The sequence below is a fragment of the Colletes latitarsis genome, chromosome 9 (assembly GCF_051014445.1).
Source record: "Colletes latitarsis isolate SP2378_abdomen chromosome 9, iyColLati1, whole genome shotgun sequence".
In the NCBI taxonomy this organism is placed as follows: Eukaryota; Metazoa; Arthropoda; class Insecta; order Hymenoptera; family Colletidae; genus Colletes; species Colletes latitarsis.
The window spans coordinates 5,055,376-5,343,733 of record NC_135142.1 but is presented as its reverse complement, the minus strand read 5'-3'; positions in this window follow the sequence as shown (position 1 = coordinate 5,343,733).

The window sequence follows — 288,358 nt, the reverse complement described above, 5'->3', positions numbered from 1 at the left end:
CCTAACATGCGTTATCCTCTAAAATATTGATCCAAACCAGGTTTAGTGGACTGTTTCAGTGTGGTACCACACTACTACGTGATCCAAACCTGAAAAAACCCAGGATCTGTTCAACAAGTATGTGAAAAACGCGAAAGTATGAGTCTGATGTGTGAAAAACCCCGGCCTAACCTAGACCTAACATGCGTTATCCTCAAAAATATTGATCGAAACCTGGTTTAATCGTCTGTTTCAGTGTGGTACCACATTACTATGTGATCCAAACCAGAAAATAACCCAGGATCTGTTCAACAAGTATGTGAAAAACGCGAAAGTATGAGCCTGATGAGGGCAAATCCCAGACCTATCCAAGACCTAACTTGCGTTGTCCTCTAAGATATTGATGGAAACCAGGTTTAATCGACTGTTTCAGTGTTGTACTTCAATACTACGTGATGCAATCCAGAAAAAGCGCAGGATCTAGCCATCAAGTATGAGAAATATGCGAAAGAATGAGCCTGATAAGAGCAAAGCCCAGACCTAACCTAGACCTAACATGAATTAATCTCTAAAATATTGATCGAAACCTGGTTTAATCGACTGTTTCAGTGTGGTACCACATTACTATGTGATCCAAACCAGAAAATAACCCAGGATCTGTTCAACGAGTATGTGAAGTGTGCGAAAGTATGAGTCTGATGAGTAAAAATCCCAGGCCTAACCTAGACCTAACATGCGCTATCCTCTAAAATATTGCTCCAAACCTGGTTTAATGGACTGTTTCAGTGTGGTACCACTTTACTACGTGATCCAAAGCAGAAAAAACCCTCGATCAGGTCAACATGTATGTTAAAACTGCGGAAGTATGACCCTGATGAGGGCAAATCCCAGGCCTAACCTAGACCTAACGTGCGTTGTCCTCTAAAATATTGATGGAAACCAGGTTTAATTGACTGTTTCAGTGTTGTACTTCATTACTACGTGATGCAATCCAGAAAAAGCCCAGGATCTAGCCATCAAGTATGAGAAATATGCGAAAGAATGAGCCTGATGAGAGCAAATCCCAGACCAAACCTAGACCTAACATGCGTTATCCTCAAAAATATTGATTTAAACCAGGTTTAATCGACTGTTTCAGTGTGGTACCACACTACTACGTGACCCAAACCGGAAAAAACCCAGGATCTGTTCAACAAGTATGTGAAAAACGCGAAAGTATGAGCCTGATGAGGGCAAATCCCAGACCTATCCCAGACCTAACTTGCGTTATCCTCAAAAATATTGATAGAAACGTGGTTTAATCGACTGTTTTAGTGTGGTACCACATTACTACGAGATCCAATCCAGAAATAGCCCAGGATCTAGCCATGAAGTATGAGAAATATGCGAAAGTATGAGCCTGACGAGGGCAAATCCTAGACCTAACCCAGACCTAACTTGCGTTATCCTCTAAAATATTTATCAAGACCAGGTTTAATTGATTGCTTCAGTGTGGTCCCACATTACTCCGTGAGCCAAACCAGAAAAAACCCAGGATCCGTTCAACAAGTATGTGAAGAATGCGAATGTATGAGTCTGATGAGTGAAAATCCCAGGCCTAACGTAGACCTAACATGCGTTATCCTCTAAAATATTGATCGAAACCTGGTTTAATCGACTGTTTCAGTGTGGTACCACATTACTATGTGATCCAAACCAGAAAATAACCCAGGATCTGTTCAACGAGTATGTGAAGTGTGCGAAAGTATGAGTCTGATGAGGGCAAATCCCAGACCTAACCTAGACCTAACATGCGTTATCCTCAAAATTATTGATCGAAACCTGGTTTAATCGACTGTTTCAGTGTGGTACCACATTACTATGTGATCCAAACCAGAAAATAACCCAGGATCTGTTCAACGAGTATGTGAAGTGTGCCCAAGTATGAGTCTGATGAGGGCAAATCCCAGACCTATCCCAGACCTAAAATGCGTTATCCTCTAAAATATTTATCAATACCAGGTTTAATTGATTGTTTCAGTGTGATCCCACATTACTACGTGATCCAAGCCAGAAAAAACCCAGGATCTGTTCAAAAAGTATGTGAAGAATGCGAAAGTATGAGTCTGATGAGTGAAAATCCCAGACCTAACCTAGACCTAACATGCGTTATCCTCTAAAATATTTATCATGACCAGGTTTAATTGATTGTTTCAGTGTGGTCCCACATTACTACGTGATCCAAACCAGAAGAAACCCAGGATCTGTTCAACAAGTATGTGAAAAACGCGAAAGTATGAGCCCGATGAGAGCAAATCCCAGACCTATCCCAGACCTAACTTGCGTTATCCTCTAAAATATTGATCGAAACCAGGTTTAGTGGACTGTTTCTGTGTGGTAACACACTACTACGTGATCCAAACCAGAAAAAACCCAGGATCTGTTCAACAAGTATGTGAAAAACGCGAAAGTATGAGCCTGATGAGGGCAAATCCCAGACATATCCCAGACCTAACTTGCGTTGTCCTCTAAGATATTGATGGAAACCAGGTTTAGTTGACTGTTTCAGTGTTGTACTTCATTACTACGTGATGCAATCCAGAAACAGCCCAGGATCTAGCCATGAAGTATGAGAAATATGCGAAAGTATGAGCCTGATGAGGGCAAATCCTAGGCCTAACCCAGACCTAACATGCGTTGTCCTCTAAAATATTTATCAAAACCAGGTTTAATTGATTGTTTCAGTGTGGTCCCACATTACTACGTGATGCAATCCAGAAAAAGCCCAGGATCTAGCCATCAAGTATGAGAAATATGCGAAAGAATGAGCCTGATGAGAGCAAATCCCAGACCAAACCTAGACCTAACATGCGTTATCCTCAAAAATATTGATTTAAACCAGGTTTAATCGACTGTTTCAGTGTGGTACCACACTACTACGTGACCCAAACCGGAAAAAACCCAGGATCTGTTCAACAAGTATGTGAAAAACGCGAAAGTATGAGCCTGATGGGGGCAAATCCCAGACCTATCCCAGACCTAACTTGCGTTATCCTCAAAAATATTGATAGAAACGTGGTTTAATCGACTGTTTTAGTGTGGTACCACATTACTACGAGATCCAATCCAGAAATAGCCCAGGATCTAGCCATGAAGTATGAGAAATATGCGAAAGTATGAGCCTGACGAGGGCAAATCCTAGACCTAACCCAGACCTAACATGCGTTATCCTAAAAAATATTGTTCGAAACCAGGTTTAATCGACTGTTTCAGTGTGGTACCACACTACTACGTGACCCAAACCGGAAAAAACCCAGGATCTAGCCATCAAGTATGAGAAATATGCGAATGTATGAGCCTGATGGGGGCGAATCCCAGACCTATCCCAGACCTAACTTGCGTTATCCTCTAAAATAATGATCGAAAACAGGTTTAATTGACTGTTTCAGTGTGGTCCCACATTACTACGTGATCTAAACCAGATAAAACCCAGGATCCGTTCAACAAGTATGTGAAGAATGCGAAAGTATGAGTCTGATGAGTGAAAATCACTGACCTAACCCAGACCTAACTTGCGTTATCCTCTAAAATATTTATCAAGACCAGGTTTAATTGATTGCTTCAGTGTGGTCCCACATTACTCCGTGAGCCAAACCAGAAAAAACCCAGGATCCGTTCAACAAGTATGTGAAGAATGCGAATGTATGAGTCTGATGAGTGAAAATCCCAGGCCTAACGTAGACCTAACATGCGTTATCCTCAAAAATATTGATCGAAACCTGGTTTAATCGACTGTTTCAGTGTGGTACCACATTACTATGTGATCCAAACCAGAAAATAACCCAGGATCTGTTCAACGAGTATGTGAAGTGTGCCCAAGTATGAGTCTGATGAGGGCAAATCCCAGACCTATCCCAGACCTAACTTGCGTTATCCTCAAAAATATTGATAGAAACGTGGTTTAATCGACTGTTTTAGTGTGGTACCACATTACTACGAGATCCAATCCAGAAATAGCCCAGGATCTAGCCATGAAGTATGAGAAATATGCGAAAGTATGAGCCTGACGAGGGCAAATCCTAGACCTAACCCAGACCTAACATGCGTTATCCTAAAAAATATTGTTCGAAACCAGGTTTAAACGACTGTTTCAGTGTGGTACCACACTACTACGTGACCCAAACCGGAAAAAACCCAGGATCTAGCCATCAAGTATGAGAAATATGCGAATGTATGAGCCTGATGGGGGCGAATCCCAGACCTATCCCAGACCTAACTTGCGTTATCCTCTAAAATAATGATCGAAAACAGGTTTAATTGACTGTTTCAGTGTGGTCCCACATTACTACGTGATCTAAACCAGATAAAACCCAGGATCCGTTCAACAAGTATGTGAAGAATGCGAAAGTATGAGTCTGATGAGTGAAAATCACTGACCTAACCTAGACCTAACATGCGTTATCCTCTAAAATATTGATCCAAACCAGGTTTAGTGGACTGTTTCAGTGTGGTACCACACTACTACGTGATTCAAACCAGAAAAAATCCAGGACCTGTTCAACAAGTATGTGAAAAACGCGAAAGTATGAGCCTGATGAGGGCAAATCCCAGACCTATCCAAGACCTAACTTGCGTTGTCCTCTAAGATATTGATGGAAACCAGGTTTAATTGACTGTTTCAGTGTTGCACTTCATTACTACGTGATCCAAACCAGTAAAAACCCAGGATCCGTTCAACACGTATGTAAAGAATGCGAAAGTATGAGTCTGATGAGTGAAAATCCCCGGCCTAACCTAGACCTAACATGCGTTATCCTAAAAAATATTGTTCGAAACCAGGTTTAATCGACTGTTTCAGTGTGGTACTACACTACTACGTGACCCAAACCGGAAAACACCCAGGATCTAGCCATCAAGTATGAGAAATATGCGAATGTATGAGCCTATTGAGGGCGAATCCCAGACCTATCCCAGACCTAACTTGCGTTATCCTCTAAAATATTGATCGAAACCAGGTTTAATGGACTGTTTCAGTGTGGTCCCACATTACTACGTGATCCAAACCAGAAAAAACCCAGGATCTGTTCAAAAAGTATGTGAAGAATGCGAAAGTATGAGTCTGATGAGTGAAAATCCCAGACCTAACCTAGACCTAACACGCGTTATCCTCTAAAATATTTATCATGACCAGGTTTAATTGATTGTTTCAGTGTGGTCCCACATTACTACGTGATCCAAACCAGAAGAAACCCAGGATCTGTTCAACAAGTATGTGAAAAACGCGAAAGTATGAGCCCGATGAGAGCAAATCCCAGACCTATCCCAGACCTAACTTGCGTTATCCTCTAAAATATTGATCGAAACCAGGTTTAGTGGACTGTTTCTGTGTGGTAACACACTACTACGTGATCCAAACCAGAAAAAACCCAGGATCTGTTCAACAAGTATGTGAAAAACGCGAAAGTATGAGCCTGATGAGGGCAAATCCCAGACATATCCCAGACCTAACTTGCGTTGTCCTCTAAGATATTGATGGAAACCAGGTTTAGTTGACTGTTTCAGTGTTGTACTTCATTACTACGTGATGCAATCCAGAAACAGCCCAGGATCTAGCCATGAAGTATGAGAAATATGCGAAAGTATGAGCCTGATGAGGGCAAATCCTAGACCTAACCCAGACCTAACATGCGTTGTCCTCTAAAATATTTATCAAAACCAGGTTTAATTGATTGTTTCAGTGTGGTCCCACATTACTACGTGATGCAATCCAGAAAAAGCCCAGGATCTAGCCATCAAGTATGAGAAATATGCGAAAGAATGAGCCTGATGAGAGCAAATCCCAGACCAAACCTAGACCTAACATGCGTTATCCTCAAAAATATTGATTTAAACCAGGTTTAATCGACTGTTTCAGTGTGGTACCACACTACTACGTGACCCAAACCGGAAAAAACCCAGGATCTGTTCAACAAGTATGTGAAAAACGCGAAAGTATGAGCCTGATGAGGGCAAATCCCAGACCTACCCCAGACCTAACTTGCGTTATCCTCAAAAATATTGATAGAAACGTGGTTTAATCGACTGTTTTAGTGTGGTACCACATTACTACGAGATCCAATCCAGAAATAGCCCAGGATCTAGCCATGAAGTATGAGAAATATGCGAAAGTATGAGCCTGACGAGGGCAAATCCTAGACCTAACCCAGACCTAACATGCGTTATCCTAAAAAATATTGTTCGAAACCAGGTTTAATCGACTGTTTCAGTGTGGTACCACACTACTACGTGACCCAAACCGGAAAAAACCCAGGATCTAGCCATCAAGTATGAGAAATATGCGAATGTATGAGCCTGATGGGGGCGAATCCCAGACCTATCCCAGACCTAACTTGCGTTATCCTCTAAAATATTGATCGAAAACAGGTTTAATTGACTGTTCCAGTGTGGTCCCACATTACTACGTGATCTAAACCAGATAAAACCCAGGATCCGTTCAACAAGTATGTGAAGAATGCGAAAGTATGAGTCTGATGAGTGAAAATCACTGACCTAACCTAGACCTAACATGCGTTATCCTCTAAAATATTGATCCAAACCAGGTTTAGTGGACTGTTTCAGTGTGGTACCACACTACTACGTGATTCAAACCAGAAAAAATCCAGGACCTGTTCAACAAGTATGTGAAAAACGCGAAAGTATGAGCCTGATGAGGGCAAATCCCAGACCTATCCAAGACCTAACTTGCGTTGTCCTCTAAGATATTGATGGAAACCAGGTTTAATTGACTGTTTCAGTGTTGCACTTCATTACTACGTGATCCAAACCAGTAAAAACCCAGGATCCGTTCAACACGTATGTAAAGAATGCGAAAGTATGAGTCTGATGAGTGAAAATCCCCGGCCTAACCTAGACCTAACATGCGTTATCCTAAAAAATATTGTTCGAAACCAGGTTTAATCGACTGTTTCAGTGTGGTACCACACTACTACGTGACCCAAACCGGAAAAAACCCAGGATCTAGCCATCAAGTATGAGAAATATGCGAATGTATGAGCCTATTGAGGGCGAATCCCAGACCTATCCCAGACCTAACTTGCGTTATCCTCTAAAATATTGATCGAAACCAGGTTTAATGGACTGTTTCAGTGTGGTCCCACATTACTACGTGATCCAAACCAGAAAAAACCCAGGATCCGTTCAACAAGTATGTGAAGAATGCGAAAGTATGAGTCTGATGAGTGAAAATCACAGACCTAACCTAGACCTAACATGCGTTATCCTCTAAAATATTGATCCAAACCAGGTTTAGTGGACTGTTTCAGTGTGGTACCACACTACTACGTGATCCAAACCAGAAAAAACCCAGGATCTGTTCAACAAGTATGTGAAAAACGCGAAAGTATGAGTCTGATGTGTGAAAAACCCCGGCCTAACCTAGACCTAACATGCGTTATCCTCAAAAATATTGATCGAAACCTGGTTTAATCGTCTATTTCAGTGTGGTACCACATTACTATGTGATCCAAACCAGAAAATAACCCAGGATCTGTTCAACGAGTATGTGAAGTGTGCGAAAGTATGAGTCTGATGAGGGCAAATCCCAGACCTATCCCAGAGCTAACATGCGTTATCCTCTAAAATATTTATCAACACCAGGTTTAATTGAATGTTTCAGTGTGGTACCACATTACTACGTGATCCTAACCAGTAAAAACCCAGGATCCGTTCAACAAGTATGTGAAGAATGCGAAAGTATGAGTCTGTTGAGTGAAAATCCCCGGCCTAACCTAGACCTAACATGCGTTATCCTAAAAAATATTGTTCGAAACCAGGTTTAATCGACTGTTTCAGTGTGGTACCACACTACTACGTGACCCAAACCGGAAAAAACCCAGGATCTAGCCATCAAGTATGAGAAATATGCGAAAGTATGAGCCCGATGAGGGCGAATCCCAGACCTATCCCAGACCTAACTTGCTTTATCCTCTAAAATATTGATCGAAACCTGGTTTAATCGTCTGTTTCAGTGTGGTACCACATTACTATGTGATCCAAACCAGAAAATAACCCAGGATCTGTTCAACGAGTATGTGAAGTGTGCGAAAGTATGAGTCTGATGAGGGCAAATCCCAGACCTATCCCAGAGCTAACATGCGTTATCCTCTAAAATATTTATCAACACCAGGTTTAATTGAATGTTTCAGTGTGGTACCACATTACTACGTGAACCAAACCAGAAAAAACCCTGTATCTGTTCAACAAGTATGTGAAGAATGCTAAAGTATGAGTCTGATGAGTGAAAATCCCAGGGCTAACCTAGACCTAACATGCGTTATCCTCTAAAATATTGATCCAAGCCAGGTTTAATGGACTGTTTCAGTGTGGTACCACTTTACTGCGTGATCCAAAGCAGAAAAAACCCTCGATCAGGTCAACATATATGTTAAAACTGCGACAGTATGACCCTGATGTGGGCAAATCCCAGGCCTAACCTAGACCTAACATGCGTTGTCCTCTAAAATATTGATGGAAACCAGGTTTAATTGACTGTTTCAGTGTTGCACTTCATTACTACGTGATCCAAACTAGTAAAAACCCAGGATCCGTTCAACAGGTATGTGAAGAATGCGAAAGTATGAGTGTGATGAGTGAAAAACCCCGGCCTAACCTAGACCTAACATGCGTTATCCACAAAAATATTCATCGAAACCTGGTTTAATCGTCTGTTTCAGTGTGGTACCACATTACTATGTGATCCAAACCAGAAAATAACCCAGGATCTGTTCAACAAGTATGTGAAAAACGCGAAAGTATGAGCCTGATGAGGGCAAATCCCAGACCTATCCAAGACCTAACTTGCGTTGTCCTCTAAGATATTGATGGAAACCAGGTTTAATCGACTGTTTCAGTGTTGTACTTCAATACTACGTGATGCAATCCAGAAAAAGCGCAGGATCTAGCCATCAAGTATGAGAAATATGCGAAAGAATGAGCCTGATAAGAGCAAAGCCCAGACCTAACCTAGACCTAACATGAATTAATCTCTAAAATATTGATCGAAACCTGGTTTAATCGACTGTTTCAGTGTGGTACCACATTACTATGTGATCCAAACCAGAAAATAACCCAGGATCTGTTCAACGAGTATGTGAAGTGTGCGAAAGTATGAGTCTGATGAGTAAAAATCCCAGGCCTAACCTAGACCTAACATGCGCTATCCTCTAAAATATTGCTCCAAACCTGGTTTAATGGACTGTTTCAGTGTGGTACCACTTTACTACGTGATCCAAAGCAGAAAAAACCCTCGATCAGGTCAACATGTATGTTAAAACTGCGGAAGTATGACCCTGATGAGGGCAAATCCCAGGCCTAACCTAGACCTAACGTGCGTTGTCCTCTAAAATATTGATGGAAACCAGGTTTAATTGACTGTTTCAGTGTTGTACTTCATTACTACGTGATGCAATCCAGAAAAAGCCCAGGATCTAGCCATCAAGTATGAGAAATATGCGAAAGAATGAGCCTGATGAGAGCAAATCCCAGACCAAACCTAGACCTAACATGCGTTATCCTCAAAAATATTGATTTATACCAGGTTTAATCGACTGTTTCAGTGTGGTACCACACTACTACGTGACCCAAACCGGAAAAAACCCAGGATCTGTTCAACAAGTATGTGAAAAACGCGAAAGTATGAGCCTGATGAGGGCAAATCCCAGACCTATCCCAGACCTAACTTGCGTTATCCTCAAAAATATTGATAGAAACGTGGTTTAATCGACTGTTTTAGTGTGGTACCACATTACTACGAGATCCAATCCAGAAATAGCCCAGGATCTAGCCATGAAGTATGAGAAATATGCGAAAGTATGAGCCTGACGAGGGCAAATCCTAGACCTAACCCAGACCTAACTTGCGTTATCCTCTAAAATATTTATCAAGACCAGGTTTAATTGATTGCTTCAGTGTGGTCCCACATTACTCCGTGAGGGAAACCAGAAAAAACCCAGGATCCGTTCAACAAGTATGTGAAGAATGCGAATGTATGAGTCTGATGAGTGAAAATCCCAGGCCTAACGTAGACCTAACATGCGTTATCCTCAAAAATATTGATCGAAACCTGGTTTAATCGACTGTTTCAGTGTGGTACCACATTACTATGTGATCCAAACCAGAAAATAACCCAGAATCTGTTCAACGAGTATGTGAAGTGTGCGAAAGTATGAGTCTGATGAGGGCAAATCCCAGACCTAACCTAGACCTAACATGCGTTATCCTCAAAATTATTGATCGAAACCTGGTTTAATCGACTGTTTCAGTGTGGTACCACATTACTATGTGATCCAAACCAGAAAATAACCCAGGATCTGTTCAACGAGTATGTGAAGTGTGCCCAAGTATGAGTCTGATGAGGGCAAATCCCAGACCTATCCCAGACCTAAAATGCGTTATCCTCTAAAATATTTATCAATACCAGGTTTAATTGATTGTTTCAGTGTGATCCCACATTACTACGTGATCCAAGCCAGAAAAAACCCAGGATCTGTTCAAAAAGTATGTGAAGAATGCAAAAGTATGAGTCTGATGAGTGAAAATCCCAGACCTAACCTAGACCTAACATGCGTTATCCTCTAAAATATTTATCATGACCAGGTTTAATTGATTGTTTCAGTGTGGTCCCACATTACTACGTGATCCAAACCAGAAGAAACCCAGGATCTGTTCAACAAGTATGTGAAAAACGCGAAAGTATGAGCCCGATGAGAGCAAATCCCAGACCTATCCCAGACCTAACTTGCGTTATCCTCTAAAATATTGATCGAAACCAGGTTTAGTGGACTGTTTCTGTGTGGTAACACACTACTACGTGATCCAAACCAGAAAAAACCCAGGATCTGTTCAACAAGTATGTGAAAAACGCGAAAGTATGAGCCTGATGAGGGCAAATCCCAGACATATCCCAGACCTAACTTGCGTTGTCCTCTAAGATATTGATGGAAACCAGGTTTAGTTGACTGTTTCAGTGTTGTACTTCATTACTACGTGATGCAATCCAGAAACAGCCCAGGATCTAGCCATGAAGTATGAGAAATATGCGAAAGTATGAGCCTGATGAGGGCAAATCCTAGACCTAACCCAGACCTAACATGCGTTGTCCTCTAAAATATTTATCAAAACCAGGTTTAATTGATTGTTTCAGTGTGGTCCCACATTACTACGTGATGCAATCCAGAAAAAGCCCAGGATCTAGCCATCAAGTATGAGAAATATGCGAAAGAATGAGCCTGATGAGAGCAAATCCCAGACCAAACCTAGACCTAACATTCGTTATCCTCAAAAATATTGATTTAAACCAAGTTTAATCGACTGTTTCAGTGTGGTACCACACTACTACGTGACCCAAACCGGAAAAAACCCAGGATCTGTTCAACAAGTATGTGAAAAACGCGAAAGTATGAGCCTGATGAGGGCAAATCCCAGACCTATCCCAGACCTAACTTGCGTTATCCTCAAAAATATTGATAGAAACGTGGTTTAATCGACTGTTTTAGTGTGGTACCACATTACTACGAGATCCAATCCAGAAATAGCCCAGGATCTAGCCATGAAGTATGAGAAATATGCGAAAGTATGAGCCTGACGAGGGCAAATCCTAGACCTAACCCAGACCTAACTTGCGTTATCCTCTAAAATATTTATCAAGACCAGGTTTAATTGATTGCTTCAGTGTGGTCCCACATTACTACGTGAGCCAAACCAGAAAAAACCCAGGATCCGTTCAACAAGTATGTGAAGAATGCGAATGTATGAGTCTGATGAGTGAAAATCCCAGGCCTAACGTAGACCTAACATGCGTTATCCTCAAAAATATTGATCGAAACCTGGTTTAATCGACTGTTTCAGTGTGGTACCACATTACTATGTGATCCAAACCAGAAAATAACCCAGGATCTGTTCAACGAGTATGTGAAGTGTGCGAAAGTATGAGTCTGATGAGGGCAAATCCCAGACCTATCCCAGACCTAACATGCGTTATCCTCTAAAATATTTATCAAGACCAGGTTTAATTGAATGTTTCAGTGTGGTACCACATTACTACGTGATCCAAACCAGTAAAAACCCAGGAACCGTTCAACAAGTATATGAAGATTGCGAAAGTATGAGTCTGATGAGTGAAAATCCCCGGCCTAACCTAGACCTAACATGCGTTATCCTGAAAAATATTGTTCGAAACCAGGTTTAATCGACTGTTTCAGTGTGGTACCACACTACTACGTGACCCAAACCGGAAAAAACCCAGGATCTAGCCATCAAGTATGAGAAATATGCGAATGTATGAGCCTGATGGGGGCGAATCCCAGACCTATCCCAGACCTAACTTGCGTTATCCTCTAAAATATTGATCGAAAACAGGTTTAATTGACTGTTTCAGTGTGGTCCCACATTACTACGTGATCTAAACCAGAAAAAACCCAGGATCCGTTCAACAAGTATGTGAAGAATGCGAAAGTATGAGTCTGATGAGTGAAAATCACTGACCTAACCTAGACCTAACATGCGTTATCCTCTAAAATATTGATCCAAACCAGGTTTAGTGGACTGTTTCAGTGTGGTACCACACTACTACGTGATTCAAACCAGAAAAATCCAGGATCTGTTCAACAAGTATGTGAAAAACGCGAAAGTATGAGCCTGATGAGGGTAAATCCCAGACCTATCCAAGACCTAACTTGCGTTGTCCTCTAAGATATTGATGGAAACCAGGTTTAATTGACTGTTTCAGTGTTGCACTTCATTACTACGTGATCCAAACCAGTAAAAACCCAGGATCCGTTCAACACGTATGTAAAGAATGCGAAAGTATGAGTCTGATGAGTGAAAATCCCCGGCCTAACCTAGACCTAACATGCGTTATCCTAAAAAATATTGTTCGAAACCAGGTTTAATCGACTGTTTCAGTGTGGTACCACACTACTACGTGACCCAAACCGGAAAAAACCCAGGATCTAGCCATCAAGTATGAGAAATATGCGAATGTATGAGCCTATTGAGGGCGAATCCCAGACCTATCCCAGACCTGACTTGCGTTATCCTCTAAAATATTGATCGAAACCAGGTTTAATGGACTGTTTCAGTGTGGTCCCACATTACTACGTGATCCAAACCAGAAAAAACCCAGGATCCGTTCAACAAGTATGTGAAGAATGCGAAAGTATGAGTCTGATGAGTGAAAATCACAGACCTAACCTAGACCTAACATGCGTTATCCTCTAAAATATTGATCCAAACCAGGTTTAGTGGACTGTTTTAGTGTGGTACCACACTACTACGTGATCCAAACCAGAAAAAACCCAGGATCTGTTCAACAAGTATGTGAAAAACGCGAAAGTATGAGTCTGATGTGTGAAAAACCCCGGCCTAACCTAGACCTAACATGCGTTATCCTCAAAAATATTGATCGAAACCTGGTTTAATCGTCTGTTTCAGTGTGGTACCACATTACTATGTGATCCAAACCAGAAAATAACCCAGGATCTGTTCAACGAGTATGTGAAGTGTGCGAAAGTATGAGTCTGATGAGGGCAAATCCCAGACCTATCCCAGAGCTAACATGCGTTATCCTCTAAAATATTTATCAACACCAGGTTTAATTGAATGTTTCAGTGTGGTACCACATTACTACGTGATCCTAACCAGTAAAAACCCAGGATCCGTTCAACAAGTATGTGAAGAATGCGAAAGTATGAGTCTGATGAGTGAAAATCCCAGGGCTAACCTAGACCTAACATGCGTTATCCTCTAAAAGATTGATCCAAGCCAGGTTTAATGGACTGTTTCAGTGTGGTACCACTTTTCTGCGTGATCGAAAGCAGAAAAAACCCTCGATCAGGTCAACATATACGTTAAAACTGCGACAGTATGACCCTGATGTGGGCAAATCCCAGGCCTAACCTAGACCTAACATGCGTTGTCCTCTAAAATATTGATGGAAACCAGGTTTAATTGACTGTGTCAGTGTTGCACTTCATTACTACGTGATCCAAACTAGTAAAAACCCAGGATCCGTTCAACAGGTATGTGAAGAATGCGAAAGTATGAGTGTGATGAGTGAAAAACCCCGGCCTAACCTAGACCTAACATGCGTTATCCACAAAAATATTCATCGAAACCTGGTTTAATCGTCTGTTTCAGTGTGGTACCACATTACTATGTGATCCAAACCAGAAAATAACCCAGGATCTGTTCAACAAGTATGTGAAAAACGCGAAAGTATGAGCCTGATGAGGGCAAATCCCAGACCTATCCAAGACCTAACTTGCGTTGTCCTCTAAGATATTGATGGAAACCAGGTTTAATCGACTGTTTCAGTGTTGTACTTCATTACTACGTGATGCAATCCAGAAAAAGCGCAGGATCTAGCCATCAAGTATGAGAAATATGCGAAAGAATGAGCCTGATAAGAGCAAAGCCCAGACCTAACCTAGACCTAACATGAATTAATCTCTAAAATATTGATCGAAACCTGGTTTAATCGACTGTTTCAGTGTGGTACCACATTACTATGTGATCCAAACCAGAAAATGACCCAGGATCTGTTCAACGAGTATGTGAAGTGTGCGAAAGTATGAGTCTGATGAGTAAAAATCCCAGGCCTAACCTAGACCTAACATGCGCTATCCTCTAAAATATTACTCCAAACCTGGTTTAATGGACTGTTTCAGTGTGGTACCACTTTACTACGTGATCCAAAGCAGAAAAAACCCTCGATCAGGTCAACATGTATGTTAAAACTGCGGAAGTATGACCCTGATGAGGGCAAATCCCAGGCCTAACCTAGACCTAACGTGCGTTGTCCTCTAAAATATTGATGGAAACCAGGTTTAATTGACTGTTTCAGTGTTGTACTTCATTACTACGTGATGCAATCCAGAAAAAGCCCAGGATCTAGCCATCAAGTATGAGAAATATGCGAAAGAATGAGCCTGATGAGGGCAAATCCTAGACCTATCCCAGACCAAACTTGCGTTATCCTCTAAAATATTGATCGAAACCAGTTTTAATTGACTGTTTCAGCGTGGTACCACATTACTACGTGATCCAAACCAGTAAAAACCCAGGATCCGTTCAACAAGTATGTGAAGAATGCGAAAGTATGAGTCTGATGAGTGAAAATCCCAGACCTATCCCAGACCTAAAATGCGTTATCCTCAAAAATATTGATCGAAACCTGGTTTAATCGACTGTTTCAGTGTGGTACCACATTACTATGTGATCCAAACCAGAAAATAACCCAGGATCTGTTCAACGAGTATGTGAAGTGTGCGAAAGTATGAGTCTGATGAGTGAAAAACCCCGGCCTAACCTAGACCTAACATGCGTTATCCTCAAAATTATTGATCGAAACCTGGTTTAATCGACTGTTTCAGTGTGGTACCACATTACTATGTGATCCAAACCAGAAAATAACCCAGGATCTGTTCAACGAGTACGTGAAGTGTGCCCAAGTATGAGTCTGATGAGGGCAAATCCCAGACCTATCCCAGACCTAAAATGCGTTATCCTCTAATATATTTATCAATACCAGGTTTAATTGATTGTTTCAGTGTGATCCCACATTACTACGTGATCCAAGCCAGAAAAAACCCAGGATCTGTTCAACAAGTATGTGAAAAACGCGAAAGTATGAGTCTGATGAGAGCAAATCCCAGACCTATCCCAGACCTAACTTGCGTTATCCTCTAAAATATTGATCGAAACCAGTTTTAATTGGCTGTTTCAGTGTGCTCCCACATTACTACGTGATCCAAACCAGAAAAAACCCAGGATCCGTTCAAAAAGTATGTGAAGAATGCGAAAGTATGAGTCTGATGAGAGCAAATCCCAGACCTAACCTAGACCTAACATGAATTATTCTCTAAAATATTTATCATGACCAGGTTTAATTGATTGTTTCAGTGTGGTACCACACTACTACGTGATCCAAACCAGAAAAAACCCAGGATCTGTTCAACAAGTATGTGAAAAACGCGAAAGTATGAGCCTGATGAGGGCAAATCCCAGACCTATCCCAGACCTAACTTGCGTTGTCCTCAAAGATATTGATGGAAACCAGGTTTAATTGACTGTTTCAGTGTTGTACTTCATTACTACGTGATGCAATCCAGAAAAAGCCCAGGATCTAGCCATCAAGTATGAGAGATATGCGAAAGAATGAGCCTGATGAGAGCAAATCCCAGACCTAACCTAGACCTAACATGAATTATTCTCTAAAATATTTATCATGACCAGGTTTAATTGATTGTTTCAGTGTGGTCCCACATTACTACGTGATCCAAACCAGAAAAAACCCAGGATCTCTTCAACAAGTATGTGAAAAACGCGAAAGTATGAGCCTGATGAGGGCAAATCCCAGACCTATCCCAGACCAAACTTGCGTTATCCTCTAAAATATTGATCGAAACCAGGTTTAATCGACTGTTTCAGTGTGGTACCACATTGCTACGTGATCCAAGTCAGAAAAAACCCAGGATCAGTTCAACAAGTATGTGAAAAACGCGAAAGTATGAGCCTGATGAGGGCGAATCCCAGACCTATCCCAGACCTAACTTGCGTTGTCCTCTAAAATATTGATCGAAACCAGTTTTAATTGACTGTTTCTGTGTGGTCCCACATTACTACGTGATCCAAACCAGAAAAAACCCAGGATCCGTTCAAAAAGTATGTGAAGAATGCGAAAGTATGAGTCTGATGAGAGCAAATCCCAGACCTAACCTAGACCTAACATGAATTATTCTCTAAAATATTTATCATGACCAGGTTTAATTGATTGCTTCAGTGTGGTCCCACATTACTCCGTGAGCCAAACCAGAAAAAACCCAGGATCCGTTCAACAAGTATGTGAAGAATGCGAATGTATGAGTCTGATGAGTGAAAATCCCAGGCCTAACGTAGACCTAACATGCGTTATCCTCTAAAATATTGATCGAAACCTGGTTTAATCGACTGTTTCAGTGTGGTACCACATTACTATGTGATCCAAACCAGAAAATAACCCAGGATCTGTTCAACGAGTATGTGAAGTGTGCGAAAGTATGAGTCTGATGAGGGCAAATCCCAGACCTAACCTAGACCTAACATGCGTTATCCTCAAAATTATTGATCGAAACCTGGTTTAATCGACTGTTTCAGTGTGGTACCACATTACTATGTGATCCAAACCAGAAAATAACCCAGGATCTGTTCAACGAGTATGTGAAGTGTGCCCAAGTATGAGTCTGATGAGGGCAAATCCCAGACCTATCCCAGACCTAAAATGCGTTATCCTCTAAAATATTTATCAATACCAGGTTTAATTGATTGTTTCAGTGTGATCCCACATTACTACGTGATCCAAGCCAGAAAAAACCCAGGATCTGTTCAAAAAGTATGTGAAGAATGCGAAAGTATGAGTCTGATGAGTGAAAATCCCAGACCTAACCTAGACCTAACATGCGTTATCCTCTAAAATATTTATCATGACCAGGTTTAATTGATTGTTTCAGTGTGGTCCCACATTACTACGTGATCCAAACCAGAAGAAACCCAGGATCTGTTCAACAAGTATGTGAAAAACGCGAAAGTATGAGCCCGATGAGAGCAAATCCCAGACCTATCCCAGACCTAACTTGCGTTATCCTCTAAAATATTGATCGAAACCAGGTTTAGTGGACTGTTTCTGTGTGGTAACACACTACTACGTGATCCAAACCAGAAAAAACCCAGGATCTGTTCAACAAGTATGTGAAAAACGCGAAAGTATGAGCCTGATGAGGGCAAATCCCAGACATATCCCAGACCTAACTTGCGTTGTCCTCTAAGATATTGATGGAAACCAGGTTTAGTTGACTGTTTCAGTGTTGTACTTCATTACTACGTGATGCAATCCAGAAACAGCCCAGGATCTAGCCATGAAGTATGAGAAATATGCGAAAGTATGAGCCTGATGAGGGCAAATCCTAGGCCTAACCCAGACCTAACATGCGTTGTCCTCTAAAATATTTATCAAAACCAGGTTTAATTGATTGTTTCAGTGTGGTCCCACATTACTACGTGATGCAATCCAGAAAAAGCCCAGGATCTAGCCATCAAGTATGAGAAATATGCGAAAGAATGAGCCTGATGAGAGCAAATCCCAGACCAAACCTAGACCTAACATGCGTTATCCTCAAAAATATTGATTTAAACCAGGTTTAATCGACTGTTTCAGTGTGGTACCACACTACTACGTGACCCAAACCGGAAAAAACCCAGGATCTGTTCAACAAGTATGTGAAAAACGCGAAAGTATGAGCCTGATGGGGGCAAATCCCAGACCTATCCCAGACCTAACTTGCGTTATCCTCAAAAATATTGATAGAAACGTGGTTTAATCGACTGTTTTAGTGTGGTACCACATTACTACGAGATCCAATCCAGAAATAGCCCAGGATCTAGCCATGAAGTATGAGAAATATGCGAAAGTATGAGCCTGACGAGGGCAAATCCTAGACCTAACCCAGACCTAACATGCGTTATCCTAAAAAATATTGTTCGAAACCAGGTTTAATCGACTGTTTCAGTGTGGTACCACACTACTACGTGACCCAAACCGGAAAAAACCCAGGATCTAGCCATCAAGTATGAGAAATATGCGAATGTATGAGCCTGATGGGGGCGAATCCCAGACCTATCCCAGACCTAACTTGCGTTATCCTCTAAAATAATGATCGAAAACAGGTTTAATTGACTGTTTCAGTGTGGTCCCACATTACTACGTGATCTAAACCAGATAAAACCCAGGATCCGTTCAACAAGTATGTGAAGAATGCGAAAGTATGAGTCTGATGAGTGAAAATCACTGACCTAACCCAGACCTAACTTGCGTTATCCTCTAAAATATTTATCAAGACCAGGTTTAATTGATTGCTTCAGTGTGGTCCCACATTACTCCGTGAGCCAAACCAGAAAAAACCCAGGATCCGTTCAACAAGTATGTGAAGAATGCGAATGTATGAGTCTGATGAGTGAAAATCCCAGGCCTAACGTAGACCTAACATGCGTTATCCTCAAAAATATTGATCGAAACCTGGTTTAATCGACTGTTTCAGTGTGGTACCACATTACTATGTGATCCAAACCAGAAAATAACCCAGGATCTGTTCAACGAGTATGTGAAGTGTGCCCAAGTATGAGTCTGATGAGGGCAAATCCCAGACCTATCCCAGACCTAACTTGCGTTATCCTCAAAAATATTGATAGAAACGTGGTTTAATCGACTGTTTTAGTGTGGTACCACATTACTACGAGATCCAATCCAGAAATAGCCCAGGATCTAGCCATGAAGTATGAGAAATATGCGAAAGTATGAGCCTGACGAGGGCAAATCCTAGACCTAACCCAGACCTAACATGCGTTATCCTAAAAAATATTGTTCGAAACCAGGTTTAAACGACTGTTTCAGTGTGGTACCACACTACTACGTGACCCAAACCGGAAAAAACCCAGGATCTAGCCATCAAGTATGAGAAATATGCGAATGTATGAGCCTGATGGGGGCGAATCCCAGACCTATCCCAGACCTAACTTGCGTTATCCTCTAAAATAATGATCGAAAACAGGTTTAATTGACTGTTTCAGTGTGGTCCCACATTACTACGTGATCTAAACCAGATAAAACCCAGGATCCGTTCAACAAGTATGTGAAGAATGCGAAAGTATGAGTCTGATGAGTGAAAATCACTGACCTAACCTAGACCTAACATGCGTTATCCTCTAAAATATTGATCCAAACCAGGTTTAGTGGACTGTTTCAGTGTGGTACCACACTACTACGTGATTCAAACCAGAAAAAATCCAGGACCTGTTCAACAAGTATGTGAAAAACGCGAAAGTATGAGCCTGATGAGGGCAAATCCCAGACCTATCCAAGACCTAACTTGCGTTGTCCTCTAAGATATTGATGGAAACCAGGTTTAATTGACTGTTTCAGTGTTGCACTTCATTACTACGTGATCCAAACCAGTAAAAACCCAGGATCCGTTCAACACGTATGTAAAGAATGCGAAAGTATGAGTCTGATGAGTGAAAATCCCCGGCCTAACCTAGACCTAACATGCGTTATCCTAAAAAATATTGTTCGAAACCAGGTTTAATCGACTGTTTCAGTGTGGTACTACACTACTACGTGACCCAAACCGGAAAACACCCAGGATCTAGCCATCAAGTATGAGAAATATGCGAATGTATGAGCCTATTGAGGGCGAATCCCAGACCTATCCCAGACCTAACTTGCGTTATCCTCTAAAATATTGATCGAAACCAGGTTTAATGGACTGTTTCAGTGTGGTCCCACATTACTACGTGATCCAAACCAGAAAAAACCCAGGATCTGTTCAAAAAGTATGTGAAGAATGCGAAAGTATGAGTCTGATGAGTGAAAATCCCAGACCTAACCTAGACCTAACACGCGTTATCCTCTAAAATATTTATCATGACCAGGTTTAATTGATTGTTTCAGTGTGGTCCCACATTACTACGTGATCCAAACCAGAAGAAACCCAGGATCTGTTCAACAAGTATGTGAAAAACGCGAAAGTATGAGCCCGATGAGAGCAAATCCCAGACCTATCCCAGACCTAACTTGCGTTATCCTCTAAAATATTGATCGAAACCAGGTTTAGTGGACTGTTTCTGTGTGGTAACACACTACTACGTGATCCAAACCAGAAAAAACCCAGGATCTGTTCAACAAGTATGTGAAAAACGCGAAAGTATGAGCCTGATGAGGGCAAATCCCAGACATATCCCAGACCTAACTTGCGTTGTCCTCTAAGATATTGATGGAAACCAGGTTTAGTTGACTGTTTCAGTGTTGTACTTCATTACTACGTGATGCAATCCAGAAACAGCCCAGGATCTAGCCATGAAGTATGAGAAATATGCGAAAGTATGAGCCTGATGAGGGCAAATCCTAGACCTAACCCAGACCTAACATGCGTTGTCCTCTAAAATATTTATCAAAACCAGGTTTAATTGATTGTTTCAGTGTGGTCCCACATTACTACGTGATGCAATCCAGAAAAAGCCCAGGATCTAGCCATCAAGTATGAGAAATATGCGAAAGAATGAGCCTGATGAGAGCAAATCCCAGACCAAACCTAGACCTAACATGCGTTATCCTCAAAAATATTGATTTAAACCAGGTTTAATCGACTGTTTCAGTGTGGTACCACACTACTACGTGACCCAAACCGGAAAAAACCCAGGATCTGTTCAACAAGTATGTGAAAAACGCGAAAGTATGAGCCTGATGAGGGCAAATCCCAGACCTACCCCAGACCTAACTTGCGTTATCCTCAAAAATATTGATAGAAACGTGGTTTAATCGACTGTTTTAGTGTGGTACCACATTACTACGAGATCCAATCCAGAAATAGCCCAGGATCTAGCCATGAAGTATGAGAAATATGCGAAAGTATGAGCCTGACGAGGGCAAATCCTAGACCTAACCCAGACCTAACATGCGTTATCCTAAAAAATATTGTTCGAAACCAGGTTTAATCGACTGTTTCAGTGTGGTACCACACTACTACGTGACCCAAACCGGAAAAAACCCAGGATCTAGCCATCAAGTATGAGAAATATGCGAATGTATGAGCCTGATGGGGGCGAATCCCAGACCTATCCCAGACCTAACTTGCGTTATCCTCTAAAATATTGATCGAAAACAGGTTTAATTGACTGTTCCAGTGTGGTCCCACATTACTACGTGATCTAAACCAGATAAAACCCAGGATCCGTTCAACAAGTATGTGAAGAATGCGAAAGTATGAGTCTGATGAGTGAAAATCACTGACCTAACCTAGACCTAACATGCGTTATCCTCTAAAATATTGATCCAAACCAGGTTTAGTGGACTGTTTCAGTGTGGTACCACACTACTACGTGATTCAAACCAGAAAAAATCCAGGACCTGTTCAACAAGTATGTGAAAAACGCGAAAGTATGAGCCTGATGAGGGCAAATCCCAGACCTATCCAAGACCTAACTTGCGTTGTCCTCTAAGATATTGATGGAAACCAGGTTTAATTGACTGTTTCAGTGTTGCACTTCATTACTACGTGATCCAAACCAGTAAAAACCCAGGATCCGTTCAACACGTATGTAAAGAATGCGAAAGTATGAGTCTGATGAGTGAAAATCCCCGGCCTAACCTAGACCTAACATGCGTTATCCTAAAAAATATTGTTCGAAACCAGGTTTAATCGACTGTTTCAGTGTGGTACCACACTACTACGTGACCCAAACCGGAAAAAACCCAGGATCTAGCCATCAAGTATGAGAAATATGCGAATGTATGAGCCTATTGAGGGCGAATCCCAGACCTATCCCAGACCTAACTTGCGTTATCCTCTAAAATATTGATCGAAACCAGGTTTAATGGACTGTTTCAGTGTGGTCCCACATTACTACGTGATCCAAACCAGAAAAAACCCAGGATCCGTTCAACAAGTATGTGAAGAATGCGAAAGTATGAGTCTGATGAGTGAAAATCACAGACCTAACCTAGACCTAACATGCGTTATCCTCTAAAATATTGATCCAAACCAGGTTTAGTGGACTGTTTCAGTGTGGTACCACACTACTACGTGATCCAAACCAGAAAAAACCCAGGATCTGTTCAACAAGTATGTGAAAAACGCGAAAGTATGAGTCTGATGTGTGAAAAACCCCGGCCTAACCTAGACCTAACATGCGTTATCCTCAAAAATATTGATCGAAACCTGGTTTAATCGTCTATTTCAGTGTGGTACCACATTACTATGTGATCCAAACCAGAAAATAACCCAGGATCTGTTCAACGAGTATGTGAAGTGTGCGAAAGTATGAGTCTGATGAGGGCAAATCCCAGACCTATCCCAGAGCTAACATGCGTTATCCTCTAAAATATTTATCAACACCAGGTTTAATTGAATGTTTCAGTGTGGTACCACATTACTACGTGATCCTAACCAGTAAAAACCCAGGATCCGTTCAACAAGTATGTGAAGAATGCGAAAGTATGAGTCTGTTGAGTGAAAATCCCCGGCCTAACCTAGACCTAACATGCGTTATCCTAAAAAATATTGTTCGAAACCAGGTTTAATCGACTGTTTCAGTGTGGTACCACACTACTACGTGACCCAAACCGGAAAAAACCCAGGATCTAGCCATCAAGTATGAGAAATATGCGAAAGTATGAGCCCGATGAGGGCGAATCCCAGACCTATCCCAGACCTAACTTGCTTTATCCTCTAAAATATTGATCGAAACCTGGTTTAATCGTCTGTTTCAGTGTGGTACCACATTACTATGTGATCCAAACCAGAAAATAACCCAGGATCTGTTCAACGAGTATGTGAAGTGTGCGAAAGTATGAGTCTGATGAGGGCAAATCCCAGACCTATCCCAGAGCTAACATGCGTTATCCTCTAAAATATTTATCAACACCAGGTTTAATTGAATGTTTCAGTGTGGTACCACATTACTACGTGAACCAAACCAGAAAAAACCCTGTATCTGTTCAACAAGTATGTGAAGAATGCTAAAGTATGAGTCTGATGAGTGAAAATCCCAGGGCTAACCTAGACCTAACATGCGTTATCCTCTAAAATATTGATCCAAGCCAGGTTTAATGGACTGTTTCAGTGTGGTACCACTTTACTGCGTGATCCAAAGCAGAAAAAACCCTCGATCAGGTCAACATATATGTTAAAACTGCGACAGTATGACCCTGATGTGGGCAAATCCCAGGCCTAACCTAGACCTAACATGCGTTGTCCTCTAAAATATTGATGGAAACCAGGTTTAATTGACTGTTTCAGTGTTGCACTTCATTACTACGTGATCCAAACTAGTAAAAACCCAGGATCCGTTCAACAGGTATGTGAAGAATGCGAAAGTATGAGTGTGATGAGTGAAAAACCCCGGCCTAACCTAGACCTAACATGCGTTATCCACAAAAATATTCATCGAAACCTGGTTTAATCGTCTGTTTCAGTGTGGTACCACATTACTATGTGATCCAAACCAGAAAATAACCCAGGATCTGTTCAACAAGTATGTGAAAAACGCGAAAGTATGAGCCTGATGAGGGCAAATCCCAGACCTATCCAAGACCTAACTTGCGTTGTCCTCTAAGATATTGATGGAAACCAGGTTTAATCGACTGTTTCAGTGTTGTACTTCAATACTACGTGATGCAATCCAGAAAAAGCGCAGGATCTAGCCATCAAGTATGAGAAATATGCGAAAGAATGAGCCTGATAAGAGCAAAGCCCAGACCTAACCTAGACCTAACATGAATTAATCTCTAAAATATTGATCGAAACCTGGTTTAATCGACTGTTTCAGTGTGGTACCACATTACTATGTGATCCAAACCAGAAAATAACCCAGGATCTGTTCAACGAGTATGTGAAGTGTGCGAAAGTATGAGTCTGATGAGTAAAAATCCCAGGCCTAACCTAGACCTAACATGCGCTATCCTCTAAAATATTGCTCCAAACCTGGTTTAATGGACTGTTTCAGTGTGGTACCACTTTACTACGTGATCCAAAGCAGAAAAAACCCTCGATCAGGTCAACATGTATGTTAAAACTGCGGAAGTATGACCCTGATGAGGGCAAATCCCAGGCCTAACCTAGACCTAACGTGCGTTGTCCTCTAAAATATTGATGGAAACCAGGTTTAATTGACTGTTTCAGTGTTGTACTTCATTACTACGTGATGCAATCCAGAAAAAGCCCAGGATCTAGCCATCAAGTATGAGAAATATGCGAAAGAATGAGCCTGATGAGAGCAAATCCCAGACCAAACCTAGACCTAACATGCGTTATCCTCAAAAATATTGATTTATACCAGGTTTAATCGACTGTTTCAGTGTGGTACCACACTACTACGTGACCCAAACCGGAAAAAACCCAGGATCTGTTCAACAAGTATGTGAAAAACGCGAAAGTATGAGCCTGATGAGGGCAAATCCCAGACCTATCCCAGACCTAACTTGCGTTATCCTCAAAAATATTGATAGAAACGTGGTTTAATCGACTGTTTTAGTGTGGTACCACATTACTACGAGATCCAATCCAGAAATAGCCCAGGATCTAGCCATGAAGTATGAGAAATATGCGAAAGTATGAGCCTGACGAGGGCAAATCCTAGACCTAACCCAGACCTAACTTGCGTTATCCTCTAAAATATTTATCAAGACCAGGTTTAATTGATTGCTTCAGTGTGGTCCCACATTACTCCGTGAGGGAAACCAGAAAAAACCCAGGATCCGTTCAACAAGTATGTGAAGAATGCGAATGTATGAGTCTGATGAGTGAAAATCCCAGGCCTAACGTAGACCTAACATGCGTTATCCTCAAAAATATTGATCGAAACCTGGTTTAATCGACTGTTTCAGTGTGGTACCACATTACTATGTGATCCAAACCAGAAAATAACCCAGAATCTGTTCAACGAGTATGTGAAGTGTGCGAAAGTATGAGTCTGATGAGGGCAAATCCCAGACCTAACCTAGACCTAACATGCGTTATCCTCAAAATTATTGATCGAAACCTGGTTTAATCGACTGTTTCAGTGTGGTACCACATTACTATGTGATCCAAACCAGAAAATAACCCAGGATCTGTTCAACGAGTATGTGAAGTGTGCCCAAGTATGAGTCTGATGAGGGCAAATCCCAGACCTATCCCAGACCTAAAATGCGTTATCCTCTAAAATATTTATCAATACCAGGTTTAATTGATTGTTTCAGTGTGATCCCACATTACTACGTGATCCAAGCCAGAAAAAACCCAGGATCTGTTCAAAAAGTATGTGAAGAATGCAAAAGTATGAGTCTGATGAGTGAAAATCCCAGACCTAACCTAGACCTAACATGCGTTATCCTCTAAAATATTTATCATGACCAGGTTTAATTGATTGTTTCAGTGTGGTCCCACATTACTACGTGATCCAAACCAGAAGAAACCCAGGATCTGTTCAACAAGTATGTGAAAAACGCGAAAGTATGAGCCCGATGAGAGCAAATCCCAGACCTATCCCAGACCTAACTTGCGTTATCCTCTAAAATATTGATCGAAACCAGGTTTAGTGGACTGTTTCTGTGTGGTAACACACTACTACGTGATCCAAACCAGAAAAAACCCAGGATCTGTTCAACAAGTATGTGAAAAACGCGAAAGTATGAGCCTGATGAGGGCAAATCCCAGACATATCCCAGACCTAACTTGCGTTGTCCTCTAAGATATTGATGGAAACCAGGTTTAGTTGACTGTTTCAGTGTTGTACTTCATTACTACGTGATGCAATCCAGAAACAGCCCAGGATCTAGCCATGAAGTATGAGAAATATGCGAAAGTATGAGCCTGATGAGGGCAAATCCTAGACCTAACCCAGACCTAACATGCGTTGTCCTCTAAAATATTTATCAAAACCAGGTTTAATTGATTGTTTCAGTGTGGTCCCACATTACTACGTGATGCAATCCAGAAAAAGCCCAGGATCTAGCCATCAAGTATGAGAAATATGCGAAAGAATGAGCCTGATGAGAGCAAATCCCAGACCAAACCTAGACCTAACATTCGTTATCCTCAAAAATATTGATTTAAACCAAGTTTAATCGACTGTTTCAGTGTGGTACCACACTACTACGTGACCCAAACCGGAAAAAACCCAGGATCTGTTCAACAAGTATGTGAAAAACGCGAAAGTATGAGCCTGATGAGGGCAAATCCCAGACCTATCCCAGACCTAACTTGCGTTATCCTCAAAAATATTGATAGAAACGTGGTTTAATCGACTGTTTTAGTGTGGTACCACATTACTACGAGATCCAATCCAGAAATAGCCCAGGATCTAGCCATGAAGTATGAGAAATATGCGAAAGTATGAGCCTGACGAGGGCAAATCCTAGACCTAACCCAGACCTAACTTGCGTTATCCTCTAAAATATTTATCAAGACCAGGTTTAATTGATTGCTTCAGTGTGGTCCCACATTACTACGTGAGCCAAACCAGAAAAAACCCAGGATCCGTTCAACAAGTATGTGAAGAATGCGAATGTATGAGTCTGATGAGTGAAAATCCCAGGCCTAACGTAGACCTAACATGCGTTATCCTCAAAAATATTGATCGAAACCTGGTTTAATCGACTGTTTCAGTGTGGTACCACATTACTATGTGATCCAAACCAGAAAATAACCCAGGATCTGTTCAACGAGTATGTGAAGTGTGCGAAAGTATGAGTCTGATGAGGGCAAATCCCAGACCTATCCCAGACCTAACATGCGTTATCCTCTAAAATATTTATCAAGACCAGGTTTAATTGAATGTTTCAGTGTGGTACCACATTACTACGTGATCCAAACCAGTAAAAACCCAGGAACCGTTCAACAAGTATATGAAGATTGCGAAAGTATGAGTCTGATGAGTGAAAATCCCCGGCCTAACCTAGACCTAACATGCGTTATCCTGAAAAATATTGTTCGAAACCAGGTTTAATCGACTGTTTCAGTGTGGTACCACACTACTACGTGACCCAAACCGGAAAAAACCCAGGATCTAGCCATCAAGTATGAGAAATATGCGAATGTATGAGCCTGATGGGGGCGAATCCCAGACCTATCCCAGACCTAACTTGCGTTATCCTCTAAAATATTGATCGAAAACAGGTTTAATTGACTGTTTCAGTGTGGTCCCACATTACTACGTGATCTAAACCAGAAAAAACCCAGGATCCGTTCAACAAGTATGTGAAGAATGCGAAAGTATGAGTCTGATGAGTGAAAATCACTGACCTAACCTAGACCTAACATGCGTTATCCTCTAAAATATTGATCCAAACCAGGTTTAGTGGACTGTTTCAGTGTGGTACCACACTACTACGTGATTCAAACCAGAAAAATCCAGGATCTGTTCAACAAGTATGTGAAAAACGCGAAAGTATGAGCCTGATGAGGGTAAATCCCAGACCTATCCAAGACCTAACTTGCGTTGTCCTCTAAGATATTGATGGAAACCAGGTTTAATTGACTGTTTCAGTGTTGCACTTCATTACTACGTGATCCAAACCAGTAAAAACCCAGGATCCGTTCAACACGTATGTAAAGAATGCGAAAGTATGAGTCTGATGAGTGAAAATCCCCGGCCTAACCTAGACCTAACATGCGTTATCCTAAAAAATATTGTTCGAAACCAGGTTTAATCGACTGTTTCAGTGTGGTACCACACTACTACGTGACCCAAACCGGAAAAAACCCAGGATCTAGCCATCAAGTATGAGAAATATGCGAATGTATGAGCCTATTGAGGGCGAATCCCAGACCTATCCCAGACCTGACTTGCGTTATCCTCTAAAATATTGATCGAAACCAGGTTTAATGGACTGTTTCAGTGTGGTCCCACATTACTACGTGATCCAAACCAGAAAAAACCCAGGATCCGTTCAACAAGTATGTGAAGAATGCGAAAGTATGAGTCTGATGAGTGAAAATCACAGACCTAACCTAGACCTAACATGCGTTATCCTCTAAAATATTGATCCAAACCAGGTTTAGTGGACTGTTTTAGTGTGGTACCACACTACTACGTGATCCAAACCAGAAAAAACCCAGGATCTGTTCAACAAGTATGTGAAAAACGCGAAAGTATGAGTCTGATGTGTGAAAAACCCCGGCCTAACCTAGACCTAACATGCGTTATCCTCAAAAATATTGATCGAAACCTGGTTTAATCGTCTGTTTCAGTGTGGTACCACATTACTATGTGATCCAAACCAGAAAATAACCCAGGATCTGTTCAACGAGTATGTGAAGTGTGCGAAAGTATGAGTCTGATGAGGGCAAATCCCAGACCTATCCCAGAGCTAACATGCGTTATCCTCTAAAATATTTATCAACACCAGGTTTAATTGAATGTTTCAGTGTGGTACCACATTACTACGTGATCCTAACCAGTAAAAACCCAGGATCCGTTCAACAAGTATGTGAAGAATGCGAAAGTATGAGTCTGATGAGTGAAAATCCCAGGGCTAACCTAGACCTAACATGCGTTATCCTCTAAAAGATTGATCCAAGCCAGGTTTAATGGACTGTTTCAGTGTGGTACCACTTTTCTGCGTGATCGAAAGCAGAAAAAACCCTCGATCAGGTCAACATATACGTTAAAACTGCGACAGTATGACCCTGATGTGGGCAAATCCCAGGCCTAACCTAGACCTAACATGCGTTGTCCTCTAAAATATTGATGGAAACCAGGTTTAATTGACTGTGTCAGTGTTGCACTTCATTACTACGTGATCCAAACTAGTAAAAACCCAGGATCCGTTCAACAGGTATGTGAAGAATGCGAAAGTATGAGTGTGATGAGTGAAAAACCCCGGCCTAACCTAGACCTAACATGCGTTATCCACAAAAATATTCATCGAAACCTGGTTTAATCGTCTGTTTCAGTGTGGTACCACATTACTATGTGATCCAAACCAGAAAATAACCCAGGATCTGTTCAACAAGTATGTGAAAAACGCGAAAGTATGAGCCTGATGAGGGCAAATCCCAGACCTATCCAAGACCTAACTTGCGTTGTCCTCTAAGATATTGATGGAAACCAGGTTTAATCGACTGTTTCAGTGTTGTACTTCATTACTACGTGATGCAATCCAGAAAAAGCGCAGGATCTAGCCATCAAGTATGAGAAATATGCGAAAGAATGAGCCTGATAAGAGCAAAGCCCAGACCTAACCTAGACCTAACATGAATTAATCTCTAAAATATTGATCGAAACCTGGTTTAATCGACTGTTTCAGTGTGGTACCACATTACTATGTGATCCAAACCAGAAAATGACCCAGGATCTGTTCAACGAGTATGTGAAGTGTGCGAAAGTATGAGTCTGATGAGTAAAAATCCCAGGCCTAACCTAGACCTAACATGCGCTATCCTCTAAAATATTACTCCAAACCTGGTTTAATGGACTGTTTCAGTGTGGTACCACTTTACTACGTGATCCAAAGCAGAAAAAACCCTCGATCAGGTCAACATGTATGTTAAAACTGCGGAAGTATGACCCTGATGAGGGCAAATCCCAGGCCTAACCTAGACCTAACGTGCGTTGTCCTCTAAAATATTGATGGAAACCAGGTTTAATTGACTGTTTCAGTGTTGTACTTCATTACTACGTGATGCAATCCAGAAAAAGCCCAGGATCTAGCCATCAAGTATGAGAAATATGCGAAAGAATGAGCCTGATGAGGGCAAATCCTAGACCTATCCCAGACCAAACTTGCGTTATCCTCTAAAATATTGATCGAAACCAGTTTTAATTGACTGTTTCAGCGTGGTACCACATTACTACGTGATCCAAACCAGTAAAAACCCAGGATCCGTTCAACAAGTATGTGAAGAATGCGAAAGTATGAGTCTGATGAGTGAAAATCCCAGACCTATCCCAGACCTAAAATGCGTTATCCTCAAAAATATTGATCGAAACCTGGTTTAATCGACTGTTTCAGTGTGGTACCACATTACTATGTGATCCAAACCAGAAAATAACCCAGGATCTGTTCAACGAGTATGTGAAGTGTGCGAAAGTATGAGTCTGATGAGTGAAAAACCCCGGCCTAACCTAGACCTAACATGCGTTATCCTCAAAATTATTGATCGAAACCTGGTTTAATCGACTGTTTCAGTGTGGTACCACATTACTATGTGATCCAAACCAGAAAATAACCCAGGATCTGTTCAACGAGTACGTGAAGTGTGCCCAAGTATGAGTCTGATGAGGGCAAATCCCAGACCTATCCCAGACCTAAAATGCGTTATCCTCTAATATATTTATCAATACCAGGTTTAATTGATTGTTTCAGTGTGATCCCACATTACTACGTGATCCAAGCCAGAAAAAACCCAGGATCTGTTCAACAAGTATGTGAAAAACGCGAAAGTATGAGTCTGATGAGAGCAAATCCCAGACCTATCCCAGACCTAACTTGCGTTATCCTCTAAAATATTGATCGAAACCAGTTTTAATTGGCTGTTTCAGTGTGCTCCCACATTACTACGTGATCCAAACCAGAAAAAACCCAGGATCCGTTCAAAAAGTATGTGAAGAATGCGAAAGTATGAGTCTGATGAGAGCAAATCCCAGACCTAACCTAGACCTAACATGAATTATTCTCTAAAATATTTATCATGACCAGGTTTAATTGATTGTTTCAGTGTGGTACCACACTACTACGTGATCCAAACCAGAAAAAACCCAGGATCTGTTCAACAAGTATGTGAAAAACGCGAAAGTATGAGCCTGATGAGGGCAAATCCCAGACCTATCCCAGACCTAACTTGCGTTGTCCTCAAAGATATTGATGGAAACCAGGTTTAATTGACTGTTTCAGTGTTGTACTTCATTACTACGTGATGCAATCCAGAAAAAGCCCAGGATCTAGCCATCAAGTATGAGAGATATGCGAAAGAATGAGCCTGATGAGAGCAAATCCCAGACCTAACCTAGACCTAACATGAATTATTCTCTAAAATATTTATCATGACCAGGTTTAATTGATTGTTTCAGTGTGGTCCCACATTACTACGTGATCCAAACCAGAAAAAACCCAGGATCTCTTCAACAAGTATGTGAAAAACGCGAAAGTATGAGCCTGATGAGGGCAAATCCCAGACCTATCCCAGACCAAACTTGCGTTATCCTCTAAAATATTGATCGAAACCAGGTTTAATCGACTGTTTCAGTGTGGTACCACATTGCTACGTGATCCAAGTCAGAAAAAACCCAGGATCAGTTCAACAAGTATGTGAAAAACGCGAAAGTATGAGCCTGATGAGGGCGAATCCCAGACCTATCCCAGACCTAACTTGCGTTGTCCTCTAAAATATTGATCGAAACCAGTTTTAATTGACTGTTTCTGTGTGGTCCCACATTACTACGTGATCCAAACCAGAAAAAACCCAGGATCCGTTCAAAAAGTATGTGAAGAATGCGAAAGTATGAGTCTGATGAGAGCAAATCCCAGACCTAACCTAGACCTAACATGAATTATTCTCTAAAATATTTATCATGACCAGGTTTAATTGATTGTTTCAGTGTGGTACCACACTACTACGTGATCCAAACCAGAAAAAACCCAGGATCTGTTCAACAAGTATGTGAAAAACGCGAAAGTATGAGCCTGATGAGGGCAAATCCCAGACCTATCCCAGACCTAACTTGCGTTGTCCTCTAAGATATTGATGGAAACCAGGTTTAGTTGACTGTTTCAGTGTTGTACTTCATTACTACGTGATGCAATCCAGAAACAGCCCAAGATCTAGCCATGAAGTATGAGAAATATGCGAAAGTATGAGCCTGATGAGGGCAAATCCTAGACCTAACCCAGACCTAACATGCGTTGTCCTCTAAAATATTTATCAAAACCAGGTTTAATTGATTGTTTCAGTGTGGTCCCACATTACTACGTGATGCAATCCAGAAAAAGCCCAGGATCTAGCCATCAAGTATGAGAAATATGCGAAAGAATGAGCCTGATGAGAGCAAATCCCAGACCAAACCTAGACCTAACATGCGTTATCCTCAAAAATATTGATGTAAACCAGGTTTAATCGACTGTTTCAGTGTGGTACCACACTACTACGTGACACAAACCGGAAAAAACCCAGGATCTGTTCAACAAGTATGTGAAAAACGCGAAAGTATGAGCCTGATGAGGGCAAATCCCAGACCTATCCCAGACCTAACTTGCGTTATCCTCAAAAATATTGATAGAAACGTGGTTTAATCGACTGTTTTAGTGTGGTACCACATTACTACGAGATCCAATCCAGAAATAGCCCAGGATCTAGCCATGAAGTATGAGAAATATGAGAAAGTATGAACCTGACGAGGGCAAATCCTAGACCTAACCCAGACCTAACATGCGTTATCCTCTAAAATATTTATCAAGACCAGGTTTAATTGATTGCTTCAGTGTGGTCCCACATTACTACGTGAGCCAAACCAGAAAAAACCCAGGATCAGTTCAACAAGTATATGAAGAATGCGAATGTATGAGTCTGATGAGTGAAAATCCCAGGCCTAACGTAGACCTAACATGCGTTATCCTCAAAAATATTGATCGAAACCTGGTTTAATCGACTGTTTCAGTGTGGTACCACATTACTATGTGATCCAAACCAGAAAATAACCCAGGATCTGTTCAACGAGTATGTGAAGTGTGCGAAAGTATGAGTCTGATGAGGGCAAATCCCAGACCTATCCCAGACCTAACATGCGTTATCCTCTAAAATATTTATCAAGACCAGGTTTAATTGAATGCTTCAGTGTGGTACCACATTACTACGTGATCCAAACCAGTAAAAACCCAGGATCCGTTCAACAAGTATATGAAGATTGCGAAAGTATGAGTCTGATGAGTGAAAATCCCCGGCCTAACCTAGACCTAACATGCGTTATCCTGAAAAATATTGTTCGAAACCAGGTTTAATCGACTGTTTCAGTGTGGTACCACACTACTACGTGACCCAAACCGGAAAAAACCCAGGATCTAGCCATCAAGTATGAGAAATATGCGAATGTATGAGCCTGATGGGGGCGAATCCCAGACCTATCCCAGACCTAACTTGCGTTATCCTCTAAAATATTGATCGAACTCAGGTTTAATTGACTGTTTCAGCGTGGTACCACATTACTACGTGATACAATCCAGAAACAGCCCAGGGTCTAGCCATGAAGTATGAGAAATATGCGAAAGTATGAGCCTGATGAGGGCAAATCCAATACCTAACCCAAACCTAACATGCGTTACCCTCTAAAATATTTATCAAGACCAGGTTTAATTGAATGTTTCAGTGTGGTACCACATTACTACGTGAACCAAACCAGAAAAAACCCTGTATCTGTTGAACAATTATGTGAAGAATGCTAAAGTATGAGTCTGATGAGTGAAAATCCCAGGGCTAACCTAGACCTAACAAGCGTTATCCTCTAAAATATTGATCCAAGCCAGGTTTAATGGACTGTTTCAGTGTGGTACCACTTTACTGCGTGATCCAAAGCAGAAAAAACCCTCGATCAGGTCAACATATATGTTAAAACTGCGAAAGAATGAGCCTGATGAGAGCAAATCCCAGACCTTACCTAGACATAACATGAATTATTCTCTAAAATATTGATCCAAACCAGGTTTAATTGACTGTTTCAGTGTTGTACTTCATTACTACGTGATCCAAACTAGTAAAAACCCAGGATCCGTTCAACAGGTATGTGAAGAATGCGAAAGTATGAGTGTGGTGAGTGAAAAACCCCGGCCTAACCTAGACCTAACATGCGTTATCCTCAAAAATATTTATCGAAACCTGGTTTAATCGTCTGCTTCAGTGTGGTACCACATTACTATGTGATCCAAACCAGAAAATAACCCGGGATCTGTTCAACAAGTATGTGAAAAACGCGAAAGTATGAGCCTGATGAGGGCAAATCCCAGACCTATCCAAGACCTAACTTGCGTTGTCCTCTAAGATATTGATGGAAACCAGGTTTAATCGACTGTTTCAGTGTTGTACTTCATTACTACGTGATGCAATCCTGAAAAAGCGCAGGATCTAGCCATCAAGTAAGAGAAATATGCGAAAGAATGAGCCTGATGAGAGCAAAGCCCAGACCTGACCTAGACCTAACATGAATTATTCTCTAAAATATTGTTCGAAACCAGGTTTAATTGACTGTTTCAGTGTGGTACCACATTGCTACGTGATCCAAGCCAGAAAAAACCCAGGATCCGTTCAACAAGTATGTGAAGAATGCGAAAGTATGAGTCTGATGAGTGAAAATCCCCGGCCTAACCTAGACCTAACATGCGTTATCCTAAAAAATATTGTTCGAAACCTGGTTTAATCGACTGCTTCAGTGTGGTACCACACTACTACGTGATCCAAACCGGAAAAAACCCAGGATCTAGCCATCAAGTATGAGAAATATGCGAAAGTATGAGCCTGATGAGGGCGAATTCCAGACCTATCCCAGACCTAACTTGCGTTATCCTCTAAAATATTGATCGAAATCAGGTTTAATTGATTGTTTCAGGGTGGTACCACATTACTACGTGATACAATCCAGAAACAGCCCAGGGTCTAGCCATGAAGTATGAGAAATATGCGAAAGTATGAGCCTGATGAGGGCAAATCCAAGACCTAACCCAAACCTAACATGCGTTATCCTCTAAAATATTTATCAAGACCAGGTTTAATTGAATGTTTCAGTGTGGTGCCACATTACTACGTGAACCAAACCAGAAAAAACCCTGTATCTGTTCAACAAGTATGTGAAGAATGCTAAAGTATGGGTCTGATGAGTGAAAATCCCAGGGCTAACCTAGACCTAACATGCGTTATCCTCTAAAATATTGATCCAAGCCTGGTTTAATGGACTGTTTCAGTGTGGTACCACTTTACTGCGTGATCCAAAGCAGAAAAAACCCTCGATCAGGTCAACATATATGTTAAAACTGCGAAAGTATGACCCTGATGTGGGCAAATCCCAGGCCTAACCTAGACCTAACATGCGTCGTCCTCTAAAATATTGATGGAAACCAGGTTTAATTGACTGTTTCTGTGTTGCACTTCATTACTACGTGATCCAAACTAGTAAAAACCCAGGATCCGTTCAACAGGTATGTGAAGAATGCGAAAGTATGAGTGTGATGAGTGAAAAACCCCGGCCTAACCTAGACCTAACATGCGTTATCCTCAAAAATATTTATCGAAACCTGGTTTAATCGTCTGTTTCAGTGTGGTACCACATTACTATGTGATCCAAACCAGAAAATAACCCAGGATCTGTTCAACAAGTATGTGAAAAACGCGAAAGTATGAGCCTGATGAGGGCAAATCCCAGACCTATCCAAGACCTAACTTGCGTTGTCCTCTAAGATATTGATGGAAACCAGGTTTAATCGACTGTTTCAGTGTTGTACTTCATTAGTACGTGATGCAATCCAGAAAAAGCCCAGGATCTAGCCATCAAGTATGAGAAATATGCGAAAGAATGAGCCTGATGAGGGCAAATCCTAGACCTAACCCAGACCTAACATGCGTTATCCTCTAAAATATTTATCAATACCAGGTTTAATTGATTGTTTCAGTGTGGTCCCACTTTACTACGTGATCCAAACCAGAAAGAACCCAGGATCTGTTCAACAAGTATGTGAAGTGTGCCCAAGTATGAGTCTGATGAGGGCAAATCCCAGACCTATCCCAGACCTAAAATGCGTTATCCTCTAATATATTTATCAATACCAGGTTTAATTGATTGTTTCAGTGTGATCCCACATTACTACGTGATCCAAGCCAGAAAAAACCCAGGATCTGTTCAACAAGTATGTGAAAAACGCGAAAGTATGAGTCTGATGAGAGCAAATCCCAGACCTATCCCAGACCTAACTTGCGTTATCCTCTAAAATATTGATCGAAACCAGTTTTAATTGGCTGTTTCAGTGTGCTCCCACATTACTACGTGATCCAAACCAGAAAAAACCCAGGATCCGTTCAAAAAGTATGTGAAGAATGCGAAAGTATGAGTCTGATGAGAGCAAATCCCAGACCTAACCTAGACCTAACATGAATTATTCTCTAAAATATTTATCATGACCAGGTTTAATTGATTGTTTCAGTGTGGTACCACACTACTACGTGATCCAAACCAGAAAAAACCCAGGATCTGTTCAACAAGTATGTGAAAAACGCGAAAGTATGAGCCTGATGAGGGCAAATCCCAGACCTATCCCAGACCTAACTTGCGTTGTCCTCAAAGATATTGATGGAAACCAGGTTTAATTGACTGTTTCAGTGTTGTACTTCATTACTACGTGATGCAATCCAGAAAAAGCCCAGGATCTAGCCATCAAGTATGAGAGATATGCGAAAGAATGAGCCTGATGAGAGCAAATCCCAGACCTAACCTAGACCTAACATGAATTATTCTCTAAAATATTTATCATGACCAGGTTTAATTGATTGTTTCAGTGTGGTCCCACATTACTACGTGATCCAAACCAGAAAAAACCCAGGATCTCTTCAACAAGTATGTGAAAAACGCGAAAGTATGAGCCTGATGAGGGCAAATCCCAGACCTATCCCAGACCAAACTTGCGTTATCCTCTAAAATATTGATCGAAACCAGGTTTAATCGACTGTTTCAGTGTGGTACCACATTGCTACGTGATCCAAGTCAGAAAAAACCCAGGATCAGTTCAACAAGTATGTGAAAAACGCGAAAGTATGAGCCTGATGAGGGCGAATCCCAGACCTATCCCAGACCTAACTTGCGTTGTCCTCTAAAATATTGATCGAAACCAGTTTTAATTGACTGTTTCTGTGTGGTCCCACATTACTACGTGATCCAAACCAGAAAAAACCCAGGATCCGTTCAAAAAGTATGTGAAGAATGCGAAAGTATGAGTCTGATGAGAGCAAATCCCAGACCTAACCTAGACCTAACATGAATTATTCTCTAAAATATTTATCATGACCAGGTTTAATTGATTGTTTCAGTGTGGTACCACACTACTACGTGATCCAAACCAGAAAAAACCCAGGATCTGTTCAACAAGTATGTGAAAAACGCGAAAGTATGAGCCTGATGAGGGCAAATCCCAGACCTATCCCAGACCTAACTTGCGTTGTCCTCTAAGATATTGATGGAAACCAGGTTTAGTTGACTGTTTCAGTGTTGTACTTCATTACTACGTGATGCAATCCAGAAACAGCCCAAGATCTAGCCATGAAGTATGAGAAATATGCGAAAGTATGAGCCTGATGAGGGCAAATCCTAGACCTAACCCAGACCTAACATGCGTTGTCCTCTAAAATATTTATCAAAACCAGGTTTAATTGATTGTTTCAGTGTGGTCCCACATTACTACGTGATGCAATCCAGAAAAAGCCCAGGATCTAGCCATCAAGTATGAGAAATATGCGAAAGAATGAGCCTGATGAGAGCAAATCCCAGACCAAACCTAGACCTAACATGCGTTATCCTCAAAAATATTGATGTAAACCAGGTTTAATTGACTGTTTCAGTGTGGTACCACACTACTACGTGACACAAACCGGAAAAAACCCAGGATCTGTTCAACAAGTATGTGAAAAACGCGAAAGTATGAGCCTGATGAGGGCAAATCCCAGACCTATCCCAGACCTAACTTGCGTTATCCTCAAAAATATTGATAGAAACGTGGTTTAATCGACTGTTTTAGTGTGGTACCACATTACTACGAGATCCAATCCAGAAATAGCCCAGGATCTAGCCATGAAGTATGAGAAATATGAGAAAGTATGAACCTGACGAGGGCAAATCCTAGACCTAACCCAGACCTAACATGCGTTATCCTCTAAAATATTTATCAAGACCAGGTTTAATTGATTGCTTCAGTGTGGTCCCACATTACTACGTGAGCCAAACCAGAAAAAACCCAGGATCCGTTCAACAAGTATATGAAGAATGCGAATGTATGAGTCTGATGAGTGAAAATCCCAGGCCTAACGTAGACCTAACATGCGTTATCCTCAAAAATATTGATCGAAACCTGGTTTAATCGACTGTTTCAGTGTGGTACCACATTACTATGTGATCCAAACCAGAAAATAACCCAGGATCTGTTCAACGAGTATGTGAAGTGTGCGAAAGTATGAGTCTGATGAGGGCAAATCCCAAACCTATCCCAGACCTAACATGCGTTATCCTCTAAAATATTTATCAAGACCAGGTTTAATTGAATGCTTCAGTGTGGTACCACATTACTACGTGATCCAAACCAGTAAAAACCCAGGATCCGTTCAACAAGTATATGAAGATTGCGAAAGTATGAGTCTGATGAGTGAAAATCCCCGGCCTAACCTAGACCTAACATGCGTTATCCTGAAAAATATTGTTCGAAACCAGGTTTAATCGACTGTTTCATTGTGGTACCACACTACTACGTGACCCAAACCGGAAAAAACCCAGGATCTAGCCATCAAGTATGAGAAATATGCGAATGTATGAGCCTGATGGGGGCGAATCCCAGACCTATCCCAGACCTAACTTGCGTTATCCTCTAAAATATTGATCGAAACCAGGTTTAATTGACTCTTTCAGTGTGGTCCCACATTACTACGTGATCTAAACCAGAAAAAACCCAGGATCCGTTCAACAAGTATGTGAAGAATGCGAATGTATGAGCCTGATGAGGGCGAATCCCAGACCTATCCCAGACCTAACTTGCGTTATCCTCTAAAATATTGATCGAAACCAGGTTTAATGGACTGTTTCAGTGTGGTCCCACATTACTACGTGATCCAAACCAGAAAAAACGCAGGATCCGTTCAACAAGTATGTGAAGAATGCGAAAGTATGAGTCTGATGAGTGATAATCACAGACCTAACCTAGACCTAACATGCGTTATCCTCTAAAATATTGATCCAAACCAGGTTTAGTGGACTGTTTCAGTGTGGTACCACACTACTACGTGATCCAAACCAGAAAAAACCCAGGATCTGTTCAACAAGTATGTGAAAAACACGAAAGTATGAGTCTGATGTGTGAAAAACCCCGGCCTAACCTAGACCTAACATGCGTTATCCTAAAAAATATTGTTCGAAACCAGGTTTAATCGACTGTTTCAGTGTGGTACCACACTACTACGTGACCCAAACCGGAAAAAACCCAGGATCTAGCCATCAAGTATGAGAAATATGCGAAAGTATGAGCCTGATGAGGGCGAATCCCAGACCTATCCCAGACCTAACTTGCTTTATCCTCTAAAATATTGATCGAAATCAGGTTTAATTGACTGTTTCAGCGTGGTACCACATTACTACGTGATACAATCCAGAAACAGCCCAGGGTCTAGCCATGAAGTATGAGAAATATGCGAAAGTATGAGCCTGATGAGGGCAAATCCAATACCTAACCCAAACCTAACATGCGTTACCCTCTAAAATATTTATCAAGACCAGGTTTAATTGAATGTTTCAGTGTGGTACCACATTACTACGTGAACCAAACCAGAAAAAACCCTGTATCTGTTGAACAATTATGTGAAGAATGCTAAAGTATGAGTCTGATGAGTGAAAATCCCAGGGCTAACCTAGACCTAACAAGCGTTATCCTCTAAAATATTGATCCAAGCCAGGTTTAATGGACTGTTTCAGTGTGGTACCACTTTACTGCGTGATCCAAAGCAGAAAAAACCCTCGATCAGGTCAACATATATGTTAAAACTGCGAAAGAATGAGCCTGATGAGAGCAAATCCCAGACCTTACCTAGACATAACATGAATTATTCTCTAAAATATTGATCCAAACCAGGTTTAATTGACTGTTTCAGTGTTGTACTTCATTACTACGTGATCCAAACTAGTAAAAACCCAGGATCCGTTCAACAGGTATGTGAAGAATGCGAAAGTATGAGTGTGGTGAGTGAAAAACCCCGGCCTAACCTAGACCTAACATGCGTTATCCTCAAAAATATTTATCGAAACCTGGTTTAATCGTCTGCTTCAGTGTGGTACCACATTACTATGTGATCCAAACCATAAAATAACCCGGGATCTGTTCAACAAGTATGTGAAAAACGCGAAAGTATGAGCCTGATGAGGGCAAATCCCAGACCTATCCAAGACCTAACTTGCGTTGTCCTCTAAGATATTGATGGAAACCAGGTTTAATCGACTGTTTCAGTGTTGTACTTCATTACTACGTGATGCAATCCTGAAAAAGCGCAGGATCTAGCCATCAAGTAAGAGAAATATGCGAAAGAATGAGCCTGATGAGAGCAAAGCCCAGACCTGACCTAGACCTAACATGAATTATTCTCTAAAATATTGTTCGAAACCAGGTTTAATTGACTGTTTCAGTGTGGTACCACATTGCTACGTGATCCAAGCCAGAAAAAACCCAGGATCCGTTCAACAAGTATGTGAAGAATGCGAAAGTATGAGTCTGATGAGTGAAAATCCCCGGCCTAACCTAGACCTAACATGCGTTATCCTAAAAAATATTGTTCGAAACCTGGTTTAATCGACTGCTTCAGTGTGGTACCACACTACTACGTGATCCAAACCGGAAAAAACCCAGGATCTAGCCATCAAGTATGAGAAATATGCGAAAGTATGAGCCTGATGAGGGCGAATTCCAGACCTATCCCAGACCTAACTTGCGTTATCCTCTAAAATATTGATCGAAATCAGGTTTAATTGATTGTTTCAGCGTGGTACCACATTACTACGTGATACAATCCAGAAACAGCCCAGGGTCTAGCCATGAAGTATGAGAAATATGCGAAAGTATGAGCCTGATGAGGGCAAATCCAAGACCTAACCCAAACCTAACATGCGTTATCCTCTAAAATATTTATCAAGACCAGGTTTAATTGAATGTTTCAGTGTGGTGCCACATTACTACGTGAACCAAACCAGAAAAAACCCTGTATCTGTTCAACAAGTATGTGAAGAATGCTAAAGTATGGGTCTGATGAGTGAAAATCCCAGGGCTAACCTAGACCTAACATGCGTTATCCTCTAAAATATTGATCCAAGCCTGGTTTAATGGACTGTTTCAGTGTGGTACCACTTTACTGCGTGATCCAAAGCAGAAAAAACCCTCGATCAGGTCAACATATATGTTAAAACTGCGAAAGTATGACCCTGATGTGGGCAAATCCCAGGCCTAACCTAGACCTAACATGCGTCGTCCTCTAAAATATTGATGGAAACCAGGTTTAATTGACTGTTTCTGTGTTGCACTTCATTACTACGTGATCCAAACTAGTAAAAACCCAGGATCCGTTCAACAGGTATGTGAAGAATGCGAAAGTATGAGTGTGATGAGTGAAAAACCCCGGCCTAACCTAGACCTAACATGCGTTATCCTCAAAAATATTTATCGAAACCTGGTTTAATCGTCTGTTTCAGTGTGGTACCACATTACTATGTGATCCAAACCAGAAAATAACCCAGGATCTGTTCAACAAGTATGTGAAAAACGCGAAAGTATGAGCCTGATGAGGGCAAATCCCAGACCTATCCAAGACCTAACTTGCGTTGTCCTCTAAGATATTGATGGAAACCAGGTTTAATCGACTGTTTCAGTGTTGTACTTCATTAGTACGTGATGCAATCCAGAAAAAGCCCAGGATCTAGCCATCAAGTATGAGAAATATGCGAAAGAATGAGCCTGATGAGGGCAAATCCTAGACCTAACCCAGACCTAACATGCGTTATCCTCTAAAATATTTATCAATACCAGGTTTAATTGATTGTTTCAGTGTGGTCCCACTTTACTACGTGATCCAAACCAGAAAGAACCCAGGATCTGTTCAACAAGTATGTGAAAAACGCGAAAGTATGAGCCTGATGAGGACAAATCCCAGACCTATCCCAGACCAAACTTGCGTTATCCTCTAAAATATTGATCGAAACCAGGTTTAATCGTCTGTTTCAGTGTGGTACCACATTGCTACGCGATCCAAACCAGAAAAAACCCAGGATCAGTTCAACAAGTATGTGAAAAACGCGAAAGTATGAGTCTGATGAGTGAAAAACCCCGGCCTAACCTAGACCTAACATGCGTTATCCTCAAAATTATTGATCGAAACCTGCTTTAATCGACTGTTTCAGTGTGGTACCACATTACTATGTGATCCAAACCAGAAAATAACCCAGGATCTGTTCAACGAGTATGTGAAGTTTGCGAAAGTATGAGTCTGATGAGGGCAAATCCCAGACCTTTCCCAGATCTAAAATGCGTTATCCTCTAAAATATTTATCAATACCAGGTTTAATTGATTGTTTCAGTGTGATCCCACATTACTACGTGATCCAAGCCAGAAAAAACCCAGGATCCGTTCAAAAAGTATGTGAAGAATGCGAAAGTATGAGTCTGATGAGTGAAAATCCCAGACCTAACCTAGACCTAACATGCGTTATCCTCTAAAATATTTATCATGACCAGGTTTAATTGATTGTTTCAGTGTGGTCCCACATTACTACGTGATCCAAACCAGAAGAAACCCAGGATCTGTTCAACAAGTATGTGAAAAACGCGAAAGTATGAGCCCGATGAGAGCAAATCCCAGACCTCTCCCAGACCTAACTTGCGTTGTCCTCAAAGATATTGATGGAAACCAGGTTTAATTGACTGTTTCAGTGTGGTACCACACTACTACGTGATCCAAACCGGAAAAAACCCAGGATCTAGCCATCAAGTATGAGAAATATGCGAAAGTATGAGCCTGGGGAGGGCGAATTCCAGACCTATCCCAGACCTAACTTGCGTTATCCTCTAAAATATTGATCGAAATCAGGTTTAATTGATTGTTTCAGCGTGGTACCACATTACTACGTGATACAATCCAGAAACAGCCCAGGGTCTAGCCATGAAGTATGAGAAATATGCGAAAGTATGAGCCTGATGAGGGCAAATCCAAGACCTAACCCAAACCTAACATGCGTTATCCTCTAAAATATTTATCAAGACCAGGTTTAATTGAATGTTTCAGTGTGGTGCCACATTACTACGTGAACCAAACCAGAAAAAACCCTGTATCTGTTCAACAAGTATGTGAAGAATGCTAAAGTATGGGTCTGATGAGTGAAAATCCCAGGGCTAACCTAGACCTAACATGCGTTATCCTCTAAAATATTGATCCAAGCCTGGTTTAATGGACTGTTTCAGTGTGGTACCACTTTACTGCGTGATCCAAAGCAGAAAAAACCCTCGATCAGGTCAACATATATGTTAAAACTGCGAAAGTATGACCCTGATGTGGGCCAATCCCAGGCCTAACCTAGACCTAACATGCGTCGTCCTCTAAAATATTGATGGAAACCAGGTTTAATTGACTGTTTCTGTGTTGCACTTCATTACTACGTGATCCAAACTAGTAAAAACCCAGGATCCGTTCAACAGGTATGTGAAGAATGCGAAAGTATGAGTGTGATGAGTGAAAAACCCCGGCCTAACCTAGACCTAACATGCGTTATCCTCAAAAATATTTATCGAAACCTGGTTTAATCGTCTGTTTCAGTGTGGTACCACATTACTATGTGATCCAAACCAGAAAATAACCCAGGATCTGTTCAACAAGTATGTGAAAAACGCGAAAGTATGAGCCTGATGAGGGCAAATCCCAGACCTATCCAAGACCTAACTTGCGTTGTCCTCTAAGATATTGATGGAAACCAGGTTTAATCGACTGTTTCAGTGTTGTACTTCATTAGTACGTGATGCAATCCAGAAAAAGCCCAGGATCTAGCCATCAAGTATGAGAAATATGCGAAAGAATGAGCCTGATGAGGGCAAATCCTAGACCTAACCCAGACCTAACATGCGTTATCCTCTAAAATATTTATCAATACCAGGTTTAATTGATTGTTTCAGTGTGGTCCCACTTTACTACGTGATCCAAACCAGAAAGAACCCAGGATCTGTTCAACAAGTATGTGAAAAACGCGAAAGTATGAGCCTGATGAGGACAAATCCCAGACCTATCCCAGACCAAACTTGCGTTATCCTCTAAAATATTGATCGAAACCAGGTTTAATCGTCTGTTTCAGTGTGGTACCACATTGCTACGCGATCCAAACCAGAAAAAACCCAGGATCAGTTCAACAAGTATGTGAAAAACGCGAAAGTATGAGTCTGATGAGTGAAAAACCCCGGCCTAACCTAGACCTAACATGCGTTATCCTCAAAATTATTGATCGAAACCTGCTTTAATCGACTGTTTCAGTGTGGTACCACATTACTATGTGATCCAAACCAGAAAATAACCCAGGATCTGTTCAACGAGTATGTGAAGTTTGCGAAAGTATGAGTCTGATGAGGGCAAATCCCAGACCTTTCCCAGATCTAAAATGCGTTATCCTCTAAAATATTTATCAATACCAGGTTTAATTGATTGTTTCAGTGTGATCCCACATTACTACGTGATCCAAGCCAGAAAAAACCCAGGATCCGTTCAAAAAGTATGTGAAGAATGCGAAAGTATGAGTCTGATGAGTGAAAATCCCAGACCTAACCTAGACCTAACATGCGTTATCCTCTAAAATATTTATCATGACCAGGTTTAATTGATTGTTTCAGTGTGGTCCCACATTACTACGTGATCCAAACCAGAAGAAACCCAGGATCTGTTCAACAAGTATGTGAAAAACGCGAAAGTATGAGCCCGATGAGAGCAAATCCCAGACCTCTCCCAGACCTAACTTGCGTTGTCCTCAAAGATATTGATGGAAACCAGGTTTAATTGACTGTTTCAGTGTGGTACCACACTACTACGTGATCCAAACCGGAAAAAACCCAGGATCTAGCCATCAAGTATGAGAAATATGCGAAAGTATGAGCCTGGGGAGGGCGAATTCCAGACCTATCCCAGACCTAACTTGCGTTATCCTCTAAAATATTGATCGAAATCAGGTTTAATTGATTGTTTCAGCGTGGTACCACATTACTACGTGATACAATCCAGAAACAGCCCAGGGTCTAGCCATGAAGTATGAGAAATATGCGAAAGTATGAGCCTGATGAGGGCAAATCCAAGACCTAACCCAAACCTAACATGCGTTATCCTCTAAAATATTTATCAAGACCAGGTTTAATTGAATGTTTCAGTGTGGTGCCACATTACTACGTGAACCAAACCAGAAAAAACCCTGTATCTGTTCAACAAGTATGTGAAGAATGCTAAAGTATGGGTCTGATGAGTGAAAATCCCAGGGCTAACCTAGACCTAACATGCGTTATCCTCTAAAATATTGATCCAAGCCTGGTTTAATGGACTGTTTCAGTGTGGTACCACTTTACTGCGTGATCCAAAGCAGAAAAAACCCTCGATCAGGTCAACATATATGTTAAAACTGCGAAAGTATGACCCTGATGTGGGCCAATCCCAGGCCTAACCTAGACCTAACATGCGTCGTCCTCTAAAATATTGATGGAAACCAGGTTTAATTGACTGTTTCTGTGTTGCACTTCATTACTACGTGATCCAAACTAGTAAAAACCCAGGATCCGTTCAACAGGTATGTGAAGAATGCGAATGTATGAGTGTGATGAGTGAAAAACCCCGGCCTAACCTAGACCTAACATGCGTTATCCTCAAAAATATTTATCGAAACCTGGTTTAATCGTCTGTTTCAGTGTGGTACCACATTACTATGTGATCCAAACCAGAAAATAACCCAGGATCTGTTCAACAAGTATGTGAAAAACGCGAAAGTATGAGCCTGATGAGGGCAAATCCCAGACCTATCCAAGACCTAACTTGCGTTGTCCTCTAAGATATTGATGGAAACCAGGTTTAATCGACTGTTTCAGTGTTGTACTTCATTACTACGTGATGCAATCCAGAAAAAGCCCAGGATCTAGCCATCAAGTATGAGAAATATGCGAAAGAATGAGCCCGATGAGGGCAAATCCTAGACCTAACCCAGGCCTAACATGCGTTATCCTCTGAAATATTTATCAATACCAGGTTTAATTGATTGTTTCAGTGTGGTCCCACTTTACTACGTGATCCAAACCAGAAAAAACCCAGGATCTGTTCAACAAGTATGTGAAAAACGCGAAAGTATGAGCCTGATGAGGACAAATCCCAGACCTATCCCAGACCAAACTTGCGTTATCCTCTAAAATATTGATCGAAACCAGGTTTAATCGTCTGTTTCAGTGTGGTACCACATTGCTACGTGATCCAAACCAGAAAAAACCCAGGATCAGTTCAACAAGTATGTGAGAAACGCGAAAGTATGAGTCTGATGAGTGAAAAACCCCGGCCTAACCTAGACCTAACATGCGTTATCCTCAAAATTATTGATCGAAACCTGCTTTAATCGACTGTTTCAGTGTGGTACCACATTACTATGTGATCCATACCAGAAAATAACCCAGGATCTGTTCAACGAGTATGTGAAGTGTGCGAAAGTATGAGTCTGATGAGGGCAAATCCCAGACCTTTCCCAGACCTAAAATGCGTTATCCTCTAAAATATTTATCAATACCAGGTTTAATTGATTGTTTCAGTGTGATCCCACATTACTACGTGATCCAAGCCAGAAAAAACCCAGGATCCGCTCAAAAAGTATGTGAAGAATGCGAAAGTATGAGTCTGATGAGTGAAAATCCCAGACCTAACCTAGACCTAACATGCGTTATCCTCTAAAATATTTATCATGACCAGGTTTAATTGATTGTTTCAGTGTGGTCCCACATTACTACGTGATCCAAACCAGAAGAAACCCAGGATCTGTTCAACAAGTATGTGAAAAACGCGAAAGTATGAGCCCGATGAGAGCAAATCCCAGACCTCTTCCAGACCTAACTTGCGTTGTCCTCAAAGATATTGATGGAAACCAGGTTTAATTGACTGTTTCAGTGTTTTACTTCATTACTACGTGATGCAATCCAGAAAAAGCCCAGGATCTAGCCATCAAGTATGAGAGATATGCGAAAGAATGAGCCTGATGAGAGTAAATCCCAGAACTAACCTAGACCTAACATGAATTATTCTCTAAAATATTTATCATGACCAGGTTTAATTGATTGTTTCAGTGTGGTCCCACATTACTACGTGATCCAAACCAGAAAAAACCCAGGATCTGTTCAACAAGTATGTGAAAAACGCGAAAGTATGAGCCTGATGAGGGCAAATCCCAGACCTATCCCAGACCAAACTTGCGTTATCCTCTAAAATATTGATCGAAACCAGGTTTAATCGTCTGTTTCAGTGTGGTACCACATTGCTACGTGATCCAAACCAGAAAAAACCCAGGATCAGTTCAACAAGTATGTGAAAAACGCGAAAGTATGAGCCTGATGAGGGCGAATCCCAGACCTATCCCAGACCTAACTTACGTTATCCTCTAAAATATTGATCGAAACCAGTTTTAATTGACTGTTTCAGCGTGGTACCACATTACTACGTGATACAATCCAGAAACAGCCCAGTATCTAGTCATGAAGTATGAGAAAAATGCGAAAGTATGAGCCTGATGAGGGCAAATCCTAGACCTAACCCAAACCTAACATGCGTTATCCTCTAAAATATTGATCCAAACCAGGTTTAATGGACTGCTTCAGTGTGGTGCCACTTCACTACGCGATCCAAAGCAGAAATAACCCTCGATCAGGCCAACATGTATGTTAAAGCTGCGAAAGTATGACCCTGATTAGGGCAAATCCCAGACCTATCCCAGACCTAACTTGCGTTGTCCTCTAAGATATTGATGGAAACCAGGTTTAATTGACTGTTTCAGTGTTGTACTTCATTACTACGTGATGCAATCCAGAAAAAGCCCAGGATCTAGCCACCAAGTATGAGAAATATGCGAAAGTATGAGCCTGATGTGGGCGAATCCCAGACCTATCCCAGACCTAACTTGCGTTATCCTCTAAAATATTGATCGAAATCAGGCTTAATTGACTGTTTCAGCGTGGTACCACATTACTACGTGATACAATCCTGAAACAGCCCAGGATCTAGCCATGAAGTATGAGAAATATGCGAAAGTATGAGCCTGATGAGGGCAAATCCTAGACCTAACCCAAACCTAACATGCGTTATCCTCTAAAATAGTTATCATGACCAGGTTTAATTGATTGTTTCAGTGTGGTCCCACATTACTACGTGATCCAAACCAGAAAAAACCCAGGATCCGATCAACAAGTATGTGAAGTACGCGAAAATATGAACCTGATGAGGGCAGATCCCAGGCCTAGCCTAGGCCTAACATGCGTTATCCTCAAAAATATTGATCCAAACCAGGTTTAATGGAATGTTTCAGTGTGGTACCACTTTACTACGTGATCCAAACCAGAAAAAACCCAGGATCCGTTCAAAAAGTATGTGAAAAACGCGAAAGTATGAGCCTGATGAGGGCAAATCCCAGACCTATCCCAGACCTAACATGCGTTGTCCTCTAAAACATTGATGCAAACCAGGTTTAATTGACTGGTTCAGTGTTGTACTTCATTACTACGTGATGCAATCCAGAAAATGCCCAGGATCTATCCATCAAGTATGAGAAATATGCGAAAGAATGAGCCTGATGAGAGCAAATCCCAGACCTAACCTAGACCTTACAAGAATTATTCTCTAAAATATTGATCAAAACCAGGTTTAATTGACTGTTTCAGTGTGGTACCACATTACTAGGTGATCCAATCCAGAAATAGCCCAGGATCCAGCCGTGAAGTATGAGAAATATGCGAAAGTATGAGCCTGATGGGGGCAAATCCTAGACCTAACCCAGACCTAACATGCGTTATCCTCTAAAATATTTATCAAGACCAGGTTTAATTGAATGTTTCAGTGTTGTACCACATTACTACGTGATCCAAACCAGTAAAAACACAGGATCCGTTCAACAAGTGTGTGAAGAATGCGAAACTATGAGTCTGATGAGTGAAAATCCCCGGCCTAACCTAGACCTAACATGCGTTGTCCTCAAAAATGTTGATCGAAACCAGGTTTAATCGACTGTTTCAGTGTGGTACCACACTACTACGTGACCCATACCTGAAAAAACCCAGGATCTGTTCAACAAGTATGTGAAAAACGCGAAAGTATGAGCCTGATGAGGGCAAATCCCAGACCTATCCCAGACCTAACTTGCGTTGTCCTCTCAGATATTGATGGAAACCAGGTTAAATTGACTGTTTCAGTGTTGTACTTCATTACTACGTGATGCAATCCAGAAAAAGCCCAGGATCTAGCCATGAAGTGTGAGAAATATGCGAAAGTATGAGCCTGATGAGGGCAAATCCCAGGCCTATCCCAGACCTAACATGCGTTGTGGTCTAAAATATTGACGGAAACCAGGTTTAATTGAATGTTTCAGTGAGGTACCACATTACTACGTGAACCAAACCAGAAAAAACACAGGAGCCGTTCAACAAGTATGTGAAGAATGCGAAAGTATGAGTCTGATGAGTGAAAATCCCCGGCCTAACCTAGACCTAACATGCGTTATCCTCAAAAATATTGATCGAAACCAGGTTTAATCGACTGTTTCAGTGTGGTACCACACTACTACGTGACCCAAACCTGAAAAAACCCAGGATCTGTTTAACAAGTATGTGAAAAACGCGAAAGTGTGAGCCTGATGAGGGCAAATCCCAGACCTATCTCAGACCTAACTTGCGTTGTCCTCTCAGATATTGATGGAAACCAGGTTGAATTGACTGTTTCAGTGTTGTACTTCATTACAACGTGATGCAATCCAGAAAAAGCCCAGGATCTAGCCATGAAGTATGAGAAATATGCGAAAGTATGAGCCTGATGACGGCAAATCCTAGACCTAACCCAAACCTACCATGCGTTATCCTCTAAAATATTTATCAAGACCAGGTTTAATTGAATGTTTCAGTGTGGTACCACATGACTACGTGATCCAAACCAGAAAAGACCCAGGATCCGTTCAACAAGTATGTGAAGAACGCGAAAGTATGAGTCTGATGAGTGAAAATCCCAGGCCTAACCTAGACCTAACATGCGTTATCCTCAAAATTATTGATCGAAACCTGGTTTAATCGACTGTTTCAGTGTGGTACCACATTACTACGCGACCCAAACCAGAAAAAACCCAGGATCTGTTCAACAAGTATGTGAAAAACGCGAAAGTGTGAGCCCGATGAGAGCAAATCCCAGACCTCTCCCAGACCTAACTTGCGTTGTCCTCAAAGATATTGATGGAAACCAGGTTTAATTGACTGTTTCAGTGTTTTACTTCATTACTACGTGATGCAATCCAGAAAAAGCCCAGGATCTAGCCATCAAGTATAAGAGATATGCGAAAGAATGAGCCTGATGAGAGTAAATCCCAGACCTAACCTAGACCTAACATGAATTATTCTCTAAAATATTTATCATGACCAGGTTTAATTGATTGTTTCAGTGTGGTCCCACATTACTACGTGATCCAAACCAGAAAAAACCCAGGATCTGTTCAACAAGTATGTGAAAAACGCGAAAGTATGAGCCTGATGAGGGCAAATCCCAGACCTATCCAAGACCTAACTTGCGTTGTCCTCTAAGATATTGATGGAAACCAGGTTTAATCGACTGTTTCAGTGTTGTACTTCATTACTACGTGATGCAATCCAGAAAAAGCCCAGGATCTAGCCATCAAGTATGAGAAATATGCGATAGAATGAGCCTGATGAGAGCAAATCCCAGACCTAACCTAGAACTAACATGAATTATTCTCTAAAATATTGGTCGAAACAAGGTTTAATTGACTGTTTCAGTGTGGTACCACATTACTACGTGTCCAATCCAGAAATAGCCCAGGATCTAGCCATGAAATATGAGAAACATGCGAAAGTATGAGCCTGATGAGGGCAAATCCCAGGCCTATCCCAGACCTAACATGCGTTGTGCTCTAAAATATTGACGGAAACCAGGTTTAATTGAATGTTTCAGTGAGGTACCACATTACTACGTGAACCAAACCAGAAAAAACACAGGAGCCGTTCAACAAGTATGTGAAGAATGCGAAAGTATGAGTTTGATGAGTGAAAATCCCCGGCCTAACCTAGACCTAACATGCGTTATCCTCAAAAATATTGATCGAAACCAGGTTTAATCGACTGTTTCATTGTGGTACCACACTACTACGTGACCCAAACCTGAAAAAACCCAGGATCTGTTAAACAAGTATGTGAAAAACGCGAAAGTGTGAGCCTGATGAGGGCAAATCCCAGACCTCTCCCAGACCTAACTTGCGTTGTCCTCTCAGATATTGATGGAAACCAGGTTTAATTGACTGTTTCAGTGCTTTACTTCATTACTACGTGATGCAATCCAGAAAAAGCCCAGGATCTAGCCATCAAGTATAAGAGATATGCGAAAGAATGAGCCTGATGAGAGTAAATCCCAGACCTAACCTAGACCTAACATGAATTATTCTCTAAAATATTTATCATGACCAGGTTTAATTGATTGTTTCAGTGTGGTCCCACATTACTACGTGATCCAAACCAGAAAAAACCCAGGATCTGTTCAACAAGTATGTGAAAAACGCGAAAGTATGAGCCTGATGAGGCCAAATCCCAGACCTATCCCAGACCAAACTTGCGTTATCCTCTAAAATATTGATCGAAAGCAGGTTTAATCGACTGTTTCAGTGTGGTACCACATTGCTACGTGATCCAAACCAGAAAAAACCCAGGATCAGTTCAACAAGCATGTGAAAAACGCGAAAGTATGAGCCTGATGAGGGCGAATCCCAGACCTATCCCAGACCTAACTTGCGTTATCCTCTAAAATACTGATCCAAACCAGGTTTAATGGACTGCTTCAGTGTGGTGCCACTTCACTACGCGATCCAAAGCAGAAATAACCCTCGATCAGGCCAACATGTATGTTAAAGCTGCGAAAGTATGACCCTGATTAGGGCAAATCCGAGACCTATCCCAGACCTAACTTGCGTTGTCCTCTAAGATATTGATGGAAACCAGGTTTAATTGACTGTTTCAGTGTTCTACTTCATTACTACGTGATGCAATCCAGAAAAAGCCCAGGATCTAGCCACCAAGTATGAGAAATATGCGAAAGTATGAGCCTGATGTGGGCGAATCCCAGACCTATCCCAGACCTAACTTGCGTTATCCTCTAAAATATTGATCGAAATCAGGCTTAATTGACTGTTTCAGCGTGGTACCACATTACTACGTGATACAATCCTGAAACAGCCCAGGATCTAGCCATGAAGTATGAGAAATATGCGAAAGTATGAGCCTGATGAGGGCAAATCCTAGACCTAACCCAAACCTAACATGCGTTATCCTCTAAAATAGTTATCATGACCAGGTTTAATTGATTGTTTCAGTGTGTTCCCACATTACTACGTGATCCAAACCAGAAAATAACCCAGGATCTGTTGAACGAGTATGTGAAGTGTGCAAAAGTATGAGTCTGATGAGGGCAAATCCCAGACCTATCCCAGACCTAACATGCGTTATCCTCTAAAATATTGATCGAAACCAGGTTTAATCGACTGTTTCAGTGTGGTACCACATTACTACGTGACCCAAACCAGAAAAAACCCGGGATCTGTTCAACAAGTATGTGAAAAACGCGAAAGTATGAGCCTGATGAGGGCAAATCCCAGACCTATCCCTGACCAAACTTGCGTTATCCTCTAAAATATTGATCGAAACCAGGTTTAATCGACTGTCTCAGTGTGGTACCACATTGCTACGTGATCGAAACCAGAAAAAACCCAGGATCAGTTCAACAAGTACGTGAAAAACGCGAAAGTATGAGCCTGATGAGGGCGAATCCCAGACCTATCCCAGACCTAACTTGCGTTATCCTCTAAAATATTGATCGAAACCAGGTTTAATTGACTGTTTCAGCGTGGTACCGCATTACTATGTGATACAATCCAGAAACAGCCCAGGATCTAGCCATGAAGTATGAGAAATATGCGAAAGTATGAGCCTGATGAGGGAAAATCCTAGACCTAACCCAAACCTAACATGCGTTATCCTCTAAGATATTGATCCAAACCAGGTTTAATCGACTGTCTCAGTGTGGTACCACATTACTACGTGACCCAAACCAGAAAAAACCCGGGATCTGTTCAACAAGTATGTGAAAAACGCGAAAGTATGAGCCTGATGAGGGCAAATCCCAGACCTATCCCTGACCTAACTTGCGTTATCCTCTAAAATATTGATCAAAACCAGGTTTAATTGACTGTTTCAGTGTGGTACCACATTACTAGGTGATCCAATCCAGAAATAGGCCAGGATCCAGCCATGAAGTATGAGAAATATGCGAAAGTATGAGCCTGATGGGGGCAAATCCTAGACCTAACCCAGACCTAACATGCGTTATCCTCTAAAATATTTATCAAGACCAGGTTTAATTGAATGTTTCAGTGTTGTACCACATTACTACGTGATCCAAACCAGTAAAAACACAGGATCCGTTCAACAAGTGTGTGAAGAATGCGAAAGTATGAGTCTGATGAGTGAAAATCCCCGGCCTAACCTAGACCTAACATGCGTTGTCCTCAAAAATGTTGATCGAAACCATGTTTAATCGACTGTTTCAGTGTGGTACCACACTACTACGTGACCCATACCTGAAAAAACCCAGGATCTGTTCAACAAGTATGTGAAAAACGCGAAAGTATGAGCCTGATGAGGGCAAATCCCAGACCTATCCCAGACCTAACTTGCGTTGTCCTCTCAGATATTGATGGAAACCAGGTTAAATTGACTGTTTCAGTGTTGTACTTCATTACTACGTGATGCAATCCTGAAAAAGCCCAGGATCTAGCCATGAAGTGTGAGAAATATGCGAAAGTATGAGCCTGATGAGGGCAAATCCCAGGCCTATCCCAGACCTAACATGCGTTGTGCTCTAAAATATTGACGGAAACCAGGTTTAATTGAATGTTTCAGTGAGGTACCACATTACTACGTGAACCAAACCAGAAAAAACGCAGGAGCCGTTCAACAAGTATGTGAAGAATGCGAAAGTATGAGTTTGATGAGTGAAAATCCCCGGCCTAACCTAGACCTAACATGCGTTATCCTCAAAAATATTGATCGAAACCAGGTTTAATCGACTGTTTCATTGTGGTACCACACTACTACGTGACCCAAACCTGAAAAAACCCAGGATCTGTTAAACAAGTATGTGAAAAACGCGAAAGTGTGAGCCTGATGAGGGCAAATCCCAGACCTATCCCAGACCTAACTTGCGTTGTCCTCTCAGATATTGATGGAAACCAGGTTAAATTGACTGTTTCAGTGTTGTACTTCATTACAACGTGATGCAATCCAGAAAAAGCCCAGGATCTAGCCATGAAGTATGAGAAATATGCGAAAGTATGAGCCTGATGACGGCAAATCCTAGACCTAACCCAAACCTACCATGCGTTATCCTCTAAAATATTTATCAAGACCAGGTTTAATTGAATGTTTCAGTGTGGTACCACATTACTACGCGACCCAAACCAGAAAAAACCCAGGATCTGTTCAACAAGTATGTGAAAAACGCGAAAGTATGAGCCCGATGAGAGCAAATCCCAGACCTCTCCCAGACCTAACTTGCGTTGTCCTCAAAGATATTGAAGGAAACCAGGTTTAATTGACTGCTTCAGTGCTTTACTTCATTACTACGTGATGCAATCCAGAAAAAGCCCAGGATCTAGCCATCAAGTATAAGAGATATGCGAAAGAATGAGTCTGATGAGAGTAAATCCCAGACCTAACCTAGACCTAACATGAATTATTCTCTAAAATATTTATCATGACCAGGTTTAATTGATTGTTTCAGTGTGGTCCCACATTACTACGTGATCCAAACCAGAAAAAACCCAGGATCTGTTCAACAAGTATGTGAAAAACGCGAAAGTATGAGCCTGATGAGGCCAAATCCCAGACCTATCCCAGACCAAACTTGCGTTATCCTCTAAAATATTGATCGAAAGCAGGTTTAATCGACTGTTTCAGTGTGGTACCACATTGCTACGTGATCCAAACCAGAAAAAACCCAGGATCAGTTCAACAAGCATGTGAAAAACGCGAAAGTATGAGCCTGATGAGGGCGAATCCCAGACCTATCCCAGACCTAACTTGCGTTATCCTCTAAAATATTGATCCAAACCAGGTTTAATGGACTGCTTCAGTGTGGTGCCACTTCACTACGCGATCCAAAGCAGAAATAACCCTCGATCAGGCCAACATGTATGTTAAAGCTGCGAAAGTATGACCCTGATTAGGGCAAATCCGAGACCTATCCCAGACCTAACTTGCGTTGTCCTCTAAGATATTGATGGAAACCAGGTTTAATTGACTGTTTCAGTGTTCTACTTCATTACTACGTGATGCAATCCAGAAAAAGCCCAGGATCTAGCCACCAAGTATGAGAAATATGCGAAAGTATGAGCCTGATGTGGGCGAATCCCAGACCTATCCCAGACCTAACTTGCGTTATCCTCTAAAATATTGATCGAAATCAGGCTTAATTGACTGTTTCAGCGTGGTACCACATTACTACGTGATACAATCCTGAAACAGCCCAGGATCTAGCCATGAAGTATGAGAAATATGCGAAAGTATGAGCCTGATGAGGGCAAATCCTAGACCTAACCCAAACCTAACATGCGTTATCCTCTAAAATAGTTATCATGACCAGGTTTAATTGATTGTTTCAGTGTGTTCCCACATTACTACGTGATCCAAACCAGAAAATAACCCAGGATCTGTTGAACGAGTATGTGAAGTGTGCAAAAGTATGAGTCTGATGAGGGCAAATCCCAGACCTATCCCAGACCTAACATGCGTTATCCTCTAAAATAATTATCAATACCAGGTTTAATTGATTGTTTCAGTGTGGTCCCACATTACTACGTGATCCAAACCAGAAAAAACCCAGGATCCGTTCAAAAAGTATGTGAAGAATGCGAAAGTATGAGTCTGATGAGAGCAAATCCCAGACCTAACCTAGACCTAACATGAATTATTCTCTAAAATATTTATCATGACCAGGTTTAATTGATTGTTTCAGTGTGGTACCGCACTACTACGTTATCCAAACCAGAAAAAACCCAGGATCTGTTCAACAAGTATGTGAAAAACGCGAAATTATGAGCCTGATGAGGGCAAATCCCAGACCTATCCCAGACCTAACTTGCGTTGTCCTCTAAGATATTGATGGAAACCAGGTTTAATTGACTGTTTCAGTGTTGTACTTCATTACTACGTGATGCAATCCAGAAACAGCCCAGGATCTAGACATGAAGTATGAGAAATATGCGAAACTATGAGCCTGATGAGGGCAAATCCTAGACCTAACCCAGACCTAACATGCGTTGTCCTCTAAAATATTTATCAAAACCAGGTTTAATTGATTGTTTCAGTGTGGTCCCACATTACTACGTGATGCAATCCAGAAAAAGCCCAGGATCTAGCCATGAAGTATGAGAAATATGCGAAAGTATGAGCCTGATGAGAGCAAATCCCAGACCAAACCTAGACCTAACATGCGTTATCCTCAAAAATATTGATCGAAACCAGGTTTAATCGACTGTATCAGTGTGGTACCACACTACTACGTGACCCGAACCGGAAAAAACCCAGGATCTGTTCAACAAGTATGTGAAAAACGCGAAAGTATGAGCCTGATGAGGGCAAATCCCAGACCTATCCCAGACCTAACTTGCGTTATCCTCAAAAATATTGATAGAAACGTGGTTTAATCGACTGGTTTAGTGTGGTACCACATTACTACGAGATCCAATCCAGAAATAGCCCAGGATCTAGCCATGAAGTATGAGAAATATGCGAAAGTATGAGCCTGATGAGTGAAAATCCCAGGCCTAACGTAGACCTATCATGCGTTATCCTCAAAAATATTGATCGAAACCTGGTTTAATCGACTGTTTCAGTGTGGTACCACATTACTATGTGATCCAAACCAGAAAATAACCCAGGATCTGTTCAACGAGTATGTGAAGTGTGCGAAAGTATGAGTCTGATGAGGGCAAATCCCAGACCTATCCCAGACCTAACATGCGTTATCCTCTAAAATATTTATCAAGACCAGGTTTAATTGAATGTTTCAGTGTGGTACCACATTACTACGTGATCCAAACCAGTAAATACCCAGGATCCGTTCAACAAGTATGTGAAGATTGCGAAAGTATGAGTCTGATGAGTGAAAATCCCCGGCCTAACCTAGACCTAACATGCGTTATCCTGAAAAATATTGTTCGAAACCAGGTTTAATCGTCTGTTTCAGTGTGGTAGCACACTACTACGTGACCCAAGCCGGAAAAAACCCAGGATCTAGCCATCAAGTATGAGAAATATGCGAATGTATGAGCCTGATGGGGGCGAATCCCAGACCTATCCCAGACCTAACATGCGTTATCCTCTAAAATATTGATCCAAACCAGGTTTAGTGGACTGTTCCAGTGTGGTACCACACTACTACGTGATCCAAACCAGAAAAAACCCAGGATCTGTTCAACAAGTATGTGAAAAACGCGAAAGTATGAGCCTGATGAGGGCAAATCCCAGACCTATCCAAGACCTAACTTGCGTTGTCCTCTAAGATATTGATGGAAACCAGGTTTAATCGACTGTTTCAGTGTTGTACTTCATTACTACGTGATGCAATCCAGAAAAAGCCCAGGATCTAGCCATCAAGTATGAGAAATATGCGATAGAATGAGCCTGATGAGAACAAATCCCAGACCTAACCTAGAACTAACATGAATTATTCTCTAAAATATTGGTCGAAACCAGGTTTAATTGACTGTTTCAGTGTGGTCCCACATTACTACGTGATCCAAACCAGAAAAAACCCAGGATCCGTTCAACAAGTATGTGAAGAATACGAAAGCATGTGTCTGATGAGTGAAAATCCCAGGCTTAACCTAGACCTAACATGCGTTATCCTCAAAAATATTGATCGAAACCTGGTTTCATCGACTGTTTCAGTGTGGTACCACATTACTACATGACCCAAACCAGAAAAAACCCAGGATCTGTTCAACAAGTATGTGAAAAACGCGAAAGTATGAGCCTGATGAGGGCAAATCCCAGACCTATCCCAGACCTAACTTTCGTTATCCTCTAAAATATTGATCGAAACCAGGTTTAATTGACTGTTTCAGTGTGGTACCACATTACTACGTGACCAATCCAGAAATAGCCCAGGATCTAGCCATGAAGTATGAGAAACATGCGAAAGTATGAGCCTGACGAGGGCAAAGCCTAGACCTAACCCGGACCTAACATGCGTTATCCTCTAAAATATTTATCATGACCAGGTTTAATTGACTGTTTCAGTGTGGTCCCACATTACTACGTGATCCAAACCAGAAAAAACCCAGGATCCGTTCAACAAGTATGTGAAGAACGCGAAAGTATGAGTTTGATGAGTGAAAATCCCAGGCCTAACCTAGACCTATCATGAGTTATCCTCAAAATTATTGATCGAAACCTGGTTTAATCGACTGTTTCAGTGTGGTACCACATTACTACGTGACCCAAACCAGAAAAAACCCAGGATCTGCTCAACAAGTATGTGAAAAACGCGAAAGTATGAGCCTGATGAGGGCAAATCCCAGACCTATCCCAGACCAAACTTGCGTTATCTTCTAAAATATTGATCGAAACCAGGTTTAATCGACTGTCTCATTGTGGTACCACTTTGCTACGTGATACAAACCAGAAAAAACCCAGGATTCGTTCAACAAGTATGTGAAGAATACGAAAGCATGTGTCTGATGAGTGAAAATCCCAGGCGTAACCTAGACCTCACATGCGCTATCCTCAAAAATATTGATCGAAACCTGGTTTAATCGACTGTTTCAGTGTGGTACCACATTACTATGTGATCCAAACCAGAAAATAACCCAGGATCTGTTCAACGAGTATGTGAAGTGTGCGAAAGTATGATTCCGATGAGGGCAAATCCCAGACCTATCCCAGACCTAACATGCGTTATCCTCTAAAATATTTATCAAGACCATGTTTAATTGATTGTTTCAGTGTGGTTCCACACTACTACGTGATCCAAACCAGAAAAAAACCCAGGATCCGTTCAACAAGTATGTGAAGAATGCGAAAGTATGAGTCTGATGAGTGAAAATCCCAGACCTAACCTAGACCTAACATACGTTATCCTCTAAAATATTGATCCAAACCAGGTTTGATGGACTGTTTCAGTGTGGTGCCACACTACTACGTGATCCAAACCAGAAAAAAACCCAGGATCTGTTCAACAAGTATGTGAAGTATGCGAAAGTATGAGTCTGATGAGGGCAAATCTCAGACCTAAACTAGACATAACTTTCGTTATCCTCTAACATATTGATCGAAACCAGGTTTAATTGACTGTTTCAGTGTTGTACTTCATTACTACGTGATGCAATCCAGAAATAGCCCAGGAACTAGCCATCAAGTATGAGAAATATGCGAAAGAATGAGCCTGATGAGAGCAAATCCCAGACCTAACCTAGAACTAACATGAATTATTGTCTAAAATATTGGTCGAACCAGGTTTAATTGACTGTTTCAGTGTGGTCCCACATTACTACGTGATCCAAACCAGAAAAAACCCAGGATCCGTTCAACAAGTATGTGAAGAATACGAAAGTATGTGTCTGATGAGTGAAAATCCCAGGCCTAACCTAGACCTAACATGCGTTATACTCAAAAATATTGATCGAAACCTGGTTTAATCGACTGTTTCAGTGTGGTACCACATTACTACATGACCCAAACCAGAAAAAACCCAGGATCTGTTCAACAAGTATGTGAAAAACGCGAAAGTATGAGCCTGATGAGGGCAAATCCCAGACCTATCCCAGACCTAACTTGCGTTATCCTCTAAAATATTGATCGAAACCAGGTTTAATTGACTCTTTCAGTGTGGTACCACATTACTACGTGTCCAATCCAGAAATAGCCGAGGATCTAGCCATGAAGTATGAGAAACATGCGAAAGTATGAGCCTGACGAGGGCAAAGCCTAGACCTAACCCAGACCTAACATGCGTTATCCTCTAAAATATTTATCATGACCAGGTTTAATTGACTGTTTCAGTGTGGTCCCACATGACTACGTGATCCAAACCAGAAAAAACCCAGGATCCGTTCAACAAGTATGTGAAGAACGCGAAAGTATGAGTCTGATGAGTGAAAATCCCAGGCCTAACCTAGACCTAACATGCGTTATCCTCAAAATTATTGATCGAAACCTGGTTTAATCGACTGTTTCAGTGTGGTACCACATTACTACGCGACCCAAACCAGAAAAAACCCAGGATCTGTTCAACAAGTATGTGAAAAACGCGAAAGTATGAGCCTGATGAGGGCAAATCCCAGACCTATCCCTGACCAAACTTGCGTTATCCTCCAAAATATTGATCGAAACCAGGTTTAATCGACTGTCTCAGTGTGGTACCACATTGCTACGTGATCCAAACCAGAAAAAACCCAGGATCAGTTCAACAAGTACGTGAAAAACGCGAAAGTATGAGCCTGATGAGGGCGAATCCCAGACCTATCCCAGACCTAACTTGCGTTATCCTCTAAAATATTGATCGGAACCAGGTTTAATTGACTGTTTCAGCGTGGTACCGCATTACTATGTGATACAATCCAGAAACAGCCCAGAATCTAGCCATGAAGTATGAGAAATGTGCGAAAGTATGAGCCTGATGAGGGCAAATCCCAGACCAAACCTAGACCTAACATGAATTATTCTCTAAAATATTGATCGAAACCTGGTTTAATCGACTGTTTCAGTGTGGTGCCACATTACTCCGTGACCCAAACCAGGAAAAACCCAGGATCTGTTCAACAAGTATGTGAAAAACGCGAAAGTATGAGCCTGATGAGGGCAAATCCCAGACCTATCCCAGACCAAACTTGCGTTATCCTCTAAAATATTGATCGAAACCAGGTTTAATTGACTGTTTCAGTGTTGTACTTCATTACTACGTGATGCAATCCAGAAAAAGCCCAGGATCAGTTCAACAAGTATGTGAAAAACGCGAATGCATGAGCCTGATGAGGGCGAATCCCAGACCTATCCCAGACCTAACTTGCGTTATCCTCTAAAATATTGATCGGAACCAGGTTTAATTGACTGTTTCAGCGTGGTACCGCATTACTACGTGATACAATCCAAAAGCAGCCCAGGATCTAGCTATGAAGTATGAGAAATATGCGAAAGTATGAGCCTGATGAGGGCAAATCCTTGACCTAACCCAAACCTAACATGCGTTATCCTCTAAAATATTGATCCAAACCAGGTTTAATGGACTGCTTCAGTGTGGTACCACTTTACTACGTGATCCAAAGCAGAAAAAACCCTCGATCAGGTCAACATGTCTGTTAAAACTGCGAAAGTATGACCCTGATGAGGGCATATCCCAGGCCTAACCTAGACCTAACATGCGTTGTCCTCTAAAATATTGATGGAAACCAGGTTTAATTGACTGTTTCAGTGTTGTACTTCATTACTACGTGATGCAATCCAGAAAAAGCCCAGGATCTAGCCATCAAGTATGAGAAATATGCGAAAGAATGAGCCTGATGAGAGCAAATCCCAGACCTAACCTAGACCTAACATGAATTATTCTCTAAACTATTGATCGAAACCAGATTTAATTGACTGTTTCAGTGTGGTACCACATTACTACGTGATCCAAACCAGTAAAAACCCAGGATCCGTTCAACAAGTATGTGAAGAATGCGAAAGTATGAGTCTGATGAGTGAAAATCCTTGGCCTAACCTAGACCTAACATGCGTTATCCTCATAAATATTGATCGAAACCAGGTTTAATCGACTGTTTCAGTGTGGTACCACATTACTACGTGATCCAAACCAGAAAAAAACCCAGGATCTGTTCAACAAGTATGTGAAGTATGCGAAAGTATGAGTCTGATGAGGGCAAATCTCAGACCTAAACTAGACATAACTTTCGTTATCCTCTAAAATATTGATCGAAACCAGGTTTAATTGACTGTTTCAGTGTTGTACTTCATTACTACGTGATGCAATCCAGAAAAAGCCCAGGATCTAGCCATCAAGTATGAGAAATATGCGAAAGAATGAGCCTGATGAGAGCAAATCCCAGACCTAACCTAGACCTAACATGAATTATTCTCTAAAATATTGATCGAAACCAGGTTTAATTGACTGTTTCAGTGTGGTACCACATTACTACGTGATCCAAACCAGAAAAAGCCCAGGATCCGTTCAACAAGTATGTGAAGAATGCGAAAGTATGAGTCTGATGAGTGAAAATCCTTGGCCTAACCTAGACCTAACATGCGTTATCCTCATAAATATTGATCGAAACCAGGTTTAATTGACTGTTTCAGTGTGGTACCACATTACTACGTGATCCAATCCAGAAATAGCCCAGGATCTAGCCATGAAGTATGAGAAATATGCGAAAGTATGAGCCTGATGAGGGCAAATCCTAGACCTAACCCAAACCTACCATGCGTTATCCTCTAAAATATTTATCAAGACCAGGTTTAATTGAATGTTTCAGTGTGGTACCACATTACTACGTGAACCAAACCAGAAAAAACACAGGAGCCGTTCAACAAGTATGTGAAGAATGCGAAAGTATGAGTCTGATGAGTGAAAATCCACGGCCTAACCAAGACCTAACATGCGTTATCCCCAAAAATATTGATCGAAACCAGGTTTAATCGTCTGTATCAGTGTGGTACCACACTACTACGTGACACAAACCGGAAAAAACCCAGGATCTGTTCAACAGGTATGTGAAAAACGCGAATGTATGAGCCTGATGAGGGCAAATCCCAGACCTATCCCAGACCTAACTTGCGTTGTCCTCTCAGATATTGATGGAAACCAGGTTAAATTGACTGTTTCAGTGTTGTACTTCATTACTACGAGATGCAATCCAGAAAAAGCCCAGGATCTAGCCATGAAGTATGAGAAATATGCGAAAGTATGAGCCTGATGAGGGCAAATCCTAGACATAACCCAAACCTACCATGCGTTATCATCTAAAATATTTATCAAGACCAGGTTTAATTGAATGTTTCAGTGTGGTACCACATTACTACGAGAACCAAACCAGAAAAAACACAGGAGCCGTTCAACAAGTATGTGAAGAATGCGAAAGTATGAGTCTGATGAGTGAAAATCCCCGGCCTAACCTAGACCTAACATGCGTTATCCTCAAAAATATTGATCGAAACCAGGTTTAATCGACTGTTGCAGTGTGGTACCACACTACTGCGTGACCCAAACCTGAAAAAATCCAGGATCTGTTCAACAAGTATGTGAAAAACGCGAAAGTGTGAGCCTGATGAGGGCAAATCCCAGACCTATCCCAGACCTAACTTGCGTTGTCCTCTCAGATATTGATGGAAACCAGGTTTAATTGGCTGTTTCAGTGTGGCACCACATTACTATGTGATCCAAACCAGAAAAAGCCCAGGATCCGTTCAACAAGTATGTGAAGAATGCGAAAGTATGAGTCTGATGAGTGAAAATCCCAGGCCTAACCTAGACCTAACATGCGTTATCCTCAAAAATATTGATCGAAACCAGGTTTAATCGACTGTTGCAGTGTGGTACCACACTACTGCGTGACCCAAACCTGAAAAAATCCAGGATCTGTTCAACAAGTATGTGAAAATCGCGAAAGTGTGAGCCTGATGAGGGCAAATCCCAGATCAATCCCAGACCTAACTTGCGTTGTCCTCTCAGATATTGATGGAAACCAGGTTTAATTGGCTGTTTCAGTGTGGTACCACATTACTACGTGATCCAAACCAGAAAAAGCCCAGGATCCGTTCAACAAGTATGTGAAGAATGCGAAAGTATGAGTCTGATGAGTGAAAATCCCAGGCCTAACCTAGACCTAACATGCGTTATCCTCAAAAATATTGATCGAAACCTGGTTTAATCGACTGTTTCAGTGTGGTACCACATTACTGCGTGACCCAAACCAGAACAAACTCAGGATCTGTACAACAAGTATGTGAAAAACGCGAAAGTGTGAGCCTGATGAGGGCAAATCCCAGACCTATCCCAGACCTAACTTGCGTTGTCCTCTCAGATATTGATGGAAACCAGGTTTAATGGACTGCTTCAGTGTGGTACCACTTTACTACGTGGTCCAAAGCAGAAAAAACCCTCGATCAGGCCAACATGTATGTTAAAACTGCGAAAGTATGACCCTGATGAGGGCAAATCCTTGGCCTAACCTAGACCTAACATGCGTTGTCCTCTAAAATATTGATGGAAACCAGATTTAATTGACTGTTTCAGTGTTGTACCACATTACTACGTGATCCAATCCAGAAAAAGCCCAGGATCTAGCCATCAAGTATGAGAAATATGCGAAAGAATGAGCCTGATGAGAGCAAATCCCAGACCAAACCTAGACCTAACATGAATTATTCTCTAAAATATTGATCGAAACCAGGTTTAATTGACTGTTTCAGTGTGGTCCCACATTACTACGTGATCCAAACCAGAAAAAACCCAGGATCCGTTCAACAAGTATGTGAAGAATGCGAAAGTATGTGTCTGAGGAGTGAAAATCCACGGCCTAACCAAGACCTAACATGCGTTATCCCCAAAAATATTGATCGAAACCAGGTTTAATCGACTGTATCAGTGTGGTACCACACTACTACGTGACACAAACCGGAAAAAACCCAGGATCTGTTCAACAAGTATGTGAAAAACGCGAAAGTATGACCCTGACGAGGGCAAATCCCAGACCTATCCCAGACCTAACTTGCGTTATCCTCTAAAATATTGATCGAAACCAGGTTTAATTTACTGTTTCAGCGTGGTACCGCATTACTACGTGATACAATCCAGAAACAGCCCAGGATCTAGCCATGAAGTATGAGAAATATGCGAAAGTATGAGCCTGATGAGGGCAAATCCTAGACCTAACCCAAACCTAACATGCGTTGTTCTCTAAAATATTTATCAAGACCAGGTTTAATTGCATGTTCCAGTGTGTTCCCACATTACTACCTGATCCAAACCAGAAAAAACCCAGGATCCGTTCAACAAGTATGTGAAGAATGCGAAAGTATGAGTCTGATGAGTGAAAATCCACGGCCTAACCTAGACCTAACATGCGTTATCCTCTAAAATATTGATGGAAACCAGGTTTAATTGAATGTTTCAGTGTTGTACCACTTTACTACGTGATCCAAACCAGTAAAAACCCAGGATCCGTTCAACAAGTATGTGAAGAATGCGAAAGTATGAGTCTGATGAGTGAAAATCCCAGGCCTAACCCAGACCAAACTTGCGTTATCCTCTAAAATATTGATCGAAACCAGGTTTAATCGACTGTTTCAGTGTGGTACCACATTGCAACGTGATCCAAACCAGAAAAAACCCAGGATCAGTTCAACAAGTATGTGAAAAACGCGAATGCATGAGCCTGACGAGGGCAAATCCCAGACCTATCCCAGACCTAACGTGCGTTATCCTCTAAAATAATGATCGAAACCAGGTTTAATTGACTGTTTTCGTTGTGGTACCACTTTACTACGTGTTCCAAAGCAGGAAAAACCCTCGATCAGGTCAACATGCATGTTAAAACTGCGAAAGTATGACCCTGATGAGCGCAAATCCCAGGCCTAACCCAAACCTAACATACGTTATCCTCTAAAATATTGATCCAAACCAGGTTTAATGGAGTGTTTCAGTGTGGTACCACACTACTACGTGATCCAAACCAGAAAAAACCCAGGATCAGTTCAACAAGTATGTGAAAAACGCGAAAGTATGAGCCTGATGAGGGCAAATCCCAGACCTATCCCAAACCTAACATGCGTTATCCTCTAAAATATTTATCAAGACCAGGTTTAATTGAATGTTCCAGTGTGTTCCCACATTACTACCTGATCCAAACCAGAAAAAACCCAGGATCCGTTCAACAAGTATGTGAAGAATGCGAAGGTATGTGTCTGATGAGTGAAAATCCCAGGCCTAACCTAGACCTAATATGCGTTATCCTCAAAAATATTGATCGAAACCTGGTTTAATCGACTGTTTCAGTGTGGTACCACATTACTATGTGATCCAAACCAGAAAATAACCCAGGATCTGTTCAACGAGTATGTGAAGTGTGCGAAAGTATGAGCCTGATGAGGGCAAATCCCAGACCTATCCCAGACCTAACTTGCGTTGTCCTCTAAGATATTGATGGAAACCAGGTTTAATTGACTTTTTCAGTGTTGTACTTCATTACTACGAGATGCAATCCAGAAAAAGCCCAGGATCTAGCCATCAAGTATGAGAAATATGCGAAAGAATGAGCCTGATGAGAGCAAATCCCAGACCTAACCTAGACCTAACATGAGTTATTCTCTAAAATATTGATCGAAACCAGGTTTAATTGACTGTTTCAGCGTGGTACCGCATTACTACGTGATACAATCCAGAAACAGCCCAGGATCTAGCCATGAAGTATGAGAAATATGCGAAAGTATGAGCCTGATGAGGGCAAATCCTAGACCTAACCCAAACCTAACATGCGTTATCCTCTAAAATATTTATCAAGACCAGGTTTAATTGAATGTTCCAGTGTGTTCCCACATTACTACGTGATCCAAACCAGAAAAAACCCAGGATCCGTTCAACAAGTATGTGAAGTGTGCGAAAGTATGAGCCTGATTGGGGCAAATCCTAGACCTAACCCAGACCTAACATGCGTTATCCTCTAAAATATTTATCAAGACCAGGTTTAGTTGAATGTTTCAGTGTTGTACCACATTACTACGTGATCCAAACCAGTAAAAACACAGGATCCGTTCAACAAGTATGTGAAGAATGCGAAAGTATGAGTCTGATGAGTGAAAATCCCCGGCCTAACCTAGACCTAACATGCGTTGTCCTCAAAAATATTGATCGAAACCGGGTTTAATCGACTGTTTCAGTGTGGTACCACACTACTACGTGACCCAAACCTGAAAGAACCCAGGATCTGTTCAACAAGTATGTGAAAAACGCGAAATTATGAGCCTGATGAGGGCAAATCCCAGACCTATCCCAGACCTAACTTGCGTTGTCCTCTCAGATATTGATGGAAACCAGGTTAAATTGACTGTTTCAGTGTTGTACTTCATTGCTACGTGATGCAATCCAGAAAAAGCCCAGGATCTAGCCATGAAGTGTAAGAAATATGCGAAAGTATGAGCCTGATGAGGGCAAATCCAGGGCCTATCCCAGACCTAACATGCGTTGTGCTCTAAAATATTGACGGAAACCAGGTTTAATTGAATGTTTCAGTGTGGTACCACATTACTACGTGAACCAAACCAGAAAAAACACAGGAGCCGTTCAACAAGTATGTGAAGAATGCGAAAGTATGAGTCTGATGAGTGAAAATCCACGGCCTAACCTAGACCTAACATGCGTTATCCCCAAAAATATTGATCGAAACCAGGTTTAATTGAATGTTTCAGTGTTGTACCACATTACTACGTGATCCAAACCAGTAAAAACCCAGGATCCGTTCAACAAGTATGTGAAGAATGCGAAAGTATGAGTCTGATGAGTGAAAATCCACGGCCTAACCTAGACCTAACATGCGTTATCCTCTAAAATAATGAACGAAACCAGGTTTAATTAACTGTTTTCGTTGCGGTACCCCTTTACTACGTGATCCAAAGCAGGAAAAACCCTCGATCAGGTCAACATGCATGTTAAAACTGCGAAAGTATGACCCTGATGAGCGCAAATCCCAGGCCTAACCCAAACCTAACATACGTTATCCTCTAAAATATTGATCCAAACCAGGTTTAATGGACTGTTTCAGTGTGGTACCACACTACTACGTGATCCAAACCAGAAAAAACCCAGGATCAGTTCAACAAGTATGTGAAAAACGCGAAAGTATGAGCCTGATGAGGGCAAATCCCAGACCTATCCCAGACCTAACTTGCGTTATCCTCTAACATATTGATCGAAACCAGGATTAATTGACTGTTTCAGTGTTGTACTTCATTACTACGTGATGCAATCCAGAAAAAGCCCAGGATCTAGCCATCAAGTATGAGAAATATGCGAAAGTATGAGCCTGATGAGGGCAAATCCCAGACCTATCCCAGACCTAACATGCGTTATCCTCAAAAATTTTAATCGAAACCAGGTTTAATCGACTGTTTCAGTGTGGTACCACATTAATACGTGATCCAATCCAGAAAAAACCCAGGATCTTGTCAACGGGAATGTGAAGTGTGCGAAAGTATGAGTCTGATGAGTGAAAATCCCAGGCCTAACCTAAACCTAACATGCGTTATCCTCAAAAATATTGATCGAAACCAGGTTTAATTGACTGTTTCAGTGTGGTCCAACATTACTACGTGATCCAAACCAGAAAAAGCCCAGGAACCGTTCAACAAGTATGTGAAAAACGCGAAAGTATGAGCCTGATGAGGGCAAATCCCAGACCTATCCCAGACCTAACTTGCGTTATCCTCTAAAATATTTATCAAGACCAGGTTTAATTGAATGCTCCAGTGTGGTACCACACTACTACGTGATTCAAACCAGAAAAAACCCAGGATCAGTTCAACAAGTATGTGAAAAACGCGAAAGTATGAGCCTGATGAGGGCAAATCCCAGACCTATCCCAGACCTAACTTGCGTTATCCTCTAAAATATTTATCAAGACCAGGTTTAATTGAATGTTCCAGTGTGTTCCCACATTACTACGTGATCCAAACCAGAAAAAACCCAGGATCCGTTCAACAAGTATGTGAAGAATGCGAAGGTATGTGTCTGATGAGTGAAAATCCCAGGCCTAACCTAGACCTAACATGCGTTATCCCCAAAAATATTGATCGAAACCTGGTTTAATCGACTGTTTCAGTGTGGTACCACATTACTATGTGATCCAAACCAGAAAATAACCCAGGATCCGTTCAACGAGTATGTGAAGTGTGCGAAAGTATGAGCCTGATGAGGGCAAATCCCAGACCTATCCCAGACCTAACTTGCGTTGTCCTGTAAGATATTGATGGAAACCAGGTTAAATTGACTGTTTCAGTGTTGTACTTCATTACTACGTGATGCAATCCAGAAAAAGCCCAGGATCTAGCCATGAAGTATGAGAAATATGCGAAAGTATGAGCCTGATGAGGGCAAATCCTAGACCTAACCCAAACCTACCATGCGTTATCCTCTAAAATATTTATCAAGACCAGGTTTAATTGAATGTTTCAGTGTGGTACCACATTACTACGTGAACCAAACCAGAAAAAACACAGGAGCCGTTCAACAAGTATGTGAAGAATGCGAAAGTATGAGTCTGATGATTGAAAATCCACGGCCTAACCTAGACCTAACATGCGTTATCCCCAAAAATATTGATCGAAACCAGGTTTAATCGACTGTATCAGTGTGGTATCACACTACTACGTGACACAAACCGGAAAAAACCCAGGATCTGTTCAACAGGTATGTGAAAAACGCGAAAGTATGAGCCTGACCAGGGCAAATCCCAGACCTATCCCAGACCTAACTTGCGTTATCCTCTAAAATATTTATCAAGACCAGGTTTAATTGAATGTTTCAGTGTGGTACCACATTACTACGAGATCCAAACCAGAAAAAACCCAGGATCCGTCCAACAAGTATGTGAAGAATGCGAAAGTATGAGTCTGATGAGTGAAAATCCCAGGCCTAACCTAGTCCTAACATGCGTTATCCTCAAAAATATTGATCGAAACCTGGTTTAATCGACTGTTTCAGTGTGGTACCACATTACTACGTGACCCAAACCAGAAAAAACCCAGGATCTGTTCAACAAGTATGTGAAAAACGCGAAAGTATGAGCCTGACCAGGGCAAATCCCAGACCTATCCCAGACCTAACTTGCGTTATCCTCTAAAATATTGATCGAAACCAGGTTTATTTGACTGTTTCAGTGTGGTACCACATTACTACGTGATCCAATCCAGAAATAGCCCAGGATCTAGCCATGAAGTATGAGAAATATGCGAAAGTATGAGCCTGACGAGGGCAAATCCTAGACCTAACCCTGACCTAACATGCGTTATCCTCTAAAATATTTATCGTGACCAGGTTTAATTGATTGTTTCAGTGTGGTCCCACATTACTACGAGATCCAAACCAGAAAAAACCCAGGATCCGTCCAACAAGTATGTGAAGAATGCGAAAGTATGAGTCTGATGAGTGAAAATCCCAGGCCTAACCTAGACCTAACATGCGTTATCCTCTAAAACATTGATCGAAACCAGGTTTAATCGACTGTTTCAGTGTGGTACCACATAGCAACGTGATCCAAACCAGAAAAAACCCAGGATCAGTTCAACGAGTATGTGAAAAACGCGAAAGTATGAGCCTGATGAGGGCGAATCCCAGACCTATCCCAGACCTAACTTGCGTTATCCTCTAAAATATTGATCGGAACCAGGTTTAATTGACTGTTTCAGCGTGGTACCGCATTACTATGTGATACAATCCAGAAACAGCCCAGAATCTAGCCATGAAGTATGAGAAATATGCGAAAGTATGAGCCTGATGAGGGCAAATCCCAGACCAAACCTAGACCTAACATGAATTATTCTCTAAAATATTGATCGAAACCTGGTTTAATCGACTGTTTCAGTGTGGTGCCACATTACTCCGTGACCCAAACCAGGAAAAACCCAGGATCTGTTCAACAAGTATGTGAAAAACGCGAAAGTATGAGCCTGATGAGGGCAAATCCCAGACCTATCCCAGACCAAACTTGCGTTATCCTCTAAAATATTGATCGAAACCAGGTTTAATTGACTGTTTCAGTGTTGTACTTCATTACTACGTGATGCAATCCAGAAAAAGCCCAGGATCTAGCCATCAAGTATGAGAAATATGCGAAAGAATGAGCCTGATGAGAGCAAATCCCAGACCTAACCTAGACCTAACATGAATTATTCTCTAAAATATTGATCGAAACCAGGTTTAATTGACTGTTTCAGTGTGGTACCACATTACTACGTGATCCAAACCAGAAAAAGCCCAGGATCCGTTCAACAAGTATGTGAAGAATGCGAAAGTATGAGTCTGATGAGTGAAAATCCCAGGCCTAACCTAGACCTAACATGCGTTATCCTCAAAAATATTGATCGAAACCTGGTTTAATCGACTGTTTCAGTGTGGTACCACATTACTTCGTGACCCAAACCAGAACAAACTCAGGATCTGTACAACAAGTATGTGAAAAACGCGAAAGTATGAGCCTGATGAGGGCAAATCCCTGGCCTAACCTAGACCTAACATGCGTTGTCCTCTAAAATATTGATGGAAACCAGGTTTAATTGACTGTTTCAGTGTGGTACCACATTACTACGTGATCCAATCCAGAAATAGCCCAGGATCTAGCCATGAAGTATGAGAAATATGCGAAAGTATGAGCCTGATGAGGGCAAATCCTAGACCTAACCCAAACCTACCATGCGTTATCCTCTAAAATATTTATCAAGACCAGGTTTAATTGAATGTTTCAGTGTGGTACCACATTACTACGTGAACCAAACCAGAAAAAACACAGGAGCCGTTCAACAAGTATGTGAAGAATGCGAAAGTATGAGTCTGATGAGTGAAAATCCACGGCCTAACCAAGACCTAACATGCGTTATCCCCAAAAATATTGATCGAAACCAGGTTTAATCGTCTGTATCAGTGTGGTACCACACTACTACGTGACACAAACCGGAAAAAACCCAGGATCTGTTCAACAGGTATGTGAAAAACGCGAATGTATGAGCCTGATGAGGGCAAATCCCAGACCTATCCCAGACCTAACTTGCGTTGTCCTCTCAGATATTGATGGAAACCAGGTTAAATTGACCGTTTCAGTGTTGTACTTCATTACTACGAGATGCAATCCAGAAAAAGCCCAGGATCTAGCCATGAAGTATGAGAAATATGCGAAAGTATGAGCCTGATGAGGGCAAATCCTAGACATAACCCAAACCTACCATGCGTTATCATCTAAAATATTTATCAAGACCAGGTTTAATTGAATGTTTCAGTGTGGTACCACATTACTACGAGAACCAAACCAGAAAAAACACAGGAGCCGTTCAACAAGTATGTGAAGAATGCGAAAGTATGAGTCTGATGAGTGAAAATCCCCGGCCTAACCTAGACCTAACATGCGTTATCCTCAAAAATATTAATCGAAACCAGGTTTAATCGACTGTTGCAGTGTGGTACCACACTACTGCGTGACCCAAACCTGAAAAAATCCAGGATCTGTTCAACAAGTATGTGAAAAACGCGAAAGTGTGAGCCTGATGAGGGCAAATCCCAGATCTATCCCAGACCTAACTTGCGTTGTCCTCTCAGATATTGATGGAAACCAGGTTTAATTGGCTGTTTCAGTGTGGTACCACATTACTACGTGATCCAAACCAGAAAAAGCCCAGGATCCGTTCAACAAGTATGTGAAGAATGCGAAAGTATGAGTCTGATGAGTGAAAATCCCAGGCCTAACCTAGACCTAACATGCGTTATCCTCAAAAATATTGATCGAAACCAGGTTTAATCGACTGTTGCAGTGTGGTACCACACTACTGCGTGACCCAAACCTGAAAAAATCCAGGATCTGTTCAACAAGTATGTGAAAATCGCGAAAGTGTGAGCCTGATGAGGGCAAATCCCAGATCAATCCCAGACCTAACTTGCGTTGTCCTCTCAGATATTGATGGAAACCAGGTTTAATTGGCTGTTTCAGTGTGGTACCACATTACTACGTGATCCAAACCAGAAAAAGCCCAGGATCCGTTCAACAAGTATGTGAAGAATGCGAAAGTATGAGTCTGATGAGTGAAAATCCCAGGCCTAACCTAGACCTAACATGCGTTATCCTCAAAAATATTGATCGAAACCTGGTTTAATCGACTGTTTCAGTGTGGTACCACATTACTACGTGACCCAAACCAGAACAAACTCAGGATCTGTACAACAAGTATGTGAAAAACGCGAAAGTGTGAGCCTGATGAGGGCAAATCCCAGACCTATCCCAGACCTAACTTGCGATGTCCTCTCAGATATTGATGGAAACCAGGTTTAATGGACTGCTTCAGTGTGGTACCACTTTACTACGTGGTCCAAAGCAGAAAAAACCCTCGATCAGGCCAACATGTATGTTAAAACTGCGAAAGTATGACCCTGATGAGGGCAAATCCTTGGCCTAACCTAGACCTAACATGCGTTGTCCTCTAAAATATTGATGGAAACCAGATTTAATTGACTGTTTCAGTGTTGTACCACATTACTACGTGATCCAATCCAGAAAAAGCCCAGGATCTAGCCATCAAGTATGAGAAATATGCGAAAGAATGAGCCTGATGAGAGCAAATCCCAGACCAAACCTAGACCTAACATGAATTATTCTCTAAAATATTGATCGAAACCAGGTTTAATTGACTGTTTCAGTGTGGTCCCACATTACTACGTGATCCAAACCAGAAAAAACCCAGGATCCGTTCAACAAGTATGTGAAGAATGCGAAAGTATGTGTCTGAGGAGTGAAAATCCACGGCCTAACCAAGACCTAACATGCGTTATCCCCAAAAATATTGATCGAAACCAGGTTTAATCGACTGTATCAGTGTGGTACCACACTACTACGTGACACAAACCGGAAAAAACCCAGGATCTGTTCAACAAGTATGTGAAAAACGCGAAAGTATGACCCTGACGAGGGCAAATCCCAGACCTATCCCAGACCTAACTTGCGTTATCCTCTAAAATATTGATCGAAACCAGGTTTAATTTACTGTTTCAGCGTGGTACCGCATTACTACGTGATACAATCCAGAAACAGCCCAGGATCTAGCCATGAAGTATGAGAAATATGCGAAAGTATGAGCCTGATGAGGGCAAATCCTAGACCTAACCCAAACCTAACATGCGTTGTTCTCTAAAATATTTATCAAGACCAGGTTTAATTGCATGTTCCAGTGTGTTCCCACATTACTACCTGATCCAAACCAGAAAAAACCCAGGATCCGTTCAACAAGTATGTGAAGAATGCGAAGGTATGTGTCTGATGAGTGAAAATCCCAGGCCTAACCCAGACCAAACTTGCGTTATCCTCTAAAATATTGATCGAAACCAGGTTTAATCGACTGTTTCAGTGTGGTACCACATTGCAACGTGATCCAAACCAGAAAAAACCCAGGATCAGTTCAACAAGTATGTGAAAAACGCGAATGCATGAGCCTGATGAGGGCGAATCCCAGACCTATCCCAGACCTAACTTGCGTTATCCTCTAAAATATTGATCGAAACCAGGTTTGTTTGACTGTTTCAGCGTGGTACCGCATTACTACGTGATACAATCCAAAAGCAGCCCAGGTTCTAGCTATGAAGTATGAGAAATATGCGAAAGTATGAGCCTGATGAGGGCAAATCCTTGACCTAACCCAAACCTAACATGCGTTATCCTCTAAAATATTGATCCAAACCTTGTTTAATGGACTGCTTCAGTGTGGTACCACTTTACTACGTGATCCAAAGCAGAAAAAACCCTCGATCAGGTCAACATGTATGTTAAAACTTCGAAAGTATGACCCTGACGAGGGCATATCCCAGGCCTAACCTAGACCTAACATGCGTTGTCCTCTAAAATATTGATGGAAACCAGGTTTAATTGACTGTTTCAGTGTTGTACTTCATTACTACGTGATGCAATCCAGACAAAGCCCAGGATCTAGCCATCAAGTATGAGAAATATGCGAAAGAATGAGCCTGATGAGAGCAAATCCCAGACCTAACCTAGACCTAACATGAATTATTCTCTAAACTATTGATCGAAACCAGGTTTAATCGACTGTTTCAGTGTGGTACCACACTACTACGTGACCCAAACCTGAAAAAACCGAGGATCTGTTCAACGAGTATGTGAAAAACGCGAAATTATGAGCCTGATGAGGGCAAATCCCAGACCTATCCCAGACCTAACTTGCGTTGTCCTCTCAGATATTGATGGAAACCAGGTTAAATTGGCTGTTTCAGTGTTGTACTTCATTGCTACGTGATGCAATCCAGAAAAAGCCCAGGATCTAGCCATGAAGTGTGAGAAATATGCGAAAGTATGAGCCTGATGAGGGCAAATCCAGGGCCTATCCCAGACCTAACATGCGTTGTGCTCTAAAATATTGACGGAAACCAGGTTTAATTGAATGTTTCAGTGTGGTACCACATTACTACGTGAACCAAACCAGAAAAAACACAGGAGCCGTTCAACAAGTATGTGAAGAATGCGAAAGTATGAGTCTGATGAGTGAAAATCCACGGCCTAACCTAGACCTAACATGCGTTATCCCCAAAAATATTGATCGAAACCAGGTTTAATTGAATGTTTCAGTGTTGTACCACTTTACTACGTGATCCAAACCAGTAAAAACCCAGGATCCGTTCAACAAGTATGTGAAGAATGCGAAAGTATGAGTCTGATGAGTGAAAATCCACGGCCTAACCTAGACCTAACATGCGTTATCCTCTAAAATATTGATGGAAACCAGGTTTAATTGAATGTTTCAGTGTTGTACCACTTTACTACGTGATCCAAACCAGTAAAAACCCAGGATCCGTTCAACAAGTATGTGAAGAATGCGAAAGTATGAGTCTGATGAGTGAAAATCCCAGGCCTAACCCAGACCAAACTTGCGTTATCCTCTAAAATATTGATCGAAACCAGGATTAATCGACTGTTTCAGTGTGGTACCACATTGCAACGTGATCCAAACCAGAAAAAACCCAGGATCAGTTCAACAAGTATGTGAAAAACGCGAATGCATGAGCCTGACGAGGGCAAATCCCAGACCTATCCCAGACCTAACGTGCGTTATCCTCTAAAATAATGATCGAAACCAGGTTTAATTGACTGTTTTCGTTGTGGTACCACTTTACTACGTGTTCCAAAGCAGGAAAAACCCTCGATCAGGTCAACATGCATGTTAAAACTGCGAAAGTATGACCCTGATGAGCGCAAATCCCAGGCCTAACCCAAACCTAACATACGTTATCCTCTAAAATATTGATCCAAACCAGGTTTAATGGAGTGTTTCAGTGTGGTACCACACTACTACGTGATCCAAACCAGAAAAAACCCAGGATCAGTTCAACAAGTATGTGAAAAACGCGAAAGTATGAGCCTGATGAGGGCAAATCCCAGACCTATCCCAAACCTAACATGCGTTATCCTCTAAAATATTTATCAAGACCAGGTTTAATTGAATGTTCCAGTGTGTTCCCACATTACTACCTGATCCAAACCAGAAAAAACCCAGGATCCGTTCAACAAGTATGTGAAGAATGCGAAGGTATGTGTCTGATGAGTGAAAATCCCAGGCCTAACCTAGACCTAATATGCGTTATCCTCAAAAATATTGATCGAAACCTGGTTTAATCGACTGTTTCAGTGTGGTACCACATTACTATGTGATCCAAACCAGAAAATAACCCAGGATCTGTTCAACGAGTATGTGAAGTGTGCGAAAGTATGAGCCTGATGAGGGCAAATCCCAGACCTATCCCAGACCTAACTTGCGTTGTCCTCTAAGATATTGATGGAAACCAGGTTTAATTGACTTTTTCAGTGTTGTACTTCATTACTACGAGATGCAATCCAGAAAAAGCCCAGGATCTAGCCATCAAGTATGAGAAATATGCGAAAGAATGAGCCTGATGAGAGCAAATCCCAGACCTAACCTAGACCTAACATGAGTTATTCTCTAAAATATTGATCGAAACCAGGTTTAATTGACTGTTTCAGCGTGGTACCGCATTACTACGTGATACAATCCAGAAACAGCCCAGGATCTAGCCATGAAGTATGAGAAATATGCGAAAGTATGAGCCTGATGAGGGCAAATCCTAGACCTAACCCAAACCTAACATGCGTTATCCTCTAAAATATTTATCAAGACCAGGTTTAATTGAATGTTCCAGTGTGTTCCCACATTACTACGTGATCCAAACCAGAAAAAACCCAGGATCCGTTCAACAAGTATGTGAAGTGTGCGAAAGTATGAGCCTGATTGGGGCAAATCCTAGACCTAACCCAGACCTAACATGCGTTATCCTCTAAAATATTTATCAAGACCAGGTTTAGTTGAATGTTTCAGTGTTGTACCACATTACTACGTGATCCAAACCAGTAAAAACACAGGATCCGTTCAACAAGTATGTGAAGAATGCGAAAGTATGAGTCTGATGAGTGAAAATCCCCGGCCTAACCTAGACCTAACATGCGTTGTCCTCAAAAATATTGATCGAAACCGGGTTTAATCGACTGTTTCAGTGTGGTACCACACTACTACGTGACCCAAACCTGAAAAAACCCAGGATCTGTTCAACAAGTATGTGAAAAACGCGAAATTATGAGCCTGATGAGGGCAAATCCCAGACCTATCCCAGACCTAACTTGCGTTGTCCTCTCAGATATTGATGGAAACCAGGTTAAATTGACTGTTTCAGTGTTGTACTTCATTGCTACGTGATGCAATCCAGAAAAAGCCCAGGATCTAGCCATGAAGTGTAAGAAATATGCGAAAGTATGAGCCTGATGAGGGCAAATCCAGGGCCTATCCCAGACCTAACATGCGTTGTGCTCTAAAATATTGACGGAAACCAGGTTTAATTGAATGTTTCAGTGTGGTACCACATTACTACGTGAACCAAACCAGAAAAAACACAGGAGCCGTTCAACAAGTATGTGAAGAATGCGAAAGTATGAGTCTGATGAGTGAAAATCCACGGCCTAACCTAGACCTAACATGCGTTATCCCCAAAAATATTGATCGAAACCAGGTTTAATTGAATGTTTCAGTGTTGTACCACATTACTACGTGATCCAAACCAGTAAAAACCCAGGATCCGTTCAACAAGTATGTGAAGAATGCGAAAGTATGAGTCTGATGAGTGAAAATCCACGGCCTAACCTAGACCTAACATGCGTTATCCTCTAAAATAATGAACGAAACCAGGTTTAATTAACTGTTTTCGTTGTGGTACCCCTTTACTACGTGATCCAAAGCAGGAAAAACCCTCGATCAGGTCAACATGCATGTTAAAACTGCGAAAGTATGACCCTGATGAGCGCAAATCCCAGGCCTAACCCAAACCTAACATACGTTATCCTCTAAAATATTGATCCAAACCAGGTTTAATGGACTGTTTCAGTGTGGTACCACACTACTACGTGATCCAAACCAGAAAAAACCCAGGATCAGTTCAACAAGTATGTGAAAAACGCGAAAGTATGAGCCTGATGAGGGCAAATCCCAGACCTATCCCAGACCTAACTTGCGTTATCCTCTAACATATTGATCGAAACCAGGATTAATTGACTGTTTCAGTGTTGTACTTCATTACTACGTGATGCAATCCAGAAAAAGCCCAGGATCTAGTCATCAAGTATGAGAAATATGCGAAAGTATGAGCCTGATGAGGGCAAATCCCAGACCTATCCCAGACCTAACATGCGTTATCCTCAAAAATTTTAATCGAAACCAGGTTTAATCGACTGTTTCAGTGTGGTACCACATTAATACGTGATCCAAACCAGAAAAAACCCAGGATCTTGTCAACGGGAATGTGAAGTGTGCGAAAGTATGAGTCTGATGAGTGAAAATCCCAGGCCTAACCTAAACCTAACATGCGTTATCCTCAAAAATATTGATCGAAACCAGGTTTAATTGACTGTTTCAGTGTGGTCCAACATTACTACGTGATCCAAACCAGAAAAAGCCCAGGAACCGTTCAACAAGTATGTGAAAAACGCGAAAGTATGAGCCTGATGAGGGCAAATCCCAGACCTATCCCAGACCTAACTTGCGTTATCCTCTAAAATATTTATCAAGACCAGGTTTAATTGAATGCTCCAGTGTGGTACCACACTACTACGTGATTCAAACCAGAAAAAACCCAGGATCAGTTCAACAAGTATGTGAAAAACGCGAAAGTATGAGCCTGATGAGGGCAAATCCCAGACCTATCCCAGACCTAACTTGCGTTATCCTCTAAAATATTTATCAAGACCAGGTTTAATTGAATGTTCCAGTGTGTTCCCACATTACTACGTGATCCAAACCAGAAAAAACCCAGGATCCGTTCAACAAGTATGTGAAGAATGCGAAGGTATGTGTCTGATGAGTGAAAATCCCAGGCCTAACCTAGACCTAACATTCGTTATCCCCAAAAATATTGATCGAAACCTGGTTTAATCGACTGTTTCAGTGTGGTACCACATTACTATGTGATCCAAACCAGAAAATAACCCAGGATCCGTTCAACGAGTATGTGAAGTGTGCGAAAGTATGAGCCTGATGAGGGCAAATCCCAGACCTATCCCAGACCTAACTTGCGTTGTCCTGTAAGATATTGATGGAAACCAGGTTAAATTGACTGTTTCAGTGTTGTACTTCATTACTACGTGATGCAATCCAGAAAAAGCCCAGGATCTAGCCATGAAGTATGAGAAATATGCGAAAGTATGAGCCTGATGAGGGCAAATCCTAGACCTAACCCAAACCTACCATGCGTTATCCTCTAAAATATTTATCAAGACCAGGTTTAATTGAATGTTTCAGTGTGGTACCACATTACTACGTGAACCAAACCAGAAAAAACACAGGAGCCGTTCAACAAGTATGTGAAGAATGCGAAAGTATGAGTCTGATGATTGAAAATCCACGGCCTAACCTAGACCTAACATGCGTTATCCCCAAAAATATTGATCGAAACCAGGTTTAATCGACTGTATCAGTGTGGTATCACACTACTACGTGACACAAACCGGAAAAAACCCAGGATCTGTTCAACAGGTATGTGAAAAACGCGAAAGTATGAGCCTGACCAGGGCAAATCCCAGACCTATCCCAGACCTAACTTGCGTTATCCTCTAAAATATTTATCAAGACCAGGTTTAATTGAATGTTTCAGTGTGGTACCACATTACTACGAGATCCAAACCAGAAAAAACCCAGGATCCGTCCAACAAGTATGTGAAGAATGCGAAAGTATGAGTCTGATGAGTGAAAATCCCAGGCCTAACCTAGTCCTAACATGCGTTATCCTCAAAAATATTGATCGAAACCTGGTTTAATCGACTGTTTCAGTGTGGTACCACATTACTACGTGACCCAAACCAGAAAAAACCCAGGATCTGTTCAACAAGTATGTGAAAAACGCGAAAGTATGAGCCTGACCAGGGCAAATCCCAGACCTATCCCAGACCTAACTTGCGTTATCCTCTAAAATATTGATCGAAACCAGGTTTATTTGACTGTTTCAGTGTGGTACCACATTACTACGTGATCCAATCCAGAAATAGCCCAGGATCTAGCCATGAAGTATGAGAAATATGCGAAAGTATGAGCCTGACGAGGGCAAATCCTAGACCTAACCCTGACCTAACATGCGTTATCCTCTAAAATATTTATCGTGACCAGGTTTAATTGACTGTTTCAGTGTGGTCCCACATTACTACGAGATCCAAACCAGAAAAAACCCAGGATCCGTCCAACAAGTATGTGAAGAATGCGAAAGTATGAGTCTGATGAGTGAAAATCCCAGGCCTAACCTAGACCTAACATGCGTTATCCTCTAAAACATTGATCGAAACCAGGTTTAATCGACTGTTTCAGTGTGGTACCACATAGCAACGTGATCCAAACCAGAAAAAACCCAGGATCAGTTCAACGAGTATGTGAAAAACGCGAATGTATGAGCCTGATGAGGATGAATCCCAGACCTATCCCAGACCTAACTTGCGTTATCCTCTAAAATATTGATCGAAACCAGGTTTAATTGACTGTTTCAGTGTGGTACCGCATTACTACGTGATACAATCCAGAAACAGCCCAGGATCTAGCCATGAAGTATGAGAAATATGCGAAAGTATGAGCCTGATGAGGGCAAATCCTTGACCTAACCCAAACCTAACATGCGTTATCCTCTAAAATATTGATCCAAACCAGGTTTAATGGGCTGCTTCAGTGTGGTACCACTATACTACGTGATCCAAAGCAGAAAAAACCCTCGATCAGGTCAACATGTATGTTAAAACTGCGAAAGTATGACCCTGATGAGGGCATATCCCAGGCCTAACCTAGACCTAACATGCGTTGTCCTCAAAAATATTGATCGAAACCAGGTTTAATCGACTGTTTCAGTGTGGTACCACATTACTACGTGATCCAAACCAGAAAAAAACCCAGGATCTGTTCAACAAGTATGTGAAGTATGCGAAAGTATGAGTCTGATGAGGGCAAATTCCAGACCTAAACTAGACATAACTTTCGTTATCCTCTAAAATATTGATCGAAACCAGGTTTAATTGACTGTTTTAGTGTGGTACCACTTTACTACGTGATCCAAAGCAGAAAAAACCCTCGATCAGGTCAACTTGCATGTTATAACTGCGAAAGAATGAGCCTGATGAGGGCAAATCCCAGACCTATCCCAGACCTAACATGCGTTATCCTCAAAAATATTAATCGAAACCAGGTTTAATCGACTGTTTCAGTGTGGTACCATATTAATACGTGATCCAAACCAGAAAAAACCCAGGATCTTGTCAACGAGTATGTGAAGTGTGCGAAAGTATGAGTCTGATGAGGGCTAATCCCAAACCTATCCCAGACCTAACTTGCGTTATCCTCTAAAATAATGATCGAAACCAGGTTTAATTTACTGTTTCAGCGTGGTACCACATTACTACGCGAGACAATCCAGAAACAGCCCAGGATCTAGCCATGAAGTATGAGAAATATGCGAAAGTATGAGCCTGATGAGGGCAAATCCTAGACCTAACCCAAACCTAACATGCGTTAACCTCTAAAATATTTATCAAGACCAGGTTTCATTGAATGTTTCAGTGTGTTCCCACATTACTACGTGATCCAAACCAGAAAAAACCCAGGATCCGTTCAACAAGTATGTGAAGAATGCGAAGGTATGTGTCTGATGAGTGAAAATCCCAGGCCTAACCTAGACCTAACAAGCGTTATCCTCAAAAATATTGATCGAAACCTGGTTTAATCGACTGTTTCAGTGTGGTACCACATTACTATGTGATCCAAACCAGAAAATAACCCAGGATCTGTTCAACGAGTATGTGAAGTGTGCGAAAGTATGAGCCTGATGAGGGCAAATCCCAGACCTATCCCAGACCTAGCTTGCGTTGTCCTCTAAGATATTGATGGAAACCAGGTTTAATTGACTTTTTCAGTGTTGTACATCATTACTACGTGATGCAATCCAGAAATAGCCAAGGATCTAGCCATGAAGTATGAGAAATATGCGAAAGTATGAGCCTGACGAGGACAAATCCTAGACCTAACACAGACCTAACATGCGTTATCCTCTAAAATATTTATCATGACCAGGTTTAATGGACTGCTTCAGTGTGGTACCACTTTACTACGTGGTCCAAAGCAGAAAAAACCCTCGATCAGGCCAACATGTATGTTAAAACTGCGAAAGTATGACCCTGATGAGGGCAAATCCCTGGCCTAACTTAGACCTAACATGCGTTGTCCTCTAAAATATTGATGGAAACCAGATTTAATTGACTGTTTCAGTGTTGTACCACATTACTACGTGATCCAATCCAGAGATAGCCCAGGATCTAGCCATGAAGTATGAGAAATATGCGAAAGTATGAGCCTGATGAGGCAAATCCTAGACCTAACCCAGACATAACGTGCGGTGTCCTCTAAAATATTTATCAAAACCAGGTTTAATTGATTGTTTCAGTGTGGTCCCACATTACTACGTGATGCAATCCAGAAAAAGCCCAGGATCTAGCCGTCAAGTATGAGAAATATGCGAAAGAATGAGCCTGATGAGAGCAAATCCCAGACCAAACCTATACCAAACATGAATTATTCTCTAAAATATTGATCGAAACCAGGTTTAATTGACTGTTTCAGTGTGGTCCCACATTACTACGTGATCCAAACCAGAAAAAACCCAGGATCCGTTCAACAAGTATGTGAAGAATGCGAAAGTATGTGTCTGATGAGTGAAGATCCCAGGCCTAACCTAGTCCTAACATGCGTTATCCTCAAAAATATTGATCGAAACCTGGTTTAATCGACTGTTTCAGTGTGGTACCACATTACTACGTGACCCAAACCAGAAAAAACCCAGGATCTGTTCAACAAGTATGTGAAAAACGCGAAAGTATGAGCCTGACGAGGGCAAATCCCAGACCTATCCCAGACCTAACTTGCGTTATCCTCTAAAATATTGATCGAAACCAGGTTTGTTTGACTGTTTCAGTGTGGTACCACATTACTACGTGATCCAATCCAGAAATAGCCCAGGATCTAGCCATGAAGTATGAGAAATATGCGAATGTATGAGCCTGACGAGGGCAAATCCTAGACCTAACCCTGACCTAACATGCGTTATCCTCTAAAATATTTATCATGACCAGGTTTAATTGATTGTTTCAGTGTGGTCCCACATTACTACGTGATCCAAACCAGAAAAAACCCAGGATCCGTCCAACAAGTATGTGAAGAATGTGAAAGTATGAGTCTGATGAGTGAAAATCCCAGGCCTAACCTAAACCTAACATGCGTTATCCGCAAAATTATTGATCGAAACCTGGCTTAATCGACTGTTTCAGTGTGGTACCACATTACTGCGTGACCCAAACCAGGAAAAACCCAGGATCTGTTCAACAAGTATGTGAAAAACGCGAAAGTATGAGCCTGATGAGGGCAAATCCCAGACCTATCCCAGACCAAACTTGCGTTATCCTCTAAAATATTGATCGAAACCAGGTTTAATCGACTGTTTCAGTGTGGTACCACATTGCAACGTGATCCAAACCAGAAAAAACCCAGGATCAGTTCAACAAGTATGTGAAAAACGCGAATGCATGAGCCTGATGAGGGCGAATCCCAGACCTATCCCAGACCTAACTTGCGTTATCCTCTAAAATATTGATCGAAACCAGGTTTAATCGACTGTTTCAGTGTGGTACCACATTGCAACGTGATCCAAACCAGAAAAAACCCAGGATCCGTCCAACAAGTATGTGAAGAATGCGAAAGTATGAGTCTGATGAGTGAAAATCCCAGGCCTAACCTAGACCTAACATGCGTTATCCGCAAAATTATTGATCAAAACCAGGTTTAATTGACTGTTTCAGTGTGGTACCACATTACTACGTGATCCAAACCAGTAAAAACCCAGGATCCGTTCAACAAGTATGTGAAGAATGCGAAAGTATGAGTCTGATGAGTGAAAATCCTTGGCCTATCCCAGACCTAACTTGCGTTATCCTCTAAAATATTGATCGAAACCAGGTTTAATCGACTGTTTCAGTGTGGTACCACATTGCAACGTGATCCAAACCAGAAAAAACCCAGGATCCGTCCAACAAGTATGTGAAGAATGCGAAAGTATGAGTCTGATGAGTGAAAATCCCAGGCCTAACCTAGACCTAACATGCGTTATCCTCAAAAATATTGATCGAAACCTGGTTTAATCGACTGTTTCAGTGTGGTACCACATTACTATGTGATCCAAACCAGAAAATAACCCAGGATCTGTTCAACGAGTATGTGAAGTGTGCGAAAGTATGAGCCTGATGAGGGCAAATCCCAGACCTATCCCAGACCTAGCTTGCGTTGTCCTCTAAGATATTGATGGAAACCAGGTTTAATTGACTTTTTCAGTGTTGTACATCATTACTACGTGATGCAATCCAGAAATAGCCAAGGATCTAGCCATGAAGTATGAGAAATATGCGAAAGTATGAGCCTGACGAGGACAAATCCTAGACCTAACACAGACCTAACATGCGTTATCCTCTAAAATATTTATCATGACCAGGTTTAATGGACTGCTTCACTGTGGTACCACTTTACTACGTGGTCCAAAGCAGAAAAAACCCTCGATCAGGCCAACATGTATGTTAAAACTGCGAAAGTATGACCCTGATGAGGGCAAATCCCTGGCCTAACTTAGACCTAACATGCGTTGTCCTCTAAAATATTGATGGAAGCCAGATTTAATTGACTGTTTCAGTGTTGTACCACATTACTACGTGATCCAATCCAGAAATAGCCCAGGATCTAGCCATGAAGTATGAGAAATATGCGAAAGAATGAGCCTGATGAGAGCAAATCCCAGACCAAACCTAGACCAAACATGAATTATTCTCTAAAATATTGATCGAAACCAGGTTTAATTGACTGTTTCAGTGTGGTCCCACATTACTACGTGATCCAAACCAGAAAAAACCCAGGATCCGTTCAACAAGTATGTGAAGAATGCGAAAGTATGTGTCTGATGAGTGAAGATCCCAGGCCTAACCTAGTCCTAACATGCGTTATCCTCAAAAATATTGATCGAAACCTGGTTTAATCGACTGTTTCAGTGTGGTACCACATTACTACGTGACCCAAACCAGAAAAAACCCAGGATCTGTTCAACAAGTATGTGAAAAACGCGAAAGTATGAGCCTGACGAGGGCAAATCCCAGACCTATCCCAGACCTAACTTGCGTTATCCTCTAAAATATTGATCGAAACCAGGTTTGTTTGACTGTTTCAGTGTGGTACCACATTACTACGTGATCCAATCCAGAAATAGCCCAGGATCTAGCCATGAAGTATGAGAAATATGCGAAAGTATGAGCCTGACGAGGGCAAATCCTAGACCTAACCCTGACCTAACATGCGTTATCCTCTAAAATATTTATCATGACCAGGTTTAATTGATTGTTTCAGTGTGGTCCCACATTACTACGTGATCCAAACCAGAAAAAACCCAGGATCCGTCCAACAAGTATGTGAAGAATGCGAAAGTATGAGTCTGATGAGTGAAAATCCCAGGCCTAACCTAGACCTAACATGCGTTATCCGCAAAATTATTGATCGAAACCTGGTTTAATCGACTGTTTCAGTGTGGTACCACATTACTGCGTGACCCAAACCAGGAAAAACCCAGGATCTGTTCAACAAGTATGTGAAAAACGCGAAAGTATGAGCCTGATGAGGGCAAATCCCAGACCTATCCCAGACCAAACTTGCGTTATCCTCTAAAATATTGATCGAAACCAGGTTTAATCGACTGTTTCAGTGTGGTACCACATTGCAACGTGATCCAAACCAGAAAAAACCCAGGATCAGTTCAACAAGTATGTGAAAAACGCGAATGCATGAGCCTGATGAGGGCGAATCCCAGACCTATCCCAGACCTAACTTGCGTTATCCTCTAAAATATTGATCGAAACCAGGTTTAATCGACTGTTTCAGTGTGGTACCACATTGCAACGTGATCCAAACCAGAAAAAAACCAGGATCCGTGCAACAAGTATGTGAAGAATGCGAAAGTATGAGTCTGATGAGTGAAAATCCCAGGCCTAACCTAGACCTAACATGCGTTATCCGCAAAATTATTGATCGAAACCAGGTTTAATTGACTGTTTCAGTGTGGTACCACATTACTACGTGATCCAAACCAGTAAAAACCCAGGATCCGTTCAACAAGTATGTGAAGAATGCGAAAGTATGAGTCTGATGAGTGAAAATCCTTGGCCTAACCTAGACCTAACATGCGTTATCCTCAAAAATATTTATCATGACCAGGTTTAATTGATTGTTTCAGTGTGGTCCCACATTACTACGTGATCCAAACCAGAAAAAACCCAGGATCCGTCCAACAAGTATGTGAAGAATGCGAAAGTATGAGTCTGATGAGTGAAAATCCCAGGCCTAACCTAGACCTAACATGCGTTATCCGCAAAATTATTGATCGAAACCTGGTTTAATCGACTGTTTCAGTGTGGTACCACATTACTGCGTGACCCAAACCAGGAAAAACCCAGGATCTGTTCAACAAGTATGTGAAAAACGCGAAAGTATGAGCCTGATGAGGGCAAATCCCAGACCTATCCCAGACCAAACTTGCGTTATCCTCTAAAATATTGATCGAAACCAGGTTTAATCGACTGTTTCAGTGTGGTACCACATTGCAACGTGATCCAAACCAGAAAAAACCCAGGATCAGTTCAACAAGTATGTGAAAAACGCGAATGCATGAGCCTGATGAGGGCGAATCCCAGACCTATCCCAGACCTAACTTGCGTTATCCTCTAAAATATTGATCGAAACCAGGTTTAATCGACTGTTTCAGTGTGGTACCACATTGCAACGTGATCCAAACCAGAAAAAACCCAGGATCCGTCCAACAAGTATGTGAAGAATGCGAAAGTATGAGTCTGATGAGAGAAAATCCCAGGCCTAACCTAGACCTAACATGCGTTATCCGCAAAATTATTGATCGAAACCAGGTTTAATTGACTGTTTCAGTGTGGTACCACATTACTACGTGATCCTAACCAGTAAAAACCCAGGATCCGTTCAACAAGTATGTGAAGAATGCGAAAGTATGAGTCTGATGAGTGAAAATCCTTGGCCTATCCCAGACCTAACATGCGTTATCCTCAAAAATATTAATCGAAACCAGGTTTAATCGACTGTTTCAGTGTGGTACCATATTAATACGTGATCCAAACCAGAAAAAACCCAGGATCTTGTCAACGAGTATGTGAAGTGTGCGAAAGTATGAGTCTGATGAGGGCTAATCCCAAACCTATCCCAGACCTAACTTGCGTTATCCTCTAAAATAATGATCGAAACCAGGTTTAATTTACTGTTTCAGCGTGGTACCACATTACTACGCGAGACAATCCAGAAAGAGCCCAGGATCTAGCCATGAAGTATGAGAAATATGCGAAAGTATGAGCCTGATGGGGGCAAATCCTAGACCTAACCCAAACCTAACATGCGTTAACCTCTAAAATATTTATCAAGACCAGGTTTCATTGAATGTTTCAGTGTGTTCCCACATTACTACGTGATCCAAACCAGAAAAAACCCAGGATCCGTTCAACAAGTATGTGAAGAATGCGAAGGTATGTGTCTGATGAGTGAAAATCCCAGGCCTAACCTAGACCTAACATGCGTTATCCTCAAAAATATTGATCGAAACCTGGTTTAATCGACTGTTTCAGTGTGGTACCACATTACTATGTGATCCAAACCAGAAAATAACCCAGGATCTGTTCAACGAGTATGTGAAGTGTGCGAAAGTATGAGCCTGATGAGGGCAAATCCCAGACCTATCCCAGACCTAGCTTGCGTTGTCCTCTAAGATATTGATGGAAACCAGGTTTAATTGACTTTTTCAGTGTTGTACATCATTACTACGTGATGCAATCCAGAAATAGCCAAGGATCTAGCCATGAAGTATGAGAAATATGCGAAAGTATGAGCCTGACGAGGACAAATCCTAGACCTAACACAGACCTAACATGCGTTATCCTCTAAAATATTTATCATGACCAGGTTTAATGGACTGCTTCAGTGTGGTACCACTTTACTACGTGGTCCAAAGCAGAAAAAACCCTCGATCAGGCCAACATGTATGTTAAAACTGCGAAAGTATGACCCTGATGAGGGCAAATCCCTGGCCTAACTTAGACCTAACATGCGTTGTCCTCTAAAATATTGATGGAAACCAGATTTAATTGACTGTTTCAGTGTTGTACCACATTACTACGTGGTCCAATCCAGAAATAGCCCAGGATCTAGCCATGAAGTATGAGAAATATGCGAAAGTATGAGCCTGATGAGGCAAATCCTAGACCTAACCCAGACCTAACATGCGGTGTCCTCTAAAATATTTATCAAAACCAGGTTTAATTGATTGTTTCAGTGTGGTCCCACATTACTACGTGATGCAATCCAGAAAAAGCCAGGATCTAGCCGTCAAGTATGAGAAATATGCGAAAGAATGAGCCTGATGAGAGCAAATCCCAGACCAAACCTAGACCAAACATGAATTATTCTCTAAAATATTGATCGAAACCAGGTTTAATTGACTGTTTCAGTGTGGTCCCACATTACTACGTGATCCAAACCAGAAAAAACCCAGGATCCGTTCAACAAGTATGTGAAGAATGCGAAAGTATGTGTCTGATGAGTGAAGATCCCAGGCCTAACCTAGTCCTAACATGCGTTATCCTCAAAAATATTGATCGAAACCTGGTTTAATCGACTGTTTCAGTGTGGTACCACATTACTACCTGACCCAAACCAGAAAAAACCCAGGATCTGTTCAACAAGTATGTGAAAAACGCGAAAGTATGAGCCTGACGAGGGCAAATCCCAGACCTATCCCAGACCTAACTTGCGTTATCCTCTAAAATATTGATCGAAACCAGGTTTGTTTGACTGTTTCAGTGTGGTACCACATTACTACGTGATCCAATCCAGAAATAGCCCAGGATCTAGCCATGAAGTATGAGAAATATGCGAAAGTATGAGCCTGACGAGGGCAAATCCTAGACCTAACCCTGACCTAACATGCGTTATCCTCTAAAATATTTATCATGACCAGGTTTAATTGATTGTTTCAGTGTGGTCCCACATTACTACGTGATCCAAACCAGAAAAAACCCAGGATCCGTCCAACAAGTATGTGAAGAATGCGAAAGTATGAGTCTGATGAGGGCGAATCCCAGACCTATCCCAGACCTAACTTGCGTTATCCTCTAAAATATTGATCGAAACCAGGTTTAATTTACTGTTTCAGCGTGGTACCACATTACTACGCGAGACAATCCAGAAACAGCCCACGATCTAGTCTTGAAGTATGAGAAATATGAGAAAGAATGAGCCTGATGAGAGCAAATCCCAGGCCTAACCTAGACCTAACATGCGTTATCCTCAAAAATATTGATCGAAACCTGGTTTAATCGACTGTTTCAGTGTGGTACCACATTACTACGTGACCCAAACCAGAACAAACCCAGGATCTGTAGAACAAGTATGAGAAATATGCGAAAGAATGAGCCTGATGAAAGCAAATCCCAGACCTAACCTAGACCTAACATGAATTATTCTCTAAAATATTGATCGAAACCAGGTTTAATTGACTGTTTTCGTGTGGTACCACATTGCTGCGTGATCCAATCCAGAAATAGCCCAGGATCCAGCCATGAAGTATGAGAAATATGCGAAAGTATGAGCCTGATGAGGGCAAATCCTAGACCTAACCCAGACCAAATCTACGTTATCCTATAAAATAATTATCAAGACCAGGTTTAATTGATTGTTTCAGTGTGGTAACACATTACTACGTGATACACACCAGAAAAAACCCAAGACCCGTTCAACAAGTATGTGAAAAACGCGAAAGTATGAGCCTGATAAGGGCGAATCCCAGACCTATCCCAGACCTAACATGCGTTGTCCTCTAAAACAGTGATGGAAACCAGGTTCAATTGACTGTTTCAGTGTTGTACTTCATTACTACGTGACGCAATCCAGAAAAAGCCCACGATCTATCCATCAAGTATGAGAAATATGCGAAAGAATGAGCCTGATGAGAGCAAATCCCAGACCTAACCTAGACCTTACAAGAATTATTCTCTAAAATATTGATCAAAACCAGGTTTAATTGACTGTTTCAGTGTTGTACTTCATTACTACGTGATGCAATCCAGAAAAAGCCCAGGATCTAGCCATGAAGTGTGAGAAATATGCGAAAGTATGAGCCTGATGAGGGCAAATCCCAGGCCTATCCCAGACCTAACATGCGTTATCCCCAAAAATATTGATTGAAACCAGGTTTAATTGAATGTTTCAGTGTTGTACCACATTACTACGTGATCCAAACCAGTAAAAACCCAGGATCCGTTCAACAAGTATGTGAAGAATGCGAAAGTATGAGTCTGATGAGTGAAAATCCCCGGCCTAACCTAGACCTAACATGCGTTATCCTCAAAAATATTGATCGAAACCAGGTTTAATCGACTGTTTCAGTGTGGTACCACACTACTACGTGACACAAACCGGAAAAAACCCAGGATCTGTTCAACAGGTATGTGAAAAACGCGAAAGTATGAGCATGATGAGGGCAAATCCCAGACCTATCACAGACCTAACTTGCGTTATCCACAAAAATATTGATCGAAACCTGGTTTAATCGACTGTTTCAGTGTTGTACTTCATTACTACGTGATGCAATCCAGAAAAAAACCCAGGATCAGTTCAACAAGTATGTGAAGTATGCGAAAGTATGAGTCTGATGAGGGCAAATCCCAGACCTATCCCAGACCTAACATGCGTTATCCTCTAAAATATTGATCGAAACCAGGTTTAATTGACTGTTTCAGTGTGTTACCACTTTACTACGTGATCCAAAGTAGAAAAAGCCCTCGATCAGGTCAACATGTATGTTAAAACTGCGAAAGTATGACCCTGATTAGGGCAAATCCCAGGCCTAACCTAGACCTAACATGCGATATCCTCTAAAATATTTATCCAGACCAGGTTAAATTGAATGTTACGGTGTGGTACCACATTACTACGTGAACCAAACCAGAAAAAACCCAGGATCCGTTCAACAAGTATGTGAAGAATGCGAAGCTATGAGTCTGATCAGTGAAAATCTCATGGCTAACCTAGACCTAACTTGCGTTATCCTCTAAAATATTGATCGAAACCAGGTTGAATGGGCTGTTTCAGTGTGGTACCACACAGCTACGTGATCCGAACCAGAAAAAACCCTAGGGTCTATTCAACATGTATGTGAAAAACGTGAAAGTATGAGCCTGATGAGGGCAAATCCCAGACCTATCCCAGACCTAACATGCGTTATCCTCTAAAATATTGATCGAAACCAGGTTTAATTTACTGTTTCAGCGTGGTACCACATTACTACGCGATACAATCCAGAAACAGCCCAGGATCTAGCCATGAAGTATGAGAAATACGCGAAAGTATGAGCCTGATGAGGGCATATCCTAGACCTAACCCAAACCTAACATGCGTTATCCTCTAAAAAATTCATCCAAACCAAGTTTAATGGACTGCTTCAGTGTGGTACCACTTTACTACGTGATTCAAAGCAGAAAAAACCCTCGATCAGGTCAACATGTATGTTAAAACTGCGAAAGTATGACCCTGATCAGGGCAAATCCCAGGCCTAACCTAGACCTGACATGCTTTGTCCTTTGAAATATTGATAGAAACCAGGTTTAATTGACTGTTTCAGTGTTGTACTTCATTACTACGTGATGCAATCCAGAAAAAGCCCAGGATCTAGCCATCAAGTATGAGAAATATGCGAAAGTATGAGCCTGATGAGGGCAAATCCTAGACCTAACCCAGACCAAATCTACGTTATCCTATAAAATATTTATCAAGACCAGGTTTAATTGATTGTTTCAGTGTGGTAACACATTACTACGTGATCCAAACCAGAAAAAACCCAGGATCAGTTCAACAAGTATGTGAAAAACGCGAAAGTATGAGCCTGATGAGGGCAAATCCCAGACCTGTCCCAGACCTAACTTGCGTTATCCTCTAAAATATTGATCGAAACCAGGTTGAATGGGCTGTTTCAGTGTGGTACCTCACAGCTACGTGATCCGAACCAGAAAAAACCCAGGATCCGTTCAACAAGTATGTGAAGAATGCGAAAGTATGAGACTGATGAGTGAAAATCCCAGGCCTAACTTAGACCTAACATGCGTTATCCTCAAAAATATTGATGGAAACCAGGTTTAATTGACTGTTTCAGTGTTGTACTTCATTACTACGTGATGCAATCCAGAAAAAGCCCAGGATCTAGCCATCAAGTGTGAGAAATATGCGAAAGAATGAGCCTTATGAGAGCAAATCCCAGACCTAACCTAGACCTAACATGAATTATTCTCTAAAATATTGATCGAAACCAGGTTTAATTGACTGTTTCAGTGTGGTACCACATTACTACGTGATCCAATCCAGAAATAGCCCAGGATCCAGCCATGAAGTATGAGAAATATGCGAAAGTATGAGCCTGATGAGGGCAAATCCTAGACCTAACCCAGACCAAATCTACGTTATCCTATAAAATATTTATCAAGACCAGGTTTAATTGATTGTTTCAATGTGGTAACACATTACTACGTGATCCAAACCAGAAAAAACCCAGGATCAGTTCAACAAGTATGTGAAAAACGCGAAAGTATGAGCCTGATGAGGGCAGATCCCAGACCTGTCCCAGACCTAACTTGCGTTATCCTCTAAAATATTGATCGAAGCCAGGTTGAATGGGCTGTTTCAGTGTGGTACCTCACAGCTACGTGATCCGAACCAGAAAAAACCCTAGGGTCTGTTCAACATGTATGTGAAAAACGCGAAAGTATGAGCCTGATGAGGGCAAATCCCAGACCTATCCCAGACCTAACTTGCGTTGTCCTCTAAAATATTGATCGAAACCAGGTTTAATGGACTGTTTCAGTGTGGTACCACACTACTACGTGATCCGAACCAGAAAAAACCCAGGATCCGTTCAACAAGTATGTGAAGAATGCGAAAGTATGAGACTGATGAGTGAAGATCCCAGGCCTAACTTAGACCTAACATGCGTTATCCTCAAAAATATTGATGGAAACCAGGTTTAATTGACTGTTTCAGTGTGGTACCACATTGCTACGTGATCCAAACCAGAAAAAACCCAGGATCAGTTCAACAAGTATGTGAAAAACGCGAAAGTATGAGCCTGATGAGGGCGAATCCCAGACCTATCCCAGACCTAACTTGCGTTATCCTCTAAAATATTGATCGAAACCAGGTTTAATTTACTGTTTCAGCGTGGTACCACATTACTACGCGATACAATCCAGAAACAGCCCAGGATCTAGCCATGAAGTATGAGAAATAAGCGAAAGTATGAGCCTGATGAGGGCATATCCTAGACCTAACCCAAACCTAACATGCGTTATCCTCTAAAATATTCATCCAAACCAAGTTTAATGGACTGCTTCAGTGTGGTACCACTTTACTACGTGATTCAAAGCAGAAAAAACCCTCGATCAGGTCAACATGTATGTTAAAACTGCGAAAGTATGACCCTGATCAGGGCAAATCCCAGGCCTAACCTAGACCTGACATGCTTTGTCCTTTGAAATATTGATAGAAACCAGGTTTAATTGACTGTTTCAGTGTTGTACTTCATTACTACGTGATGCAATCCAGAAAAAGCCCAGGATCTAGCCATCAAGTGTGAGAAATATGCGAAAGAATGAGCCTTATGAGAGCAAATCCCAGACCTAACCTAGACCTAACATGAATTATTCTCTAAAATATTGATCGAAACCAGGTTTAATTGACTGTTTCAGTGTGGTACCACATTACTACGTGATCCAATCCAGAAATAGCCCAGGATCCAGCCATGAAGTATGAGAAATATGCGAAAGTATGAACCTGATGAGGGCAAATCCAAGACCTAACACAGACCAAATCTACGTTATCCTATAAAATATTTATCAAGACCAGGTTTAATTGATTGTTTCAGTGTGGTAACACATTACTACGTGATCCAAACCAGAAAAAACCCAGGATCAGTTCAACAAGTATGTGAAAAACGCGAAAGTATGAGCCTGATGAGGGCAAATCCCAGACCTGTCCCAGACCTAACTTGCGTTATCCTCTAAAATATTGATCGAAACCAGGTTGAATGGGCTGTTTCAGTGTGGTACCTCACAGCTACGTGATCCGAACCAGAAAAAACCCTAGGGTCTGTTCAACATGTATGTGAAAAACGCGAAAGTATGAGCCTGATGAGGGCAAATCCCAGACCTATCCCAGACCTAACTTGCGTTGTCCTCTAAAATATTGATCGAAACCAGGTTTAATGGACTGTTTCAGTGTGGTACCACACTACTACGTGATCCGAACCAGAAAAAACCCAGGATCCGTTCAACAAGTATGTGAAGAATGCGAAAGTATGAGACTGATGAGTGAAAATCCCAGGCCTAACTTAGACCTAACATGCGTTATCCTCAAAAATATTGATGGAAACCAGGTTTAATTGACTGTTTCAGTGTTGTACTTCATTACTACGTGATGCAATCCAGAAAAAGCCCAGGATCTAGCCATCAACTATGAGAAATATGCGAAAGAATGAGCCTGATGAGAGCAAATCCCAGACCTAACCTAGACCTAACATGAATTATTCTCTAAACTATTGATCGAAACCAGGTTTAATTGACTGTTTCAGTGTGGTACCACATTACTACGTGATCCAAACCAGTAAAAACCCAGGATCCGTTCAACAAGTATGTGAAGAATGCGAAAGTATGAGTCTGATGAGTGAAAATCCTCGGCCTAACCTAGACCGAACATGCGTTATCCTCAAAAATATTGATCGAAACCAGGTTTAATCGACTGTTTCAGTGTGGTACCACATTGCTACGTGATCCAAACCAGAAAAAACCCAGGATCAGTTCAACAAGTATGTGAAAAACGCGAAAGTATGAGCCTGATGAGGGCGAATCCCAGACCTATCCCAGACCTAACTTGCGTTATCCTCTAAAATATTGATCGAAACCAGGTTTAATTTACTGTTTCAGCGTGGTACCACATTACTACGCGATACAATCCAGAAACAGCCCAGGATCTAGCCATGAAGTATGAGAAATATGCGAAAGTATGAGCCTGATGAGGGCATATCCTAGACCTAACCCAAACCTAACATGCGTTATCCTCTAAAATATTCATCCAAACCAAGTTTAATGGACTGCTTCAGTGTGGTACCACTTTACTACGTGATTCAAAGCAGAAAAAACCCTCGATCAGGTCAACATGTATGTTAAAACTGCGAAAGTATGACCCTGATCAGGGCAAATCCCAGGCCTAACCTAGACCTGACATGCTTTGTCCTTTGAAATATTGATAGAAACCAGGTTGAATTGACTGTTTCAGTGTTGTACTTCATTACTACGTGATGCAATCCAGAAAAAGCCCAGGATCTAGCCATCAAGTATGAGAAATATGCGAAAGAATGAGCCTGATGAGAGCAAATCCCAGACCTAACCTAGACCTAACATGAATTATTCTCTAAAATATTGATCGAAACCAGGTTTAATTGACTGTTTCAGTGTGGTACCACATTACTACGTGATCCAATCCAGAAATAGCCCAGGATCCAGCCATGAAGTATGAGAAATATGCGAAAGTATGAGCCTGATGAGGGCAAATCCTAGACCTAACACAGACCAAATCTACGTTATCCTATAAAATATTTATCAAGACCAGGTTTAATGGACTGTTTCAGTGTGGTACCACACTACTACGTGATCCAAACCAGAAAAAACCCAGGATCAGTTCAACAAGTATGTGAAAAACGTGAAAGTATGAGCCTGATGAGGGCAAATCCCAGACCTGTCCCAGACCTAACTTGCGTTATCCTCTAAAATATTGATCGAAACCAGGTTTAATTGACTGTTTCAGTGTGGTACCACATTACTACGTTATCCAAACCAGAAAAAGCCCAGGATCCGTTCAACAAGTATGTGAAGAATGCGAAAGTATGAGTCTGATGAGTGAAAATCCCAGGCCTAACCTAGACCTCACATGCGTTATCCTCTAAAATATTGATCGAAACCAGGTTTAATGGACTGTTTCAGTGTGGTACCACACTACTACGTGATCCGAACCAGAAAAAACCCAGGATCCGTTCAACAAGTATGTGAAGAATGCGAAAGTATGAGACTGATGAGTGAAAATCCCAGGCCTAACTTAGACCTAACATGCGTTATCCTCAAAAATATTGATGGAAACCAGGTTTAATTGACTGTTTCAGTGTTGTACTTCATTACTACGTGATGCAATCCAGAAAAAGCCCAGGATCTAGCCATCAACTATGAGAAATATGCGAAAGAATGAGCCTGATGAGAGCAAATCCCAGACCTAACCTAGACCTAACATGAATTATTCTCTAAACTATTGATCGAAACCAGGTTTAATTGACTGTTTCAGTGTGGTACCACATTACTACGTGATCCAAACCAGTAAAAACCCAGGATCCGTTCAACAAGTATGTGAAGAATGCGAAAGTATGAGTCTGATGAGTGAAAATCCTCGGCCTAACCTAGACCTAACATGCGTTATCCTCAAAAATATTGATCGAACCAGGTTTAATCGACTGTTTCAGTGTGGTACCACATTACTACGTGATCCAAACCAGAAAAAATCCCAGGATCTGTTCAACAAGTATGTGAAGTATGCGAAAGTATGAGCCTGATGAGGGCGAATCCCAGACCTATCCCAGACCTAACTTGCGTTATCCTCTAAAATATTGATCGAAACCAGGTTTAATCGACTGTTTCAGTGTGGTTCCACATTGCTACGTGATCCAAACCAGAAAAAACCGAGGATCAGTTCAACATGTATGTTAAAACTGCAAAAGTATGAGCCTGATGAGGGCGAATCCCAGACATATCCCAGACCTGACATGCTTTGTCCTTTGAAATATTGATAGAAACCAGGTTTAATTGACTGTTTCAGTGTTGTACTTCATTACTACGTGATGCAATCCAGAAAAAGCCCAGGATCTAGCCATCAAGTATGAGAAATATGCGAAAGAATGAGCCTGATGAGAGCAAATCCCAGACCTAACCTAGACCTAACATGAATTATCCTCTAAAATATTGATCGAAACCAGGTTTAATTGACTGTTTCAGCGTGGTACCACGTTACTACGTGATACAATCCAGAAACAGCCCAGGATCTAGCCATGAAGTATGTGAAATATGCGAAAGTATGAGCCTGATGAGGGCATATCCTAGACCCAACCCAAACCTAACATGCGTTATCCTCTAAAATATTGTTCCAAACCAGGTTTAATGGACGGCTTCAGTGTGGTACCACTTTACTAAGTGATTCAAAGCAGAAAAAACCCTCGATCAGGTCAACATGTATGTTAAAACTGCGAAAGCATGACCCTGATGTGCGCAAATCCCAGGCCTAACCCAGACCTAACATGCGTTGTCCTCTGAAATATTGATGGAAACCAGGTTTAATTGGCTGTTTCTGTGTTGTACTTCATTACTACGTGATGCAATCCAGAAAAAGCCCAGGATCTAGCCATCAAGTATGAGAAATATGCGAAAGAATGAGCCTGATGAGAGCAAATCCCAGACATATCCCAGACCTAACTTGGGTTATCCTCTAAAATATTGATCGAAACCAGGTTTAATTGACTGTTTCAGTGTGGTACCACATTACTACGTGACCCAAACCAGAAAAAACCCAAGACCCGTTCAACAAGTATGTGAAAAACGCGAAAGTATGAGCCTGATAAGGGCGAATCCCAGACCTATCCCAGACCTAACTTGCGTTATCCTCTAAAATATTGATCGAAACCAGGTTTAATTGACTGTTTCAGCGTGGTACCACATTACTCCGTGATACAATCCAGAAACAGCCCAGGATCTAGCCATGAAGTATGAGAAATATGCGAAAGTATGAGCCTGATGAGGGCATGTCCTAGACCTAACGCAAACCTAACATGCGTTATCCTCTAAAATAATGATCCAAAGCAGGCTTAATGGACTGCTTCAGTGTGGTACCACTTTACTACGTGATTCAAAGCAGAAAAAACCCTCGATCAGGTCAACATGTATGTTAAAACTGCGAAAGTATGACCCTGATGAGGGCAAATCCCAGGCCTAACCTAGATCTAACATGCTTTGTCCTCTAAAATATTGATGGAAACCAGGTTTAATTGACTGTTTCAGTGTTGTACTTCATTACTACGTGATGCAATCCAGAAAAAGCCCAGGATCTAGCCATCAAGTATGAGAAATATGCGAAAGAATGAGCCAGATGAGAGCAAATCCCAGACCTAACCTAGACCTAACATGAATTATTCTCTAAAATATTGATCGAAACCAGGTTTAATTGACTGTTTCAGTGTGGTACCACATTACTACGTGATCCAATCCAGAAATAGCCCAGGATCCAACCATGAAGTATGAGAGATATGCGAAAGTATGAGCCTGATGAGGGCAAATCCTAGACCTAACCCTGACCTAACATGCGTTATCCTATAAAATATTTATCAAGACCAGGTTTAATTGACTGTTTCAGTGTGGTACCACATTACTACGTGATCCACACCAGAAAAAAACCCAAGACCCGTTCAACAAGTATGTGAAAAACGCGAAAGTATGAGCCTGATGAGGGCAAATCCCAGACCTATCCCAGACATAAATTGCGTTATCCTCTAAAATATTAATCGAAACCAGGTTGAATTGACTGTTTTAGTGTGGTACCACTTTACTACGTGATCCAAAGTAGAAAAAACCCTCGATTGGGTCAACATGTATGTTAAAACTGCGAAAGTATGACCCTGATGAGGCCAAATCCGAGGCCTAACCTAGACCTAACATGCGTTATCCTCAAAAATATTGATCGAAACCAGGTTTAATGGACTGTTTCTGTGTGGTACCACATTACTACGTGATCCAATCCAGAAATAGCCAAGGATCTAGGCATGAAGTATGAGAAATATGCGAAAGTATGAGCCTGATGAGGGCAAATCCTAGACCTAACCCAAACCTAACATGCGTTATCCTCAAAGATATTGATCGAAACCAGGTTTAATCGACTGTTTCAGTGTGGTACCACATTACAACGTGATCCAAACCAGAAAAGAACCCAGGATCTGTTCAACAAGTATGTGAAGTGTGCGAAAGTATGAGTCTGATGACGGCAAATCCCAGGCCTAATCTAGACCTAACATGCGTTATCCACAATAATATTAATCGAAACCAGGTTCAATCGACTGTTTCAGTGTGGTGCCACATTACTACGTGATCCAAACCAGAAAAAAACCCAGGATCTTGTCAACGAGTATGTGAAGTGTGCGAAAGTATGAGTCTGATGAGGGCTAATCCCAGACCTATCCCAGACCTAACTTGCGTTATCCTCTAAAATATTGATCGAAACCAGGTTTAATGGACTGTTTCAGTATGGTACCACACTACTACGTGATCCGAACCAGAAAAAACCCAGGATCAGTTCAACAAGTATGTGAAAAACGCGAAAGTACGAGCCTGATGAGGGCAAATCCCAGACCTAACCCAGACCTAACTTGCGTTATCCTCTAAAATATTGATCGAAACCAGGTTTAATGGACTGTTTCTGTGTTGTACTTCATTACTACGTGATGCAATCCAGAAAAAGCCCAGGATCTAGCCATCAAGTATGAGAAATATGCGAAAGAATGAGCCTGATGAGAGCAAATCCCAGACCTATCCCAGACCTAGCATGCGTTATCCTCTAAAATATTGATCGAAACCAGGTTTAATTGACTGTTTCAGTGTGTTACCACTTTACTACGTGATCCAAAGTAGAAAAAGTCCTCGATCAGGTCAACATGTATGTTAAAACTGCGGAAGTATGACCCTGATTAGGGCAAATCCCAGGCCTAACCTAGACCTAGCATGCGATATCCTCTAAAATATTTATCCAGACCAGGTTAAATTGAATGTTACGGTGTGGTACCACATTACTGCGTGAACCAAACCAGAAAAAACCCAGGATCCGTTCAGCAAGTATGTGAAGAATGCGAAGCTATGAGTCTGATCAGTGAAAATCTCATGGCTAACCTAGACCTAACTTGCGTTATCCTCTAAAATATTGATCGAAACCAGGTTGAATGGGCTGTTTCAGTGTGGTACCACACAGCTACGTGATCCGAACCAGAAAAAACCCTAGGGTCTGTTCAACATGTATGTGAAAAACGCGAAAGTATGAGCCTGATGAGGGCAAATCCCAGGACTAACTTAGACCTAACATGCGTTATCCTCAAAAATATTGATCGAAACCTGGTTTAATCGACTGTTTCAATGTGGTACCACATTACTGTGTGATCCAAACCAGAAAATAACCCAGGATCTGTTCATCGAGTATGTGAAGTGTGCGAAATTATGAGCCTGATGAGAGCAAATCCCAGACCTAACCTAGACCTAACATGAATTATTCTCTAAACTATTGATCGAAACCAGGTTTAATTGACTGTTTCAGTGTGGTACCACATTACCACGTGATCCAAACCAGTAAAAACCCAGGATCCGTTCAACAAGTATGTGAAGAATGCGAAAGTATGAGTCTGATGAGTGAAAATCCTCGGCCTAACCTAGACCTAACATGCGTTATCCTCAAAAATATTGATCGAAACCAGGTTTAATCGACTGTTTCAGTGTGGTACCACATTGCTACGTGATCCAAACCAGAAAAAACCCAGGATCAGTTCAACAAGTATGTGAAAAACGCGAAAGTATGAGCCTGATGAGGGCGAATCCCAGACCTGTCCCAGACCTAACTTGCGTTATCCTCTAAAGTATTCATCCAAACCAAGTTTAATGGACTGCTTCAGTGTGGTACCACTTTACTACGTGATTCAAAGCAGAAAAAACCCTCGATCAGGTCAACATGTATGTTAAAACTGCGAAAGTATGACTCTGATCAGGGCAAATCCCAGGCCTAACCTAGACCTGACATGCTTTGTCCTTTGAAATATTGATAGAAACCAGGTTTAATTGACTGTTTCAGTGTTGTACTTCATTACTACGTGATGCAATCCAGAAAAAGCCCAGGATCTAGCCATCAAGTATGAGAAATATGCGAAAGAATGAGCCTGATGAGAGCAAATCCCAGACCTAACCTAGACCTAACATGAATTATTCTCTAAACTATTGATCGAAACCAGTTTTAATTGACTGTTTCAGTGTGGTACCACATTACTACGTGATCCAAACCAGTAAAAACCCAGGATCCGTTCAACAAGTATGTGAAGAATGCGAAAGTATGAGTCTGATGAGTGAAAATCCTCGGCCTAACCTAGACCTAACATGCGTTATCCTCAAAAATATTAATCGAAACCAGGTTTAATCGACTGTTTCAGTGTGGTACCATATTAATACGTGATCCAAACCAGAAAAAACCCAGGATCTTGTCAACGAGTATGTGAAGTGTGCGAAAGTATGAGTCTGATGAGGGCAAATCCCAAACCTATCCCAGATCTAACTTGCGTTATCCTCTAAAATAATGATCGGAACCAGGTTTAATTGACGGTTTTCGTTGTGGTACAACTTTACTACGTGATCCAAAGCAGGAAAAACCCTCGATCAGGTCAACATGCATGTTAAAACTGCGAAAGTATGACCCTGATGAGCGCAAATCCCACGCCTAACCCAAACCTAACATACGTTATCCTCTAAAATATTGATCCAAACCAGGTTTAATGGACTGTTTCAGTGTGGTACCACACTACTACGTGATCCAAACCAGAAAAAACCCAGGATCAGTTCAACAAGTATGTGAAAAACGCGAAACTATGAGCCTGATGAGGGCAAATCCCAGACCTGTCCCAGACCTAACTTGCGTTATCCTCTAAAATGTTGATCGAAACCAGGTTTAATTGACTGTTTCAGTGTGGTACCACATTACTACGTTATCCAAACCAGAAAAAGCCCAGGATCCGTTCAACAAGTATGTGAAGAATGCGAAAGTATGAGTCTGATGAGTGAAAATCCCAGGCCTAACCTAGACCTCACATGCGTTATCCTCTAAAATATTGATCGAAACCAGGTTTAATCGACTGTTTCAGCGTGGTACCACATTGCTACGTGACCCAAACCAGAAAAAACCCAGGATCAGTTCAACAAGTATGTGAAAAACGCGAAAGTATGAGCCTGATGAGGGCGAATCCCAGACCTATCCCAGACCTAATTTGCGTTATCCTCTAAAATATTGATCGAAACCAGGTTTAATCGACTGTTTCAGTGTGGTACCACATTGCTACGTGATCCAAACCAGAAAAAACCCAGGATCAGTTCAACAAGTATGTGAGAAACGCGAAAGTATGAGCCTGATGAGGGCGAATCCCAGACCTATCCCAGACCTAACTTGCGTTATCCTCTAAAATATTGATCGAAACCAGGTTTAATTTACTGTTTCAGCGTGGTACCACATTACTACGCGATACAATCCTGAAACAGCCCAGGATCTAACCATGAAATATGAGAAATATGCGAAAGTATGAGCCTGATGAGGGCATATCCTAGACCTAACCCAAACCTAACATGCGTTATCCTCTAAGATATTCATCCAAACCAAGTTTAATGGACTGCTTCAGTGTGGTACCACTTTACTACGTGATTCAAAGCAGAAAAAACCCTCGATCAGGTCAACATGTATGTTAAAACTGCGAAAGTATGACCCTGATCAGGGCAAATCCCAGGCCTAACCTAGACCTGACATGCTTTGTCCTTTGAAATATTGATAGAAACCAGGTTTAATTGACTGTTTCAGTGTTGTACTTCATTACTACGTGATGCAATCCAGAAAAAGGCCAGGATCTAGCCATCAAGTATGAGAAATATGCGAAAGAATGAGCCTGATGAGAGCAAAACCCAGACCTAACCTAGACCTAACATGAATTATTCTCTAAAATATTGATCGAAACCAGGTTTAATTGACTGTTTCAGTGTGGTACCACATTACTACGTGATCCAATCCAGAAATAGCCCAGGATCCAGCCATGAAGTATGAGAAATATGCGAAAGTATGAGCCTGATGAGGGCAAATCCTAGACCTAACCCAGACCAAATCTACGTTATCCTATAAAATATTTATCAAGACCAGGTTTAATTGATTGTTTCAGTGTGGTAACACATTACTACGTGATCCAAACCAGAAAAAACCCAGGATCAGTTCAACAAGTATGTGAAAAACGCGAAAGTATGAGCCTGATGAGGGCAAATCCCAGACCTATCCCAGACCTAACTTGCGTTGTCCTCTAAAATATTGATCGAAACCAGGTTTAATGGACTGTTTCAGTGTTGTACTTCATTACTACGTGATGCAATCCAGAAAAAGCCCAGGATCTAGCCATCAACTATGAGAAATATGCGAAAGAATGAGCCTGATGAGAGCAAATCCCAGACCTAACCTAGACCTAACATGAATTTTTCTCTAAACTATTGATCGAAACCTGGTTTAATTGACTGTTTCAGTGTGGTACCACATTACTACGTGATCCAAACCAGTAAAAACCCAGGATCCGTTCAACAAGTATGTGAAGAATGCGAAAGTATGAGTCTGATGAGTGAAAATCCTCGGCCTAACCTAGACCTAACATGCGTTATCCTCAAAAATATTGATCGAAACCAGGTTTAATCGACTGTTTCAGTGTGGTACCACATTACTACGTGATCCAAACCAGAAAAAACCCAGGATCCGTTCAACAAGTATGTGAAGAATGCGAAAGTATGAGTCTGATGAGTGAAAATACCAGGCCTAACCTAGACCTAACATGCGTTATCCTCTAAAATATTCATCGAAACCAGGTTTAATCGACTGTTTCAGCGTGGTACCACATTGCTACGTGATCCAAACCAGAAAAAACCCAGGATCAGTTCAACACGTATGTGAAAAACGCGAAAGTATGAGCCTGATGAGGGCGAATCCCAGACCTATCCCAGACCTAACTTGCGTTATCCTCTAAAATATTGATCGAAACCAGGTTTAATCGACTGTTTCAGTGTGGTACCACATTGCTACGTGATCCAAACCAGAAAAAACCCAGGATCAGTTCAACAAGTATGTGAAAAACGCGAAAGTATGAGCCTGATGAGGGCGAATCCCAGGCCTATCCCAGACCTAACTTGCGTTATCCTCTAAAATATTCATCCAAACCAAGTTTAATGGACTGCTTCAGTGTGGTACCACTTTACTACGTGATTCAAAGCAGAAAAAACCCTCGATCAGGTCAACATGAATGTTAAAACTGCGAAAGTATGAGCCTGATGAGGGCGAATCCCAGACCTATCCCAGACCTGACATGCTTTGTCCTTTGAAATATTGATAGAAACCAGGTTTAATTGACTGTTTCAGTGTTGTACTTCATTACTACGTGATGCAATCCAGAAAGAGCCCAGGATCTAGCCATGAAGTATGAGAAATATGCGAAAGTATGAGCCTGATGAGGGCATGTCCTAGACCTAACCCAAACCTAACATGCGTTATCCTCTAAAATATTGATCCAAAACAGGTTTAATGGACTGCTTCAGTGTGGTACCACTTTACTACGTGATTCAAAGCAGAAAAAACCCTCGATCAGGTCAACATGAATGTTAAAACTGCGAAAGTATGAGCCTGATGAGGGCGAATCCCAGACCTATCCCAGACCTGACATGCTTTGTCCTTTGAAATATTGATAGAAACCAGGTTTAATTGACTGTTTCAGTGTTGTACTTCATTACTACGTGATGCAATCCAGAAAGAGCCCAGGATCTAGCCATCAAGTATGAGAAATATGCGAAAGAATGAGCCAGATGAGAGCAAATCCCAGACCTAACCTAGACCTAACATGAATTATTCTCTAAAATATTGATCGAAACCAGGTTTAATTGACTGTTTCAGTGTGGTACCACATTACTACGTGATCCAATCCAGAAATAGCCCAGGATCCAACCATGAAGTATGAGAGATATGCGAAAGTATGAGCCTGATGAGGGCAAATCCTAGACCTAACCCAGACCTAACATGCGTTATCCTATAAAATATTTATCAAGACCAGGTTTAATTGACTGTTTCAGTGTGGTACCACATTACTACGTGATCCACACCAGAAAAAAACCCAAGACCCGTTCAACAAGTATGTGAAAAACGCGAAAGTATGAGCCTGATGAGGGCAAATCCCAGACCTATCCCAGACATAAATTGCGTTATCCACTAAAATATTAATCGAAACCAGGTTGAATTGACTGTTTTAGTGTGGTACCACTTTACTACGTGATCCAAAGTAGAAAAAACCCTCGATTAGGTCAACATGTATGTTAAAACTGCGAAAGTATGACCCTGATGAGGCCAAATCCGAGGCCTAACCTAGACCTAACATGCGTTATCCTCAAAAATATTGATCGAAACCAGGTTTAATGGACTGTTTCAGTGTGGTACCACATTACTACGTGATCCAATCCAGAAAGAGCCAAGGATCTAGCCATGAAGTATGAGAAATATGCGAAAGTATGAGCCTGATGAGGGCAAATCCTAGACCTAACCCAAACCTAACATGCGTTATCCTCAAAGATATTGATCGAAACCAGGTTTAATCGACTGTTTCAGTGTGGTACCACATTACAGCGTGATCCAAACCAGAAAAAAACCCAGGATCTGTTCAACAAGTATGTGAAGTGTGCGAAAGTATGAGTCTGATGACGGCAAATCCCAGGCCTAAACTAGACCTAACATGCGTTATCCACAAAAATATTAATCGAAACCAGGTTCAATCGACTGTTTCAGTGTGGTGCCACATTACTACGTGATCCAAACCAGAAAAAAACCCAGGATCTTGTCAACGAGTATGTGAAGTGTGCGAAAGTATGAGTCTGATGAGGGCTAATCCCAGACCTATCCCAGACCTAACTTGCGTTATCCTCTAAAATAATGATCGAAACCAGGTTTAATTGACTGTTTTAGTTGTGGTACCACTCTACTACGTATCCAAAGTAGAAAAAACCCTCGATCAGGTCAACATGTATGTTAAAACTGCGAAAGTATGACCCTGATTAGGGCAAATCCCAGGCCTAACCTAGACCTAACATGCGATATCCTCTAAAATATTTATCCAGACCAGGTTTAATTGAATGTTTCGGTGTGGTACCACATTACTACGTGATCCGAACCAGAAAAAACCCAGGATCTGTTCAACATGTATGTGAAAAACGCGAAAGTACGAGCCTGATGAGGGCAAATCCCAGACCTAACCCAGACCTAACTTGCGTTATCCTCTAAAATATTGATCGAAACCAGGTTTAATGGACTGTTTCAGTGTGGTACCACATTACTACGTGATGCAAACCAGAAAAAACCCAAGATCTGTTCAACAAGTATGTGAAAAACGCGAAAGTATGAGCCTGATGAGGGCGAATCCCAGACCTATCCCAGACCTAGCATTCGTTATCCTCTAAAATATTGATCGAAACCAGGTTTAATTGACTGTTTCAGTGTGTTACCACTTTACTACGTGATCCAAAGTAGAAAAAGTCCTCGATCAGGCCAACATGTATGTTAAAACTGCGGAAGTATGACCCTGATTAGGGCAAATCCCAGGCCTAACCTAGACCTAACATGCGATATCCTCTAAAATATTTATCCAGACCAGGTTAAATTGAATGTTACGGTGTGGTACCACATTACTACGTGAACCAAACCAGAAAAAACCCAGGATCCGTTCAGCAAGTATGTGAAGAATGCGAAGCTATGAGTCTGATCAGTGAAAATCTCATGGCTAACCTAGACCTAACTTGCGTTATCCTCTAAAATATTGATCGAAACCAGGTTGAATGGGCTGTTTCAGTGTGGTACCACACAGCTACGTGATCCGAACCAGAAATAACCCTAGGGTCTGTTCAACATGTATGTGAAAAACGCGAAAGTATGAGCCTGATGAGGGCAAATCCCAGGCCTAACTTAGACCTAACATGCGTTATCCTCAAAAATATTGATCGAAACCTGGTTTAATCGACTGTTTAAAGTGGTACCACATTACTGTGTGATCCAAACCAGAAAATAACCCAGGATCTGTTCAACGAGTATGTGAAGTGTGCGAAATTATGAGTCTGATGAGGGCAAATCCCAGACCTATCCCAGACCTAACTTGCGTTATCCTCTAAATTATTGATCGAAACGAGGTTTAATCGACTGTTTCAGTGTGGTACCACATTACTACGTGATACAATCCAGAAATAGCCCCGGATCTAGCCATCAAGTATGGGAAATATGCGAAAGTATGAGCCTGATGAGGGCAAATCCTAGACCTAACCCAGACCTAACATGCGTTATCCTCTAAAATATTGATCGAAACCTGGTTTAATCGACTGTTTAAAGTGGTACCACATTACTGTGTGATCCAAACCAGAAGAAACCCAGGATCAGTTCCACAAGTATGTGAAAAACGCGAAGGTATGAGCCTGATGAGGGCGAATCCCAGACCTATCTCAGACCTAACTTGCGTTATCCTCTAAAATATTGATCGAAACCAGGTTTAATTGCCTGTTTCAGCGTGGTACCACATTACTACGTGATACAATCCAGAAATAGCCCCGGATCTAGCCATCAAGTATGGGAAATATGCGAAAGTATGAGCCTGATGAGGGCAAATCCTAGACCTAACCCAGACCTAACATGCGTTATCCTCTAAAATATTGATCGAAACCAGGTTTAATTAACTGTTTCAGTGTGGTACCACACTACTACGTGATCCGAACCAGAAAAAACCCAGGATCTGTTCAACATGTATGTGAAAAACGCGAAAGTATGAGCCTGATGAGGGCAAATCCCAGACCTATCCCAGACCTAAATTGCGTTATCCTCTAACATATTGATCGAAACCAGGTTTAATGGACTGTTTCAGTGTGGTTCCACACTACTACGTGATCCGAACCAGAAAAAACCCAGGATCTGTTCAACATGTATGTGAAAAACGCGAAAGTATGAGCCTGATGAGGGCAAATCCCAGACCTATCCCAGACCTAACTTGCGTTATCCTCTAAAATATTGATCGAAACCAGGTTTAATGGACTGTTTCAGTGTGGTACCACATTACTACGTGATGCAAACCAGAAAAAACCCAAGATCTGTTCAACAAGTATGTGAAAAACGCGAAAGTATGAGCCTGATGAGGGCGAATCCCAGACCTATCTCAGACCTAACTTGCGTTATCCTCTAAAATATTGATCGAAACCAGGTTTAATTGACTGTTTCTGTGTGTTACCACTTTACTACGTGATCCAATCCTGAAATAGCCCACGATCTATACATGAAGTATGTGAAAAATGCGAAAGTATGATCCTGATGAGGGCAAATCCCAGACCTATCCCAGACCTAACTTGCGTTGTCCTCTAAAATATTTATCAAGACCAGGTTTGTTGAATGTTTCAGTGTGGTACCACATTACTACGTGAACCAAACCAGAAAAAACCCAGGATCCGTTCAACAAGTATGTGAAGAATGCGAAAGTATGAGCCTGATGAGAGCAAATCCTAGACCTAACCCAGATCTAACATGCGTTATCCTCTAAAATATTGATCGAAACCAGGTTTAATTAACTGTTTCAGCGTGGTACCACATTACTACGTGATGCAATCCAGAAATAGCCCAGGATCTAGCCATGAAGTATGAGAAATATGCGAATGTATGAGCCTGATGAGGGCAAATCCTAGACCTAACCCAGACCAAATCTACGTTATCCTATAAAATATTTATCAAGACCAGGTTTAATTGATTGTTTCAGTGTGGTAACACATTACTACGTGATCCAAACCAGAAAAAACCCAGGATCAGTTCAACAAGTATGTGAAAAACGCGAAAGTATGAGCCTGATGAGGGCAAATCCCAGACCTGTCCCAGACCTAACTTGCGTTATCCTCTAAAATATTGATCGAAACCAGGTTGAATGGGCTGTTTCAGTGTGGTACCACACAGCTACGTAATCCGAACCAGAAAAAACCCTAGGGTCTGTTCAACATGTATGTGAAAAACGCGAAAGTATGAGCCTGATGAGGGCAAATCCCAGACCTATCCCAGACCTAACTTGCGTTGTCCTCTAAAATATTGATCGAAACCAGGTTTAATGGACTGTTTCAGTGTGGTACCACACTACTACGTGATTCGAACCAGAAAAAACCCAGGATCCGTTCAACAAGTATGTGAAAAACGCGAAGGTATGAGCCTGATGAGGGCGAATCCCAGACCTATCTCAGACCTAACTTGCGTTATCCTCTAAAATATTGATCGAAACCAGGTTTAATTGCCTGTTTCAGCGTGGTACCACATTACTACGTGATACAATCCAGAAATAGCCCCGGATCTAGCCATCAAGTATGGGAAATATGCGAAAGTATGAGCCTGATGAGGGCAAATCCTAGACCTAACCCAGACCTAACATGCGTTATCCTCTAAAATATTGATCGAAACCAGGTTTAATTAACTGTTTCAGTGTGGTACCACACTACTACGTGATCCGAACCAGAAAAAACCCAGGATCTGTTCAACATGTATGTGAAAAACGCGAAAGTATGAGCCTGATGAGGGCAAATCCCAGACCTATCCCAGACCTAAATTGCGTTATCCTCTAACATATTGATCGAAACCAGGTTTAATGGACTGTTTCAGTGTGGTTCCACACTACTACGTGATCCGAACCAGAAAAAACCCAGGATCTGTTCAACATGTATGTGAAAAACGCGAAAGTATGAGCCTGATGAGGGCAAATCCCAGACCTATCCCAGACCTAACTTGCGTTATCCTCTAAAATATTGATCGAAACCAGGTTTAATGGACTGTTTCAGTGTGGTACCACATTACTACGTGATGCAAACCAGAAAAAACCCAAGATCTGTTCAACAAGTATGTGAAAAACGCGAAAGTATGAGCCTGATGAGGGCGAATCCCAGACCTATCTCAGACCTAACTTGCGTTATCCTCTAAAATATTGATCGAAACCAGGTTTAATTGACTGTTTCTGTGTGTTACCACTTTACTACGTGATCCAATCCTGAAATAGCCCACGATCTATACATGAAGTATGTGAAAAACGCGAAAGTATGAGCCTGATGAGGGCAAATCCCAGGCCTAACTTAGACCTAACATGCGTTATCCTCAAAAATATTGATCGAAACCTGGTTTAATCGACTGTTTAAAGTGGTACCACATTACTGTGTGATCCAAACCAGAAAATAACCCAGGATCTGTTCAACGAGTATGTGAAGTGTGCGAAATTATGAGTCTGATGAGGGCAAATCCCAGACCTATCCCAGACCTAACTTGCGTTATCCTCTAAATTATTGATCGAAACGAGGTTTAATCGACTGTTTCAGTGTGGTACCACATTACTACGTGATCCAAACCAGAAGAAACCCAGGATCAGTTCCACAAGTATGTGAAAAACGCGAAGGTATGAGCCTGATGAGGGCGAATCCCAGACCTATCTCAGACCTAACTTGCGTTATCCTCTAAAATATTGATCGAAACCAGGTTTAATTGCCTGTTTCAGCGTGGTACCACATTACTACGTGATACAATCCAGAAATAGCCCCGGATCTAGCCATCAAGTATGGGAAATATGCGAAAGTATGAGCCTGATGAGGGCAAATCCTAGACCTAACCCAGACCTAACATGCGTTATCCTCTAAAATATTGATCGAAACCAGGTTTAATTAACTGTTTCAGTGTGGTACCACACTACTACGTGATCCGAACCAGAAAAAACCCAGGATCTGTTCAACATGTATGTGAAAAACGCGAAAGTATGAGCCTGATGAGGGCAAATCCCAGACCTATCCCAGACCTAAATTGCGTTATCCTCTAACATATTGATCGAAACCAGGTTTAATGGACTGTTTCAGTGTGGTTCCACACTACTACGTGATCCGAACCAGAAAAAACCCAGGATCTGTTCAACATGTATGTGAAAAACGCGAAAGTATGAGCCTGATGAGGGCAAATCCCAGACCTATCCCAGACCTAACTTGCGTTATCCTCTAAAATATTGATCGAAACCAGGTTTAATGGACTGTTTCAGTGTGGTACCACATTACTACGTGATGCAAACCAGAAAAAACCCAAGATCTGTTCAACAAGTATGTGAAAAACGCGAAAGTATGAGCCTGATGAGGGCGAATCCCAGACCTATCTCAGACCTAACTTGCGTTATCCTCTAAAATATTGATCGAAACCAGGTTTAATTGACTGTTTCTGTGTGTTACCACTTTACTACGTGATCCAATCCTGAAATAGCCCACGATCTATACATGAAGTATGTGAAAAATGCGAAAGTATGATCCTGATGAGGGCAAATCCCAGACCTATCCCAGACCTAACTTGCGTTGTCCTCTAAAATATTTATCAAGACCAGGTTTGTTGAATGTTTCAGTGTGGTACCACATTACTACGTGAACCAAACCAGAAAAAACCCAGGATCCGTTCAACAAGTATGTGAAGAATGCGAAAGTATGAGCCTGATGAGAGCAAATCCTAGACCTAACCCAGATCTAACATGCGTTATCCTCTAAAATATTGATCGAAACCAGGTTTAATTAACTGTTTCAGCGTGGTACCACATTACTACGTGATGCAATCCAGAAATAGCCCAGGATCTAGCCATGAAGTATGAGAAATATGCGAATGTATGAGCCTGATGAGGGCAAATCCTAGACCTAACCCAGACCAAATCTACGTTATCCTATAAAATATTTATCAAGACCAGGTTTAATTGATTGTTTCAGTGTGGTAACACATTACTACGTGATCCAAACCAGAAAAAACCCAGGATCAGTTCAACAAGTATGTGAAAAACGCGAAAGTATGAGCCTGATGAGGGCAAATCCCAGACCTGTCCCAGACCTAACTTGCGTTATCCTCTAAAATATTGATCGAAACCAGGTTGAATGGGCTGTTTCAGTGTGGTACCACACAGCTACGTAATCCGAACCAGAAAAAACCCTAGGGTCTGTTCAACATGTATGTGAAAAACGCGAAAGTATGAGCCTGATGAGGGCAAATCCCAGACCTATCCCAGACCTAACTTGCGTTGTCCTCTAAAATATTGATCGAAACCAGGTTTAATGGACTGTTTCAGTGTGGTACCACACTACTACGTGATTCGAACCAGAAAAAACCCAGGATCCGTTCAACAAGTATGTGAAGAATGCGAAAGTATGAGACTGATGAGTGAAAATCCCAGGCCTAACTTAGACCTAACATGCGTTATCCTCAAAAATATTGATGGAAACCAGGTTTAATTGACTGTTTCAGTGTTGTACTTCATTACTACGTGATGCAATCCAGAAAAAGCCCAAGATCTAGCCATCAACTATGAGAAATATGCGAAAGAATGAGCCTGATGAGAGCAAATCCCAGACCTAACCTAGACCTAACATGAATTATTCTCTAAACTATTGATCGAAACCAGGTTTAATTGACTGTTTCAGTGTGGTACCACATTACTACGTGATCCAAACCAGTAAAAACCCAGGATCCGTTCAACAAGTATGTGAAGAATGCGAAAGTATGAGTCTGATGAGTGAAAATCCTCGGCCTAACCTAGACCTAACATGCGTTATCCTCAAAAATATTGATCGAAACCAGGTTTAATCGACTGTTTCAGTGTGGTACCACATTACTACGTGATCCAAACCAGAAAAAAACCCAGGATCAGTTCAACAAGTATGTGAAGTATGCGAAAGTATGAGTCTGATGAGGGCAAATCCCAGACCTAAACTAGACATAACTTTCGTTATCCTCTAAAATATTGATCGAAACCAGGTTTAATTGACTGTTTTAGTGTGGTACCACTTTACTTCGTGATCCAAAGCAGAAAAAACCCTCGATCAGGTCAACATGCATGTTATAACTGCGAAAGAATGAGACTGATGAGGGCAAATCCCAGACCTATCCCATACCTAACATGCGTTATCCTCAAAAATATTAATCGAAACCAGGTTTAATCGACTGTTTCAGTGTGGTACCATAATAATACGTGATCCAAACCAGAAAAAACCCAGGATCTTGTCAACGAGTATGTGAAGTGTGCGAAAGTATGAGTCTGATGAGGGCTAATCCCAAACCTATCCCAGACCTAACTTGCGTTATCCTCTAAAATAATGATCGAAACCAGGTTTAATTGACTGTTTTCGTTGTGGTACCACTTTACTACGTGATCCAAAGCAGGAAAAACCCTCGATCAGGTCAACATGCATGTTAAAACTGCGAAAGTATGACCCTGATGAGCGCAAATCTCAGGCCTAACCCAAACCTAACATACGTTATCCTCTATAATATTGATCCAAACCAGGTTTAATGGACTGTTTCAGTGTGGTACCACACTACTACGTGATCCAAACCAGAAAAAACCCAGGATCAGTTCAACAAGTATGTGAAAAACGCGAAAGTATGAGCCTGATGAGGGCAAATCCCAGACCTGTCCCAGACCTAACTTGCGTTATCCTCTAAAATATTGATCGAAACCAGATTTAATTGACTGTTTCAGTGTGGTACCACATTACTACGTTATCCAAACCAGAAAAAGCCCAGGATCCGTTCAACAAGTATGTGAAGAATGCGAAAGTATGAGTCTGATGAGTGAAAATCCCAGGCCTAACCTAGACCTAACATGCGTTATCCTCTAAAATATTGATCGAAACCAGGTTTAATCGACAGTTTCAGCGTGGTACCACATTGCTACGTGATCCAAACCAGAAAAAACCCAGGATCAGTTCAACAAGTATGTGAAAAACGCGAAAGTATGAGCCTGATGAGGGCGAATCCCAGACCTATCCCAGACCTAACTTGCGTTATCCTCTAAAATATTGATCGAAACCAGGTTTAATCGACTGTTTCAGTGTGGTACCACATTGCTACGTGATCCAAACCAGAAAAAACCCAGGATCAGTTCAACAAGTATGTGAAAAACGCGAAAGTATGAGCCTGATGAGGGCGAACCCCAGACCTATCCCAGACCTAACTTGCGTTATCCTCTAAAATATTGATCGAAACCAGGTTTAATTTACTGTTTCAGCGTGGTACCACATTACTACGCGATACAATCCAGAAACAGCCCAGGATCTAGCCATGAAGTATGAGAAATATGCGAAAGTATGAGCCTGATGAGGGCATATCCTAGACCTAACCCAATCCTAACATGCGTTATCCTCTAAAATATTCATCCAAACCAAGTTTAATGGACTGCTTCAGTGTGGTACCACTTTACTACGTGATTCAAAGCAGAAAAAACCCTCTATCAGGTCAACATGTATGTTAAAACTGCGAAAGTATGACCCTGATCAGGGCAAATCCCAGGCCTAACCTAGGCCTGACATGCTTTGTCCTTTGAAATATTGATAGAAACCAGGTTTAATTGACTGTTTCAGTGTTGTACTTCATTACTACGTGATGCAATCCAGAAAAAGCCCAGGATCTAGCCAACATGTATGAGAAATATGCGAAAGAATGAGCCTGATGAGAGCAAATCCCAGACATAACCTAGACCTAACATGAATTATTCTCTGAAATATTGATCGAAACCAGGTTTAATTGACTGTTTCAGTGTGGTACCACATTACTACGTGATCCAATCCAGAAATAGCCCAGGATCCAGCCATGAAGTATGAGAAATATGCGAAAGTATGAGCCTGATGAGGGCAAATCCTAGACCTAACCCAGACCAAATCTACGTTATCCTATAAAATATTTATCAAGACCAGGTTTAATTGATTGTTTCAGTGTGGTAACACATTACTACGTGATACACACCAGAAAAAACCCAAGACCCGTTCAACAAGTATGTGAAAAACGCGAAAGTATGAGCCTGATAAGGGCGAATCCCAGACCTATCCCAGACCTAACTTGCGTTATCCTCTAAAATATTGATCGAAACCAGGTTTAATTGACTGTTTCAGCCTGGTACCACATTACTGCGTGATACAATCCAGAAACAGCCCAGGATCTAGCCATGAAGTATGTGAAATATGCGAAAGTATGAGCCTGATGAGGGCATATCCTAGACCCAACCCAAACCTAACATGCGTTATCCTCTAAAATATTGTTCCAAACCAGGTTTAATGGACTGCTTCAGTGTGGTACCACTTTACTAAGTGATTCAAAGCAGAAAAAACCCTCGATCAGGTCAACATATATGTTAAAACTGCGAAAGCATGACCCTGATGTGCGCAAATCCCAGGCCTAACCCAGACCTAACATGCGTTGTCCTCTAAAATATTGATGGAAACCAGGTTTAATTGACTGTTTCTGTGTTGTACTTCATTACTACGTGATGCAATCCAGAAAAAGCCCAGGATCTAGCCATCAAGTATGAGAAATATGCGAAAGAGTGAGCCTGATGAGAGCAAATCCCAGACCTGTCCCAGACCTAACTTGGGTTATCCTCTAAAATATTGATCGAAACCAGGTTTAATTGACTCTTTCAGTGTGGTGCCACACTACTACGTGACCCAAACCAGAAAAAACCCAAGACCCGTTCAACAAGTATGTGAAAAACGCGAAAGTATGAGCCTGATAAGGGCGAATCCCAGACCTATCCCAGACCTAACTTGCGTTATCCTCTAAAATATTGATCGAAACCAGGTTTAATTGACTGTTTCAGCGTGGTACCATATTACTACGTGATACAATCCAGAAACAGCCCAGGATCTAGCCATGAAGTATGAGAAATATGCGAAAGTATGAGCCTGATGAGGGCATGTCCTAGACCTAACCCAAACCTAACATGCGTTATCCTCTAAAATATTGATCCAAAGCAGGTTTAATGGACTGCTTCAGTGTGGAACCACTTTACTACGTGATTCAAAGCAGAAAAAACCTTCGATCAGGTCAACATGTATGTTAAAACTGCGAAAGTATGACCCTGATGAGGGCAAATCCCAGGCCTAACCTAGATCTAACATGCTTTGTCCTCTAAAATATTGATGGAAACCAGGTTTAATTGACTGTTTCAGTGTTGTACTTCATTACTACGTGATGCAATCCAGAAAAAGCCCAGGATCTAGCCATCAAGTATGAGAAATATGCGAAAGAATGAGCCAGATGAGAGCAAATCCCAGACCTAACCTAGACCTAACATGAATTATTCTCTAAAGTATTGATCGAAACCAGGTTTAATTGACTGTTTCAGTGTGGTACCACATTACTACGTGATCCAATCCAGAAATAGCCCAGGATCCAACCATGAAGTATGAGAGATATGCGAAAGTATGAGCCTGATGAGGGCAAATCCTAGACCTAACCCAGACCTAACATGCGTTATCCTATAAAATATTTATCAAGACCAGGTTTAATTGACTGTTTCAGTGTGGTACCACTTTACTACGTGATCCAAAGTAGAAAAAACCCTCGATTAGGTCAACATGTATGTTAAAACTGCGAAAGTATGACCCTGATGAGGCCAAATCCGAGGCCTAACCTAGGCCTAACATGCGTTATCCTCAAAAATATAGATCGAAACCAGGTTTAATGGACTGTTTCAGTGTGGTACCACATTACTACGTGATCCAATCCAGAAAAAGCCAAGGATCTAGCCATGAAGTATGAGAAATATGCGAAAGTATGAGCCTGATGTGGGCAAATCCTAGACCTAACCCAAACCTAACATGCGTTATCCTCAAAGATATTGATCGATACCAGGTTTAATCGACTGTTTCAGTGTGGTACCACATTACAACGTGATCCAAACCAGAAAAAAACCCAGGATCTGTTCAACAAGTATGTGAAGTGTGCGAAAGTATGAGTCTGATGACGGCAAATCCCAGGCCTAAACTAGACCTAACATGCGTTATCCACAAAAATATTAATCGAAACCAGGTTCAATCGACTGTTTCAGTGTGGTGCCACATTACCACGCGATCCAAACCAGAAAAAAACCCAGGATCTTGTCTACGAGTATGTGAAGTGTGCGAAAGTATGAGTCTGATGAGGGCTAATCCCAGACCTATCCCAGACCTAACTTGCGTTATCCTCTAAAATAATGATCGAAACCAGGTTTAATTGACTGTTTTAGTTGTGGTACCACTCTACTACGTATCCAAAGTAGAAAAAACCCTCGATCAGGTCAACATGTATGTTAAAACTGCGAAAGTATGACCCTGATTAGGGCAAATCCCAGGCCTAACCTAGACCTAACATGCGATATCCTCTAAAATATTTATCCAGACCAGGTTTAATTGAATGTTTCGGTGTGGTACCACATTACTGCGTGATCCAATCCAGAAAAAACCCAGGATCTGTTCTACAGGTATGTGAAAAACGCGAAAGTACGAGCCTGATGAGGGCGAATCCCAGACCTATCTCAGACCTAACTTGCGTTATCCTCTAAAATATTGATCGAAACCAGGTTTAATTGCCTGTTTCAGCGTGGTACCACATTACTACGTAATACAATCCAGAAATAGCCCCGGATCTAGCCATCAAGTATGGGAAATATGCGAAAGTATGAGCCTGATGAGGGCAAATCCTAGACTTAACCCAGACCTAACATGCGTTATCCTCTAAAATATTGATCGAAACCAGGTTTAATTAACTGTTTCAGTGTGGTACCACACTACTACGTGATCCGAACCAGAAAAAACCCAGGATCTGTTTAATATGTATGTGAAAAACGCGAAAGTATGAGCCTGATGAGGGCAAATCCCAGACCTATCCCAGACCAAAATTGCGTTATCCTCTAACATATTGATCGAAACCAGGTTTAATGGACTGTTTCAGTGTGGTTCCACACTACTACGTGATCCGAACCAGAAAAAACCCAGGATCTGTTCAACATGTATGTGAAAAACGCGAAAGTATGAGCCTGATGAGGGCAAATCCCAGACCTATCCCAGACCTAACTTGCGTTATCCTCTAAAATATTGATCGAAACCAGGTTTAATGGACTGTTTCAGTGTGGTACCACATTACTACGTGATGCAAACCAGAAAAAACCCAAGATCAGTTCAACAAGTATGTGAAAAACGCGAAAGTATGAGACTGATGAGGGCGAATCCCAGACCTATCTCAGACCGAACTTGCGTTATCCTCTAAAATATTGATCGAAACCAGGTTTAATTGACTGCTTCAGCGTGGTACCACATTACTACGTGATACAATCCAGAAATAGCCCAGGATCTAGCCATGAAGTATGAGAAATATGCGAAAGTATGAGCCTGATGAGGGCAAATCCTAGACGTAACCCAGACCTAACATACGTTATCCTCTAAAATGTTTATCAAGACCAGGTTTAATTGAATGTTTCAGTGTGGTACCACACTACTACGTGATCCGAACCAGAAAAAACCCAGGATCCGTTCAACAAGTATGTGAAGAATGCGAAAGTGTGAGTCTGATGAGTGAAAATCCCAGGCCTAACCTAGACCTAACATGCGTTGACCTCAAAAATATTGATCGAAACCAGGATTAATTAACTGTTTCAGCGTGGTACCACATTACTACGTGATGCAATCCAGAAATAGCCCAGGATCTAGCCATGAAGTATGAGAAATATGCGAAAGTATGAGCCTGATGAGGGCAAATCCTAGACGTAACCCAGACCTAACATACGTTATCCTCTAAAATATTGATCGAAACCAGGTTTAATGGACTGTTTCAGTGTGGCACCACATTACTACGTGATGCAAACCAGAAAAAACCCAAGATCAGTTCAACAAGTATGTGAAAAACGCGAAAGTATGAGCCTGATGAGGGCGAATCCCAGACCTATCTCAGACCTAACTTGCGTTATCCTCTAAAATATTGATCGAAACCAGGTTTAATTGACTGCTTCAGCGTGGTACCACATTACTACGTGATACAATCCAGAAATAGCCCAGGATCTAGCCATGAAGTATGAGAAATATGCGAAAGTATGAGCCTGATGAGAGCAAATCCTAGACGTAACCCAGACCTAACATACGTTATCCTCTAAAATATTGATCGAAACCAGGTTTAATAGACTGTTTCAGTGTGGTACCACACTACTACGTGATCCGAACCAGAAAAAACCCAGGATCCGTTCAACAAGTATGTGAAGAATGCGAAAGTGTGAGTCTGATGAGTGAAAATCCCAGGCCTAACCTAGACCTAACATGCGTTGACCTCAAAAATATTGATCGAAACCAGGATTAATTAACTGTTTCAGCGTGGTACCACATTACTACGTGATGCAATCCAGAAATAGCCCAGGATCTAGCCATGAAGTATGAGAAATATGCGAAAGTATGAGCCTGATGAGGGCGAATCCCAGACCTATCTCAGACCTAACTTGCGTTATCCTCTAAAATATTGATCGAAACCAGGTTTAATTGACTGTTTCAGCGTGGTACCACATTACTACGTGATACAATCCAGAAATAGCCCAGGATCTAGCCATGAAGTATGAGAAATATGCGAAAGTATGAGCCTGATGAGGGCGAATCCCAGACCTATCTCAGACCTAACTTGCGTTATCCTCTAAAATATTGATCGAAACCAGGTTGAATGGGCTGTTTCAGTGTGGTACCACACAGCTACGTAATCCGAACCAGAAAAAACCCTAGGGTCTGTCCAACATGTATGTGAAAAACGCGAAAGTATGAGCTTGATGAGGGCAAATCCCAGACCTATCCCAGACCTAACTTGCGTTGTCCTCTAAAATATTGATCGAAACCAGGTTTAATGGACTGTTTCAGTGTGGTACCACACTACTACGTGATTCGAACCAGAAAAAACCCAGGATCCGTTCAACAAGTATGTGAAGAATGCGAAAGTATGAGACTGATGAGTGAAAATCCCAGGCCTAACTTAGACCTAACATGCGTTATCCTCAAAAATATTGATGGAAACCAGGTTTAATTGACTGTTTCAGTGTTGTACTTCATTACTACGTGATGCAATCCAGAAAAAGCCCAGGATCTAGCCATCAACTATGAGAAATATGCGAAAGAATGAGCCTGATGAGAGCAAATCCCAGACCTAACCTAGACCTAACATGAATTATTCTCTAAACTATTGATCGAAACCAGGTTTAATTGACTGTTTCAGTGTGGTACCACATTACTACGTGATCCAAACCAGTAAAAACCCAGGATCCGTTCAACAAGTATGTGAAGAATGCGAAAGTATGAGTCTGATGAGTGAAAATCCTCGGCCTAACCTAGACCTAACATGCGTTATCCTCAAAAATATTGATCGAAACCAGGTTTAATCGACTGTTTCAGTGTGGTACCACATTACTACGTGATCCAAACCAGAAAAAAACCCAGGATCAGTTCAACAAGTATGTGAAGTATGCGAAAGTATGAGTCTGATGAGGGCAAATCCCAGACCTAAACTAGACATAACTTTCGTTATCCTCTAAAATATTAATCGAAACCAGGTTTAATTGACTGTTTTAGTGTGGTACCACTTTACTTCGTGATCCAAAGCAGAAAAAACCCTCGATCAGGTCAACATGCATGTTATAACTGCGAAAGAATGAGCCTGATGAGGGCAAATCCCAGACCTATCCCAGACCTAACATGCGTTATCCTCAAAAATATTAATCGAAACCAGGTTTAATCGACTGTTTCAGTGTGGTACCATATTAATACGTGATCCAAACCAGAAAAAACCCAGGATCTTGTCAACGAGTATGTGAAGTGTGCGAAAGTATGAGTCTGATGAGGGCTAATCCCAAACCTATCCCAGACCTAACTTGCGTTATCCTCTAAAATAATGATCGAAACCAGGTTTAATTGACTGTTTTCGTTGTGGTACCACTTTACTACGTGATCCAAAGCAGGAAAAACCCTCGATCAGGTCAACATGCATGTTAAAACTGCGAAAGTATGACCCTGATGAGCGCAAATCCCAGGCCAAACGTAATCCTAACATGCGTTATCTTCTAAAATATTGATCGAATCCAGGTTTAATGGACTGTTTCAGTGTAGTACCACACTACTTCGTGATCCAAACCAGAAAAAACACAGGATCTAGCCATGAAGTATGAGAAATATGCGAAAGTATGACCCTGATGAGGGCAAATCCCAGACCTATCCCAGACCTAACTTGCGTTGTCCTCTAAAATATTGATCCAAACCAGTATGAGCCTGATGAGGGCGAATCCCAGACCTATCTCAGACATAACTTGCGTTATCCTCTAAAATATTGATCGAAACCAGGTTTAATTGACTGTTTCAGCGTGGTACCAGATTACTACGTGATACAATCCAGAAATAGCCCAGGATCTAGCCATGAAGTATGAGAAATATGCGAAAGTATGAGCCTGTTGAGGGCAAGTCCTAGACGTAACCCAGACCTAACATACGTTATCCTCTAAGATATTTATCAAGACCAGGTTTAATTGAATGTTTCAGTGTGGTACCACATTACTACGTGAACCAAACCAGAAAAAACCCAGGATCCGTTCAACAAGTATGTGAAGAATGCGAAAGTATGAGCCTGATGAGGGCAAATCCCAGACCTATCCCAGACCTAACTTGCGTTGTCCTCTAAGATATTTATCAAGACCAGGTTTGTTGAATGTTTCAGTGTGGTACCACATTGCTACGTGAACCAAACCAGAAAAAACCCAGGATCCGTTCAACAAGTATGTGAAGAATGCGAAAGTATGAGCCTGATGAGGGCAAATCCTAGACCTAACCCAGGCCTAACATGCGTTATCCTCTAAAATATTGATAGAAACCAGGTTTAATTGACTGTTTTATTTGTGGTACCACTTTACAACGTGATCCAGAGCAGAAAAAACGCTCGATCAGGTCAAGATGCATGTTAAAACTGCGAAAGTATGACCCTGATGAGCGCAAATCCCAGGCCTAACGTAATCCTAACATGCGTTATCTTCTATAATATTGATCGAAACCAGGCTTAATGGACTGTTTCAGTGTAGTACCACACTACTTCGTGAACCAAACCAGAAAAAACACAGGATCTAGCCATGAAGTATGAGAAATATGCGAAAGTATGACCCTGATGAGGGCAAATCCCAGACCTATCCCAGACCTAACTTGCGTTGTCCTCTAAAATATTGATCGAAACCAGTATGAGCTTGATGAGGGCGAATCCCAGACCTATCTCAGACATAACTTGCGTTATCCTCTAAAATATTGATCGAAACCAGGTTTAATTGACTGTTTCAGCGTGGTACCACATTACTACGTGATACAATCCAGAAATAGCCCAGGATCTAGCCATGAAGTATGAGAAATATGCGAAAGTATGAGCCTGTTGAGGGCAAGTCCTAGACGTAACCCGGAACTAACATACGTTATCCTCGAAAATATTTATCAAGACCAGGTTTAATTGAATGTTTCAGTGTGGTACCACATTACTACGTGAACCAAACCGGAAAAAACCCAGGATCCGTTCAACAAGTATGTGAAGAATGCGAAAGTATGAGTCTGATCAGTGAAAATCCCAGGCCTAACCTAGACCTAACATGCGTTATCCTCTAAAATATTGATCGAAACCAGGTTTAATGGACTGGTTCAGTGTGGTACCACTTTACTACGTGATTCAAAGCAGAAAAACCCTGGATCAGGTCAACATGTATGTTAAAACTGCGAAAGTATGACCCTGATGGGGGCAAATCCCAGGCCTAACCTATACCTAACATGCGTTGTCCTGTAAAATATTGATGGAAACCAGGTTTAATTGACTGTTTCAGTGTCGTACTTCATTACTACGTGATGCAATCCAGAAAAAGCCCTGGATCTAGCCATCAAGTATGAGAAATATGCGAAAGAATGAGCCTGATGAGAGCAAATCCCAGACCTATACCAGACATAACTTACGTTATCCTCTAAAATATTGATCGAAACCAGGTTTAATTGACTGTTTCGGTGTGGTACCACATTACTACGTGATCCAATCCAGAAAAAGCCCAGGATCTGTTCAACAAGTATGTGAAAAACGCGAAAGTATGAGCCTGATGAGGGCAAATCCTATACCTAACCCCGACCTAACATGCGCTATCCTCTAAAATATTGATCGAAACCAGGTTTAATGGACTGTTTCAGTGTGGTACCACCTTACTACGTGATCCAAAGCAGAAAAAACCCTCGATCAGGGCAACATGTATGTCAAAACTGCGAAAGTATGACCCTGATGAGGGCAAATCCCAGGCCTAACCTATACCTAACTTGCGTTATCCTCTAAAATATTGATCGAAACCAGGTTTAATGGACTGTTTCAGTGTGGTACCACATTACTACGTGATCCACACCAGAAAAAACCCAGGATCTGTTCAACAAATATGTGAAAAACGCGAAAGTATGAGCCTGATGAGGGCAAATCCTAGACCTAACCCAGACCTAACATGCGATATCCTCTAAAATATTGATCGAAACCAGGTTTAATGGACTGTTTCAGTGTGGTACCACACTACTACGTGATCCAAACCAGAAAAAACCCAGGATCTGTTCAACAAGTATGTGAAAAACGCGAAAGTATGAGCCTGATGAGGGCAAATCCCAAACCTATCCCAGACCTAACTTCCGTTATCCTCTAAAATATTCATCGAAACCAGGTTTAATTGACTGTTTCAGTGTGGTACCACATTACTACCTGATCCAATCCAGAAATAGCCCAGGATCTAGCCATGAAGTATGAGAAATATGCGAAAGTATGAGCCTGATGAGGGCAAATCCTAGACGTAACCCAGACCTAACATCCGTTATCCTCTAAAATATTTATCAAGACCAGGTTTAATTGAATGTTTCAGTGTGGTACCACATTACTACGTGATCCAAACCAGAAAAAACCCAGGATCCGTTCAACAAGCATGTGAAGAATGCGAAGCTATGAGTCTGATCAGTGAAAATCTCAGGGCTAACCTAGACCTAACATGCGTTATCCTCTAAAATATTGATCGAAACCAGGTTTAATTGACTGTTTCAGTGTGTTACCACTTTACTACGTGTTCCAAAGTAGAAAAAACCCTCGATCAGGTCAACATGTATGTTAAAACTGCGAAAGTATGACCCTGATTAGGGCATATCCCAGACCTATCCCAGACCTAACTTTCGTTATCCTCAAAAATATTGATCGATACCTGGTTTAATCGACTGTTTCAGTGTGGTACCACATTACTACGTGATCCAAACCAGAAAAACCCAGGATCTGTTCAACGAGTATGTGAGAAACGCGAAAGTCTGAGCCTGATGAGGGCAAATCCCAGAACTAAACCAGACATAACTTGCGTTATCCTCTAAAATATTTATCAAGACCAGGATTAATTGACTGTTTCAGTGTGGCATGACATTACTACGTGATCCAAACCAGTGGAAGCCCAGGATCTGGCCAACAAGAATGAGAAGTATGCGAAAGTATGAGCCTGATTAGGGCATATCCCAGACCTATCCCAGACCTAACTTGCGTTGTCCTCTAAAATATTGATCGATTCCAGGTTGAATTGACTATTTCAGTGTGCCACCACATTAATACGTGATCCTATCCAGTAAAAGTCCCAGGATCTGGCCAACAAGTATGCGAAAGGTGCGACAGTATGAGGCAGATATTTGAAAATACCAGACCTAACCCAGTCCTAATCGGTGTTGTACCCTAAAATATTGATCGAAGCCAGGTTTTATTGACTATCTCAATGTGGTACCACATTAATACGTGATCCAAATCAGAAAAAACCCAGGATCTGGCCAACAAGTATACGCAAAATGCGAACATATGAGCCAGATGATTGCAAATACCACAACTAATCCAGACGAATCCGGCGTTATCGTCTAAAATATTGATCGATTCCAGGTTGAATTGACTATTTCAGTGTGGCACCACATTTATACGTATTCCAAACCAGAAGAAATCCCAGGATCTGGCCAACAAGTATGCGAAAAATGCGAAAGTATGAGCCAGATGATTGAAAATACCAGACCTAACCGAGACCTACATAGTGTTATCCCCTAAAATATTTCTCGAAACCTGGTATTATTGACTGTTTCAGTGTGGTACCACTTTACTACGTGATACAATCCAGAAATAGCCCAGGATCTAGCCATCAAGTATGAGAAATATGCGAACGAATGAGACTGATGAGGGCAAATCCCAGGCCTAACGTAGACCTAACATGCGATACCCCCTAAAATATTTATCCAGACCAGGTTTAATTGAATGTTTCGCTGTGTTACCACATTACTGCGTGATCCGAACCAGAAAAATCCCAGGATCTGTTCAACATGTATGTGACAAACGCGAAAGTATGAGCCTGATGAGGGCAAATCCCAGGCCTAACCTAGACCTAACATGCGTTATCCTCAATAATATTGATCGAAACCAGGTTTAATCGACAGTTTCAGTGTGGTACCACATTACTACGTGATCCAAACCAGAAAAAAATCCAGGATCTGTTCAACGAGTATGTGAAGTGTGCGAAGGTATGAGTCTGATGAGGGCAAATCCCAGACCTATCCCAGACCTAACTTGCGTTGTCCTCTAAAATATTGATCGAAACTAGGTTTAATTGACTGTTTCAGCGCGGTACCACATTACTACGTGATACAATCCAGAAATAGCCCAGGATCTAGCCATGAAGTATGAGAAATATGCGAAAGTATGAGCCTGATGAGGGCAAATCCTAGACGTAACCCAGACCTAACATACGTTATCCTCTAAAATATTTATCAAGACCAGGTTTAATTGAATGTTTCAGTGTGGTACCACATTACTACGACAACCAAACCGGAAAAAACCCAGGATCCGTTCAACAAGTATGTGAAGAATGCGAAAGTATGAGCCTGATGAGGGCAAATCCTAGACCTAACCCAGACCTAACATGCGTTATCCTCTAAAATATTGATCGAAACCAGGTTTAATTGACTGTTTTAGTGTGTTACCACTTTACTACGTGATCCAAAGCAGAAAAAACCCTGGATCTGTTCAACAAGTATGTGAAAAAAGCGAAAGTATGAGCCTGATGAGGGCAAATCCTAGACGTAACCCAGACCTAACATGCGTTATCCTCTAAAATATTGATCGAAACCAGGTGTAATTGACTGTTTCATTGTGTTACCACTTTACTACGTGATCCATAGTAGAAAAAACCCTCGATCATGTCAACATGTATGTGAAAAACGCGAAAGTATGAGCCTGATGAGGGCAAATCCTAGACCTATCCCAGACCTAACTTGCGTTATCCTCTAAAATATTGATCGACACCAGGTTTAATCGACTGTTTCGGTGTGGTACCACATTACTACGTGATCCAAACCAGAAAAAACCCAGGATCAGTTCAACAAGTATGTGAAAAACGCGAAAGTATGAGCCTGATGAGGGCGAATCCCAGACCTATCTCAGACCTAACTTGCGTTATCCTCTAAAATATTGATCGAAACCAGGTTTAATTGACTGTTTCCGCGTGGTACCACATTACTACGTGATACAATCCAGAAATAGCCCAGGATCTAGCCATGAAGTATGAGAAATATGCGAAAGTATGAGCCTGATGAGGGCAAATCCTAGACGTAACCCAGACCTAACATACATAATCCTCTAAAATATTTATCAAGACCAGGTTTAATTGAATGTTTCAGTGTGGTACCACATTACTACGTGATCCAAACCAGAAAAAACCCAGGATCCGTTCAACAAGTATGTGAAGAATGCGAAGCTATGAGTCTGATCAGTGAAAATCTGAGGGCTAACGTAGACCTAACATGCGTTATCCTCTAAAATATTGATCGAAACCAGGTTTAATTGACTGTTTCAGTGTGTTACCACTTTACTACGTGATCCAAAGTAGAAAAAACCCTCGATCAGGTCAACATGTATGTTCAAACTGCGAAAGTATGGCCCTGATTAGGGCATATCCCAGACCTATCCCAGACCTAACTTGCGTTGTCCTCTAAAATATTGATCGAAACCAGGTTTAATGGACTGTTTCAGTGTGGTACCACACTACTACGTGATCCGAACCAGAAAAGACCCGGGATCCGTTCAACAAGTATGTGAAGAATGCGAAAGTATGTGTCTGATGAGGGCAAATCCCAGAACTAAACCAGACATAACTTGCGTTATCCTCTAAAATACTTATCAAGACCAGGATTAATTGACTATTTCAGTGTGGCACCACATTTATACGTATTCCAAACCAGAAGAAATCCCAGGATCTGTCCAACAAGTATGCGAAAAATGCGAAAGTATGAGCCAGATGATTGCAAATACCAGACCTAACCGAGACCTACATAGTGTTATCCCCTAAAATATTTCTCGAAACCTGGTTTTATTGACTGTTTCAGTGTGGTACCACTTTACTACGTGATCCAAAGCAGAAAAAACCCTCGATCAGGTTAACATGTATGTTAAAACTGCGAAAGTATGACCCTGATGACGGCAAATCCCAGGCCTAACCTATACCTAACATGCGTTGTCCTCTAAAGTATTGATGGAAACCAAGTTTAATTGACTGTTTCAGTGTCGTACTTCATTACTACGTGATGCAATCCAGAAAAAGCCCTGGATCTAGCCATCAAGTGTGAGAAATATGCGAAAGAATGAGCCTGATGAGAGCAAATCCCAGACCTATACCAGACATAACTTGCGTTATCCTCTAAAATATTGTTCGAAACCAGGTTTAATTGACTGTTTCGGTGTGGTACCACATTACTACGTGATCCAATCCAGAAACAGCCCACGATCTATCCATGAAGTATGAGAAATATGCGAAAGTATGAGCCTGATGAGGGCAAATCCTAGGCCTAACCCAGACCTAACATGCGTTATCCCCTAAAATATTGATCGAAACCAGGTTTAATTGACTGTTTCAGTGTGTTACCACTTTACTACGTGATCCAAAGTAGAAAAAACCCTCGATCAGGTCAACATGTATGTCAAAACTGCAAAAGTATGACCCTGATTAGGGCAAATCCCAGGCCTAACCTAGACCTAACATGCGATACCCTCTAAAATATTTATCCAGATCAGGTTTAATTGAATGTTTCGCTGTGTTACCACATTACTCCGTGATCCGAACCAGAAAAATCCCAGGATATGTTCAACATGTATGTGACAAACGCGAAAGTATGAGCCTGATGAGGGCAAATCCCAGACCTATCCCAGACCTAACTTGCGTTATCCACTAAAATATTGATCGAAACCATGTTTAATGGACCGCTTCAGTGTGGTACCACATTACTACGTGATCCAATCCAGAAATAGCCCAGGACATAGCCATGAAGTATGAGAAATATGCGAAAGTATGACCCTGATGTGGGCAAATCCCAGACCTATTCCAGACCTAACTTGCGTTGTCCTCTAAAATATTGTTCGAAACCAGGTTTAATGGACTGTTTCAGTGTGGTACCACTTTACTACGTGATCCAAAGTAGAGAAAACCCACGATCAGGTCAACATGTATGTTAAAGCTGCGAAAGTATGACCCTGATTAGGGCAAATCCCAGGCCTAACCTAGACCTAACATGCGTTATCTCCTAAAATATTGATCGAAACCAGGTTTAATTGACTGTTTCAGTGTGTTACCACTTTACTACGTGATCCAAAGTAGAAAAAACCCTCGATCAGGTCAACATGTATGTCAAAACTGCAAAAGTATGACCCTGATTAGGGCAAATCCCAGGCCTAACCTAGACCTAACATGCGATACCCTCTAAAATATTTATCCAGACCAGGTTTAATTGAATGTTTCGCTGTGTTACCACATTACTGCGTGATCCGAACCAGAAAAATCCCAGGATATGTTCAACATGTATGTGACAAACGCGAAAGTATGAGCCTGATGAGGGCAAATCCCAGACCTATCCCAGACCTAACTTGCGTTATCCACTAAAATATTGATCGAAACCATGTTTAATGGACCGCTTCAGTGTGGTACCACATTACTACGTGATCCAATCCAGAAATAGCCCAGGACATAGCCATGAAGTATGAGAAATATGCGAAAGTATGACCCTGATGTGGGCAAATCCCAGACCTATTCCAGACCTAACTTGCGTTGTCCTCTAAAATATTGTTCGAAACCAGGTTTAATGGACTGTATCAGTGTGGTACCACTTTACTACGTGATCCAAAGTAGAGAAAACCCTCGATCAGGTCAACATGTATGTTAAAGCTGCGAAAGTATGACCCTGATTAGGGCAAATCCCAGGCCTAACCTAGACCTAACATGCGTTATCCTCAAAAATATTGATCGAAACCTGGATTAATCGACTGTTTCAGTGTGGTACCACATTACTACGTGATCCACATCAGAAAAAACCCAAGATCCGTTCAACAAGTATGTGAAGAATGCGAAGGTATGAGTCTGATGAGTGAAAATCCCAGGCCTAACCTAGACCTAACATGCGTTATCCGCAATAATATTGATCGAAACCAGGTTTAATTGACTGTTTCAGTGTGTTACCACTTTACTACGTGATCCAAAGTAGAAAAAACCCTCGATCAGGTCAACATGTATGTTAAAGCTGCGAAAGTATGACCCTGATTAGGGCAAATCCCAGGCCTAACCTAGACCTAACATGCGATATCCTCTAAAATATTTATCCAGACCAGGTTTAATTGACTGTTTCAGTGTGTTACCACTTTACTACGTGATCCAAAGTAGAGAAAACCCTCGATCAGGTCAACATGTATGTTAAAGCTGCGAAAGTATGACCCTGATTAGGGCAGGTCCCAGGCCTAACCTAGACCTAACATGCGATATCCTCTAAAATATTTATCCAGACCAGGTTTAATTGAATGTTTCAGCGCGGTACCACATTACTACGTGATACAATCCAGAAATAGCCCAGGATCTAGCCATGAAGTATGAGAAATATGCGAAAGTATGAGCCTGATGAGGGCAAATCCTAGACCTAACCCAGACCTAACATACGTTATCCTCTAAAAGATTGATCGAAACCAGGGTTAATTGACTGTTTCAGTGTGTTACCACTTTACCACGTGATCCAAAGCAGAAAAAACCCAGGATCTGTTCAACAAGTATGTGAAAAAAGCGAAAGTATGAGCCTGATGAGGGCAAATCCTAGACCTAACCCAGACCTAACATGCGTTATCCTCTAAAATATTGATCGAAACCAGGTTTAATTGACTGTTTCAGTGTGTTACCACTTTACTACTTGATCCAAAGTAGAAAAAACCCTCGATCATGTCAACATGTATGTTAAAACTGCGAAAGTATGACCCTGATTAGGGCAAATCCCAGGCCTAACCCAGACCTAACATGCTTTATGCTCTAAAACATTGATCGAAACCAGGTTTAATTGACTGTTTCAGCGTGGTACCACATTACTACGTGATACAATCCAGAAATAGCCCAGGATCTAGCCATGAAGTATGAGAAATATGCGAACGAATGAGCCTGATGAGGGCAAATCCTAGACCTAACCCAGACCTAACATGCGTTATCCTCTAAAATATTGATCGAAACCAGGTTTAATTGACTGTTTCAGTGTGTTACCACTTTACTACGTGATCCAAAGTAGAAAAAACCCTCGATCAGGTCAACGTGTATGTTAAAGCTGCGAAAGTATGACCCTGATTAGGGCAAATCCCAGGCCTAACCTAGACCTAACATGCGATATCCTCTAAAATATTTATCCAGACCAGGTTTAATTGAATGTTTCGGCGTGGTACCACATTACTGCGTGATCCAATCCAGAAAAAACCCGGGATCTGTTCAACATGTATGTGAAAAACGCGAAAGTATGAGCCTGATGAGGGCAAATCCTAGACCTAACCCAGACCTAACATGCGTTATGCTCTAAAACATTGATCGAAACCAGGTTTAATTGACTGTTTCAGCGTGGTACCACATTACTACGTGATACAATCCAGAAATAGCCCAGGATCTAGCCATGAAGTATGAGAAATATGCGAACGAATGAGCCTGATGAGGGCAAATCCTAGACCTAACCTAGACCTAACATGCGTTATCCTCAAAAATATTGATCGAAACCAGGTTTAATTGAATGTTTCGGTGTGGTACCACACTACTACGTGATCCGAACCAGAAAAGACCCAGGATCCGTTCAACAAGTATGTGAAGAATGCGAAAGTATGAGTCTGATGAGTGAAAATCCCAGGCCTAACCTAGACCTAACATGCGTTATCCTCAAAAATATTGATCGAAACCTGGTTTAATCGACTGTTTCAGTGTGGTACCACATTACTACGTGATCCATACCAGAAGAACCCAGGATCTCTTCAACATGTATGTGAAAAACGCGAAAGTCTGAGCCTGATGAGGGCAAATCCCAGAACTAAACCAGACATAACTTGCGTTATCCTCTAAAATACTTATCAAGACCAGGATTAATTGACTATTTCAGTGTGGCACCACATTTATACGTATTCCAAACCAGAAGAAATCCCAGGATCTGGCCAACAAGTATGCGAAAAATGCGAAAGTATGAGCCAGATGATTGCAAATACCAGACCTAACCGAGACCTACATAGTGTTATCCCTTAAAATATTTCTCGAAACCTGGTTTTATTGACTGTTTCAGTGTGGTACCACTTTACTACGTGATCCAAAGCAGAGAAAACCCTCGATCAGGTCAACATGTATGTTAAAACTGCGAAAGTATGACCCTGATGAGGACAAATCCCAGGCCTAACCTATACCTAACATGCGTTGTCCTCTAAAGTATTGATGGAAACCAAGTTTAATTGACAGTTTCAGTGTCGTACTTCATTACTACGTGATGCAATCCAGAAGCAGCCCACGATCTATCCATGAAGTATGGGAAATATGCGAAAGTATGAGCCTGATGAGGGCAAATCCTAGACCTAACCCAGACCTAACATGCGTTAGCCTCAAAAATATTGATCGAAACCAGGTTTAATTGACTGTTTTAGCGTGGTACCACATTACTACGTGATACAATCCAGAAATAGCCCAGGATCTAGCCATCACGTATGAGAAATATGCGAACGAATGAGCCTGATGAGGGCAAATCCTAGACCTAACCCAGACCTAACATGCGTTATCCCCTAAAATATTGATCGAAACCAGGTTTAATTGACTGTTTCAGTGTGTTACCACTTTACTACGTGATCCAAAGTAGAAAAAACCCTCGATCAGGTCAACATGTATGTTAAAACAGCAAAAGTATGACCCTAATTAGGGCAAATCCCAGGCCTAACCTAGACCTAACATGCGATACACTCTAAAATATTTATCCAGACCAGGTTTAATTGAATGTTTCGCTGTGTTACCACATTACTGCGTGATCCGAACCAGAAAAATCCCAGGATATGTTCAACATGTATGTGACAAACGCGAAAGTATGAGCCTGATGAGGGCAAATCCCAGACCTATCCCAGACCTAACTTGCGTTATCCACTAAAATATTGATCGAAACCAGGTTTAATGGACCGCTTCAGTGTGGTACCACATTACTACGTGATCCAATCCAGAAATAGCCCAGGACATAGCCATGAAGTATGAGAAATATGCGAAAGTATGACCCTGATAAGGGCAAATCTCAGACCTATTCCAGACCTAACTTGCGTTGTCCTCTAAAATATTGTTCGAAACCAGGTTTAATGGACTGTTTCAGTGTGGTACCACACTACTACGTGATCCGAACCAGAAAAAACGCAGGATCCATTCAACAAGTATGTGATGAATGCGAAAGTATGAGTCTGATGTGTGAAAATCCCAGGTCTAACCTAGACCTAACATGCGTTATCCTCAAAAATATTGATCGAAACCTGGATTAATCGACTGTTTCAGTGTGGTACCACATTACTACGTGATCCACACCAGAAAAAACCCAAGATCCGTTCAACAAGTATGTGAAGAACGCGAAAGTATGAGTCTGATGAGTGAAAATCCCAGGTCTAACCTAGACCTAACATGCGTTATCCTCAATAATATTGATCGAAACCAGGTTTAATTGACTGTTTCAGTGTGTTACCACTTTACTACGTGATCCAAAGTAGAAAAAACCCTCGATCAGGTCAACATGTATGTTAAAGCTGCGAAAGTATGACCCTGATTAGGGCAAATCCCAGGCCTAACCTAGACCTAACATGCGATATCCTCTAAAATATTTATCCAGACCAGGTTTAATTGAATGTTTCAGCGCGGTACCACATTACTACGTGATCCGAACCAGAAATGGCCCAGGATCTGGCCAACGTGTATGCGAAATATGCGAAAGTATGAGTCTCATGAGGGCAAATCCCAGGCCTAACCTAGACGTAACATGGTGTATCCTCTAAAATATTGGTCGTATTAAGGTTTAATTAAGTGTTTCACTGTGGTACCACATTACTACGTGATCCAATCCAGAGAAATCCAATGATCTGCCCAACAAGTATGAGAGATATGCGAAAGCTTGAGTCTGATGAGGGCAAATCCCAGGCCTAACCTAGACCTAACATGCGTTATCCTTTAAAATATTGATCGAAACCAGGTTTCATGGACTGTATCAGTGTGGTACCACATCACTACGTGATCGAAACCAGAAAAAGCCCAGGATCTGGCCAACGTGTATGCGAAAAATGCGAAAGTATGACCCTGATGAGGGCAAATCCCAGACCTATCCCAGACCTAACATGCGATATCGTCTAAAATATTGATCGAAACCAGGTTTAATCGACTGTTTCAGTGTGGTGCCACATTACTACGTGATCCGAACCAGAAAAACCCCAGGATCTGGCCAACGAGTATGCGAAAAATGCGAAAGAATGAGCCAGATGAGGGCAAATCCTAGACCTAACCCAGACCTAACATGCGTTATCATCTAAAATATTGATCGAAACCAGTTTTAATCGACTGTTTCAGAGTGGTACCACATTACTACCTGATCCAAACCAGAAATAACCCAGTAACTGTTCAACTAGTATGTGAGGAATACGAAAGTATGGGTCTGATGAGGGCAAATCCTAGGCCTAACCTAGACCCAGCATGTGTTATCCTCTAAAATATTGATCGAAACCAGGTTTAATGGACTGTTTCAGTGTGATACCACACTACTACGAGATCCAGACAAGTGAAAGCACAGGATCTGGCCAACAAGTATGTGAGAAATGCGAAGGTATGAGCCTGGTGAGGGCAGAACCCACACCTATACCAGACCTAACTTGCGTTATCCTATAAAATATTGATCGAGACCGGGATTAATCGACTGTTTCAGTGTGGTACCACATTACTACGTAATCCAAACCAGAAAAAGCCCAGGATCTGCTCAACAAGTATGTGAAAATCGCGAAACTATGAGCCTGTTGAGGGCAAATCCCAGACCTATCCCCGACCGAGCATGAGTTCTCCTCGCAAATATTGATCGAAACCAGGTTTAATGGACTGTTTCAGTGTGGCACCACATTACTACGTGATCCAAACCAGAAAAAGCCCTGGATCTGGCAAACGAGTCTGCGAAAAAAGCGAAAGTATGACCCTGATGAGGGCAGATCCAACACCTATCCCAGACCTAACTTGCGTTATCCTCTAAAATATTGATCGAACCCAGGTTTAATGGACTGTTTCAGTGTGGTACCACATTACTACGTGATCCAAACCAGAAAAAGCTAGGGATCTGTTCAACAAGTATGTGAAGAATGCGATAGTATGAGCCTGATGAGGGCAAATCCCAGGCCTAACCTAGACTTAACATGCGTTATCATCTAAAATATTGATCGAAACCTGGTTTAACCGACAGTTTCAGTGTGGTACCACATTACTCGCTGATCCAAACCAGAAATAACCCAGGAACTGTTCAACTAGTATGTGAAGTATGCGAAAGTATGACCTTTATGAGGGCAAATCCCGGACCTATCCCAGACCTAACATGCGATAACGTCCAAAATATTGATCGAAACCAGGTTTATTCGAATGTTTCAGTGTGGTACCACATTAATCGCTTATCCAAACCAGAAAAAGCCCAGGATCTGTTCAACAAGTATGTGAAAAACGCGAAACTATGAGCCTGATGAGGGCAGAACCCACACCTATCCCAGTCCTAACAAGCGATATCGTCTAAAATATTGATCGAAACCAGGTTAAAATGGAATGTTTCAGTGTGGTACCACATTACTCGCTGATCCAAACCAGAAAAAGCCCAGGATCTGTTCAACAAGTATGTGAAAAACGCGAAACTATGAGCCTGATGAGGGCAGAACCCACACCTATCCCAGCCCTAACATGCGATATCGTCTAAAATATTGATCGAAACCAGGTTTAATCGACTGTTTCAGTGTGGTACCACATTACTACCTGATCCAAACCAGAAAAAGCCCAGGATCTGGCCAACGAGTATGCGAAAAAAGCGAAAGTATGACCCTGATGAGGGCACATCCCAGACCTATCCCAGACCTAACATGCGATATCGACTAAAATATTGGTCGAAACCAGGCTTAATCGACTGTTTGAGTGTGGTACCACATTACCACGTGATCCAAACCAGAAAAAGCCCAGGATCTGGCCAACGAGTATGCGAAAAATGCGAAAGAATGAGCCTGATGTGGGCAAATCCTAGACCTAACCCAGACCTAACATGCGTTACCCTCAAAAATATTGATCGAAACGAGGTCTCATGGACGGCTTCAGTGTGGTATCACATTACCACGTGAATCAAGCCAGAAAAAACCCAGGATCTGTACAACAAGTATGTGAAGAATGCTAAAGTATGAGCCAGATGAGGGCAAATCCCAGACCTATCCCAGACCCAACTTGCGTTATCCTCTAAAATATTGGTCGAAACCAGGCTTAATCGACTGTTTGAGTGTGGTACCACATTACCACGTGATCCAAACCAGAAAAAGCCCAGGATCTGGCCAACGAGTATGCGAAAAACGCGATGGTATGAGACAGATAAGGGCAAATCCTAGACCTAAACCAGACCTAACATGCGTTACCCTCAAAAATATTGATCAAAACCAGGTTTAATCGACTGTTTCAGTGTGGTACCACAATACTACGTGATCCAGACCAGCGAAAGCCCAGGATCAGGCCAACGAGTATGTGAGAAATGCGAAGGTGTGAGCCTGATGAGGGCAGATCCAACACCTATCCCAGACCTAACTTGCGTTATCCTCTAAAATATTCATCGAGACCAGGATTAATCGACTGTTTCAGTGTGGTACCACTTCACTTTGTGATCGAAACCAGAACAAGCCCAGGATCTGTTCAACAAGTACGTGAAAAATGCGAAAGTATGACCCTGATGAGGGCAAATCCCAGACCTATCCCAGACCTAACATGCGATATCGTCTAAAATATTGATCGAAACCAGGTTTAATCGACTGTTTCAGAGTGGTACCACATTACTACGTGATCCAAACCAGAAAAAGCCCAGGATCTGGCCAACAAGTATGAGAAATATACGAAAGTATGAGACTCATGAGGGCAAATCCCAGGCCTAACCTAGACCTAACATGGTGTATCCTCTAAAATATGGGTCGTATCCAGGTTTAATTAACTGTTTCTCTCTGGTACCACATTACTACGTGATCCAATCCAGAAAAATCCAAGGATCTGCCCAACAAGTATGAGAAATATGCGAAAGTATGACCCTGATGAGGGCAAATCCCAGACCTATCCCAGACCTGACATGCGATATCGTCTAAAATATTGATCGAAACCAGGTTTAATCGACTGTTTCAGAGTGGTACCACATTACTACGTGATCCAAACCAGAAAAAGCCCAGGATCTGGCCAACAAGTATGAGAAATATACGAAAGTATGAGACACATGAGGGCAAATCCCAGGCCTAACCTAGACGTAACATGGTGTATCCTCTAAAATATTGGTCGTATCCAGGTTTAATTAACTGTTTCTCTGTGGTACCACATTACTACGTGATCCAATCCAGAAAAATCCAAGGATCTGCCCATCAAGTATGAGAAATATGCGAAAGTATGACCCTGATGAGGGCAAATCCCAGACCTATCACAGACCTAACATGCGATATCATCTAATATATCGATCGAAACCAGGTTTAATCGACTGTTTCAGTGTGGTACCACATTACTACGTGATCCAAACCAGAAAAAGCCCAGGATCTGGCCAACGAGTATGCGAAGAATGCGAAAGAATGAGCCTGATGAGGGCAAATCCTAGACCTAACCCAGACCTAACATGCGTTACCCTCAAAAATATTGATCGAAACGAGGTCTCATGGACGGCTTCAGTGTGGTACCACATTACCACGTGAATCAAGCCAGAAAAAACCCAGGATCTGTACACCAAGTATGTGATGAATGCTAAAGTACGAGCCAGATGAGGGCAAATCCCAGACCTATCCCAGTCCCAACTTGCGTCATCCTCTAAAATATTGGTCGAAACCAGGCTTAATCGACTGTTTGAGTGTGGTACCACATTACCACGTGATCCAAACCAGAAAAAGCCCAGGATCTGGCCAACGAGTATGCGAAAAACGCGATGGTATGAGCCAGATGAGGGCAGATCCTAGACCTAACCCAGACCTAACATGCGTTACCCTCAAAAATATTGATCAAAACCAGGTTTAATCGACTGTTTCAGTGTGGTACCACAATACTACGTGATCCAGACCAGTGAAAGCCCAGGATAAGGCCAACGAGTATGTGAGAAATGCGAAGGTGTGAGCCTGATGAGGGCAGATCCAACACCTATCCCAGACCTAACTTGCGTTATCCTCTAAAATATTCATCGAGACCAGGATTAATCGACTGTTTCAGTGTGGTACCACTTCACTTTGCGATCCAAACCAGAACAAGCCCAGGATATGGCCAACATGTATGAGAAATATGCGAAAGTATGAGCCTGATGCGGGCAAATCCTGGACCTAGCCCAGACGTAACATGCGTTATCCACTAAAATATTGATCGAGACCGGGTATGATTGACTGTTTCAGTGTGGCACCACATTACTACATGATCCAAACCTGAAATAAGCCAGGGTTCTGTTCAACAAGTATGGGAAAAATGCGAATGTATGACCCTGATGAGTGCAAATCCCAGACCTAACATGCGATATCGTCTAAAATATTGATCGAAACCAGGTTTAATCGACTGTTTCAGTGTGGTACCACATTACTACGTGATCCAAACCAGAAAAAGCCCAGGATCTAGCCATGAAGTATGAGAAATATGCGAAAGTATCAGCCTGACGAGTGCAAATCCTAGACCTAACCTAGACCTAACATGCGTTATCCTCAAAAGTATTGATCGAAACCAGGTTTAATCGACTGTTTCAGTGCGGTAACACATTACTACGTGATCCAAACCAGAAAAAACCCAGGATCAGTTCAACAAGTATGTGAAGAATGCGAAAGTATGAGTCTGATGGGTGAAAATCCCAGACCTAACCTAGACCTAACATGCGTTATCCTCTAAAATATTGATCGAAACCTGGTTCAATCGACTGTTTCAGTGTGGTACCATATTACTACGTGATCCAAACCAGAAAAAACCCAGGATCCGTTCAACAAGTATGTGAAGAATGCGAAAGTATGAGTCTGATGAGTGAAAATCCCAGGCCTAACTTAGACCTAACATGAATTATTCTCTAAAATATTGATCAAAACCAGATTTAATTGACTGTTTCAGTGTGGTCCCACATTACTACGTGATCGAAACCAGAAAAAACCCTCGATCAGGTCAACATGCATGTTAAAACTGCGAAAGTATGACCCTGATGAGGGCAAATCACAGACCTAACCCAGACCTAACATCCGTTATCCTCTAAAATATTTATCAAGACCAGGTTTAATTTAATGTTTCAGTGTGGTACCACATTACTACGTGATCCAAACCAGAAAAAACCCTGGATCTGTTCAACAAGTACGTGAAAAACGCGAAACTGTGAGCCTGATGAGGGCAAATCTTAGACCTAACCTTGACCTAACATGCGTTATCCTCTAAAATATTTATCCAGACCAGGTTTCATTGAATGTTTCAGTGTGGTACCACTTTACTACGTGATCCAATCCAGAAATAGCCCAGGATCTAGCCATGAAGTATGAGAAATATGCGAAAGTATGAGCCCGATGAGGGCAAATCCTAGACCTAACCCAGTCCTAACATGCGTTATTCTCTAAAATATTTATCAAGACCAGGTTTAATTGAATGTTTCAGTGTGGTACCACATTACTACGTGATCCAAACCAGGAAAAACCCAGGATCAGTTCAACAAGTATGTGAAAAACGCGAAAGTATGAGCCTGATTAGGGCGAATCCCAGACCTATCCCAGACCTAACTTGCGTTGTCCTCTAAAATATTGATCGAAACCAGGTTTAATTGACTGTTTCAGCGTGGTACCACATTACTACCTCATACAATCCAGAAACAGCCCAGGATCTAGCCATGAAGTATGAGAAATATGCGAAAGTATGAGCCTGATGAGGGCAAATCCTAGCCCTAACCCAAACCTAACATGCGTTATCCTCTAAAATATTTATCAAGACCAGGTTTAATTGAATGTTTCAGTGTGGTACCACATTACTACGTGAAACAAACCAGAAAAAAACAAGGATCAGTTCAACAAGTATGTGTAGAATGCGAATGTATGAGCCTGATTAGGGCGAATCCCAGACCTATCCCAGACCTAACTTGCGTTTTCCTCTAAAATATTGAGCGAAACCAGGTTTAATGGACTGTTTCTGTGTGGTACCACATTACTACGTGATACAATCCAGAAACAGCCCAGGATCTAGCCATGAAGTATGAGAAATATGCGAAAGGATGAGCCTGATGAGTGCAAATCCTAGACCTAACCCAAACCTAACAAGCGTTATCCTCCAAAATATTTATCAAGACCAGGTTTAATTGAATGTTTCAGTGTGGTACCACATTACTACGTGATCCAAACCAGAAAAAACCGAGGATCCGTACAACAGGTATGTGAAGAATGCGAAAGTATGAGTCTGATCAGTGAAAATCTCAGGCCTTACCTAGACCTAACTTGCGTTGTCTTCTAAAATATTGATGGAAACCTGGTTTCGTTGGCGGTTTCAGTGTGGTACTACATTACTACGTGATGCAATCTAGAAAAAGCCCAGGATCTAGCCATCAGGTATGAGAAATATGCGAAAGAATGAGCCTGATGACAGCAAATCCCAGACCTAACCTAGACCTAACATGCGTTATCCTCTAAAATATTGAGCGAAACCAGGTTCAATGGACAGTTTCAGTATGGTACCACAGTACTACGTGATCCAAACCAGAAAAAACCCAGGATCTGTTCAAAAAGTATGTGAAAAATTCGAAACTGTGAGCCTGATGAGGGCAAATCTTAGACCTAACCTTGACCTAAATGCGTTATCCTCTAAAATATTTATCCAGACCAGGTTTCATTGAATGTTTCAGTGTGGTACCACTTTACTACGTGAACCAAACCAGAAAATAACCCAGGATCTGTTCAACAAGTATGTGAAGACTGCGAAAGTATGAGCCTGATGAGGGCAAATCCTAGACCTAACCCAGACCTAACATGCGTTATCCTCTAAACTATTTATCAAGACCAGGTTTAATTGATTGTTTCAGTGTGGTCCCACATTACTACGTGATCCAAAACAGAAAAAACCCAGGATCCGTTCAACAAGTATGTGAAGAATGCGAAAGTATGAGTCTGATGAGTGAAAATCCCAGACCTATCCCAGACCTAACTTGCGTTATCCTCTAAAATATTGATCGAAACGAGGTTTAATCGACTGTTTCAGTGTGGTACCACATTACTACGTGATACAATCCAGAAACAGCCCAGGATCTAGCCATGAAGTCTGAGCAATATGCGAAAGTATGAGCCTGATGAGGGCAAATCCTAGACCTAACCTAGACCTAACATGAATTATTCTCTAAAATATTGTTCAAAACCAGGTTTAATCGACTGTTTCAGTGTGGTACCACATTACTATGTGATCCAAAACAGAAAAAACCCAGGATCCGTTCAACAAGTATGTGAAGAATGCGAAAGTATGAGTCTGATGAGTGAAAATCCCAGACCTATCCCAGACCTAACTTGCGTTATCCTCTAAAATATTGATCGAAACGAGGTTTAATCGACTGTTTCAGTGTGGTACCACATTACTACGTGATCCAAACCAGAAAAAACCCAGGATCAGTTCAACAAGTACGTGAAAAACGCGAATGTATGAGCCTGATTAGGGCGAATCCCAGACCTATCCCAGACCTAACTTGCGTTATCCTCTAAAATATTGAGCGAAACCAGGTTTAATGGACTGTTTCAGTGTGGTACCACATTACTACGTGATACAATCCAGAAACAGCCCAGGATCTAGCCATGAAGTATGAGAAATATGCGAAAGGATGAGCCTGATGAGTGCAAATCCTAGACCTAACCCAAACCTAACATGCGTTATCCTCTAAAATATTTATCAAGACCAGGTTTAATTGAATGTTTCAATGTGGTACCACATTACTACGTGATCCAAACCAGAAAAAACCGAGGATCCGTACAACAGGTATGTGAAGAATGCGAAAGTATGAGTTTGATCAGTGAAAATCTCAGGCCTTACCTAGACCTAACTTGCGTTGTCTTCTAAAATATTGATGGAAACCAGGTTTAATCGATTGTTTCAGCGTGGTATCACATTACTACTTGATACAATCCAGAAACAGCCCAGGATCTAGCCATGAAGTATGAGAAATATGCGAAAGTATGAGCCTGACGAGGGCAGATCCTAGACCTAACCCAAACCTAACATGCGTTATCCTCTAAAATATTTATCAAGACCAGGTTTAATTGAATGTTTCAGTGTGCTACCACATTACTACGTGAACCAAACCAGAAAAAACCCAGGATCCGTTCAACAAGTATGTTAAAACTGCGACAGTATGATCCTGATGAGGGCAAATCCCAGGCCTAACCTAGACCTAACATGCGTTGTCCTCTAAAATATTGATGGAAACCAGGTTTAATGTACTGTTTCAGTGTGGCACCACTTTACTGCGTGAACCAAACCAGAAAAAACACAGGATCCGTTCAACAAGTATGTTAAAACTGCGACAGTATGACCCTGATGAGGGAAAATCCCAGGCCTAACCTAGACCTAACATGCGTTCTCCTCTAAAATATTGATGGAAACCAGGTTTAATTGACTGTTTCAGTGTTGTACTTCATTACTACGTTATGCAATCCAGAAAAAGCCCAGAATCTAGCCATCAAGTATGAGAAATATGCGAAAGAATGAGCCTGATAAGAGCAAATCCCAGACCTAACCTAGACCTAACATGAATTATTCTCTAAAATATTTATCGTAACCAGGATTAATTGACTGTTTCAGTGTGGTCCCACATTACTACGTGATCCAAACCAGAAAAAAACCCAGGATCCGTTCAAGAAGCATGTGAAGAATGCGAAACTATGAGTCTGATGAGGGCAAATCCTAGACCTAACCCAAACCTAACATGCGTTATCCTCTAAAGTATTTATCAAGACCAGGTTTAATTGAATGTTTCAGTGTGGTACCACATTACTACGTGATCCAATCCAGAAAAAGCCCAGGATCTAGCCATCAAGTATGAGTAATATGCGAAAGAATGAGCCTGATGAGAGTAAATCCCAGACCTAACCTAGACCTAACATGAATTATTCTCTAAAATATTGATGGAAACCAGGTTTAATTGACTGTTTCAGTGTTGTACTTCATTACTACGTTGTGCAATCCAGAAAAAGCCCAGGATCTAGCCATCAAGTATGAGAAATATGCGAAAGAATGAGCCTGATAAGAGCAAATCCCAGACCTAACCTAGACCTAACATGAATTATTCTCTAAAATATTGATCGAAACCAGGTTTAATTGACTGTTTCAGTGTGGTACCACATTACTACGTGATCCAAACCAGAAAAAACCCAGGATCTGTTCAAAAAGTATGTGAAAAATTCGAAACTGTGAGCCTGATGAGGGCAAATCTTAGACCTAACCTTGACCTAACATGCGTTATCCTCTAAAATATTTATCCAGACCAGGTTTCATTGAATGTTTCAGTGTGGTACCACTTTACTACGTGATCCAATCCAGAAATAGCCCAGGATCTAGCCATGAAGAATGAGAAATATGCGAAAGTAAGAGCCTGATGACGGCAAATCCTAGACCTATCCCAGACCTAACTTGCGTTATCCTCTAAAATATTGATCGAAATCAGGTTTAATTGACTGTTTCAGCGTGGTACCACATTACTACGTGATACACTCCAGAAACAGCCCAGGATCTAGCCATGAAGTCTGAGCAATATGCGAAAGTATGAGCCTGATGAGGGCAAATCCTAGACCTAACCCAGACCTAACATGCGTTATCCTCTAAAATATTTATCAAGACCAGGTTTAATTGATTGTTTCAGTGTGGTCCCACATTACTACGTGATCCAAAACAGAAAAAACCCAGGATCCGTTCAACAAGTATGTGAAGGGTGCGAAGGTATGAGTCTGATGAGGTCAAATCCCAGACCTATCCCAGACCTAACTTGCGTTATCCTCTAAAATATTGATCGAAACGAGGTTTAATCGACTGTTTCAGTGTGGTACCACATTACTACGTGATCCAAACCAGAAAAAACCCAGGATCAGTTCAACAAGTACGTGAAAAACGCGAATGTATGAGCCTGATTAGGGCGAATCCCAGACCTATCCCAGACCTAACTTGCGTTATCCTCTAAAATATTGAGCGAAACCAGGTTTAATGCACTGTTTCAGTGTGGTACCACATTACTACGTGATACAATCCAGAAACAGCCCAGGATCTAGCCATGAAGTATGAGAAGTATGCGAAAGGATGAGCCTGATGAGTGCAAATCCTAGACCTAACCCAAACCTAACATGCGTTATCCTCTAAAATATTTATCAAGACCAGGTTTAATTGAATGTTTCAGTGTGGTACCACATTACTACGTGATCCAAACCAGAAAAAACTGAGTATCCGTACAACAGGTATGTGAAGAATGCGAAAGTATGAGTCTGATCAGTGAAAATCTCAGGCCTTACCTAGACCTAACTTGCGTTGTCTTCTAAAATATTGATGGAAACCTGGTTTCATTGACTGTTTCAGTGTGGTACTACATTACTACGTGATGCAATCTAGAAAAAGCCCAGGATCTAGCCATCAAGTATGAGAAATATGCGAAAGAATGAGCCTGATGACAGCAAATCCCAGACCTAACCTAGACCTAACATGCGTTACCCTCTAAAACATTGAGTGAAACCAGGTTTAATGGACTGTTTCAGTATGGTACCACAGTACTACGTGATCCAAACCAGAAAAAACCCAGGATCTGTTCAAAAAGTATGTGAAAAACGCGAAACTGTGAGCCTGATGAGGGCAAATCTTAGACCTAACCTTGACCTAACATGCGTTATCCTCTAAAATATTTATCCAGACCAGGTTCCATTGAATGTTTCAGTGTGGTACCACTTTACTACGTGATCCAATCCAGAAATAGCCCAGGATCTAGCCATGAAGTATGAGAAATATGCGAAAGTATGAGCCTGATGGGGGCAAATCCTAGACCTAACCCAGACCTAACATGCGTTATCCTCTAAAATATTTATCAAGATCAGGTTTAATTGAATGTTTCAGTGTGGTACCACATTACTACGTGATGCAATCCAGAAAAAGCCCAGGATCAAGCCATCAAGTTTGAGAAATATGCGAAAGAATGAGCCTGATGAGGGCAAATACTAGACCTAACCCAGACCTAACATGCGTTATCCTCTAAAATATTGATCGCAACCAGGTTTAATGGACTCTTTCAGTGTGGTACCACACTACTACGTGATCCAAACCAGAAAAAACCCAGGATCTGTTCAACAAGTATGTGAAAAACGCGAAAGTATGAGTCTGATGAGTGAAAATCCCAGGCCTAGCCTAGACCTAACATGCGTTATCCTCTAAAATATTGATCGAAACCAGGTTTTATTGAATGTTTCAGTGTGGTACCACTTTACTACGTAATACAATCCAGAAATAGCCAAGGATCAAGCCTTGAAGTATGAGAAATTTGCGAAAGTATGAGCCTGATGAGGGCAAAACCTAGACCTAACCCAGACCTAACATGCGTTATCCTCTAAAATATTTATCAAGACCAGGTTTAATTGATTGTTTCAGTGTGGTCCCACATTACTACGTGATCCAAACCTGAAAAAACCCAGGATCTGTTCACCAAGTATGTGAAACACGCGAAAGTATGAGTCTGATGAGGTCAAATCCCAGACCTATCCCGGACTTAACTTGTGTTATCCTCTAAAATATTGATCGAAACCAGGTTTAATCGACTGTTTCAGCGTGGTACCACATTACCACGTGGTACAATCCAGAAACAGCCCAGGATCTAGCCATGAAGTATGAGAAATATGCGAAAGTATGAGCCTGATGAGGGCAAATCCTAGACCTAACCCAAACCTAACATGCGTTATCCTCTAAAATATTTATCAAGACCAGGTGTAATTGAATGTTTCAGTGTGGTACCACATTACTACGTGAACCAAACCAGAAAAATCCCAGGATCCGTTCAACAAGTATGATAAAACTGCGACAGTATGACCCTGATGAGGGCAAATCCCAGGCCTAACCTAGACCTAACATGCGTTGTCCTCTAAAATATTGATGGAAACCAGGTTTCATTGGCTGTTTCAGTGTGGTACTACATTACTACGTGATGCAATCCAGAAAAAGCCCAGGATCTAGCCATCAAGTATGAGAAATATGCGAAAGAATGAGCCTTATGAGAGCAAATCCCAGACCTAACCTAGACCTAACATGCGTTATCCTCTAAAATATTGAGCGAAACCAGGTTTAATGGATTGTTTCAGTGTGGTACCACACTACTTCGTGATCCAAACCAGAAAAAACCCAGGATCTGTTCAACAAGTATGTGAAAAACGCGAAAGAATGAGCCTGATGAGAGCAAATCCCAGACCTAACCTAGACCTAACATGAATTATTCTCTAAAATATTGATCCAAACCAGGTTTAATGGTCTGTTTCAGCGTGGTACCACACTACTACGTGATCCAAACCAGAAAAAACCCAGGATCTGTTCAACAAGTATGTGAAAAACGCTAAACTGTGAGCCTGATGAGGGCAAATCTTAGACCTAACCCAGACCTAAGATGCGTTATCCTCTAAAATATTTATCCAGACCAGGTTTCATTGAATGTTTCAGTGTGGTACCACTTTACTACGTGATCGAATCCAGAAATAGCCCTGGATCTAGCCACGAAGTATGAGAAATATGCGAAAGAATGAGCCTGATGAGAGCAAATCCTAGACCTAACCTAGACCTTACATGCGTTATCCTCTAAAATATTGAGCGAAACCAGGTTTAATGCACTGTTTCAGCGTGGTACCTCACTACTACGTGATCCAAACCAGAAAAAGCCCAGGATATGTTCAACAAGTGTGTGAAAACGCGAAAGTATGAGTCTGATGAGTGAAAATCCCAGGCCTAACCTAGACCTTACATGCGTTATCCTCTAAAATATTTATCCAGACCAGGTTTCATTGGCTGTTTCAGTGTGGTCCCACATTACTACGTGATCCAAACCAGAAATAACCCAGGATCCGTTCAACAAGTATGTGAAGAATGCGAAAGTATGAGTCTGATGAGTGAAAATCCCAGGCCTAACCTAGACCTTACATGCGTTATCCTCTAAAATATTGATCCAAACCAGGTTTAATGCACTGTTTCAGCGTGGTACCTCACTACTACGTGATCCAAACCAGAAAAAGCCCAGGATATGTTCAACAAGTATGTGAAAACGCGAAAGTATGAGCCTGATGAGGGCAAATCCCAGACATATCCCAGACCTAACTTGCGTTGTCCTCTAAGATATTGATGGAAACCAGGTTTAATTGACTGTTTCAGTGTTGTACTTCATTACTACGTGATGCAATCCAGAAAAAGCCCAGGATCTAGCCATCAAGTATGAGAAATATGCGAAAGAATGAGCCTGATGGGAGCAAATCCGTGACCTAACCTAGACCTAACATGAATTATTCTCTAAAATATTGATCAAAACCAGGTTTATTTGACTGTTTCAGTGTGGTACCACATTACTACGTGATCCAATCCAGAAACAGCCCAGGATCTAGCCATGAAGTATGAGAAATATGCGAAAGTATGAGCCTGATGAGGGCAAATCCTAGACCTAACCCAAACCTAACATGCGTTATCCTCCAAAATATTTATCAAGACCAGGTTTAATTGAATGTTTCAGTGCGGTACCACATTACTACGTGAACCAAACCAGAAAAAACACAGGATCCGTTCAACAAGTATGTTAAAACTGCGACAGTATGACCCTGATGAGGGCAAATCCCAGGCCTAACCTAGACCTAACATGCGTTGTCCTCTAAAATATTGATGGAAACCAGGTTTAATTGACTGTTTCAGTGTTGTACTTCATTACTACGTGATGCAATCCAGAAAAAGCCCAGGATCTAGCCATCAAGTATGAGAAATATGCGAAGAATGAGCCTGATGAGAGCTAATCCCAGACCTAACCTAGACCTAACATGAATTATTCTCTAAAATATTGATCGAAACCAGGTTTAATTGACTGTTTCAGTGTTGTACTTCATTACTACGTGATGCAATCCAGAAAAAGCCCAGGATCTAGCCATCAAGTATGAGAAATATGCGAAAGAATGAGCCTGATGAGAGCAAATCCCTGACATAACCTAGACCTAACATGAATTATTCTCTAAAATATTGATCAAAACCAGGTTTAATGGACTGTTTCAGTGTGGTACCACACTACTTCGTGATCCAAACCAGAAATAGCCCAGGATCTGTTCAACAAGTATGTGAAAAACGCTAAACTGTGAGCCTGATGAGGCCAAATATTAGACCTAACCCAGACCTAAGATGCGTCATCCTCTATTATATTTATCCAGACCAGGTTTAGTGGACTGTTTCAGTGTGCTACCACACTACTTCGTGATCCAAACCAGAAAAAACCCAGGATCTGTTCAACAAGTATGTGAAAAACGCTAAACTGTGAGCCTGATGAGGGCAAATCTTAGGCCTAACCTAGACCTAACATGCGTTATTCTCTAAAATATTGATCGAAACCAGGTTTAATTGACTGTTTCAGTGTGGTCCCACATTACTACGTGATCCAAACCAGAAATAACCCAGGATCCGTTCAACAAGTATGTGAAGAATGCGAAAGTATGAGTCTGATGAGTGAAAATCCCAGGCCTAACCTAGACCTAACATCCGTTATCCTCAAAAATATTGATCGAAACCTGGTTTAATCGACTGTTTCAGTGTGGTACCACATTACTATGTGATCCCAACCAGAAAATAACCCAGGATCTGTTCAACGAGTATGTGAAGTGTGCGAAAGTATGAGTCTGATGAGTGAAAATCCCAGGCCTAACCTAGACCTAACATGCGTTATCCTCTAAAATATTGATCGAAACCAGGTTTTATTGAATGTTTCAGTGTGGTACCACTTTACTACGTAATACAATCCAGAAATAGCCCAGGATCAAGCCTTGAAGTATGAGAAATTTGCGAAAGTATGAGCCTGATGAGGGCAAAACCTAGACCTAACCCAGACCTAACATGCGTTATCCTCTAAAATATTTATCAAGACCAGGTTTAATTGATTGTTTCAGTGTGGTCCCACATTACTACGTGATCCAAACCTGAAAAAACCCAGGATCTGTTCACCAAGTATGTGAAACACGCGAAAGTATGAGTCTGATGAGGTCAAATCCCAGACCTATCCCAGACTTAACTTGCGTTATCCTCTAAAATATTGATCGAAACCAGGTTTAATCGACTGTTTCAGCGTGGTGCCACATTACTACGTGATACAATCCAGAAACAGCCCACGATCTAGCCATCAAGTATGAGAAATATGCGAAAGAATGAGCCTGATGAGAGCAAATCCCAGACCTAACATAGACCTAACATGAATTATTCTCTAAAATATTGATCGAAACCAGGTTTAATTGACTGTTTCAGTGTGGTCCCACATTACTACGTGATCCAAACCAGAAATAACCCAGGATCCGTTCAACAAGTATGTGAAGAATGCGAAAGTATGGGTCTGATGAGTGAAAATCCCAGGCCTAACCTAGACCTAACAAACGTTATCCTCAAAAATATTGATCGAAACCTGGTTTAATCGACTGTTTCAGTGTGGTACCACATTACTATGTGATCCAAACCTGAAAATAACCCAGGATCTGTTCAACAAGTATGTGAAACACGCGAAAGTATGAGTCTGATGAGGTCAAATCCCAGACCTATCCCAGACTTAACTTGTGTTATCCTCTAAAATATTGATCGAAACCAGGTTTAATCGACTGTTTCAGCGTGGTACCACATTACTACGTGATACAATCCAGAAACAGCCCAGGATCTAGCCATGAAGTATGTGAAATATGCGAAAGTATGAGCCTGATGAGGGCAAATCCTAGACCTAACCCAAACCTAACATGCGTTATCCTCTAAAATATTTATCAAGACCAGGTTTAATTGACTGTTTCAGTGTTGTACTTCATTACTACGTGATCCAATCCAGAAACAGCCCAGGATCTAGCCATGCAGTATGAGAAATATGCGAAAGTATGAGCCTGATGAGGGCAAATCCCAGACCTAACCTAGACCTAGCATGTATTATTCTCTAAAATATTGATCGAAACCAGGTTTAATTGACTGTTTCAGTGTTGTACTTCATTACTACGTGACGCAATCCAGAAAAAGCCCAGGATCTGTTCAACAAGTATGTGAAAAACGCTAAACTGTGAGCCTGATGAGGGCAAATCTTAGACCTAACCCAGACATAAGATGCGTGATCCTCTAAAATATTTATCCAGACCAGGTTTCATTGAATGTTTCAGTGTGGTACCACTTTGCTACGTGATCCAAACCAGAAATAGCCCAGGATCTAGCCATGAAGTATGAGAAATATGCGAAAGTAGGAGCCTGATGAGGGCAAATCCTAGACCTATCCCAGACCTAACTTGCGTTATCCTCTAAAATATTGATCCAAACCAGGTTTAATTGACTGTTTCAGCGTGGTACCACATTACTACGTGATCCAATCCAGAAACAGCCCAGGATCTAGCCATGCAGTATGAGAAATATGCGAAAGTATGAGCCTGATGAGGGCAAATCCCAGACCTAACCTAGACCTAGCATGTATTATTCTCTAAAATATTGATCGAAACCAGGTTTAATTGACTGTTTCAGTGTTGTACTTCATTACTATGTGATGCAATCCAGAAAAAGCCCAGGATCTAGCCATGAAGTATGAGAAATATGCGAAAGTATGAGCCTGATGAGGGCAAATCCTAGACCTAACCCAGACCTAACATGCGTTATCCTCTAAAATATTTATCAAGATCAGGTTTAATTGATTGTTTCAGTGTGGTCCCACATTACTACGTGATCCAAACCAGAAAAAACCCAGGATCTGTTCACCAAGTATGTGAAAATCGCGAAAGTATGAGTCTGATGAGGTCAAATCCCAGACCTATCCCAGACTTAACTTGCGTTATCCTCTAAAATATTGATCGAAACCAGGTTTAATCGACTGTTTCAGCGTGGTGCCACATTATCCCGTGATACAATCCAGAAACAGCCCACGATCTAGCCATCAAGTATGAGAAATATGCGAAAGAATGAGCCTGATGAGAGCAAATCCCAGACCTAACATAGACCTAACATGAATTATTCTCTAAAATATTGATCGAAACCAGGTTTAATTGACTGTTTCAGTGTGGACCCACATTACTACGTGATCCAAACCAGAAATAACCCAGGATCCGTTCAACAAGTATGTGAAGAATGCGAAAGTATGAGTCTGATGAGTGAAAATCCCAGGCCTAACATAGACCTAACATGCGTTATCCTCTAAAATATTGATCCAAACCAGGTTTAATGGACTGTTTCAGCGTGGTACCACACTACTACGTGATCGAAACCTGAAAAAACCCAGGATCTGTTCAACAAGTATGTGAAACACGCGAAAGTATGAGCCTGATGAGGGCAAATCCCAGACATATCCCAGACCTAACTTGCGTTGTCCTCTAAGATATTGATGGAAACCAGGTTTCATTGACTGTTTCAGTGTGGTACTACATTACTACGTGATGCAATCCGGAAAAAGCCCAGGATCTAGCCATCAAGTATGAGAAATATGCGAAAGAATGAGCCTGATGACAGCAAATCCCAAACCTAACATAGACCTAACATGAATTATTCTCTAAAATATTGATCGAAACCAGGTTTAATTGACTGTTTCAGTGTGGTCCCACATTACTACGTGATCCAAACCAGAAATAACCCAGGATCCGTTCAACAAGTATGTGAAGAATGCGAAAGTATGGGTCTGATGAGTGAAAATCCCAGGCCTAACCAAGACCTAACATGCGTTATCCTCAAAAATATTGATCGAAACCTGGTTTAATCGTCTGTTTCAGTGTGGTACCACATTACTATGTGATCCAAACCTGAAAATAACCCAGGATCTGTTCAACAAGTATGTGAAACACGCGAAAGTATGAGTCTGATGAGGTCAAATCCCAGACCTATCCCAGACTTGACTTGTGTTATCCTCTAAAATATTGATCGAAACCAGGTTTAATCGACTGTTTCAGCGTGGTACCACATTACTACGTGATACAATCCAGAATCAGCCCAGGATCTAGCCATGAAGTATGTGAAATATGCGAAAGTATGAGCCTGATGAGGGCAAATCCTAGACCTAACCCAAACCTAACATGCGTTATCCTCTAAAATATTTATCAAGACCAGGTGTAATTGAATGTTTCAGTGCGGTACCACATTACTACGTGAACCAAGCCTGAAAAAACCCAGGATCCGTTCAACAAGTATGTTAAAACTGCGACAGTATGACCCTGATGAGGGCAAATCCCAGGCCTAACCTAGACCTAACATGCGTTGTCCTCTAGAATATTGATGGAAACCAGGTTTAATTGACTGTTTCAGTGTTGTACTTCATTACTACGTGATGCAATCCAGAAAAAGGCCAGGATCTAGCCATCAAGTATGAGAAACATGCGAAAGAATGAGCCTGATGGGAGCAAATCCCAGACCTAACCTAGACCTAACATGCGTTATCCTCTAAAATATTGAGCGAAACCAGGTTTAATGGACTGTTTCAGTGTGGTACCACACTACTTCGTGATCCAAACCAGAGAAAGCCCAGGATCTGTTCAAGAAGTATGTGAAAAACGCTAAACTGTGAGACTGATGAGGGCAAATCTTAGACCTAACCCAGACCTAAGATGCGTTATCCTCTAAAATATTTATACAGACCAGGTTTCATTGAATGTTTCAGTGTGGTACCACTTTACTACCTGATACAATCCAGAAACAGCCCAGGATCTAGCCATGAAGTATGAGATATATGCGAAAGTATGAGCCTGATGAGGGCAAATCCTAGACCTAACCCAAACCTAACATGCGTTATCCTCTAAAATATTTATCAAGAAAAGGTTTAATTGAATGTTTCAGTGTGGTACCACATTAGTACGTGAACCAAACCCGAAAAAACCCAGGATCTGTTCAACATGTATGAGAAATATGCGAAAGAATGAGCCTGATGAGAGCAAATCCCAGACCTATCCTAGACCTAACATGATTTATTCTCTAAAATATTGATCGAAAACAGGTTTACTTGAATGTTTCAGTGTGGTACCACATTACTATGTGATCCAAACCAGAAAATAACCCAGGATCTGTTCAAGGAGTATGTGAAGTGTGCGAAAGTATGAGTCTGATGAGGTCAAATCCCAGGCCTAACCTAGACCTAACATGCGTTATCCTCTAAAATATTGATCGAAACCTGGTTTAATCGACTGTTTCAGTGTGGTACCACATTACTATGTGATGCAAACCAGAAAATAACCCAGGATCTGTTCAAGGAGTATGTGAAGTGTGCGAAAGTATGAGTCTGATGAGGTCAAATCCCAGACCTATCCCAGACCTAGCTTGCGTTATCCTCTAAAATATTGATCGAAACCAGGTTTAATCGACTGTTTCAGTGTGGTACCACATTACTACGTGATCCAAACCAGAAAAAACCCAGGATCCGTTCAACAAGTATGTGAAGAATGCGATAGTATGAGTCTGATGAGGTCAAATCCCAGGCCTAACCTAGACCTAGCATGCGTTATCCTCAAAAATATTGATCGAAACCTGGTTTAATCGACTGTTTCCGTGTGGTACCACATTACTATGTGATCCAAACCAGAAAATAACCCAGGATCTGTTCAACGAGTATGTGATGTGTGCGAAAGTATGAGTCTGATGAGGTCAAATCCCAGACCATTCCCAGACTTAACTTGCGTTATCCTCTAAAATATTGATCGAAACCAGGTTTAATCGACTGTTTCAGTGTGGTACCACATTACTACGTGATCCAAACCAGAAAAAGCCCAGGATCTAGCCCTCAAGTATGAGAAATATGCGAAAGAATGAGCCTGGTGGGAGCAAATCCCAGACCTAACCTAGACCTTACATGCGTTATCCTCTAAAATATTGAGCGAAACCAGGTTTAATGGACTGTTTAAGTGTGGTACCACACTACTTCGTGATCCAAACCAGAAAAATCCCAGGATCTGTTCAACAAGTATGTGAAAAACCCTAAACTGTGAGCCTGATGAGGGCAAATCTTAGACCTAACCCAGACCTAAGATGCGTTAACCTCTAAAATATTTATCCAGACCAGGTTTCATTGGTGTTTCAGTGTGGTACCACTTTACTACGTGATCCAATCCAGAAATAGCACAGGATCTAGCCATGAAGTATGAGAAATATGCGAAAGTAAGAGCCTGATGAGGGCAAATCCTAGACCTATCCCAGACCTAACTTGCGTTATCCTCTAAAATATTGATCGAAACCAGGTTTAATTGACTGTTTCAGCGTGGTACCACATTACTACGTAATACAATCCAGAAACAGCCCAGGATCAAGCCTTGAAGTATGAGAAATATGCGAAAGTATGAGCCTGATGAGGGCAAATCCTAGACCTAACCCAGACCTAACATGCGTTATCCTCTAAAATATTTATCAAGACCAGGTTTAATTGATTGTTTCAGTGTGGTCCCACAATACTACGTGATCCAAACCAGAAAAAACCCAGGATCTGTTCAACATGTATGAGAAATATGCGAAAGAATGAGCCTGATGAGAGCAAATCCCAGACCTAACATAGACCTAACATGAATTATTCTCTAAAATATTGATCGAAACCAGGTTTAATTGACTGTTTCAGCGTGGTACCACATTACTACGTGATCCAATCCAGAAACAGCCCAGGATCTAGCCATGAAGTATGAGAAATATGCGAAAGTATGAGCCTGATGAGGGCAAATCCTAGACCTAACCCAGACCTAACATGCGTTATCCTCTAAAATATTTATCAAGATCAGGTTTAATTGATTGTTTCAGTGTGGTCCCACATTACTACGTGATCCAAACCAGAAAAAACCCAGGATCTGTTCACCAAGTATGTGAAAAACGAGAAAGTATGAGACTGATGAGGTCAAATCCCAGACCTATCCCAGACTTAACTTGCGTTATCCTCTAAAATATTGATCGAAACCAGGTTTAATCGACTGTTTCAGCGTGGTGCCACATTACTACGTGATACAATCCAGAAACAGCCCACGATCTAGCCATCAAGTATGAGAAATATGCGAAAGAATGAGCCTCATGAGAGCAAATCCCAGACCTAACATAGACCTAACATGAATTATTCTCTAAAATATTGATCGAAACCAGGTTTAATTGACTGTTTCAGTGTGGACCCACATTACTACGTGATCCAAACCAGAAATAACTCAGGATCCGTTCAACAAGTATGTGAAGAATGCGAAAGTATGAGTCTGATGAGAGAAAATCCCAGGCCTAACTTAGACCTAACATGCGTTATCCTCTAAAATATTGATCCAAACCAGGTTTAATGGACTGTTTCAGCGTGGTACCACACTACTACGTGATCCAAACCAGAAAAAACCCAGGATCTGTTCAACAAGTATGTGAAAAACGCGAAAGTATGAGCCTGATGAGGGCAAATCCCAGACATATCCCAGACCTAACTTGCGTTGTCCTCTAAGATATTGATGGAAACCAGGTTTCATTGACTGTTTCAGTGTGGTACTACATTACTACGTGATGCAATCCAGAAAAAGCCCAGGATCTAGGCATCAAGTATGAGAAATATGCGAAAGAATGAGCCTGATGACAGCAAATCCCAAGCCTAACATAGACCTAACATGAATTATTCTCTTAAATATTGATCGAAACCAGGTTTTATTGAATGTTTCAGTGTGGTACCACTTTACTACCTGATACAATCCAGAAACAGCCCAGGATCTAGCCATGAAGTATGAGATATATGCGAAAGTATGAGCCTGATGAGGGCAAATCCTAGACCTAACCCAAACCTAACATGCGTTATCCTCAAAAGTATTGATCGAAACCAGTTTTAATTGACTGTTTCAGTGTTCTCCTTCATTACTACGTGATGCAATCCAGAAAAAGCCCAGGATCTAGCCATGAAGTATGAGAAATATGCGAAAGTATGAGCCTGATGAGGGCAAATCCTAGACCTAACCCAGACCTAACATGCGTTATTCTGTAAAATTTTTATCAAGACCAGGTTTAATTGAATGTTTCATTGTGGTACCTCATTACTGCGTGACCAAAACCAGAAAAAACCCAGGATCCGTTCAACAAGTATGTGAAGAATGCGAAAGTATGAGTCTGATCAGTGAAAATCTCAGGACTTACCTAGACCCAACTTGCGTTGTCCTCTAAAATATTGATGGAAACCAGGTTTCATTGACTGTTTCAGTGTGGTACTACATTACTACGTGATGCAATCCAGAAATAGCCCAGGATCTAGCCACGAGGTATGAGAAATATGCGAAAGAATGAGCCTGATGAGAGCAAATCCTAGACCTAACCTAGACCTTACATGCGTTATCCACTAAAATATTGAGCGAAACCAGGTTTAATGGACTGTTTCGGTGTGGTCCCACATTACTACGTGATCCAAACCAGAAAAAAACCCAGGATCCGTTCAACAAGTACGTGAAGAATGCGAAAGTATGAGTCTGATGAGTGAAAATCCCAGGCCTAACCTAGACCTAACATGCGTTGTCCTCTAGAGTATTGATGGAAACTAGGTTTAATTGACTGTTTCAGTGTTGTACTTCATTACTACGTGATGCAATCCAGAAAAAGCCCAGGATCTAGCCATCAAGTATGAGAAATATGCGAAAGAATGAACCTGATGAGAGCAAATCCCAGACCTAACCTAGACCTAACATGAATTATTCACTAAAATATTGATCGAAACCAGGTTTAATTGACTGTTTCAGTGTTGTACTTCATTACTACGTGATGCAATCCAGAAAAAGCCCAGGATCTAGCCATCAAGTATGAGAAATATGCGAAAGAATGAGCCTGATGGGAGCAAATCCCTGACCTAACCTAGACCTAACATGAATTATTCTCTAAAATATTTATCAAGACCAGGTTTAATTGAATGTTTCAGTGCGGTACCACATTACTACGTGAACCAAACCAGAAAAAACACAGGATCCGTTCAACAAGTATGTTAAAACTGCGACAGTATGACCCTGACGAGGGCAAATCCCAGGCCTAACCTAGACCTAACATGCGTTGTCCTCTAAAATATTGATGGAAACCAGGTTTAATTGACTGTTTCAGTGTTGTACTTCATTACTACGTGATGCAATCCAGAAAAAGCCCAGGATCTAGCCATCAAGTATGAGAAATATGCGAAAGAATGAGCCTGATGAGAGCAAATCCCAGACCTAACCTAGACCTAACATGAATTATTCTCTAAAATATTGATCGAAACCAGGTTTAATTGACTGTTTCAGTGTTGTACTTCATTACTACGTGATGCAATCCAGAAAAAGGCCAGGATCTAGCCATCAAGTATGAGAAATATGCGAAAGAATGAGCCTGATGAGAGCAAATCCCTGACCTAACCTAGACCTAACATGAATTATTCTCTAAAATATTGATCAAAACCAGGTTTAATGGACTGTTTCAGTGTGGTACCACACTACTTCGTGATCCAAACCAGAAATAGCCCAGGATCTGTTCAACAAGTATGTGAAAAACGCTAAACTGTGAGCCTGATGAGGGCAAATCTTAGGCCTAACCCAGACGTAAGATGCGTTATCCTCTAAAATATTTATCCAGACCAGGTTTCATTGAATGTTTCAGTGTGGTCCCACATTACTACGTGATCCAAACCAGAAAAAACCCAGGATCCGTTCAACAAGTATGTGAAGAATGCGAAAGTATGAGTCTGATGAGTGAAAATCCCAGGCCTAACCTAGACCTAACATGCGTTATCCTCTAAAATATTGATCGAAACCAGGTTTCATTGAATGTTTCAGTGTGGTACCACTTTAATACGTGATGCAATCCAGAAAAAGCCCAGGATCTAGCCATGAAGTATGAGAAATATGCGAAAGTATGAGCCTGATGAGGGCAAATCCTAGACTTAACCCAGACCTAACATGCGTTAGCCTCTAAAATATTTATCAAGACCTGGTTTAATTGAAAGTTTCCGTGTGGTACCACATTACTACGTGAGGCAATCCAGAAAAAGCCCAGGATCCGTTCAGCAAGTATGTGAAGAATGCGAAAGTATGAGTCTGATGAGTGAAAATCCCAGGCCTAACCTAGACCTAACATGCGTTATCCTCAAAAATATTGATCGAAACCTGGTTTAATCGACTGTCTCAGTGTGCTACCACATTACTACGTGATCCCAACCAGAAAATAACCCAGGATCTGTTCAACAAGTATGTGAAGTGTGCGAAAGTATGAGTCTGATGAGGTCAAATCCCAGACCAATCCCTGACTTAACTTGCGTTATCCTCTAAAATATTGATCGAAACCAGGTTTAATCGACTGTTTCAGTGTGGTACCACATTACTACGTGATCCAAACCAGAAAAAGCCCAGGATCTAGCCATCAAGTATGAGAAATATGCGAAAGAATGAGCCTGGTGAGAGCAAATCCCAGCCCTAACCTAGACCTTACATGCGTTATCCTCTAAAATATTGAGCGAAACCAGGTTTAATGGACTGTTTCAGTGTGGTACCACACTACTTCGTGATCCAAACCAGAAAAATCCCAGGATCTGTTCAACAAGTATGTGAAAAACGCTAAACTGTGAGCCTGATGAGGGCAAATCTTAGACCTAACCCAGACCTAAGATGCGTTAACCTCTATAATATTTATCCAGACCAGGTTTCATTGAATGTTTCAGTGTGGTACCACTTTACTACGTGATCCAATCCAGAAATAGCACAGGATCTAGCCATGAAGTATGAGAAATATGCGAAAGTAAGAGCCTGATGAGGGCAAATCCTAGACCTATCCCAGACCTAACTTGCGTTATCCTCTAAGATATTGATCGAAACCAGGTTTAATTGACTGTTTCAGCGTGGTACCACATTACTACGTAATACAATCCAGAAACAGCCCAGGATCAAGCCTTGAAGTATGAGAAATATGCGAAAGTATCAGCCTGATGAGGGCAAATCCTAGACCTAACCCAGACCTAACATGCGTCATCCTCTAAAATATTTATCAAGACCAGGTTTAATTGATTGTTTCAGTGTGGTCCCACATTACTACGTGATCCAAACCAGAAAAAACCCAGGATCTGTTCAACATGTATGAGAAATATGCGAAAGAATGAGCCTGATGAGAGCAAATCCCAGACCTAACATAGACCTAACATGAATTATTCTCTAAAATATTGATCGAAACCAGGTTTAATTGACTGTTTCAGGGTGGTCCCACATTACTACGTGATCCAAACCAGAAAAAACCGAGGATCCGTTCAACAAGTATGTGAAGAATGCGAAAGTATGAGTCTGATGAGTGAAAATCCCACGCCTAAACTAGACCTAACATGCGTTATCCTCAAAAATATTGATCGAAACCTGGTTTAATCGACTGTTTCACTGTGGTCCCACATTACTACGTGATGCAATCTAGAAAAAGCCCAGGATCTAGCCATCAAGTATGAGAAATATGCGAAAGAATGAGCCTGATGACAGCAAATCCCAGACCTAACCTAGACCTAACATGCGTTATCCTCTAAAATATTGAGCGAAACCAGGTTTAATGGACTGTTTCAGTGTGGTGCCACATTACTACGTGATACAATCCAGAAACAGCCCACGATCTAGCCATCAAGTATGAGAAATATGCGAAAGAATGAGCCTGATGAGAGCAAATCTCAGACCTAACATAGACCTAACATGAATTATTCTCTAAAATATTGATCGAAACCAGGTTTAATTGACTGTTTCAGTGTGGACCCACATTACTACGTGATCCAAACCAGAAATATCCAGGATCCGTTCAACAAGTATGTGAAGAATGCGAAAGTATGAGTCTGATGAGTGAAAATCCCAGGCCTAACCTAGACCTAACATGCGTTATCCTCTAAAATATTGATCCAAACCAGGTGTAATGGACTGTTTCAGTGTGGTACCACACTACTTCGTGATCCAAACCAGAAAAATCCCAGGATCTGTTCAACAAGTATGTGAAAAACGCTAAACTGTGAGCCTGATGAGGGCAAATCTTAGACCTAACCCAGACCTAAGATGCGCTAACCTCTAAAATATTTATCCAGACCAGGTTTCATTGAATGTTTCAGTGTGGTGCCACATTACTACGTGATACAATCCAGAAACAGCCCACGATCTAGCCATCAAGTATGAGAAATATGCGAAAGAATGAGCCTGATGAGAGCAAATCTCAGACCTAACATAGACCTAACATGAATTATTCTCTAAAATATTGATCGAAACCAGGTTTAATTGACTGTTTCAGTGTGGACCCACATTACTACGTGATCCAAACCAGAAATAACCCAGGATCCGTTCAACAAGTATGTGAAGAATGCGATAGTATGGGTCTGATGAGTGAAAATCCCAGGCCTAACCTAGACCTAACATGCGTTATCCTCAAAAATATTGATCGAAACCTGGTTTAATTGACTGTTTCAGTGTGGTACCACATTACTATGTGATCCAAACCTGAAAATAACCCAGGATCTGTTCAACAAGTATGTGAAACACGCGAAAGTATGAGTCTGATGAGGTCAAATCCCAGACCTATCCCAGACTTAACTTGTGTTATCCTCTAAAATATTGATCGAAACCAGGTTTAATTGACTGTTTCAGTGTGGACCCACATTACTACGTGATCCAAACCAGAAATATCCAGGATCCGTTCAACAAGTATGTGAAGAATGCGAAAGTATGAGTCTGATGAGTGAAAATCCCAGGCCTAACCTAGACCTAACATGCGTTATCCTCTAAAATATTGATCCAAACCAGGTTTAATGGACTGTTTCAGTGTGGTACCACACTACTTCGTGATCCAAACCAGAAAAATCCCAGGATCTGTTCAACAAGTATGTGAAAAACGCTAAACTGTGAGCCTGATGAGGGCAAATCTTAGACCTAACCCAGACCTAAGATGCGTTAACCTCTAAAATATTTATCCAGACCAGGTTTCATTGAATGTTTCAGTGTGGTACCACTTTACTACGTGATCCAATCCAGAAATAGCACAGGATCTAGCCATGAAGTATGAGAAATATGCGAAAGTAAGAGCCTGATGAGGGCAAATCCTAGACCTAACCCAGACCTAACATGCGTTAGCCTCTAAAATATTTATCAAGACCTGGTTTAATTGAAAGTTTCCGTGTGGTACCACATTACTACGTGATGCAATCCAGAAAAAGCCCAGGATCCGTTCAACAAGTATGTGAAGAATGCGAAAGTATGAGTCTGATGAGTGAAAATCCCAGGCCTAACCTAGACCTAACATGCGTTATCCTCAAAAATATTGATCGAAACCTGGTTTAATCGACTGTCTCAGTGTGGTACCACATTACTATGTGATCCCAACCAGAAAATAACCCAGGATCTGTTCAACGAGTATGTGAAGTGTGCGAAAGTATGAGTCTGATGAGGTCAAATCCCAGACCAATCCCAGACTTAACTTGCGTTATCCTCTAAAATATTGATCGAAACCAGGTTTAATCGACTGCTTCAGTGTGGTACCACATTACTACGTGATCCAAACCAGAAAAAGCCCAGGATCTAGCCATCAAGTATGAGAAATATGCGAAAGAATGAGCCTGGCGAGAGCAAATCCCAGACCTAACCTAGACCTTACATGCGTTATCCTCTAAAATATTGAGCGAAACCAGGTTTAATGGACTGTTTCAGTGTGGTACCACACTACTTCGTGATCCAAACCAGAAAAATCCCAGGATCTGTTCAACAAGTATGTGAAAAACGCTAAACTGTGAGCCTGATGAGGGCAAATCTTAGACCTAACCCAGACCTAAGATGCGTTAACCTCTAAAATATTTATCCAGACCAGGTTTCATTGAATGTTTCAGTGTGGTACCACTTTACTACGTGATCCAATCCAGAAATAGCACAGGATCTAGCCATGAAGTATGAGAAATATGCGAAAGTAAGAGCCTGATGAGGGCAAATCCTAGACCTATCCCAGACCTAACTTGCGTTATCCTCTAAAATATTGATCGAAACCATGTTTAATTGACTGTTTCAGCGTGGTACCACATTACTACGTAATACAATCCAGAAACAGCCCAGGATCAAGCCTTGAAGTATGAGAAATATGCGAAAGTATGAGCCTGATGAGGGCAAATCCTAGACCTAACCCAGACCTAACATGCGTCATCCTCTAAAATATTTATCAAGACCAGGTTTAATTGATTGTTTCAGTGTGGTCCCACATTACTACGTGATCCAAACCAGAAAAAACCCAGGATCTGTTCAACATGTATGAGAAATATGCGAAAGAATGAGCCTGATGAGAGCAAATCCCAGACCTAACATAGACCTAACATGAATTATTCTCTAAAATATTGATCGAAACCAGGTTTAATTGACTGTTTCAGTGTGGTCCCACATTACTACGTGAACCAAACCAGAAAAAACCTAGGATCCGTTCAACAAGTATGTGAAGAATGCGAAAGTATGAGTCTGATGAGTGAAAATTCCACGCCTAAACTAGACCTAACATGCGTTATCCTCAAAAATATTGATCGAAACCCGGTTTAATCGACTGTTTCACTGTGGTCCCACATTACTACGTGATGCAATCTAGAAAAAGCCCAGGATCTAGCCATCAAGTATGAGAAATATGCGAAAGAATGAGCCTGATGACAGCAAATCCCAGACCTAACCTAGACCTAACATGCGTTATCCTCTAAAATATTGAGCGAAACCAGGTTTAATGGACTGTTTCAGTGTGGTGCCACATTACTACGTGATACAATCCAGAAACAGCCCACGATCTAGCCATCAAGTATGAGAAATATGCGAAAGAATGAGCCTGATGAGAGCAAATCTCAGACCTAACATAGACCTAACATGAATTATTCTCTAAAATATTGATCGAAACCAGGTTTAATTGACTGTTTCAGTGTGGACCCACATTACTACGTGGTCCAAACCAGAAATAACCCAGGATCCGTTCAACAAGTATGTGAAGAATGCGAAAGTATGAGTCTGATGAGTGAAAATCCCAGGCCTAACCCAGACCTAACATGCGTTATCCTCTAAAATATTGATCCAAACCAGGTTTAATGGACTGTTTCAACGTGGTACCACACTACTACGTGATCCAAACCAGAAAAAACCCAGGATCTGTTCAACAAGTATGTGAAACACGCGAAAGTATGAGTCTGATGAGGTCAAATCCCAGACCTATCCCAGACTTAACTTGTGTTATCCTCTAAAATATTGATCGAAACCAGGTTTAATTGACTGTTTCAGTGTGGACCCACATTACTACGTGATCCAAACCAGAAATAACCCAGGATCCGTTCAACAAGTATGTGAAGAATGCGAAAGTATGAGTCTGATGAGTGAAAATCCCAGGCCTAACCTAGACCTAACATGCGTTATCCTCTAAAATATTGATCCAAACCAGGTTTAATGGACTGTTTCAGTGTGGTACCACACTACTTCGTGATCCAAACCAGAAAAATCCCAGGATCTGTTCAACAAGTATGTGAAAAACGCTAATCTGTGAGCCTGATGAGGGCAAATCTTAGACCTAACCCAGACCTAAGATGCGTTAACCTCTAAAATATTTATCCAGACCAGGTTTCATTGAATGTTTCAGTGTGGTACCACTTTACTACGTGATCCAATCCAGAAATAGCACAGGATCTAGCCATGAAGTATGAGAAATATGCGAAAGTAAGAGCCTGATGAGGGCAAATCCTAGACCTATCCCAGACCTAACTTGCGTTATCTTCTAAAATATTGATCGAAACCAGGTTTAATTGACTGTTTCAGCGTGGTACCACATTACTACGTAATACAATCCAGAAACAGCCCAGGATCAAGCCTTGAAGTATGAGAAATATGCGAAAGTATGAGCCTGATGAGGGCAAATCCTAGACCTAACCCAGACCTAACATGCGTTATCCTCTAAAATATTTATCAAGACCAGGTTTAATTGATTGTTTCAGTGTGGTCCCACATTACTACGTGATCCAAACCAGAAAAAACCCAGGATCTGTTCAACATGTATGAGAAATATGCGAAAGAATGAGCCTGATGAGAGCAAATCCCAGACCTAACATAGACCTAACATGAATTATTCTCTAAAATATTGATCGAAACCAGGTTTAATTGACTGTTTCAGTGTGGTCCCACATTACTACGTGATCCAAACCAGAAAAAACCCAGGATCCGTTCAACAAGTATGTGAAGAATGCGAAAGTATGAGTCTGATGAGTGAAAATCCCACGCCTAACCTAGACCTAACATGCGTTATCCTCTAAAATATTGAGCGAAACCAGGTTTAATGGACTGTTTCAGTGTGGTACCACATTACTACGTGATCCAAACCAGAAATAGCCCAGGATCTAGCCATGAAGTATGAGAAATATGCGAAAGAATGAGCCTGATGACAGCAAATCCCAGACCTAACCTAGACCTAACATGCGTTATCCTCTAAAATATTGAGCGAAACCAGGTTTAATGGACTGTTTCAGTGTGGTGCCACATTACTACGTGATACAATCCAGAAAAAACCGAGGATCCGTTCAACAAGTATGTGAAGAATGCGAAAGTATGAGTCTGATGAGTGAAAATCCCACGCCTAAACTAGACCTAACATGCGTTATCCTCTAAAATATTGATCCAAACCAGGTGTAATGGACTGTTTCAGTGTGGTACCACACTACTTCGTGATCCAAACCAGAAAAATCCCAGGATCTGTTCAACAAGTATGTGAAAAACGCTAAACTGTGAGCCTGATGAGGGCAAATCTTAGACCTAACCCAGACCTAAGATGCGCTAACCTCTAAAATATTTATCCAGACCAGGTTTCATTGAATGTTTCAGTGTGGTGCCACATTACTACGTGATACAATCCAGAAACAGCCCACGATCTAGCCATCAAGTATGAGAAATATGCGAAAGAATGAGCCTGATGAGAGCAAATCTCAGACCTAACATAGACCTAACATGAATTATTCTCTAAAATATTGATCGAAACCAGGTTTAATTGACTGTTTCAGTGTGGACCCACATTACTACGTGATCCAAACCAGAAATAACCCAGGATCCGTTCAACAAGTATGTGAAGAATGCGATAGTATGGGTCTGATGAGTGAAAATCCCAGGCCTAACCTAGACCTAACATGCGTTATCCTCAAAAATATTGATCGAAACCTGGTTTAATTGACTGTTTCAGTGTGGTACCACATTACTATGTGATCCAAACCTGAAAATAACCCAGGATCTGTTCAACAAGTATGTGAAACACGCGAAAGTATGAGTCTGATGAGGTCAAATCCCAGACCTATCCCAGACTTAACTTGTGTTATCCTCTAAAATATTGATCGAAACCAGGTTTAATTGACTGTTTCAGTGTGGACCCACATTACTACGTGATCCAAACCAGAAATATCCAGGATCCGTTCAACAAGTATGTGAAGAATGCGAAAGTATGAGTCTGATGAGTGAAAATCCCAGGCCTAACCTAGACCTAACATGCGTTATCCTCTAAAATATTGATCCAAACCAGGTTTAATGGACTGTTTCAGTGTGGTACCACACTACTTCGTGATCCAAACCAGAAAAATCCCAGGATCTGTTCAACAAGTATGTGAAAAACGCTAAACTGTGAGCCTGATGAGGGCAAATCTTAGACCTAACCCAGACCTAAGATGCGTTAACCTCTAAAATATTTATCCAGACCAGGTTTCATTGAATGTTTCAGTGTGGTACCACTTTACTACGTGATCCAATCCAGAAATAGCACAGGATCTAGCCATGAAGTATGAGAAATATGCGAAAGTAAGAGCCTGATGAGGGCAAATCCTAGACCTAACCCAGACCTAACATGCGTTAGCCTCTAAAATATTTATCAAGACCTGGTTTAATTGAAAGTTTCCGTGTGGTACCACATTACTACGTGATGCAATCCAGAAAAAGCCCAGGATCCGTTCAACAAGTATGTGAAGAATGCGAAAGTATGAGTCTGATGAGTGAAAATCCCAGGCCTAACCTAGACCTAACATGCGGTATCCTCAAAAATATTGATCGAAACCTGGTTTAATCGACTGTCTCAGTGTGGTACCACATTACTATGTGATCCCAACCAGAAAATAACCCAGGATCTGTTCAACGAGTATGTGAAGTGTGCGAAAGTATGAGTCTGATGAGGTCAAATCCCAGACCAATCCCAGACTTAACTTGCGTTATCCTCTAAAATATTGATCGAAACCAGGTTTAATCGACTGCTTCAGTGTGGTACCACATTACTACGTGATCCAAACCAGAAAAAGCCCAGGATCTAGCCATCAAGTATGAGAAATATGCGAAAGAATGAGCCTGGCGAGAGCAAATCCCAGACCTAACCTAGACCTTACATGCGTTATCCTCTAAAATATTGAGCGAAACCAGGTTTAATGGACTGTTTCAGTGTGGTACCACACTACTTCGTGATCCAAACCAGAAAAATCCCAGGATCTGTTCAACAAGTATGTGAAAAACGCTAAACTGTGAGCCTGATGAGGGCAAATCTTAGACCTAACCCAGACCTAAGATGCGTTAACCTCTAAAATATTTATCCAGACCAGGTTTCATTGAATGTTTCAGTGTGGTACCACTTTACTACGTGATCCAATCCAGAAATAGCACAGGATCTAGCCATGAAGTATGAGAAATATGCGAAAGTAAGAGCCTGATGAGGGCAAATCCTAGACCTATCCCAGACCTAACTTGCGTTATCCTCTAAAATATTGATCGAAACCATGTTTAATTGACTGTTTCAGCGTGGTACCACATTACTACGTAATACAATCCAGAAACAGCCCAGGATCAAGCCTTGAAGTATGAGAAATATGCGAAAGTATGAGCCTGATGAGGGCAAATCCTAGACCTAACCCAGAGCTAACATGCGTCATCCTCTAAAATATTTATCAAGACCAGGTTTAATTGATTGTTTCAGTGTGGTCCCACATTACTACGTGATCCAAACCAGAAAAAACCCAGGATCTGTTCAACATGTATGAGAAATATGCGAAAGAATGAGCCTGATGAGAGCAAATCCCAGACCTAACATAGACCTAACATGAATTATTCTCTAAAATATTGATCGAAACCAGGTTTAATTGACTGTTTCAGTGTGGTCCCACATTACTACGTGAACCAAACCAGAAAAAACCTAGGATCCGTTCAACAAGTATGTGAAGAATGCGAAAGTATGAGTCTGATGAGTGAAAATTCCACGCCTAAACTAGACCTAACATGCGTTATCCTCAAAAATATTGATCGAAACCCGGTTTAATCGACTGTTTCACTGTGGTCCCACATTACTACGTGATGCAATCTAGAAAAAGCCCAGGATCTAGCCATCAAGTATGAGAAATATGCGAAAGAATGAGCCTGATGACAGCAAATCCCAGACCTAACCTAGACCTAACATGCGTTATCCTCTAAAATATTGAGCGAAACCAGGTTTAATGGACTGTTTCAGTGTGGTGCCACATTACTACGTGATACAATCCAGAAACAGCCCACGATCTAGCCATCAAGTATGAGAAATATGCGAAAGAATGAGCCTGATGAGAGCAAATCTCAGACCTAACATAGACCTAACATGAATTATTCTCTAAAATATTGATCGAAACCAGGTTTAATTGACTGTTTCAGTGTGGACCCACATTACTACGTGGTCCAAACCAGAAATAACCCAGGATCCGTTCAACAAGTATGTGAAGAATGCGAAAGTATGAGTCTGATGAGTGAAAATCCCAGGCCTAACCCAGACCTAACATGCGTTATCCTCTAAAATATTGATCCAAACCAGGTTTAATGGACTGTTTCAACGTGGTACCACACTACTACGTGATCCAAACCAGAAAAAACCCAGGATCTGTTCAACAAGTATGTGAAACACGCGAAAGTATGAGTCTGATGAGGTCAAATCCCAGACCTATCCCAGACTTAACATGTGTTATCCTCTAAAATATTGATCGAAACCAGGTTTAATTGACTGTTTCAGTGTGGACCCACATTACTACGTGATCCAAACCAGAAATAACCCAGGATCCGTTCAACAAGTATGTGAAGAATGCGAAAGTATGAGTCTGATGAGTGAAAATCCCAGGCCTAACCTAGACCTAACATGCGTTATCCTCTAAAATATTGATCCAAACCAGGTTTAATGGACTGTTTCAGTGTGGTACCACACTACTTCGTGATCCAAACCAGAAAAATCCCAGGATCTGTTCAACAAGTATGTGAAAAACGCTAATCTGTGAGCCTGATGAGGGCAAATCTTAGACCTAACCCAGACCTAAGATGCGTTAACCTCTAAAATATTTATCCAGACCAGGTTTCATTGAATGTTTCAGTGTGGTACCACTTTACTACGTGATCCAATCCAGAAATAGCACAGGATCTAGCCATGAAGTATGAGAAATATGCGAAAGTAAGAGCCTGATGAGGGCAAATCCTAGACCTATCCCAGACCTAACTTGCGTTATCTTCTAAAATATTGATCGAAACCAGGTTTAATTGACTGTTTCAGCGTGGTACCACATTACTACGTAATACAATCCAGAAACAGCCCAGGATCAAGCCTTGAAGTATGAGAAATATGCGAAAGTATGAGCCTGATGAGGGCAAATCCTAGACCTAACCCAGACCTAACATGCGTTATCCTCTAAAATATTTATCAAGACCAGGTTTAATTGATTGTTTCAGTGTGGTCCCACATTACTACGTGATCCAAACCAGAAAAAACCCAGGATCTGTTCAACATGTATGAGAAATATGCGAAAGAATGAGCCTGATGAGAGCAAATCCCAGACCTAACATAGACCTAACATGAATTATTCTCTAAAATATTGATCGAAACCAGGTTTAATTGACTGTTTCAGTGTGGTCCCACATTACTACGTGATCCAAACCAGAAAAAACCCAGGATCCGTTCAACAAGTATGTGAAGAATGCGAAAGTATGAGTCTGATGAGTGAAAATCCCACGCCTAACCTAGACCTAACATGCGTTATCCTCTAAAATATTGAGCGAAACCAGGTTTAATGGACTGTTTCAGTGTGGTACCACATTACTACGTGATCCAAACCAGAAATAGCCCAGGATCTAGCCATGAAGTATGAGAAATATGCGAAAGAATGAGCCTGATGACAGCAAATCCCAGACCTAACCTAGACCTAACATGCGTTATCCTCTAAAATATTGAGCGAAACCAGGTTTAATGGACTGTTTCAGTGTGGTGCCACATTACTACGTGATACAATCCAGAAACAGCCCACGATCTAGCCATCAAGTATGAGAAATATGCGAAAGAATGAGCCTGATGAGAGCAAATCTCAGACCTAACATAGACCTAACATGAATTATTCTCTAAAATATTGATCGAAACCAGGTTTAATTGACTGTTTCAGTGTGGACCCACATTACTACGTGGTCCAAACCAGAAATAACCCAGGATCCGTTCAACAAGTATGTGAAGAATGCGAAAGTATGAGTCTGATGAGTGAAAATCCCAGGCCTAACCCAGACCTAACATGCGTTATCCTCTAAAATATTGATCCAAACCAGGTTTAATGGACTGTTTCAGCGTGGTACCACACTACTACGTGATCCAAACCAGAAAAAACCCAGGATCTGTTCAACAAGTATGTGAAACACGCGAAAGTATGAGTCTGATGAGGTCAAATCCCAGACCTATCCCAGACTTAACTTGTGTTATCCTCTAAAATATTGATCGAAACCAGGTTTAATTGACTGTTTCAGTGTGGACCCACATTACTACGTGATCCAAACCAGAAATAACCCAGGATCCGTTCAACAAGTATGTGAAGAATGCGAAAGTATGAGTCTTATGAGTGAAAATCCCAGGCCTAACCTAGACCTAACATGCGTTATCCTCTAAAATATTGATCCAAACCAGGTTTAATGGACTGTTTCAGTGTGGTACCACACTACTTCGTGATCCAAACCAGAAAAATCCCAGGATCTGTTCAACAAGTATGTGAAAAACGCTAATCTGTGAGCCTGATGAGGGCAAATCTTAGACCTAACCCAGACCTAAGATGCGTTAACCTCTAAAATATTTATCCAGACCAGGTTTCATTGAATGTTTCAGTGTGGTACCACTTTACTACGTGATCCAATCCAGAAATAGCACAGGATCTAGCCATGAAGTATGAGAAATATGCGAAAGTAAGAGCCTGATGAGGGCAAATCCTAGACCTATCCCAGACCTAACTTGCGTTATCTTCTAAAATATTGATCGAAACCAGGTTTAATTGACTGTTTCAGCGTGGTAGCACATTACTACGTAATACAATCCAGAAACAGCCCAGGATCAAGCGGTGAAGTATGAGAAATATGCGAAAGTATGAGCCTGATGAGGGCAAATCCTAGACCTAACCCAGACCTAACATGCGTTATCCTCTAAAATATTTATCAAGACCAGGTTTAATTGATTGTTTCAGTGTGGTCCCACATTACTACGTGATCCAAACCAGAAAAAACCCAGGATCTGTTCAACATGTATGAGAAATATGCGAAAGAATGAGCCTGATGAGAGCAAATCCCAGACCTAACATAGACCTAACATGAATTATTCTCTAAAATATTGATCGAAACCAGGTTTAATTGACTGTTTCAGTGTGGTCCCACATTACTACGTGATCCAAACCAGAAAAAACCCAGGATCCGTTCAACAAGTATGTGAAGAATGCGAAAGTATGAGTCTGATGAGTGAAAATCCCACGCCTAACCTAGACCTAACATGCGTTATCCTCTAAAATATTGAGCGAAACCAGGTTTAATGGACTGTTTCAGTGTGGTACCACATTACTACGTGATCCAAACCAGAAATAGCCCAGGATCTAGCCATGAAGTATGAGAAATATGCGAAAGTAAGAGCCTGATGAGCGCAAATCCTAGACCTATCCCAGACCTAACTTGCGTTATCCTCTAAAATATTGATCGAAACAAGGTTTAATTGACTGTTTCAGCGTGGTACCACATTACTACGTGATCCAATCCAGAAACAGCCCAGGATCTAGCCATGAAGTATGAGAAATATGCGAAAGTATGAGCCTGATGAGGGCAAATCCTAGACCTAACCCAGACCTAACATGCGTTATCCTCTAAAATATTTATCAAGATCAGGTTTAATTGATTGTTTCAGTGTGGTCCCACATTACTACGTGATCCAAACCAGAAAAAACCCAGGATCTGTTCACCAAGTATGTGAAAAACGCGAAAGTATGAGTCTGATGAGGTCAAATACGAGACCTATCCCAGACTTAACTTGCGTTATCCTCTAAAATATTGATCGAAACCAGGTTTAATCGACCGTTTCAGCGTGGTGCCACATTACTATGTGATACAATCCAGAAACAGCCCACGATCTAGCCATCAAGTATGAGAAATATGCGAAAGAATGAGCCTGATGAGAGCAAATCTCAGACCTAACATAGACCTAACATGAATTATTCTCTAAAATATTGATCGAAACCAGGTTTAATTGACTGTTTCAGTGTGGACCCACATTACTACGTGATCCAAACCAGAAATAACCCAGGATCCGTTCAACAAGTATGTGAAGAATGCGAAAGTATGAGTCTGATGAGTGAAAATCCCAGGCCTAACCTAGACCTAACATGCGTTATCCTCTAAAATATTGATCGAAACCTGGTTTAAGCGACTGTTTCAGTGTGGTACCACATTACTATGTGATCCAAACCTGAAAATAACCCAGGATCTGTTCACCAAGTATGTGAAAAACGCGAAAGTATGAGTCTGATGAGGTCAAATACGAGACCTATCCCAGACTTAACTTGCGTTATCCTCTAAAATATTGATCGAAACCAGGATTAATCGACTGTTTCAGCGTGGTGCCACATTACTATGTGATACAATCCAGAAACAGCCCACGATCTAGCCATCAAGTATGAGAAATATGCGAAAGAATGAGCCTGATGACAGCAAATCCCAAACCTAACATAGACCTAACATGAATTATTCTCTAAAATATTGATTGAAACCAGGTTTAATTGACTGTTTCAGTGTGGTCCCACATTACTACGTGAACCAAGCCTGAAAAAACCCAGGATCCGTTCAACAAGTATGTTAAAACTGCGACAGTATGACCCTGATGAGGGCAAATCCCAGGCCTAACCTAGACCTAACATGCGTTATCCTCAAAAATATTGATCGAAACCTGGTTTAATCGACTGTTTCAGTGTGGTACCACATTACTATGTGATCCAAACCTGAAAATAACCCAGGATCTGTTCAACAAGTATGTGAAACACGCGAAAGTATGAGTCTGATGAGGTCAAATCCCAGACCTATCCCAGACTTAACTTGTGTTATCCTCTAAAATATTGATCGAAACCAGGTTTAATTGACTGTTTCAGTGTGGACCCACATTACTACGTGATCCAAACCAGAAATAACCCAGGATCCGTTCAACAAGTATGTGAAGAATGCGAAAGTATGAGTCTGATGAGTGAAAATCCCAGGCCTAACCTAGACCTAACATGCGTTATCCTCTAAAATATTGATCCAAACCAGGTTTAATGGACTGTTTCAGCGTGGTACCACACTACTACGTGATCCAAAGAAGAAAAAACCCAGGATCTGTTCAACAAGTATGTGAAAAACGCGAAAGTATGAGGGCAAATCCCAGACATATCCCAGACCTAACTTGCGTTGTCCTCTAAGATATTGATGGAAACCAGGTTTCATTGACTGTTTCAGTGTGGTACTACATTACTACGTGATGCAATCCAGAAAAAGCCCAGGATCTAGCCATCAAGTATGAGAAATATGCGAAAGAATGAGCCTGATGACAGCAAATCCCAAACCTAACATAGACCTAACATGAATTATTCTCTAAAATATTGATCGAAACCAGGTTTAATTGACTGTTTCAGTGTGGTCCCACATTACTACGTGAACCAAGCCTGAAAAAACCCAGGATCCGTTCAACAAGTATGTTAAAACTGCGACAGTATGACCCTGATGAGGGCAAATCCCAGGCCTAACCTAGACCTAACAAGCGTTGTCCTCTAGAATATTGATGGAAACCAGGTTTAATTAACTGCTTCAGTGTTGTACTTCATTACTACGTGATGCAATCCAGAAAAAGCCCAGGATCTAGCCATCAAGTATGAGAAACATGCGAAAGAATGAGCCTGATGGGAGCAAATCCCAGACCTAACCTAGACCTAACATGCGTTATCCTCTAAAATATTGAGCGAAACCAGGTTTAATGGACTGTTTCAGTGTGGTACCACACTACTTCGTGATCCAAACCTGAGAAAGCCCAGGATCTGTTCAAGAAGTATGTGAAAAACGCTAAACTGTGAGACTGATGAGGGCAAATCTTAGACCTAACCCAGACCTAAGATGCGTTATCCTCTAAAATATTTATCCAGACCAGGTTTCATTGAATGTTTCAGTGTGGTACCACTTTACTACCTGATACAATCCAGAAACAGCCCAGGATCTAGCCATGAAGTATGAGATATATGCGAAAGTATGAGCCTGATGAGGGCAAATCCTAGACCTAACCCAAACCTAACATGCGTTATCCTCTAAAATATTTATCAAGAAAAGGTTTAATTGAATGTTTCAGTGTGGTACCACATTACTACGTGAACCAAACCCGAAAAAACCCAGGATCTGTTCAACATGTATGAGAAATATGCGAAAGAATGAGCCTGATGAGAGCAAATCCCAGACCTATCCCAGACCTAGCTTGCGTTATCCTCTAAAATATTGATCGAAACCTGGTTTAATCGACTGTTTCAGTGTGGTACCACATTACTACGTGATCCAAACCAGAAAAAACCCAGGATCCGTTCAACAAGTATGTGAAGAATGCGAAAGTATGAGTCTGATGAGTGAAAATCCCAGACCTAACCTAGACCTAACATGCGTTATCCTCTAAAATATTGATCGAAACCTGGTTTAATCGACTGTTTCAGTGTGGTACCACATTACTATGTGATCCAGACCAGAAAATAACCCAGGATCTGTTCAAGGAGGTTGTGAAGTGTGAGAAAGTATGAGTCTGATGAGGTCAAATCCCAGACCTATCCCAGACCTAACTTGCGTTGTCCTCTAAAATATTGATGGAAACCAGGTTTCATTGACTGTTTCAGTGTGGTACCACATTACTACGTGATGCAATCCAGAAAAAGCCCAGGATCTAGCCATCAAGTATGTGAAGAATGCGAAAGTATGAGTCTGATGAGTGAAAATCCCAGGCCTAACCTAGACCTAACATGCGTTATCCTCTAAAATATTGATCCAAACCAGGTTTAATGGACTGTTTCAGTGTGGTACCACACTACTTCGTGATCCAAACCAGAAAAATCCCAGGATCTGTTCAACAAGTATGTGAAAAACGCTAATCTGTGAGCCTGATGAGGGCAAATCTTAGACCTAACCCAGACCTCAGATGCGTTAACCTCTAAAATATTTATCCAGACCAGGTTTCATTGAATGTTTCAGTGTGGTACCACTTTACTACGTGATCCAATCCAGAAATAGCACAGGATCTAGCCATGAAGTATGAGAAATATGCGAAAGTAAGAGCCTGATGAGGGCAAATCCTAGACCTATCCCTGACCTAACTTGCGTTATCTTCTAAAATATTGATCGAAACCAGGTTTAATTGACTGTTTCAGCGTGGTACCACATTACTACGTAATACAATCCAGAAACAGCCCAGGATCAAGCCTTGAAGTATGAGAAATATGCGAAAGTATGAGCCTGATGAGGGCAAATCCTAGACCTAACCCAGACCTAACATGCGTTATCCTCTAAAATATTTATCAAGACCAGGTTTAATTGATTGTTTCAGTGTGGTCCCACATTACTACGTGATCCAAACCAGAAAAAACCCAGGATCTGTTCAACATGTATGAGAAATATGCGAAAGAATGAGCCTGATGAGAGCAAATCCCAGACCTAACATAGACCTAACATGAATTATTCTCTAAAATATTGATCGAAACCAGGTTTAATTGACTGTTTCAGTGTGGTCCCACATTACTACGTGATCCAAACCAGAAAAAACCCAGGATCCGTTCAACAAGTATGTGAAGAATGCGAAAGTATGAGTCTGATGAGTGAAAATCCCACGCCTAACCTAGACCTAACATGCGTTATCCTCTAAAATATTGAGCGAAACCAGGTTTAATGGACTGTTTCAGTGTGGTACCACATTACTACGTGATCCAAACCAGAAATAGCCCAGGATCTAGCCATGAAGTATGAGAAATATGCGAAAGTAAGAGCCTGATGAGCGCAAATCCTAGACCTATCCCAGACCTAACTTGCGTTATCCTCTAAAATATTGATCGAAACAAGGTTTAATTGACTGTTTCAGCGTGGTACCACATTACTACGTGATCCAATCCAGAAACAGCCCAGGATCTAGCCATGAAGTATGAGAAATATGCGAAAGTATGAGCCTGATGAGGGCAAATCCTAGACCTAACCCAGACCTAACATGCGTTATCCTCTGAAATATTTATCAAGATCAGGTTTAATTGATTGTTTCAGTGTGGTCCCACATTACTACGTGATCCAAACCAGAAAAAACCCAGGATCTGTTCACCAAGTATGTGAAAAACGCGAAAGTATGAGTCTGATGAGGTCAAATACGAGACCTATCCCAGACTTAACTTGCGTTATCCTCTAAAATATTGATCGAAACCAGGTTTAATCGACTGTTTCAGCGTGGTGCCACATTACTATGTGATACAATCCAGAAACAGCCCACGATCTAGCCATCAAGTATGAGAAATATGCGAAAGAATGAGCCTGATGAGAGCAAATCTCAGACCTAACATAGACCTAACATGAATTATTCTCTAAAATATTGATCGAAACCAGGTTTAATTGACTGTTTCAGTGTGGACCCACATTACTACGTGATCCAAACCAGAAATAACCCAGGATCCGTTCAACAAGTATGTGAAGAATGCGAAAGTATGAGTCTGATGAGTGAAAATCCCAGGCCTAACCTAGACCTAACATGCGTTATCCTCTAAAATATTGATCGAAACCTGGTTTAATCGACTGTTTCAGTGTGGTACCACATTACTATGTGATCCAAACTTGAAAATAACCCAGGATCTGTTCACCAAGTATGTGAAAAACGCGAAAGTATGAGTCTGATGAGGTCAAATACGAGACCTATCCCAGACTTAACTTGCGTTATCCTCTAAAATATTGATCGAAACCAGGATTAATCGACTGTTTCAGCGTGGTGCCACATTACTATGTGATACAATCCAGAAACAGCCCACGATCTAGCCATCAAGTATGAGAAATATGCGAAAGAATGAGCCTGATGACAGCAAATCCCAAACCTAACATAGACCTAACATGAATTATTCTCTAAAATATTGATTGAAACCAGGTTTAATTGACTGTTTCAGTGTGGTCCCACATTACTACGTGAACCAAGCCTGAAAAAACCCAGGATCCGTTCAACAAGTATGTTAAAACTGCGACAGTATGACCCTGATGAGGGCAAATCCCAGGCCTAACCTAGACCTAACATGCGTTATCCTCAAAAATATTGATCGAAACCTGGTTTAATCGACTGTTTCAGTGTGGTACCACATTACTATGTGATCCAAACCTGAAAATAACCCAGGATCTGTTCAACAAGTATGTGAAACACGCGAAAGTATGAGTCTGATGAGGTCAAATCCCAGACCTATCCCAGACTTAACTTGTGTTATCCTCTAAAATATTGATCGAAACCAGGTTTAATTGACTGTTTCAGTGTGGACCCACATTACTACGTGATCCAAACCAGAAATAACCCAGGATCCGTTCAACAAGTATGTGAAGAATGCGAAAGTATGAGTCTGATGAGTGAAAATCCCAGGCCTAACCTAGACCTAACATGCGTTATCCTCTAAAATATTGATCCAAACCAGGTTTAATGGACTGTTTCAGCGTGGTACCACACTACTACGTGATCCAAACCAGAAAAAACCCAGGATCTGTTCAACAAGTATGTGAAAAACGCGAAAGTATGAGGGCAAATCCCAGACATATCCCAGACCTAACTTGCGTTGTCCTCTAAGATATTGATGGAAACCAGGTTTCATTGACTGTTTCAGTGTGGTACTACATTACTACGTGATGCAATCCAGAAAAAGCCCAGGATCTAGCCATCAAGTATGAGAAATATGCGAAAGAATGAGCCTGATGACAGCAAATCCCAAACCTAACATAGACCTAACATGAATTATTCTCTAAAATATTGATCGAAACCAGGTTTAATTGACTGTTTCAGTGTGGTCCCACATTACTACGTGAACCAAGCCTGAAAAAACCCAGGATCCGTTCAACAAGTATGTTAAAACTGCGACAGTATGACCCTGATGAGGGCAAATCCCAGGCCTAACCTAGACCTAACAAGCGTTGTCCTCTAGAATATTGATGGAAACCAGGTTTAATTAACTGCTTCAGTGTTGTACTTCATTACTACGTGATGCAATCCAGAAAAAGCCCAGGATCTAGCCATCAAGTATGAGAAACATGCGAAAGAATGAGCCTGATGGGAGCAAATCCCAGACCTAACCTAGACCTAACATGCGTTATCCTCTAAAATATTGAGCGAAACCAGGTTTAATGGACTGTTTCAGTGTGGTACCACACTACTTCGTGATCCAAACCTGAGAAAGCCCAGGATCTGTTCAAGAAGTATGTGAAAAACGCTAAACTGTGAGACTGATGAGGGCAAATCTTAGACCTAACCCAGACCTAAGATGCGTTATCCTCTAAAATATTTATCCAGACCAGGTTTCATTGAATGTTTCAGTGTGGTACCACTTTACTACCTGATACAATCCAGAAACAGCCCAGGATCTAGCCATGAAGTATGAGATATATGCGAAAGTATGAGCCTGATGAGGGCAAATCCTAGACCTAACCCAAACCTAACATGCGTTATCCTCTAAAATATTTATCAAGAAAAGGTTTAATTGAATGTTTCAGTGTGGTACCACATTACTACGTGAACCAAACCCGAAAAAACCCAGGATCTGTTCAACATGTATGAGAAATATGCGAAAGAATGAGCCTGATGAGAGCAAATCCCAGACCTATCCTAGACCTAACATGAATTATTCTCTAAAATATTGATTGAAAACAGGTTTACTTGAATGTTTCAGTGTGGTACCACATTACTATGTGATCCAAACCAGAAAAAAACCCAGGATCTGTTCAAGGAGTATGTGAAGTGTGCGAAAGTATGAGTCTGATGAGGTCAAATCCCAGACCTATCCCAGACCTAGCTTGCGTTATCCTCTAAAATATTGATCGAAACCAGGTTTAATCGACTGTTTCAGTGTGGTACCATATTACTACGTGATCCAAACCAGAAAAAACCCAGGATCCGTTCAACAAGTATGTGAAGAATGCGAAAGTATGAGTCTGATGAGTGAAAATCCCAGACCTAACCTAGACCTAACATGCGTTATCCTCTAAAATATTGATCGAAACCTGGTTTAATCGACTGTTTCAGTGTGGTACCACATTACTATGTGATCCAAACCAGAAAATAACCCAGGATCTGTTCAAGGAGGTTGTGAAGTGTGAGAAAGTATGAGTCTGATGAGGTCAAATCCCAGACCTATCCCAGACCTAACTTGCGTTGTCCTCTAAAATATTGATGGAAACCAGGTTTCATTGACTGTTTCAGTGTGGTACCACATTACTACGTGATGCAATCCAGAAAAAGCCCAGGATCTAGCCATCAAGTATGAGAAATATGCGAAAGAATGAGCCTGATGAGAGCAAATCCCAGACCTAACCTAGACCTTATATGCGTTATCCTCTAAAATATTGATGGAAACCAGGTTTCATTGACTGTTTCAGTGTGGTACCACACTACTTCGTGATCCAAACCAGAAAAAACCCAGGATCTGTTCAACAAGTATGTGAAAAACGCGAAGCTGTGAGCCTGATGAGGGCAAATCTTAGACCTAACCCAGACCTAAGATGCGTTACCCTCTAAAATATTTATCCAGACCAGGTTTCATTGAATGTTTCAGTGTGGTACCACTTTACTACGTGATCCAATCCAGAAATAGCCCAGGATCTAGCCATGAAGTATGAGAAATATGCGAAAGTAAGTGCCTGATGAGGGCAAATCCTAGACCTATCCCAGACCTAACTTGCGTTATCCTCTAAAATATTGATCGAAACCAGGTTTAACTGACTGTTTCAGCGTGGTACCACATTACTACGTGATACAATCCAGAAACAGCCCAGGATCTAGCCATGAAGTATGAGAAATATGCGAAAGTATGAGCCTGATGAGGGCAAATCCCAGGCCTAACCTAGACCTAACATGCGTTATCCTCCATAATATTGATCGAAACCTGGTTTAATCGACTGTTTCAGTGTGTTACCACATTACTATGTGATCCAAACCAGAAAATAACCCAGGATCTGTACAAGGAGTATGTGAAGTGTGCGAAAGTATGAGTCTGATGAGGTCAAATCCCAGACCTATCCCAGACCTAACTTGCGTTATCCTCTAAAATATTGATCGAAACCAGGTTTAATTGACCGTTTCAGAGTGGTACCACATTACTACGTGATCCAATCCAGAAAAAGCCCAGGATCTAGCCATCAAGTATGAGTAATATGCGAAAGAATGAGCCTGATGAGAGTAAATCCCAGACCTAACCTAGACCTAACATGAATTATTCTCTAAAATATTGATCGAAACCAGGTTTAATTGACTGTTTCAGTGTGGTACCACATTACTATGTGATACAATCCAGAAACAACCCAGGATCTAGCCTTGAAGTATGAGAAATATGCGAAAGTATGAGCCTGATGAGGGCAAATCCTAGACCTAACCCAGACCTAACATGCGTTATCCTCTAAAATATTTATCAAGACCAGGTTTAATTGATTGTTTCAGTGTGGTCCCACATTACTACGTGATCCAAACCAGAAAAAGCCCAGGATCTAGCCATGAAGTATGAGAAATATGCGAAAGTATCAGCCTGACGAGTGCAAATCCTAGACCTAACCCAGACATAACATGCGTTATCCTCAAAAGTATTGATCGAAACCAGGTTTAATCGACTGTTTCAGTGCGGTAACACATTACTACGTGATCCAAACCAGAAAAAACCCAGGATCAGTTCAACAAGTATGTGAAGAATGCGAAAGTATGAGTCTGATGAGGTCAAATCCCAGGGCTAACATAGACCTAACATGCGTTATCCTCTAAAATATTGATCGAAACCAGGTTTAATCGACTGTTTCAGTGTGGTACCACATTACTACGTGATCCAAACCAGAAAAAACCCAGGATCAGTTCAACAAGTATGTGAAGAATGCGAAAGTATGAGTCTGATGAGTGAGAATCCCAGGGCTAACATAGACCTAACATGCGTTATCCTCTAAAATATTGATCGAAACCTGGTTTAATCGACTGTTTCAGTGTGGTACCACATTACTATGTGATCCAAACCAGAAAAAACCCAGGATCAGTTCAACAAGTATGTGAAGAATGCGAAAGTATGAGTCTGATGGGTGAAAATCCCAGACCTAACCTAGACCTAACATGCGTTATCCTCTAAAATATTGATCGAAACCTGGTTTAATCGACTGTTTCAGTGTGGTACCACATTACTACGTGATCCAAACCAGAAAAAGCCCAGGATCTAGCCATGAAGTATGAGAAATATGCGAAAGTATCAGCCTGACGAGTGCAAATCCTAGACCTAACCTAGACCTAACATGCGTTATCCTCAAAAGTATTGATCGAAACCAGGTTTAATCGACTGTTTCAGTGCGGTAACACATTACTACGTGATCCAAACCAGAAAAAACCCAGGATCAGTTCAACAAGTATGTGAAGAATGCGAAAGTATGAGTCTGATGGGTGAAAATCCCAGACCTAACCTAGACCTAACATGCGTTATCCTCTAAAATATTGATCGAAACCTGGTTCAATCGACTGTTTCAGTGTGGTACCACATTACTATGTGATCCAAACCAGAAAAAACCCAGGATCAGTTCAACAAGTATGTGAAGAATGCGAAAGTATGAGTCTGATGAGGTCAAATCCCAGGGCTAACATAGACCTAACATGCGTTATCCTCTAAAATATTGATCGAAACCAGGTTTAATCGACTGTTTCAGTGTGGTACCACATTACTACGTGATCCAAACCAGAAAAAACCCAGGATCAGTTCAACAAGTATGTGAAGAATGCGAAAGTATGAGTCTGATGAGTGAGAATCCCAGGGCTAACATAGACCTAACATGCGTTATCCTCTAAAATATTGATCGAAACCTGGTTTAATCGACTGTTTCAGTGCGGTACCACATTACTATGTGATCCAAACCAGAAAATAACCCAGGATCTGTTCAAGGAGTATGTGAAGTGTGCGAAAGTATGAGTCTGATGAGGGCAAATCCCAGACCTATCCCAGACCTAACTTGCGTTATCCTCTAAAATATTGATCGAAACCAGGTTTAATTGATCGTTTCAGTGTGGTACCACATTACTACGTGATCCAAACCAGAAAAAACCCAGGGTCCGTTCAACAAGTATGTGAAAAATGCGAAAGTATGAGTCTGATGAGGTCAAATCCCAGGGCTAACATAGACCTAACATGCGTTATCCTCTAAAATATTGATCGAAACCAGGTTTAATCGACTGTTTCAGTGTGGTACCACATTACTACGTGATCCAAACCAGAAAAAACCCAGGATCAGTTCAACAAGTATGTGAAGAATGCGAAAGTATGAGTCTGATGGGTGAAAATCCCAGACCTATCCCAGACCTAACTTGCGTTATCCTCTAAAGTATTGATCGAAACCTGGTTTAATCGACTGTTTCAGGGTGGTACCACATTACTATGTGATCTAAACCAGAAAATAACCCAGGATCTGTTCAAGGAGTATGTGAAGTGTGCGAAGGTTTGAGCCTGATGAGGGCAAATCCCAGACCTATCCCAGACCTAACTTGCGTTATCCTCTAAAATATTGATCGAAACCTGGTTTAATTGATCGTTTCAGTGTGGTACTACATTACTACGTGATCCAAACCAGAAAAAACCCAGGGTCCGTTCAACAAGTATGTGAAAAATGCGGAAGTATGAGTCTGATGAGTGTAATTCCCAGGGCTAACCTAGACCTAACATGCGTTGTCCTCTAAAATATTGATGGAATCCAGGTTTCATTGACTGTTTCAGTGTGGTACTACATTACTACGTGATGCAATCCAGAAAAAGCCCAGGATCTAGCCATCAAGTATGAGAAATATGCGAAAGAATGAGCCTGATGAGAGCAAATCCCAGACCTACCCTAGACCTAACATGCGTTATCCTCTAAAATATTCAGCGAAACCAGGTTTAATTGACTGTTTCAGCGTGGTACCACATTACTACGTGATACAATCCAGAAACAGCCCAGGATCTGTTCAAGGAGTATGTGAAGTGTGCGAAAGTATGAGTCTGATGAGGTCAAATCCCAGACCTATCCCAGACCTAACTTGCGTTATCCTCTAAAATATTGATCGAAACCAGGTTTAATTGACCGTTTCAGTGTGGTACCACATTACTACGTGATCCAAACCAGAAAAAACCCAGGATCAGTTCAACAAGTATGTGAAGAATGCGAAAGTATGAGCCTGATGAGGGCAAATCCCAGACCTATCCCAGACCTAACATGCGCTATCCTCCAAAATATTTATCAAGACCAGGTTTAATTGATTGTTTCAGTGTGGTCCCACATTACTACGTGATCCAATCCAGAAAAAGCCCAGGATCTAGCCATCAAGTATGAGTAATATGCGAAAGAATGAGCCGGATGAGAGTAAATCCCGGACCTAAACTAGACCTAACATGAATTATTCTCAAAAATATTGATCGAAACCAGGTTTAATCGACTGTTTCAGTTTGGTACCACATTACTATGTGATCCAAACCAGAAAATAACCCAGGATCTGTTCAAGGAGTATGTGAAGTGTGCGAAAGTATGAGTCTGATGAGGTCAAATCCCAGACCTATCCCAGACCTAACTTGCGTTATCCTCTAAAATATTGATCGAAACCAGGTTTAATTGACCGTTTCAGTGTGGTACCACATTACTACGTGATCCGAACCAGAAAAAACCCAGGATCCGTTCAACAAGTATGTGAAGAATGCGAAAGTATGAGTCTGATGAGTGAAAATCCCACGCCTAACCTAGACCTAACATGCGTTATCCTCTAAAATATTGAGCGAAACCAGGTTTAATGGACTGTTTCAGTGTGGTACCACATTACTACGTGATCCAAACCAGAAATAGCCCAGGATCTAGCCATGAAGTATGAGAAATATGCGAAAGTAAGAGCCTGATGAGCGCAAATCCTAGACCTATCCCAGACCTAACTTGCGTTATCCTCTAAAATATTGATCGAAACAAGGTTTAATTGACTGTTTCAGCGTGGTACCACATTACTACGTGATCCAATCCAGAAACAGCCCAGGATCTAGCCATGAAGTATGAGAAATATGCGAAAGTATGAGCCTGATGAGGGCAAATCCTAGACCTAACCCAGACCTAACATGCGTTATCCTCTAAAATATTTATCAAGATCAGGTTTAATTGATTGTTTCAGTGTGGTCCCACATTACTACGTGATCCAAACCAGAAAAAACCCAGGATCTGTTCACCAAGTATGTGAAAAACGCGAAAGTATGAGTCTGATGAGGTCAAATACGAGACCTATCCCAGACTTAACTTGCGTTATCCTCTAAAATATTGATCGAAACCAGGTTTAATCGACTGTTTCAGCGTGGTGCCACATTACTATGTGATACAATCCAGAAACAGCCCACGATCTAGCCATCAAGTATGAGAAATATGCGAAAGAATGAGCCTGATGAGAGCAAATCTCAGACCTAACATAGACCTAACATGAATTATTCTCTAAAATATTGATCGAAACCAGGTTTAATTGACTGTTTCAGTGTGGACCCACATTACTACGTGATCCAAACCAGAAATAACCCAGGATCCGTTCAACAAGTATGTGAAGAATGCGAAAGTATGAGTCTGATGAGTGAAAATCCCAGGCCTAACCTAGACCTAACATGCGTTATCCTCTAAAATATTGATCGAAACCTGGTTTAATCGACTGTTTCAGTGTGGTACCACATTACTATGTGATCCAAACCTGAAAATAACCCAGGATCTGTTCACCAAGTATGTGAAAAACGCGAAAGTATGAGTCTGATGAGGTCAAATACGAGACCTATCCCAGACTTAACTTGCGTTATCCTCTAAAATATTGATCGAAACCAGGATTAATCGACTGTTTCAGCGTGGTGCCACATTACTATGTGATACAATCCAGAAACAGCCCACGATCTAGCCATCAAGTATGAGAAATATGCGAAAGAATGAGCCTGATGACAGCAAATCCCAAACCTAACATAGACCTAACATGAATTATTCTCTAAAATATTGATTGAAACCAGGTTTAATTGACTGTTTCAGTGTGGTCCCACATTACTACGTGAACCAAGCCTGAAAAAACCCAGGATCCGTTCAACAAGTATGTTAAAACTGCGACAGTATGACCCTGATGAGGGCAAATCCCAGGCCTAACCTAGACCTAACATGCGTTATCCTCAAAAATATTGATCGAAACCTGGTTTAATCGACTGTTTCAGTGTGGTACCACATTACTATGTGATCCAAACCTGAAAATAACCCAGGATCTGTTCAACAAGTATGTGAAACACGCGAAAGTATGAGTCTGATGAGGTCAAATCCCAGACCTATCCCAGACTTAACTTGTGTTATCCTCTAAAATATTGATCGAAACCAGGTTTAATTGACTGTTTCAGTGTGGACCCACATTACTACGTGATCCAAACCAGAAATAACCCAGGATCCGTTCAACAAGTATGTGAAGAATGCGAAAGTATGAGTCTGATGAGTGAAAATCCCAGGCCTAACCTAGACCTAACATGCGTTATCCTCTAAAATATTGATCCAAACCAGGTTTAATGGACTGTTTCAGCGTGGTACCACACTACTACGTGATCCAAACCAGAAAAAACCCAGGATCTGTTCAACAAGTATGTGAAAAACGCGAAAGTATGAGGGCAAATCCCAGACATATCCCAGACCTAACTTGCGTTGTCCTCTAAGATATTGATGGAAACCAGGTTTCATTGACTGTTTCAGTGTGGTACTACATTACTACGTGATGCAATCCAGAAAAAGCCCAGGATCTAGCCATCAAGTATGAGAAATATGCGAAAGAATGAGCCTGATGACAGCAAATCCCAAACCTAACATAGACCTAACATGAATTATTCTCTAAAATATTGATCGAAACCAGGTTTAATTGACTGTTTCAGTGTGGTCCCACATTACTACGTGAACCAAGCCTGAAAAAACCCAGGATCCGTTCAACAAGTATGTTAAAACTGCGACAGTATGACCCTGATGAGGGCAAATCCCAGGCCTAACCTAGACCTAACAAGCGTTGTCCTCTAGAATATTGATGGAAACCAGGTTTAATTAACTGCTTCAGTGTTGTACTTCATTACTACGTGATGCAATCCAGAAAAAGCCCAGGATCTAGCCATCAAGTATGAGAAACATGCGAAAGAATGAGCCTGATGGGAGCAAATCCCAGACCTAACCTAGACCTAACATGCGTTATCCTCTAAAATATTGAGCGAAACCAGGTTTAATGGACTGTTTCAGTGTGGTACCACACTACTTCGTGATCCAAACCTGAGAAAGCCCAGGATCTGTTCAAGAAGTATGTGAAAAACGCTAAACTGTGAGACTGATGAGGGCAAATCTTAGACCTAACCCAGACCTAAGATGCGTTATCCTCTAAAATATTTATCCAGACCAGGTTTCATTGAATGTTTCAGTGTGGTACCACTTTACTACCTGATACAATCCAGAAACAGCCCAGGATCTAGCCATGAAGTATGAGATATATGCGAAAGTATGAGCCTGATGAGGGCAAATCCTAGACCTAACCCAAACCTAACATGCGTTATCCTCTAAAATATTTATCAAGAAAAGGTTTAATTGAATGTTTCAGTGTGGTACCACATTACTACGTGAACCAAACCCGAAAAAACCCAGGATCTGTTCAACATGTATGAGAAATATGCGAAAGAATGAGCCTGATGAGAGCAAATCCCAGACCTATCCTAGACCTAACATGAATTATTCTCTAAAATATTGATCGAAAACAGGTTTACTTGAATGTTTCAGTGTGGTACCACATTACTATGTGATCCAAACCAGAAAAAAACCCAGGATCTGTTCAAGGAGTATGTGAAGTGTGCGAAAGTATGAGTCTGATGAGGTCAAATCCCAGACCTATCCCAGACCTAGCTTGCGTTATCCTCTAAAATAATGATCGAAACCAGGTTTAATCGACTGTTTCAGTGTGGTACCATATTACTACGTGATCCAAACCAGAAAAAACCCAGGATCCGTTCAACAAGTATGTGAAGAATGCGAAAGTATGAGTCTGATGAGTGAAAATCCCAGACCTAACCTAGACCTAACATGCGTTATCCTCTAAAATATTGATCGAAACCTGGTTTAATCGACTGTTTCAGTGTGGTACCACATTACTATGTGATCCAAACCAGAAAATAACCCAGGATCTGTTCAAGGAGGTTGTGAAGTGTGAGAAAGTATGAGTCTGATGAGGTCAAATCCCAGACCTATCCCAGACCTAACTTGCGTTGTCCTCTAAAATATTGATGGAAACCAGGTTTCATTGACTGTTTCAGTGTGGTACCACATTACTACGTGATGCAATCCAGAAAAAGCCCAGGATCTAGCCATCAAGTATGAGAAATATGCGAAAGAATGAGCCTGATGAGAGCAAATCCCAGACCTAACCTAGACCTTATATGCGTTATCCTCTAAAATATTGATGGAAACCAGGTTTCATTGACAGTTTCAGTGTGGTACCACATTACTATGTGATACAATCCAGAAACAACCCAGGATCTAGCCTTGAAGTATGAGAAATATGCGAAAGTATGAGCCTGATGAGGGCAAATCCTAGACCTAACCCAGACCTAACATGCGTTATCCTCTAAAATATTTATCAAGACCAGGTTTAATTGATTGTTTCAGTGTGGTCCCACATTACTACGTGATCCAAACCAGAAAAAGCCCAGGATCTAGCCATGAAGTATGAGAAATATGCGAAAGTATCAGCCTGACGAGTGCAAATCCTAGACCTAACCCAGACATAACATGCGTTATCCTCAAAAGTATTGATCGAAACCAGGTTTAATCGACTGTTTCAGTGCGGTAACACATTACTACGTGATCCAAACCAGAAAAAACCCAGGATCAGTTCAACAAGTATGTGAAGAATGCGAAAGTATGAGTCTGATGAGGTCAAATCCCAGGGCTAACATAGACCTAACATGCGTTATCCTCTAAAATATTGATCGAAACCAGGTTTAATCGACTGTTTCAGTGTGGTACCACATTACTACGTGATCCAAACCAGAAAAAACCCAGGATCAGTTCAACAAGTATGTGAAGAATGCGAAAGTATGAGTCTGATGAGTGAGAATCCCAGGGCTAACATAGACCTAACATGCGTTATCCTCTAAAATATTGATCGAAACCTGGTTTAATCGACTGTTTCAGTGTGGTACCACATTACTATGTGATCCAAACCAGAAAAAACCCAGGATCAGTTCAACAAGTATGTGAAGAATGCGAAAGTATGAGTCTGATGGGTGAAAATCCCAGACCTAACCTAGACCTAACATGCGTTATCCTCTAAAATATTGATCGAAACCTGGTTTAATCGACTGTTTCAGTGTGGTACCACATTACTACGTGATCCAAACCAGAAAAAGCCCAGGATCTAGCCATGAAGTATGAGAAATATGCGAAAGTATCAGCCTGACGAGTGCAAATCCTAGACCTAACCTAGACCTAACATGCGTTATCCTCAAAAGTATTGATCGAAACCAGGTTTAATCGACTGTTTCAGTGCGGTAACACATTACTACGTGATCCAAACCAGAAAAAACCCAGGATCAGTTCAACAAGTATGTGAAGAATGCGAAAGTATGAGTCTGATGGGTGAAAATCCCAGACCTAACCTAGACCTAACATGCGTTATCCTCTAAAATATTGATCGAAACCTGGTTCAATCGACTGTTTCAGTGTGGTACCACATTACTATGTGATCCAAACCAGAAAAAACCCAGGATCAGTTCAACAAGTATGTGAAGAATGCGAAAGTATGAGTCTGATGAGGTCAAATCCCAGGGCTAACATAGACCTAACATGCGTTATCCTCTAAAATATTGATCGAAACCAGGTTTAATCGACTGTTTCAGTGTGGTACCACATTACTACGTGATCCAAACCAGAAAAAACCCAGGATCAGTTCAACAAGTATGTGAAGAATGCGAAAGTATGAGTCTGATGAGTGAGAATCCCAGGGCTAACATAGACCTAACATGCGTTATCCTCTAAAATATTGATCGAAACCTGGTTTAATCGACTGTTTCAGTGCGGTACCACATTACTATGTGATCCAAACCAGAAAATAACCCAGGATCTGTTCAAGGAGTATGTGAAGTGTGCGAAAGTATGAGTCTGATGAGGGCAAATCCCAGACCTATCCCAGACCTAACTTGCGTTATCCTCTAAAATATTGATCGAAACCAGGTTTAATTGATCGTTTCAGTGTGGTACCACATTACTACGTGATCCAAACCAGAAAAAACCCAGGGTCCGTTCAACAAGTATGTGAAAAATGCGAAAGTATGAGTCTGATGAGGTCAAATCCCAGGGCTAACATAGACCTAACATGCGTTATCCTCTAAAATATTGATCGAAACCAGGTTTAATCGACTGTTTCAGTGTGGTACCACATTACTACGTGATCCAAACCAGAAAAAACCCAGGATCAGTTCAACAAGTATGTGAAGAATGCGAAAGTATGAGTCTGATGGGTGAAAATCCCAGACCTATCCCAGACCTAACTTGCGTTATCCTCTAAAGTATTGATCGAAACCTGGTTTAATCGACTGTTTCAGGGTGGTACCACATTACTATGTGATCTAAACCAGAAAATAACCCAGGATCTGTTCAAGGAGTATGTGAAGTGTGCGAAGGTTTGAGCCTGATGAGGGCAAATCCCAGACCTATCCCAGACCTAACTTGCGTTATCCTCTAAAATATTGATCGAAACCAGGTTTAATTGATCGTTTCAGTGTGGTACTACATTACTACGTGATCCAAACCAGAAAAAACCCAGGGTCCGTTCAACAAGTATGTGAAAAATGCGGAAGTATGAGTCTGATGAGTGTAATTCCCAGGGCTAACCTAGACCTAACATGCGTTGTCCTCTAAAATATTGATGGAATCCAGGTTTCATTGACTGTTTCAGTGTGGTACTACATTACTACGTGATGCAATCCAGAAAAAGCCCAGGATCTAGCCATCAAGTATGAGAAATATGCGAAAGAATGAGCCTGATGAGAGCAAATCCCAGACCTACCCTAGACCTAACATGCGTTATCCTCTAAAATATTCAGCGAAACCAGGTTTAATTGACTGTTTCAGCGTGGTACCACATTACTACGTGATACAATCCAGAAACAGCCCAGGATCTGTTCAAGGAGTATGTGAAGTGTGCGAAAGTATGAGTCTGATGAGGTCAAATCCCAGACCTATCCCAGACCTAACTTGCGTTATCCTCTAAAATATTGATCGAAACCAGGTTTAATTGACCGTTTCAGTGTGGTACCACATTACTACGTGATCCAAACCAGAAAAAACCCAGGATCAGTTCAACAAGTATGTGAAGAATGCGAAAGTATGAGCCTGATGAGGGCAAATCCCAGACCTATCCCAGACCTAACATGCGCTATCCTCCAAAATATTTATCAAGACCAGGTTTAATTGATTGTTTCAGTGTGGTCCCACATTACTACGTGATCCAATCCAGAAAAAGCCCAGGATCTAGCCATCAAGTATGAGTAATATGCGAAAGAATGAGCCGGATGAGAGTAAATCCCGGACCTAAACTAGACCTAACATGAATTATTCTCAAAAATATTGATCGAAACCAGGTTTAATCGACTGTTTCAGTTTGGTACCACATTACTATGTGATCCAAACCAGAAAATAACCCAGGATCTGTTCAAGGAGTATGTGAAGTGTGCGAAAGTATGAGTCTGATGAGGTCAAATCCCAGACCTATCCCAGACCTAACTTGCGTTATCCTCTAAAATATTGATCGAAACCAGGTTTAATTGACCGTTTCAGTGTGGTACCACATTACTACGTGATCCAAACCAGAAAAAACCCAGGATCCGTTCAACAAGTATGTGAAGAATGCGAAAGTATGAGTCTGATGAGTGAAAATCCCACGCCTAACCTAGACCTAACATGCGTTATCCTCTAAAATATTGAGCGAAACCAGGTTTAATGGACTGTTTCAGTGTGGTACCACATTACTACGTGATCCAAACCAGAAATAGCCCAGGATCTAGCCATGAAGTATGAGAAATATGCGAAAGTAAGAGCCTGATGAGCGCAAATCCTAGACCTATCCCAGACCTAACTTGCGTTATCCTCTAAAATATTGATCGAAACAAGGTTTAATTGACTGTTTCAGCGTGGTACCACATTACTACGTGATCCAATCCAGAAACAGCCCAGGATCTAGCCATGAAGTATGAGAAATATGCGAAAGTATGAGCCTGATGAGGGCAAATCCTAGACCTAACCCAGACCTAACATGCGTTATCCTCTAAAATATTTATCAAGATCAGGTTTAATTGATTGTTTCAGTGTGGTCCCACATTACTACGTGATCCAAACCAGAAAAAACCCAGGATCTGTTCACCAAGTATGTGAAAAACGCGAAAGTATGAGTCTGATGAGGTCAAATACGAGACCTATCCCAGACTTAACTTGCGATATCCTCTAAAATATTGATCGAAACCAGGTTTAATCGACTGTTTCAGCGTGGTGCCACATTACTATGTGATACAATCCAGAAACAGCCCACGATCTAGCCATCAAGTATGAGAAATATGCGAAAGAATGAGCCTGATGAGAGCAAATCTCAGACCTAACATAGACCTAACATGAATTATTCTCTAAAATATTGATCGAAACCAGGTTTAATTGACTGTTTCAGTGTGGACCCACATTACTACGTGATCCAAACCAGAAATAACCCAGGATCCGTTCAACAAGTATGTGAAGAATGCGAAAGTATGAGTCTGATGAGTGAAAATCCCAGGCCTAACCTAGACCTAACATGCGTTATCCTCTAAAATATTGATCGAAACCTGGTTTAATCGACTGTTTCAGTGTGGTACCACATTACTATGTGATCCAAACCTGAAAATAACCCAGGATCTGTTCACCAAGTATGTGAAAAACGCGAAAGTATGAGTCTGATGAGGTCAAATACGAGACCTATCCCAGACTTAACTTGCGTTATCCTCTAAAATATTGATCGAAACCAGGATTAATCGACTGTTTCAGCGTGGTGCCACATTACTATGTGATACAATCCAGAAACAGCCCACGATCTAGCCATCAAGTATGAGAAATATGCGAAAGAATGAGCCTGATGACAGCAAATCCCAAACCTAACATAGACCTAACATGAATTATTCTCTAAAATATTGATTGAAACCAGGTTTAATTGACTGTTTCAGTGTGGTCCCACATTACTACGTGAACCAAGCCTGAAAAAACCCAGGATCCGTTCAACAAGTATGTTAAAACTGCGACAGTATGACCCTGATGAGGGCAAATCCCAGGCCTAACCTAGACCTAACATGCGTTATCCTCAAAAATATTGATCGAAACCTGGTTTAATCGACTGTTTCAGTGTGGTACCACATTACTATGTGATCCAAACCTGAAAATAACCCAGGATCTGTTCAACAAGTATGTGAAACACGCGAAAGTATGAGTCTGATGAGGTCAAATCCCAGACCTATCCCAGACTTAACTTGTGTTATCCTCTAAAATATTGATCGAAACCAGGTTTAATTGACTGTTTCAGTGTGGACCCACATTACTACGTGATCCAAACCAGAAATAACCCAGGATCCGTTCAACAAGTATGTGAAGAATGCGAAAGTATGAGTCTGATGAGTGAAAATCCCAGGCCTAACCTAGACCTAACATGCGTTATCCTCTAAAATATTGATCCAAACCAGGTTTAATGGACTGTTTCAGCGTGGTACCACACTACTACGTGATCCAAACCAGAAAAAACCCAGGATCTGTTCAACAAGTATGTGAAAAACGCGAAAGTATGAGGGCAAATCCCAGACATATCCCAGACCTAACTTGCGTTGTCCTCTAAGATATTGATGGAAACCAGGTTTCATTGACTGTTTCAGTGTGGTACTACATTACTACGTGATGCAATCCAGAAAAAGCCCAGGATCTAGCCATCAAGTATGAGAAATATGCGAAAGAATGAGCCTGATGACAGCAAATCCCAAACCTAACATAGACCTAACATGAATTATTCTCTAAAATATTGATCGAAACCAGGTTTAATTGACTGTTTCAGTGTGGTCCCACATTACTACGTGAACCAAGCCTGAAAAAACCCAGGATCCGTTCAACAAGTATGTTAAAACTGCGACAGTATGACCCTGATGAGGGCAAATCCCAGGCCTAACCTAGACCTAACAAGCGTTGTCCTCTAGAATATTGATGGAAACCAGGTTTAATTAACTGCTTCAGTGTTGTACTTCATTACTACGTGATGCAATCCAGAAAAAGCCCAGGATCTAGCCATCAAGTATGAGAAACATGCGAAAGAATGAGCCTGATGGGAGCAAATCCCAGACCTAACCTAGACCTAACATGCGTTATCCTCTAAAATATTGAGCGAAACCAGGTTTAATGGACTGTTTCAGTGTGGTACCACACTACTTCGTGATCCAAACCTGAGAAAGCCCAGGATCTGTTCAAGAAGTATGTGAAAAACGCTAAACTGTGAGACTGATGAGGGCAAATCTTAGACCTAACCCAGACCTAAGATGCGTTATCCTCTAAAATATTTATCCAGACCAGGTTTCATTGAATGTTTCAGTGTGGTACCACTTTACTACCTGATACAATCCAGAAACAGCCCAGGATCTAGCCATGAAGTATGAGATATATGCGAAAGTATGAGCCTGATGAGGGCAAATCCTAGACCTAACCCAAACCTAACATGCGTTATCCTCTAAAATATTTATCAAGAAAAGGTTTAATTGAATGTTTCAGTGTGGTACCACATTACTACGTGAACCAAACCCGAAAAAACCCAGGATCTGTTCAACATGTATGAGAAATATGCGAAAGAATGAGCCTGATGAGAGCAAATCCCAGACCTATCCCAGACCTAGCTTGCGTTATCCTCTAAAATAATGATCGAAACCAGGTTTAATCGACTGTTTCAGTGTGGTACCATATTACTACGTGATCCAAACCAGAAAAAACCCAGGATCCGTTCAACAAGTATGTGAAGAATGCGAAAGTATGAGTCTGATGAGTGAAAATCCCAGACCTAACCTAGACCTAACATGCGTTATCCTCTAAAATATTGATCGAAACCTGGTTTAATCGACTGTTTCAGTGTGGTACCACATTACTATGTGATCCAAACCAGAAAATAACCCAGGATCTGTTCAAGGAGGTTGTGAAGTGTGAGAAAGTATGAGTCTGATGAGGTCAAATCCCAGACCTATCCCAGACCTAACTTGCGTTGTCCTCTAAAATATTGATGGAAACCAGGTTTCATTGACTGTTTCAGTGTGGTACCACATTACTACGTGATGCAATCCAGAAAAAGCCCAGGATCTAGCCATCAAGTATGAGAAATATGCGAAAGAATGAGCCTGATGAGAGCAAATCCCAGACCTAACCTAGACCTTATATGCGTTATCCTCTAAAATATTGATGGAAACCAGGTTTCATTGACAGTTTCAGTGTGGTACCACATTACTATGTGATACAATCCAGAAACAACCCAGGATCTAGCCTTGAAGTATGAGAAATATGCGAAAGTATGAGCCTGATGAGGGCAAATCCTAGACCTAACCCAGACCTAACATGCGTTATCCTCTAAAATATTTATCAAGACCAGGTTTAATTGATTGTTTCAGTGTGGTCCCACATTACTACGTGATCCAAACCAGAAAAAGCCCAGGATCTAGCCATGAAGTATGAGAAATATGCGAAAGTATCAGCCTGACGAGTGCAAATCCTAGACCTAACCCAGACATAACATGCGTTATCCTCAAAAGTATTGATCGAAACCAGGTTTAATCGACTGTTTCAGTGCGGTAACACATTACTACGTGATCCAAACCAGAAAAAACCCAGGATCAGTTCAACAAGTATGTGAAGAATGCGAAAGTATGAGTCTGATGAGGTCAAATCCCAGGGCTAACATAGACCTAACATGCGTTATCCTCTAAAATATTGATCGAAACCAGGTTTAATCGACTGTTTCAGTGTGGTACCACATTACTACGTGATCCAAACCAGAAAAAACCCAGGATCAGTTCAACAAGTATGTGAAGAATGCGAAAGTATGAGTCTGATGAGTGAGAATCCCAGGGCTAACATAGACCTAACATGCGTTATCCTCTAAAATATTGATCGAAACCTGGTTTAATCGACTGTTTCAGTGTGGTACCACATTACTATGTGATCCAAACCAGAAAAAACCCAGGATCAGTTCAACAAGTATGTGAAGAATGCGAAAGTATGAGTCTGATGGGTGAAAATCCCAGACCTAACCTAGACCTAACATGCGTTATCCTCTAAAATATTGATCGAAACCTGGTTTAATCGACTGTTTCAGTGTGGTACCACATTACTACGTGATCCAAACCAGAAAAAGCCCAGGATCTAGCCATGAAGTATGAGAAATATGCGAAAGTATCAGCCTGACGAGTGCAAATCCTAGACCTAACCTAGACCTAACATGCGTTATCCTCAAAAGTATTGATCGAAACCAGGTTTAATCGACTGTTTCAGTGCGGTAACACATTACTACGTGATCCAAACCAGAAAAAACCCAGGATCAGTTCAACAAGTATGTGAAGAATGCGAAAGTATGAGTCTGATGGGTGAAAATCCCAGACCTAACCTAGACCTAACATGCGTTATCCTCTAAAATATTGATCGAAACCTGGTTCAATCGACTGTTTCAGTGTGGTACCACATTACTATGTGATCCAAACCAGAAAAAACCCAGGATCAGTTCAACAAGTATGTGAAGAATGCGAAAGTATGAGTCTGATGAGGTCAAATCCCAGGGCTAACATAGACCTAACATGCGTTATCCTCTAAAATATTGATCGAAACCAGGTTTAATCGACTGTTTCAGTGTGGTACCACATTACTACGTGATCCAAACCAGAAAAAACCCAGGATCAGTTCAACAAGTATGTGAAGAATGCGAAAGTATGAGTCTGATGAGTGAGAATCCCAGGGCTAACATAGACCTAACATGCGTTATCCTCTAAAATATTGATCGAAACCTGGTTTAATCGACTGTTTCAGTGCGGTACCACATTACTATGTGATCCAAACCAGAAAATAACCCAGGATCTGTTCAAGGAGTATGTGAAGTGTGCGAAAGTATGAGTCTGATGAGGGCAAATCCCAGACCTATCCCAGACCTAACTTGCGTTATCCTCTAAAATATTGATCGAAACCAGGTTTAATTGATCGTTTCAGTGTGGTACCACATTACTACGTGATCCAAACCAGAAAAAACCCAGGGTCCGTTCAACAAGTATGTGAAAAATGCGAAAGTATGAGTCTGATGAGGTCAAATCCCAGGGCTAACATAGACCTAACATGCGTTATCCTCTAAAATATTGATCGAAACCAGGTTTAATCGACTGTTTCAGTGTGGTACCACATTACTACGTGATCCAAACCAGAAAAAACCCAGGATCAGTTCAACAAGTATGTGAAGAATGCGAAAGTATGAGCCTGATGAGGGCAAATCCCAGACCTATCCCAGGCCTAACTTGCGTTATCCTCTAAAATATTGATCGAAACCAGGTTTAATTGACCGTTTCGGTGTGGTACCTCATTACTACGTGATCCAAACCAGAAAAAACCCAGGATCCGTTCAACAAGTGTGAGAAGAATGCGAAAGAATGAGTCTGATGAGGGCAAATCCTAGACCTAACCCAGACCTAACATGCGTTATCCTCTAAAATATTTATCAAGACCAGTTTTAATTGAAAGTTTCAGTGTGGTACCACATTACTACGTGATCCAAACCAGAAAAAAACCCCAGGATCTGATTAACGAGTGTGTCAAGTGTGCGAAAGTATGAGTCTGATGAGGGCAAATCCGAGACCTATCCCAGACCTAACATGCGGTATCCTCTAAAATATTGATCGAAACCAGGTTTAATTGACTGTGTAAGTGTGGTACCACTTTACTACGTGATCCAAAGCAAAGAAAACCCTCGATCAGGTCAACATGCATGTTAAAACTGCGAAAGTATGACCCTGATGAGTGAAAATCCCAGACCTAACCTAGACCTAACATGCGTTATCCTCTAAAATATTGATCCAAAGCAGGTTTAATGGACTGTTTCAGTGTGGTACCACACTACCACGTGATCCAAACAAGAAAAAACCAAGGATCTGTTCAACAAGTATGAGAAATATGCGAAAGAATGAGCCTGATGAGAGCAAATCCCAGACCTAACCTAGACCTAACATGCGTTATCCTCAAAAATATTGTTCGAAACCTGGTTTAATCGACTGTTTCAGTGTGGTACCACATTACTATGTGATCCAAACCAGAAAATAACCCAGGATCTGTTCAAGGAGTATGTGAAGTGTGCGAAAGTATGAGTCTGATGAGGTCAAATCCCAGACCTATCCCAGACCTAACTTGCGTTATCCTCTAAAATATTGATCGAAGCTAGGTTTAATCGACTGTTTCAGTGTGGTACCACATTACTACGTGATCCAAACCAGGAAAAACCCAGGATCTGTTCAACAAGTATGTGGAGAACGCGAAAGTAAGAGTCTGATGAGTGAAAATCCCAGAGCTAACCTAGACCTAACATGCGTTATCCTCTAAAATATTGATCGAAACCAGGTTTAATCGACTGTTTCAGTGTGGTACCACATTACTACGTGATCCAAACCAGAAAAAACCCGGGATCAGTTCAACAAGTATGTGAAGAATGCGAAAGTATGAGTCTGATGAGTGAAAATCCCAGGGCTAACCTATACCTAACATGCGTTATCCTCTAAAATATTGATCGAAACCAGGTTTAATCGACTGTTTCAGTGTGGTATCACACTACTACGTGACACAAACCAGAAAAAACCCATGATCTGTTCAACAAGTATGTGAAAAACGCGAAAGTATGAACCTGATGAGGGCAAATCCCAGACCTATCCCAGACCTAACTTGCGTTATCCACTAAAATATTGATCGAAACTAGCTTTAATTGACCGTTTCAGTGTGGTACCTCATTACTACGTGATCCAAACCAGAAAAAACCCAGGATCCGTTCAACAAGTATGTGAAGAATGCGAAAGTATGAGTCTGATCAGTGAAAATCTCAGGCCTTACCTAGACCTAACTTGCGTTGTCCTCTAAAATAGTGATGGAAACCAGGTTTCATTGACTGTTTCAGTGTGGTACTACATTACTCCGTGATGCAATCCAGAAAAAGCCCAGGATCTAGCCATCAAGTATGACAATATGCGAAAGAATGAGCCTCATGAGAGCAAATCCCAGACCTAACCTAGACCTAACATGCGTTATCCTATAAAATATTGAGCGAAACCAGGTTTAATGGACTGTTTCAGTGTGGTACCACACTATCTCGTGATCCAAACCAGACAAAACGCAGGATCTGTTCAACAAGAATGTGAAAAACGCGAAACTGTGAGCCTGATGAGTGAAAATCCCAGACCTAACCTAGACCTAACATGCGTTATCCTCTAAGATATTGATGGAAACCAGGTTTAATTGACTGTTTCAGTGTTGTACTTCATTACTACGTGATGCAATCCAGAAAAAGCCCAGGATCTAGCCATGAAGTATGAGAAATATGCGAAAGTATGAGCCTGATGAGGGCAAATCCCAGACATATCCCAGACCTAACTTGCGTTGTCCTCTAAGATATTGATGGAAACCAGGTTTAATTGACTGTTTCAGTGTTGTACTTCATTACTACGTGATGCAATCCAGAAAAAGCCCAGGATCTAGCCATCAAGTATGAGAAATATGCGAAAGAATGAGCCTGACGAGAGCAAATCCCAGACCTAACCTAGACCTAACATGAATTATTCTCTAAAATATTGATCGAAACCAGGTATAATGGACTGCTTCAGTGTGGTATCACACTGCTTCGTGATCCAAACCAGACAAAACCCAGGATCTGTTCAACAAGAATGTGAAAAACGCGAAACTGTGAGCCTGATGAGTGAAAATCCCAGACCTAACCTAGACCTAACATGCGTTATCCTCAAAAATATTGATCGAAACCTGGTTTAATCGACTGTTTCAGTGTGGTACCACATTACTATGTGATCCAAACCAGAAAATAACCCAGGATCTGTTCAAGGAGTATGTGAAGTGTGCGAAAGTATGAGTCTGATGATGTCAAATCCCAGACCTATCCCAGACCAAACTTGCTTTATCCTCTAAAATTTTGATCGAAACCAGGTTTAATCGAATGTTTCAGTGTGGTACCACATTACTACGTGATCCAAACCAGAAAAAACCCAGGATCCGTTCAACAAGTATGTGAAGAATGCGAAAGTATGAGTCTGATGAGTGAAAATCCCAGACCTAACCTAGACCTAACATGCGTTATAGTCTAATATATTGATCGAAACCAGGTATAATGGACTGTTTCAGTGTGGTACCACACTACTTCGTGATCCAAACCAGACAAAACCCAGGATCTGTTCATCAAGAATGTGAAAAACGCGAAACTGTGAGCCTGATGAGGGCAAATCTTACACCTAACCCAGACCTAAGATGCGTTATCCTCTAAAATATTTATCCAGACCAGGTTTCATTGAATGTTTCAGTGTGGTACCACTTTACTACGTGATCCAATCCAGAAATTGCCCAGGATCTAGCCATGAAGTATGAGAAATATGCGAAAGTAAGAGCCTGATGAGGGCAAATCCTAGACCTATCCCAGACCTAACTTGCGTTATCCTCTAAAATATTGATCGAAACCAGGTTTAATTGACTGTTTCAGCGTGGTACCACATTACTACGTGATACAATCAAGAAACAGCCCAGGATCTAGCCATGAAGTATGAGAAATATGCGAAAGTATGAGCCTGATGAGGGCAAATCCTAGACCTAACACAGACCTAACATGCGTTATCCTCTAAAATATTTATCAAGACCAGGTTTAATTGACTGTTTTAGTGTTGTGCTACATTACTACGTGATGCAATCCAGAAAAAGCCCAGGATCTAGCCATCAAGTATGAGAAATATGCGAAAGAATGAGCCTGATGAGAGCAAATCCCAGACCTAACCTAGACCTAACATGAATTATTCTCTAAAATATTGATCGAGACCAGGTTTAATCGACTGTTTCAGTGTGGTACCACATTACTACGTGATCCAAACCAGAAAAAACCGAGGATCAGTTCAACAAGTATGTGAAGAATGCGAAGATATGAGTCTGATGAGTGAAATTCCCACGGCTAACCTAGACCTAACATGCGTTATCCTCTAAAATATTGATCGAAACCAGGTTTAATCGACTGTTTCAGTGTGGTACCACATTACTACGTGATCCAAACCAGAAAAAACCCAGGATCAGTTCAACAAGTATGTGAAGAATGCGAAAGTATGAGTCTGATGAGTGAAAATCCCAGTGCTAACCTAGACCTAACATGCGTTATCCACTAAAATATTGATCGAAGCCAGGATTAATCGACTGTTTCAGTGTGGTATCACACTACTACGTGACCCAAACCAGAAAAAACCCATCATCTGTTCAACAAGTATGTGAAAAACGCGAAAGTATGAGCCTGATGTGGGCAAATCCCAGACCTATCCCAGACCTAACTTGCGTTATCCTCTAAAATATTGATCGAAACCAGGTTTATTGACCGTTTCAGTGTGGTACCACATTACTACGTGATCCAAACCAGAAAAAACCCAGAATCCGTTCAACAAGTATGTGAAGGATGCGAAAGTATGAGTCTGATCAGTGAAAATCTCAGGCCTTTCCTAGACCTAACTTGCGTTGTCCTCTAAAATATTGATGGAAACCAGGTTTCATTGACTGCTTCAGTGTGGTACTACATTACTACGTGATGCAATCCAGAAAAAGCCCAGGATCTAGCCAGCAAGTATGAGAAATATGCGAAAGAATGAGCCTGATGAGAGCAAATCCCAGACCTAACCTAGACCTAACATGCGTTATCCTCTAAAATATTGAGCGAAACCAGGTTTAATGGACTGTTTCAGTGTGGTACCACACTACTTCGTGATCCAAACCAGAAAAAACCCAGAATCTGTTCAACAAGTATGTGAAGAATGCGAAAGTATGAGTCTGATGAGGGCAAATCCCAGACCTAACATGCGTTATTCTCTAAAATATTGATCCAAACCAGGTCTAATTGACCGTTTCAGTGTGGTACCACATTACTACGTGATACAAACCAGATAAAACCCAGGATCAGTTCAACAAGTATGTGAAGAATGCGAAAGTATGAGCCTGATGAGGGCAAATCCAAGACCTATCCCAGGCCTAACTTGCGTTATCCTCTAAAATATTGATCGAAACCAGGTCTAATTGACCGTTTCAGTGTGGTACCACATTACTACGTGATACAAACCAGATAAAACCCAGGATCAGTTCAACAAGTATGTGAAGAATGCGAAAGTATGAGCCTGATGAGGGCAAATCCAAGACCTATCCCAGGCCTAACTTGCGTTATCCTCTAAAATATTGATCGAAACCAGGTTTAATCGACTGCTTCAGTGTGGTACCACATTACTACGTGATCCAAACCAGAAAAAACCCAGAATCCGTTCAACAAGTATGTGAAGGATGCGAAAGTATGAGTCTGATCAGTGAAAATCTCAGGCCTTTCCTAGACCTAACTTGCGTTGTCCTCTAAAATATTGATGGAAACCAGGTTTCATTGACTGCTTCAGTGTGGTACTACATTACTACGTGATGCAATCCAGAAAAAGCCCAGGATCTAGCCAGCAAGTATGAGAAATATGCGAAAGAATGAGCCTGATGAGAGCAAATCCCAGACCTAACCTAGACCTAACATGCGTTATCCTCTAAAATATTGAGCGAAACCAGGTTTAATGGACTGTTTCAGTGTGGTACCACACTACTTCGTGATCCAAACCAGAAAAAACCCAGAATCTGTTCAACAAGTATGTGAAGAATGCGAAAGTATGAGTCTGATGAGGGCAAATCCCAGACCTAACCTAGACCTAACATGCGTTATTCTCTAAAATATTGATCCAAACCAGGTGTAATGGACTGTTTCAGTGTGGTACCACACTACTACGTGATCCAAACCAGAAAAAACCCAGGATCTGTTCAACAAGTATGTGAAAAACGCGAAAGTATGAGCCTGGTGAGGGCAAATCCCAGACCTATCCCAGACCTAACAAGCGTTATCCTCTAAAATATTGATCGAAACCAGGTCTAATTGACCGTTTCAGTGTGGTACCACATTACTACGTGATACAAACCAGAAAAAACCCAGGATCAGTTCAACAAGTATGTGAAGAATGCGAAAGTATGAGCCTGATGAGGGCAAATCCCAGACCTATCCCAGGCCTAACTTGCGTTATCCTCTAAAATATTGATCGAAACCAGGTTTAATCGACTGCTTCAGTGTGGTACCACATTACTACGTGATCCAAACCAGAAAAAACCCAGGATCAGTTCAACAAGTATGTGAAGAATGCGAAAGTATGAGCCTGATGAGGGCAAATCCCAGACCTATCCCAGACCTGACTTGCGTTGTCCTCTAATACATTGATGGAAACCAGGTATAATTGACTGTTTCAGTGTTGTACTTCATTACTACGTGATGCAATCCAGAAAAAGCCCAGGATCTAGCCATCAAGTATGAGAAATATGCGAAAGAATGAGCCTGATGAGAGCAAATCCCAGACCTAACCTAGACCTAACATGAATTATTCTTTAAAATATTGATCGAAACCAGGTTTAATTGACTGTTTCAGTGTGATCCCACATTACTATGTGATCGAAACCAGAAAAAACCCAGGATCCGTTCAACAAGTATGTGAAGAATGCGAAAGTATGAGTCTGATGAGTGAAAATCCCAGGCCTAACCTAGACCTAACATGCGTTATCCTCAAGGATATTGATCGAAACCTGGTTTAATCGACTGTTTCAGTGTGGCACCACATTACTATGTGATCCAAACCAGAAAATAACCCAGGATCTGTTCAACGAGTATGTGAAAAACGCGAAAGTATGAGCCTGATGAGGGCAAATCCCAGACATATCCCAGACCTAACTTGCGTTGTCCTCTAAGATATTGATGGAAACCAGGTTTAATTGACTGTTTCAGTGTTGTACTTCATTACTACGTGATGCAATCCAGAAAAAGCTCAGGATCTAGCCATCAAGTATGAGAAATATGCGAAAGAATGAGCCTGATGTGGAGCAAATCCCAGACCTAACCGAGACCTAACATGAATTATTCTCTAAAATATTGATCGAGACCAGGTTTAATCGACTGTTTCAGTGTGGTACCACATTACTACGTGATCCAAACCAGTAAAAACCCAGGATCAGTTCAACATGTATGTGAAGAATGCGAAAGTATGAGTCTGATGAGTGAAAATCCCAGGGCTAACCTAGACCTAACATGCGTTATCCTCTAAAATATTGATCGAAACCAGGTTTAATCGACTGTTTCAGTGTGGTACCACATTACTACGTGATCCAAACCAGAAAAAACCCAGGATCAGTTCAACAAGTATGTGAAGAATGCGAAAGTATGAGTCTGATGAGTGAAAATCCCAGGGCTATCCTAGACCTAACATGCGTTATCCTCTAAAATATTGATCGAAACCAGGTTTAATCGACTGTTTCAGTGTGGTATCACACTACTACGTGACCCAAACCAGAAAAAACCCAGAATCCGTTCAACAAGTATGTGAAGAATGCGAAAGTATGAGTCTGATAAAAGAAAATCCCAGGCCTTACCTAGACCTAACATGCGTTATCCTCTAAAATATTGATCGAAACCAGGTTTAATCGACTGTTTCAGTGTGGTACCACATTACTACGTGATCCAAACCAGAAAAAACCCAGGATCAGTTCAACAAGTATGTGAAGAATGCGAAAGTATGAGCCTGATGAGGGCAAATCCCAGACCTATCCCAGACCTAACTTGCGTTATCCTCTAAAATATTGATCGAAACCAGGTTTAATTTACCGTTTCAGTGTGGTACCACATTACTACGTGATCCAAACCAGAAAAAACCCAGGATCCGTTCAACAAGTATGTGAAGGATGCGAAAGTATGAGTCTGATCAGTGAAAATCTCAGGCCTTACCTAGACCTAACATGCGTTGTCCTCTACAATATTGATGGAAACCAGGTTTCATTGACTGTTTCAGTGTGGTACTACATTACTACGTGATGCAATCCAGAAAAAGCCCAGGATCTAGCCATCAAGTATGAGAAATATGCGAAAGAATGAGCCTGATGAGAGCAAATCCCAGACCTAACCTAGACCTAACATGCGTTATCCTCTAAAATATTGAGCGAAACCAGGTTTAATGGACTGTTTCAGCGTGGTACCACATTACTACGTGATACAATCCAGAAACAGCCCAGGATCTAGCCATGAAGTATGAGAAATATGCGAAAGTATGAGCCTGATGAGGGCAAATCCTAGACCTAACCCAGACCTAACATGAGTTATACTCTAAAATATTGATCGAAACCTGGTTTAATCGACTGTTTCAGTGTGGTACCACATTACTATGTGGTCCAAACCAGAAAATAACCCAGGATCTGTTCAACGAGTAGGTGAAGTGTGCGAAAGTATGAGTCTGATGTGGTCAAATCCCAGACCTATCCCAGACCTAACTTGCGTTATCCTCTAAAATATTGATCGAAACCAGGTTTAATCGACTGTTTCAGTGTGGTACCACATTACTACGTGATCCAAACCAGAAAAAACCCAGGATCTAGCCATCAAGTATGAGAAATATGCGAAAGAATGAGCCTGACGAGAGCAAATCCCAGACCTAACCTAGACGTAACATGAATTATTCTCTAAAATATTGATCGAAACCAGGTTTAATCGACTGTTTCAGTGTGGTACCACATTACTACGGGATCCAAACCAGAAAAAACCCAGGATCCGTTCTACAAGTATGTGAAGAATGCGAAAGTATGAGTCTGATCAGTGAAAATCTCAGGCCTTACCTAGACCAAACTTGCGTTGTCCTCTAAAATAGTGATGGAAACCAGGTTTCATTGACTGTTTCCGTGTGGTACTACATTACTACGTGATGCAATCCAGAAAAAGCCCAGGATCTAGCCATCAAGTATGAGAAATATGCGAAAGAGTGAGCCTGATCAGTGAAAATCCCAGGCCTAACCTAGACCTAACATGCGTTATCCTCTAAAATATTGAGCGAAACCAGGTATAATGGACCGTTTCAGTGTGGTATCACACTGCTTCGTGATCCAAACCAGACAAAACCCAGGATCTGTTCAACAAGAATGTGAAAAACGCGAAACTGTGAGCCTGATGAGTGAAAATCCCAGACCTAACCTAGACCTAACATGCGTTATCCTCAAAAATATTGATCGAAACCTGGTTTAATCGACTGTTTCAGTGTGGTACCACATTACTATGTGATCCAAACCAGAAAATAACCCAGGATCTGTTCAAGGAGTATGTGAAGTGTGCGAAAGTATGAGTCTGATGATGTCAAATCCCAGACCTATCCCAGACCAAACTTGCTTTATCCTCTAAAATTTTGATCGAAACCAGGTTTAATCGAATGTTTCAGTGTGGTACCACATTACTACGTGATCCAATCCAGAAAAAACCCAGGATCCGTTCAACAAGTATGTGAAGAATGCGAAAGTATGAGTCTGATGAGTGAAAATCCCAGACCTAACCTAGACCTAACATGCGTTATAGCCTAATATATTGATCGAAACCAGGTTTAATGGACTGTTTCAGTGTGGTACCACACTACTACGTGATCCAAACCAGAAAAAACCCAGGATCTGTTCAACAAGTATGTGAAAAACGCGAAAGTATGAGCCTGATGAGGGCAAATCCCAGACATATCCCAGACCTATCTTGCGTTGTCCTCTAAGATATTGATGGAAACCTGGTTTAATTTACAGTTTCAGTGTGGTACCACATTACTACGTGATCCAAACCAGAAAAAACCCATGATCGGTTCAACAAGTATGTGAAAAACGCGAAAGTATGAGTCTGATGAGTGAAAATCCCAGGGCTAACCTAGACCTAACATGCGTTATCCTCTAAAATATTGATCGAAACCAGGTTTAATCGACCGTTTCAGTGTGATACCACATTACTACGTGATCCAAACCAGAAAAAACCTAGGATCAGTCCAACAAGTGTGTGAAGAATGCGAAAGTATGAGTCTGATCAGTGAAAATCCCAGGCCTAACCTAGATCTAGCTTGCGTTATCCCCTAAAATATTGATCGAAACGAGGTTTAATCGACTGTTTCAGTGTGGTACCACATTACTACGTGACCCAAACCAGAAAAAACCCATGATCTGTTCAACAAGTATGTGAAAAACGCGAAAGAATGAGCCTGATGAGAGCAAATCCCAGACGTAACCTAGACCTAACATGCGTTATCCTCTAAAATATTGAGCAAAACCAGGTATAATGGACTGTTTCAGTGTGGTACCACACTACTTCGTGATCCAAACCAGACAAAACCCAGGATCTGTTCATCAAGAATGTGAAAAACGCGAAACTGTGAGCCTGATGAGGGCAAATCTTACACCTAACCCAGACCTAAGATGCGTTATCCTCTAAAATATTTATCCAGACCAGGTTTCATTGAATGTTTCAGTGTGGTACCACTTTACTACGTGATCCAATCCAGAAATTGCCCAGGATCTAGCCATGAAGTATGAGAAATATGCGAAAGTAAGAGCCTGATGAGGGCAAATCCTAGACCTATCCCAGACCTAACTTGCGTTATCCTCTAAAATATTGATCGAAACCAGGTTTAATTGACTGTTTCAGCGTGGTACCACATTACTACGTGATACAATCAAGAAACAGCCCAGGATCTAGCCATGAAGTATGAGAAATATGCGAAAGTATGACCCTGATGAGGGCAAATCCTAGACCTAACACAGACCTAACATGCGTTATCCTCTAAAATATTTATCAAGACCAGGTTTAATTGACTGTTTTAGTGTTGTACTACATTACTACGTGATGCAATCCAGAAAAAGCCCAGGATCTAGCCATCAAGTATGAGAAATATGCGAAAGAATGAGCCTGATGAGAGCAAATCCCAGACCTAACCTAGACCTAACATGAATTATTCTCTAAAATATTGATCGAGACCAGGTTTAATCGACTGTTTCAGTGTGGTACCACATTACTACGTGATCCAAACCAGAAAAAACCGAGGATCAGTTCAACAAGTATGTGAAGAATGCGAAGATATGAGTCTGATGAGTGAAAATCCCACGGCTTACCTAGACCTAACATGCGTTATCCTCTAAAATATTGATCGAAACTAGGTTAAATCGACTGTTTCAGTGTGGTACCACATTACTACGTGATCCAAACCAGAAAAAACCCAGGATCAGTTCAACAAGTATGTGAAGAATGCGAAAGTATGAGTCTGATGAGTGAAAATCCCAGTGCTAACCTAGACCTAACATGCGTTATCCACTAAAATATTGATCGAAGCCAGGTTTAATCGACTGTTTCAGTGTGGTATCACACTACTACGTGACCCAAACCAGAAAAAACCCATCATCTGTTCAACAAGTATGTGAAAAACGCGAAAGTATTAGCCTGATGTGGGCAAATCCCAGACCTATCCCAGACCTAACTTGCGTTATCCTCTAAAATATTGATCGAAACCAGGTTTATTGACCGTTTCAGTGTGGTACCACATTACTACGTGTTCCAAACCAGAAAAAACCCAGAATCCGTTCAACATGTATGTGAAGGATGCGAAAGTATGAGTCTGATCAGTGAAAATCTCAGGCCTTTCCTAGACCTAACTTGCGTTGTCCTCTAAAATATTGATGGAAACCAGGTTTCATTGACTGCTTCAGTGTGGTACTACATTACTACGTGATGCAATCCAGAAAAAGCCCAGGATCTAGCCATCAAGTATGAGAAATATGCGAAAGAATGAGCCTGATGAGAGCAAATCCCAGACCTAACCTAGACCTAACATGCGTTATCCTCTAAAATATTGTGCGAAACCAGGTTTAATGGACTGTTTCAGTGTGGTACCACACTACTTCGTGATCCAAACCAGAAAAAAACCCAGAATCTGTTCAACAAGTATGTGAAGAATGCGAAAGTATGAGTCTGATGAGGGCAAATCCCAGACCTAACCTAGACCTAACATGCGTTATTCTCTAAAATATTGATCCAAACCAGGTGTAATGGACTGTTTCAGTGTGGTACCACACTACTACGTGATCCAAACCAGAAAAAACCCAGGATCTGTTCAACAACTATGTGAAAAACGCGAAAGTATGAGCCTGGTGAGGGCAAATCCCAGACCTATCCCAGACCTAACTTGCGTTATCCTCTAAAATATTGATCGAAACCAGGTTTAATTGACCGTTTCAGTGTGGTACCACATTACTACGTGATACAAAGCAGAAAAATCCCAGGATCCGTTCAACAAGTATGTGAAGAATGCGAAAGTATGAGTCTGATCAGTGAAAATCCCAGGCCTTACCTAGACCTAACATGCGTTATCCTCTAAAATATTGATCGAAACCAGGTTTAATCGACTGTTTCAGTGTGGTACCACATTACTACGTGATCCAAACCAGAAAAAACCCAGGATCTGTTCAACAAGTATGTGAAAAACGCGAAAGTATGAGCCTGGTGAGGGCAAATCCCAGACCTATCCCAGACCTAACTTGCGTTATCCTCTAAAATATTGATCGAAACCAGGTTTAATTGACCGTTTCAGTGTGGTACCACATTACTACGTGATACAAACCAGAAAAAACCCAGGATCCGTTCAACAAGTATGTGAAGAATGCGAAAGTATGAGTCTGATCAGTGAAAATCCCAGGCCTTACCTAGACCTAACATGCGTTATCCTCTAAAATATTGATCGAAACCAGGTTTAATCGACTGTTTCAGTGTGGTACCACATTACTACGTGATCCAAACCAGAAAAAACCCAGGATCAGTTCAACAAGTATGCGAAGAATGCGAAAGTATGAGTCTGATGAGTGAAAATCCCAGGGCTAACCTAGACCTGACATGCGTTATCCTCTAAAATATTGATCGAAACCAGGTTTAATCGACTGCTTCAGTGTGGTACCACATTACTACGTGATCCAAACCAGAAAAAACCCAGGATCAGTTCAACAAGTATGTGAAGAATGCGAAAGTATGAGCCTGATGAGGGCAAATCCCAGACCTATCCCAGACCTGACTTGCGTTGTCCTCTAATACATTGATGGAAACCAGGTATAATTGACTGTTTCAGTGTTGTACTTCATTACTACGTGATGCAATCCAGAAAAAGCCCAGGATCTAGCCATCAAGTATGAGAAATATGCGAAAGAATGAGCCTGATGAGAGCAAATCCCAGACCTAACCTAGACCTAACATGAATTATTCTTTAAAATATTGATCGGAACCAGGTTTAATTGACTGTTTCAGTGCGATCCCACATTACTATGTGATCGAAACCAGAAAAAACCCAGGATCCGTTCAACAAGTATGTGAAGAATGCGAAAGTATGAGTCTGATGAGTGAAAATCCCAGGCCTAACCTAGACCTAACATGCGTTATCCTCAAGGATATTGATCGAAACCTGGTTTAATCGACTGTTTCAGTGTGGCACCACATTACTATGTGATCCAAACCAGAAAATAACCCAGGATCTGTTCAACGAGTATGTGAAAAACGCGAAAGTATGAGCCTGATGAGGGCAAATCCCAGACATATCCCAGACCTAACTTGCGTTGTCCTCTAAGATATTGATGGAAACCAGGTTTAATTGACTGTTTCAGTGTTGTACTTCATTACTACGTGATGCAATCCAGAAAAAGCTCAGGATCTAGCCATCAAGTATGAGAAATATGCGAAAGAATGAGCCTGATGTGGAGCAAATCCCAGACCTAACCGAGACCTAACATGAATTATTCTCTAAAATATTGATCGAGACCAGGTTTAATCGACTGTTTCAGTGTGGTACCACATTACTACGTGATCCAAACCAGTAAAAACCCAGGATCAGTTCAACAAGTATGTGAAGAATGCGAAAGTATGAGTCTGATGAGTGAAAATCCCAGGGCTATCCTAGACCTAACATGCGTTATCCTCTAAAATATTGATCGAAACCAGGTTTAATCGACTGTTTCAGTGTGGTATCACACTACTACGTGACCCAAACCAGAAAAAACCCAGAATCCGTTCAACAAGTATGTGAAGAATGAGAAAGTATGAGTCTGATAAAAGAAAATCCCAGGCCTTACCTAGACCTAACATGCGTTATCCTCTAAAATATTGATCGAAACCAGGTTTAATCGACTGTTTCAGTGTGGTACCACATTACTACGTGATCCAAACCAGAAAAAACCCAGGATCAGTTCAACAAGTATGTGAAGAATGCGAAAGTATGAGTCTGATGAGTGAAAATCCCAGGGCTATCCTTGACCTAACATGCGTTATCCTCTAAAATATTGATCGAAACCAGGTTTAATCGACTGTTTCAGTGTGGTATCACACTACTACGTGATCCAAACCAGAAAAAACCCAGAATCCGTTCAACAAGTATGTGAAGAATGCGAAAGTATGAGTCTGATAAAAGAAAATCCCAGGCCTTACCTAGACCTAACATGCGTTATCCTCTAAAATATTGATCGAAACCAGGTTTAATCGACTGTTTCAGTGTGGTACCACATTACTACGTGATCCAAACCAGAAAAAACCCAGGATCAGTTCAACAAGTATGTGAAGAATGCGAAAGTATGAGTCTGATGAGTGAAAATCCCAGGGCTAACCTAGACCTAACAGGCGTTAACCTCTAAGATATTGATCGAAACCAGGTTTAATCGACTGTTTCAGTGTGGTACCACATTACGACGTGATCCAAACCAGAAAAAACCCAGGATCAGTTCAACAAGTATGTGAAGAATGCGAAAGTATGAGCCTGATGAGGGCAAATCCCAGACCTATCCCAGACCTAACTTGCGTTATCCTCTAAAATATTGATCGAAACCAGGTTTAATCGACTGTTTCAGTGTGGTACCACATTACTACGTGATCCAAACCAGAAAAAACCCAGGATCAGTTCAACAAGTATGTGAGGAATGCGAAAGTATGAGTCTGATGAGTGAAAATCCCAGACCTAACCTAGACCTAACATGCGTTATCCTCTAAAATATTGATCCAAACCAGGTTTAATGGACTGTTTCAGTGTGGTACCACACTACTACGTGATACAAACCAGAAAAAACCCAGGATCTGTTCAACAAGTATGTGAAAAACGCGAAAGTATGAGTCTGATGAGGGAAAGTCCCAGACCTATCCCAGACCTAACTTGCGTTGCCCTCTAAGATATTGATGGAAACCAGATTTAATTGACTGTTTCAGTGTTGTACTTCATTACTACGTGATGCAATCCAGAAAAAGCCCAGGATCTAGCCATCAAGTATGAGAAATATGCGAAAGAATGAGCCTGATGAGAGCAACTCCCAGACCTAACCTAGACCTAACATGAATTATTCTCTAAAATATTGATCGAAACCAGGTTTAATTGGCTGTTTCACTGTGGTCCCACATTACTACGTGATCCAAACCAGAAAAAACCCAGGATCCGTTCAACAAGTATGTGAAGTGTGCGAAAGTATGAGTCTGATGATGGCAAATCCCAGACCTATCCCAGACCTAACATGCGTTATCCTCTAAAATATTTATCAAGACCAGGTTTAATTGATTGTTTCAGTGTAGACCCACATTACTACGTGATCCAAACCAGAAAAAACCCAGGATCTGTTCAACAAGTATATGAAGAATGCGAAAGTATGAGTCTGACGAGTGAAAATCCCAGACCTAACCTAGACCTAACATGCGTTATCCTCTAAAATATTGATCGAAACCAGGTTTAATCGACTGTTTCAGTGTGGTACCACATTACTACGTGATCCAAACCAGAAAAAACCCAGAATCTGTTCAACGAGTATGTGAAGTGTGCGAAAGTATGAGTCTGATGAGGGCAAATCCCAGACCTATCCCAGACCTAACATGCGTTTTCCTCTAAAATATTTATCAAGACCAGGTTTAATTGATTGTTTCAGTGTGGACCCACATTACTACGTGATCCAAACCAGAAAAAACCCAGGATCCGTTCAACAAGTATGTGAAGAAGGCGAAAGTATGAGTCTGATGAGTGAAAATCCCAGACCTAACCTAGACCTAACATGCGTTATCCTCTAAAATATTGATCCAAACCAGGTTTCATGGACTGTTTCAGTGTGGTACCACACTACTACGTGATCCAAACCAGAAAAAACCCAGAATCTGTTCAACAAGTATGTGAAATATGCGAAAGAATGAGCCTGATGAGAGCGACTCCCAGACCTAACCTAGACCTAACATGAATTATTCTCTAAAATATTGATCGAAACCAGGTTTAATTGGCTGTTTCACTGTGGTCCCACATTACTACGTGATCCAAACCAGAAAAAACCCAGAATCCGTTCAACAAGTATGTGAAGGATGCGAAAGTATGAGTCTGATCAGTGAAAATCTCAGGCCTTTCCTAGACCTAACTTGCGTTGTCCTCTAAAATATTGATGGAAACCAGGTTTCATTGACTGCTTCAGTGTGGTACTACATTACTACGTGATGCAATCCAGAAAAAGCCCAGGATCTAGCCATCAAGTATGAGAAATATGCGAAAGAATGAGCCTGATGAGAGCAAATCCCAGACCTAACCTAGACCTAACATGCGTTATCCTCTAAAATATTGTGCGAAACCAGGTTTAATGGACTGTTTCAGTGTGGTACCACACTACTTCGTGATCCAAACCAGAAAAAACCCAGAATCTGTTCAACAAGTATGTGAAGAATGCGAAAGTATGAGTCTGATGAGGGCAAATCCCAGACCTAACCTAGACCTAACATGCGTTATCCTCTAAAATATTGATCGAAACCAGGTTTAATTGACCGTTTCAGTGTGGTACCACATTACTACGTGATACAAACCAGAAAAAACCCAGGATCCGTTCAACAAGTATGTGAAGAATGCGAAAGTATGAGTCTGATCAGTGAAAATCCCAGGCCTTACCTAGACCTAACATGCGTTATCCTCTAAAATATTGATCGAAACCAGGTTTAATCGACTGTTTCAGTGTGGTACCACATTACTACGTGATCCAAACCAGAAAAAACCCAGGATCAGTTCAACAAGTATGTGAAGAATGCGAAAGTATGAGTCTGATGAGTGAAAATCCCAGGGCTAACCTAGACCTGACATGCGTTATCCTCTAAAATATTGATCGAAACCAGGTTTAATCGACTGCTTCAGTGTGGTACCACATTACTACGTGATCCAAACCAGAAAAAACCCAGGATCAGTTCAACAAGTATGTGAAGAATGCGAAAGTATGAGCCTGATGAGGGCAAATCCCAGACCTATCCCAGACCTGACTTGCGTTGTCCTCTAATACATTGATGGAAACCAGGTATAATTGACTGTTTCAGTGTTGTACTTCATTACTACGTGATGCAATCCAGAAAAAGCCCAGGATCTAGCCATCAAGTATGAGAAATATGCGAAAGAATGAGCCTGATGAGAGCAAATCCCAGACCTAACCTAGACCTAACATGAATTATTCTTTAAAATATTGATCGGAACCAGGTTTAATTGACTGTTTCAGTGTGATCCCACATTACTATGTGATCGAAACCAGAAAAAACCCAGGATCCGTTCAACATGTATGTGAAGAATGCGAAAGTATGAGTCTGATGAGTGAAAATCCCAGGCCTAACCTAGACCTAACATGCGTTATCCTCAAGGATATTGATCGAAACCTGGTTTAATCGACTGTTTCAGTGTGGCACCACATTACTATGTGATCCAAACCAGAAAATAACCCAGGATCTGTTCAACGAGTATGTGAAAAACGCGAAAGTATGAGCCTGATGAGGGCAAATCCCAGACATATCCCAGACCTAACTTGCGTTGTCCTCTAAGATATTGATGGAAACCAGGTTTAATTGACTGTTTCAGTGTTGTACTTCATTACTACGTGATGCAATCCAGAAAAAGCTCAGGATCTAGCCATCAAGTATGAGAAATATGCGAAAGAATGAGCCTGATGTGGAGCAAATCCCAGACCTAACCGAGACCTAACATGAATTATTCTCTAAAATATTGATCGAGACCAGGTTTAATCGACTGTTTCAGTGTGGTTCCACATTACTACGTGATCCAAACCAGTAAACACCCAGGATCAGTTCAACAAGTATGTGAAGAATGCGAAAGTATGAGTCTGATGAGTGAAAATCCCAGGGCTATCCTAGACCTAACATGCGTTATCCTCTAAAATATTGATCGAAACCAGGTTTAATCGACTGTTTCAGTGTGGTATCACACTACTACGTGACCCAAACCAGAAAAAACCCAGAATCCGTTCAACAAGTATGTGAAGAATGCGAAAGTATGAGTCTGATAAAAGAAAATCCCAGGCCTTACCTAGACCTAACATGCGTTATCCTCTAAAATATTGATCGAAACCAGGTTTAATCGACTGTTTCAGTGTGGTACCACATTACTACGTGATCCAAACCAGAAAAAACCCAGGATCAGTTCAACAAGTATGTGAAGAATGCGAAAGTATGAGTCTGATGAGTGAAAATCCCAGGGCTATCCTTGACCTAACATGCGTTATCCTCTAAAATATTGATCGAAACCAGGTTTAATCGACTGTTTCAGTGTGGTATCACACTACTACGTGACCCAAACCAGAAAAAACCCAGAATCCGTTCAACAAGTATGTGAAGAATGCGAAAGTATGAGTCTGATAAAAGAAAATCCCAGGCCTTACCTAGACCTAACATGCGTTATCCTCTAAAATATTGATCGAAACCAGGTTTAATCGACTGTTTCAGTGTGGTACCACATTACTACGTGATCCAAACCAGAAAAAACCCAGGATCAGTTCAACAAGTATGTGAAGAATGCGAAAGTATGAGTCTGATGAGTGAAAATCCCAGGGCTAACCTAGACCTAACAGGCGTTATCCTCAAGGATATTGATCGAAACCTGGTTTAATCGACTGTTTCAGTGTGGCACCACATTACTATGTGATCCAAACCAGAAAATAACCCAGGATCTGTTCAACGAGTATGTGAAAAACGCGAAAGTATGAGCCTGATGAGGGCAAATCCCAGACATATCCCAGACCTAACTTGCGTTGTCCTCTAAGATATTGATGGAAACCAGGTTTAATTGACTGTTTCAGTGTTGTACTTCATTACTACGTGATGCAATCCAGAAAAAGCTCAGGATCTAGCCATCAAGTATGAGAAATATGCGAAAGAATGAGCCTGATGTGGAGCAAATCCCAGACCTAACCGAGACCTAACATGAATTATTCTCTAAAATATTGATCGAGACCAGGTTTAATCGACTGTTTCAGTGTGGTTCCACATTACTACGTGATCCAAACCAGTAAACACCCAGGATCAGTTCAACAAGTATGTGAAGAATGCGAAAGTATGAGTCTGATGAGTGAAAATCCCAGGGCTATCCTAGACCTAACATGCGTTATCCTCTAAAATATTGATCGAAACCAGGTTTAATCGACTGTTTCAGTGTGGTATCACACTACTACGTGACCCAAACCAGAAAAAACCCAGAATCCGTTCAACAAGTATGTGAAGAATGCGAAAGTATGAGTCTGATAAAAGAAAATCCCAGGCCTTACCTAGACCTAACATGCGTTATCCTCTAAAATATTGATCGAAACCAGGTTTAATCGACTGTTTCAGTGTGGTACCACATTACTACGTGATCCAAACCAGAAAAAACCCAGGATCAGTTCAACAAGTATGTGAAGAATGCGAAAGTATGAGTCTGATGAGTGAAAATCCCAGGGCTATCCTTGACCTAACATGCGTTATCCTCTAAAATATTGATCGAAACCAGGTTTAATCGACTGTTTCAGTGTGGTATCACACTACTACGTGACCCAAACCAGAAAAAACCCAGAATCCGTTCAACAAGTATGTGAAGAATGCGAAAGTATGAGTCTGATAAAAGAAAATCCCAGGCCTTACCTAGACCTAACATGCGTTATCCTCTAAAATATTGATCGAAACCAGGTTTAATCGACTGTTTCAGTGTGGTACCACATTACTACGTGATCCAAACCAGAAAAAACCCAGGATCAGTTCAACAAGTATGTGAAGAATGCGAAAGTATGAGTCTGATGAGTGAAAATCCCAGGGCTAACCTAGACCTAACAGGCGTTAACCTCTAAGATATTGATCGAAACCAGGTTTAATCGACTGTTTCAGTGTGGTACCACATTACGACGTGATCCAAACCAGAAAAAACCCAGGATCAGTTCAACAAGTATGTGAAGAATGCGAAAGTATGAGCCTGATGAGGGCAAATCCCAGACCTATCCCAGACCTAACTTGCGTTATCCTCTAAAATATTGTTGGAAACCAGGTTTAATTTACCGTTTCAGTGTGGTACCACATTACTACGTGATCCAAACCAGAAAAAACCCAGGATCCGTTCAACAAGTATGTGAAGGATGCGAAAGTATGAGTCTGATCAGTGAAAATCTCAGGCCTTACCTAGACCTAACATGCGTTGTCCTCTAAAATATTGATGGAAACCAGGTTTCATTGACTGTTTCAGTGTGGTACTACATTACTACGTGATGCAATCCAGAAAAAGCCCAGGATCTAGCCATGAAGTATGAGAAATATGCGAAAGTATGAGCCTGATGAGGGCAAATCCTAGACCTAACCCAGACCTAACATGCGTTATCCTCTAAAATATTTATCAAGACCAGGTTTAATTGATTGTTTCAGTGTGGTCCCACATTGCTACGTGATCCAAACCAGAAAAAACCCAGGATCTGCTCAACATGTATGAGAAATATGCGGAAGAATGAGCCTGCTGAGAGCAAATCCCAGACCTAACCTAGACCTAACATGAATTATTCTCTAAAATATTGATCGAAACCAGGTTTAATTGACTGTTTCAGTGTGGTCCCACATTACTACGTGATCCAAACCAGAAAAAACCCAGAATCCGTTCAACAAGTATGTGAAGAATGCGAAAGTATGAGTCTGATAAATGAAAATCCCAGGCCTAACCTAGACCTAACATGAGTTATACTCTAAAATATTGATCGAAACCTGGTTTAATCGACTGTTTCAGTGTGGTACCACATTACTATTTGATCCAAACCAGAAAATAACCCAGGATCTGTTCAACGAGTAGGTGAAGTGTGCGAAAGTATGAGTCTGATGTGGTCAAATCCCAGACCTATCCCAGACCTAACTTGCGTTATCCTCTAAAATATTGATCGAAACCAGGTTTAATCGACTGTTTCAGTGTGGTACCACATTACTACGTGATCCAAACCAGAAAAAACCCAGGATCAGTTCAACAAGTATGTGAGGAATGCGAAAGTATGAGTCTGATGAGTGAAAGTCCCAGACCTAACCTAGACCTAACATGCGTTATCCTCTAAAATATTGATCCAAACCAGGTTTAATGGACTGTTTCAGTGTGGTACCACACTACTACGTGATACAAACCAGAAAAAACCCAGGATCTGTTCAACAAGTATGTGAAAAACGCGAAAGTATGAGCCTGATGAGGGAAAGTCCCAGACCTATCCCAGACCTAACTTGCGTTGCCCTCTAAGATATTGATGGAAACCAGATTTAATTGACTGTTTCAGTGTTGTACTTCATTACTACGTGATGCAATCCAGAAAAAGCCCAGGATCTAGCCATCAAGTATGAGAAATATGCGAAAGAATGAGCCTGATGAGAGCAACTCCCAGACCTAACCTAGACCTAACATGAATTATTCTCTAAAATATTGATCGAAACCAGGTTTAATTGGCTGTTTCACTGTGGTCCCACATTACTACGTGATCCAAACCAGAAAAAACCCAGGATCCGTTCAACAAGTATGTGAAGTGTGCGAAAGTATGAGTCTGATGATGGCAAATCCCAGACCTATCCCAGACCTAACATGCGTTATCCTCTAAAATATTTATCAAGACCAGGTTTAATTGATTGTTTCAGTGTAGACCCACATTACTACGTGATCCAAACCAGAAAAAACCCAGGATCTGTTCAACAAGTATATGAAGAATGCGAAAGTATGAGTCTGACGAGTGAAAATCCCAGACCTAACCTAGACCTAACATGCGTTATCCTCTAAAATATTGATCGAAACCAGGTTTAATCGACTGTTTCAGTGTGGTACCACATTACTACGTGATCCAAACCAGAAAAAACCCAGAATCTGTTCAACGAGTATGTGAAGTGTGCGAAAGTATGAGTCTGATGAGGGCAAATCCCAGACCTATCCCAGACCTAACATGCGTTTTCCTCTAAAATATTTATCAAGACCAGGTTTAATTGATTGTTTCAGTGTGGACCCACATTACTACGTGATCCAAACCAGTAAAAACCCAGGATCCGTTCAACAAGTATGTGAAGAAGGCGAAAGTATGAGTCTGATGAGTGAAAATCCCAGACCTAACCTAGACCTAACATGCGTTATCCTCTAAAATATTGATCCAAACCAGGTTTCATGGACTGTTTCAGTGTGGTACCACACTACTACGTGATCCAAACCAGAAAAAACCCTGGATCTGTTCAAGAAGTATGTGAAAAACGCGAAAGTATGAGCCTGGTGAGGGCAAGTCCAAGATCTATCCCAGACCTAACTTGCGTTGTCCTCTAAGATATTGATGGAAACCAGGTTTAATTGACTGGTTCAGTGTTGTACTTCATTACTACGTGATACAATCCAGAAAAAGCAAAGGATCTAGCCATGAAGTATGAGAAATATGCGAAAGTATGAGCCTGATGAGGGCAAATCCTAGACCTAACCCAGACCTAACATGCGTTATCCTCTAAAATATTTATCAAGACCAGGTTTAATTGAATGTTTCAGTGTGGTACCACATTACTACGTGATGCAATCCAGAAAAGGCCCAGAATCTAGCCTTCAAGTTTGAGAAATATGCGAAAGAATGAGCCTGATGAGGGCAAATCCTAGACCTAACCCAGACCTAACATGCGTTATCCTCTAAAATATTGATCGCAAGCAGGTTTAATGGACTGTTTCAGTGTGGTACCACACTACTACGTGATCCAAACCAGAAAAAACCCAGGATCTGTTCAACAAGTATGTGAAAAACGCGAAAGTATGAGTCTGATGAGGTCAAATCCCAGACCTATCCCAGACTTATCTTGCGTTATCCTCTAAAATACTGATCGAAACCAGGTTTATTCGACTGTTTCAGTGTGGTACCACATTACTACGTGATCCAAACCAGAAAAAACCCAGGATCCGCTCAACAAGTATGTGAAGAATGCGAAAGTATCAGTCTGATGAGTGAAAATCCCCGACCTAACCTAGACCTAACACGCGTTATCCTCTAAAATATTGATCCAAACCAGGTTTAATGGAATGTTTCAGTGTGGTACCACACTACTACGTGATCCAAACCAGAAAAAACCCAGGATCCGTTCAACAAGTATGTGAAGAATGCGAAAGTATGAGTCTGATGAGTGAAAATCCCAGACCTAACCTAGACCTAACATGCGTTATCCTCTAAAATATTGATCCAAACCTGGTTTAATGGACTGCTTCAGTGTGGTACCACACTACTACGTGATCCAAACCAGAAAAAACCCAGGATCTAGCCATGATGTATGAGAAATATGCGAAAGTATGAGCCTGATGAGGGCAAATCCTAGACTTAACCCAAACCTAACATGCGTTATCCTCTCAAATATTTATCAAGATCAGGCTTAATTGAATGTTTCAGTGTGGTACCACATTACTACGTGAACCAAACCAGAAAAAACCCAGGATCCGTTCAACAAGTATGTGAAGAATGCGAAAGTATGAGTCTGATGAGTGATAATCCCAGGGCTAACCTAGACCTAACATGCGTTATCCTCTAAAATATTGATCCAAACCAGGTTTAATGGACTGTTTCAGTGTGGTACCACTTTACTACGTGATCCAAAGCAGAAAAAACCCTGGATCAGATCAACAAGTATGTGAAAAACGCGAAAGTATGAGTCTGATGAGGGCGAATCCCAGACCTATGCCAGACCTAACTTGCGTTATCCTCTAAAATATTGATCGAAACCAGGTTTAATTGACTGTTTCAGCGTGGTACCACATTACTACGTGATACAATCTAGAAACAGCCCAGGATCTAGCCATCAAGTATGAGAAATATGCGAAAGTAAGAGCCTGATGAGGGCAAATCCTAGACCTATCCCAGACCTAACTTGCGTTATCCTCTAAAATATTGATCGAAACTAGGTTTAATTGACTGTTTCAGCGTGGTACCACATTACTACGTGATACAATCCAGAAACAGCCCAGGATCTAGCCATGAAGTATGAGAAATATGCGAAAGTGTGAGCCTGATGAGGGCAAATCCTAGACCTAACCGAGACCTAACATGCGTTATCCTCTAAAATATTGATCGCCAGCAGGTTTAATGGACTGTTTCAGTGTGGTACCACATTACTACGTGATCCACACCAGAAAAAACCCAAGATCCGGTCAACAAGTATGTGAAGAATGTGAAAGTATGAGTCTGATGAGTGAAAATCCCAGGCCTAACCTAGACCTAACATGCGTTATCCTCAATAATATTGATGGAAACCAGGTTTAATTGAGTGTTTCAGTGTTGTACTTCATTACTACGTGATGCAATCCAGAAAAAGCCCAGGATCTAGCCATCTAGTATGAGAAATATGCGAAAGAATGAGCCTGATGAGGGCAAATCCTAGACCTAACCCAGACCTAACATGCGTTATCCTCTAAAATATTTATCAAGACCAGGTTTAATTGAATGTTACAGTGTGGTACCACACTACTACGTGATCCAAACCAGTAAAAACCCAGGATCCGTTCAACAAGTTTGTGAATAATGCGAAAGTATGAGTCTGATGAGTGAAAATCCCAGGACTAACCTAGACCTAATATGCGTTATCCTCATAAATATTGATCGAAACCAGGTTTAATCGACTGTTTCAGTGTGGTACCACACTACTACGTGACCCAATCCAGAAAAAACCAGGGATCTGTTCAACAAGTATGTGAAAAACGCGAAAGTATGACCCTGATGAGGGCAAATCCCAGGCCTAACCTAGACCTAACATGCGTTGTCCTCTAAAATATTGATGGAAGCCAGGTTTAATTGACTGTTTCACTGTCGTACTTCATTACTACGTGATACAATCCAGAAACAGCCCAGGATCTAGCCATCAAGTATGAGAAATATGCGAAAGAATGAGCCTGATGAGAGCAAATCCCAGACCTAACTTAGACCTAACATGAATTATTCTCTAAAATATTGATCGAAACCAGGTTTAATTGCCTGTTTCAGTGTTGTACTTCATTACGACGTGATGCAATCCAGAAAAAGCCCAGGATGTAGCCATCAAGTATGAGAAATATGCGAAAGAATGAGCCTGATGAGAGCAAATCCCAGACCTAACCTAGACCTAACATGAATTATTCTCTAAAATATTGATCAAAGCCAGGTTTAATTGACTGTTTCAGTGCGGTACCACATTACTACGTGATCCAATCCAGAAATAGCACAGGATCCAGCCATGAAGTTTGAGAAATATGCGTAAGTATGAGCCTGATGAGGGCAAATCCAAGACCTAACCCAGACCTAACATGCGTTATCCTGTAAAATATTTATCAAGACCAGGTTTAATTGAATGTTTCAGTGTGGTACCACATTACTACGTGATCCAAACCAGCAAAAACCCAGGATCCGTTCAACAAGTATGTGAAGAATGCGAAAGTATGAGCCTGATGAGGGCAAATCCTAGACCTAACCCAGACCTAACATGCGTTGTCCTCTAAAATATTGATGGAAGCCAGGTTTAATTGACTGTTTCACTGTCGTACTTCATTACTACGTGATACAATCCAGAAACAGCCCAGGATCTAGCCATCAAGTATGAGAAATATGCGAAAGAATGAGCCTGATGAGAGCAAATCCCAGACCTAACTTAGACCTAACATGAATTATTCTCTAAAATATTGATCGAAACCAGGTTTAATTGAGTGTTTCAGTGTTGTACTTCATTACTACGTGATGCAATCCAGAAAAAGCCCAGGATGTAGCCATCAAGTATGAGAAATATGCGAAAGAATGAACCTGATGAGGGCAAATCCAAGACCTAACCCAGACCTAACATGCGTTATCCTGTAAAATATTTATCAAGACCAGGTTTAATTGAATGTTTCAGTGTGGTACCACATTACTACGTGATCCAAACCAGCAAAAACCCAGGATCCGTTCAACGAGTATGTGAAGAATGCGAAAGTATGAGTCTGATGAGTGAAAATCCCCGGCCTAACCTAGACCTAACATGCGTTACCCTCAAAAATATTGATCGAAACCACGTTTAATCGACTGTTTCAGTGTGGTACCACACTACTACGTGACCCAAACCAGAAAAAACCCAGGATCTGTTCAACAAGTAAGTTAAAACTGCGACAGTATGACCCTGATGAGAGCAAATCCCAGACCTAACCTAGACCTAACATGAATTATTCTCTAAAATATTCATCAAAACCAGGTTTAATTGACTGTTTCAGTGTGGTACCACATTACTACGTGATCCAATCCAGAAATAGCATCGGATCCAGCCATGAAGTATGTGAAAAACGCGAAAGTATGAGCCTGATGAGGGCAAATCCCAGACCTATCCCAGACCTAACTTGCGTTATCCACTAAAATATTGATCGAAACCAGGTTTAATTGACTGTTTCTGTGTGGTACCACATTACTACGTGATACAATCCAGAAATAGCCCAGGATCTAGCCATGAAGTATGAGAAATATCTGAAGTATGAACCTGACGAGGGCAAATCCTAGACCTAACCCAGACCTAAAAATGCGTTATCCTCTAAAATATTTATCAAGACCAGGATCAATTGATTGCTCCTGTGTGGTCCCACATTACTACGTGATACAAACCAGAAAAAACCCAGGATCCGTCCAACAAGTATGAGAAGAATGCGAAAGTATGAGTATGATGAGTGAAAATCCCAGGCCTAACCTAGACCTAACATGCGTTATCCTCAAAAATATTGATCGAAACCTAGTTTAATCGACTGTTTCAGTGTGGTACCACATTACTACGTGACCCAATCCAGAAAAAACCCGGGATCTGTTCAACAAGTATGTGAAAAACGCGAAAGTATGAGCCTGATGAGGGCAAATCCCAGACCTATCCCAGACCTAACATGCGTTTTCCTCTAAAATGTTGATCCAAACCAGGTTTAATTGATTGTTTCAGTGTGGTCCCACATTACTTCGTGATCCAAACCAGAGAAAACCCAGGATCCGTTCAACAAGTATGTGAAGAATGCGAAAGTATGAGCCTGATGAGGGCAAATCCTAGACCTAACCCAGACCTAACATGCGTTATCCTGTAAAATATTCATCGCAACCAGGTTTAATGGACTGTTTCAGTGTGGTACCACACTACTACGTGATCCAAACCAGAAATAACCCAGGATCTGTTCAACAAGTATGTGAAAAACGCGAAAGTATGAGTCTGATGAGTGAAAATCCCCGGCCTAACCTAGACCTAACATGCGTTATCCTCAAAAATATTGATCGAAACCACGTTTAATCGACTGCTTCAGTGTGGTACCACACTGTTACGTGACCCAAACCAGAAAAATCCAGGATCTGTTCAACAAGTATGTGAAAAACGCGAAAGTATCAGCCTGATGAGGGCAAATCCCAGACCTATCCCAGACCTAACTTGCGTTATCCACTAAAATATTGATCGAAACCAGGTTTAATTGACTGTTTCTGTGTGGTACCACATTACTACGTGATACAATCCAGAAATAGGCCAGGATCTAGCCATGAAGTATGAGAAATATCTGAAGTATGAACCTGACGAGGGCAAATCCTAGACCTAACCCAGACCTAACATGCGTTATCCTCTAAAATATTTATCAAGACCAGGTTTAATTGAATGATTCAGTGTGGTACCATATTACTACGTGATCCAAACCAGTAAAAACCCAGGATCCGTTCAACAAGTATGTGAAGAATGCGAAAGTATGAGTCTGATGAGTGAAAATCCCCGGCCTAACCTAGACCTAATATGCGTTATCCTCAAAAATATTGATCGAAACCAGGTTTAATCGACTGTTTCAGTGTGGTACCACACTACTACGTTACCCAATCCAGAAAAAGCCCGGGATCTGTTCAACAAGTATGTGAAAAACGCGAAAGTATGAGCCTGATGAGGGCAAATCCCAGACCTATCCCAGACCTAACATGCGTTATCCTCTAAAATATTTATCAAGACCAGGTTTAATTGATTGTTTCAGTGTGGTCCCACGTTACTTCGTGATCCAAACCAGGGAAAACCCTGGATCCGTTCAAGAAGTATGTGAAGAATGCGAAAGTATGAGTCTGATGAGTGAAAATCCCAGACCTAACCTAGACCTAACATGCGTTATCCTCTAAAATGTTGATCCAAACCAGGTTTAATGGACTCGTTCAGTGTGGTACCACACTACTACGTGATCCAAACCAGAAAAAACCCAGGATCTGTTCAACAAGTATGTGAAAAACGCGAAAGTATGAGCCTGATGTGGGCAAATCCCAGACCTATCCCAGACCTAACTTGCGTTGTCCTCTAAGATATTGATGGAAACCAGGTTTAATTGACTGTTTCAGTGTTGTACTTCATTACTACGTGATGCAATCCAGAAAAAGCCCAGGCTCTAGCCATCAAGTTTGAGAAATATGCGAAAGAATGAGCCTGATGAGGGAAATCCTAGACCTAACCCAGACCTAACATGCGTTACCCTCAAAGATATTGATCGAAACCAGGTTTAATCGACTGTTTCAGTGTGGTACCACACTACTACGTGACCCAATCCAGAAAAAACCCGGGATCTGTTTAACAAGTATGTGAAAAACGCGAAAGTATGAGCCTGATCAGGGCAAATCCTAGACCTAACCCAGACCTAACATGCGTTATCCTGTAAAATATTGACAACCAGGTTTAATGGACTGTTTCAGTGTGGTACCACAATACTACGTGATCCAAACCAGAAAAAACCCAGGATCTGTTCAACAAGTATGTGAAGTGTGCGAAAGTATGAGTCTGATGAGGTCAAATCCTAGACCTAACCCAAACCTAACATGCGTTATCCTCTAAAATATTTATCAAGGCCAGGTTTAATTGAATGTTTCAGTGTGGTACCACATTACTACGTGAACCAAACCAGAAAAAAGCCAGGATCCGTTCAACAAGTAAGTTAAAACTGCGACAGTATGACCCTGATGAGAGCAAATCCCAGACCTAACCTAGACCTGACATGCGTTGTCCTCTAAAATATTGATGGAAACCAGGTTTAATTGACAGTTTCAGTGTTGAACTTCATTACTACGTGATGCAATCCAAAAAAAGCCCAGGATCTAGCCATCAAGTATGAGAAATATGCGGAAGAATGAGCCTGATGAGAGCAAATCCCTGACCTAACCTAGACCTAACATGAATTACTCTCTAAAATATTGATGGAAACCAGGTTTAATTGACTGCTTCAGTGTTGTACATCATTACTACGTGATGCAATCCAAAAAAAGCCCAGGATCTAGCCATCAAGTATGAGAAATATGCGAAAGAATGAGCCTGATGAGAGCAAATCCCTGACCTTACCTAGACCTAACATGAATTATTCTCTAAAATATTTATCAAGACCAGGTTTAATTGAATGTTTCAGTGTGGTACCACATTACTACGTGATCCAAACCAGTAAAAACCCAGGATCCGTTCAACAAGTATGAGAAGAATGCGAAAGTATGAGTCTGATGAGTGAAAATCCCCGGCCTAACCTAGACCTAACATGCGTTATCCTCAAAAATATTGATCCAAACCAGGTTTAATGGACTGTTTCAGTGTGGTACCACATTACTACGTGCTCCAATCCAGAAATAGCCCAGGATCCAGGCATGAAGTATGAGAAATATGCGAAAGTATGCGCCTGATGGGGGCAAATCCTAGACCTAAACCAGACCTAACATTCGTTATCCTCTAAAATATTTATCGAGATCAGGTTTAATTGATTGTTTCAGTGTGGTACCACATTACTACGTGATCCACACCAGAAAAAACCCAAGATCCGTTCAACAAGTATGTGAAGAATGCGAAAGTATGAGTCTGATGAGTGAAAATCCCAGGCCTAACCTGGACCTAACATGCGTTATCCTCAATAATATTGATCGAAACCAGGTTTAATTGAGTGTTTCAGTGTTGTACTTCATTACTACGTGATGCAATCCAGAAAAAGCCCAGGATCTAGCCATCTAGTATGAGAAATATGCGAAAGAATGAGCCTGATGAGAGCAAATCCCAGGCCTAACCTTGACCTAACATGAATTATTCTCTAAAATATTCATCAAAACCAGGTTTAATTGACTGTTCCAGTGTGGTACCTCATTACTACGTGATCCAATCCAGAAATAGCCCAGGATCCAGCCATGAAGTATGAGAAACATGCGAAAGTATGAGCCTGATGAGAGCAAATCCCAGACCTAACCTAGACCTAACATGAATTATTCTCTAAAATATTGATCAAAACCAGGGTTAATTGACTGTTTCAGTGTGGTACCACATTACTACCTGATCCAATCCAGAAATAGCCCAGGATCCAGCCATGAAGTATGAGAAATATGCGTAAGTATGAGCCTGATGAGGGCCAATCCTAGACCTAACCCAGACCTAACATGCGTTATCCTGTAAAATATTGATCGCAACCAGGTTTAATGGACTGTTTCAGTGTGGTACCACACTACTACGTGATCCAAACCAGAAAAAACCCAGGATCTGTTCATCAAGTATGTGAAAAACGCGAAACTATGAGCCCGATGAGGGCAAATCCCAGACCCATCCCAGACCTAACTTGCGTTGTCCTCTAAGATATTGATGGAAACCAGGTTTAATTGACTGTTTCAGTGTTGTACTTCATTACTACGTGATGCAATCCAGAAAAAGCCCAGGATCTAGCCATCAAGTGTGAGAAATATGCGAAAGAATGAGCCTGATGAGAGCAAATCCCAGACCTAACCTAGACCTAGCATGAATTATTCTCTAAAATATTGATCGAAACCAGGTTTAATGGACAGTTTCAATGTGGTACCACACTACTACGTGATCCAAACCAGAAAAAAACCCAGGATCTGTTCAACAAGTATGTGAAATACGCGAAAGTATGAGCCTGATGAGAGCAAATCCCAGACCTAACCTAGACCTAACATGAATTATTCTCTAAAATATTGATCGAAACCACGTTTAATGGACAGTTTCAATGTGGTACCACACTACTACGTGATCCAAACCAGAAAAAAACCCAGGATCTGTTCAACAAGAATGTGAAAAACGCGAAAGTATGAGCCTGATGTGGGCAAATCCCAGACCTATCCCAGACCTAACTTGCGTTGTCCTCTAAGATATTGATGGAAACCAGGTTTAATTGACTGTTTCAGTGTTGTACTTCATTACTACGTGATGCAATCCAGAAAAAGCTCAGGATCTAGCCATCAAGTATGAGAAATATGCGAAAGAATGAGCCTGATGAGAGCAAATCCCAGACCTAACCTAGACCTAACATGAATTATTCTCTAAAATATTGATCGAAACCACGTTTAATGGTCAGTTTCAATGTGGTACCACACTACTACGTGATCCAAACCAGAAAAAAACCCAGGATCTGTTCAACAAGTATGTGAGAATGCGAAAGTATGAGTCTGATGAGGGCAAATCCCAGGCCTAACCTAGACCTAACATGCGTTGTCCTCGAAAATATTGATGGAAACCAGGTTTAATTGACTGCTTCAGTGTTGTACTTCATTACTACGTGATGCAATCCAGAAAAAGCCCAGGATCTAGCCATCAAGTATGAGAAATATGCGAAAGAATGAGCCTGATGAGAGCAAATCCCAGACCTAACCTAGACCTAACATGAATTATTCTCTAAAATATTGATCGAAACCAGGTTTAATTGACTGTTTCAGTGTGGTACCACATTACTACGTGATCCAATCCAGTAAAACCCCAGGATTCGTTCAACAAGTATGTGAAGAATGCGAAAGAATGAGTCTGATGAGTGAAAATCCCAGGCCTAACCTAGTCCTAACATGCGTTATCCTCAAAAATATTGATCGAAACCTGGTTTAATCGACTGTTTCAGTGTGGTACCACATTACTATGTGATCCAATCCAGAAATAGCCCAGGATCTATCCATGAAGTATAAGAAATATGCCAAAGTATGAGCCTGATGAGGGCAAATCCTAGACCTAACCCAGACCTAACATGCGTTATCCTCAAAACTATTTATCAAGACCAGGTTTAACTGAATGTTTCAGTGCGGTACCACATTACTACGTGATCCATACCAGAAAAAACCCAGGAGCTGTTCAACAAGTATGTGAAAAATGCGAAAGCATGAGTCTGATGAGGGCAAATCCCTGGCCTAACCTAGACATAACTTTCGTTATGCTCTAAAATATTGATCGAAAACAGGTTCAGTGGGCTGTTTCAGTGTGGTACCACATTACTGCGCGATCCAAACCAGAAAAAACCCAGGATCTGTTCAACAAGTATGTGAAAAATGCGAAAGTATGACCCTGATGTGGGCAAATCCCAGACCTAACCCAGACCTTACTTGCATTGTCCTCTAAAATATTGATCGAAACCAGGTTTAATTGACTGTTCCAGTGTGGTACCACATTACTACGTGATCCAATCCAGAAATAGCCCAGGATCTAGCCATGAAGTATGAGAAATATGCGAAAGTATGAGCCTGATGAGGGCAAATCCCAGACCTAATCCAGACCTAACATGCGTTATCATCTAAAATATTTATTAAGACCTGGTTTAATTGATTGTTTCAGTGTGGTACCACATTACTACGTGAACCATACCAGAAAAAACCCAGGATCCGTTCCAAAAGTATCTGAAGAATGCGAAAGTATGAGTCTGATGAGCGAAAATCTCAGGGCTAACCTAGACCTAACATGCATTATCCTCTAAAATATTGATCCAAACCAGGTTTAGTGGACTGTTTCACTGTGGTACCACTTTACTACGTGATACAAAGCAGAAAAAACCCTCGATCAGGTCAACATGTATGTTAGAACTGCGAAAGTATGACCCTGATGAGGGCAAATCCCAGGCCTAACCTAGACTTAACATGCGTGATCATCTAAAATATTTATCAAGACCTGGTTTAATTGATTGTTTCAGTGTGGTACCACATTACTACGTGAACCATACCAGAAAAAACCCAGGATCCGTTCAACAAGTATCTGAAGAATGTGAAAGTATGAGTCTGATGAGCGAAAATCTCAGGGCTAACCCAGAGCTAACATGAATTATTCTCTAAAATATTGATCGAAACCAGGTTTAATTGACTGTTTCAGTGTGGTACCACATTACTACGTGATCCAATCCAGTAATAGCCCAGGATCCAGCCATGAAGTATGAGAAATATGCGAAAGTATGAGCCTGATGAGGGCAAATACTAGACCTAACCCAGACCTAACATGCGTTATCCTCTAAAATATTTATCATGACCAGGTTTAATTAATTGTTTCAGTGTGGTACCACATTGCTACGTGATCCACACCAGAAAAAACCGAAGATCCGTTCAACAAGTATGTGAAGAATGCGAAAGTATGAGTCTGATGAGTGAAAATCCCAGGCCTAGCGTAGACCTAACATGCGTTATCCTCAAAAATATTGATCGAAACCTGGTTTAATCGACTGTTTCAGTGTGGTACCACAATACTACGTGATGCAATCCAGAAAAAGCCCAGGATCTAGCCATCAAGTATGAGAAATATGCGAAAGAATCAGCCTGATGAGGGCAAATCCTAGACCTATCCCAGATCTAACTTGCGTAATCCTCTAAAATATTGATCGAAACCAGGTTTAATTGACTGTTTTAGTGTGGTACCACTTTACTACGTGATCCAAAGCAGAAAAAACCCTCGATCAGGTCAACATGCATGTTAAAACTGCGAAAGTATGACCCTGATGGGGGCAAATCCCAGGCCTAACCTAGACCTAACATGCGTTGTCCTCTAAAATATTAATGGAAATCAGGTTTAATTGACTGTTTCAGTGTTGTACTTCATTACTACGTGATGCAATCCAGAAAAAGCGCAGGATCTAGCCATCAAGTATGAGAAATATGCGAAAGAATGAGCCTGATGAGAGCAAATCCCAGACCTAACCTAGACCTAACATGAATTATTCTCTAAAATATTGATCGAAACCAGGTTTAATGGACAGTTTCAGTGTGGTCCCACATTACTACGTGATCCAAACCAGTAAAACCCCAGGATCCGTTCAACAAGTATGTGAAGAATGCGAAAGTATGAGTCTGATGAGTGATAATCCCAGACCTATCGCAGACCTAACTTGCGTTATCCTCTAAAATATTGATCGAAACCAGGTTTAATTGACTGTTTTAGTGTGGTACCACTTTACTACGTGATCCAAAGCAGAAAAAACCCTCGATCATGTCAACATGCATGTTAAAACTGCGAAAGTATGACCCTGATGAGGGCAAATCCCAGGCCAAACCTATACCTAACATGCGTTATCTTCTAAAATATTGAGCGATACCAGGTTTAATGGACTGTTTCAGTGTGGTACCACATTACTACGTAAACCAAACCAGAAAAAACCCAGGATCAGTTCAACAAGTATGTGAAAAACGCGAAAGTATGAGCCTGATAAAGGCGAATCCCAGACCTATCCCAGACCTAACTTGCGTTATCCTCTAAAATATTGATCGAAACCAGGTTTAATTGACTGTTTCAGCGTGGTACCACGTTACTACGTGATACAATCCTGAAACAGCCCAGGATCTAGCCATGAAGTATGAGAAATATGCGAAAGTATGAGCCTGACGAGGGCAAATCCTAGACCTAACCCAAACTTAACATGCGTTATCCTCTAAAATATTGATCCAAACCAGGTTTAATGGACAGCATCAGTGTGATACCACTTTACTACGTGATCCAAAGCAGAAAAAACCCTCGATCAGTTCAACATGTATGTTAAAACTGCGAAAGTATGACCCTGATGAGGGCAAATCCCAGGCCTAACCTAGACCTAGCATGCGTTGTCCTCTAAAATATTGATGGAAACTTGGTTTAATTGACTGTTTCAGTGTTGTACTTCATTACTACGTGATGCAATCCAGAAAAAGCCCATGATCTAGCCATCAAGTATGAGAAATATGCGAAAGAATGAGCCTGATGAGAGCAAATCCCAGACCTAACCTAGACCTAACATGGATTATTCTCTAAAATATTGATCGAAACCAGGTTTAATTGACTGTTTCAGTGTGGTACCACATTACTACGTGATCCAAACCAGTAAAACCCCAGGATCCGTTCAACAAGTATGTGAAGAATGCGAAAGTATGAGTCTGATGAGTGAAAATCCTCGGCCTAACCTAGACCTAACATGCGTTATCCTCAAAAATATTGATCGAAACCAGGTTTAATGGACAGTTTCAGTGTGGTACCACACTACTACGTGATCCAAACCAGAAAAAAACCCAGGATCTGTTCAACCAGTATGTGAAAAACGCGAAAGTATGAGCCTGATGAGGGCAAATCCCAGACCGATCCCAGACCTAACTTGCGTTATCCTCTAAAATATTGATCGAAACCAGGTTTAATTGACTGTTTCAGCGTGGTACCACGTTACTACGTGATACAATCCTGAAACAGCGCAGGATCTAGCCATGAAGTATGAGAAATATGCGAAAGTGTGAGCCTGACGAGGGCAAATCCTAGACCTAACCCAAACCTAACATGCGTTATCCTCTAAAATATTGATCCAAACCAGGTTTAATGGACAGCTTCAGTGTGGTACTACTTTACTACGTGATCCAAAGCAGAAAAAACCCTCGATCAGGTCAACATGTATGTTAAAACTGCGAAAGTATGACACTGATGAGGGCAAATCCCAGGCCTAACCTAGACCTAACATGCGTTCTCCTCTAAAATATTGATGGAAACTTGGTTTAATTGACAGTTTCAGTGTTGTACTTCATTACTACGTGATGCAATCCAGAAAAAGCCCAGGATCTAGCCATCAAGTATGAGAAATATGCGAAAGAATGAGCCTGATGAGAGCAAATCCCAGACCTAACCTAGACCTAACATGGATTATTCTCTAAAATATTGATCGAAACCAGGTTTAATTGACTGTTTCAGTGTGGTACCACATTACTACGTGATCCAAACCAGTAAAACCCCAGGATCCGTTCAACAAGTATGTGAAGAATGCGAAAGTATGAGTCTGATGAGTGAAAATCCTCGGCCTAACCTAGACCTAACATGCGTTATCCTCAAAAATATCGATCGAAACCAGGTTTAATGGACAGTTTCAGTGTGGTACCACACTACTACGTGATCCAAACCAGAAAAAAACCCAGGATCTGTTCAACCAGTATGTGAAAAACGCGAAAGTATGAGCCTGATGAGGGCAAATCCCAGACCGATCCCAGACCTAACTTGCGTTATCCTCTAAAATATTGATCGAAACCAGGTTTAATTGACGGTTTCAGTGTGGTACCACATTACTACGTGATCCAAAGCAGTAAATCCCCAGGATCCATTCAACAAGTATGTGAAGAATGCGAAAGTATGAGTCTGATGAGTGAAAATCCTCGGCCTAACCTAGACCTAACATGCGTTATCCTCAAAAATATTGATCGAAACCAGGTTTAATGGTCAGTTTCAGTGTGGTACCACACTACTACGTGATCCAAACCAGAAAAAAAACCAGGATCTGTTCAACAAGTATGTGAAATACGCGGAAGTATGAGCCTGATGAGGGCAAATCCCAGACCTATCCCAGACCTAACTTGCGTTATCCTCTAAAATATTGATCGAAACCAGGTTTAATTGACTGTTTCAGTGTGGTACCACATTACTACGTGATCCAAACCAGAAAAAAACCCAGGATCTGTTCAACAAGTATGTGAAGTATGCGAAAGTATGAGTCTGATGAGGGCAAATCCCAGGCCTAAACTAGACATAACTTTCGTTATCCTCTAAAATGTTGATCGATACCAGGTTTAATTGACTGTTTTAGTGTGGTACCACTTTACTACGTGATCCAATGCAGAAAAAACCCTCGATCAGGTCAACATGCATGTTAAAACTGCGAAAGTATGACCCTGATGAGGGCAAATCCCAGACCTATCCCAGACCTAACATGCGTTATCCTCAAAAATATTAATCGAAACCAGGTTTAATGGACTGCTTCAGTGTGATACCACTTTACTACGTGATCCAAAGCAGAAAAAACCCTCGATCAGGTCAACATGTATGTTAAAACTGCGACAGTATGACCCTGATGAGGGCAAATCCCAGGCCTAACCAAGACCTAACATGCGTTGTCCACTAAAATATTGATGGAAACCAGGTTTAATTGACTGTTTCAGTGTTGTACTTCATTACTACGTGATGCAATCCAGAAAAAGCCCAGGATCTAGCCATCAAGTATGAGAAATATGCGAAAGAATGAGCCTGATGAGAGCAAATCCCAGACCTAACCTAGACCTAACATGAATTATTCTCTATAATATTGATCGAAACCAGGTTTAATGGACAGTTTCAGTGTGGTACCACACTACTACGTGATCCAAACCAGAAAAAAACCCAGGATCTGTTCAACAAGTATGTGAAATACGCGAAAGTATGAGCCTGATGAGGCAAATCCCAGACCTATCCCAGACCGAACTTTCGTTATCCTCTAATATGTTGACCGAAACCAGGTTTAATTGACTGTTTTAGTGTGGTACCACTTTAGTACGTGATCCACACCAGAAAAAACCCAAGATCCGTTCAACAAGTATGTGAAGAATGCGAAAGAATGAGTCTGATGAGTGAAAGTCCCAGGCCTAACCTAGACCTAACATGCGCTATCCTCAAAAATATTGATCGAAACCTGGTTTAATCGACTGTTTCAGTGTGGTACCACATTACTATGTGATCCAAACCAGAAAATAGCCCAAGATCTAGCCATGAGGTATGAGAAATATGCGAAAGTATGAGCCTGACGAGAGCAAATCCTAGACCTAACCCAGACCTAACATGCGTTATCCTCTAAAATATTTATCAAGACCAGGTTTAATTGATTGTTTCAGTGTGGTACCACATTACTACGTGATCCACACCAGAAAAAACCCAAGATCCGTTCAACAAGTATGTGAGGAATGCGAAAGTATGAGTCTGATGAGTGAAAGTCCCAGGCCTAACCTAGACCTAACATGCGCTATCCTCAAAAATATTGATCGAAACCAGGTTTAATCGACTGTTTCAGTGTGGTACCACATTACTACGTGATCCAAACCAGAAAAAACCCAGGATCAGTTCAACAAGTATGTGAAGAATGCGAAAGTATGAGTCTGATGAGTGAAAATCCCAGGGCTAACCTAGACCTAACAGGCGTTAACCTCTAAGATATTGATCGAAACCAGGTTTAATCGACTGTTTCAGTGTGGTACCACATTACGACGTGATCCAAACCAGAAAAAACCCAGGATCAGTTCAACAAGTATGTGAAGAATGCGAAAGTATGAGCCTGATGAGGGCAAATCCCAGACCTATCCCAGACCTAACATGCGTTGTCCTCAAAAATATTGATCGAAACCTGGTTTAATCGTCTGTTTCAGTGTGGTACCACATTACTACGTGATCCAAACCAGAAAAAACCCTGTATCCGTTCAACAAGTATGTGGAGAATGCGGAAGTATGAGTCTGATGAGTGAAAATCCTCGGCCTAACCTATACCTAACATGCGTTATCCTCAAAAATATTGACCGAAACCTGGTTTAATCGACTGTTTCAGTGTGGTACCACATTACTACGTGATCCAAACCAGAAAAAAACCCAGGACCTGTTCAACAAGTATTTGAAGTATGCGAAAGTATGAGTCTGATGAGGGCAAATCCCAGGCCTAAACTAGACCTAACATGCGTTATCCTCAAAAATATTGATCAAAACCTGGTTTAATCGACTGCTTCAGTGTGGTACCACATTACTATGTGATCCAAACTAGAAAATAATCCAGGATCTGTTCAACGAGTATGTGAAGTGTGCGAAAGTATGAGTATGATGAGGGCAAATCCCAGACCTATCCCAGACCTAACTTGCGTTATCCTCTAAAATATTGATCGAAACCAGGTTTAATTGACTGTTTCAGCGTGGTACCGCATTACTACGTGATACAATCCAGAAACAGCCCAAGATCTAGCCATGAAGTATGAGAAATAAGCGAAAGTATGAGCCTGATGAGGGCAAATCCTAGACCTAACCCAAACCTAACATGCGTTATCCTCTAAAATATTCATCCAAACCAGGTTTAATGGTCTGCTTCAGTGTGGTACCACTTTACTACGTGATGCAAAGCAGAAAAAACCCTCGATCAGGTCAACATGTATGTTAAAACTGCGAAAGTATGATCCTGATGAGGGCAAATCCCAGGCCTATCCCAGACCTAACATGCGTTGTCCTCTAAAATATTGATGGAAACCAGGTTTATTTGACTGTTTCAGTGTGGTACCACATTACTACGTGATGCAACCCAGAAAAACTCCAGGATCTAGCCATCAAGTATGAGAAATATGCGAAAGAATGAGACTGATGAGAGCAAATCCCAGACCTAACCTAGACCTAACATGAATTATTCTCTAAAATATTTATCAAGACCACGTTTAATTGATTGTTTCAGTGTGGTCCCACATTACTACGTGATGCAAACCAGAAAAAACCCAGGATCCGTTCAACAAGTATGTGAAGAATGCGAAAGTATGAGTCTGATGAGTGAAAATCCCAGGCCTATCCTAGACCTAACATGCGCTATCCTCTAAAATATTGATCCAAACCAGGTTTAATGGGCTGTTTCAGTGTGGTACCACATTACTACGTGACCCAAACCAGAAAAAACCAGGGATCTGTTCAACAAGTATGTGAAGAATACGAAAGTATGAGTCTGATGAGTGAAAATCCCAGGCCTAACCTAGACCTAACATGCGTTATCCTCTAAAATATTGATCGAAACCAGGTTTAATTGACTGTTTTAGTGTGGTACCACTTTACTACGTGATCCAAAGCAGAAAAAACCCTCGATCAGGTCAACATGCATGTTAAAACTGCGAAAGTATGACCCTGATGAGGGCAAATCCCGGGCCTAACCTAGACCTAACATGCGTTATCTTCTAAAATATTGAGCGAAACCAGGTTTAATGGACTGTTTCAGTGTGGTACCACACTACTTCGTGATCCGAACCAGACAAAACCCAGGATCTGTTCAACAAGTATGTGAAAAACGCGAAACTGTGAGCCTGATGAGGGCAAATCTTAGACCTAACCCAGACCTAAGATGCGTTATCCTCTAAAATATTTATCCAGACAAGGTTTCATTGAATGTTTCAGTGTGGTACCACTTTACTACGTGATCCAATCCAGAAATAGCCCAGGATCTAGCCATGAAGTATGAGAAATATGCGAAAGTAAGAGCCTGATGAGGGCAAATCCTAGACCTATCCCAGACCTAACTTGCGTTCCCCTCTAAAATATTGATCGAAACCAGGTTTAATTGACTGTTTCAGCGTGGTACCACATTACTACGTGATACAATCCAGAAACAGCCCAGGATCTAGCTATGAAGTATGAGAAATATGCGAAAGTATGAGCCTGATGAGGGCAAATCCTAGACCTAACCCAGACCTAACATGCGTTATCCTTTAAAATATTTATCAAGACCAGGTTTAATTTATTGTTTCAGTGTGGTCCCACATTACTACGGGTTCCAAACCAGAAAATAACCCAGGATCTCTTCAAGGAGTATGTGAAGTGTGCGAAAGTATGAGTCTGATGAGGTCAAATCCCAGACCAATCCCAGACTTAACTTGCGTTATCCTCTAAAATATTGATCGAAACCTGGTTTAATCGACTGTTTCAGTGTGGTACCACATTACTATGTGGTCCAAACCAGAAAATAACCCAGGATCTGTTCAACGAGTATGTGAAGTGTGCGAAAGTATGAGTCTGATGTGGTCAAATCCCAGACCAATCCCAGACTTAACTTGCGTCATCCTCTAAAATATTGTTCGAAACCAGGTTTCATCGACTGTTTCAGTGTGGTACCACATTACTACGTGATCCAAACCAGAAAAAACCCAGGATCTGTTCAACAAGTATGTGAAAAACGCGAAACTGTGAGCCTGATGAGGGCAAATCTTAGACCTAACCCAGACCTAAGATGCGTTATCCTCTAAATTATTGATCCAAACCAGGTTTAATGGACTGTTTCAGTGTGGTACCACACTACTACGTGATCCAAACCTGAAAAAACCCAGGATCTGTTCAACAAGTATGTGAAAAACGCGAAAGTATGAGCCTGATGAGGGCAAGTCCAAGACCTATCCCAGACCTAACTTGCGTTGCCCTCTAAGATATTGATGGAAACCAGGTTTAATTGACTGTTTCAGTGTTGTACTTCATTACTACGTGATCCAAAGCAAAAAAACCCTCGATCAGGTCAACATGTATGTTAAAACTGCGAAAGTATGACCCTGATGAGGGCAAATCCCAGGCCTAACCTAGACCTAACATGAATTATTCTCTAAAATATTGATCGAAACCAGGTTTAATTGACTGTTACAGTGTGGTCCCACATTACTACGTGATCCAAACCAGAAAAAACCCAGGATCCGTTCAACAAGTATGTGAAGAATGCGAAAGTATGAGCCTGATGAGTGAAAATCCCAGGCCTAACCTAGACCTAACATGCGCTATCCTCAAAAATATTGATCGAAACCTGGTTTAATCGACTGTTTCAGTGTGGTACCACATTACTATGTGGTCCAAACCAGAAAATAACCCAGGATCTGTTCAACGAGTATGTGAAGTGTGCGAAAGTATGAGTCTAATGAGGTCAAATCCCAGACAAATCCCAGACTTAACTTGCGTTATCCTCTAAAATATTGATCGAAACCAGGTTTCATCGACTGTTTCAGTGTGGTACCACATTACTACGTGATCCAAACCAGAAAATAACCCAGGATCTGTTCAACGAGTATGTGAAGAGTGCGAAAGTATGAGTCTAATGAGGTCAAATCCCAGACAAATCCCAGACTTAACTTGCGTTATCCTTTAAAATATTGATCGAAACCAGGTTTCATCGACAGTTTCAGTGTGGTACCACACTACTACGTGACGCAATCCAGAAAAAACCCAGGATCTGTTCAACGAGTATGTGAAAAACGCGAAAGTATGAGCCTGATTTGGGCAAATCCCAGACCTATCCCAGACCTACCTTGCGTTGTCCTCTAAGATATTGATGGAAACCAGGTTTAATTGACTGTTTCAGTGTTGTACTTCATTACTACGTGATGCAATCCAGAAAAAGCCCAGGATCTAGCCATCAAGTATGAGAAATATGCGAAAGAATGAGCCTGATGAGAGCAAATCCCAGACCTAACCTAGACCTAACATGAATTATTCTCTAATATATTTATCGAAACCAGGTTTAATTGACTGTTTCAGTGTGGTCCCACATTACTACGTGATCCAAACCAGAAAAAACCCAGGATCCGTTCAACAAGTATGTGAAGAATGCGAAAGTATGAGCCTGATGGGGGCAAATCCTAGACCTAACCCAGACCTAACATGCGTTATCCTCTATAATATTTATCAAGATCAGGTTTAATTGAATGTTTCAGTGTGGTCCCACATTACTACGTGAACCAAACCAGAAAAAACCCAGGATCCGTTCAACAAGTATGTGAAGAATGCGAAAGTATGAGTCTGATGAGTGAAAATCCCAGGGCTAACCTAGACCTAACATGCGTTATCCTCTAAAATATTGATCCAAGCCAGGTTTAATGGACTGTTTCAGTGTGGTACCACTTTACTAGGTGATACAAAGCAGAAAAAAACCTCGATCAGGTCAACATGTAAGTTAAAACTGCGAAAGTATGACCCTGATGAGGGCAAATCCCAGGCCAAACCTAGACCTAACATGCGATGTCCTCTAAAATATTGATGGAAACCAGGTTTAATTGACTGTTTCAGTGTTGTACTTCATTACTACGTGATGCAATCCAGAAAATAACCCAGGATCTGTTCAACGAGTATGTGAAGTGTGCGAAAGTATGAGTCTGATGAGGTCAAATCTCAGACCTATCCCAGACCTAACTTGCGTTATCCTCTAAAATATTGATCGAAACCAGGTTTAATTGACTGTGTCAGTGTTGTACTTCATTACTACGTGATGCAATCCAGAGAAAGCCTAGGATCTAGCCATCAAGTATGAGAAATATACGAAAGAATGAGCCTGATGAGAGCAAATCCCAGACCTAACCTAGACCTAACATGCGTTATCCTATAAAATATTGAGCGAAACCAGGTTTAATGGACTGTTTCAGTGTGGTACCACACTACTTCGTGATCCAAACCAGAAAGAACCCAGAATCTGTTCAACAAGTATGTGAAAAACGCGAAACTGTGAGCCTGATGAGGGCAAATCTTAGACCTAACCCAGACCTAAGATGCGTTATCCTCTAAAATATTTATCCAAACCAGGTTTAATTGACTGTTTCAGTGTGGTCCCACATTACTACGTGATCCAAACCCGAAAAAACCCAGAATCCGTTCAACAAGTTTGTGAAGAATGCGAAAGTATGAGTCTGATAAATGAAAATCCCAGGCCTAACCTAGACCTAACATGAGTTATACTCTAAAATATTGATTGAAACCTGGTTTAATCGACTGTTACAGTGTGGTACCACATTACTATGTGATCCAAACCAGAAAATAACCACGGATCTGTTCAACGAGTATGTGTAGTGTGCGAAAGTATGAGTCTGACGAGGTCAAATCCCAGACCTATCCCAGACCTATCTTGCGTTATCCTCTAAAATATTGATCGAAACCAGGTTTAATCGACTGTTTCAGTGTGGTACCACATTACTACGTGATCCAAACCAGAAAAAGCCCAGGATCAGTTCAACAAGTATGTGAAGAATGCGAAAGTATGAGTCTGATGAGTGAAAATCCCAGGGCTAACCTAGACCTAACATGCGTTATCCTCTAAAATATTGATGCAAACCAGGTTTAATGGACAGTTTCAGTGTGGTACCACACTACTACGTGATACAAACCAGAAAAAACCCAGGATCTGTTCAACAAGTATGTGAAAAACGCGAAACTATGAGCCTGATGAGGGCAAATCCCAGACCTATCCCAGACCTTACTTGCGTTGTCCTCTAAAATATTGATGGAAACCAGGTTTAATTGACTTTTTCAGTGTTGTACTTCATTACTACGTGATGGAATCCAGAAAAAGCCCAGGATCTAGCCATCAAGTATGAGAAATATGCGAAAGAATGAGCCTGATGAGAGCAAATCCCAGACTTAACCTAGACCTAGCATGAATTATTCTCTAAAATATTGATCGAAACCAGGTTTAATTGACTGTTACAGTGTGGTCCCACATAACTACGTGATCCAAACCAGAAAAAACCCAGGATCCGTTCAACAAGTATGTGAAGAATGCGAAAGTATGAGCCTGATGAGTGAAAATCCCAGGCCAAACCTAGACCTAACATGCGTTATCCTCAAAAATATTGATCGAAACCTGGTTTAATCGACTGTTTCAGTGTGGTTCCACATTACTATGTGGTCCAAACCAGAAAATAACCCAGGATCTGTTCAACGAGTATGTGAAGTGTGCGAAAGTATGAGTCTGATGAGGTCAAATCCCAGACAATCCCAGACTTAACTTGCGTTATCCTCTAAAATATTGATCGAAACCAGGTTTCATCGACTGTTTCAGTGTGGTACCACATTACTACGTGATCCAAACCAGAAAAAACCCAGGATCTGTTCAACAAGTATGTGAAAAACGCGAAAGTATGAGTCTGATGAGGTCAAATCCCAGACCTATCCCAGACCTAACTTGCGTTATCCTCTAAAATATTGATCGAAACCAGGTTTAATCGACTGTTTCAGCGTGGTACCACATTACTATGTGATACAATCCAGAGACAGCCCAGGATCTAGCCATGAAGAATAAGAAATATGCGAAAGTATGAGCCTGATGAGGGCAAATCCTAGACCTAACCCAAACCTAACATGCGTTATCCTCTAAAATATTTATCAAGACCAGGTTTAATTGAATGTTTCAGTGTGGTACCACATTACTACGTGAACCAAACCAGAAAAAACCCAGGATCCGTTCAACAAGTAAGTTAAAACTGCGACAGTATGACCCTGATGAGAGCAAATCCCAGACGTAACCTAGACCTGACATGCGTTGTCCTCTAAAATATTGATGGAAACCAGGTTTAATTGACTGTTTCAGCGTTGTACTTCATTACTACGTGATGCAATCCAGAAAAAGCCCAGGATCTAGCCATCAAGTATGAGAAATATGCGAAAGAATGAGCCTGATGACAGCAAATCCCTGACCTAACCTAGACCTAACATGAATTATTCTCTAAAATATTCATCAAAACCAGGTTTAATTGACTGTTTCAGTGTGGTACCACATTGCTACGTGATCCAATCCAGAAATAGCCCAGGATCCAGCCATGAAGTATGAGAAATATGCGAAAGTATGAGCCTGATGTGGGCAAATCCCAGACCTATCCCAGAACTAACTTGCGTTGTCCTCTAAGATATTGATGGAAACCAGGTTTAATTGACTGTTTCAGCGTTGTACTTCACTACTACGTGATGCAGTCCAGAAAAAGCCCAGGATCTAGCCATCAAGTATGAGAAATATGCGAAAGAATGAGCCTGATGAGAGCAAATCCCTGACCTAACCTAGACCTAACATGAATTATTCTCTAAAATATTCATCAAAACCAGGTTTAATTGACTGTTTCAGTGTGGTACCACATTGCTACGTGATCCAATCCAGAAATAGCCCAGGATCCAGCCATGAAGTATGAGAAATATGCGAAAGTATGAGCCTGATGTGGGCAAATCCCAGACCTATCCCAGAACTAACTTGCGTTGTCCTCTAAGATATTGATGGAAACCAGGTTTAATTGACTGTTTCAGTGTTGTACTTCACTACTACGTGATGCAGTCCAGAAAAAGCCCAGGATCTAGCCATCAAGTATGAGAAATATGCGAAAGAATGAGCCTGATGAGAGCAAATCCCAGACCTAACCTAGACCTAACATGAATTATTCTCTAATATATTGATCGAAACCAGGTTTAATTGACTGTTTCAGTGTGGTACCACACTACTACGTGATACAAACCAGAAAAAACCCAGGATCTGTTCAACAAGTATGTGAAAAACGCGAAAGTATGAGCCTGATGAGGGCAAATCCCAGACCTATCCCAGACCTAACTTGCGTTGTCCTCTAAGATATTGATGGAAACCAGGTTTAATTGACTGTTTCAGTGTTGTACTTCATTACTACGTGATGCAATCCAGAAAAAGCCCAGGATCTAGCCATGAAGTATGAGAAATATGCGAAAGTATGAGCCTGATGAGGGCAAATCCTAGACCTAACCCAGACCTAACATGCGTTATCCTCTAAAATGTTTATCAAGACCAGGTTTAATTGAATGTTTCAGTGTGGTACCACATTACTACCTGATGCAATCCAGAAAAAGCCCAGGATCTAGCCATCAAGTTTGAGAAATATGCGAAAGAATGAGCCTGATGAGGGCAAATCCTAGACCTAACCCAGTCCTAACATGCGTTATCCTCTAAAATATTGATCGCAAGCAGGTTTAATGGACTGTTTCAGTGTGGTACCACACTACTACGTGATACAAACCAGAAAAAACCCAGGATCTGTTCAACAAGTATGTGAAAAACGCGAAAGTATGAGTCTGATGAGGTCTAATCCCAGACCTATCCCAGACTTATGTTGCGCTATCCTCTAAAATACTGATCGAAACCAGGTTTAATCGACTGTTTCAGTGTGGTACCACATTACTACGTGATCCAAACCAGAAAAAACCCAGGATCCGTTCAACAAGTATGTGAAGAATGCGATAGTATGAGACTGATTAGTGAAAATCCCCGACCTAACCTAGACCTAACATGCGTTATCCTCTAAAATATTGATCCAAGCCAGGTTTAATTGTCTGTTTCAGTGTTGTACTTCATTACTACGTGATGCAATCCAGAAAAAGCCCAGGATCTGGCCATCAGGTATGGGAAATATGCGAAAGAATGAGCCTGATGAGAGCAAATCCCAGACCTAACCTAGACCTAACATAAATTATTCTCTAAAATATTGATCGAAACCAGGTTTAATTGACTGTTTCAGTGTGGTCCCACATTACTACGTGATCGAAACCAGAAAAAACCCAGGATCCGTTCAACAAGTATGTGAAGAATGCGAAAGTATGAGTCTGATGAGTGAAAATCCCAGGCCCAACCTAGACCTAACATGCGTTATCCTCAAAAATATTGATCGAAACCTGGTTTGATCGACTGTTTCAGTGTGGTACCGTATTACTATGCGATCCAAACCAGAAAATAACCCAGGATCTGTCAAACGAGTATGTGAAGTGTGCGAAAGTATGAGCCTGATGAGAGCAAATCCCAGACCTAACCTAGACCTAACATGAATTATTCTCCAAAATATTGATCGAAACCAGGTTTAATTGACTGTATCAGTGTGGTACCACATTCCTACGTGATCCAAACCAGAAAAAGCCCAGGATCAGTTCAACAAGTATGTGAAAAACGCGAAAGTATGAGTCTGATGAGGGCGAATCCCAGACCTATGCCAGCCCTAACTTGCGTTATCCTCTAAAATATTGATCGAAACCAGGTTTAATTGACTGTTTCAGCGTGGTACCACATTACTACGTGATACAATCCAGAAACAGCCCAGGATCTAGCCATGAAGTATGAGAAATATGCGAAAGAATGAGCCTGATGAGGGCAAATCCTAGACCTAACCTAGACCTAACATGCGTTATCCTCTAAAATATTTATCAAGATCAGGTTTATTTGATTGTTTCAGTGTGGTACCACATTACTACGTGATCCACACCAGAAAAAACCCAAGATCCGTTCAACAAGTATGTGAAGAATGCGAAAGTATGAGTCTGATGAGTGAAAATCCCAGGGCTAACCTAGACCTAACATGCGTTATCCTCTAAAATATTGATCCAAACCAGGTTTAATGGACAGTTTCAGTGTGGTACCACTTTACTACGTGATCCAAAGCAGAAAAAACCCTCGATCAGGTCAGCATGTATGTTAAAACTGCGAAAGTGTGACCCTGATGAGGGCAAATCCCAGGCCTAACCTAGACCTAACATGCGTTGTCCTCTAAAATATTGATGGAAACCAGGTTTAATTGACTGTTTCAGTGTTGTACTTCATTACTACGTGATGCAATCCAGAGAAAGCCCAGGATCTAGCCATCAAGTATGAGAAATATGCGAAAGAATGAGCCTGATGAGAGCAAATCCCAGACCTAACCTAGACCAAACATGAATTATTCTCTAAACTATTGATCGAAACCAGGTTTAATTGACTGTTTCAGTGTTGTACTTCATTACTACGTGATGCAATCCAGAAAAAGCCCAGGATCTAGCCGTCAAGTATGAGATATATGCGAAAGAATGAGCCTGATGAGAGCAAATCCCAGACCTAACCTAGACCTAACATGCGTTATCCTCTAAAATATTTATCAAGATCAGGTTTATTTGATTGTTTCAGTGTGGTACCACATTACTACGTGATCCACACCAGAAAAAACCCAAGATCCGTTCAACAAGTATGTGAAGAATGCGAAAGTATGAGTCTGATGAGTGAAAATCCCAGACCTAACCTAGACCTAACATGAATTATTCTCTAAAATATTGATCAAAACCAGGTTTAATTGACTGTTTCAGTGTGGTACCTCATTACTACGTGATGCAATCCAGAAAAAGCCCAGGATCTAGCCATCTAGTATGAGAAATATGCGAAAGAATGAGCCTGATTAGAGCAAATCCCTGACCTAACATAGACCTAACATGAATTATTCTCTAAAATATTCATCAAAACCAGGTTTAATTGACTGTTTCAGTGTGGTACCACATTACTACGTGATCCAATCCAGAAATAGCCCAGGATCCATCCATGAAGTATGAGAAATATCCGAAAGTATGAGCCTGATGAGGGCAACTCCTAGACCTAACCCAGACCTAATATGCGTTATCCCCTAAAATATTTATCAAGACCAGGTTTAATTGAATGTTTCAGTGTGGTACCACATTACTACGTGATCCAAACCAGTAAGAATCCAGGATCCGTTCAACAAGTATGTGAAGAATGCGAAAGTATGAGTCTGTTGAGTGAAAATCCCCGGCCTAACCTAGACCTAACATGCGTTATCCTCAAAAATATTGATCGAAACCAGGTTTAATCGACTGCTTCAGTGTGGTACCACACTACTACGTGACGCAATCCAGAAACAGCCCAGGATCTGTTCAACAAGTATGTGAAAAACGCGAAAGTATGAGTCTGATGAGGTCAAATCCCAGACCTATCCCAGACTTAACTTGCGTTATCCTCTAAAATATTGATCGAAACCAGGTTTAATCGACTGTTTCAGCGTGGTACCACATTACTATGTGATACAATCCAGAAACAGCCCAGGATCTAGCCATGAAGAATAAGAAATATGCGAAAGTATGAGCCTGATGAGGGCAAATCCTAGACCTAACCCAAACCTAACATGCGTTATCCTCTAAAATATTTATCAAGACCAGGTTTAATTGAATGTTTCAGTGTGGTACCACATTACTACGTGAACCAAACCAGAAAAAACCCAGGATCCGTTCAACAAGTAAGTTAAAACTGCGACAGTATGAGCCTGATGAGAGCAAATCCCAGACCTAACCTAGACCTGACATGCGTTGTCCTCTAAAATATTGATGGAAACCAGGTTTAATTGACTGTTTCAGTGTTGTACTTCATTACTACGTGATGCAATCCAGAAAAAGCCCAGGATCTAGCCATCAAGTATGAGAAATATGCGAAAGAATGAGCCTGATGAGAGCAAATCCCTGACCTAACCTAGACCTAACATGAATTATTCTCGAAAATATTGATCAAAACCAGGTTTAATTGACTGTTTCAGTGTGGTACCACATTACTATGTGATCCAATCCGGAAATAGCCCAGGATCCAGCCATGAAGTATGAGAAATATGCGAAAGTAGGAGCCTGATGAGGGCAAATCCTAGACCTAACCCAGACCTAACATGCGTTATCCTCTAAAATATTTATCAAGACCAGATTTATTGAATGTTTCAGTGTGGTACCACATTACTACGTGATCCAAACCAGTAAAAACCCAGGATCCGTTCAACAAGTATGTGAAGAATGCGAAAGTATGAGTCTGATGAGTGAAAATCCCCGGCCTAACCTAGACCTAACATGCGTTATCCTCAAAAATATTGATCCAAACCAGGTTTAATGGACTGTTTCAGTGTGGTACCACTTTACTACGTGATCCAAAGCAGAAAAAACCCTCGATCAGACCAACATGTATGTTAAAACTTCGAAAGTATGACCCTGATGAGAGCAAATCCCAGGCCTAACCTAGACCTAACATGCGTTGTCCTCTAAAATACTGATGGAAACCAGGTTTAATTGACTGTTTCAGTGTTGTACTTCATTACTACGTGATGCAATCCAGAGAAAGCCCAGGATCTAGCCATCAAGTATGAGAAATATGCGAAAGAATGAGCCTGATGGCAGCATATCCCAGACCTAACCTAGACCTAACACGAATTATTCTCTAAAATATTGATCGAAACCAGGTTTAATTGACTGTTTCAGTGTTGTACTTCATTACTACGTGATGCAATCCAGAGAAAGCCCAGGATCTAGCCGTCAAGTATGAGAAATATGCGAAAGAATGAGCCTGATGAGAGCAAATCCCAGACCTAACCTAGACCTAACATGAATTATTCTCTATAATATTGATCACAACCAGGTTTAATTGACTGTTTCAGTGTGGTACCACATTACTACGTGATCCAATACAGAAATAGCCCAGGATCCAGCCAGGAAGTATGAGAAATATGCGAAAGTATGAGCCTGATGAGGGCAAATCCTAGACCAACCCAGACCTAACATGCGTTATCCTCTAAAATATTTATCAAGACCAGGTTTAATTCAATGTTTCAGTGTGGTACCACATTACTACGTGATCCAAACCAGAAAAAACCCAGGATCCGTTCAACAAGTATGAGAAGAGTGCGAAAGTATGAGTCTGATGAGTCAAAATCCCAGGCCTAACCTAGACCTAACATGCGTTATCCTCAAAAATATTGATCGAAACCTGGTTCATTCGACTGTTTCAGTGTGGTACCACATTACTATGTGATCCAAACCGGAAAATAACCCAGGATCTGTTCAACGAGTATGTGAAGTGTGCGAAAGTATGAGTGTGATGAGGGCAAATCCCAGACCTATCCCAGACCTAACACGCGTTATCCTCTAAAATATTTATCAAGACCAGGTTTAATTGATTGTTTCAGTGTGGTCCCACATTACTACGGGATCCAAACCAGAAAAAACACAGGATCCGTTCAACATGTATGTGAAGAATGCGAAAGTATGAGTCTGATGAGTGAAAATCCCCGGCCTAACCTAGACCTAACATGCGTTATCCTCAAAAATATTGATCCAAACCAGGTTTAATGGACTGTTTCAGTGTGGTACCACTTTACTACGTGATCCAAAGCAGAAAAAACCGTCGATCAGACCAACATGTATGTTAAAACTTCGAAAGTATGACCCTGATGAGAGCAAATCCCAGGCCTAACCTAGACCTAACATGCGTTGTCCTCTAAAATACTGATGGAAACCAGGTTTAATTGACTGTTTCAGTGTTGTACTTCATTACTACGTGATGCAATCCAGAGAAAGCCCAGGATCTAGCCATCAAGTATGAGAAATATGCGAAAGAATGAGCCTGATGACAGCATATCCCAGACCTAACCTAGACCTAACATGAATTATTCTCTAAAATATTGATCGAAACCAGGTTTAATTGACTGTTTCAGTGTTGTACTTCATTACTACGTGATGCAATCCAGAGAAAGCCCAGGATCTAGCCGTCAAGTATGAGAAATATGCGAAAGAATGAGCCTGATGAGAGCAAATCCCAGACCTAACCTAGACCTAACATGAATTATTCTCTATAATATTGATCACAACCAGGTTTAATTGACTGTTTCAGTGTGGTACCACATTACTACGTGATCCAATACAGAAATAGCCCAGGATCCAGCCATGAAGTATGAGAAATATGCGAAAGTATGAGCCTGATGAGGGCAAATCCTAGACCAACCCAGACCTAACATGCGTTATCCTCTAAAATATTTATCAAGACCAGGTTTAATTCAATGTGTCAGTGTGGTACCACATTACTACGTGATCCAAACCAGAAAAAACCCAGGATCCGTTCAACAAGTATGAGAAGAGTGCGAAAGTATGAGTCTGATGAGTGAAAATCCCAGGCCTAACCTAGACCTAACATGCGTTATCCTCAAAAATATTGATCGAAACCTGGTTCATTCGACTGTTTCAGTGTGGTACCACATTACTATGTGATCCAAACCGGAAAATAACCCAGGATCTGTTCAACGAGTATGTGAAGTGTGCGAAAGTATGAGTGTGATGAGGGCAAATCCCAGACCTATCCCAGACCTAACACGCGTTATCCTCTAAAATATTTATCAAGACCAGGTTTAATTGATTGTTTCAGTGTGGTCCCACATTACTACGGGATCCAAACCAGAAAAAACACAGGATCCGTTCAACAAGTATGTGAAGAATGCGAAAGTATGAGTCTGATGAGTGAAAATCCCAGACCTAACCTAGACCTAACATGCGTTATCCTCTAAAATGTTGATCCAAACCAGGTTTAATGGACTGTTTCAGTGTGGTACCACACTACTACGTGATCCAAACCAGAAAAAACCCAGGAGCTGTTCAACAAGTATGTGAAAAACGCGAAAGTATGAGCCTGATGTGGGCAAATCCCAGACCTATGCCAGCCCTAACTTGCGTTATCCTCTAAAATATTGATCGAAACCAGGTTTAATTGACTGTTTCAGCGTGGTACCACATTACTACGTGATACAATCCAGAAACAGCCCAGGATCTAGCCATGAAGTATGAGAAATATGCGAAAGTATGAGCCTGATGAGGGCAAATCCTAGACCTAACCCAGACCTAACATGAATTATTCTCTAAAATATTGATCAAAACCAGGTTTAATTGACTGTTTCAGTGTGGTACCTCATTACTACGTGATGCAATCCAGAAAAAGCCCAGGATCTAGCCGTCAAGTATGAGATATATGCGAAAGAATGAGCCTGATGAGTGAAAATCCCAGGGCTAACCTAGACCTAACATGCGTTATCCTCTAAAATATTGATCCAAACCAGGTTTAATGGACAGTTTCAGTGTGGTACCACTTTACTACGTGATCCAAAGCAGAAAAAACCCTCGTTCAGGTCAGCATGTATGTTAAAACTGCGAAAGTATGACCCTGATGAGAGCAAATCCCAGGCCTAACCTAGACCTAACATGCGTTGTCCTCTAAAATACTGTTGGAAACCAGGTTTAATTGACTGTTTCAGCGTGGTACCACATTACTACGTGATACAATCCAGAAACAGCCGAGGATCTAGCCATGAAGTATGAGAAATATGCGAAAGTATGAGCCTGATGAGGGCAAATCCTAGACCTAACCCAAACCTAACATGCGTTATCCTCTAAAATATTTATCAAGACCAGGTTTAATTGAATGTTTCAGTGTGGTACCACATTACTACGTGAACCAAACTAGAAAAAACCCAGGATCCGTTCAACAAGTAAGTTAAAACTGCGACAGTATGACCCTGATGAGAGCAAATCCCAGACCTAACCTAGACCTGACATGCGTTGTCCTCTAAAATATTGATGGAAACCAGGTTTAATTGACTGTTTCAGTGTTGTACTTCATTACTACGTGATGCAATCCAGAAAAAGCCCAGGATCTAGCCATCAAGTATGAGAAATATGCGAAAGAATGAGCCTGATGAGAGCAAATCCCTGACCTAACCTAGACCTAACATGAATTATTCTCAAAAATATTGATCAAAACCAGGTTTAATTGACTGTTTCAGTGTGGTACCACATTACTATGTGATCCAATCCGGAAATAGCCCAGGATCCAGCCATGAAGTATGAGAAATATGCGAAAGTAGGAGCCTGATGATGGCAAATCCTAGACCTAACCCAGACCTAACATGCGTTATCCTCTAAAATATTTATCAAGACCAGATTTATTGAATGTTTCAGTGTGGTACCACATTACTACGTGATCCAAACCAGTATAAACCCAGGATCCGTTCAACAAGTATGTGAAGAATGCGAAAGTATGAGTCTGATGAGTGAAAATCCCCGGCCTAACCTAGACCTAACATGTGTTATCCTCAAAAATATTGATCCAAACCAGGTTTAATGGACTGTTTCAGTGTGGTACCACTTTACTACGTGATCCAAAGCAGAAAAAACCCTCGATCAGACCAACATGTATGTTAAAACTTCGAAAGTATGACCCTGATGAGAGCAAATCCCAGGCCTAACCTAGACCTAACATGCGTTGTCCTCTAAAATACTGATGGAAACCAGGTTTAATTGACTGTTTCAGTGTTGTACTTCATTACTACGTGATGCAATCCAGAGAAAGCCCAGGATCTAGCCATCAAGTATGAGAAATATGCGAAAGAATGAGCCTGATGACAGCATATCCCAGACCTAACCTAGACCTAACATGAATTATTCTCTAAAATATTGATCGAAACCAGGTTTAATTGACTGTTTCCGTGTTGTACTTCATTACTACGTGATGCAATCCAGAGAAAGCCCAGGATCTAGCCGTCAAGTATGAGAAATATGCGAAAGAATGAGCCTGATGAGAGCAAATCCCAGACCTAACCTAGACCTAACATGAATTATTCTCTATAATATTGATCACAACCAGGTTTAATTGACTGTTTCAGTGTGGTACCACATTACTACGTGATCCAATCCAGAAATAGCCCAGGATCCAGCCATGAAGTATGAGAAATATGCGAAAGTATGAGCCTGATGAGGGCAAATCCTAGACCTAACCGAGACCTAACATGCGTTATCCTCTAAAATATTTATCAAGACCAGGTTTAATTCAATGTGTCAGTGTGGTACCACATTACTACGTGATCCAAACCAGAAAAAACCCAGGATCCGTTCAACAAGTATGAGAAGAGTGCGAAAGTATGAGTCTGATGAGTGAAAATCCCAGGCCTAACCTAGACCTAACATGCGTTATCCTCAAAAATATTGATCGAAACCTGGTTCATTCGACTGTTTCAGTGTGGTACCACATTACTATGTGATCCAAACCGGAAAATAACCCAGGATCTGTTCAACGAGTATGTGAAGTGTGCGAAAGTATGAGTGTGATGAGGGCAAATCCCAGACCTATCCCAGACCTAACACGCGTTATCCTCTAAAATATTTATCAAGACCAGGTTTAATTGATTGTTTCAGTGTGGTCCCACATTACTACGGGATCCAAACCAGAAAAAACACAGGATCCGTTCAACAAGTATGTGAAGAATGCGAAAGTATGAGTCTGATGAGTGAAAATCCCAGACCTAACCTAGACCTAACATGCGTTATCCTCTAAAATGTTGATCCAAACCAGGTTTAATGGACTGTTTCAGTGTGGTACCACACTACTACGTGATCCAAACCAGAAAAAACCCAGGAGCTGTTCAACAAGTATGTGAAAAACGCGTAAGTATGAGCCTGATGTGGGCAAATCCCAGACCTATGCCAGCCCTAACTTGCGTTATCCTCTAAAATATTGATCGAAACCAGGTTTAATTGACTGTTTCAGCGTGGTACCACATTACTACGTGATACAATCCAGAAACAGCCCAGGATCTAGCCATGAAGTATGAGAAATATGCGAAAGTATGAGCCTGATGAGGGCAAATCCTAGACCTAACCCAGACCTAACATGAATTATTCTCTAAAATATTGATCAAAACCAGGTTTAATTGACTGTTTCAGTGTGGTACCTCATTACTACGTGATGCAATCCAGAAAAAGCCCAGGATCTAGCCGTCAAGTATGAGATATATGCGAAAGAATGAGCCTGATGAGTGAAAATCCCAGGGCTAACCTAGACCTAACATGCGTTATCCTCTAAAATATTGATCCAAACCAGGTTTAATGGACAGTTTCAGTGTGGTACCACTTTACTACGTGATCCAAAGCAGAAAAAACCCTCGTTCAGGTCAGCATGTATGTTAGAACTGCGAAAGTATGACCCTGATGAGAGCAAATCCCAGGCCTAACCTAGACCTAACATGCGTTGTCCTCTAAAATACTGATGGAAACCAGGTTTAATTGACTGTTTCAGCGTGGTACCACATTACTACGTGATACAATCCAGAAACAGCCCAGGATCTAGCCATGAAGTATGAGAAATATGCGAAAGTATGAGCCTGATGAGGGCAAATCCTAGACCTAACCCAAACCTAACATGCGTTATCCTCTAAAATATTTATCAAGACCAGGTTTAATTGAATGTTTCAGTGTGGTACCACATTACTACGTGAACCAAACCAGAAAAAACCCAGGATCCGTTCAACAAGTAAGTTAAAACTGCGACAGTATGACCCTGATGAGAGCAAATTCCAGACCTAACCTAGACCTGACATGCGTTGTCCTCAAAAATATTGATGGAAACCAGGTTTAATTGACTGTTTCAGTGTTGTACTTCATTACTACATGATGCAATCCAGAAAAAGCCCAGGATCTAGCCATCAAGTATGAGAAATATGCGAAAGAATGAGCCTGATGAGAGCAAATCCCTGACCTAACCTAGACCTAACATGAATTATTCTCAAAGATATTGATCAAAACCAGGTTTAATTGACTGTTTCAGTGTGGTACCACATTACAATGTGATCCAATCCGGAAATAGCCCAGGATCCGTTCAACAAGTAAGTTAAAACTGCGACAGTATGACCCTGATGAGAGCAAATCCCAGACCTAACCTAGACCTGACATGCGTTGTCCTCAAAAATATTGATGGAAACCAGGTTTAATTGACTGTTTCAGTGTTGTACTTCATTACTACGTGATGCAATCCAGAAAAAGCCCAGGATCTAGCCATCAAGTATGAGAAATATGCGAAAGAATGAGCCTGATGAGAGCAAATCCCTGACCTAACCTAGACCTAACATGAATTATTCTCAAAGATATTGATGGAAACCAGGTTTAATTGACTGTTTCAGTGTTGTACTTCATTACTACGTGATGCAATCCAGAAAAAGCCCAGGATCTAGCCGTCAAGTATGAGATATATGCGAAAGTATGAGTCTGATGAGTGAAAATCCCAGGCCTAACCTAGACCTAACATGCGTTATCCTCAAAAATATTGATCGAAACCTGGTTTATTCGACTGTTTCAGTGTGGTACCACATTACTATGTGATCCCAACCGGAAAATAACCCAGGATCTGTTCAACGAGTATGTGAAGTGTGCGAAAGTATGAGTGTGATGAGGGCAAATCCCAGACCTATCCCAGACCTAACACGCGTTATCCTCTAAAATATTTATCAAGACCAGGTTTAATTGATTGTTTCAGTGTGGTCCCACATTACTACGGGATCCAAACCAGAAAAAACACAGGATCCGTTCAACAAGTATGTGAAGAATGCGAAAGTATGAGTCTGATGAGTGAAAATCCCAGACCTAACCTAGACCTAACATGCGTTATCCTCTAAAATGTTGATCCAAACCAGGTTTAATGGACTGTTTCAGTGTGGTACCACACTACTACGTGATCCAAACCAGAAAAAACCCAGGATCTGTTCAACAAGTATGTGAAAAACGCGTAAGTATGAGCCTGATGTGGGCAAATCCCAGACCTATGCCAGCCCTAACTTGCGTTATCCTCTAAAATATTGATCGAAACCAGGTTTAATTGACTGTTTCAGCGTGGTACCACATTACTACGTGATACAATCCAGAAACAGCCCAGGATCTAGCCATGAAGTATGAGAAATATGCGAAAGTATGAGCCTGATGAGGGCAAATCCTAGACCTAACCCAGACCTAACATGCGTTATACTCTAAAATATTTATCGAGATCAGGTTTAATTGAATGTTTCAGTGTGGTACCACATTACTACGTGAACCAAACCAGAAAAAACCCAGGATCCGTTCAACAAGTATGTGAAGAATGCGAAAGTATGAGTCTGATGAGTGAAAATCCCAGGGCTAACCTAGACCTAACATGCGTTATCCTCTAAGATATTGATCCAAACCAGGTTTAATGGACAGTTTCAGTGTGGTACCACTTTACTACGTGATCCAAAGCAGAAAAAACCCTCGATCAGATCAGCATGTATGTTAAAACTGCGAAAGTATGACCCTGATGAGGGCAAATCCCAGGCCTAACCTAGACCTAACATGCGTTGTCCTCTAAAATATTGATGGAAACCAGGTTTAATTGACTGTTTCAGTGTTGTACTTCATTACTACGTGATGCAATCCAGAGAAAGCCCAGGATCTAGCCATCAAGTAGGAGAAATATGCGAAAGAATGAGCCTGATGACAGCATATCCCAGACCTAACCTAGACCTAACATGAATTATTCTCTAAAATATTGATCGAAACCAGGTTTAATTGACTGTTTCCGTGTTGTACTTCATTACTACGTGATGCAATCCAGAGAAAGCCCAGGATCTAGCCGTCAAGTATGAGAAATATGCGAAAGAATGAGCCTGATGAGAGCAAATCCCAGACCTAACCTAGACCTAACATGAATTATTCTCTATAATATTGATCACAACCAGGTTTAATTGACTGTTTCAGTGTGGTACCACATTACTACGTGATCCAATCCAGAAATAGCCCAGGATCCAGCCATGAAGTATGAGAAATATGCGAAAGTATGAGCCTGATGAGGGCAAATCCTAGACCTAACCGAGACCTAACATGCGTTATCCTCTAAAATATTTATCAAGACCAGGTTTAATTCAATGTTTCAGTGTGGTACCACATTACTACGTGATCCAAACCAGAAAAAACCCAGGATCCGTTCAACAAGTATGAGAAGAGTGCGAAAGTATGAGTCTGATGAGTGAAAATCCCAGGCCTAACCTAGACCTAACATGCGTTATCCTCAAAAATATTGATCAAAACCTGGTTCATTCGACTGTTTCAGTGTGGTACCACATTACTATGTGATCCAAACCGGAAAATAACCCAGGATCTGTTCAACGAGTATGTGAAGTGTGCGAAAGTATGAGTGTGATGAGGGCAAATCCCAGACCTAACCGAGACCTAACATGCGTTATCCTCTAAAATATTTATCAAGACCAGGTTTAATTCAATGTTTCAGTGTGGTACCACATTACTACGTGATCCAAACCAGAAAAAACCCAGGATCCGTTCAACAAGTATGAGAAGAGTGCGAAAGTATGAGTCTGATGAGTGAAAATCCCAGGCCTAACCTAGACCTAACATGCGTTATCCTCAAAAATATTGATCAAAACCTGGTTCATTCGACTGTTTCAGTGTGGTACCACATTACTATGTGATCCAAACCGGAAAATAACCCAGGATCTGTTCAACGAGTATGTGAAGTGTGCGAAAGTATGAGTGTGATGAGGGCAAATCCCAGACCTATCCCAGACCTAACACGCGTTATCCTCTAAAATATTTATCAAGACCAGGTTTAATTGATTGTTTCAGTGTGGTCCCACATTACTACGGGATCCAAACCAGAAAAAACACAGGATCCGTTCAACAAGTATGTGAAGAATGCGAAAGTATGAGTCTGATGAGTGAAAATCCCAGACCTAACCTAGACCTAACATGCGTTATCCTCAAAAATATTGATCGAAACCAGGTTTAATCGACTGCTTCAGTGTGGTACCACACTACTACGTGACGCAATCCAGAAACAGCCCAGGATCTGTTCAACAAGTATGTGAAAAACGCGAAAGTATGAGTCTGATGAGGTCAAATCCCAGACCTATCCCAGACTTAACTTGCGTTATCCTCTAAAATATTGATCGAAACCAGGTTTAATCGACTGTTTCAGCGTGGTACCACATTACTATGTGATACAATCCAGAAACAGCCCAGGATCTAGCCATGAAGAATAAGAAATATGCGAAAGTATGAGCCTGATGAGGGCAAATCCTAGACCTAACCCAAACCTAACATGCGTTATCCTCTAAAATATTTATCAAGACCAGGTTTAATTGAATGTTTCAGTGTGGTACCACATTACTACGTGAACCAAACCAGAAAAAACCCAGGATCCGTTCAACAAGTAAGTTAAAACTGCGACAGTATGACCCTGATGAGAGCAAATCCCAGACCTAACCTAGACCTGACATGCGTTGTCCTCTAAAATATTGATGGAAACCAGGTTTAATTGACTGTTTCAGTGTTGTACTTCATTACTACGTGATGCAATCCAGAAAAAGCCCAGGATCTAGCCATCAAGTATGAGAAATATGCGAAAGAATGAGCCTGATGAGAGCAAATCCCTGACCTAACCTAGACCTAACATGAATTATTCTCGAAAATATTGATCAAAACCAGGTTTAATTGACTGTTTCAGTGTGGTACCACATTACTACGTGACCCAAACCGGAAAAAACCCAGGATCTAGCCATCAAGTATGAGAAATATGCGAATGTATGAGCCTATTGAGGGCGAATCCCAGACCTATCCCAGACCTGACTTGCGTTATCCTCTAAAATATTTATCAAGACCAGATTTATTGAATGTTTCAGTGTGGTACCACATTACTACGTGATCCAAACCAGTAAAAACCCAGGATCCGTTCAACAAGTATGTGAAGAATGCGAAAGTATGAGTCTGATGAGTGAAAATCCCCGGCCTAACCTAGACCTAACATGCGTTATCCTCAAAAATATTGATCCAAACCAGGTTTAATGGACTCTTTCAGTGTGGTACCACTTTACTACGTGATCCAAAGCAGAAAAAACCCTCGATCAGACCAACATGTATGTTAAAACTTCGAAAGTATGACCCTGATGAGAGCAAATCCCAGGCCTAACCTAGACCTAACATGCGTTGTCCTCTAAAATACTGATGGAAACCAGGTTTAATTGACTGTTTCAGTGTTGTACTTCATTACTACGTGATGCAATCCAGAGAAAGCCCAGGATCTAGCCATCAAGTATGAGAAATATGCGAAAGAATGAGCCTGATGGCAGCATATCCCAGACCTAACCTAGACCTAACATGAATTATTCTCTAAAATATTGATCGAAACCAGGTTTAATTGACTGTTTCAGTGTTGTACTTCATTACTACGTGATGCAATCCAGAGAAAGCCCAGGATCTAGCCGTCAAGTATGAGAAATATGCGAAAGAATGAGCCTGATGAGAGCAAATCCCAGACCTAACCTAGACCTAACATGAATTATTCTCTATAATATTGATCACAACCAGGTTTAATTGACTGTTTCAGTCTGGTACCACATTACTACGGTATCCAATACAGAAATAGCCCAGGATCCAGCCAGGAAGTATGAGAAATATGCGAAAGTATGAGCCTGATGAGGGCCAATCCTAGACCAACCCAGACCTAACATGCGTTATCCTCTAAAATATTTATCAAGACCAGGTTTAATTCAATGTTTCAGTGTGGTACCACATTACTACGTGATCCAAACCAGAAAAAACCCAGGATCCGTTCAACAAGTATGAGAAGAGTGCGAAAGTATGAGTCTGATGAGTCAAAATCCCAGGCCTAACCTAGACCTAACATGCGTTATCCTCAAAAATATTGATCGAAACCTGGTTCATTCGACTGTTTCAGTGTGGTACCACATTACTATGTGATCCAAACCGGAAAATAACCCAGGATCTGTTCAACGAGTATGTGAAGTGTGCGAAAGTATGAGTGTGATGAGGGCAAATCCCAGACCTATCCCAGACCTAACACGCGTTATCCTCTAAAATATTTATCAAGACCAGGTTTAATTGATTGTTTCAGTGTGGTCCCACATTACTACGGGATCCAAACCAGAAAAAACACAGGATCCGTTCAACAAGTATGTGAAGAATGCGAAAGTATGAGTCTGATGAGTGAAAATCCCCGGCCTAACCTAGACCTAACATGCGTTATCCTCAAAAATATTGATCCAAACCAGGTTTAATGGACTGTTTCAGTGTGGTACCACTTTACTACGTGATCCAAAGCAGAAAAAACCGTCGATCAGACCAACATGTATGTTAAAACTTCGAAAGTATGACCCTGATGAGAGCAAATCCCAGGCCTAACCTAGACCTAACATGCGTTGTCCTCTAAAATACTGATGGAAACCAGGTTTAATTGACTGTTTCAGTGTTGTACTTCATTACTACGTGATGCAATCCAGAGAAAGCCCAGGATCTAGCCATCAAGTATGAGAAATATGCGAAAGAATGAGCCTGATGACAGCATATCCCAGACCTAACCTAGACCTAACATGAATTATTCTCTAAAATATTGATCGAAACCAGGTTTAATTGACTGTTTCAGTGTTGTACTTCATTACTACGTGATGCAATCCAGAGAAAGCCCAGGATCTAGCCGTCAAGTATGAGAAATATGCGAAAGAATGAGCCTGATGAGAGCAAATCCCAGACCTAACCTAGACCTAACATGAATTATTCTCTATAATATTGATCACAACCAGGTTTAATTGACTGTTTCAGTGTGGTACCACATTACTACGTGATCCAATACAGAAATAGCCCAGGATCCAGCCATGAAGTATGAGAAATATGCGAAAGTATGAGCCTGATGAGGGCAAATCCTAGACCAACCCAGACCTAACATGCGTTATCCTCTAAAATATTTATCAAGACCAGGTTTAATTCAATGTGTCAGTGTGGTACCACATTACTACGTGATCCAAACCAGAAAAAACCCAGGATCCGTTCAACAAGTATGAGAAGAGTGCGAAAGTATGAGTCTGATGAGTGAAAATCCCAGGCCTAACCTAGACCTAACATGCGTTATCCTCAAAAATATTGATCGAAACCTGGTTCATTCGACTGTTTCAGTGTGGTACCACATTACTATGTGATCCAAACCGGAAAATAACCCAGGATCTGTTCAACGAGTATGTGAAGTGTGCGAAAGTATGAGTGTGATGAGGGCAAATCCCAGACCTATCCCAGACCTAACACGCGTTATCCTCTAAAATATTTATCAAGACCAGGTTTAATTGATTGTTTCAGTGTGGTCCCACATTACTACGGGATCCAAACCAGAAAAAACACAGGATCCGTTCAACAAGTATGTGAAGAATGCGAAAGTATGAGTCTGATGAGTGAAAATCCCAGACCTAACCTAGACCTAACATGCGTTATCCTCTAAAATGTTGATCCAAACCAGGTTTAATGGACTGTTTCAGTGTGGTACCACACTACTACGTGATCCAAACCAGAAAAAACCCAGGAGCTGTTCAACAAGTATGTGAAAAACGCGAAAGTATGAGCCTGATGTGGGCAAATCCCAGACCTATGCCAGCCCTAACTTGCGTTATCCTCTAAAATATTGATCGAAACCAGGTTTAATTGACTGTTTCAGCGTGGTACCACATTACTACGTGATACAATCCAGAAACAGCCCAGGATCTAGCCATGAAGTATGAGAAATATGCGAAAGTATGAGCCTGATGAGGGCAAATCCTAGACCTAACCCAGACCTAACATGAATTATTCTCTAAAATATTGATCAAAACCAGGTTTAATTGACTGTTTCAGTGTGGTACCTCATTACTACGTGATGCAATCCAGAAAAAGCCCAGGATCTAGCCGTCAAGTATGAGATATATGCGAAAGAATGAGCCTGATGAGTGAAAATCCCAGGGCTAACCTAGACCTAACATGCGTTATCCTCTAAAATATTGATCCAAACCAGGTTTAATGGACAGTTTCAGTGTGGTACCACTTTACAACGTGATCCAAAGCAGAAAAAACCCTCGTTCAGGTCAGCATGTATGTTAAAACTGCGAAAGTATGACCCTGATGAGAGCAAATCCCAGGCCTAACCTAGACCTAACATGCGTTGTCCTCTAAAATACTGATGGAAACCAGGTTTAATTGACTGTTTCAGCGTGGTACCACATTACTACGTGATACAATCCAGAAACAGCCGAGGATCTAGCCATGAAGTATGAGAAATATGCGAAAGTATGAGCCTGATGAGGGCAAATCCTAGACCTAACCCAAACCTAACATGCGTTATCCTCTAAAATATTTATCAAGACCAGGTTTAATTGAATGTTTCAGTGTGGTACCACATTACTACGTGAACCAAACTAGAAAAAACCCAGGATCCGTTCAACAAGTAAGTTAAAACTGCGACAGTATGACCCTGATGAGAGCAAATCCCAGACCTAACCTAGACCTGACATGCGTTGTCCTCTAAAATATTGATGGAAACCAGGTTTAATTGACTGTTTCAGTGTTGTACTTCATTACTACGTGATGCAATCCAGAAAAAGCCCAGGATCTAGCCATCAAGTATGAGAAATATGCGAAAGAATGAGCCTGATGAGAGCAAATCCCTGACCTAACCTAGACCTAACATGAATTATTCTCAAAAATATTGATCAAAACCAGGTTTAATTGACTGTTTCAGTGTGGTACCACATTACTATGTGATCCAATCCGGAAATAGCCCAGGATCCAGCCATGAAGTATGAGAAATATGCGAAAGTAGGAGCCTGATGATGGCAAATCCTAGACCTAACCCAGACCTAACATGCGTTATCCTCTAAAATATTTATCAAGACCAGATTTATTGAATGTTTCAGTGTGGTACCACATTACTACGTGATCCAAACCAGTAAAAACCCAGGATCCGTTCAACAAGTATGTGAAGAATGCGAAAGTATGAGTCTGATGAGTGAAAATCCCCGGCCTAACCTAGACCTAACATGTGTTATCCTCAAAAATATTGATCCAAACCAGGTTTAATGGACTGTTTCAGTGTGGTACCACTTTACTACGTGATCCAAAGCAGAAAAAACCCTCGATCAGACCAACATGTATGTTAAAACTTCGAAAGTATGACCCTGATGAGAGCAAATCCCAGGCCTAACCTAGACCTAACATGCGTTGTCCTCTAAAATACTGATGGAAACCAGGTTTAATTGACTGTTTCAGTGTTGTACTTCATTACTACGTGATGCAATCCAGAGAAAGCCCAGGATCTAGCCATCAAGTATGTGAAATATGCGAAAGAATGAGCCTGATGACAGCATATCCCAGACCTAACCTAGACCTAACATGAATTATTCTCTAAAATATTGATCGAAACCAGGTTTAATTGACTGTTTCCGTGTTGTACTTCATTACTACGTGATGCAATCCAGAGAAAGCCCAGGATCTAGCCGTCAAGTATGAGAAATATGCGAAAGAATGAGCCTGATGAGAGCAAATCCCAGACCTAACCTAGACCTAACATGAATTATTCTCTATAATATTGATCACAACCAGGTTTAATTGACTGTTTCAGTGTGGTACCACATTACTACGTGATCCAATCCAGAAATAGCCCAGGATCCAGCCATGAAGTATGAGAAATATGCGAAAGTATGAGCCTGATGAGGGCAAATCCTAGACCTAACCGAGACCTAACATGCGTTATCCTCTAAAATATTTATCAAGACCAGGTTTAATTCAATGTTTCAGTGTGGTACCACATTACTACGTGATCCAAACCAGAAAAAACCCAGGATCCGTTCAACAAGTATGAGAAGAGTGCGAAAGTATGAGTCTGATGAGTGAAAATCCCAGGCCTAACCTAGACCTAACATGCGTTATCCTCAAAAATATTGATCAAAACCTGGTTCATTCGACTGTTTCAGTGTGGTACCACATTACTATGTGATCCAAACCGGAAAATAACCCAGGATCTGTTCAACGAGTATGTGAAGTGTGCGAAAGTATGAGTGTGATGAGGGCAAATCCCAGACCTATCCCAGACCTAACACGCGTTATCCTCTAAAATATTTATCAAGACCAGGTTTAATTGATTGTCTCAGTGTGGTCCCACATTACTACGGGATCCAAACCAGAAAAAACACAGGATCCGTTCAACAAGTATGTGAAGAATGCGAAAGTATGAGTCTGATGAGTGAAAATCCCAGACCTAACCTAGACCTAACATGCGTTATCCTCTAAAATGTTGATCCAAACCAGGTTTAATGGACTGTTTCAGTGTGGTACCACACTACTACGTGATCCAAACCAGAAAAAACCCAGGAGCTGTTCAACAAGTATGTGAAAAACGCGTAAGTATGAGCCTGATGTGGGCAAATCCCAGACCTATGCCAGCCCTAACTTGCGTTATCCTCTAAAATATTGATCGAAACCAGGTTTAATTGACTGTTTCAGCGTGGTACCACATTACTACGTGATACAATCCAGAAACAGCCCAGGATCTAGCCATGAAGTATGAGAAATATGCGAAAGTATGAGCCTGATGAGGGCAAATCCTAGACCTAACCCAGACCTAACATGAATTATTCTCTAAAATATTGATCAAAACCAGGTTTAATTGACTGTTTCAGTGTGGTACCTCATTACTACGTGATGCAATCCAGAAAAAGCCCAGGATCTAGCCGTCAAGTATGAGATATATGCGAAAGAATGAGCCTGATGAGTGAAAATCCCAGGGCTAACCTAGACCTAACATGCGTTATCCTCTAAAATATTGATCCAAACCAGGTTTAATGGACAGTTTCAGTGTGGTACCACTTTACTACGTGATCCAAAGCAGAAAAAACCCTCGTTCAGGTCAGCATGTATGTTAGAACTGCGAAAGTATGACCCTGATGAGAGCAAATCCCAGGCCTAACCTAGACCTAACATGCGTTGTCCTCTAAAATACTGATGGAAACCAGGTTTAATTGACTGTTTCAGCGTGGTACCACATTACTACGTGATACAATCCAGAAACAGCTCAGGATCTAGCCATGAAGTATGAGAAATATGCGAAAGTATGAGCCTGATGAGGGCAAATCCTAGACCTAACCCAAACCTAACATGCGTTATCCTCTAAAATATTTATCAAGACCAGGTTTAATTGAATGTTTCAGTGTGGTACCACATTACTACGTGAACCAAACCAGAAAAAACCCAGGATCCGTTCAACAAGTAAGTTAAAACTGCGACAGTATGACCCGGATGAGAGCAAATTCCAGACCTAACCTAGACCTGACATGCGTTGTCCTCAAAAATATTGATGGAAACCAGGTTTAATTGACTGTTTCAGTGTTGTACTTCATTACTACATGATGCAATCCAGAAAAAGCCCAGGATCTAGCCATCAAGTATGAGAAATATGCGAAAGAATGAGCCTGATGAGAGCAAATCCCTGACCTAACCTAGACCTAACATGAATTATTCTCAAAGATATTGATCAAAACCAGGTTTAATTGACTGTTTCAGTGTGGTACCACATTACAATGTGATCCAATCCGGAAATAGCCCAGGATCCGTTCAACAAGTAAGTTAAAACTGCGACAGTATGACCCTGATGAGAGCAAATCCCAGACCTAACCTAGACCTGACATGCGTTGTCCTCAAAAATATTGATGGAAACCAGGTTTAATTGACTGTTTCAGTGTTGTACTTCATTACTACGTGATGCAATCCAGAAAAAGCCCAGGATCTAGCCATCAAGTATGAGAAATATGCGAAAGAATGAGCCTGATGAGAGCAAATCCCTGACCTAACCTAGACCTAACATGAATTATTCTCAAAGATATTGATGGAAACCAGGTTTAATTGACTGTTTCAGTGTTGTACTTCATTACTACGTGATGCAATCCAGAAAAAGCCCAGGATCTAGCCGTCAAGTATGAGATATATGCGAAAGTATGAGTCTGATGAGTGAAAATCCCAGGCCTAACCTAGACCTAACATGCGTTATCCTCAAAAATATTGATCGAAACCTGGTTTATTCGACTGTTTCAGTGTGGTACCACATTACTATGTGATCCCAACCGGAAAATAACCCAGGATCTGTTCAACGAGTATGTGAAGTGTGCGAAAGTATGAGTGTGATGAGGGCAAATCCCAGACCTATCCCAGACCTAACACGCGTTATCCTCTAAAATATTTATCAAGACCAGGTTTAATTGATTGTTTCAGTGTGGTCCCACATTACTACGGGATCCAAACCAGAAAAAACACAGGATCCGTTCAACAAGTATGTGAAGAATGCGAAAGTATGAGTCTGATGAGTGAAAATCCCAGGGCTAACCTAGACCTAACATGCGTTATCCTCTAAGATATTGATCCAAACCAGGTTTAATGGACAGTTTCAGTGTGGTACCACTTTACTACGTGATCCAAAGCAGAAAAAACCCTCGATCAGATCAGCATGTATGTTAAAACTGCGAAAGTATGACCCTGATGAGGGCAAATCCCAGGCCTAACCTAGACCTAACATGCGTTGTCCTCTAAAATATTGATGGAAACCAGGTTTAATTGACTGTTTCAGTGTTGTACTTCATTACTACGTGATGCAATCCAGAGAAAGCCCAGGATCTAGCCATCAAGTAGGAGAAATATGCGAAAGAATGAGCCTGATGGGAGCAAATCCTAGACCTAACCTAGACCAAACATGAATTATTCTCTAAACTATTGATCGAAACCAGGTTTAATTGACTGATTCAGTGTTGTACTTCATTACTACGTGATGCAATCCAGAAAAAGCCCAGGATCTAGCCGTCAAGTATGAGATATATGCGAAAGAATGAGCCTGATGAGAGCAAATCCCAGACCTAACCTAGACCTAACATGCGTTATCCTCTAAAATATTTATCAAGATCAGGTTTATTTGATTGTTTCAGTGTGGTACTACATTACTACGTGATCCACACCAGAAAAAACCCAAGATCCGTTCAACAAGTATGTGAAGAATGCGACAGTATGAGTCTGATGAGTGAAAATCCCAGGGCTAACCTAGACCTAACATGCGTTATCCTCTAAAATATTGATCCAAACCAGGTTTAATGGACAGTTTCAGTGTGGTACCACTTTACTACGTGATCCAAAGCAGAAAAAACCCTCGTTCAGGTCAGCATGTATGTTAGAACTGCGAAAGTATGACCCTGATGAGAGCATATCCCAGACCTAACCTAGACCTAACATGAATTATTCTCTAAAATATTGATCGAAACCAGGTTTAATTGACTGTTTCAGTGTTGTACTTCATTACTACGTGATGCAATCCAGAGAAAGCCCAGGATCTAGCCGTCAAGTATGAGAAATATGCGAAAGAATGAGCCTGATGAGAGCAAATCCCAGACCTAACCTAGACCTAACATGAATTATTCTCTATAATATTGATCACAACCAGGTTTAATTGACTGTTTCAGTGTGGTACCACATTACTACGTGATCCAATCCGGAAATAGCCCACGATCCAGCCATGAAGTATGAGAAATATGCGAAAGTATGAGCCTGATGAGGGCAAATCCTAGACGTAATCGAGACCTAACATGCGTTATCCTCTAAAATATTTATCAAGACCAGGTTTAATTCAATGTTTCAGTGTGGTACCACATTACTACGTGATCCAAACCAGAAAAAACCCAGGATCCGTTCAACAAGTATGAGAAGAGTGCGAAAGTATGAGTCTGATGAGTGAAAATCCCAGGCCTAACCTAGACCTAACATGCGTTATCCTCAAAAATATTGATCGAAACCTGGTTTATTCGACTGTTTCAGTGTGGTACCACATTACTATGTGATCCAAACCGGAAAATAACCCAGGATCTGTTCAACGAGTATGTGAAGTGTGCGAAAGTATGAGTGTGATGAGGGCAAATCCCAGACCTATCCCAGACCTAACACGCGTTATCCTCTAAAATATTTATCAAGACCAGGTTTAATTGATTGTTTCAGTGTGGTCCCACATTACTACGGGATCCAAACCAGAAAAAACACAGGATCCGTTCAACAAGTATGTGAAGAATGCGAAAGTATGAGTCTGATGAGTGAAAATCCCAGACCTAACCTAGACCTAACATGCGTTATCCTCTAAAATGTTGATCCAAACCAGGTTTAAGGGACTGTTTCAGTGTGGTACCACACTACTACGTGATCCAAACCAGAAAAAACCCAGGATCTGTTCAACAAGTATGTGAAAAACGCGTAAGTATGAGCCTGATGTGGGCAAATCCCAGACCTATGCCAGCCTTAACTTGCGTTATCCTCTAAAATATTGATCGAAACCAGGTTTAATTGGCTGTTTCAGCGTGGTACCACATTACTACGTGATACAATCCAGAAACAGCCCAGGATCTAGCCATGAAGTATGAGAAATATGCGAAAGTATGAGCCTGATGAGGGCAAATCCTAGACCTAACCCAGACCTAACATGAATTATTCTCTAAAATATTGATCAAAACCAGGTTTAATTGACTGTTTCAGTGTGGTACCTCATTACTACGTGATGCAATCCAGAAAAAGCCCAGGATCTAGCCGTCAAGTATGAGATATATGCGAAAGAATGAGCCTGATGAGTGAAAATCCCAGGGCTAACCTAGACCTAACATGCGTTATCCTCTAAAATATTGATCCAAACCAGGTTTAATCGACAGTTTCAGTGTGGTACCACTTTACTACGTGATCCAAAGCAGAAAAAACCCTCGATCAGGTCAGCATGTATGTTAAAACTGCGAAAGTATGACCCTGACGAGGGCAAATCCCAGGCCTAACCTAGACCTAACATGCGTTGTCCTCTAAAATATTGATGGAAACCAGGTTTAAGTGACTGTTTCAGTGTTGTACTTCATTACTACGTGATGCAATCCAGAGAAAGCCCAGGATCTAGCCATGAAGTATGAGAAATATGCGAAAGTATGAGCCTGATGAGGGCAAATCCTAGACCTAACCCAAACCTAACATGCGTTATCCTCTAAAATATTTATCAAGACCAGGTTTAATTGAATGTTTCAGTGTGGTACCACATTACTACGTGAACCAAACTAGAAAAAACCCAGGATCCGTTCAACAAGTAAGTTAAAACTGCGACAGTATGACCCTGATGAGAGCAAATCCCAGACCTAACCTAGACCTGACATGCGTTGTCCTCTAAAATATTGATGGAAACCAGGTTTAATTGACTCTTTCAGTGTTGTACTTCATTACTACGTGATGCAATCCAGAAAAAGCCCAGGATCTAGCCATCAAGTATGAGAAATATGCGAAAGAATGAGCCTGATGAGAGCAAATCCCTGACCTAACCTAGACCTAACATGAATTATTCTCAAAAATATTGATCAAAACCAGGTTTAATTGACTGTTTCAGTGTGGTACCACATTACTATGTGATCCAATCCGGAAATAGCCCAGGATCCAGCCATGAAGTATGAGAAATATGCGAAAGTAGGAGCCTGATGATGGCAAATCCTAGACCTAACCCAGACCTAACATGCGTTATCCTCTAAAATATTTATCAAGACCAGATTTATTGAATGTTTCAGTGTGGTACCACATTACTACGTGATCCAAACCAGTAAAAACCCAGGATCCGTTCAACAAGTATGTGAAGAATGCGAAAGTATGAGTCTGATGAGTGAAAATCCCCGGCCTAACCTAGACCTAACATGTGTTATCCTCAAAAATATTGATCCAAACCAGGTTTAATGGACTGTTTCAGTGTGGTACCACTTTACTACGTGATCCAAAGCAGAAAAAACCCTCGATCAGACCAACATGTATGTTAAAACTTCGAAAGTATGACCCTGATGAGAGCAAATCCCAGGCCTAACCTAGACCTAACATGCGTTGTCCTCTAAAATACTGATGGAAACCAGGTTTAATTGACTGTTTCAGTGTTGTACTTCATTACTACGTGATGCAATCCAGAGAAAGCCCAGGATCTAGCCGTCAAGTATGAGAAATATGCGAAAGAATGAGCCTGATGAGAGCAAATCCCAGACCTAACCTAGACCTAACATGAATTATTCTCTATAATATTGATCACAACCAGGTTTAATTGACTGTTTCAGTGTGGTACCACATTACTACGTGATCCAATCCAGAAATAGCCCAGGATCCAGCCATGAAGTATGAGAAATATGCGAAAGTATGAGCCTGATGAGGGCAAATCCTAGACCTAACCGAGACCTAACATGCGTTATCCTCTAAAATATTTATCAAGACCAGGTTTAATTCAATGTTTCAGTGTGGTACCACATTACTACGTGATCCAAACCAGAAAAAACCCAGGATCCGTTCAACAAGTATGAGAAGAGTGCGAAAGTATGAGTCTGATGAGTGAAAATCCCAGGCCTAACCTAGACCTAACATGCGTTATCCTCAAAAATATTGATCAAAACCTGGTTCATTCGACTGTTTCAGTGTGGTACCACATTACTATGTGATCCAAACCGGAAAATAACCCAGGATCTGTTCAACGAGTATGTGAAGTGTGCGAAAGTATGAGTGTGATGAGGGCAAATCCCAGACCTATCCCAGACCTAACACGCGTTATCCTCTAAAATATTTATCAAGACCAGGTTTAATTGATTGTTTCAGTGTGGTCCCACATTACTACGGGATCCAAACCAGAAAAAACACAGGATCCGTTCAACAAGTATGTGAAGAATGCGAAAGTATGAGTCTGATGAGTGAAAATCCCAGACCTAACCTAGACCTAACATGCGTTATCCTCTAAAATGTTGATCCAAACCAGGTTTAATGGACTGTTTCAGTGTGGTACCACACTACTACGTGATCCAAACCAGAAAAAACCCAGGAGCTGTTCAACAAGTATGTGAAAAACGCGTAAGTATGAGCCTGATGTGGGCAAATCCCAGACCTATGCCAGCCCTAACTTGCGTTATCCTCTAAAATATTGATCGAAACCAGGTTTAATTGACTGTTTCAGCGTGGTACCACATTACTACGTGATACAATCCAGAAACAGCCCAGGATCTAGCCATGAAGTATGAGAAATATGCGAAAGTATGAGCCTGATGAGGGCAAATCCTAGACCTAACCCAGACCTAACATGAATTATTCTCTAAAATATTGATCAAAACCAGGTTTAATTGACTGTTTCAGTGTGGTACCTCATTACTACGTGATGCAATCCAGAAAAAGCCCAGGATCTAGGCGTCAAGTATGAGAAATATGCGAAAGTATGAGCCTGATGAGGGCAAATCCTAGACCTAACCCAAACCTAACATGCGTTATCCTCTAAAATATTTATCAAGACCAGGTTTAATTGAATGTTTCAGTGTGGTACCACATTACTACGTGAACCAAACCAGAAAAAACCCAGGATCCGTTCAACAAGTAAGTTAAAACTGCGACAGTATGACCCTGATGAGAGCAAATTCCAGACCTAACCTAGACCTGACATGCGTTGTCCTCAAAAATATTGATGGAAACCAGGTTTAATTGACTGTTTCAGTGTTGTACTTCATTACTACATGATGCAATCCAGAAAAAGCCCAGGATCTAGCCATCAAGTATGAGAAATATGCGAAAGAATGAGCCTGATGAGAGCAAATCCCTGACCTAACCTAGACCTAACATGAATTATTCTCAAAGATATTGATCAAAACCAGGTTTAATTGACTGTTTCAGTGTGGTACCACATTACAATGTGATCCAATCCGGAAATAGCCCAGGATCCGTTCAACAAGTAAGTTAAAACTGCGACAGTATGACCCTGATGAGAGCAAATCCCAGACCTAACCTAGACCTGACATGCGTTGTCCTCAAAAATATTGATGGAAACCAGGTTTAATTGACTGTTTCAGTGTTGTACTTCATTACTACGTGATGCAATCCAGAAAAAGCCCAGGATCTAGCCATCAAGTATGAGAAATATGCGAAAGAATGAGCCTGATGAGAGCAAATCCCTGACCTAACCTAGACCTAACATGAATTATTCTCAAAGATATTGATGGAAACCAGGTTTAATTGACTGTTTCAGTGTTGTACTTCATTACTACGTGATGCAATCCAGAAAAAGCCCAGGATCTAGCCGTCAAGTATGAGATATATGCGAAAGTATGAGTCTGATGAGTGAATATCCCAGGCCTAACCTAGACCTAACATGCGTTATCCTCAAAAATATTGATCGAAACCTGGTTTATTCGACTGTTTCAGTGTGGTACCACATTACTATGTGATCCCAACCGGAAAATAACCCAGGATCTGTTCAACGAGTATGTGAAGTGTGCGAAAGTATGAGTGTGATGAGGGCAAATCCCAGACCTATCCCAGACCTAACACGCGTTATCCTCTAAAATATTTATCAAGACCAGGTTTAATTGATTGTTTCAGTGTGGTCCCACATTACTACGGGATCCAAACCAGAAAAAACACAGGATCCGTTCAACAAGTATGTGAAGAATGCGAAAGTATGAGTCTGATGAGTGAAAATCCCAGACCTAACCTAGACCTAACATGCGTTATCCTCTAAAATGTTGATCCAAACCAGGTTTAATGGACTGTTTCAGTGTGGTACCACACTACTACGTGATCCAAACCAGAAAAAACCCAGGATCTGTTCAACAAGTATGTGAAAAACGCGTAAGTATGAGCCTGATGTGGGCAAATCCCAGACCTATGCCAGCCCTAACTTGCGTTATCCTCTAAAATATTGATCGAAACCAGGTTTAATTGACTGTTTCAGCGTGGTACCACATTACTACGTGATACAATCCAGAAACAGCCCAGGATCTAGCCATGAAGTATGAGAAATATGCGAAAGTATGAGCCTGATGAGGGCAAATCCTAGACCTAACCCAGACCTAACATGCGTTATACTCTAAAATATTTATCGAGATCAGGTTTAATTGAATGTTTCAGTGTGGTACCACATTACTACGTGAACCAAACCAGAAAAAACCCAGGATCCGTTCAACAAGTATGTGAAGAATGCGAAAGTATGAGTCTGATGAGTGAAAATCCCAGGGCTAACCTAGACCTAACATGCGTTATCCTCTAAGATATTGATCCAAACCAGGTTTAATGGACAGTTTCAGTGTGGTACCACTTTACTACGTGATCCAAAGCAGAAAAAACCCTCGATCAGATCAGCATGTATGTTAAAACTGCGAAAGTATGACCCTGATGAGGGCAAATCCCAGGCCTAACCTAGACCTAACATGCGTTGTCCTCTAAAATATTGATGGAAACCAGGTTTAATTGACTGTTTCAGTGTTGTACTTCATTACTACGTGATGCAATCCAGAGAAAGCCCAGGATCTAGCCATCAAGTAGGAGAAATATGCGAAAGAATGAGCCTGATGGGAGCAAATCCTAGACCTAACCTAGACCAAACATGAATTATTCTCTAAACTATTGATCGAAACCAGGTTTAATTGACTGATTCAGTGTTGTACTTCATTACTACGTGATGCAATCCAGAAAAAGCCCAGGATCTAGCCGTCAAGTATGAGATATATGCGAAAGAATGAGCCTGATGAGAGCAAATCCCAGACCTAACCTAGACCTAACATGCGTTATCCTCTAAAATATTTATCAAGATCAGGTTTATTTGATTGTTTCAGTGTGGTACTACATTACTACGTGATCCACACCAGAAAAAACCCAAGATCCGTTCAACAAGTATGTGAAGAATGCGACAGTATGAGTCTGATGAGTGAAAATCCCAGGGCTAACCTAGACCTAACATGCGTTATCCTCTAAAATATTGATCCAAACCAGGTTTAATGGACAGTTTCAGTGTGGTACCACTTTACTACGTGATCCAAAGCAGAAAAAACCCTCGTTCAGGTCAGCATGTATGTTAGAACTGCGAAAGTATGACCCTGATGAGAGCATATCCCAGACCTAACCTAGACCTAACATGAATTATTCTCTAAAATATTGATCGAAACCAGGTTTAATTGACTGTTTCAGTGTTGCACTTCATTACTACGTGATGCAATCCAGAGAAAGCCCAGGATCTAGCCGTCAAGTATGAGAAATATGCGAAAGAATGAGCCTGATGAGAGCAAATCCCAGACCTAACCTAGACCTAACATGAATTATTCTCTATAATATTGATCACAACCAGGTTTAATTGACTGTTTCAGTGTGGTACCACATTACTACGTGATCCAATCCAGAAATAGCCCACGATCCAGCCATGAAGTATGAGAAATATGCGAAAGTATGAGCCTGATGAGGGCAAATCCTAGACGTAACCGAGACCTAACATGCGTTATCCTCTAAAATATTTATCAAGACCAGGTTTAATTCAATGTTTCAGTGTGGTACCACATTACTACGTGATCCAAACCAGAAAAAACCCAGGATCCGTTCAACAAGTATGAGAAGAGTGCGAAAGTATGAGTCTGATGAGTGAAAATCCCAGGCCTAACCTAGACCTAACATGCGTTATCCTCAAAAATATTGATCGAAACCTGGTTTATTCGACTGTTTCAGTGTGGTACCACATTACTATGTGATCCCAACCGGAAAATAACCCAGAATCTGTTCAACGAGTATGTGAAGTGTGCGAAAGTATGAGTGTGATGAGGGCAAATCCCAGACCTATCCCAGACCTAACACGCGTTATCCTCTAAAATATTTATCAAGACCAGGTTTAATTGATTGTTTCAGTGTGGTCCCACATTACTACGGGATCCAAACCAGAAAAAACACAGGATCCGTTCAACAAGTATGTGAAGAATGCGAAAGTATGAGTCTGATGAGTGAAAATCCCAGACCTAACCTAGACCTAACATGCGTTATCCTCTAAAATGTTGATCCAAACCAGGTTTAATGGACTGTTTCAGTGTGGTACCACACTACTACGTGATCCAAACCAGAAAAAACCCAGGATCTGTTCAACAAGTATGTGAAAAACGCGTAAGTATGAGCCTGATGTGGGCAAATCCCAGACCTATGCCAGCCTTAACTTGCGTTATCCTCTAAAATATTGATCGAAACCAGGTTTAATTGGCTGTTTCAGCGTGGTACCACATTACTACGTGATACAATCCAGAAACAGCCCAGGATCTAGCCATGAAGTATGAGAAATATGCGAAAGTATGAGCCTGATGAGGGCAAATCCTAGACCTAACCCAGACCTAACATGCGTTATACTCTAAAATATTTATCGAGATCAGGTTTAATTGAATGTTTCAGTGTGGTACCACATTACTACGTGAACCAAACCAGAAAAAACCCAGGATCCGTTCAACAAGTATGTGAAGAATGCGAAAGTATGAGTCTGATGAGTGAAAATCCCAGGGCTAACCTAGACCTAACATGCGTTATCCTCTAAGATATTGATCCAAACCAGGTTTAATGGACAGTTTCAGTGTGGTACCACTTTACTACGTGATCCAAAGCAGAAAAAACCCTCGTTCAGGTCAGCATGTATGTTAGAACTGCGAAAGTATGACCCTGATGAGAGCATATCCCAGACCTAACCTAGACCTAACATGAATTATTCTCTAAAATATTGATCGAAACCAGGTTTAATTGACTGTTTCAGTGTTGCACTTCATTACTACGTGATGCAATCCAGAGAAAGCCCAGGATCTAGCCGTCAAGTATGAGAAATATGCGAAAGAATGAGCCTGATGAGAGCAAATCCCAGACCTAACCTAGACCTAACATGAATTATTCTCTATAATATTGATCACAACCAGGTTTAATTGACTGTTTCAGTGTGGTACCACATTACTACGTGATCCAATCCAGAAATAGCCCACGATCCAGCCATGAAGTATGAGAAATATGCGAAAGTATGAGCCTGATGAGGGCAAATCCTAGACGTAACCGAGACCTAACATGCGTTATCCTCTAAAATATTTATCAAGACCAGGTTTAATTCAATGTTTCAGTGTGGTACCACATTACTACGTGATCCAAACCAGAAAAAACCCAGGATCCGTTCAACAAGTATGAGAAGAGTGCGAAAGTATGAGTCTGATGAGTGAAAATCCCAGGCCTAACCTAGACCTAACATGCGTTATCCTCAAAAATATTGATCGAAACCTGGTTTATTCGACTGTTTCAGTGTGGTACCACATTACTATGTGATCCCAACCGGAAAATAACCCAGAATCTGTTCAACGAGTATGTGAAGTGTGCGAAAGTATGAGTGTGATGAGGGCAAATCCCAGACCTATCCCAGACCTAACACGCGTTATCCTCTAAAATATTTATCAAGACCAGGTTTAATTGATTGTTTCAGTGTGGTCCCACATTACTACGGGATCCAAACCAGAAAAAACACAGGATCCGTTCAACAAGTATGTGAAGAATGCGAAAGTATGAGTCTGATGAGTGAAAATCCCAGACCTAACCTAGACCTAACATGCGTTATCCTCTAAAATGTTGATCCAAACCAGGTTTAATGGACTGTTTCAGTGTGGTACCACACTACTACGTGATCCAAACCAGAAAAAACCCAGGATCTGTTCAACAAGTATGTGAAAAACGCGTAAGTATGAGCCTGATGTGGGCAAATCCCAGACCTATGCCAGCCTTAACTTGCGTTATCCTCTAAAATATTGATCGAAACCAGGTTTAATTGGCTGTTTCAGCGTGGTACCACATTACTACGTGATACAATCCAGAAACAGCCCAGGATCTAGCCATGAAGTATGAGAAATATGCGAAAGTATGAGCCTGATGAGGGCAAATCCTAGACCTAACCCAGACCTAACATGCGTTATACTCTAAAATATTTATCGAGATCAGGTTTAATTGAATGTTTCAGTGTGGTACCACATTACTACGTGAACCAAACCAGAAAAAACCCAGGATCCGTTCAACAAGTATGTGAAGAATGCGAAAGTATGAGTCTGATGAGTGAAAATCCCAGGGCTAACCTAGACCTAACATGCGTTATCCTCTAAGATATTGATCCAAACCAGGTTTAATGGACAGTTTCAGTGTGGTACCACTTTACTACGTGATCCAAAGCAGAAAAAACCCTCGATCAGATCAGCATGTATGTTAAAACTGCGAAAGTATGACCCTGATGAGGGCAAATCCCAGGCCTAACCTAGACCTAACATGCGTTGTCCTCTAAAATATTGATGGAAACCAGGTTTAATTGACTGTTTCAGTGTTGTACTTCATTACTACGTGATGCAATCCAGAGAAAGCCCAGGATCTAGCCATCAAGTAGGAGAAATATGCGAAAGAATGAGCCTGATGGGAGCAAATCCTAGACCTAACCTAGACCAAACATGAATTATTCTCTAAACTATTGATCGAAACCAGGTTTAATTGACTGATTCAGTGTTGTACTTCATTACTACGTGATGCAATCCAGAAAAAGCCCAGGATCTAGCCGTCAAGTATGAGATATATGCGAAAGAATGAGCCTGATGAGAGCAAATCCCAGACCTAACCTAGACCTAACATGCGTTATCCTCTAAAATATTTATCAAGATCAGGTTTATTTGATTGTTTCAGTGTGGTACTACATTACTACGTGATCCACACCAGAAAAAACCCAAGATCCGTTCAACAAGTATGTGAAGAATGCGACAGTATGAGTCTGATGAGTGAAAATCCCAGGGCTAACCTAGACCTAACATGCGTTATCCTCTAAAATATTGATCCAAACCAGGTTTAATGGACAGTTTCAGTGTGGTACCACTTTACTACGTGATCCAAAGCAGAAAAAACCCTCGTTCAGGTCAGCATGTATGTTAGAACTGCGAAAGTATGACCCTGATGAGAGCATATCCCAGACCTAACCTAGACCTAACATGAATTATTCTCTAAAATATTGATCGAAACCAGGTTTAATTGACTGTTTCAGTGTTGCACTTCATTACTACGTGATGCAATCCAGAGAAAGCCCAGGATCTAGCCGTCAAGTATGAGAAATATGCGAAAGAATGAGCCTGATGAGAGCAAATCCCAGACCTAACCTAGACCTAACATGAATTATTCTCTATAATATTGATCACAACCAGGTTTAATTGACTGTTTCAGTGTGGTACCACATTACTACGTGATCCAATCCAGAAATAGCCCACGATCCAGCCATGAAGTATGAGAAATATGCGAAAGTATGAGCCTGATGAGGGCAAATCCTAGACGTAACCGAGACCTAACATGCGTTATCCTCTAAAATATTTATCAAGACCAGGTTTAATTCAATGTTTCAGTGTGGTACCACATTACTACGTGATCCAAACCAGAAAAAACCCAGGATCCGTTCAACAAGTATGAGAAGAGTGCGAAAGTATGAGTCTGATGAGTGAAAATCCCAGGCCTAACCTAGACCTAACATGCGTTATCCTCAAAAATATTGATCGAAACCTGGTTTATTCGACTGTTTCAGTGTGGTACCACATTACTATGTGATCCCAACCGGAAAATAACCCAGAATCTGTTCAACGAGTATGTGAAGTGTGCGAAAGTATGAGTGTGATGAGGGCAAATCCCAGACCTATCCCAGACCTAACACGCGTTATCCTCTAAAATATTTATCAAGACCAGGTTTAATTGATTGTTTCAGTGTGGTCCCACATTACTACGGGATCCAAACCAGAAAAAACACAGGATCCGTTCAACAAGTATGTGAAGAATGCGAAAGTATGAGTCTGATGAGTGAAAATCCCAGACCTAACCTAGACCTAACATGCGTTATCCTCTAAAATGTTGATCCAAACCAGGTTTAATGGACTGTTTCAGTGTGGTACCACACTACTACGTGATCCAAACCAGAAAAAACCCAGGATCTGTTCAACAAGTATGTGAAAAACGCGTAAGTATGAGCCTGATGTGGGCAAATCCCAGACCTATGCCAGCCTTAACTTGCGTTATCCTCTAAAATATTGATCGAAACCAGGTTTAATTGGCTGTTTCAGCGTGGTACCACATTACTACGTGATACAATCCAGAAACAGCCCAGGATCTAGCCATGAAGTATGAGAAATATGCGAAAGTATGAGCCTGATGAGGGCAAATCCTAGACCTAACCCAGACCTAACATGAATTATTCTCTAAAATATTGATCAAAACCAGGTTTAATTGACTGTTTCAGTGTGGTACCTCATTACTACGTGATGCAATCCAGAAAAAGCCCAGGATCTAGCCGTCAAGTATGAGATATATGCGAAAGAATGAGCCTGATGAGTGAAAATCCCAGGGCTAACCAAGACCTAACATGCGTTATCCTCTAAAATATTGATCCAAACCAGGTTTAATCGACAGTTTCAGTGTGGTACCACTTTACTACGTGATCCAAAGCAGAAAAAACCCTCGATCAGGTCAGCATGTATGTTAAAACTGCGAAAGTATGACCCTGACGAGGGCAAATCCCAGGCCTAACCTAGACCTAACATGCGTTGTCCTCTAAAATATTGATGGAAACCAGGTTTAAGTGACTGTTTCAGTGTTGTACTTCATTACTACGTGATGCAATCCAGAGAAAGCCCAGGATCTAGCCATGAAGTATGAGAAATATGCGAGAGAATGAGCCTGATGACAGCATATCCCAGACCTAACCTAGACCTAACATGAATTATTCTCTAAAATATTGATCGAAACCAGGTTTAATTGACTGTTTCAGTGTTGTACTTCATTACTACATGATGCAATCCAGAAAAAGCCCAGGATCTAGCCATCAGGTATGAGAAATATGCGAAAGAATGAGCCTGATGAGAGCAAATCCCTGACCTAACCTAGACCTAACATGAATTATTCTCAAAAATATTGATCAAAACCAGGTTTAATTGACTGTTTCAGTGGGGTACCACATTAATACGTGATCCAATCCAGAAATAGCCCAGGATCCAGCCATGAAGTATGAGAAATATGCGAAAGTATGAGCCTGATCAGGGCAAATCCTAGACCTAACCCAGACATAATATGCGTTATCCTCTAAAATATTTATCAAGACCAGGTTTAATTCAATGTTTCAGTGTGGTACCACATTACTACGTGATCCAAACCAGAAAAAACCCAGGATCCGTTCAACAAGTATGTGAAGAATGCGAAAGTATGAGTCTGATGAGTGAAAATCCCAGGGCTAACCTAGACCTAACATGCGTTATCCTCAAAAATATTGATCGAAACCTGGTTTATTCGACTGTTTCAGTGTGGTACCACATTACTATGTGATCCAAACCGGAAAATAACCCAGGATCTGTTCAACGAGTATGTGAAGTGTGCGAAAGTATGAGTGTGATGAGGGCAAATCCCAGACCTATCCCAGACCTAACACGCGTTATCCTCTAAAATATTTATCAAGACCAGGTTTAATTGATTGTTTCAGTGTGGTCCCACATTACTACGTGATCCAAACCAGAAAAAACCCAGGATCCGTTCAACAAGTATGTGAAGAATGCGAAAGTATGAGTCGGATGAGTGAAAATCCCAGGGCTAACCTAGACCTAACATGCGTTATCCTCAAAAATATTGATCGAAACCTGGTTTATTCGACTGTTTCAGTGTGGTACCACATTACTATGTGATCCAAACCGGAAAATAACCCAGGATCTGTTCAACGAGTATGTGAAGTGTGCGAAAGTATGAGTGTGATGAGGGCAAATCCCAGACCTATCCCAGACCTAACACGCGTTATCCTCTAAGATATTTATCAAGACCAGGTTTAATTGACTGTTTCAGTGTGGTACCTCATTACTACGTGATGCAATCCAGAAAAAGCCCAGGGTCTAGCCATCTAGTATGAGAAATATGCGAAAGAATGAGCCTGATGAGAGCAAATCCCTGACCTAACATAGACCTAACATGTATTATTCTCTAAAATATTCATCAAAACCAGGTTTAATTGACTGTTTCAGTGTGGTACCACATTACTACGTGATCCAATCCAGAAATAGCCCAGGATCCAGCCATGAAGTATGAGAAATATGCGAAAGTAGGAGCCTGATGAGGGCAAATCCTAGACCTAACCCAGACCTAACATGCGTTATCCTTTAAAATATTTATCAAGACCAGATTTATTGAATGTTTCAGTGTGGTACCACATTACTACGTGATCCAAACCAGTAAAAACCCAGGATCCGTTCAACAAGTATGTGATGAATGCGAAAGTATGAGTCTGATGAGTGAAAATCCCAGGGCTAACCTAGACCTAACATGCGTTATCCTCTAAAATATTGATCCAAACCAGGTTTAATCGACAGTTTCAGTGTGGTACCACTTTACTACGTGATCCAAAGCAGAAAAAACCCTCGATCAGGTCGGCATGTATGTTAAAACTGCGAAAGTATGACCCTGATGAGGGCAAATCCCAGGCCTAAGCTAGACCTAACATGCGTTGTCCTCTAAAATATTGATGGAAACCAGGTTTAAGTGACTGTTTCAGTGTTGTACTTCATTACTACGTGATGCAATCCAGAGAAAGCCCAGGATCTAGCCATGAAGTATGAGAAATATGCGAGAGAATGAGCCTGATGACAGCATATCCCAGACCTAACCTAGACCTAACATGAATTATTCTGTAAAATATTGATCGAAACCAGGTTTAATTGACTGTTTCAGTGTTGTACTTCATTACTACATGATGCAATCCAGAAAAAGCCCAGGATCTAGCCATCAGGTATGAGAAATATGCGAAAGAATGAGCCTGATGAGAGCAAATCCCTGACCTAACCTAGACCTAACATGAATTATTCTCAAAAATATTGATCAAAACCAGGTTTAATTGACTGTTTCAGTGTGGTACCACATTAATACGTGATCCAATCCAGAAATAGCCCAGGATCCAGCCATGAAGTATGAGAAATATGCGAAAGTATGAGCCTGATCAGGGCAAATCCTAGACCTAACCCAGACCTAATATGCGTTATCCTCTAAAATATTTATCAAGACCAGGTTTAATTCAATGTTTCAGTGTGGTACCACATTACTACGTGATCCAAACCAGAAAAAACCCAGGATCCGTTCAACAAGTATGTGAAGAATGCGAAAGTATGAGTCTGATGAGTGAAAATCCCAGGGCTAACCTAGACCTAACATGCGTTATCCTCAAAAATATTGATCGAAACCTGGTTTATTCGACTGTTTCAGTGTGGTACCACATTACTATGTGATCCAAACCGGAAAATAACCCAGGATCTGTTCAACGAGTATGTGAAGTGTGCGAAAGTATGAGTGTGATGAGGGCAAATCCCAGACCTATCCCAGACCTAACACGCGTTATCCTCTAAAATATTTATCAAGACCAGGTTTAATTGATTGTTTCAGTGTGGTCCCACATTACTACGGGATCCAAACCAGAAAAAACACAGGATCCGTTCAACAAGTATGTGAAGAATGCGAAAGTATGAGTCTGATGAGTGAAAATCCCAGACCTAACCTAGACCTAACATGCGTTATCCTCTAAAATATTGATCAAAACCAGGTTTAATTGACTGTTTCAGTGTGGTACCTCATTACTACGTGATGCAATCCAGAAAAAGCCCAGGGTCTAGCCATCTAGTATGAGAAATATGCGAAAGAATGAGCCTGATGAGTGAAAATCCCCTGCCTAACCTAGACATAACATGCGTTATCCTCAAAAATATTGATCCAAACCAGGTTTAATGGACTGTTTCAGTGTGGTACCACTTTACTACGTGATCCAAAGCAGAAAAAACCCTCGATCAGGTCAACATGTATGTTAAAACTGCGAAAGTATGACCCTGATGAGAGCAAATCCCAGGCCTAACCTAGACCTAACATGAGGTGTCCTGTAAAATATTGATGGAAACCAGGTTTAATTGACTGCCTCAGTGTTGTACTTCATTACTACGTGATGCAATCCAGAGAAAGCCCAGGATCTAGCCATCAAGTATGAGAAATATGCGAAAGAATGAGCCTGATGAGAGCAAATCCCAGACCTAACCTAGACCTAACACGAATTATTCTCTAAAATATTGATCGAAACCAGGTTTAATTGACTGTTTCAGTGTTGTACTTCACTACTACGTGATGCAAACCAGAAAAAGCCCAGGATCTAGCCATCAAGTATGAGAAATATGCGAAAGAATGAGCCTGATGAGAGCAAATCCCAGACCTAACCTAGACCTAACATGAATTATTCTCTAAAATATTGATCAAAACCAGGTTTAATTGACTGTTTCAGCGTGGTACCACATTACTACGTGATCCAAACCAGAAAAAACCCATGATCCGTTCAACAAGTATGAGAAGAATGCGAAAGTATGAGTCTGATGAGTGAAAATCCCAGGCCTAACCTAGACCTAACATGCGTTATCCTCTAAAATATGGATCGAAACCAGGTTTAATTGACTGTTTCAGTGTTGTACTTCATTACTACGTGATGCAATCCAGAAAAAGCCCAGGATCTAGCCATCTAGTATGAGAAATATGCGAAAGAATGAGCCTGATGAGAGCAAATCCCAGACCTAACCTAGACCTAACATGAATTATTCTCTAATATATTGATCGAAACCAGGTTTAATTGACTGTTTCAGTGTGGACCCACATTACTACGTGATCCAAACCAGAAAAAACCCAGGATCCGTTCAACAAGTATGTGAAGAATGCGAAAGTATGAGTCTGATGAGTGAAAATCCCAGGCCTAACCTAGACCTAACATGCGTTATCCTCTAAAATGTTGATCCAAACCTTGTTTAATGGACTGTTTCAGTGTGGTACCACACTACTACGTGATCCAAACCAGAAAAAACCCAGGATCCGTTCAACAAGTATGTGAAAAACGCAAAAGTATGAGCCTGATGTGGGCAAATCCCAGAACTATTCCAGACCTAACTTGCGTTGTCCTCTAAGATATTGATGGAAACCAGGTTTAATTGACTGTTTCAGTGATGTACTTCATTACTACGTGATGCAATCCAGAAAAAGCCCAGGATCTAGCCATCAAGTTTGAGAAATATGCGAAAGAATGAGCCTGATGAGAGCAAATCCCAGACCTAACCTAGACCTAACATGAATTATTCTCTAAAATATTGATCAAAACCAGGTTTAATCGACTGTTTCAGTGTGGTACCACATTACTATGTGATCCAAACCAGAAAATAACCCAGGATCTGTTCAACGAGTATGTGAAGTGTGCGAAAGTATGAGCCTGATGTGGGCAAATCCCAGACCTATCCCAGACCTAACTTGCGTTGTCCTCTAAGATATTGATGGAAACCAGGTTTAATTGACTGTTTCAGTGTTGTACTTCATTACTACGTGATGCAATCCAGAAAAAGCCCAGGATCTAGCCATCAAGTTTGAGAAATATGCGAAAGAATGAGCCTGATGAGAGCAAATCCCAGACCTAACCTAGACCTAACATGAATTATTCTCTAAAATATTGATCAAAACCAGGTTTAATCGACTGTTTCAGTGTGGTACCACATTACTATGTGATCCAAACCAGAAAATAACCCAGGATCTGTTCAACGAGTATGTGAAGTGTGCGAAAGTATGAGTCTGATGAGGGCAAATCCCAGACCTATCCCAGACCTAACATGCGTTATCCTCTAAAATAGTTATCATGACCAGGTTTAATTGATTGTTTCAGTGTGGTCCCACATTACTACGTGTTCCAAACCAGAAAAAACCCAGGATCCGATCAACAAGTATGTGAAGAACGCGAAAATATGAACCTGATGAGGGCAGATCCCAGGCCTAGCCTAGGCCTAACATGCGTTATCCTCAAAAATACTGATCGAAACCTGGTTTAATCGACTGTTTCAGTGTGGTACCACATTACTACGTGATGCAATCCAGAAAAAGCCCAGGATCCAGCCATCAAGTATGAGAAATATGCGAAAGAATGAGCCTGATGAGAGCAAATCCCAGAGCTTACCTAGACATAACATGAATTATTCTCTAAAATATTGATCCAAACCAGGTTTAATTGACTGTTTCAGTGTTGTACTTCATTACTACGTGATACAAACCAGAAAATAACCCAGGATCTGTTCAACGAGTATGTGAAGTGTGCGAAAGTATGAGTCTGATGAGAGCAAATCCCAGACCTAACCTAGACCTAACATGAATTATTCTCTAAAATATTTATCATGACCAGGTTTAATTGATTGTTTCAGTGTGGTACCACACTACTACGTGATCCAAACCAGAAAAAACCCAGGATCTGTTCAACAAGTATGTGAAAAACGCGAAAGTATGAGCCTGATGAGGGCAAATCCCAGACCTATCCCAGACCTAACTTGCGTTGTCCTCTAAGATATTGATGGAAACCAGGTTTAATTGACTGTTTCAGTGTTGCACTTCATTACTACGTGATCCAAACCAGTAAAATCCCAGGATCTGTTCAACACGTATGTAAAGAATGCGAAAGTATGAGTCTGATGAGTGATAATCCCCGGCCTAACCTAGACCTAACATGCGTTATCCTACAAAATATTGTTCGAAACCAGGTTTAATCGACTGTTTCAGTGTGGTACCACACTACTACGTGACCCAAACCGGAAAAAACCCAGGATCTAGCCATCAAGTATGAGAAATATGCGAATGTATGAGCCTAATGAGGGCGAATCCCAGACCTATCCCAGACCTAACATGCGTTATCCTCTAAAATATTGATCGAAACCAGGTTTAATGGACTGTTTCAGTGTGGTCCCACATTACTACGTGATCCAAACCAGAAAAAACCCAGGATCCGTTCAACAAGTATGTGAAGAATGCGAAAGTATGAGTCTGATGAGTGAAAATCACAGACCTAACCTAGACCTAACATGCGTTATCCTCTAATATATTGATCCAAAACAGGTTTAGTGGACTGTTTCAGTGTGGTACCACACTACTACGTGATCCAAACCAGAAAAAACCCAGGATCTGTTCAACAAGCATGTGAAAAACGCGAAAGTATGAGTCTGATGTGTGAAAAACTCCGGCCTAACCTAGACCTAACATGCGTTATCCTCAAAAATATTGATCGAAACCTGGTTTAATCGTCTGTTTCAGTGTGGTACCACATTACTATGTGATCCAAACCAGAAAATAACCCAGGATCTGTTCAACGAGTATGTGAAGTGTGCGAAAGTATGAGTCTGATGAGGGCAAATCCCAGACCTATCCCAGAGCTAACATGCGTTATCCTCTAAAATATTTATCAACACCAGGTTTAATTGAATGTTTCAGTGTGGTACCACATTACTACGTGATCCTAACCAGTAAAAACCCAGGATCCGTTCAACAAGTATGTGAAGAATGCGAAAGTATGAGTCTGTTGAGTGAAAATCCCCGGCCTAACCTAGACCTAACATGCGTTATCCTAAAAAATATTGTTCGAAACCAGGTTTAATCGACTGTTTCAGTGTGGTACCACACTACTACGTGACCCAAACCGGAAAAAACCCAGGACCTAGCCATCAAGTATGAGAAATATGCGAAAGTATGAGCCCGATGAGGGCGAATCCCAGACCTATCCCAGACCTAACTTGCTTTATCCTCTAAAATATTGATCGAAATCAGGTTTAATTGACTGTTTCAGCGTGGTACCACATTACTACGTGATACAATCCAGAAACAGCCCAGGGTCTAGCCATGAAGTATGAGAAATATGCGAAAGTATGAGCCTGATGAGGGCAAATCCAATACCTAACCCAAACCTAACATGCGTTATCCTCTAAAATATTTATCAAGACCAGGTTTAATTGAATGTTTCAGTGTGGTACCACATTACTACGTGAACCAAACCAGAAAAAACCCTGTATCTGTTCAACATGTATGTGAAGAATGCTAAAGTATGAGTCTGATGAGTGAATATCCCAGGGCTAACCTAGACCTAACATGCGTTATCCTCTAAAATATTGATCCAAGCCAGGTTTAATGGACTGTTTCAGTGTGGTACCACTTTACTGCGTGATCCAAAGCAGAAAAAACCCTCGATCAGGTCAACATATATGTTAAAACTGCGAAAGCATGACCCTGATGTGGGCAAATCCCAGGCCTAACCTAGACCTAACATGCGTTGTCCTCTAAAATATTGATGGAAACCAGGTTTAATTGACTGTTTCAGTGTTGCACTTCATTACTACGTGATCCAAACTAGTAAAAACCCAGGATCCGTTCAACAGGTATGTGAAGAATGCGAAAGTATGAGTGTGATGAGTGAAAAACCCCGGCCTAACCTAGACCTAACATGCGTTATCCTCATAAATATTCATCGAAACCTGGTTTAATCGCCTGTTTCAGTGTGGTACCACATTACTATGTGATCCAAACCAGAAAATAACCCAGGATCTGTTCAACAAGTATGTGAAAAACGCGAAAGTATGAGCCTGATGAGGGCAAATCCCAGACCTATCCAAGACCTAACTTGCGTTGTCCTCTAAGATATTGATGGAAACCAGGTTTAATCGACTGTTTCAGTGTTGTACTTCATTACTACGTGATGCAATCCAGAAAAAGCGCAGGATCTAGCCATCAAGTATGAGAAATATGCGAAAGAATGAGCCCGATAAGAGCAAAGCCCAGACCTAACCTAGACCTAACATGAATTATTCTCTAAAATATTGATCGAAACCTGGTTTAATCGACTGTTTCAGTGTGGTACCACATTACTATGTGATCCAAACCAGAAAATAACCCAGGATCTGTTCAACGAGTATGTGAAGTGTGCGAAAGTATGAGTCTGATGAGTAAAAATCCCAGGCCTAACCTAGACCTAACATGCGCTATCCTCTAAAATATTGCTCCAAACCTGGTTTAATGGACTGTTTCAGTGTGGTACCACTTTACTACGTGATCCAAAGCAGAAAAAACCCTCGATCAGGTCAACATGTATGTTAAAACTGCGGAAGTATGACCCTGATGAGGGCAAATCCCAGGCCTAACCTAGACCTAACATGCGTTGTCCTCTAAAATATTGATGCAAACCAGGTTTAATTGACTGTTTCAGTGTTGTACTTCATTACTACGTGATGCAATCCAGAAAAAGCCCAGGATCTAGCCATCAAGTATGAGAAATATGCGAAAGAATGAGCCTGATGAGGGCAAATCCTAGACCTATCCCAGACCAAACTTGCGTTATCCTCTAAAATATTGATCGAAACCAGTTTTAATTGACTGTTTCAGCGTGGTACCACATTACTACGTGATCCAAACCAGTAAAAACCCAGGATCCGTTCAACAAGTGTGTGAAGAATGCGAAAGTATGAGTCTGATGAGTGAAAATCCCAGAGCTATCACAGACCTAAAATGCGTTATCCTCAAAAATATTGATCGAAACCTGGTTTAATCGACTGTTTCAGTGTGGTACCACATTACTATGTGATCCAAACCAGAAAATAACCCAGGATCTGTTCAACGAGTATGTGAAGTGTGCGAAAGTATGAGTCTGATGAGTGAAAAACCCCGGCCTAACCTAGACCTAACATGCGTTATCCTCAAAATTATTGATCGAAACCTGGTTTAATCGACTGTTTCAGTGTGGTACCACATTACTATGTGATCCAAACCAGAAAATAACCCAGGATCTGTTCAACGAGTATGTGAAGTGTGCCCAAGTATGAGTCTGATGAGGGCAAATCCCAGACCTATCCCAGACCTAAAATGCGTTATCCTCTAAAATATTTATCAATACCAGGTTTAATTGATTGTTTCAGTGTGATCCCACATTGCTACGTGATCCAAGCCAGAAAAAACCCAGGATCCGTTCAAAAAGTATGTGAAGAATGCGAAAGTATGAGTCTGATGAGTGAAAATCCCAGACCTAACCTAGACCTAACATGCGTTATCCTCTAAAATATTTATCATGACCAGGTTTAATTGATTGTTTCAGTGTGGTCCCACATTACTACGTGATCCAAACCAGAAGAAACCCAGGATCTGTTCAACAAGTATGTGAAAAACGCGAAAGTATGAGCCCGATGAGAGCAAATCCCAGACCTATCCCAGACCTAACTTGCATTGTCCTCTGAAATATTGATCGAAACCAGGTTTAATTCACTGTTCCAGTGTGGTACCACATTACTACGTGATCCAATCCAGAAATAGCCCAGGATCTAGCCATGAAGTATGAGAAATATGCGAAAGTATGAGCCTGATGAGGGCAAATCCTAGACCTAACCCAGACCTAACATGCGTTATCCTTAAAAATATTTATCAAGACCAGGTTTAACTGAATGTTTCAGTGTGGTACCACATTACTACGTGATCCACACCAGAAAAACCCAGGATTTGTTCAACAAGTATGTGAAAATTGCGAAAGCATGAGTCTGATGAGGGCAAATCCCAGGCCTAACCTAGACATAACTTTCGTTATCCTCTAAAATATTGATGGAAACCAGGTTTAGTGGGCTGTTTCAGTGTGGTACCACATTACTGCGCGATCCAAACCAGAAAAAACCCAGGATCTGTTCAACAAGTATGTGAAAAATGCGAAAGTATGACCCTTATGAGGGCAAATCCCAGGCCTAACCTAGACCTAACATGAATTATCCTTAAAAATATTTATCAAGACCAGGTTTAACTGAATGTTTCAGTGTGGTACCACATTACTACGTGATCCACACCAGAAAAACCCAGGATTTGTTCAACAAGTATGTGAAAATTGCGAAAGCATGAGTCTGATGAGGGCAAATCCCAGGCCTAACCTAGACATAACTTTCGTTATCCTCTAAAATATTGATCGAAACCAGGTTTAGTGGGCTGTTTCAGTGTGGTACCACATTACTGCGCGATCCAAACCAGAAAAAACCCAGGATCTGTTCAACAAGTATGTGAAAAATGCGAAAGTATGACCCTTATGAGGGCAAATCCCAGGCCTAACCTAGACCTAACATGAATTATTCTCTAAAATATTGATCGAAACCAGGTTTAATTGACTGTTTCAGTGTTGTACTTCATTACTACGTGATGCAATCCAGAAAAAGCCCAGGATCTAGCCATCAAGTTTGAGAAATATGCGAAAGAATGAGCCTGATGAGAGCAAATCCCAGACCTAACCTAGACCTAACATGAATTATTCTCTAAAATATTGTTCAAAACCAGGTTTAATCGACTGTTTCAGTGTGGTACCACATTACTATGTGATCCAAACCAGAAAATAACCCAGGATCTGTTCAACGAGTATGTGAAGTGTGCGAAAGTATGAGTCTGATGAGGGCAAATCCCAGACCTAACCCAGACCT